This window comes from Melozone crissalis, unplaced genomic scaffold (assembly GCF_028551555.1).
Source record: "Melozone crissalis strain CALT ecotype California unplaced genomic scaffold, PUWL_Pcris_2 ptg000005l_1, whole genome shotgun sequence".
NCBI lineage: Eukaryota > Metazoa > Chordata > Aves > Passeriformes > Passerellidae > Melozone > Melozone crissalis.
The window spans coordinates 221,857-510,214 of NW_026535783.1; the positions used below are offsets into that span (position 1 = coordinate 221,857).

The 288,358-nt window shown below is 42.1% G+C and overlaps 3 protein-coding genes across 3 annotated transcripts in view; 2 read left to right on the forward strand and 1 right to left on the reverse strand.

Annotated features, from left to right (window-relative positions):
* Positions 1-14,223: 14,223 nt before the first annotated feature.
* TMEM167A (transmembrane protein 167A) lies at positions 14,224-33,481 on the reverse strand. Its single transcript, XM_054283757.1, has 4 exons — positions 33,431-33,481; positions 23,366-23,475; positions 18,644-18,678; positions 14,224-15,390 (listed from the first exon to the last, which is right to left on the reverse strand). The coding sequence occupies exons 1-4, from the start codon at positions 33,431-33,433 to the stop codon at positions 15,320-15,322; spliced, it is 219 nt and encodes a 72-aa protein (XP_054139732.1). The 5' UTR covers positions 33,434-33,481; the 3' UTR covers positions 14,224-15,319.
* Positions 33,482-43,048: 9,567 nt separating this feature from the next.
* On the forward strand, positions 43,049-175,792 carry XRCC4 (X-ray repair cross complementing 4). The gene is made up of 8 exons (XM_054283768.1): positions 43,049-43,139; positions 48,713-48,862; positions 51,560-51,747; positions 88,907-89,073; positions 93,672-93,832; positions 94,211-94,300; positions 120,656-120,803; positions 175,696-175,792. Exons 2-8 carry the CDS (start codon positions 48,724-48,726, stop codon positions 175,790-175,792), a joined length of 990 nt encoding a protein of 329 aa, XP_054139743.1. The 5' UTR covers positions 43,049-43,139; positions 48,713-48,723.
* Positions 175,793-215,098: 39,306 nt separating this feature from the next.
* Positions 215,099-288,358, forward strand: part of VCAN (versican) — an 89,705-nt gene continuing 16,445 nt past the window's right edge. The window contains exons 1-10 of the mRNA XM_054287689.1: positions 215,099-215,168; positions 219,912-220,283; positions 231,202-231,376; positions 231,960-232,087; positions 241,192-241,485; positions 251,900-254,803; positions 271,514-276,997; positions 279,120-279,233; positions 280,679-280,792; positions 288,258-288,358. The exon at positions 288,258-288,358 is cut by the window's right edge and continues 58 nt beyond it. Of these exons, the coding sequence (XP_054143664.1) occupies positions 215,099-215,168; positions 219,912-220,283; positions 231,202-231,376; positions 231,960-232,087; positions 241,192-241,485; positions 251,900-254,803; positions 271,514-276,997; positions 279,120-279,233; positions 280,679-280,792; positions 288,258-288,358 (9,756 nt within the window). The remainder of the gene's footprint in view (positions 215,169-219,911; positions 220,284-231,201; positions 231,377-231,959; positions 232,088-241,191; positions 241,486-251,899; positions 254,804-271,513; positions 276,998-279,119; positions 279,234-280,678; positions 280,793-288,257) is intronic.

Consider the following 288,358-nt stretch of genomic DNA (forward strand, 5'->3'; position numbering starts at 1 on the left):
GGGAAATGCATTGGTGCTGAGGAGCTCAGGAGCTGCACTGAGACCTGAAATGAGGTGTCTCCCCTTTCAGTGACCATCTGGCCCTGTGAGAAATTAAGAATTCTCCCCGAATTGAGTTAGCTGGGATTTGTGGGAGACACCAGGGTATGGCTGATACCTGTGGAGGTAGTGCCTGTCAAGCCATGAAGGTTTAATGGAAGCAGTGAAATGCTCTGTGGCCAAGCTGAGCCTATTTATATGAATAAATATGAATAAAACAATACAGTATATACAATATGAAAACCTCAACCCTTTTAAGAGAAGGGTCAGATGAAAGCTGACTCATTTTTGCTCAGTTTTAATTGCTTTGTTCCAATCATGCTATTATCCCATTTATCCTTGTGTTGCCCGGTCCAAAATTCACCAACAGAGGATTAACAGTAAAATAAAATTCCCATTCTCACTGTCAGTAAAACCTGTGCCACAAAGAGTTTGCATGCTGACTGAATCAGAACAAAATTCCTCATGTGTGAACTCAGTGATCACAATTAACTCACAGCAGGCCCATCTTCCACCAAGGACAGTGAGCTGATTGGAAGGAATGTCATAAAAAATTCCAAGCAATGCATCCCTTCTGAAAAGGATCACATGCTTTGGGTGAAACCCTGTTTTTTTCCATGAAAATGCCTCTCCTTCTCCCACTCCAGGATTTTATACTTTAGGAATAAAGGTGAGTTAATTTTTGAATGTTCAGATCAATTTCTGCTCAGGATCAGGTGAAATGGCGAAGAAAAGGGGTGTTGTGGAGGATGACTGTGGATGGGAAAGAAATTTAATTTGTTTATCTTGACTCATGGTGACCACCTACCAATAAGGGCTTCACCCACCGGGAGTGGCATGGAGCAGAATTTGGATTTTGGATTGTGGCACTGGAAAGAATCTCCACAATCCATGAGTGCAACTCCAAAATCAAGGGGGTTTTACAGCAAGCAATTATTCTTCAGAAAAGCTGGGATCAAAGCTGCACATCATACCTCTTCATTTTTCTACTGCATTTTAGTGACAATAAATTGTACAGTACAATTTGATGAGGAGGCAGGGATTTTCCAAGCACACAATGTCTGTGTGAGTGACACTACTTCCCATAAAATTTCTGTGGGAGTCTTCCAATTCCATCACGATCCTTTATTTTTAACTTTCAGAAACCTGATTTGAAGACACTTTGTAGTGCACTGCTCTATTCCAGTACAATACAAAATGGAGATAAAGAAGTTAGAATGTCATTTTAGTTTTGTCTCCAGAGTTCTTGTCAAGCATTATTATGCTAAGGAAGAAGAAGAAGACAAAGAAAGAATTAAAAAACCCCCAAAAACTCAAGAAATAGCTTTTATATGTAATAATACAAAACTTTGATAAAAGATGAAATGCAGTTTCTGTTCAGGGAATAATTTTTAGAAATTACTACTTGGTTATTACATATTGCACAAAATATTAAGAAGCTCGCAGGTGGAATATTTCTCGCATGTTTTGGCCTACATGGAGGAACTTTCTTGAGCAAAGTTGGTTAAAATGAGCAAAATAATAATAATTTTTTGGGTTAGGACAAGTTTAAACTGCCAGAGGGCAGGGCTGGATGGGATCTTGGGAATTGGGAATTGTTCCCTGGCAGTGGGAGGTGTCCCTGCCATGGCAGGGGGTAGCACTGGAGGGGATTTATGGTCCCTTCCAGCCCAAACCAGCCTGGGATTCTGAGATTCTTTCATGGCCATAAGCTGCTTGAAGACCCAGAGTGGAATTCTGGGATTTGTTTTGGGGAAAGAAATTTCCTAAATGCAGGAGGCTTCACGCCTGCTGTAAAGTGTGGCTGATCTTGAAGAGAAGGTGGTAGTTTTAAGCTTATATTTCTTTAGGCTGCATTGAGATAAAATAGATGAAGATGCATTAAATTTTTTTTCACTGTCTTTTCTGAGAGGTACCTTTACATGAAACTTTGAAGACACAGCAGCTTTTGTAACCCTGAATTAAATGCACATAGTGTTTAGATGAAAAACAGGCATGCTGCAAGCTTCCCATTTAATTTGTGCAGAGCCTTCACTCCACCAGCTGGGTTTCTTTTCCTGAACATTATAATACTCACTAATGGGAGGGCTGGAGCCAAGAACAGGAAAAATAACTGGCCCAAACAAGCAAGTTATTTAGGCTGAGAAAGGGGAGATATAAATACCTTTTACTGCTGGGTGAGAATCAAGTGAGAGCTGCCTGGGATTGTCCAAGTGTACCACGAATTGACGGCCAAAATTTTATTTCTTTTACCACGTGCATGCCAAAGTTCACCTGTAGGGTTTGGAACCTTTCAGGGGCTCAGGAGCTGGGGAAGGACTGGTGATGTGGATGTAATTCCCGTGGCAAAGGAAGCTCTGGGAGGGCTCAGCCTCCTCTCTCTCTGAACTTCTTGGAGGGCAGCTCAGGTCACGCCTCCCAGCACACCTTTTACTGCCCGTGCACTTGGCCCGCCTGAACCCTTCTGCAGGCACACCAGTGGTTTTAACGGGGGTGAAACTGAGGCAACTCGGTGTGTTTTATCTCCTGCCTGGCTCTGGTGGCACCAGGGGAACTGACCCTGTCACTCTCTATCGCTGGCGCCTGCGGATGCTCGTGCGTCTCCGTCCCTGGCCCATGGCCCTGCTGTGCCCTTCCCCTCGTGCCCACGGGGGTCTTATCAGCAGCCTCTTATGAGGGGTCCTGTGAAAGAGCTTCTGACAGTCCAAACAAAAAAAAAAAAATTCCCAGCTAAAACTCCTTTAGGACTTTTTCTGTGCACGAGAAAATTAGTTTCGCCTTTAAAGACGGCGATTTTTCGCTTGCTGTTATGTTTGGAATATTGGCATATTTTAAGGGCTGTTTCAATTTGCTTGCAGCAATAAGGTAAATCCTGGCACAACTTTACTTAATTTCAGACATTTTTTTTAAAATCTAAGGCTGAGTCATGTTTTTTAAGTGAGGAAAGCCATGCAATTGCCTGTGCTAGTGTGACATCGTGGGTGTCGGAGTTAAGAGAACAAAACTTCATGAAATATCTTTTTTTCCCTTTAAGAGTTTGATTTAAGGGAATTTATTAGGTCTTGCCTAGAAAAAGGTTAGATCTGGACTTGAATTAGACTCTGACTTAGACTTGGCATGGTCTTTTCTCAAACCCTCTCATGAGAGCAGTCCAGTTGACACAGTGGCCACAACAATAATGCAAGTTGCTGAGACACCCTTCTCTGATCAGATGCTAAAAAAATCATGTATCTATTGCTTGGAAAATGCTCAGTGAGGAGTTTGGAGCTAATTGTTTCCACTAACACCTTGTCATTAATTAATAAATGCTCCATGCATGACTGAGAAAGCTGTGTCACGGCTGAGAAAGCCAAGAATTATCTCATGAGCCAAAGCCTTAACTCATGCCATAAACATTTGACTGTAGACCATAGTAATTTAGGGCAGAAAATTTAAATATTCTAGACATGAAATTCTCCAAAGTATTTTTTCCATCTCATACCAGCTAACAATATATTAAAAATCAGTTTATTCACTGACTCAGAGGATCACTGTGCACATGCTGAGAGGTTTCACTGAAAGCAGGCTGGAGAAATTGTGATTAAACTCCCTGTCCCTGCTCCCAAATTGTCTTTTAGATAGACGGCTTACCTGTTTTCTTCACCAGGAAATATGCTTCATAACAGACAGCACAAGAACATCACAAAGCAGGTTCAGGCTGCAGATACCTTTGTTTACATCTGATTCATTGCTTTGTACATTTCTGCCCCTCTATTTTTTGAGGCAAACGCTTTAACAAGGCAGATAGAGGCAGCAAGAAAGTAGAGATAGGTTGTAGTTTTAATGAGGACCTGGAAAAGAACAAATAAAAGAAGGAAAGCCATCTTTTGTGGTTTTAAGGGGGCTGATGAACTTGACAAGACTAACAAAGAGTAGGTACACATGGTTTTCTTGATAGTTAGGAACAGCTAAATAGTGAAGTTGAGTGTGTGAAAAAAGGTTCATCTGCACTGTAAATAAATGGACTTTCAGTGCTGGTATATGAGACTGACACCTTTACCATCTGACATTACCATTGGCATGAACTTACATTCTTTTGGGAAAGCTTTAAAAAAATTTTTTTTGGACACATAAACCTCTGGTAACGTGTCCTAGTGGTGGCTTCACACAATTTTTCACTTTAACTCATACAAAAACATCTCCTCAGACTTTTCCCCAACCAGCAGTTCTGTGGTGGGTTCACTGTAAAGCTCCATATCCTGAAGCTTGCTATAGTGATTTACACTCCAGAATGCTTTTCCTATTGTTTGGAATGGGATTTACTGTAGGAAAATAATTGAGAAAACAACCCACTGCTATAAAAATGGCCATGAAAATGCTGGCAATAGAACAGTCTTAAATTCTGCAGTTTGGGATTATCTGAAGGTCTGTTACACAAGGGGGTTTTTTCCAGTCTTGCTGTGTGGATGTCCATAAATCTTTACAACAGGCATCTTATCATGGGACTTCTGTCTTTAAAAAAATGAAATTTCAGGAAAGGAAATTTCAGGAAAGGAAAGGAAATTTCAGGAAAGGAAAGGAAAGGAAATTTCAGGAAAGGAAATTTCAGGAAAGGAAAGGAGAGGAAAGGAAAGGAAATTTCAGGAAAGGAAATTTCAGGAAATTTCAGGAAAGGAAAGGAAAGGAAAGGAAAGGAAAGGAAAGGAAAGGAAAGGAAAGGAAAGGAAAGGGGAAGGGAGGGGAAAGAGGAAAGGGGAAAGAGGAAAAGAAAAAAAGCACAAAGTATTCTGGAATTTTCTTTTTTCTTCAAGTGCAGTGTGATCCCAATCCTACCTTATTTCCCTGCACCAGAAATGCCTCTGCTCGACAAAACAGAATTGAAATGGGAATCAAAACTGTGGTTTCACACCACGATTATTGGTATGTTTAGATTTAATACGTCAGCAACTCAGGGCTGAACTTTGGCTCTCCTGTGGCAAAATCCCACCACGGTAAAACTGGAAAAAACCAAAACTGCAAGGTTTTATGATGCAGGTATGGCTCAGATGCTCAATTTCAGTGCTGCTGCCTTGCTCAGGCTGGTTCTGAATGGCAGCTTTCGTTCCTGGAGCTCAGCTCCCTGGATATCTGGAATTTCCTGCCAGCCCCGTGCTGCAGGGAGGAAAGGGGCTGTTAGGCACTCTTAGGTGGGGATTCTTTTATGTCAGCAGCATAAATCAGAGCAGCTTTGTTTGCGCTCCTGTATGGATTTGCTGTCCCAAGAAAAGCTGGAGTTTTACCTGTCACTTTCATTCCTGTTGTTTCCCTTCCCCAGGCACAGGTCTGCATTTTGCACCTGGGGCAAAAAGTCTGATTTTGATTTTCCTGCAGTCGCCCAGACTTTGGGCAATGGCATTTATGAAAAATTACTCTCAAATGTGTGAAAGGTGTCTGAGAGTTCCCCATAAATTTTCTGGAAGTTCTTTTAGGCTTCATCGTGCACCAAGACAAAGCACAGGTGTGACTTCCTGCTGTTCCTCCCCTTCTGCTGAGGACTTGGACCTTGTTCCTCACCACATTCCCCATCAAGACACTCTGCCTTGGGTAATCAAGCTCAAACTAAGTTTTAATTTCAGTGGGATTATTTTTCCTGACTGCTAACTCACCGAAACAGAAGTGGCTTTTCCACTAAAATTCTGTTTTCTCCTTGAAACATTGACTCTGGGAGACTTCCCTGTGATTATCCACTTTCCACTCAAAATTGCCAGGTCTCTGGCTTTGTCTGTCTCTTCAGCTGCTCAGATTTTTTTTCAGATTATTCCAATATACTAACAATTGTATTATAAAAAAGTATTTTTGAACTTTTATTATTACTATAATAAATAATTTTTTTTTTCCCAAACTGTTGTTCTACCTCAGAAGGAAATACACTTTAGAACACAACTTTTTCCACAGGAAAAGGAAGAAATGTAGTTCTTGTCACCTTAACCATAAAAAGTGTTTCATCAGCACCTGCCCTGGTTTGGGACACCTTGTGTGGCTTGTGTTACCCAAATTCCATGTCTTGCCCCAGGTTTATTAAGTGGCAGTGGGATTAATTGCTCCCCTTCCATGGAAACCTCTTCTGCTGAAGACTTTCTCTATATCTTTTGCAGTTTATATTGATCTATATTTTCTAGCTGGTCTAACTAGCATTTTCTAAAAATTTTTTACCCTTTCCACTATCCCAGGTTGTTCCAACCTGGCCTTGGGCACTTCCAGGGATGGGAATGTTTCTCTGTAGAATCCAGCATTAGCAATTCTACTGGAAACATTTCAGGTTTAAAATATTTCCTAGAAACAAAATTCATGGAGGGTTTATGCCAGTTTTGCAGGGTGAGAAACCCTAAAGGAGGGCAGAGTCCTGCATTAGCTGAGATCTGTGGGAGTTTGGTGAAAATTCTGGGTTTTGTGGTTCATAATCTGCTGAAACACTTAATCCAAAGTTTGGGTGTAATTGTACCTAGTGAAGAACGAGTGGTTTAAGAACTGTGTACTTTGGAAATCTGTATGAACTCTTATCTCTGAAATTATTTGTCCTAATGCCCAGACATCCAGAAAAATGCCTATTATAAGTAAACATGATATCAATCATAGAACCCCAGAATGGTTTGGGTTGGAAAGGACCCTGAAGATCACCCAGAGCCACCCCTGCCATGGGCAGGGACCCCTTCCACTACCCCAGGGTGCTCCAAGCCCCATCCTACCTGGCCTGGAAAATGTCAAGGAATGTTTTCACTTAAAAATGTGAGGATTGAGGCATCTCTAAAACGACAATTCGTGCTTTGCCCTGAGGGACAGCTGGGGACTTGCCTTCTGAGCTCTCCATGGGAAAAGCACCATTTGCACATCCTTCATTATTCCAGGGGCAGGTGATGAAAGCTTCTGGCAGCAAAAGGACAAGGTGGCTTTTGTATGGAGAGCAAATCTAAGATTTTTGTCCTGGTTGTGCGCAATGTGGCAGCCAGTTTGCTCTTTGAAAAGAGCCTGGGGCTGGAGAGCCAGGGCGAGCCACATTCCCTCTCTCTAAGCGGTGCAAAAGCACACAGAGCAGCAGAAATGAGATATTTTTCCTGGGGAAAAGTGTCCTGGCTGTGCCTCTTAACTTTTGCTGTCTTAACTGAAGAAAATGGATGTTTCTTGTCCTGTGCATGGGCAAGGAAGATGTGCAGAGGTGGCACTTGGGGACAGATTTAGTGCTGCCCTTGTTGGTGCTGTGCTCATCTTTGAGCTTGATGAGCCTGGGGGTCTTTTCCAGCCCGGATGACTCCATGGTTCGTCTGTGGATCACAGAAGCCCCAGTGAGGGAGGAGCTGCTCGCTCCAGCCAGAGGAGTGTGGCCCTGTCACACTCTGATTAGGGACAAACAGCCTGGTGCTTCTTCTCCTGCGCGACTGAATTTTGACAATCAGCCATAACATTTGTGCAGGTTGGCAGCAGCTTTTCCTGGTTTGATACATTCCCTACCACTTCCATAATCATAATCAACCTGGGTTTGGTTTTGTTTTGTTTTTTTTTTTTTTAGTGGAGAACTCCTCTTTCATCTCCATTTTCATGCTTGCCTAGAAAAACATACTCTTTTTAAACCAGATGTGGTAGAAAAGAGAAATATCCTCCTGTTTCTAGTTTCTTCACTTTTCTTACCATTACGAAACGGATCTACTTGACTTCTGCAGAACTGACTAGTGATAGATTTAATTAATCCTAGCGTTTAAATCACCCAAGCTTTAGAAATGTAAACAGCCTGAGGGAGGGAAGACACTCATTTACTGCTTTGTGTCACTTGCAATGATTCCATTTGATTTCCCTGGTGGCCCCAGAGCTTCCCTGGACTCTTTCTCCCAGGCTGCTTGTGGAAAGGAGCCACCAAGCAGGAGCCAGAAGAACAAGAAAAAAATGGTCAAGAAAAACTAACCCTTGAGAAAACAGACCTTTTCTCCAGTTTCTTTTCCCAGAGAACCAAAGAGGTTGAGTGTCTATCCACTTTATGCATTTCAACTGCTGACTGGGTTTGGTTTTTTTTCTGAGAAAGGGAGGAAAAATCACTGGGCAAATCACCTGGCAGGTGTGACAATTCCAGGTGAGGTGCTATTTCTGTTACACTTAGCAGAAATAGTGTCATGTGAGCTGTCCTGCAGGAGCAAATGGGTGACAATCCAGCGTCTGAGGAAAAGGGAATTGTAAGTGAAAAAGAAATTGTGAGGGAAGAGAGCCTTCCAAGCTTAAGCACAATGGGCAATTGCTATCACAAAATAGAGCACTGTTGGGACAAAATAGCATGAATGATGTTGGGGCAGTTTTGGATCAGTTGAAAACAGCCAAGTATGAGTTAAAACCATTTTTGCCCTGTTTGGGTCTTAATATTATTAACATTTTTTAGATTAGTTCTCAGTGTCAGTAAGTCTAATTTATGTAGTCCCCCACAATGGATATAAAGAACCACGGAGGAAACCCCAGAATGTTTTAATTCTGTTTGTGTGTTTTCCATTGGCAGGATCCTTCTCCCCTTCAGCAAACACATCCTCTCCCTCCAGTGTGGGATATTTCTCCCTCTCCCTGCTTGCCAGAAAATGTTGCTAAACTGCTTCCATTAGTGATGCTGTAAATCACAAGGACAGCTGAGATTAGTCTGCACTTTTGGAACAGGGATAATATCCAGTTGGACACACATCTATTGTCATTCCCTATGAGTATCATCTGGTAGCATCATACACATTAGTGAATTGTAAATTTTGTAGACATTCTGAGGCATTATTCTTTGCATTTACATAGAAATCTTTATTTTCCCTCCAAAACAAGAACATTTTATGTTGAAATGGGGGCTAATCATGTCTTGTCTGAGATAGAAAGTTTTGATAAGAGTCTTATTTCTAAGAATAAAGCTTTCAAGAGAATAAAACAGCAGTCCGTTGGAACAGGGGTTTTTGGAAGTAAAGATTATTTAGTCATCCCAAGTGACTTTGTTCCAGGTGGGCATGCAATAGAGAAATAATAGTTTGGAAGGTGGAGAGGGCCAAAATCTGTATCAGCAGCACAGCAGACTTGCACAGGCCTGAGAATTTCAGTTATAATTTGTGTTAAATTGATGAAACATCTTAGAGATGCTGGAGTTATAGTTATTTATATGACTGAGATCTGGATTGCAGTTTAGATCACTTGGCTGATTTAAAGTCTGAGTAGGTCCCACTCTTTCTGCGTCTACATACAATTTAGTGAACATCCTTCACTGTAATTAATAGTTCGTCAATAGTCTTGGTTCTCTCAGAACACAAACTGGATGAGGTTTTCCTTATCTGCCCTGAGCTTTTCTCACGTGCTGAATGCTGCTCCCCATAAAGCTGCTGGGTGTTCTGGCATGGTGGAAAGAGACAAGGTCTGTGTTCTCATCTGGGACATGTCCACAGCTCCATTAGTGAGCAGCTGAGCTGCCCAAGTACCAACAGCATGGTATGCTCTGACCAGGAGTGTTTTCATGCTGAATAATTCCGTCTTCAAAATGCTCTGTATTTCTGTATATCCATCAGTGAGTGCATAAACTCTTGGCACTGAGAACTAATCTAAAAATAGGGATGTGACAGACTTAGCAGAACTTATCATTATATCTTGCCTAAATGTATTTTTTCCTGGTATTTGCTCTTCATGTTTGAAAGAGATGGTTTGACTATGAATGAACAAAAAAAAAAAAAAAATGCATCCCTGGCAGTGCCCAAGGCCAGGCTGGACACTGGGACAGTGGGAGGTGTCCCTGCCATGGGGGCACTGGATGGGCTTTGGGGTCCCTTCCAGCCCAAACCAGTCTGTGATTATATGAAAGTGAAGGTGATCAAACCAACCAGCCAAGATATGACCTGAAAGCAGCTGGATTTCAAAGGATTTGCTCTTCCTGGTGAGAAGAAGAGGAGGAAACAGTTTTTATTACTTCCAGAAGCCAGGGTGAACTCAGAGATGAAAATCTTTTCCATGCCTCCGGTCTGTGCAGGAGGGGTATCATTAAGTGATCAGACTGATGCCAGAATGTGTCCCTGGGCAGGCAGAAGCGTGTTTTCTGCAGGGCAGAGGTTGGGGGCAGAACTCACTGAGTCTTTGAGAGTGCTCACAAACCCCTCTGGAGCAGGGAGCCCCAGCTCCAGGCAGGTCTCCAAGTGATGATGATAATTTCAAGTGCCATCTTTGGCATCAGGGTTTTATGTCCTTAGTAAATGACAAACAATTCAAATGTCAAGAATGCCTTATCACTGGGAAGTTTGGGGTTTTTTTTTTTCCCCTTGTCTGCTGGAGTTTTACCAATTCAATGATCCAAGTTGTCTGAATCAATCGTGAGAATTTGGAGGTAATTTGTTCCAAAGAGACAAGGATCAGTGCGTTCCCTTGGCTCCTTATTAGCTGGAAAGGGTGGGGGAAAGAAAATGAGCATGTAGCTTAGTAGGAAATCAAAAATGGTCTGTGAGTGTGTGTCTGGACTGTCTTATTCATGACTGTGATACACTTGTAAAATATGCTGGTGGTGCTGCACAGTTGAGAACACAGCTTGCCAATGCTGTCAAATTACTATTTATTTCCTCTTAATTCCACTGGGTGTGACATTTATACATCCAAATGTCCAAATACATCTATCATTTGGTCGGAGGTTTTGTTAGCCCTGCTACAGCTCTGAAAGGTTATTTAAGTTTTTGCATGTGGGAATGACCAGCTGTGGAGGTTTTGGAATTGAAAAGGGTATTTCTATTTTTTGACCTGACTTGACTTCTTCTCTTTAAAACAAGTCTTTTGTGTTTTAAAACAAGCCCCCACCTTTTCTTTTTCTCCTGGAATAAACAAAGCCATATATAATTTTACCCTTTTAAAACCTGCTGGTCTTCCTTTGGGGGAAAATACAGTATTTTAACCACTGAGTTTGTCAAAGGTAAGTGTGGTGTGAATGATGTGATAGGCTCCTCTATGTAAATGGGTGATGCAGAGGGCATCAGTGCAGTGTGTTTAGATTTTGTGTTTGTGTTATTTTGAAAAAGAGATGATGTGGGTTAATTGGGCCTGCACAAACTGGAGGGCTGTTCCTCAGCTGAAGCAGTCTGCACAAACACGGCCATTCACTGACATGTGGTGGCAGCTGAAATGGGATGGCCACTGCCTGCTGCCCACTCAGAGAGCTGGGTTTGGAAGGAAAACCTCTTTTCCCGTGGCACAGCTTCCAAAGAGCCCATTTCAAACAACATAAATGATGAGGAGATGCTCTCATAGGAAGTTCTGAATGTGACAGATCAGCAAGGAATTTCCCCAGTCCTTAATTAAGTAATTATCTCCCCTCCTGATGTCCCAGGAGCAGCAGCTGTTTCCCTGGAAATGTTTATAGCCAGGTCCTTGAGGAAATGCTGGCATTCCCTCCCACACCAGAGGGGATTACACCAGTTAGTAACACTCTTCTCAAGGTGTTTTTCATTCAGATTAAGGAAACCTTGGACAGCCTTCCTGCAGCTACTGGTGAAGCGGGAGGAGACAAGGCAGCTGCAGTGCCAAAGGTGGTTTTATGTCAGAGTCTCTGAAGCTTGGTTGGTGTTCCATCAGGAGAACCTGGGCTCCTTCTGTCACACAGCCAAAGGGAAGGGAAGGTACCCTGTGAGGAGGCAGGTCATGCTCGAGTCCCTGTGCTACATGAGACAGGGAACAGCTCCTGGAATTTAGGCAAAACCTCTGGACGTGGGTGATATCCTGACGGACTAAAAACCCACAGGTTTTTCAGTGCCTTTGGCCACACGAGCCCTTCAGGTTTGAAATGGAGTAAAAAAATTTACCAGAGTACAGGTTAGCTGTGGGACACTGGTCATGTTGCACCTGGGGAGGATTTTCCCCAATTTTTAGATCCTGCAGAATGAGTATTCCTCCACACCTTTTCCCTTGTGGCCTAGAGGTGTCATGAAAAGAGGTGCTATTTATAAAATAGCCAGGTAAACAATTGAGGCCTCATGCTCAAAACGCGTTTTTCAGTGTGGATCTCCCATGCCTGGCATGCTGATTTCACTGCAGTACAGAGCTGAGGGAAAACTGCTTCTCCAGGCAGCCAAGTGCCATCAAACACATGTGAAGCCTTGTGACAGATACTGGGAGAACTCCCCAAACGGGTCTGGAATGAGTAAAAAACAAGAGAAAAAGGGAGGGAAAAGAAACCTGGCTGGAAAACTTTTCTTTGCTGGGAATGTTTGGACTAAATAATGTAAAGTTGCTGCCTGAGTATGAGAAGCAGGTTTACATCACACTTTCCTGGCTTCTGGTGGGTTTCACCATGTTCAGCATTTTAAATCATGAGGAAGATGCTGGTTTTGTTTCCTTTTCTCTAGAAGATGATTATCAAAGGGAAAAGGGAGGAAGGAATCAATCATGATGAGGCTTCCTAGGCTTCAGAGAGTGGGCTCTGCCCCAGATGCCAGTGGGACAGAACTGGAGACAAACTGGAATAGTAACAGCCTCAGAGCGCTAACAGAGCATTTATTCCCTCCATCACAGAGCAGCCTCACCTCTTGGTGACACTGAATTTCCACTGCTCGCTGCTGTGGTCACGGAGGTGGAAAGGGCATTCACAGAACAGGGGCATTGTTCCAAGAGCAGGAAATCTTCCTGTCATCCTTGGACTCCACTTCGCCTTTCCTCCTCCACCAGCCACGTCTGCCCAGCTGCTTATCAGTCCCTCCAGAGCATCAGACCTTCACCGTGATCCCATCTCTTACTCATGCTTTACTCACTTCCCAACATGGCAATTACTGCTGTTCCATTCAGCCTCCCTAAATCCCTGCTTTGAATATGAGGCCATTTAAAGTGCAGATGTGGATGGAAATTAATACAGTATTAATCCATACCAAGTACATGCAAACGTATAAAATACTCTGTGTGTTCCAGGAGCAGCACGTTGTGTTTCAGATGTTTGGGCATCAACAACATCCATGATGCTGTTCAGGAAAAAGGACGAAGTCCCAGTGTGGAAATACTTTTCCACAGTAGCAGGCACAACTACAGCTTCAGTCACATTTAATCACTGTTCCTTTTGCACAAAGAAAGGTGTACAGACCTGCTCTGGGTGCAAACTCTTTAGCAGGACAAAAACAAAGCCAAGGAAGCAAAATGGTTTCAAGATTCTAACCTGGGAAACCAATATTTACTCTATAACTTAGTAAAAGACATGAGGTATCAATCCCTTCAAAGCTAAAAACCAAAGACCCTAGTCCTGAGGCAAACACCTGCCTGAAGCAGCAATTTCAGAACTGCCGTTTATCAGTTTAAAGATCTTGTTTCCAGACAGTTTCGTTGAGCAGCCATGCAGTTAGCACCTAATGAACAGCCTGAAAATGTCATTTATGGGGAAAATTTAAAAAAAAATTCCAACTAAGAAGTATCCATCACCCACATTTAGGCCAAGAGGATGAGATGCCATATAACAAATAAAGTCTGAACAACAAATAACAGCCAGGAAGAGGCCTGTCTGAGCTTCTTGGATGATAAAACCTTAACAGAGAAGGTTTTTGCAACACAGTTCCTCCATATTATTAATTTCAGGCACTCAGAACAAAAAATTTCATTGGGTTCTTTCACTGGTATTCCTACCTGCAGCTAAACCCCAGGGATTATTAAGAATTCACCTGGTAATTAGAACATCTTGGATGACTAGGAAATGTGTGAGTATCATAAAAATGCCATTATTTATTAAAAGCAGTAATAATTGGAATATAAGTGCTCAACATAAAAAGTTTCCAGATGATTCTCTGCATATTTTGAACAGTCAAAACCCAAGACTTTTTAGGAATCTCCCCTCCCCCTCTTGAGGAACAGCTCCTTTGAAATCCAAACCTGTGTTGCTTTGATGCCCTGTTTGGAGCAGCATCCACATTTCAAGTTACAGAGCAGCAGATTGTGCATTCCCCACATCCCCTGCCCAGTCCAGGCTTCTGTGTGTGCACAGCATGGTTACAGTCCTACAGCTCTGCACTGCCAGGGGGATTTACTGGCCCAAATTGGAGAAATCTATCTTTCCTGAGCCCACAATACAAAAGTTTGGATGGCTGCTTCTGATGGTGATTTAGATTCGCAGGTACACGTGAGACAACTCAAAGGTCGTAACTCAAAATCACTTTTTTGCCTAGTTGCAGGATAATTTGGATTGGTGAAAATAAGGTTTTCAAACAAGAATGACAACAGGTAACATACCTTTAAGTGTGTTTTACTTTTCAGCTTTGTTCCTTCTGATCACAAGCCTTTCCAGAACAACAAATACTGCAAACACACAACTCTCCCACATTCAACCAGTATGAAGTCACACAGGTGTCTGATACAACACACACCTGTCAAGCATTATTGAAGAAGTCACTAGATCACTGAAAGTGTGCAAAATTAAGAAATATGTGCTAATGGGAGGTATCATTAAAAGTAATCTAATCTTTACTACTGGTGAGCATAATTCAGTTGCTTCAACCTTTGTACTATGACATGCAACTTCCTTATCTGCAGCTAACTGTTCATTCTGATAACTGAGAAGTCTTTCCATGCATGCAACAGTAGCAGCAGAGCGTTTTCAATCCTTTTCTCAACATTTTGGAATCTCTAAAAATGAGTGCATGTGGTTTTTTACAGAGAACAATCCAGGTGTCTCAGATCCCCATCTCTGCCTTATCAGCAGCTAATCACACATCACTACAATTATGGTCCCTGCCTTTATTTCACATCTTAACAACAGAAATATTAAGAGTTTATTTGAGAAATTACAAGTTTAGAAACAAATAGCTGAGTGTAACTTAGGTCAGAGGTCATATTTTTAGGATGAGAGTGGAGACATCACTTACAAATCAAGAGGAATTATTTAGGCAGCAAGAACTAAAAATACTTTGATAAACATCCCCTAGAGTCAAAACACTCTTTATTCTTCAAAGGGTGGTCTTATTGCTGTGGCTGATTTACCATTTCAGTGTTTCATTCAACAGGTCTACTGGACAAGAAATTTTGAAGAATTAGAAACAGCAAGCCTTTTCAACTGCATGGTGTTTAAAAAGAAACAAACAAAAAGAGCTCCCCTGAAGCTCAGACACACACCAGACACCCTTCCACGAATTACTGCAGGAGTGTCAGTGCCGGCCTGGCTGAACAAGCACATCTCATCTGGCTTGTGATCACTGATGCTGGTCCATCTGCAGGGGTGCCCACCAGGACAGAGGTTATCCATCGTGTGAGAGGAGACTTGCTGAGGCTTCCCATCCTTTCTTGACACAGGATCTGCTGTTGGCTACCTGGGGACACTCTCCAGCTGCTACTGCACGAACAGGATGCTGAAGGCCATCACCACACAGCACACGGCCACGTAGGGGCTCTTCCTCTCACCTGCCAGAGGGGAGAGAACCCAGAGCAAACAGAAATTCAGGCGTGGTTAAACAGACACACCTGCTCCCAGTCCAGTGTAATTCTGCCACAGCACATGCAAACTGGTATTCAACATTTTCCAGCTGGAGGAAGGCAGGCAGAAGTACAGCTGTGTATTCACAAAGAAATGCAAGGGCAGTGGGGAAACTCGGATGCAGGACGCGTTGTTTTGGTACATAAAAACAGAGTTTTTGAGGCTCTTTGCTTTAAGAGAGGGACTTGTAAACAAGGCAGGGAGTGACAGGACTATGGGGAATGGGCTCAGGCTGAAGGAAGGCAGTGCTGGATGGGACACTGGCAATGAGGAATTGTTCCCTGGCAGGGCGGGCAGGCCCTGGCACAGGGTGCCCGGAGCAGCTGGGGCTGCCCCTGCATCCCTGGCACTGCCCGAGGCCAGGCTGGACACTGGGACAGTGGGAGGGGTCCCTGCCATGCCTGGGGTGGCACTGGGTGATTCTGGGTCTCTGTGCCAGGCCCATGTAAAGGCTTCCATCTCACTACAACCCACCTTTTCTGAGGTGCAGTTTTATGTTGCTGCTACCTCCTAGTGCCAAAGTCAGGGGGCAGGCAGTGGGAGGCTGCCCAGGACACCCCATTTTTGCTGGTTCTGCTGTTGTGCGTCAGCTGAGGTGCAGCTGGGGCTGCCTGTCCTGGTACCTGCCACCTGCAGCATGAACCTTCTGTGCAGGGTGTCAGGCAGCAGCCAGAGCTGTGAGCTCACAGCTGCCCAGACAGAGCCAGACGCCTTTTTTTACTTTTTTAAGAAGACATAACATTGTTAGCATGTGTTGAGGGTCTGGCCCACAGATTTCCATGATAAAAATTGCCACAGAAGCTGCACAGACACCTCTGTTTTCTGACTCTTTCAATTGGTGTCAGAGTTTCCCAGGGCAAACTGTGAAAGAAATTTAATTTTACTCCACTAATATACTTTTATCTGTGGATGGAAATATACATTAATATACTTTTATCTGGTGGCAAAAGCAATCATGAGAGATCTATTCCCACCCATCTGGTCCAGGACAGAACTTTACAGAGTTTATTTTTTTTGTTGTTCAAGAAAAAAAAATCTTCTCAGGTAGGGAACTGTAACACAACCAGGGGAACATCAGAAATGTTAATCACACTGGTAGCTACTTACACGAGCACTTTTTACATTAATTAGCAAGATGTTCTTACACTTAAACTTTATTCTTAAACTTTAAACTTTAAAACTTAAACTTTATTCAGTGGTTCCACTGAATTCTGCTTGGAAAATTCAGCCTACAGAACTGCCAGGGAGTGTTAACACTGAAATGTGTCTTTCAAGTGAGAAGATCCCTGTTTCTACACACCCAGGAGTATAAAGACAGAGCTGCGGCTGTTTGGTTTAAGCAAAGTTCAATTTCCCTTTGCTGTGTGAGGTCTTTTGTCTTTACAAACCACCTTATCAGAGACACAGTTTTCAGAGAAACATTAAAGAAAAAACCACCAAGGCTCCCAAGTCTAGCATGGTGCAATTTTTGTGAAAAAAAAGCCTTTTCTTTTACCAACAGGACCTGTAAACACACAGGGAACAAACTTTCCACAGTAAAAGAAAAATAAAATACTTGCAGTGACACCTCCCATACACAGGATTGACTGTCCAGTGACATTACAAGATTCTGTCATGATCTGGCATATATTTAATTAAACTTCAAATAACTGAACGAATTAATGTCTGCAGTTTCACATCTGTTTAAAATAAATTTTGAGGAAGTCCAACTCCTACGGTTCAGGGTATTACAATTTTCATATGAGTTATGCTTTTCTGCTCTTAATTTTCTTAAAAGAGAAATCACCATGTGGCAGGATTAAACATTATTTTGCACAACTTTGTAAATATGTAACCACTTGCCGGTGATTAAGATCTTATGTACATGTGAAAAGGTTGTTTAAACATACCAGGGATGTGAAATGTAAAGGAAGCCAGCAGACATTTTCATTTTTAAAACCTACACTTTCTACTTGCCTTTGTGACTAACACACATAAAAGGAATCATCTCCAAAGCCCTTTCTTAGTCTAAAAGAAAGTCAAAGTGGTCTAGATGCAAGTTACAAAAGAAACACAGCTAATTGAAAAAAATATCCTTCCACTTAACTACAAAGAAGATGGCAAAGTAAGGTGAGGTGCTCTCTTCAGCTTTGAACAAAACTTAATGCAGCTGAATTTTTTACATTTGTTTTCAGTGGTATAGCTCAAAATTCATTTCTGACAGCTGCCACCTTCCCAGTATCTTTCAATTACAGCACTAAAATTGGTTCTGCAATGTCTATTATCTAAATAGGACAATATCTGCAATCATTTTAACAACCACTCTTCACCAAAACCCTGTTTTTTGTGTCAATGCTTTTCTGACATCCTGTAAAATGTTCTGCCTGGGAATGCAGAAAGGGAATCATAAAGGCTTTCTTTAGGTTCAGTGACAAGTAAGAAGCTCTAGAATTACAAGTTCAAAGTTTCTGCTCTGAATTAACAATGCAATTTGAACACTGATGACGGGTTAGTAGTTTGGTTTTTTTTTTCCTAAATTGTGGATATACCTTAATGTTAAGACTAAACTTCTGTTGCATATTCCAATTTCCTTCTCAAAATAAATTCAGGATAAGGATTAAAATAAATATAAAACCAATGTTATGGGAAAATGTCAAGAATCAGATAGAGCTGATCAGCCTGTGTGCAGATGTCACTTGACACGAACAGCTTTGTGTAATTCAAAAGTGCACAGAAGCTGAGCAAAGAAGGGAAAGGAAGAAAACCACATTTATGCTTAAAGAGAACCTTAATACAGTAATAAAACAACATGGAGTTCATAATGCAAGGTAAATATCTGGGTTTTTTTTAAACAGTCCATTGCAATTTCAAACAGACTGCAGTGATTTATAAGAAATCACTGATTTCTTTGCATGTTATAAATGCACCCTTGGTTGTTTCACCTGGCAAAAAGTACAAAAGACTTTTGAAAATTTAACATTAGATATATGAACTGACATGAGAAGATGCAGGATTTCCATTATGCTAATCTAAGAAGGCAATATCCTGCCCTTTATTTCATGGAGGTAAAAACTTGCATTTTTGAAGACAATAGATGTGTATGGTTTTCATTGCTATATGGCAACATAATCCTAATAAACTGTGGTAGAAATAGGATTGATCTTAAGGATTTTGAAGGAAAAAAAGCCAAAAAACAATTACCAATCCTGGCGCATTTCCAGAATATCCCCAACAGTCTGTAAAGATAAAAATAAATTCATTAGGGTCTTGGTTTAATACATCCAAGTCAACTGATTCTCTTTATGTTAAAATAATCTGAATTGACAGTAATTTGTCAACGTGGTACCCTCCTGAACACCAGAAAACAGCAGATACCTGCACATAAGGGTACAGAGTTCTGAACTACAGAAGTGGCAAAGTTGTAAGTCTAGCAGAGGTCTTTTTGCATGAAAAAATCCATTTAACTTGTTCTGTGTTCCAGATCTAAAGACTTCACCAGAACCTCATATTTATCTACAATAAAGTATCCCAGATAGCAAGTTTTGTGAAGAAAAAAGTCTTCCCAATTCTTCTGGTTCTTTCTTACTCCTTTACCAATGTTTACCTTGCTCATATCTCTGTGGTGCTGCTTGCCTAGGACTTCACCTCTCACAAGTGAAACAACAGTGGAGAAAAGCACAATTCAACCCAGAGAACACCCAAAGGGATGTCACAAACTTGTAATTTCTCTGTGTAACTAAAATAATCTCCTACTGACAGCTCCAGAGGAGCAGGGACTGCTTCAGGGTCTGAGGAAGACAAGGGGAACAACACTGAGGTGTCCTGTGTGAGTAGACGCATTTCAGCCCTTCAGAGCTTGTCTGCAGGAAGGTTTCCTTCACACATGGCACACAACACTGGGAGCACGTGGAGAGCTGCCATCCCCCAGGTAGTAAATACAACCCCACAAATAATGTTCGGAACTCACACCCACAAAGGTTTGATTGTCTTTGCCCTTTGTTGGGCTCTGAGAGTTGCTTCCTTCTAACACATCTAAATGCAGACAGGTAGGCTTGGGCCACTTGCTCCTCCATGCTTGAGCAGTCAACATATCTTTCATTTCTCTTCTACTTCCATTTTATGTGCTCTTTTATGGTCTTGCTTTACTTCAGCATCTCTCTGTCCATTTAGCAGCCTCCTCTATTTCTGAGACAAAGATTCAGGGCTGGGCAGGTGAAGACCAAGGGTGGCAGCAAGTGACCGAGGTGTTCAAACTCAAAGTAAAGTGCTTTTTTACTTATGTACCCCTTGCTGACCAGTTCATCACGAACAGCATTCCATTTCCGTTTTTAGAAAGCAGGCATTTCCATCTGTGCTTCAGATTTTAGTTTTATCTCAAGCAAAATATATATACACACATACACATTTAGGTTTGACTATATTTCTGTACTGCCACAGCTCTTTTTTCCCTACTTTTATGCAGCTCCACAAGCAGAAGTAATGATCCCTGCATATAGAGCACCACACTTTTCCAGGCTAAGAGGTCATACAATAAAGTAACCTGAAGACATTTATGCACTTTTTGAAGATGTGTGCAGGTAGAAAGGCATTCATGTGTAATTCTTAAGTGCTCCACTGACAGCACCTCAGGTTCCCAGAACTGTTGTTCACTCTCTGTAAAATTACAATTTACAGATTGCATGCTGCAAAACCAACAGGAAAACTTCCACAGCCCTGCTTCTCATTTTGCCATCTCTCAAAAGCTTCCCCAGGAGCTCAAAGAAATAAAACACTAACATTCTGTCCATATGCTTTTGAAGAATCTTGCATGGGAAAAAGAATATTAACCCTTTCAGGCAGCCTAGAAGTCTGTTGAATTTGCCTCACCATCTCAGCAAGGGTATTTTTTCATCTTCTCAGGGATTTGAAGCCACTACTGCACATTTCCCTACAAAGCCCCCTTGGTGAAAACAGAAATTTTTGTGATGTGCCAGGTACAAAACAGAGGATCGGTTTCACCAGCTGTCCTTAACAATTGCAATTAACAATTTATGAGGACTGGCCAGCCTTCCCATGATGACGCCAGAACATCTTCAGAGGCTTTTGTGCTACTGGAACAGCTCATTACCTCTGTTTGTTCTTCTGCTGAGCAGAAGCAGACTGAATTCTGCACCTTCTGATGATGCACCCTCTGGAAGAACTGGGGAGCTCTCACTGCAGGAAAAGCCTGTGCAGAGCTCCTTCCTGCTCCTCTGGTTTTTCCATTAGTGCCCATCCCAGGTCCACAAGAAGGACCTCTTCAAATCAAAACCTGCTTATTACAGAAGTGATGCTGCCTTGAGTAACTCTGCTCCAAAACAATTCCTCCTGCAGCAGCTCCTTGGTGTAACTGCACCCTTTGTTCTCCACCCTTTGTGTTCTGCTCCATCCTTGCTTGGAAGCAGGTGAAGCTGTGGGTCTGGCTGGGATCCCTGCTCTTTCTGGCACCCAGAGCCCAAAAGTGCAGGACCTGCTGCAGATTCCTGGCTCTCAGTGCTAAATGCTAAAAGCACTCGTTGTGAAAAGTGGATGTGGTTACCTGGAGGACAAAAAAACCCAAATAAATGGAACCTCTTAAGCAAAGGAGGAGTTGGTGGAGCCTTAGACAACGACTGCTAAGGCTGTGTGTGCTGCAAAATGCCATGTGTTCACCAGGAGAAGCCCAGTGCCACTGCAGGACGGGGTGTGAGACATCCCCAGTGCAACGCTGATGGAAAATCAAAGGGGATCTCTGCTGCACATGGGCTAACACATCCTTCTGGTTAGCAGGGAGGAGAGAATCACATTGTGGTGCACATTCTCCTCTAGTCAGCATGAAACAGTAAATCTCCACTTGCTTTCCCAGCCTTTAACAGTGCTGCTCAGGACTAAGCACATGGAAGCATTCAGGGAAAATGAAGGTTTAAGGTTCTGTTTGGCTTGGTGGGAAAAGACACACTTTGGCAGAAATGAGGGGGAGGAAATACAGGGTTATGAGGATGGGTGACATCACTGTGCAACAGCATCTCTCAAACAACAGAAATACGTTTCTTCACTTATTATTAACAGATTTAAATCCCCGGCAAAGTTACCATTCACTCAGAAATACAGTGAATAACTATCAACATTCCTCCTCTCCGTCACTTTGGTATTTTATTGCTACTTTTTTATGCCTTTCATTTGGAGCAGGAATAATGAGGTAACAGCATCTCTGTGGCAAAATGAAACATCACTAGAATTTGTTTTATCCCACATGTCCAGACATTTGCACTGGAGCATGGAGTACATTAGAAGAGAGGGAAAGGGGTTTAGCACCATATGAGCTCCATGTAAACATCTACCATACAGGAAACAACTTTCATTGCTTCCAGGCCAAGGTTTTATCCTTCAGTACAAAGTAGTCTACAAATATATATATATATAACAAAATGGCATGTCCTACATCTACATAAATACAAACCTACACATCAAACGCCCAACTCCTCCACAGTGTCAGCACCCCTTGGAAACGTTTTATGAAGAGAGTTCTATTGTACTCCAGACAGATTTGCCTCAAGAATAAACAGAGTAGCTCCAGATTAAAGGAAACACTCCTTGCCAAGAACAGCACTAAAATTTTAATCAGTAAAATAAACATTCTTACTTCTTACTGTGTATACCTCATTGACTATTGTGTTATCTTCCACCAGCAGACACCCAAACTCCCCTGGTCCCCCCACTCCCTGTCCTTCATGAAGTCATCCTTTCTTCCATCTTTACTTCCATCCAAAGAAACATCTCATGTCAGTGACAATTTTGTGGCCTCATATAAAAGGACACAAGTGTTTTCATGTTAGTACTCCAAATTAGGAAAAAAAAGCTGGTGTAATTTGGGTATCTTACACTGCTAAAATTAAAAAAACATGAATAAAACAGCAACCCCAGAGGTTAATCACAACGAAGGTTTTCAGAAAACAAACACTCAGGTGTTTGGTGTTCTTGGTCACAACACTATTTAAAACTGGACACTTCTGAATTTAAATGCCAAAGTGATGGAAGACACTGAGGGAAGAAGAACATTTTATTTAACAGGAAATGACCTAATGGCAAAAGTGGAGAAGTCAAACACTCATTATCCAAAAGCCTGTCTGTTTTTCCACCTAGAATTACCTCCTGCTTCTACAAATATCATCTTCTTTGCACTAACCTGAGGTGACAGCATTACTGAAGTTCTGGGGACAGCCCCAGACATTTCTGTGTCACAAGTGCCCAATGGTTACTCAAAACCCACCACACTTAAATCACAGTTCTGCTGATCACAGCTAGTATCCATATGACTAAAACCCAAAAAGTTACGTTTGTAGAAGTTTTCAAAAACACTTCTAGACATTCCCTCACCTTAGAGAATACAAAACCACGATTTGAACAGACCACACAAGAGGACTGCGTTGCTTATTTTAAAAACTATTTTTAGTTTTCTTTTAGTTACAGATTATTGCTAAAGCTGTGTTTCAAACTTCTATCTGCAAGACACCTATCTTGAAAACAAGCAAAAAGCCAGTTTCTGCTGGCTCCTTACGCACCCTAGGAATCAAAAATAAATCATTGCAACAATAGCCACATGTAGGAGAATGTTTTATTTCTGTCTCTCATTTCTATATCTCTAATAAGCATCTAACAACAGAGCTACAAATCTAGAAGATTAATAACACAGTATTAGCAAGGTTAGCAAGCCAATAAATTCTTTCAATAAAATTTCAACTAAGTGCTTGCCAATACCTTATTGCACTCTGTTTTGAGGCACAAAATTAAGATTTTTATCTTTAAAGAGAGAAAATTTTCAAAGCAGGATCTGCATTATCACAGACCTCATCAGGAGATGCTGAAAAGCTGCAGTTGAATGCACACAGCTTGTGGATGTTAGAAATGAATGATCAGGCCACATACCCAGATTTATTTTTGTCCAGTAAGCTGGGAGCCAAGGATCTGATGTAGGCACAGGTACATATGAGCAGCAGGATCACAGTCAGCAGACTCTGGAAGTTGAAGATGGCAGACTGTGGAAGAGAATCAGGGAAAAAAAAAAAAAAACAATTACATCTCTGCAGTGCACGAACTCCTCTCGAAGAGGGAATTCTGGAAAAAACAGGTGGCCCCTTAGACAACACCAAAAATGAAACTTACAAAAAGCCAGAAAACCTTTCCATCAATGGAATAGGGTGGTGGTAGTGAAAGTAGAGGTGAGGACTGAGTGGCAAGGAAACCAGTGGTAGCCAAGACAAAAAAATAACACAAAATGTGCAGTAGGTTTCTTAATATACCACTTTTTAAAAGCTACAGGCCAAATTCAACAGATTTGTAGAAAGTTAAGCCTACCTGAACTATGATAACTGATTACTTTTGTTTTCAAACAATGTTCTGATTGTAAATTGAAAACATCTTTACTGTAAATACACTTTCAGAACTGCTAGTTATTTGGTAAATTCTGAAGAAATTTATGAAATTGCCTTAAGAAAGTTCTGTTGTTGACAGCAAACAGTGATCAGCCTAGTGGCAGTGAGAAAAGACAATTCTTGAGAAACTGCTGCAGTATCTGGAAATTTACTGAAGCGTGAAATAACACTAATAAGCAGAAACTGCAACCCATAAACTTTTTATTTTAACCTTTTATTCTTTTTTTTTTACAGTTTCTGGGTTTCTCTTAAGTGTCTCAACTGACATTCTGGTCAGTGCAACAGCACCAGGTAGTGTAAGAGGCAACTGCTTATTTCAAAAAGCTTTATTTTACCTTCACTCTGCTACGCTCATTTGCAAATCTGATTTAGTGTGAGCTCAAAAAAAAAAAGAAAAACCCCAAAAAATGTCAAGACAAATGCAAGAAATTCACTCTTTGTTGTTCTAGAATTCTGATGAACTTCTGTCTCCTGTGTTCGTACTGCTCAACCCAGCTGGCCGAGCAGTGGTATTTAATTAAAGGTAAATATTTAGCACTTAGGAAAGGATAATAAATTGGCATTTCCTTCTCCAAGCACATTTTAGGGCACATCAGAGCCTTCATTTCCATGCAGCCTGAGGCACATCTCTGTTGGTGTGCACGTGCTTTCTTCCTATGTCACAAAATTAGAATGTTTTGAATCTCTGATGATCAAATCTATCTAGCTAATGAGAATTATAAAAGAAAACCACACTATTCTAGTTCAGTATGGCACTAGCAGGAAATTAGGAGAGAAAAATGACAAGTTCTAGTAGAAGGAAAGCCACTGGAACACACACAAGTGCTCCAATACTGAGATCAAAAACCCGGTGACCAAAACCCACCAAAATCAACAGCAAAACAGAATAAAATAGTTTATCTTATTTAGAAGTCTCCATGGATCATATGGACTCCAGAACATGGACAGAGCTGCCAATCTGAACACATGCTTTAGGTAGGGTTAGCTACCTAAAGTAGTTTAACTTAATGGGGTGCAACAGCCCACTCTGTTGAGAAGAATCATTAGAGGTGCTCTTACTCTGTACCCTGTATAGGAGGGATTTCAGCATCCCTGAAACCCACCCTTTCTGTGATGAGGGAACAGCGATCCCACATCCAAAGCCAGCCTCCCTGTCCCAACCACGAGGCTGTGCTTGGTTTTTCTCTCGCACCACAGCCTTTTGTCAATCAGATTTAATTTAGCATTTCAGCCCAACCAGCCACCCCTTCTTGTGCCCCATCATGTCACAAATAACGGACAGACTCTTCACCAAGGACAACACGCTGCCATGCCCAGCCTCTGGATGCTTTGTGCTCAGCAGAAGTTTCTGCCAGCTCCAGCAACCAGGCAAGTCTCAATTCCCCCTGGCTCCTGTGGGTCTAGGAACGCGGCGGGGCCGGATCCAGGAGCGGCTGCTCTCAGCACGGCCAGATACTGCCTATCAACTGATTAACTCCATCAGTCCTGCGGGACAGACAGACAGCTGCTCTGACAGCTCACAGCCCCGCGTTCCCATGGATTCCTGCAGCTGCTTCCCGAGGCGGCACCGCGCGCTCCGCCACCGCAAAATGGCACAAGGGCACACTTGCTTCCTCCAGAGCAGGGGCTGTAAACGTATACTCATGAAATGTGCTATCAGCCAGCCAACTGGGGCAGTATATAATTGTATATAATTGTTCTTTGTTGGGGTCTTCACGTGTTTCCCCAGATATTTGTGGCTGTAATTGCATCTGCCCTTCCACGGAAACGCGCTCTGAATGACACGTTTATCTGCATGCCCGCTTTCAAAGGGCAGATGTGAGCGTTCCAAAATTTGCCTACAATTTCTGGAAATGAGAATTTATCCCTGAATTAGACGGCTTCGCTCTCCACATCTGAAGTAATTCTCATGGCCCAGCTGAATTCACAGAGAGCAGCAACCTACATCTGGCTGCTCCAACTGATGTAATTAAAAGCTGCTGCAAGAATTATACATCGCTCAGCATCCTTTTAAAAAACTGCATTCACATAGCAAGCTACTTGGACAATGTAGATGTGATGCTGTTCATTCGTTTAGACTGGGTTGCTCTGATGAAAATGTATTAATTTCAATTTTTGACTTGTGTTGACTGGCCTAGATCCTGTGAGCCTCACTCCCACTACAGAGAGATCTCAGCACATGGAGCAACTGGTGCTGTCTCTTAGGCTGTGTCCCCATGAGGGGGAAATGACAACTAACTTCATGGCACCTATGCTGCAATGCCAAAAAGAACCAGCACTGGCATTTTATTCTGGTTTTAGACAGTGCAAGCTTTAATTCCACAGGCTGAAATTTTCTACATCTGCTTTTCTGACACAGTGGGAACACCTCAGTTGCTCCATTCTGTCTCATTCCCCCAGTGTCCCCTCCTGTGTGGAGCATCACCACATCACCTGCAGCACCAATGAGGCATTGTATTCATCTGAACTTGAAAAAGACAAGTTTTTACCAATGTCTTTGGAAATTTAAGACTGTGGACTTCAGCTTTGAGAGCTACATGCCCAAAGGCTGTTTTAAATCCTTTCCAAAACCAAGCCTTTAAAAAAAGCCTCAATATTCTTTCCTGATCATAACGTATCTCAGTAAAAACTCTATATAATAAACCATAAAGAATTAGTACTCCTGAAATTTTTATTGTGTTGGGATTAACAGCAGTGGCTTGTACTAAAATAAATACTGATGGGAATACACAGTAGTTGGAAACCCAGTGGTACAGCTAGAGTTGTCTGAATGTACTCTCATCTGAGTATAAACTGAGGTTTAATGTACTTTAGTGAGTGTTGATTGAAAGTTAAAAGTTACCTGTGTGGCTGTGACAGGGAATCATGACAACTGCATAGCTCCTGCAAACCTCATCATAGACAATGCTGTCCCTCAGCATTAAATTTACTACACTTGGGCAGAAGAAGAGGAAAAAAAGCAGCAGCTCAGAGTTGTGGTTACCAACAGTTCTTGCACTTCAGAGGAGTATTTTACTCAATATGCAGAAATAACCATAAGAAATGCACTAATTCCAAGCACTTCGCTGCACTGACAGCACCCATAGACAAGACACTGTAATTTATCCATTTCTGCAGTTTTCACTCACTCCCTTACCCCAATATCCTCTGCTTCAGACACATTGTTGGTCTCTGTCCTTGCACTCACAAACCACCTGGGTAGCACAGCAATACATCACACCCTAGGTTTTGATGAAACTGTCAGTGTCATGAAGGACCTGCTGATTTTCCCCTTATCTCTCAGACTTTTGTTTAAAATAAACCACCCAGTATCGTGGTTCCAGGGAAAATGAAACGTGCAGGAGGAGAACACAAACCCTATGCTGCCATCCTACAAAGCCTAACACAAAAGCTCTCTGAGTTTATCTCAGCAGACTTAGCACTGAAACCAAAGCTTAACCTTCCCTAGACTTAAAAAGTATTTACAAAATGATTATTTTATCTCTGATTGCAGTGTGACCATGATGATTTCATCCATCTGTGCTATAAAAGCAGAGGCCATTGTAGTGCCAGCAAGCTGCAAAACTTTGCCCTGTGGTTACTATTATAACAACCAATTTATGTAGGCAAACACAGATAAATAACTGGAATATTTTAAAGAAAGTACAATCTCTGTGTAATATGCTTCAGAATATTCAGTCTTTCTAGAATGTTTTTATTTTTTTTTCTCCCCAGTATAATAAAATTGATGAATAATTATGTTTTCTGTAATCAAATATGGATACCCAATCATTCAGCTGCCTTCCTCATACTGGAATACGAGCAAGAGCATACATCCTGAAGTTAAATTTTAGTTAAGCAAGAGGTGATAAAAATTTGATCACAGAAAAGTTAAATCAAGCTATGAAATTTTAATGAAGAGGTCCTTACAAAACTGAAAAAGAAAATGCTTATTATCTAGGGTTTCCAATAGAGTCCGCAATTCTTATTTCGTCAGTAAAATCAAATTTTTCAGAATATAATATTGAGAAAAATAATAGGATATAAATCACCTAGTACTACTCCCAACCTGAAGGCCAAAGCAACTGCTAAAAAGTAATTAAAACATGCATCAAACTGTATTATTTTCCAATCTATTAAAAAAATAATTACTTTTCCCACTGCTGTCAAATGCAATCTGATCCAAACAAATGGAAAACAAGCATTTGTAAAAGAGGCATGCTAATTAGCATCATAAAAAAATTACAAAAAGTGCAAATTAGTAAAGTTTGAAGCAATTATTGCCAAAAGTACACAACAAAACTAAGCAAGGGCTGTTAGTAAGTATCCCAATACCAGCCAGATGCAGTTGTTCCAGCACAAATATGGCTTTTTACTTTGCGACTTACAGCATGTTCTCCTCAGTATTTCGTTTCCAAAGAATTTAAGTACTCTATTTAATGTTCATTCAGATTTCTGTCTGTTGTATTTTTGCACTCATGGAATGTAAGCTAAGGCTTGATTAGAGAAATTGGGAATTTTTTTCCCAGTCATTTTCGGGAGAAGCACATTGTCAAGTTTAAATGGCAAGTACAACTAACATGTATGCTTTGCAGTCAACTGAAGACTAATAATACATCTATTTAAACCAATCTCCTTGAGCAATTAAACACTTAATTAAACATATGGACACAGCTGCCCTCCCCTATAAAAAGCTCATTTGACTTTAGCACATTTAGGATTTTTACTGTAATTCAAATCCACAGACCAGCAGTGAGAAGACACCTCCAGGCAATGATGCTGAAATTTCACACTTGCTTGAATTCCTCCCTCTTTGCCCCAGTATCCAGTTTGAATACTGAACTTTTGCTGCGAGCAGCTAGCTGATGCAGCATTTCACCAAAATATCTTACTATAAAAAACAAAGTGACTACTGAAGTCTTTTACTGGGGTCACTGTAGCGCAAAGGTGGGTATGTCCACATATTTACTAAACAATCAAAGAATAATGGTGGATATGTCAGTAAAATCTTGAAATACCTTTACTGCCAGGCCTTCTCTGTACATTACACAGTTTAAAATTTTACAGAGATATTTTTCCTCTTCTGTCTTTCCCCATTAGATAAACACAGTATTTGAAATAGCCCCCTTTTTTTAAAGTAACTCTCCCGTCTGAAGTTGCACATCACACTGTTTAGTTCACCATAAATTTAGTACTGAGACTGTAAAAAACAGTAAAACCTCTGTGTGTGAATGGAAGAGGTAAGAGTCATACTAGAGCACACTTTGAATCAGGTGACATCCTTACTATAATAAAAGCAGCATGGAAAAATCAGGAGTTTGGAACAGAAGTGCTACAGGAATGTGAACATGGCCATACGAAGAAGTCTAACTTTTCAAAAAGGAAGATATACTCTACTTTACCTAAAAACTACAAAACAGGTCTGTAAATATTTTATGTATACTATTTAACAATTTTTTTTTTCATTCATAGTCAAACCATCTCTTTCAAACATGAAGAACAAATACCAGGAAAAAATATACTTAGTTAGAAAACAATGACAAGTTCTGCTAAGTCTGTCACGTCCCTTGGCCGGACCACAGCACCTGTGCAAGTCTCTTGCTTGGCAGAGGTTCAGGTGCATGGTTTGAGTATTTAGCATCTGGAAGACAGGTAATATTTTTCACAGCTGTTCCCACCTTGTTTCCACAGTCACCAGGTTGAAAATCAAAAACTTTGGTGGAGTTTGAACGCCTGGCTCTGTGCATTAGCAGAAAAACATATTCAGAGCTGCAGCTGTTACAGTGAATGTGTGTGGTGTCTAACCAAAAAATTAAATTGTGGCATTCACTTTCTTATGGCACTCAGCTAAGAAATGGTTTCTCATAACCAGAGTCATTCTGGGTAAATCTCTTAAAGCAGACTCACTGCATCCTACTGTTCCAAAAAGAGACCATCTTACCTTGTCAGAATAATTTCCTCAGTTCAATAATCACAGAAATAAAACACTTACAATGTATTTTCACTTCATCCTCCAAGATGACAGAAGTATCAATACTAAACACTTCAGGTGAAATAAATTCACAATACAAAGATACTTTAATACTGTAATACAACCTAGAAGATGTTTTTAAACCTATGGACCTTTAGGTCATGATAAATACAAAGCTGCTAGCAAATCTGAATGAGGATGGATTCATTCTTATAATTTTGAATAAGACAAACATAAAAATTTGTACTTGAAGACTCCTGAAAGCTCCTTTTTCAGAGCAGTGTCTTGGGTTCTGGTGTGTTTATATCCGACAGCTTGGCTGAAATAATATTTACTAATGAATGTTTTTACAATTGGCTCTATGAGCAACTCCCCTTCCTTCTATAAACACCACACTAAGAGAGCAACAAAGATTATGACAGAAATGTTTGTCCTTGTGGAAAGTTCCCAAACCAATTTTTGTGCAGTAATGTGGGGCCAGGATCAGCCCCAGCCAGAGGGTGACAGGGAAGAAGCCGTTTTTGTCAAGTTTTCTGCGCTTTTAAAAAATAATCTCCATCACCAAATTCTGAGTGTAAATTCACATTTCCGCTATGAAGGAAAGTGAAGACCACCCTTCAGGAGGGGAGAACCTCCTCACTCATTTTAATATTACCTTTGGCTTCTTCCCTCCTTCCTACCATGCACGTGGCAAACTTTTCAAGCCCACCAGGAAAACTTCTGTCGAGCTTTCCAAAAATCCCAAAAGCTGTCAGGACAAACTGACTTGTGGAAGCCAGCAAGCAACACACCCTCTCCTCCTAAATAAATGAGGAGATGTGCATCCCCTCCATTCCCAGCAAGTCTGGAATCCACTGAGAAGCTTCTGCTGGATTCCATAGATGATTAAAGTTAAAATAGTGAAGGTTTTGCTCCAAGTCAAAATGGTGAGGTTTTTCCCTATCCACTGGAAGTGAAGAGGAAAAAAAAATTCCCACAATTTCTGCTTTCACATAAAAAAAGCACAGGTAAAAGTCAGCTTACATATATATAAATATATAAATATATATAATTTTCTTTTTTTTCTGTTTGGCAGCAGCTGGCCATTCACCCAGCACAAGTTCTCATCAGCTTAGCCAGGAAGGACATGGTAAAGGATCCTGGAAAACAATTGGATGAAAAGTTTCCAAGGCATAAAGTCCTTTGGAGATCATATTCTATAGAATATAGAATATTCAGAGTGCTGCTAACTTTCCAGAACTGCAGCTCTTACTCTTTGGACAAGGAGAATAAAGTGGAGATGTAGCTCTAATCTTTCCATTTCATGACACACAGACAGCAGCTGTTGCCTCTCTCACAGACAAATGTGAGCTCAAAAATTATCCTTTTTTCCCCTAAAGTGCCTTGACACCAGAGGTGGCATCATGGAGGACCCAAAGTCCTGGAGGGCTGCTGCTCTCTTGAAGAAACTCAAACATCACAGTAAGGCTGAAAGAAACTTATTTTCAACATGAAATCATAAGCAAACCATCCTTACAAGAATTTCTTGCTTCACACAAAATAAGGAACAGGGACAAGTGGAGAAGATAATCCTAACAGAATCTCCTACACTTGCCACAATCTTCTTAAATTTAAACATTAGTTTTGTTTTTAAGTTACTGTTATGTATTTCTTACATATCTATAAAAAAATATATAAAATATAAATGACATAGTGATATAATATTAAATAATTAGTTTTATTTAATCATTACACTGAGCAATCCCAATGTCCCACCAAGTTCTCTTGCCTTTTTCTATCACCTCAAACCCTTTTATGTACAATAAAAAAGAGTGAGGTGCTGCTGTAATTCTCAATATTCACCTTTCCATGGCACTGATTAGAGAAATCTTGCTTTCTGCACATGTGTTTTAGATCTCCAGAGATAATTTATGCCTCTCATAATGAAAAAACCTCCTTTGTTTTGTGCTTGGAGCCCCAGACTGAAGCAGGTTCCTCTGAAAGATCTGGCAAGGAATGCTCAGGTGAGCAACTCCCAGCAATTTCCTGCTGGTGACAAGATCTGGAGCCTGGGAACCCTTTTTTGAATTGAGCCATAAGGAACTTCAAGTGATATTGATCTTTTCTGTAAATGCACAGCAAATACAGCAATATGCCATAAAACTGCTCAGCAACCCTGCTGTGATGGATGATTTCTCCATGCTCATGGGAAAGGGGAAACCAGGTGATCTTCAAAGGCCCTTTCAACCTAAACCACATTCTGATTATTAGAAAAATGCCAAAAATTCCCATCTTAAAAGAAGCTCTGTGCTGAACTTATGAACAAACATGTACTTTGTACAGGAAAAATTTATGTTAATTCAGTAATTCTTTTGGTTTTCCTTTTAAGTTCATGTATCTGCCCTGCTCATATAAATGTCATTGATATATAAATATTTAAGGTACAAACCTTGACTAAGAAAAAGCATTTCACTGCTCAGCTTTAATTATGACAGAAATGCAAAACCTTATTTTGTGTTACCTGCACAGACTGGAAAAATGGGAAGGAAACAAGAAAAGAAAAAAAAATAAAACCCCCAATTTCCTTCTTGATAAAGAATGTATATATTTATACACAGGTATTTTATATACATATATATATATATATATATATATATATATATATATAAAAAAATATATATATATATCTAACCACAGCTAACCACACTCTTTATGTGTGTGGTATATAGAAAAAAGTATATGTAGGAAAAAGTATGCTGTTAATATATGATACATAATTATTAAAAAATTCAATTAAATATTTGCATACACCCATAAATATATGAGTATCTTTATATCCACAGATGTTGGTAATACACATAATATATTCACATATAGGCACAGATATTCTGTTCCAGATGTACTTACCTGCCTTTTACGCATTTACAAAACTACAAATAAATTTTAAAATACGTATTTATATGGTAAGTTCTATTTTATATACTTCTATATTCTCAAAAATTAGAACATGTTGTGAATGTATGAACTTCTAAAAAGACAGGAAAACGGTAATATATATGTAGACATACATAACAATTTTTCTATACACATACATATCTATAATTTATATATACACATGCATATATGTAATTTCTTTATATGCACACATATATATATGCGTCTGTATAATATGTAGTTTTTGATATAATATAGTTTTCACGAGTAAATGGACCCGGGCCTCTGATGACACCCCTGAAAAGCAGCCAATGACGCGGCTCAGCGCACTGCTCTGAGCATGACGTCACCTAACACCACCGTGACGTCACGCAGCACAGAAATGACGTCAGGAAGCCGTGAGAGAACCACACAGCACCTGACCGACCTCGCACCAGCTGCTGATGCCCCGCACAGCCACAAAACGAGGTTTTTTTCCTGTCACCAAACCCCCGATGCAAACGCGCCCCGCACTACTCCCACCAAAGCCCTGAGGCGGCTCCGCTCCCGCGGCCCGCGGCTTATGGCGTGAGCGACCTCTGTGCGCACCGCCCGGGCCGACAGGCGCCGCTGGGGACCGTGCCGGGCGGCGGAAGGGCAGGGGAGCGGGGAGGGCCCGGTCCCGGCGCGGCAAGGCCGTGCAGGCCCCGCGCTTACCATCGTGCCGCGCTCCGCCACATCACCTTCCGGCCGCCGCCACGGGCGGAAGCGCGCACCGCGCGCCCTCAGAGCGCGGGGGCGCGGGCACTGCCGCCATTGGCTGGCGGCGCCGCAGCGCGTCGCGATTGGTTGGCGCTGCCGGCGCGGGGCGGGACGGAGGGGCGGACGCGGCGCCGATTGGCCGGCGCGGAGCAGGCGGAAGTGGCGGCGCGGGAGGTAGGTCGGGCGGCCCGCCCCGCGCGCGCCGGCACGTGCGGGACTGAGGGGAGCGCGGGGGGGAGGGGCCGTATCCCGGTGTGGGGATAACGGGATCACCGGGATCGGCCCTGCTCTGACCCCGCCCCGGCACTGAGGGGAGCGGCGGGGGGCTCGTGTCCCGGTGTGAGGGCAGCCGGGATTACCGGGGTTCACCCTTTCAGTGACGGCTCAGTGGGACTGAGGGGAACGAGAGAAGTCCCTACCGTGTCCCGGTGTGGGGATAACTAGGATAACCGGGATAGCCAGGATCAGCCGTTCAGTGACCCCCTCAGCGGCTCTGAGGGGAGCGAGGGGAACCCCCCCGGTCGTGTCCCAATGCGGGGACAGCCGGGATCACCGGGATAACCGGGATCAGCCCTTCAGTGACCCCCACTGGGACTGAGGGGAGCCCCGACCGTGTCCGGGTGTGGGGACAGCCGGGATAGCCGGGATCACCGGGATCAATCCTTGGCTGGTCCCGCACCAGCAGTGAGGGGACCTGGGGGACTCGTTCCTGGCCCGGTTTGAGGACAATCGGGACAACCAGGATCACCGGGATCACTCCTTCATTGACCCTGCACCGGGCCATCGGGGCAGCGTGTCTTATTGAGACCAAAAAAACAAAAAAAGCAAAAAAACAAGAAAAAAGAAAAAAAACCAAAAAGCGAGAAAAGTCCCCACAAACAAACAAAAACATACAGAAACCCCCACTACAATTAGTTCCTTTGGTGTGTTTTTTAGGTGTTTTCTTTCCGGTTCATTGTTATTCGGCTCCCAGCGCTGTTGCCTCACCCACCGGCTACCGAAGCTTTAATAACACAAAAAACGCGTTAATAACATAATGAATGCCTTAATGAGGCTATTTCTTAATGAGGGTCCTCTTATTTCTGTAGCTGTATAGGGAGAACCCAGGCTGTTTTCCCCTGGTCTATGGTATTGTGGATTTTGTGCTACATTGTTTCTCTTGGAGCTTGTTATCATCTTTTCTGTAGCTGCACCTGCCCCAGAATTTCCAACCTTTTTTTTTTCTTCCAGGAGCTTTTTTTTTGTTTATTTATTTTCTTTTGTTTGTGTGTTTTTTACGGAGTAATCTTTGATGCTGTGAGAGCTCAATAAAATGAAGAAGTCGTCACTGTAGAACTTCACAGTGATGACTTTGTGTTTAGGTACCTGTTAGTGTAATAACAAACACCTGAACCTGTTCCTCCTTATATAAAGCATCACCCCTTCACGGGGTGGTGGCTTGGTTTTTGGGGTCTGTGTCATTCTCTGTGTTTCAGCACCAAATTCGTGCCCTCTGCTGAGTGTGGGACAGTTTCTGCTTTTTTTTTCTTTGGTGAGGGTAAACAGATTTATTTTTTTTTCTCTAAAATGACATTTTGAGGTAACATTTGACATGCCTTGTGCAGCTGCTGTGGGAGGCTGAGGATTGATGTACGTGTATGAAATGCATTACGTGGAATGGAGTCCGTGATTTACTGAAGGAGTTTGGGCTGAATGGGACCTACACTGCCTGCTTAAAATGCTGTTTATGTCCTCTGCAGAGCAGCTTCCTTAGCAGTAGTAGATTTGGTGACTGTACATTGACAGATCTCTGTGAAATCGTGGTTTCAGATTCATAATCACCAGAATTTATCAGCATTTACTGGGATGTTACCAGCACGATCAGGTTTAGGGTTTGAGGTGGGTTCTCTTGTGTGACTGTTTTCCCTCCTGTGCACTCCAGGCACTGTGTTGATTCTGGATTTGCTCTGATTCTTCTCTAGATTGTTTAGTGCTGTAAAGGTTCTTTCAATTGCAGATTTGTCCATCTGTCTAACAGGTAGTGTGCTCATTTTCTCACATTCATACATCTTATTCCTGTCACTGAATTAAATTCTTTGGATTGGTTTCTTTCCATCACATGTCCAGGTTTTGGATTAAAAAAAAAATAAACCATTACGTTCATAAAGACAATTCTAAAAATAGCCTTTATTACCTAGGATAGCTTCACTTTGAAGTGTTTGAATGATGTTACATTGAAGTATGTTTGTAAAGAGAAGTAAATAGTTAGGATAATCACTGACTGGTTCAGCCTCTGATGGTCAACATGATTGAAGACTTTAAAGGCAGGAATACTTTTGAACTTTTCCTTTTTGGAATGCCAGAGATAGAAAGCAAAAACTGGGTTCTTTTGCCTGCTTGGACTCATTTCTGGATGCTCAATACGAATTAGAAACTCAAATTGAAAATATTCTCTAAGGTCCAGGCAGACTCTAGCTGTCAGTCCTTGTTCACACCATAGCCAAGCCTGGTTTCAGGTGGTCATCTAGCTTCCTCTAGTGTAGTTTTGTTTGCAAACGTGCCATTTTATGATAGATTTATTACAATTTTTCTACTTTGACAGTTTCTGGCACGCTCCCACCTGAAACCCATTGGAGATTTTTGCAAAAAATGCTCTTTGTTTACCCTAAACGTTTAATTTCACAGTGAGGTTTCCAGCAGTCTCAGCTATTCAAAAGGGAATTTTTACTGATCATGTGCTGTATTAAAATGATTTCAGGTGAACAATTTGCTGTGGTGGGAAAAATGCCATTTATAGATTTTGTGGGACCCTTGGTGGCATAACTGAAAATATTGGTGCACCTGGCCTGGAAGTGTTTTCTGGGATACTGTGTGATAGGCATGGGATATTGACTGGAATATCAGCTTTCAGATGGTGGTGCTCCAGTTTCCCTTGTACTTTTTTCCTCCTCCTAATTAATATCTTGTCATGGAGCTGGGCCAGGTTGGTTGGTGTTGTCTGCAGGAATGGGCTGGGTGAAAATCCAAAACTAAATCACAAGTTTAAACAGCTACATTGATCTACATAGCAATATTCAGATATTTAAATAAAAGCACAGGATGAAGACTGGATTTTTTGTTGTTGTTGTTAGGTCTCTTAAGAGCAGTTTTATGGTCATGGCTGTGTTTCCTGGTGTTGAGAAATATTTTAGTGGTGAAAGGTTTTCATACTGCTCTGTAGAGTAGAGTGCACCAAGGAATTTGTGTCTACAGTGAAAGGTAAAAAAGGTTTAACCTCTAGGCTGTTCCCACATGCAGGAAGAATTACCACAAAACAATGACAATTGCATGTGGAAGCCTGGTTTTTATCTTCTGTGTGTCTCACCTTTTATCAGGAGGAGGATTGGAGGGAATGGTTTTAAAAATATCACAGGCGGGTGACTGGCAGGTACATCCATATAAATAAGTTTTTCTGCTTAACACATCCATGTGTGTGTATGAGGTGGAGAAAGCATTTGAAAATAAGCTATAAATGCAGTCATTTGGGGTTTTTTTTGAGAAATGCTGGTTTGAGTGACTGGCAAAAAGCTGATACTGCTTTTCTTTTCTTTGGCTTCTATGTGGTGCCCACATCTGTTATTCCCAGGATCTTCAAACACGGGCATGAATACTTACAAACGTATTTGCATTTTTGCTGCTGCTACAGATTTGCTGGGCTCTCGGTCTGGAGTGAAGAGGCGGTGAACACGAGGGGTTTGCATTTTGCAGGCAAGCCTGCCGTGGGTAGGTGGTGTTCTCTGTGCTGACAGGGGCAATTAGAGCGTGGTGTTTTGTTTGCTAACACCATTTTGAAAGAAAAAAAAACCAAAAAACAAACCCAACAACAAGCAAAAGACAATCCCTCATCTACATGTAGGTTTGGCTTCATTTCTGTGCCTCTGCCTGTCACCTAGCAGAAGTGCATGTGATATTCACTGTGGTAGGATGGGTCGCAATAGCCGTGAAAGGCTTGGGGTTTGCAGCTGTTCTGAGCAGGAATGAACCTCATTCTTCATGTCAGGGGTGCTCTGGCCTGGTATTTCAACCATACATTTAACACAAAGTTATGCACAGGGTGATGCGTGGTGGGGAGTGTTCCTACTGCACCGGGAATTCCTGCACCTTAAAATTTCTGCTTTTTGTGGCAGATTTCATGTGTATATAACTGATGGGCTGATGCAAAGGGTACACCATCACCTAGGAAGATAATCCACATTAAAAAAGCACTCAAGGTGAGGTGGCCTTGATGCAGAAATAGTGATGCTGTGCCTGACATGGGTGGCCTCAGTGCCTCTCTGACAGAGACAATCCCTGCTGCTGGTGTACAGCCACACTGGGTGTCTTGCAGTGCTCTGTTTTGACCAAAACCCACCCATTTCTGTACAGATGAGATAATGTAGGTGGTTTCCTATGCTGCACATTGGCTTCATTGAAGCAGTATAGCAAATATTTGTGCTATGTGCTGTGGGTGTGCCGTGGGCCTTGCAGGGTCACTTGCTGTTTTGTCTCAATGCCTGTTTCTGATGTGCTCGTTATCTTGCAGTGCTGCCACTTGAGGATGAGAAATTTTAATCCCTAACTCTTGTCACCTAGGGCTTAGCAGGAGGTGGAGAATGTTTTTCAGGGGTTGTGTTGGAGCTCGGGAGCCCCAGATGCAAAAGCAGCACACGTCCTTGAGTGAGTGGAACCACCCATAGCTGAGGGTCAGATTTTCAAGGACTCAAAACCATTATCTGATTCTTCAAGGTTAGTGGGATGCAGCTGTGATTTCTTCACTGTTACATTTGGCAGAAATGTAACACAGTGCTTGCTGATGTGGGGAATGCATAAAATCCTGCATAAATTCTGAACAAACATCACTAAATTACCAAGATTCCAGTTTAGACAGCTGTTGTAAAATAGCATTAAATGGTTCTTAAAATCACTTCTTTTTCCACCAAAATGAATGTTTTCTCTAGTTGTATCCCTGACTTGAGCTGTGTCCCTTTCCCGGGCCAGGAAACAACAGCCTTCATCTCCTGCTCTTTGTAATCAATGTCTTGTGGATCTCTTCCCCATGTCCTTTCCCTCTGTGTATGAGATGGAAAAAAGGGAAAGGTGGCAGAAACCTCCTGTGAATTTGAATATTATTCATTGAACATAGTATCAGATAGTGCAAATGGTAAGGACTGCTGTGCAAGATATGTCAAGGTACAAAAGACTCACTGAATTATGTGTGGTGTCATGTTGACACAAGCTAAGGTGAAATTTAGGAGATAATTACTAAACAAATTGCTGCTGTTTGCTAATCTAACACAGTCAAATCTGATCAACACAAAAGAACGTGTCTTATAGTAAAAGTTCCAATTGGAAAAAAAAAAATTCATGCTCAAGTGTGTGCCTTGAGCAAAGGCCTCTGGTGCTACTGCTTTCTAAGGTGTACTGGTGCTTGCACAAAACATTTTTTTATTAAATTGTCCAAATTTACAGAGCTTGGAAAAGCCTTGGAATATTTCTGCATCTGCTCTGCAGACTGTTAGGTGGCTTTTCTGGGCAGGGATGTCCTCCAGCAGAGCAGACAGCTAGAGTACAGATTGTAAATAAACACAAAAAAAAGGAGACTGATCAGATGTGACTTTTAGGAGTGCAGAGACTGAGAACTTTTGTGCCCTTGATCTAGACATCAGCCAAATTGCTTGCTATCTTGGGACAGAAAAATTAATGGAACTAGAGGAAGAGTGAGGCTATATATCCTATCACAGGCTCCGCTTGTTTCTTTTTTGTGTGTGTGTTTTTTTGATTTTTTTTTTTTAATAAATGATTCAAATAATTATGAAAGGGATTGTTTGTTAACAGGTCTACAAAGGGGTTTTAGAGGCCACCCTTTTCAGTACAGAGGCTGGACAGGATAGAGGGAGCCTGGGGCTTTCCAAACGCTGTCAGCTGTGTCAGGCTTGGGGTGAAACCTCACAAAATCCCGGGGAGAGATTTGTGCTGGCTGAGCCAAGCAGGGGAGCATCAGACCCTGGTGTGGAGGCTTGTATTAAATTACTCCAGCTGAGAAAATTAACCTTAATTTTCAGAGTCCAGCACACAGCAGGCACGGATCGGGAGATGGGACAGAAATGGTAATTTCTCTGAAAGCTGACGTGGAGGATAATTGTTTTAGGAAGCAAGAGGCAGGGAACTAACATCTTGTGTGTCTTGGAAATACAGTACTTGAGTAATGTTTTGTGATCTCCTGAAGGCAGTATTAGAGGGAAGGGTTTTTTTTCCCTGTGCCTTGGTCAGACAAGTCTATAGATTAAAAATGTGCCTTATATGTTATAAATTTTTTACTCTTGTCTGTTGCAGGGATTTGTTTTATTCGCCCTGACTGTCCTCAAACTAGATGGGTTTTTTTCCTTTTCTTTAAGTAAAGAGGTAGAGGAGGAATTTTTTAGTATGTTGTCTTAATTTGAGGTTATTGTTTTGAGGGTGCAAAATAAAAATACTCAAAATCCAATAAAATAGTACTGCAAAATCAAAACACTTTTGATGGTGCAAAATAAATAAGGGCATTTGTAGCGCTGAAAGAGAGGAAGATGCAGTGGCAGGTTCTTTATCTAAAACTGCACTGGAACAGGTTGTTGGACCTGTGGAGAGGAGACCCCTGTGTTCAAAGGCTGTTTTTGTAATAATCATGTAACTGCATTATTTCAGGGCCATTGTGTTTGCTCACTGTTGTGTTTCAGGTACTGATGTGCAGCTGCAGTTGGGAGCCAGAAACACAAAGGTGAAGTGCCCCCCTACATAAACTGAGACCTGTTTATAAATATTTATCCCTTCTCTGCTGTTTCTGTGCCCCACTCCCTGTGTTTTATGTCGTCATTAACTTACCTGGGAAAGCAACAATTTACCCTGAGACCTCTGTGGTGTTTCACATCTCTGCTTTGTTGCAATCTGAGTGTTAAGATCTCCAGCTTGTGTCTGACTGGTTCAGTGCCAAAGCAGTTCTGTGCTGTATTTTCCTAATGAGTTCTTAATTGCCCTCTCAGCTCAAGTCCCAGTGGCATTTTTGCACTGGTCTGCCCCTGCTGTGCCCTCATCTCAGCCTGCAGGTTTCCTTTCACGCCTGTGCAAGCATTCTTTGGGAGTTGTAAGGGAACACTAATAGTGAAAAGCTGCTTTCCTAGTGCAGACCCCCTGCCTGGCATCAAGTGTCTTGGGTAAGGGGTAAATTTTCCAGTAGGGTTTTGTTCTGGTTTTTATTTTTTTCCAGTCCATAGTAAGAACCAAAACTAAACAAAAAACCCAAAAAACCCCAAAAAACAAAACAAAAAAAAACCCCCAGAAAACCCCACATGAAAAGAGTCAAGTAAATTGTTTGGAAAAACAGTGAGCTGATGAGTCTTGAGAGGCTTTTTTTTTTTTTTTTAATGTACAAAACTTGTGATGCTGAACATAAAAGTGACTCCTTTGAAGGTCTTTGTGCCCTTTTCCCTTTCCAAATGCTGTTTGTAGCACAAACCAGTAGATTTGTAAGTGCTGGCTGAGGGTGTAGAGTGAGTGGCTTCAGAATTTTGGGTGGAACTGTGTCCTCATTGATTTTATCTATTTTTTTTTCTTTTTTTTTTTTTTAAGCAAATCTACTTGTTTGCTCAGAGCTTGGTGAGGTTGTGGGATTTGTCCCCTCCTTGTTAAAATCTTGTCACATGCCATGATAGGAACTGGTGCTTCTGCCCTGCTTTGATTTGTCAGATGTGGATTATCACAAAGCCTGAGCTAAACCCAAGATGAACCTGTGCCCATGTGTGGAAACAGCTGAAATTGGTGCTCAATATTGGTCTCTTTGCCTTATCTTCAAACTCAGCCTAATCCATCAGCAGAGTAATTAATGTTCAATGCCAAGTAATAAACATAGCTGGATAAAGAGCTGCAAAATTGAAATCTGGCTGCGTTGAAAGTGAATGTCTCAGTTCCTTGTGAATTGTTCTTGTTTTATGAATTATTTTTATGTGAGGGTCAGGTGAAGCAAAATTAATTACAATTCTTAAATTAATAAATTCAAGCCATATGAGCTCTTTGTTTTCAGGGAGTTTAGTGTTGCATTTTCTAATAGATAAATAGCAGATGGAAAGAAAAAACATAATAAAACTTGGGTTAAGTGAAGACTGGGTAATGCAGGAATTTTCTTCAAAGAAAATGCCTGAGGAAACTGTTTAGTAAGATAAAGCAATTTGGAGCCTAGGCCTATTTTTTATTATTAATTTGACAGGAACGGGAAATTAAAATAATCCATCTCTTTGAAAAGTCTTGGGTGTAGAGGTGGGAGGACAGAAAGATATGTAAGCCTTCATATTTATACCTGCCCTTGTCCCACTGAAGTGGCAACATTTGGTGAAACTTGTTTTTCCAGGTTACTGGGCTCAATTTTTCAAAACTCCTCAGAAAATCCTACACACAGAATTACATCCATCCGTATCTACCTGACACTGATTTCTTTGTTTCTCTTATCTTTGTGTCAGACTGGGCACTCTTGCCTGTGGATCTCTTGTGGATTTGACAGTACTAAATTTATTTCACTTTAAAAAGAAGAAAAGAGGGGAAAAGGAGCAAAACAAACAAACAAACAAACAAACTTAGTGGAATCCGTTGCTCAGTGATGTCAAGTCAGACATTTAGAGAAACACATCAGACTGAGTGGAATTGCATAGGTCTGTGTGGGGACTGAAAAATAGAAAACAAAGGAAATCTGTGCGACAGATTTGTATTGAATATCTTGATAATATTTAATCCTAAAGAAGGCAGTGTTTTGGAAAACAGATGATACCTCAGCCAGACTACGTTGTTATCCAAATATACATCAAAAACACATATGTATTGGGGTATTTTTGGATGGATGAAGGGTAATTAAAACATGCTGGTTTTTTTTTTTTGTTTTTTGTTTGTCCTCCCCCCAAAAATGTCCTCAACTTTACTGTCCTCCAAGGGATGATACTAAGGTACTGAAAACTGCAGAGATGCTTTTAAAAATATGACTAAGAGACTTGGAATTCCCAAATCTTTGTTCTCACTGACTGTATACATTGGGCTCAAAGGTTGTGGCTGGCACAACTTCCTTTTTCTGTTTTATATCTGCAAAACATACAGCAATTTTAGTGCTGTCTTTTCAGAGGAATTACGTGGAAAATTATATATATTTGGAATGTGTGTCTTTTTTTTTTTTTTTTTTTCATTTTTTTGAGGAGGAAGTGAATTATTTTTCTTAATAAGTACCCCTGTGGTTTTCAAGTGAAGGCACTGTGCCACCACTGGCTTTGGTAGGACCTTGTAAAGCCAGGGTGTCCCGGTGCCAAGTTGGAATTATAAAGTATTTGTTGGGACTTGCATCTTCCAGGAGCAGCAGAGAAAGGGAGTCTGGGTCTCTGAGACACGCCTTGCTGACTTTTCATCCCAGATCTATCCTCTGCGGACTGGGCTGGTTGTTGCCTTTGATCTTTGCTGCCTTCCACATGCACTTTTTGGGAAAACCTCACTACTAAAATTCACTTTTTCACCAGGAAACATGACAGTTGCATGACTCATTTTTATTTTTATTTTATTCTTTTGCATGTTTGTAACATTCAGTTAGTGTAAGCTGTCTTATCCGTGCATCTTGGAAAGTGAGGATTTGCTGTCAGTTTTGGGAAGAATTGTTACAAAAAGGGTGAGAAAAAAAGGGTCTGCCCCTTTTATAAATCTGTCTGCTTACTTGCTAGTATATACTAGTATAATTGCCCACTTTGGTGTTTATTTTAATACACTGAAGGCTTTTTTTTTTTAACCTTATTACAGCTTAATGTAGATGGCTGTAAGTGAGCTTGGCAAGGCTGGATGCCTGCAGTGGGTAGTGGGTTAGGCCTGAGACTTCAATGGGATGAAAGACACCAGGGTGGGCTTTGCCTCCAGGCTACAATTAAGATCAAGGCTTGTTAGTAAGATTCCTACTATAAAGGTTGTTGACTGTCTGCTTCCTTCTGTTTCTCCTCATTTTTCAGCTGGTGACTGTAGTAAATAAGCCTGACAAGGGTTGTTCCTTATCGTGGATTCCAGATCTCCTGTGGCAAATCTTCCATATACTGTTGTCCCCATGGAGCCTGACAAGCTCAGAACTAATTTGTTTTTGGTTTTTTGGTTTGGGGTTTCTGTTTTTTCGGGGGGACACACACAATTGCACAAAAAGCATGTGCGTGTTTCCAATCGTGCTGTGGCTGCCATGAAGCAGTGGGAAGGCAGCAGTGCAAATGGGAGCCATGTGAGCCTCGTCTCTGCGCTTGGGCCCATGATCTCCTCATCAAATGTTGCCACGGAGCACTGAATTTCTTAAATGGCCCACTGACCCCTCTGCGCAAAGTTAGAAAATCATTCAGTCTCTTCCTCATATCCAAGTGCTAGTTTTTGTTTCATTTCTTTTATCTCCAAGACAAAATTGCATTATTGGCGAAATTGTAACCCACGTGCTTTTAATACAGAGTAAAGTTAAACAAAAGAGCAAGTAAATATTACTCAGGGTGCATGTAATACAAAAATGTCTTAGCCCCCTAAATTGCATTAGGGAACAAAGCTCTTTCTAATTTTTTTTTCTTCTTTGGCTTCCAGATTTATCTGTAAGTTCCACATGAAGGTTATTATTGAACCGTGCTTCATTGTCAAACAAGTATTGTGGCCAGAAGAGTGGGAGGATTATTGTGAGATGGGACAGGAAAGATGCTGTGTTATTTGTCTTCATGTTTGTTGGCCCAGTCATGTTCCTCCAAAAAGAAATGAGAAAAGAGGAACTCCCTATTGGATCAGTAGTAGTTCTAAGATTAATGGAGTGAGAGTTGAGGTTTTTGTCAGGTATTTTAATGTTCTTACTCCTGAAGTATAGGAGTTAATGGAATTTTAAATTAACACGAGAGAATATCAATTTGTATGAAATATATCATTGGAAATATGCATAAATATAGGCATTATCTTATTTCCTTGTGTTAGAAAATGTGGTAATAGCTAGTTTTAATCTTTAAAAGCAATCTTGAGCTTTTCTTGGCTGGTTTAAATCTCCAATTATCTACTTATGAGAACATGTAGCATCTCCTGAATAGTACCTCTTCCTTGATTATGAATTTACTATTAACTTTCTTCTGATTATTAGGTTATGATCTGTAGTTTGGGCAGTGTCAGAAGGAAGCAAACTGCAGACTATAATAGCAGTGTGTGGTCTTCTGTTCTGAACTCCCTGTGGATAGCTCCCATTTTTCCTCAGCAAGAAAGCACTTAGGTTAATTGCTTCATTTCAAAGACATAGTGGCTCTTTCTGGTCTGTAAGTAGCCTTCCAAGCATAGCTGCTGAGGTTTGGAGCACCTGCAGTCCGACCAATTTGGGGAAAAAAAAATAAAAGCCATTAGTCTGCAGGGGGAAAAAAAAGAAAAAAATGAAGTGGTGAAGTTCAGAATATTATCAATGATGCTGTGTTGGAGCAGCCTGAAAGATTTGGCTTTTGGTGTATGCCTGGTGCTATCCAAAACAACATACAAAATTCTTTGTGGGCCCATTTTAAGAGTGTCTTGTTCATTCAGAAGGGCCTGTGTGCGCCGTTTGTTCCGAGGGCAGAGGCACCAGCCAGCAGCCGATTCCTCCTCAGAGGGAAACACTGCCTAATGGCGCTCCCGGGAGCCAAAGAGCACGGGGACAAAGTGCTAAAGATAAACAGCTCAATCCCCGACTGTTCGGAGGCCTCAATAAAGCCTCAGATTTACACATTAGGGGTGGGACCCTGCTGTCCCCACCTGCAGGCTGGCCCCGGGGCCCTGGCGTGGAGAGGGACGGAACACTGCCTTTCTGTGGCCCCAACCCCTAAACTTTTCTGCGGCCTTGCTTTGTCACAGCCTGGGCAGGGAGAAGGAGCCGACTGCTCTCATTTTGTGGAGGTGGTGAATGGGGAGAGCCCACAGGGGCTGGGTGCTGAATGGCACTTGAGGGTGCTCCTCTGCTCTGGTGGACTCTGAGGGGCTTTTTAGGCTGCCATAATGAGAGGCTGCTTCCAGTAGTTTGGGTAGCAATAAAAATGCAGTCTACTTTTGTGCAATGATTGTATTTTACTTTGTTTTAACAAGCTTCACCAACAGCTGGACTGCTGAATAGTGACACTTCAAAAATTCAGGGGGCTGTTTTAACGTTTCTGAGCAGAAACACAGTTCCTACCTTTATACCCCAAAGATGTGAAAGAGAAAATAAGGTTTCACCTCTTTTATAGTTTTGTCTTTCTTTTATAATGAAATTTTTATCTGGCAGAAGTATTGTGAATGGTACATAAGCTTGACACACTGGAAGCTGATGGGGTGATGAATTTAATGAGTAGGTGGGTGCACTGAGACAGGTTAGTTTGAGGAGATTGTTTTATTTCATGTCTTGAAATACAGAGCAATGCATCTTTTTTTGGAAATACAGTGCTGTACATCTTTATTAAGATTTGCCTTTAGAATGAATGAAGTGCATGCAGTCACCTTATAGTGAATGAATAAGGAATACGCCCTCGTTTATTGTCTGTATTTTCAATTTCTTTAGTGGTAACTGGTAGTTGTTAAATAAGTAGGGAACTCCTTTGCTCTGTTTTGCTGTGTTTATGCTTGAACTGTGTGTGGTTTATCCATTTACTGAACACTGCAGTCAAGTATCTGTTCTCAGGACATAAAAGGGATAAGGGGAAAAGGGATTTGGATTTTTAGTTAGTTGTTGTTGCAGTTGTTTTGCTTTCAAAAAAGCAGTAAGGTACAACATTACTGTTTGCAGTGATGTCTTCTTGTGCTGTGTAGGTCAGACTAATTTTCATGGAGGTGGTTTTCCCCTCCTCTTGAAGAGAAGCATATAATAGGCATTGTACACAGCCAGGAGTCCTTGAGCTTTTGCTGATGGGTTGGAGGAGTTGAGTGCTTTGGAGATGGAGTCTGGCTGAGCTCTTCCAGAGACACATCCTAAACGTGGACTAATAAGTAATACACTCCTTTTAAAAGGACAGTGAGCACGGTGGAGGAGATGAAAGCTGCGAGAAAAAGCGTCTTCATTTTATGCTTCCTTTGAAAATGCTGTTTTTCAGAGCTGCACAATAAAATGTGTAAAAGCAGGAAAACTGTGTTTTCCATTTGTTTTGAAGTTCAGGGTATTATTCTTGGTTGTGTCTCCTCGTTCTGTTGAGGTTGTGTTTTACCACAGGGGTACCAATAGTGCTGTCTAAACAGAACTTTCGTTTTTAGCTGTGCTACATCACTGTAATGAAATACTGATGTGAGCATGGGAAACTAGCATCACTATATCAAATGAATTTAGTCTCAAGCCTCAGAGACCTTGTTAGTGCATCTTTAAATAAATAAACAGGCTTCTTTCCTCTGCTACTCTTGACCTCGCTTTTTTCTGACTCACACTTCATTCGCTTCATCGTTACATAAATAAAAACTGTAATTCTCTTGATTTGTTTTTTGTTATAAAAAGTCTGGGTTGATAAGAAAGCCTCTAGTGCAGGTATTTTTCACTGAATGCTGCTCCACTTTGTGATAAAAATCACATAAAACAAGCAAAACCTTCCTGGTGAACTACACATATATGCATCAGTACCCTATGTGCTGTCCGTTCGGGTTGTCGGGTACTGCTTTACAGTCTTTAATTGAAATATTTTTAAAAACGTTGTCTTTCAGAGGAGCAATTCTTTGAAAATATTTCACGAGAGACTGTGTTTTATCATAATTAACAAGCAGCAAAAGGGAATCTGGCAGGCAGAGGAGAGTGCATGCCTGTGTGCTTGAGCATGCATTGCTTGTGTTTCCTGCTCTGTGCTCATTACTGACCCATGGCCAGGCAGTTAGTGCCCCACAAATATTTAAAATGCCTTAATTTCTGGAGTCACTAATTGCAAAGGTGTTGTTCTAGCTGTCCACACCCAAATATTTAATTTTTTTGTTCTTGCTTACAGGTGCACAGACACACTGTAGATTTTCAGAAATGGCCAGCTGGTTGGTGATAGAACTAGAAAACTTTTCTTTCTTTTTTTTTTTTTTTAACTGAGATGAATTTTTCAATGTGTGTTTTGGTAACGTTTTCATTTCTGTTGCATTTTCAGGGAATAGAAAGGTGGAGTATGACATCTGTAATAGTAAACGCCATGGTGGTTTAGAGATGTAAATACTAAAGCTTTATGCTTGAAAACCAACGCCTAAATTCATATATTTTGCTGCTTTTGAATGCTATCCACTTGTCTGGGCAAGGGAGAGGCATTTTGAAATGGTACTGAGTGCAGAGTTGAGCAAGGCTTAGGAATAGTTCAGTCAACTGCAGTTAAAGCTGCTTCTCCTAACCTTAACATGCCAATTTTTGGGGAAGCCAAGGTAGTTAAATCTGTACCTAGATTTATTTCTCCATGTCCAGGAGTAAATAAAAAGCTTCCTTCTGCTCCTGCTTGGAGAGCAGAGTCCCCTCAGGGCCTGAACTGATCCTGGTCATGATTATTTACTGCTGCACTTCAGATGGAAACCTCCACAGAGCATTTAATCCCTGCCCAAGCACCATTGTACTCAGTGCATGTAGTTTAAATTTAAATGCCTCATCTGGGTTTTTCTTCCTTCTATATGCTATTTTTAGTCTGTGAGTGACCATGTAGCCTTTTCTAGGTCACTTCACTTAGGTTATGTATAAATACATGGGATTCTTGAGAAGATCTTAAGTCAAGCACAACTTGCCAAGTTGCTTTCCCATAGAGCAAAAATATTCCCTGTAACATCATGAATTTTGTTCTCTGCAGAATCCAGTGCTTAAGATACTTACGTTGGGTTGCTGGCATTTGCTGCACCCTCTGCTTTGCTGTGAAGCTTAGTAGCAGCTTTCCTGTGGCAGTCTTCCAGATGAATATTGATTATTTTGAATTATGTTAAATATTCTGTACTTTGGGTGATAGCAGGCATTGAGTTAAAAACATGGGGAAGAGCTTGTGTGTAGTAATTTCCTGTCCCCCAGCTTCCTGACAGCTTCTTAATTTGAGACCATTCAAATATTTTTAATTGTTGGCACTGAAACCTTACGTATTATAGTCCAGTTTCCTGTTTGCAAGTATCACCAGTTCTCTGACAAAGTGAATTTGGGGAGGAAAGTAGAATAGAATTACAAGCATGCTTGTATTTGTATATTCCCCACACACACAACCCCCAAGCTAGGTATGCAAAGCTGTTAATCACCCCAGTGGTTATAACAAGATTATCTTGCTTTTTAAACAGGTGTTGGGAAGATGGAGAAGACTTTGAACAGAATTCATCCAGTTTCTGATCCAGAAGCAACCTATTTTCTACAGGTGTCATGGGAAAAGGATTTAGGCACTGGCTTTGGTTTACTTCTCAGTGACTGTCAGTGTGCCTGGACTGGGACAGGTAATGGAAATGAAAATGCATTAATTTAAATTATTGCTGCTCTTAATTGCTCCTTTTAAAACACTTTCTAAGCTGTGTCCTACAGCTTGTGTGGAAATTCCAGGGGCGTTTTGTCCCCAGTGATGGAGGAGGTGGGGTTCATGATCTTCTGGGATGTGGCCAGAGAACTTTGAAATCTGGAGAGATTGTGTGTCAAAGCTAAAACTAATCCATTCAGCACATGGATATGCAATGTTTTGTTCTTTCTCAAGAATGTATAATTTCTTGGAGTGATGCTGAAGTAACGCTTTTGTGTGTTCTCCAGATTCTCGAACAAATGTGTACACAAGTTCCATTTGCAAATTGGAGTCGATAAAGCCTTTAATTGCAGATGTTTTTAAAATATTTTCATGGAATTCAAATAGACAAAGGTAGCTGAATTTTGTGGTGAAGTGAATTTTTGGGAAGGAAAAGGGACAATAAATTATCAGTAGGAAAAACTCAGCCTGTGGGATTTTTACCCCCCTCTGAAACCTCCATAAGAGGATGGGTCTTTGCATATGTGCACGATTCTCTCATTCACGCCCAGTTAGATTTGTGTGTTCCTTGAGAAGTGTCAAATACTTGATCAAAATCCCTTCTCTCAGTACCAAAAATATTTCAGAGGGAGAAGAGAATTATATATTTTAAGCAAATTGTAGGCAAAGCTATTTTCTGGACTCCTTGTCTGAATGATAAGAAGTATCTATGTAGCTCCTTTCCTCCTTCCTTCTCCTTACCCAGTGGGTGTTGTTCTTCCTCAGTTCCTGCACAAGCCAAGCTTTCATACAGGTCTGAGATTAGATAAATGTAAATTAAAATCAGCACATAAATTAAATCTGCTCTTCCATATTCCTGTTAGCATTTCAAATGCTCCATTAATCAGGGCTTCCTGCACGAAGCACATACATGTATTACAATACTGATTCCTGGAAATGAAAGATTTTTCTTTCTTGCCTTGACAGGACTAAAGTCAAGTTATTTTGAAAACCAAAAAAAAAGGTTGTTAACACCAACAAATATTGTTTTTTTCTGTTTGAAGGATCTTCTCATTCTTAGGTGACTTCAAAAATCCCCAGTTTAGAATTCACAAAAAGATGATTCTTATTTCTGCAAGTGAAGGCTTTGCCACTGTAGCTGGTAGAGTATAGAAAAAATAGGTGGACACAGTTCTCATTTTGTTGAGTTCCTGCATCTGGTAGAATGGAGGATAATGATTTCTCAAAACAGAGGGGCAGTGAAAGCAGGATGACCTCACTCCATTAACAAGGAAAGAAAGAAGCCCACAGTAGTTCTGCTGTGAGCATTGGGTGCTCATCCAAAGGAAAGTTTTTTTCTCTTCTGGAAGAATCTGATCCCTTTCTAATAAATTATTACTGAATTTCTATTTCTATTCTTACTGAATTTCTGAATTCTTACTGAATTTCTTCTATTCAGTCCCTTGAATAATATCATTGCGGTTGAGGTTGTTGTGCATGAGGCTTTCCTACTGTACTGATCTGTGCTTTCGTTCAACAAAACATTTTGGTCACTTTCTGAAGTTATCACATCATTTCCGAGACTGCTTCCATTTTAAATGCAAAACCTGGAGGGAGGGAAAGCACTGGTCAGAATATTCCTGCTGTGGGAAATCCCTTTTGGGTTTCTCATGCTGTGGATTATTTTCCTTGGCAAGACCTACCAGGGAGAGAGTGAGAGCTGCTGATGGAGTTGTCTTTTATGGGTTTTGTATGTTTAATGTGATGATGAAATGTGTTAGGAGTCATGTTTAGGGAGAGAGGGAAAACAGTGAATGTTGGAGGGGAGGAGAAGCACACAAATACACAATGTAATCTAGTGTGTTACCTTGGTATTGGGTTAAAGAAATACATCTGTGAGGATTTATGCATATCATATTTCCCTAATGATTGATCAGTTCTACTGGTTTTAAATCATAAAGGAACATGCAGCATATACAGGGAAAAAACCCCAAAACCCAACAAACCCACAGTGCTCTGTTGCAGTATTTTAGTATCTTTTTATTACTTTCTTACTGTTATTAGAAGTTTATCTTCTCAGTTTTGAAATTACTGTTCCAGACAAGTGCTTCCTTTATAAATACTTTAGACTTTCCTTTTTCTACTCCTTTTTGTCTTTTTGCTGCAAGGGATTCCACATTTCACTGTGTACTGTTTTGGGTGATTTTAGGCAACTAGATTTGTGGATCAGTAGCAATAAGGAAATAATCAATTTTCAGATGAGGAAAAAAGGAGACAGAACTTCTGAAAACCCCAGTATTCCTGCTACATTTCAACTAGTGGAAACGACACACCAATGCGTGTTCAAGGGAAAAATAATCTTCTAATATTCCATGGAATCACAGAATTATAGAATGCCTTGGGTTGGAATGGAACTTTAAGGTCATCTAGTCAGTGTGTGTCTGTATATACATATATATATGTAAATATTTTTTAAAATTATATATATCAATATATATATATATATATATACACACTTTAGGATATATATGTCTTGCACTATGTGTATATATATATGTATAGTAAATATATAAATACAGTTTTTTTATATATATATATATATATATGTAAATGTATATTAATCAGTGCTTTGTATATAATGCATAATGCACATGTTCCCACACATATGGATATTTGTTCCTCACATGTTTTTTTCTGGTAGTGTCTGAATCAGATATTTCTAGGGAGGCTGCTGACATAGAAATGGACAAAGAAAAATATGTGGAAGAGCTGAGGAAAGCACTGATAGCTGGAGAAGAGTCAGCTGGCAAATACAACTTTGTGATTTCGAGGGATGAGCAGAATAAGGCCTGTCACTTCTCCTATGAAAGGAACCTGAAAGACGGCTCTGTAAGTAGATAAATGTTTAAATTTAACTGTTAAACCATGAGAATGAAATACATTTTTGTATTTTATTATGGTCTTTAAAATCAGATTGTGTGATACTCACTCCACATTGAATGAGTGTTGTGAGCTCTTGCATGGGCCAAACTAGAAAGAAAGTGAGTGGTTTAGGGTGGATGCTGCCCTTTTCAAATTGTATCCTCCTGTGCACTCTTGTTTTCCTTGTTTCTTTATCCTCTCTGTGTACTACTCACCTAAATTAGAAAAAAAAATAAAATTCAGGCAAGATTATTTTCAAATGCTAAAACATAGTTTTAAAATTAACTTTTCAACTACTTCAGATATTTTGGAAGTTAAGGCTGAAATTGTTGCATTAAATTGCAAATGGGAAAGTGGTTCCATGCTGCTTGCTTGGCTGCAAAGGAAAGGACCCTCTTAAAACAGGAAAGAAACCAGTATTATCTGTATCTGTAGGCACTTCTGGATGTTTCAGGTTGTGCTTTGCTGTGTTAAAACTTTTCTGAAGAAGAAGATAACTTTAAGGTGAATATCCCAGTACTTATTTTTTTAAAATTCTTTTACATGCCCTTTTTCTTGTGCAGTATAGGAAATGTCATGTGAGTTTCGCACTTGAGGAGCCAAAAGTTAGGGCATGTAAGTCTACCAGTCTGCATTGTAGGTATTTCTGTGAATTTACCCAAGGCCATACTGACCCTACACCTTGTGAGCTGTTTGATTGTCCACAAAGATGTTGAAAGTTGAGGACCAAACTGTACTCAGAAATTGAGAGCTGTAAGATTAAGAATACCTTTTTTTTTGTTTTGTTTTGTTTTGTTTTTTGTTTCTGCTCTGTGTCACACATGTTCTAAATGCAAGCCGGATTAAATACATTCTGTATTTTTATTAAGTAAAAACATCCTTGTGTTTGTGGGGTCACCTCATAAATGTTTGCATCAATTAAGGCTTATGAGAAATTTAACTTGTATGAAAACAACTTTATGTCAATTTGGGAAAATAATAATCTGGGCAAAGAAATTGAAAATATAAAGAACCTTGATTCCTATATATGCTTTAAACTTTGGGTGTTGAAAGAATGTTTTTAGATAAGATAGGATTTCTTAGATGAAAATGCACTTTTTTTTTCTCCTGTGCGAAACTAATGCCTACAAATAAAATTGCCAAAGCAGTTGTAGAGAATTAAATAATAGAATTAAATATTAGAAATAGCTTTCAGGTGTGTAATAGAATATGTTCCAAACATTTTGCAAACTCTCTGTGGAAGTATTTGTGATCTCTCTCTTTCAGCACCACATTAGGAAATTAATCTTCCTGGGCTCTGTACATCCAGAGGGCTGATATTCAGCTAAATGTAAATTTAGTGCAGAGGAAGCCTAGAGAAACTCCTCTGCGGCTTAAACACAACTTAAACTCAGTGCTTATCTATTATCAGTTTAATAATTAACAGTTTTTAGTTTAAAAAAAATGGAAAAACTTCTGAAATGCATTGTTACACTTAGCAGTATAAAATGCTTATTAATCCATGTAAGTAAAAGTTACTGCAAAATCTTTTCATGAAATTGGTATATGGGTGCCTGAGAGTTAATTTTGTAGTCTTAGAAAATCAATAACATGCCTTGCCTTATTTTTTAGAAACATATGCATGCTTATATACACAAATTTGATTATTTTAATTATTTTTAGTGGGACCTGCCTAGAACATGATGCTGGTCACCAGCAGTCACCTGTGCCCAGTGATTTCCAGAGCTGAGCTCTGTCATAGTTCTCCATCCCACGTGGGACTAATGACTGGCAAATCTCTGATCTAGATCCTGATTTGTTGTTTTCATGGTTGTACCAAACCGTGGTATTTGAAATAAGTTTTACCTTCTTTGTAGCATCTTGCTAAAGCTCTGCTTCCATGAAGTCTAATGATGTGCCAAAACTGTGTTGGGTGGTCTGTAGGAGTGCAGATGAAAATAGTGGGGTGATGTTAAGCAAAGGAAAACATAGGCATATTACTGGGAAATGCTTTCTGATATGGAAATTTGTTTTACTGCCCAGGTGTTTTCTGGCGGAATTGGTGGCAGCCCCATTGTGCCCCTTGCTTTGAAAGGGACTGGAATGAAAAATGCACTGTAATTATCTGTATTGCCAGTGTAGTACATTTGATGCCTTAACAAGGTGTTTGATTCACCCGTTGTTCAGGTAATGAGCAAAGAGGTTCCTTCCATGAACTGTAAAAGGATCTTACACCTACTCCTGCACTGCTTTGATGGAATGAAACCAAACCTGTATCTTCATATAATTTAAAATGTGTTTATAATAGTCAGTATATCATAATGATGTGTATGTAAGCTTTATGTAAGGGATGTAAGGTTTATGTAAGGGATGAGTGCTGGTGGTTTGGGTTTTGAATGGATGGAAAACTTCCCCAAGCCATGAAGAATTCCTGTCTGATTTAGAGGGAGCACTGTGTAACACGTTTGTTTTGTAGTGCCCTGTCTGCCTGTAATTCTTAGAAGTAGGAGAATAAGAAAAATAATTTATCTTAAGGAATGTTCATAAGGGTTTTACTACTTATTTATCTTGAAGTGTTGGTCGGGAGAGATAGTGATGCCTGAGCTTTAGAAACACTGAGGCTGTGCCTCAGGATGTGCAGATGAGCCTGAGAAGCTGTGCCTTTAAAAATCCCCATGCCTTTGGTGAAAATCCCGATGGGTTCAGTGAAAATCCCGATGTGTTTTTGTGAGAATCCCGGCGCACTGGGTGAGAATCCCGGCGTGTTTGCGATTTACCTCCCTCAGGACAGGTGGGAGCCGTGCCTGGCGTGTCGGGAAGGGCCCTGGAATAACAATGTCTGTGGAGCACAGTGGGAATTGTGTGCGGATCCAGCTGCAGCCCCGGCCGGGCCACACACACACACGGAGACCCCGGCGAGGGGCCGGCGAGGCTGGTCCAGCTCAGCTGCTGCCACCTAAACAAACACCAGCCGCAGAGGCAGTGATTTAGTGCTTGATCTAAGTAGGTGACCACTGGGAAGTAAATCTTTCCAAGTGCTTCAGCGAGTCACTCCACATATAATAAATAATGGAAATCCAGCAAGCTCTTTCTTTTTTTTTTCTTTTTCTTCAGGACTGGCAATTAAATAGACTAAATAGCCTTTGATAAACAATTATTTGAGTGCTAGCAGTCTCTTTTTTTACAGTAATGTGACAGGCTGTGGGTTTTTTTTTTCCCTTGCCTTTTGCTTAAGTTTGTAAACAGGGAGGGTAAGAGCTTAACAAATTCCACCTTAGATGCAGCACTGTTGCTAATTAGGATGGTGGAAGAGATGCTGTTATTTGTCTCCCCCATTTCCTGTGGCTGCATTTCCCTGGTCAGGCCTGTGAGTTCATTATAAGTTTAGTAAAAGTTGAAAAAAAAAAGCTGGAGAAGCTTGTGCTAACCAAAACTTTTCACGGCATGCTAACTGAGAGAAATGCAGTTGGTAGAGCTCTTTGTGCTGTCCAAGCTATCTTGGTTCAAGGTCTGAGTAGCTACTTTGCTCCAAACCACTGAGGATGTGTTGTTTGGTTAGCAAAGGTCACTGAGAGTTCAGGTTGTTTCCCAGGCAATTCCACCAGCTGAGGAGAGAGGAAGATGAAATGATTAATCCCTGGGTCAGTGTGAAAGTAATGACTCTCATATCCCTTCTATCACTTAATGTCTATGTACTTCAGGACCCGAGAGTGGGCACTTGAATGGATTTCTTGGAAGCCCATTTTAGAAATAGCTGGCTTCTGATGTGCCTTATGTAATAGAAACATTAAGAGTTATCTTGTAAGTAATCTCAGAATTCTGAGTGCCACATGATTTTTCCCCATCTCAGCTCGGGTGTTCCTTCAGGTATTTCAAGTACACTGGAAATGCAATGCATCATTTCTGTAGCCTTAATGTAAGAAAAACAATTTCTGAAAGTGATTCCCTACCATATTAGTAGGTGTGCAATTCACCTACAAGGTGTATCTGTACAAGGTGTGACAGAAGTCCTGGTGAGCTATTTTCCTTGCTTAGCTATCAGATTATGTATTTGATTCCTGCTTCTTATAAGTAGTAGTTTGGAGAAATTAATTTAAAATACTGGCAATTTATGCCTTTAAAACTGGTATTGTTGAAAAAGGAGGAATCAAACACTGTGATGTATAAATTCTCTTCAGTTTTTTCTCAACCTGTTAGGATCTGTGTATTTCACTAGATCTATCCAATTGGAGAAAAATCGTAGTTTAAGTGCATTAAGGTGTACTGTAAATTACACTATAAAGGACATCTTTGTATTTCTTGAGTACAATGAGAATCTAAACATATTTCAAGTATACTTAACGTGTTCATAAAATAACAGATTTGGATTTGTGCAAGAAAAATTGTCAGTTATTCTTTCTCCCTCTTGGTATTATTGTGTCATCTCCCCTCCCTTCCTCTCCTCTCAATTTTTTCATATTTTCCCTTCTTGGAATACCTGCTGAGCATTTCAAATCCCTGTGTGGACATCAAGGCTTGCTTTCATTTGCAAATGCTTTCCTTTTAGGAGGAAGAAATCTTTAAATCACGGAATATTGGCAAGCTTTAGTTTCCCAAACACAAATTACAGAGGACAGTAGGTGCTCTGGAAAAGAGATTACTGTGTGTGGGCTCTAAACCTTCACTGCAAGACCCCAGTCCTGTATTTTCTGTGAGGATGAGCAGCAGCCAGGGCCTGGAAACCAATGGGATTCTCACCAGTGGTTTCTCTTCAGAAACTCTCTCACCTCTCACAGCTCCAGAGGAAGCATTCATCTTTCTACCTGCAAAGGCACAGGAGAGCTCTCAATCTCATGTTAACTCTTAGGTTCACTAAAATAACACCTTTTCCACTATATAATATTGAATGGATACGTTTAAACTCAGAGTAACTTCAACACCTCTATTACTTCTGCTGCAGTTGCAGAAAATGTCTTGAAATGTAAAAAAAGGGCAAATTCAGGATGTCCTGCATTTTTTAAAAAGTGACAAATGTGGAAGTATTGTGAGGTGATGGGATGAAGAAATAAGGGAGCTGCAGAATTTGCAGTGAGGAAAGTGTTACACTTCCTGTTGATTTCTTTCCTTTTGCTGCAGTGATTTGAAATACACATATCTTTGGTTTTCCACTGTGAAGTCAGTCTGTATTAGTAGACACAGATAAAAATGAAATGTTCTTTTAGCAGTGAAGACAAGATCCTAATTTCTGTGTCCAGTGAGGAGAGCAAGATCAGCTCTTTTTCTGGTGGAACTACCAGCACTACCATAAGTTTATTATGGTAAACTTACCATACGAACTTTGGTAAGTTTAAAAAACCTAAAAACCCTGTGAGGTGTTGTGCCTGCCCATAGGATCTGACAAAATGCTAGTTACTGCCTGTTACAAATCAGTATATGGAATGAGTGTTCTTTATCATGAGGACAAAGTCTAAGCATCTTTGTGTTTTAAACTTTAAACGCCAGATTGCACATGGATTTGGAGCTGGTGAGCAGAAGATTCAGTTAGAATTGTTCTGAAATATTTTAGTCTCACTGGAAAATGTGGTTCTCTTGCAAAAAATATGTTTCCTAGAAAGGCAGGTGCATCACACAATTTTGAGGGTATGTTTCTGGGTAGTATCATTCCAGGAAAAAGCTCTTCCATAGAAGATTATTTGTTTCATTCTCTTTTCTTGTTCCTCTCAGGTACCTCTGCAAATAATGCCTGACATTTCATTAAAAATTAGATGTCAACCGCTTTGTTGAGTACAAAGTGTAACTGTTTTTTTCTTATTTTTGGAACCCAAATCCTAGTCCTTCTGCATGTGTTTTTCTCAGATAAGTCCCAAGCTTTGGGGTTTTTTAAGAGTTTGAGGTACTGCTTTTTGTTCCATTCATAAAAGCACATTGTCTTTTCAGTGCGTGAATAATACCTGTAGGTTATTAGCTGAACACAGATTTTTAACAGAACATTGTCAATACTCTTAGGGGCTGCAGAGGTGCCAAACACTGGGATTTGGAAGCAGTCAAGTTTTTTTTTATACCAGTTCTTTGCTCATTTAATTGATGGCTGTACATCTTGCAAAACAATGGGAGATTTATTTCCATTAATTTACACTGAACTTGTTGCCTTGCAGTTGTGTTTTGTACGTGTTCAATTCCAGCTGGAATGAGGATTTGTTGTTCTATATAGATAATCCATCCCAGGAACATCAGGGATGAATTTTGCTATTTAGTTGGAATAAACCTGACTGTGCTCTTTCAGTGTATCCTGAATCCATATTCTTCTCCTCTCAGTTGAATCAGTCTCAGGAAAGAAAATAAAAAAACCAACAAGTAAAGGATTTATCTAATGTAGCTTTTAGACACCAACTTGAGCTGCTGATTAGCAAGTTCTGATTTAGGTAAGTGGTCTAAGCCTGAGGTGATGTGGGGAAGATACACAGTTATGAAAAGATGTGAACTTGTGTAGCCTTCACAAGCACTGTTTTATTTCCAGTTTTGGTGAGGTTTTCTTTGGTGAGGTTTTCTTTGCTAATAATTGAAAACAGAAGAATTCACTGTCATATTTTACTTCCGTGGGCTCACAAAGGACTTAAAATTGTCGTCTTGTGACCTGCTGGGATTTTCTAAATCAGCCATTCACCACTGCAGTTTTGGTTGTGCCAGTGTTACTGACTTGGTGAGTGGAATACATTGAGCAATGCAGGTTTCATCTAATGAAGAGCTAGTGAGATATTGCCTTGGGTCAAAACTGAGGAATTAAAATAAGGACTGCATTAATACATACAGTATTTATTTTGGTTTTATATGCACTGATTTGTATGCAAGAAAACTGTTATGTTTCTGAGACCACCTGAAGGTTTTGCTAGCTGTGATGAGGGGCAAACCCCCATGTTTTTCCTTGATGTAAATAACTAAATATGAGTGGTCTCTTCAAGAGATCAGAGAAATAATCAGCCTGCTCTTATGTGGGTGTGCTAGCTTGAAAAGCCAGTAAACTACTTTAACTAAGATGTTTTGTTCCAAAAAATCCTTGCAGGCCATGGGTAAATCACTAAAGATGTTTGGGAAAGGGATTTTAATAGGGCCCTTATGTGGACATGTGGTAGCAGAAGTGCTCTGCCAACCAGTGGAAGGGGGGCTGTTTTCTCTGTTGGTTACCTGACATAATTACAGTTTAGCAGTTCTTTTTTCAGGGATGTAATCTGAGGATAAAACCAACATGACTGCAAAAAGGACATTCTTTCTGTGGAAAAGAACATGCAGATACCAGTCCTTTAATTTTTCCTTTTGGAATGTGGTCCTCCAGAACTTTTTAAAATCAATTTTTCTAAAACAACTATTTTCTTTGTTGAATGCCAAGATGTAAACTTACAGAGGATAAGACTCACCTTATACACTATCACTAAGGGTCTTCATTAGTAGGGAAATAATCAGGACAGATAAAATGTGGCGAGAATAAGATAATGAAATAGTATTTTTTTGGATCAGGGTCTAGTAAAAACTGAGCACACCCCCACTGAAAAACCCAAACGCGAGATGAAAGACAGATAACCAGATACTTAATTTTGGGTTTCATTTCTGTGAGACAGGCTAATACCTAAGACTGAGGAGTGTGACATCTATTCACACACCTTTATTGCCTACTGTTTTCAGGCCTGGCAGTGGGGAGCTGCTGCCTTTGCCCCTCGTGGCTGAGCTGTGTGTTTCATCTCAAGTTTGTCAGGCCAGGCTTGCAGAATGCAAGCTGGGGCTCTGCCAGGGCTGCATGTGCTCATCAGACATTGTTTAGTCACTGCAGCATGTTTATGCCATCTGCAAATGCATGTGCTCCCCTTCCTGAACAATGCTCTTTAATCAAGACCACTATTGTGGAGAGGCTAGCAGGAGCAGTATACATAATCAGCAGGATGCCAAAATTAGAGTTACACGTGCATTCTGCCTAACCCCTCCACGTCAGCTCTGGGTAACAAGCTTCCAGAGGGTGCCACTTCTCTGGAATTAGTACCTTTATCCATAATCTCTCGTACTTTTGTGTATATTATTCAGAGTCCAAGTTGTTTAAAGAGCTTTGCGGTAATAATAACAAATCAAGAGTCGTTGTGGAGAATTGTTAAGCCTGTAGGAATTGCCTGCTATCTTTTATTTGTTAGGAGACTCCATTTTCCAGGTCTGTCTAAACAGAAACATCCACTAAACCATTTCACATCTGTTTTGCTCCTTTCTTCATATTACAAAAGCATGAGCTTTTTGTTCCACGTATTTTTCTGAACAATTTCTTCATTGTGTTAAAGCTTCTGTAACTTCTTGCTGGTTCTTTTTGCTGGGTACTAAAAGAGCTCTTAGAGAAGGCAAATGTGTTTAAGATGGTGTTAATTCCCCCTGGTCAGAGCCAGGTGAAGTGTGCCAGGCAATGTTCTGAGAATGTGTGTGTTCAGAGATGATGGTCATGATATTTGAATGATTTACATATAAATCATGTGTGTATAATGATATATATTCATAAATAACACTCAGTTTTATCTTTTTCACTTCTTGCAAAATAATAGAATAATTAGGGCTGGTATGGACCTTAAAGACAACTTCTGTTAAATTCTTGTAAATTTTTAATGGCAATTATTAAAGGTGTTTTGCTTTTACAATAACTTGTCTTCTCTTGACAGCTTAATGTTTTGTTGTGGGTTTGCTTGTGGTTTCTTTTTCCTATGAAAGTCAGTAGTGTGGCAGGAGGAAATATCTCTTCTGACAGTGCTGAAGTGCTTGACAAAGCTGAGCTAGTTGATCCCAGTATCCCTAGAGCTGGTGAGACAACCACCCTGGACTTTTCCTCCTTCTCAAACCAATTTTTTTCTTATAAAAGATTTTTAGATTTTAAATTTAATCTTTAAATTTTTCTTAATTGCAATTTTAAGGGTTTAAATTAGATTTGGACAAAATATATCTATCTAAACTCAGAGCTTCTCTGCTCCTTCAGGAGTGTTAGAGTTTCCTTATGGAAAAAGAGAAGCTTAAAATGGAGTCAGTGACGTGTCTGTCTGTCTTTCGTAGGTTAAAATTTCATGACACCATCCTTTTGTAGTGGAAGCTCTCTCTGTGATTGTGCAGCTAATGCAGAGGTCAACAAAATTCTGTACCTGCTTTTTCTTTCATTTACCACATCTGACATACTCGGTTTTGATTCATCAAAACTGGGTGCAGTGAAACATTTCTCAATTATCCACCAGTCTTGGATTTTAGTCAATTAATTTTCAGTTCTCTGCTGCTTTTACCTGAAGAAACTCTTGTATTTCATGGTGTGTGAGTGACTCTGCAGGTTTTGCTCAGTGGCAGTTACAAAACTGGGTATTTTATGTACTTGAACATGGAAAATGATGTCATTCAACAAATGGCAGCTACTTTAATTAAAAAAGAAATTTAAGTCCCTACATGTCAGGTCACATGGTTTAGGAAAATAACATCAATTCCATGACACAGGAGTGTTTTCCTTTCAGCTGCAACTTTAAACCTGATCCAGACCGTGACATTGGAAAGAAATATATTTCCATATGGTAAAAGAAATGTGGTAACTTTTGTTGAAAAATTCATGCAGGTTTCTCCATAATGCTGTTAATGCTTCAGTAGTCTGGTGGGTGACAAAAACCCTTTGTGCCTTATTGTTTTAATGCTTTGGAAGAGAAAATGGCAATCAGGGGAGAGTGGTCTTTATCATAGGCACTCTTTTTAAAATTAGATATGAAATATTACAACTTATTGGTATATGATGGCAACCTCAGGTTCTCCAGGCTATACTGAGCTCTCTGTAGCCTTAGATTAGGGGTGTGTGTGTTGATTTGAAAAGGAAATTTGTATTTTGCTCTAAGGCTAAAACAGCAGCTAAGGAAAAAATATTCTGAAATTGGTTTTTGAAAGTTGGGATATGCTGTGGGAAATGCAGGGGAAAATGTGGGAAAGCATTTTTTTTTGTGTTTCTTAGAAATCAGCAAAGTAAATTTATAGTGCAGAGGTAACATATAAGTGGTGTCAGTCTGTGATATTTGCTTGAATCCATCATGAGTGTTGTGAAATTACTGTTTTCTGAGTACTGTGTCACAAGATGGAGACTGTATTTGTTCTAAAACTTTTGGGTAGTACTCAAAAACAGCTTATTGCTGACAAATGGCATAGATTGGCTGCTGCTAACACCCAAGCTACAGAATTTTGGTAGTTTAGGAAATAACCCTGTCTCTTACATTAACACAACTTGGATTGCACAATGACCTTATTAGCTGAAATGTTCTGGTGTTTCTACAGAAACCCCACTGGAAACTCACAGCAAGTTTCGAAAAAGTACATTTAACCTGTTAATTGACTTATGTGGCCTTTGTTGAAGGAACATGCCTTTTGAGAAGTGATCATGCATTTTTGCTTTAGAAAAAGAAGGTGCCAATAACACCTGAAGTTGTAGGTAAGACACAGTTGACATAGGGCTTTTTTTTGTTTTGTTTTTTTCAGTAATTAAGGATTTCCCAAATGATGTCTGAATGGACTCTTGGTTTTTGCCCTGAAGTTGGGCATTTAACTGGGAGCTCGTCCTGTTACAGGTCCCAGCTGCTCTCCTCGGTGAAGAAGAGTGAGTATTCATAGCCATGGGCTAAGGAGGGTTGTTTGAGAGATAGGATCTGGTTTCCTTCAGTGTTTGTTTTCCAAGGATTATCTTCTGGTTGCAGTAGATGCCCAGCTGTTAAGCAGGTCCTAAATTTTCCATTCATTATCAACTTGACACCTATGGAAGATAGGCAAGATCTTGAGTTTCCATCAGGTCTTTCCCATGGGCATGGAAGCTAATTTTAAAACATTCTGTAGATAAAGCCTTCAAATTACTGTTTCAGAGCATTTTAGGGCATAGAATTCTTTTATTTTACTGTGTGCACCATTGTAATTGGTGGGGATGGTAGCAGTTATAATGGCAATGGCATGGACACTAGACAGTTTTATAGTAGTGCTGTTGTAGATATTTCAGTTTGGACACTTCTGTCCAAATAAAATATCATATTTTTTCTGGAAGTTCCACGGGGATTAACACTATGAAAATGCTGGTTTTTTTCCTGAAATCAGTTTTTCATAGTCCTCTCTCTGTGGTGACTTTAAAAGCTGATCTGTCTGCCTGTTGGCCTTCTCGGAGATTTGGTGTACGTATTCTCTGAAGAATTTCAGCCTGTCTTTTCTGTTGTTTTACCTTTTCCAAGTGTTACACGAGGAAGTCCTCACTGCTGAGAGAGAGTGATGTGCAGCACTTAAGTCAGCAGTACAACGGATAGCCAAGAAAAAGAACCTGGAACTTTTAATTTATTTGTCAAACACAGTTACGAGTGAGTTTGGGTTTCAGAAATACTATTTATTGTTCAGTCCATTAGCTGGATCCTGTTGGAGCAAACAATCAAACACAGCTGAAGCAGCAGCTTTTCAGTTTGAAGCTTCTAAATTTTGATCATTTCAGCTATGTGGCGTCCTCGTAAGTTGAAAATTATTTCTCAGTGCAACTCAGAAATTTCATTTGTTGAAAGGGGAAGTGTGAGATGTCAAGGGAGGGCTCAGTTCTCATATTTGTGCTAAGCCTTAAAAACTGGCTACTAGGTCAGCCAATTTATGTCTCAATAGCTTTGGACTTGTACAGCAGTCATTCCTTACTGTGCCTTCACAGTGACTCAGCCCAGGCAGATTTCCATCCCCCTTTTCCACCCCACTCCCCTGGATGAGTCATATGCAATTTAGTAGTATTCGAGAAGCTGTTTCTGGGCTCTCTCTGCAGACAGTTCTTGATTATCAAATGACAAAAGGACTTAATTCACAGATAGCTTGTAACTTTGAGACTTCATTCTGAACAGAAGTGAAAGCCCGTTCCTTTCCTTAAAAAAAAAAAAGTTGCTGTGATAAAATCAGTGTCTGGATTTGTAAAGGAAAACATTATTACATTTTTGCACTGAATTCTGTTAGCACAAAAAATCAGCTAAAAAAATTTCAAAATTGATTCTGTCTCTCATGGTCTGTTTCTAACTTTCATCTTTTTTGCAGTGTTTTCAATTTAATTTTCTGTCACTTTGCTTTTTTGATTCCCTTCCCTGAAGCTTATTGCTGAGTACAGCTATAAAATTATCAAGATGAAGATTAAAACTGCTGAAACGCCGAGTTTGGTGCGTGTTACACCTTGGAACTGCACGAGTACATTACAAGCAAAGAATTTCCATGGCTCCCCTTCAGCACCACGGTCTCAGCTGCTCATATGGCATCCATCTGTGGTCTTTTGGCAGCAGCCTGGGCTGCTGCATGGGAGTTTTTGGAGTTCAGAGCTAACCTCATATCTGTCTTCCCATCACTCTGGAAGTTATGAAAATCCTTCATGGCTGCCCTGAAGTGAGGTATTAAAATATTACGGAAACATGAGATGGAATTAATAATGCTGCGAGTTAATAATGGGAATGTAGGCTTGGGGTTTGGTTGGTCTTTTGCTTTTTTTTTTTTAAATAACAAAGCCAATATCTTTGATTTAGTTTCTTTAGCTGTGTGTTCTCTATGTGCAGATTATGGTGGATTTCCTCTACACAGATGTAAAGGGTGATTGATTCTTTGTTTGATTAATTTGCTTTATGCTGCCTTGCCTTAGAAAAGGTAATAAAGACCATACAGATGGTTGAATCAAGTACATAGATCTATATCAACAAGATTTAAAACATTTAAAGGATCAAAAGTCTCACTGTTTCTTTCTTAAGAAAGCACATTTAAATGAGACTTTTCCTGCTTAAGTGGGAGTGTCAAAGTACAAAAGACTAGATATAAAAAAGTGAGTTTACAAAAGATAATCAGAATAATATAATGAAAAAAACCTGCAACTGATAAAATTAAGAGAATAAATGCTTTCTTTTTGAAAAACATTCTGCAAATTGTGCTAGGCTTATATTCTTGTTAGGCTTATTGGGTTTCTGAATAATGCTGAAAAAAGTTGCCATCGCTTCAGAGCAGACCAAGATGTTCCATTAGTATTTCTCCTCTGAATCTGAGAAGCAAAAATATTTGTGTGTCACAAAGACAATCCATTAGTTACTAGGGAAGATATTACATAGATGAAAACATTTAAAATTACCATTCTCCTCAAATAAATGGTGTCCAAGAGAGCAAAAAGAATTGGCTGAACTGATTTCTGGCTTGCTCAAGTCTGGTTTTAATGCTAAATCCATGGGAAGTTATGGAAGACTTGAAAATGTGCTACTGTTCTGTCAGCATGCAGTGGGTATCCTATCCCACTTGTTGGTGTTGAAATCTGAAGCTGCCTGTGCTGCAGTCAGTCTGGAATTAAAGCAATAGGCAAGTCTGCTAAAATACTAAAGGGATTACAGAATGAAAATGTAATTCTGGCTGGTAAATTTCCTTTACAAAAAAAAATCCCTCTGCAGGACAGGATCAAGGCTTGCATCCCTATAGTTACTCATGCCCAAAGAAGAGAATGTCAGGATCACTTAGACTGACCTAAAAGGGAAAAAAAAATAAAAGATTGCATCTGTGCATGAAGAATATCACAGTAGATTTTTTTGAGGTAGTGTTGTAGAGGTTTCCATATTCTACATGAAAGCTGGATTTAATTATTTCTATTGAAATGTCTGAGGATTTGAGACTCAGTGAAATAAGTAATGGCTGTGGTTCTTACATCTGTACTTGTTGTTCAAGCCTAGAATATATGTGGTACATGTTTCATGTCTACTGTAGATAGAAAGTCTCCATGAAATCTGAGGATTTAATCCCTGCACGTTGTGTCCTTGAGGTATCCACTACTGTGTTTTCATGAGTTCAGAGAATAAAATGTCAGTGAATTCCCACAGTAATTTTTTATATCTTGTATTACTCTTTGTGTTGATTCTTGCGTTGCTCTGAAATGAGAATCTGCCATGCAAGTTCTGCATTTCATTCCCCTGTTTTGGTGAGTGAGGTAAGGCAGAATAAAATCCAGGAATGGAAGTTGTATCAGAAACCAAAGATTTTCAGAAGTGCCAGGGCAGTGGTGTGGCTCTTGATTCATGTATCTGTGTTTGGGTTTATCATCTGCAGAGTGAAGAAATGAGGTGTCACTTTGAGATGGAGAGAACAAAAAAAGTGGCTGAGTGCATTTTCCAAGTGGTGGAAATGGTTATCATGAGGAAACCAGGCAGCTTCTTGATTTTTATAATAAAAGTGAGTTGAAAGATGTGATCTCTTCAAACCAAAACATGAGAACAACCTTAGAACCTTAGAATTTAGCAGGAAGAGTTGCTGGAAATTGGAGAAATATTTTAAAATGTCTTCAGAGGAACCCTCTTGAAAGGGTTTGAGGGGAGTTTGGGCTTGCAGCTTTTGCCAGCAATTTTCCATATTGGAGAGACTTGAGCAAAGATCAAAACGTAGACACTGGAAGTGAAATGGGTATGTTTAATGTCTTGAATTTAGTTCTTTTTGAGACTGGGAAACCCAAGTTACTGTTTTCTCCCTGTAAACTTTTGGTGGTGGCAGTTCTGTGAACGAATAAGAATAGTTGTGAGGTTGTAAAATCACGTGAAACATTTTTTTTTGATGAAGTGGTTTGTGCCTGTGTGGAGGCTGGAGATGGAAGTGAGAAAAGAAGGACACAAAGCAGGAGACCTCTGGGTGAGATTAATACATTTGGTGAGATAAACTGACACAGGGTCATCAGCCTCTCTCAGGGGGAGATGGGGAGAAGGAGTGGGTTAAGCTGGGCAGTTTATTAAGGCAGAACAGCTGTAACTTGACATTTTGGTGCTCTAAAACTGGGATTGGCCTGAGTTCATTTTGGATCCTTTCGGGTTTTGTGCATTCGGAGTCCTGCGTCTCCTTTGGCCCAGGACCATCAGTGCACATACAGTATAAAGCTGAGAAAATAGTGCCTTGAACAAATGTGCTCTCCATGTCATGTTCAAAACAAACAGGCAGTGTATTGCTGTGGAAACCAGACAATAAACAAGTGAAAAAAGAGACAATCTCCCTTAAATTCACAGTGTGCGAGCAGTTAGTTCATTTAACAGGATTATCTTCTGCAGCGTGTGATCACCACGTTGTAGCAACACTGAGTATCTGTATAAGTTGTCTGATGTTTCTCAGCCTGCTTTTTATCCCTACAAGTTTATATTTTAATAAAGCTTAAGAAATACTGTGTGAATATTTAGGATGATTGCATAATTAAAGAAAAACTCAGCACGAGGTTGGCTCTGATGGTCTTAGAAACCGAACAGAGAATGGTGTCTTGTTTCATTTTTGTTCATTTTTTTTTCCCCCTCCAGACATCATTCTAGGTTCACAAACAAGCAAACAAAGGGAGTTCAGCTCAGTCTTTAGTCCCTGCCTATGTACCTTAGCAGTGGATTTTGGAGCTGCTGTGGAGCCTGAGCTGGCAGGCGGGGAGGCAGCGCCGGTCCAGGACAGGGTGGTTCCTGCTGGTTACTCACCCACTGGACAATATGCTGGAAAAGCTTGCAGCACTGCTCTTTTCACCAAGTCCCTGAGTTATGAAGGGCTTCTGTTCAGCCCTGCTTGCAGCCCATCACTTTTATTGTGTCTCATTTGTTTCTGGAAGCGTCTTTCAGAACTCACATTGGTGGGTTGCAGTTACTGTAGTGGTCTAATGCAGACTGCTTTGGAAATACTCTGTGGCAATCTTTAAAATAATTTCCTGGGTATTTTTAAGTCTTCTAGCAAATCTTTAGACATCTAAGACTGATCCGTTTCCTCTTCTGAGTCTGAAAAGCAAAAATATTTGTATCATGAAGACAGTCCATTAGTTACTAAGGAAGATATTACATAGATGAGCGCACTTAAGTTTGTAACATGTTGAATTTTATCATGGAATCCAGACTATTAGATCAATATAATTTCATCATAATTTTGTTGGCACCTTGTTTTATAAAGTAAAAATTGTGTTCGCTTCTCAAAAAGAGAAGTGAATGGGTGTATTCACTTCACTTCTCTTTTGTTCCTTCAAAAAAGGCCACATAAGTTGATTAAAACGTTACATATAACTTTTTAAAATTGGTTACAAATTGGTAATATCCTTGCAATGTTCATTAACCTTCCTGGGTCTGTTCCTGCTGATCTGGGTAATGAAGAGAGAAACTTTGAGTGCTCCTTGGGTCGTATTTGCACCAGCTTTATTTATTTGTGAATAAAAGCACAGCGAGGCCTGTGACAGCCCTGTGCTGTAGATGTGGTGTTTCCTCAGCACTCCCAGGCACAGGGTGGGATTGTGGGGGCTGTCCTATGAGGGCCAGAACCTGGACTTGGAAGGGACCCATCAGGATCATCAATCTCAGGATATTCCACGATCCTAATAAAGTCCCAGATGTGGTAGCCCTCCTGGGCCCCTTGCTGTAGGCATGCAGTTCATTTAGGAGTATTGGGTCACTGAATTAATTAGGAAGTAGTCTCAGCTCCATATCCAGACTGTTTTCTCCCTCCTGAGTTGTATGACAAGTGCACAATCTTATGACCCGTGGGAAGGCAACTGTTTTAAATATTAAAAATCGTTATGTAGTTGGTCCACACTGGAATTGCTTTAAGGCCTTGCCCCCCAGCTGTTTCAGTTTCAGGTTGGCAGTCTGAGTGAATAAAACTTCCAGTCTTCCCTTGAAAGGAGTTTCTTTTGACTCTGGTACTAAGGCTCATATAAACTTACATTTTATTTCTTTCTTGGCTCGACTGGAGAACCACAGAGACAGGACTGTGCTCTGAGCCTCGGTGGGGCTGAAATGGGGTGTAACTCCTGAAACCTGACTGCTGTAAATAACAGCTCCAATGTAAAGACATTGCTAGTTGTGAGTGAACAATGGAAGCATTGTATATTTACATCAGTTTTGAAACAGCAACCAGAAAAACCCCACACGCAGGAGGGCCATTTTGGTAAGCACAAACATCAAAGTGATGGCTGTATATGGCTTGTTAACAGAAGTGCACATCCCCTGAGCTCACTTCATCAGGAAAGTTGATCGTTTTTTTACAGGTACCTGGAATTTTAGGCTAACAATTGTTTTCCAGCTCAGCCCTGCAAGGAGAGCAGTCTCAGTATCTGTGGGCAAATGGAAAGGTGATGTAAAAATAACAGATGCCTTCTGAATAATGACAAGCCTGGACTTGCTGAGGCTTCTTCCACAACCCTGCTGGGCAGGAGGTGATTTCTCAGAAGAGTGATTCTGCCTGTCAGGGAGGAGCTGACCCACTGGGAGGGGCAGAGAAAGCTGAGGGGAAGGTCTCAGCTGCATCACCAAAGTTCCACTTTTACAAACCCAGTGATTCACTGGCGCTGCCTGCTGACTCAGAGCTGGAGCGGGTGGTGACAGCAGCCAGCCCCATAAAAGGCCATTAATTAGCTAATTGCTACTAAAAAGAAAGCTGTTAATAGCTCTCACTTTTCATTCAGCCCTACTAAGTGCAGAGAATAATGCAGGCTGAGCAGGAATATTGAGGAAAAATTAATTAATTTTTTGGTGTTTCCGATGTTATTTACAAATTGGATTAAAGCTGCTCAGTGCCACCATATTGTGATGGAAAGGCAATTAATGGACTTAGGAGGAGCTTTCTGTTGTTGGTAACTGGATTATTATACATGAAAAACAGGTTTCAGGCTGTTCTAAGGGGTGAGGGGATGAATTTAGCTTTACTGAGCTGGCATGTGATTGTTGGCAGTGAAACTTGTTCTGCTAAATGCTACTGAGACGGAAAAAACTATGAAAAATAATGCTAATTGTAGGGTTTCACTTCCTATAGTTTATAGACTACGTCCTGTATTTGTTCATCAAATATAACTTTAATTACATTTCACATTTTTTGCATGGAGATTCTGTATATATCAGTAGCATCTAGACCCCTTTAAACAGGGGTTTAGGTCATGTCTTAAAGAAAAAGAAGTGCTGGTATGGGAAACATCCGAACTAAGCAGTAATATACAAGATTTGAAGGCTAAGTGGATGCATTTTACTGATTTTTTTAAAATTATTCTTTATTTGATATCTACCACAGTTGTCTAGCTGAGTCAGAATTTTAGCTTTCACTCAAGTTTTGGCAGTCCCCATTGTGAACATTAGAGGAAAAGCTTAAAAATGCATGGTTTAAAAGCTTAAAAATATCAAAAAACCCTATGGAACCGAAGATAAGAGTTAATGTATTTTAACCCTATATTATGATTTTGGGACAATGAAAAATCTTAAGATTTTTTTTTTTGGATGAGTCATTAGAGTTAGAGTTTAACTTGACAAAAGCAAACAAATATTTGTTCTCCTAGTGCCATTACTGACCCCTTCCTTTACATTTCTTTCTGAATGACAACAGTTTGAAATGTTTAAATTAGAAAGGACAAACCTTAATGACAAATCCTTAAGAGACTGAGGATTTCTGAGTCCAGCGTGTGGAGAATGTGAGTAAAAAGCTGGATAAGTGCTTATTAGCCAAAGGCTAGGAGAAGTGGATGCTGTGCTTTGTTAATATCCCTTTTCAGCAGTAGCTGAGATTGTCTAATCCAATTTTGTGTTATTGGAGGAAAATCTGAAGGCATGTGAATCGTGGGCCATCTGCACTCAGGAGACTTAGCTTTTAAGTTAAATAATCGTGATTTCTATGTCTCTGGAAAGGAAATGGTGTAAACAACTGATTTGTCACTCAACTGTATACTGCAAAAAAAGTGTCTAGCTTCAGGTTGAAATAGATTTGTTCTTGTGTATTGCCACTTTTGCAGGTGTTAGAAAAGAGCAAACAGAAGTTGAGAACTACACTTGTTTTTTTATTAAATTCTGTTTCTCTGTTCACTTTTCTTTAAAAAAAATGAAGTGGGTTCAATTTGAACAATGCTTCAGACAAGTAATCTGAGTTAAAAGAACTACTCTCAACATTGGACATTCATCTGTACTGATACAAAAAAATTGATGAAAAATGGATGGAAGGGAAACAGTCTGTGGCAAAAGGGGTTGAGTTTTGAAGGAAAGGAGAAAAACAGTGGAATGGTGGAAAGAAAAACAGAAGGCAAACTCCTCATTTTTGTGTCTCAGTTCACAGTGAAGTGATTTGCAGCAAAAAGGCACAATGAAGCTCACACTTGGAGAAGAGTATTTGAGTTTTCTGAAGGTATGTGAGGCCTAAGAAATAGCTGAAGGATGAGAGTCTTATCCATTACAAGATATTTAAACCCACTGAAATTGTGCTGAAATTTGTCATTTGCTGTTTTCTGTTTTCTTTTTGCTGAAGACAGAGTTGGCAACTCAGAATACAAGAGGAAAATGTTTTGGTATAGGTGTGATGATGCTGAAAATGAAGTATTTCAACAGGCAGACAAAATGCATTTATAATGCTCTGACATTAATTTCTGCTCAGTCTGACATTAATTTCTGTTCTGCCATCTTACCAGTTAACACCTTAATAGCTGAAACAGTGTAAGAAAGCACAATAATACCTGTCAGTGTGTGACCACACCATTGTCTGGTCACAAATTCAGGAAAACAAAGACAAAACTGTGAAAAACTAAAATTTCCTCATACTAGATGTGAACCTGTAGGCAGTGGTTCTGCTTTTCAAAGCATTGGCCAATACAGACATTGGGCTATTCAAAGAAAAGAAAAGGTGAAATGAAGAATAGGTTTTAAATTTGCATTTTATTCCCATATTCAGAGGATACACTGTAATCCAATCTCCAGTGTTCATCTTTATCAAAATTCTCCTCATACTACTAATTTCCCCAACCTTTCAATTAACATAGGCAGATGCATAGTTTTTCATCTGTTTCTTCATAGTCCTTTTGGTTGGACAATATGCAAGTGAAAAGGGAAAACACATTTTTTGTTTGTTTAAAAGAAATTGTCATGTTACAGTCGAACAAGAATAGAAACCCTGAGCTGGAGTGGAAAACCACCTTGACATAATTAGAGATCAGTACTATTTAGTCTTTTGAGTGTTATGTAATTGCTTTTTTTTTTTTTTTTAAATTCACAAGTTTATTTTTTATTTTCCATTAACAGGAAATATGAAAAAACAGCTCTGTTAATGGGAAAGAAAAATAAAGGTAAAATGCTGGGTTTGCACAGGTAGTTATACTGTATTTAAAAGGTGCTGTAAGCTTACATGAAAGATTAAAAAGAGAGCTCACAGAACTTGAGTATTTGCTGATACTTTAAGTTGTCTATGAATTGGAGTAGTGCTTGAATTGGAGTAGTGCTTGAATAGTATTCCTTTATTTTCTGTCCATGGTAACCATGACAAATTAACCCAAAACATTCACTGTCACTAGAGAACATAAATCTTTCTTTTCTAACATTTTTGCTGTATGCAATTAAAATAAACAGCTTTATTTCCTGTAAGCCCTTGTGAAATAGCCATTATGAATCAAACATTGAGAGTTTCACTCTCAAGCATGAAAGTCTCTGAACAATGTATATTTTGGTACATATTGAACATTTTCTGTAAGCTCCCATAAATAAATCCAGGAAATGTCGGTCCCTTGAGTACTACCTTCATTAAATCTGGAGCAGCTGTTGTTGAACTTCCACCCAAACATATAATGGAGTCCTTGACATCAAAAACTCTTCCATGGCTGGCATATTATTGTAAGTCTTTGTAAACACGCATTTGTTCTGAAAGAGGGCCGATTCTATCGAAACTACCAACTGGTTCATGCTGTGGAAAATGGAACTCTAAACCCGTAAAGCCATTATGCTCTGGAAGATGATTAATGGTCAACAAACTTGCATTAATTGTTTATTTGGGTTTTTTTGTTTGTTTGCTGGGCTGGTTTTTAAATGTTTGTTTGTAGGGATTTTTTTGTTTCTTTTTTTGTTTTTGTCTTTTGTTGTTGTTTGTTTAGTTTGGGGTTTTTTTTTTTGTGTGCGGGGTTTTTTGGGGTTTGGGGGTTTTTTTGGGTTTTTTTTTCTGGTTGTATGGTTTCCTTGGTGATTTTTTGTTTTTTTTGGTTTTTTTTTGTTTGTTTGTTTATTTGGTGGGGTTTTTTTTCTTGTTTTGTTTTGTTTTGAGTTAAATTTTGTTGGTTTTGAGGTGGAAGGGTTTGTTGCCTCAGCATTCTCCAAGATGAGAGAGTGGCAGAGAACCTTGGTGTGATAATGGAATAATTATCACACAGTGTTAGAAGAGCTTTAAGATACTCAGTTTAGAATTGCAGAGGTAGAAAGTCTTCCCCTGAACTCAGAAGTGTTTTATTTTTCACTAGGCAGAAGCTCTCATGCTAGGAGGGATTGTTTCATCTGCTCCAACACTGCAACTTCCCAACTTTTCTGCCTGGAAGCGGCTGCTTTCTGGACAAGTCCGCCATCGCGGTTGATTTGTGTTACTGTTTGTTTTACTTACAGCTTATTTAAATACAATGTTATATTTAAATGTTGCTCCCTATTTATCAAGGAGAAAAGTGAGAGGAGTCACCCTGTTTGGATTTTGCTTTTCAGTTGCTATTTTTTAACTTGAGGACCAGTGGAAAGGAAAAGGAAGCTTGTGTACAAGACTTATGTTACTGGTTTAGAGAAGAGAGGCAATAATCATGGCATGACAGACAACTTATATTTACAAATAAATCCATCCTTAGCTACAATTAATGAACTGAAGTAGAGGAGCACTAAGTACCCTGACCTCTTGCACAATGGGCTCCTCCCAGTGGGTTTTGAAATACAGTATTTGTTTTCATAGTAGTTAGGATTCCTCCTCATTTTGATGTGAATTATCTTGCAGCTCTGCAGAGAGCTGTCTTTCCTCTTGGGAGGGGTATGACAAAAGTGTTTTGTTCTCCATTGGTGACATCTGCCTCACTATGTGTGGGGGGAAGAGAATGATGTCCCTAAAAACAGTTTTGCAGTTGCACAGTTTTAGCTGCAGTCCTATTATTTGTGTAGAAGGCTACCTTAAATTACTAATCTGTGCAATTTATATAAAAGAAGACATCAGTTAATTGTTGTAGAATACTGCCCTAAATTATCAATCTATGAAATTTGGTAAGATATTACTTAATTCATGAGACTTTGTTAAGATGATAACAGAAGCCTGATTTCCTGGACATGTTTTTTTATATTCTGTAATCTCTAGAGCCACAGTTAGTTTATTCAGTTGCTGGTGCATCTTCTTTTCTGGAAGGAGCTCTCTGAATCTCATTCAGACATAACACAGGTGGTCATGACTGTGATATTTTGTGGTAAACTACCTTTTACTTCAGGTTTAAGAAAGAGAAATCATGATTGCTGCAAGATGTAGCTGCTTAATTCTGCACACAATAGGTGATTCTATGCACACCAGTGTTGGTTCTTGAGATATCTGATAAGATACCTATCTCATAAGATTCTGCTCAAATTTATTTAGAGACAGGTGAAGTAGATTGATTTGCTGCTCTTTGTTTTGTTTTCCCTCACAGTCTTCCAAATATAAGTACTCAGATGTGTGAGATACAACCTTTCTGCTAAGAGTGTAAAAACTTGGAGAGGCAACGTCCATTTTCTAGTAACTTTTTAACACACTTCTCCATTCCACGCGTTTTGGAAGTAGCTGATCTGTAGTTCTTGGTGCAGGAATTGTGCATTTTGGGTTAGTCCACTCACTATCTCTGAGCAACCCCAACTTGCTGGAAGTTGGGTTGGGCAGATGGTGGAAGAATCACACTTATTTTTAAAGTTGAACTTCTGGATTTCGAAGACCCAAGTATTTCCAATGTATTTTTAAAGGCTTAACAGTGGAGGTTCCTGCATCTGCTGTGGAAGGCTGTGTTTCTGGTAGATTTCAACACATAAAGGTGATGAAATTATTATCAGATCTCTTTTGCTTCTTGGAAATTTCATCCCCACATTCAGTTAGTATGGCCTCATTTTTGTTTTAATTTCCAGCATATTTGAATTGCTATGCTCCAGCAGATAAAAGCAAAATGTAGAGACAATAAACATGCTGCTTTTGCAAGTTTCAGTGTGCTCTGACATAATTAATGTGAACAGAAATTTGCACGGTACTTACCTGTTTGCTTTTGTTCCTTGGTACTATTTTCAAGCAACATTTGCTGTGATTACCATCACCACTTTCCAATGGCTCAAAGTAAAGTGAAAGAAATTATTTAGTAATGTTGAGCATCCTTACTTAACTTTTATTCATTTTAATGATTGCTTAAATGTTAACAAGCCAGAAAAAATCCGGTGAGCTCTGACGTTGGTCTGAGTGGTGTTGGCTACTGGCTGCAGGACTCTGGTCTTGCAAAACATGGAATAATATTCTTAATTCTGCAAGTCAGGCGCAGCATAGGGATATCTCCTGTTGTTTTTTTTCTTAATCAGTTCCTATAGTTTAGGGTTTTGACAGCAAAGAGCCCATTGCAGCGTGCTGTGCTGCTGCTCTGGTTCATCTCTGGCTCCTGTTTGTGTGGTTAGGTGCAGGCGCTAACACAGCTCTGCCTGCCAGCCTGGGCTGGCTCACACTGCCAGTGCCATGGCAGCTCAGCTGGGATTATACATCCCAGGACGAATAATCACATCTCGTGTGTTTAAACCAGCTGTCCTGGAGCGTGGGGTGGTTTCTTTTCAAAGTCTCCTCATGTGTTTCCTTAGGCTTTGCGTGCACAAGGTGGGATTTGCACACAGGAGCATTTTCCTTGTACGTCCCTAAGGAAACCCTTGTGTCACTCTGGTGGGAAGCAACTCTAGTGATCACTTTTGTAGCTTCAGAAATGCTGGTGGGTCTCTCCTGTTTGCTCAGGCAGGGATGGTTTTAGATGTTATTTGGGGCCAGGTTTTTGCAGGTCTGTGGCTGAGCATGCAGTGCAGGAGGCTGCTGAGAACCCCAGTGAAGTTATATTTAGCAAAGTGCAGATAACAGAGGACAGCTCAGACCATGCAAGTACTTGTTTTATCCTCATCAAAAAAGGAACCTACATGAACATGTCAGGCCTGTTTAGCTCTGGACATGCCATGGTCTCACCAAGCACTGTCTGTTTGACAGTGAAATATTGATATAAAGTCAGAAAAATGGTAAAATTGTACTTCTCACCACTCTGTCTGTGCACAGGGCTCTCTGTAGGGGGGTCTTGCAGTCAGGTGTTGCATCAGAGCTTCCCCAAATCACCAGAACCAGAATTTGCCCTTCAGAATGGGTTCCTGATAGACACATCCCTTTAGATCTTATTTTGCCCATCATTTTAGAATAGTGGGTTTTTTTTTGGTTTTTTTTTTTTTTTTTTTTTTTTTATGCTGATAACTGGTGGTTGACGTTTGGCACTGAGACATTTTGTGCTTTAAAGGAAAAGTTACCTCTCTATCTTTACGTTATATTTGCTGTTGTGTATCTTCTTTCCCAGCTTGTTGCTGACAGGAATATGTGTTTATTGATTTTTGCCTTTTTTATCAGCTCACTTTATGCATTGTTCTCTGGTTGTTGGTTTTTTCATGGGCTTGTTTGTTTGTTTGTTGGGTTGTTTGTTTGCTTTTTGAGTTTTTTTTTGGTTGGTTGGTGGGATTTTTTCTTCTTATCAGTTGTGTTAAACAGCACTAGCTCAACCAGATGTTCTTTGAGGTGATCACACTGCTAGTATTTTATTATTCTGTAGTAAATAAGATAGTAATATTAGTATCTTAATATTATATTATTATCCTAATAAGATAATATGAATGTTTAAAAATTGAATGAGCACAAAGCACAAACCAAAGCCAAAAAAACCCACAAAATCCCAGCATTTTCTGGTTCATAAGAAACCTTTAGTTCTACTGCTATAGATTTCAGAAAATCCACAGATTCTCCCTTTTGGGCTGGTTTGCTGGCAAGTAAAAATTAAGAACATAAAACACAACAGACCTGAACAATGATGTTCTCCCTCCACTGAAATGACTGCAAAGATGGAATTAAATTCTGAGGTTCTTTGCCGTTTCTGTGATAAGTGTTCTGCTCTTGGCCTCCGACAAACTCCTGGGGCCATCCAGAGGAAGCCTGTCCCTGCCTCTGTGCAGGGAGACTGCAAAATTAAGGACACTTCACTCATTTCACTTGATTCCTTGGAAATTTTTGCCGCTGTTTTCTTCTCCAAATAGAATGCCCTGATGTGGCTTTTTGGTGCCTCGTCTGAGCACCTCGTGTTCCAACACATGATCCCATCAAGTCTCCAGTTGTGCTTCTATAGGATCCTAATGGTGAGAGGAAAAAATGCTTTCCTTCATCCAGGGTTGTCTTGGCTTAAGAAAACATTAATTCTCTAAATACTTGGTCACGGAAACTTTTGAAAATGGTATTGTGCAGAAAAGAAAGTAAATGTTTTGTTTGTGTTGCTAGCAACCAGTTTAGTCTAACTTTTTTATCTATGAACTATATTTTTTTGCAGATGAGAATTTATAAGATTTCAGGGAAAAATATTTTCTAATTGAATCCATTCCAGCTTTTCAGCTGAGTAGAAACTTCCGTTGTAAGAAGACGTATTAGAATTGTGTTCATTTAAAGCATTAAGTAAGAGATTTAAGAGATTTAAGATAGGAAAGTTTTTTTGTCTTCAGATAGATTCAGGTGATTTGAATTTTCAGAAAATCTATTTTATTAGAACTATTATTAGAACTTAATATGGGTTTCTTGAATGCAAAGATTTTGATGCCTTTTATCATTATAATAATCCATATAGAAAAATTTATGGCTGGAGCTGAATTTGTAGTGCCCATGAATGAGTCTGGCATAGAGCTTAATAATCACATTATTCAAGATGAAGTGGCATTTGATCACTCAGGAATGACCTATGATCAGTTAGTGCTCTGAAATGGCCTTTACCTATGGAATAAAAATGTCATATTTTAATTATTCTTACATGATAGAATGTGTAGCTCTGACTGGGGTCCGATAATGGCCCCGTGGACAATCAGTTTAGAGCTCAAGATGTTCTCCTGCTCCTGCTGAACCTGGGAATGGCTCAAGTTGGAGCTGCCCCCCTGTGTCATTAATTCCATGTTGGGACCACTGCGGTCACAAACACTTCACTGTTCTTCAAGGGGTTATTCTTGTGACACAAGAAGGGGCAGAATGCATCCCTCAACCCACCTCCCACCAAATAAGAATCTCTGTTAGCTGTAAAAATATCCGTCCTGCTGTTACCAGAGTGTGTAGGCTAGCACAAATGTTTCTTGTCAAATTTCTGCCTCTCTGACAGTGAAACAAAGTGAAGTACTCCTTGATTTTTAAAAATACTCCTTTCATTCTTATTTATCTTAAAGCTTACTTAAAGAGTTCCCTAAGGGGTGGGGGTGATCTTTTTCTGCTGGTGAAATTGAACAATAAGAATTGGGATGTAACTGTAGGGAGAGTGAAATCAGTAAAGTTTTTTTCACGTGCATTGCATTCCTGAACCTGAAGTTGCACTGATTTCTTTCTATGCAAATAACAAAATAATGAAAATAAGATTTGGGTTTTCTATGAAAATAAGATTTTGGCCTTTTTTTTTTTTCTTTGTAGGTTTCTTTAGGTTCTTGAATGGAAAGAAATGTTCTATTCATGTCTTGACAATTTATAGAAGTGTTTATGTCCTTCTATGAACTCAGCGCTGCTTGGAATTTTGGCTTTGCTGGAATTTTTTCATACTCAGTACATATACCTCATGATGCATTGAGTTATTTCCACGTTTGTGGGTGGGGCACAGCACACACAGATGTTCAGATTGCTCAGGTTAGGTGAACAGTCTTCAATATGTTCTTTTTTTTTTTTTTTAATGGGATAGAATAACTTCATTCAATGAAGTTTTCATTAAGTAGTTAGGTGTTTGGATATTGAAGGTTTCAGCAAGTGGCTGTCAACATTCTGAAGGGATTTTTTTTTTTTTTTACAAACAAAGGGTAAAATACCATCCTGAAAATCGTCAATGGTTGTTCTAAATGAGTGCAGTGTTATTACTCACACTGGAAAATTATTTGCAGCGCTTAGCTGAGAACACGTTTATATTTTGCCTCGGTCTAGGCATTATCTCATGCTTATTCACGTGGTTATACATTTACTTTCCAAAGAGGGGGGGAGGAAGAAAAAAAAGTCATGTGCAATCCTGGAGCTGTTCACTGCCAGCATATTCAGGGGGAATCAGACCCAGATTACTGCAGAACGCTGGCACGTCAGCTCCAAGGGTGTATTCACCCAGCACTTTATAGTTTCCATTACTTCCCAAAGCCTAAAGGTCAAGTGTTTGAAGGGAAGCAGCTCCCAAGACAAGTTGTCTTCATATCTGACAGTTATTACTCCAGACATTTCAGTTGTGCTTTATTATATTTTTTTAAAGGAAAGCTGCAGTCTGGGCTTCACATGTAGGAATAGGATCAGTTGACAGGTAGAATTAAAATACTCCTATTATGCAGCGCGTAATGTGGTGGTGTTTTTTTTTTAATCTTGGAAGTATTAATCATTTATATTTTGTTACCTTGGAACCTTTACTGACAGTAATATCACCAGCACTCCTGCAAGTCTTGCTTTTATTTTGTAGATTTTTGGCTGAAAGCACATTTATATGGGTCTACCTTTCATAATGTTTGTAGAAACTTCTCTGGAGGTTTTTAAAGGCTTGCATGGTGCTTTTTTCAGTGTTTCAGGTTCATGCCACATATGCTTTGTCACTGTTCAGAAAAAGAGCTTCACATTGCTCCTTTAAGCATTTTGGTTAAGTAAGATTTTTTAAAAAGCACTTAAATAAGTGGGTTTTTTCCTGGATTAATTTTTGATTTGGAAACCTGAATATAAGTGAAGAAAACAAACAAAACAAACAAACAAGCCATCAGATCAAATTTAAAATCCTTGTCAGGTATCCTTTCATACTTTCAGGGAGGCTGAAGCCTCCAACTGAAGGAAGGTGCTGTGTGATAAGTTTGTGTGGCAGTTGTTTTATGGTAATGGGCCTGTGTTCTGTTCTTTGCCTTCAGGAAATAAATCCTGATATAAGCTATCTCATAGGGCTTTCCCTCTGAAATCTAAATTAACACAATTGGGAACTGCTCATGCATTTAAGCCCTGAGACCTGAATCCAGATGTTATGTCTAGAGTCTATTATATTATTGCCACACTATAAATAACATGAAAAACAAGGAAGAAAACAAGTTTAGATCTCTAAGTAAAGCTGATTTCCTAATTCATTTAGGGCAGGTTTTAAAAATAATAAAACGTGCAAGTGTTTTACCCTGCTTCCTAAGGAAACAAAGCTTACGTGGTCATGCGGTGTGCCTCTGCTGACTGCCAGCCTCTTGCCTCCTCCCTTTCCCCCCAATAACTTCTGAAACTCCTGGACAATTTCAAACAGATTTGACAGGAGTAAAGGTCTCAGAGATATCAGGTTCCTACTAGTTTCATGGAAATAGGTGCCTGGATGGAGAAAAAGAGACCCTATTCATGTGCCTGCTTTGGAAAAAGCTGTGGAATGAGATCAGCTGTATTATTAGACACTAGCAAATCCTCGTGGGGGAGGAGAGAAGTTATGAATGCATTAAATAAGGGAAAAGCTTTGACTGGATTTCTCACCTTTTTAGACATTAGGGGATCCAGCACAAGAGTCATAGCCATAGGAAACCAGCCTTCAGTAGTTCCATTGCTCACAGACATTGCTCCTGCTCTGCGAGGTGGGAACACATCTGATCCTGCCTGGAGCCATGGAATTAATGAGGGAAAAGGTGAAAAAAATAAAATAAAGGTCCTTTAAGGGTGTGCTGCTTCACTCCTCTTTGTTAGCTCCCTTCAGAGGCAGAGGGGTAGCAGGGAGGTGAATGATGTACAATATTGCCTGAAGTGCAGAAGGGAATGATAAAAAGTGGGGAAGCATACAAGAGGAATAAAAGCATTTGGGGTGCATGCATAAAGTGCAAACCTGATGTTTTTTGCATGGTGAAATAGTAATATCAGACCAAATCTAACAAAGTGCTTGAATTGTTGGTTCTTCACAGTATCATGTTATCAGTGTTTGTGGAATTATAAAGTAGACTTGCCCGTTCCATATTTATTGTTCTAAAAAGTAACTTCTGTACCTGATTTTTATAGATTTTTGCCTCTGGCTTTTTTACTCCTATTGCTTTGATTTTTTTTTTCCTTGGTGAAGGGAAACAATTTATGTGATTACCATTGGGAAAAAAAAAGGAAAAAAGCGGAAGAAATACCTGATGTTACAAGTGCTGAGCATTACCACTGCAGTTCATTTTAGTATTCAGTGTATTTCTATTAAGGGATTCAGTTGCACTGTGGTCAAAAAATGGGTGAGTGGGGTGGGGGTAAATTAGGGACAACTTTCTGTGGCTTAGCACCTTCAGAGCTGAGCATTTCTGTGGTGCAAATGCTCTGCAGCTTTATTCAGTTCATGCCTTTTTTGGAAATGCATCTCACTTTTTACAAAGATACAATTTGGGTCTTGCAGATATATATACATATATATTTATCTGTGTGTGTGTGTGTGTGTGTGTGTATAGGTTTAAGGTCAGTTAAGAGGAAGTGCTCTCGAGCAGTATTTTTTAGAGTAAGACTGAAAGAAATGGTTCCAGAGCACTTTGAGGCAGTGGAATCCCAGCCTGGGTAGATCCTGACCAGACCATGCCACAGCTGTCAAAATTCAGTAGCTAAAGACCCTTTCAGCCTGGGTGGGATTAAGCTTCACAGAAGTAGCTGATGGTACAGATATGTGAAATATGGTGTTTCTGAGGAGTGTAGAGATTAAACAAGGAAGTTTTCCAAAGGCTTTAAGGAAAGACATACAGATACAATGTTTTTTATGGAAGACATCCAGTAGTTACTTGCTCAGTATGTGTTTTTGGTACTCTAACCTATGTACATGGCTTTCTTTTTTTCTTGGAGGGGGGTATTTAAGAATTATCTGATGTTCTCACTATTTTAATTTGCCCTTTTTAATTCCAAGGCTATCTGGAGAACCAGATATCCTAAAATGTAGATAATTCCTATATCCTGATGATTCTTACACAGGGTACATGTGGCAGAGTTAAAGGAAAGAAATGAAACATGCAAATTGATTTATGTGACATTTGAACACTATCAGTATTAAAGTCTGTGCCTGTTTTCTGTGGATTTTCACTGTCTACTTCAACACAGTTTATATTTGAAATCAAATGTACAGTTCTGGTCATTCACAGTCAAGAAATGCAACCTGAACTTGAGGGGAAGGTTGTGTGGTATGAGGGATAGAGAAAGTAACATGTTTGTAGCCAAAGCTTCATGGAACTTTAGTCCAACAGAAAAAAATACTGGCTGAGAAATTTATTTATCTATAAATTATGGAGTCTGAACATGACAGAGGGAAAAGAACACTCTAAGCCAGGGAGTATGTCCTGGAACAAATGGATACAAATTGGGCATGTGTGTACGTTTAGGAGACAAATTAGGAAAAAATAACCAAGCTACACTGAAGAGATGAAGAAAACCTTGTGAAAAGTTATATTCCTGTATGAGGGGGTTTATGTGACACTGTTTGTTGTGATTGCACAGAGCTGCAGGTCCCACGAAAATGATGTTCACGCCTCCAGTGCTCCTTCCCAGTCAGTAACTCCATCAGGAGCTTTCAGGATCAGAGCCTGCTGCCCCGGCTGAGCGCGGGCTGGATGAGGGGTGGAAGGAGGAACAGAGCTTTCCTTGTCCTTGTGGGGATGGCTATCAGTGTGTTTGAGCACCTGAGGATGTTCCCAATTTCTCTGTGGTCTCCCTCCTTGCACCCCAATCCGTACAGGGCCCGCAGCACCATGGATGTGTGAGGAACAGTGCAGCACTCTCCAGAAAGTACTCGGGAGCTGCTCCCGTGCAAAACCGTGAATCCAGAAAGAATTTAATTTCCAGTGGACATGGAGCTAATAGGATGGCAATTCTGAAGGTTTCTGCAGCGTGTGGTAAAAACCTGAGAGAAATCTCAATCACGTCAGCTGTTTTGCTCTAAGAGTAGATGCAATGCCTTCGTCAGGGGGGGAGGTTTGTTGCAGGCAGAGTTTTTGAGTTAAACTTGTTTTTTTGGAGTTGGTGATCATATTTTTACACTGTCTGATGTAACCTGACAGATTTCCTGGCTTCCATGGTGCTGTGTAATTTTTTCTAGCTTCCTAGAGTCTGCTGTTACAAAAGCAACTTCTGCTTTCACGTTGTCATCACTGTATTGTGCAAGTCTAGTGTACTCGTTTTATTACCACACCCAGGGATGTCATAGTTACTGCTGAATGATTTCCCTTGAGATAATAGTGGCACAGCTTTAAAAAATCAAGACCACTCACTGATTGACTTAAGAAATAAAAATGGTATAATGCTTTCCAGATTCAAGCTTGTAACAATACTTTCTTTGTGTAAGTGTCAGCATCATTCATTTGTAGGTCATATTCTTTAACCCTGTACATGAATTTTCATTAACATTTTTCTCTTTTAAATTCTTAGGTATTTTCATAGTGAAAGCTTATTTTTATCCAAGTGTTGATTCTACCTTATTTCAGAGTCTGTGGAGTAGGAGAGGTAGCTGATATTTAACAGGGAATCACAGCCTGTCTGTCTTGCAAGAGCTCCAGTTCTCAACAGAGAAAAAGAAAGTTGCTGTATCTCACAGGCAAGGCACAACTTTCTTTTGTAACAATTCCTCTGGAATTCAATTAATTCCAGTTTAATTATCAGACTCTGTAGTAAAGAATTTGCTTTCAGCACCAGCAGTAGATAAAGGTATTGTAGGGGGTTTCAGGGTAGCTCACCTGTACAGCTTTTAACAGCTTCTCTAGCAGCATTTTCCTAGGTGGCCACAGAGCTGGTGAGCAGGACTGGGGCACCTCTGCTGTGAAAACAGGCTGAGAAAATTGAGTTTGTTCACCCTGTGAAGGAGCAGGTTGTGTGGAGACCTGAGAGCACCTTCCAGGACGTGAAGGGGCTGCGGGGAAAGGACTCTGTGTCAGGAGCTGGAGGGACAGGACGAGGGGCAATGGGTAGAAATTTAAACAGGGGAAATCTAGCTGAGATATTAGGCAGAAATTGTTCCCTGGGATGCCCTGGCACAGGTTCCCAGAGAAGCTGGATCCAAAGCCAGGTTGGACATTGGGTCTTGAAGCGGCCTGGGACAGTGGACGATACCTCTGCCATGGCAGGGGTGGCATTTAGGGTCCCCTCCAACCCCTCACATTCTCTGATTCCGTGACTCTGTGCTCGGAACAGGGCAGTGACAAAATGAATTGTTGTTGTGTGGATCTGCAGGGCTTTCCTGCTGCAGCACAGGGCCCACAGCTGCTTCCACAGGCTCCAAGCAGCCGGACAGGGACTGCACAGCTGCGCCACAAACTCCTCTTTGATATTTCCCCGGGGAAAGGACATTGCTTGGGCAATACCTTGCAGGAGGCAGCGTCTGTGTGTGAGGATGTGCTAGCTCAGTCTGAAATGCTGTTTTAGGGGCAGAGCACAGGGATCTCTGGAAGAGGAATGGGAGAAGTTCTCTCTGTCTCACTCGGGGCTTGAGAAGTGGAAGCTGAGTGAGCTGAGTTAGGGCCTGTAACAGCCTGTGCAAGGTTGGCTTGTGTGATTAAACCTCTGTCATTCAGCTCGCACGCTGGGAATATTTTCATTTCAAAATCAGACCGAAGCGTCCGTGAAGTGTGCTCTCTCCAAAAATTACTTGTTAAATAGTTTTTGAAACAGAGAAGGAAAAACTGAAATACTGTGGGTTAAGATTTAATAGGAGAGAGATATCTCACAAATATAACATATATATCTATCCATACATCTATATCTATATATCTATATATCTGCTATAACCTGCCAGGACAACAAGGATAAAATCTATCTAATTTCGTGGTAGTAAAGAATTCCTTAAATATACTGTGGGTAAAAAAATATTGTTCGAAAAGGTTGTTAGAATATTTTACTAATACAGAGAGAAATCGCAACCAGCAAAGCAGATGTAATGAGAGTTTCCAGCATGATTTCTTTTTTCGTATAGACACAGTGAAAAGTTGTTATTTGAAGTAAACTCACTGTTAGTGTTTAGTTTCAGATTCTGACTTAGAAGAGAGGCATTGCTGTGTCTCCTTTCAGTGCATAACTTCTGATAATTATTGCCTTAGATATGATAACTCTCATATTTAGTGAAGTAATGCAAAGATTAAATAGCAGATTATGTGTTACTTAGTGCAAAATTAAAATTCAGTGTCTCCGTACAATAATGAAACTTTCAGTTTTGGAATCTTGTATGCAAAATGTGTTGTATCATTTTTTAATACCTGTTATTTCCTTATGTGAAGCACATCTTCCCATAAGCACTAGCACCTAGAAGAAAAACTGAGAAACTTTTCAGTTATTTCTGAAATATTTTGTCTTATCATTATGATCATTTCTTTCTCCATCCCTAGAAGGGAAATAGTGGGCAGGGTGAGTGATCAGGGGAAAATGAGATTTTTTTCATAAGCTTCTAATTCTTTTTTTTATTTCTTAAGCTCAAAATACAAGGTCTGGTGGATACATGATGACTGATTTTTGATTAAGAGAACACAGTTTTCTAAATGCTTGTGTCTTCATCTTCTTACACCTTTAAAAAAAAAAGATTGAAAAAATAAAATCCCAACAGTAGAACAGATATTGAAGGGCAGCAGTGTATCAGTCACAGTCAGTCTGTTGTCCCCTGGGACCTCTTCCAGGTCTGCTCCCTCTCTGTATAAATGAAGTGTTCAGTGCTTCAGTGTTTTACATAATGTTTTCTTGAATGATCTGAAAGGGGAAGTAGAAAGCACATTAGTTACATCTGCAGATGATGCAGAGCCAGAGAGCTACAGCAGCTGTAAGGATGGTGAGAAATTTAAATTCATCGGGGGAGCGGCAAAGTGCAGGAATGTACAAAGCTAATAAAAAAAAAAAAAAAAAAAAAAAGTTTAAAATTCACCGTTACAAATTTACCAAATCACCTCGGAAACGCGATCCAAACCAAAGACACGTTGCTTGTCAAATTAGCTTAGTGAGGTGTTAATGATGCTTTCTTTCACTCCTGCAGTAAGCAAGAGCTGTTTATCTCGATGTGCCACCCGGTTTGTTGTGGAGTCCTGATCTTTAACCACCTCCACCGCCTCTCCCTGGAGCTGTTCGCAGCGCCCCTGCCGTGGCTTTGGCGGTGAAGGACAAATAACTGCGCTGTTTCTTGCTAGAGCCGCAAGGAAAGTCTTAGCAGTGTGTGGGGAAAACGAACATCTCCTTTTTAATGATGCACTTTTCCCCCCACAACACTTAATTTTTATAGGATTATGTCTGCGATTCACACGCCCGTCCCAAATTCAGAATCCTTGGATGTAAAATTGTGTTGCTTTGTCATTTTCTCCTCTTCCAGTCCACTTTGCAGTTCAGGATGCCAGCAGGACTCTAGAGCAGAACTGCCTTGAGATTTCTTTTTTTCCTGACGTTGTTTTAGCCCTGCTTTGGGAATTCCGGGGGCCTTTTTGGCTTATCAGCCTCTCAGCACCTGGTGGGGCAAACACCACTCAGCTGCAATTTGCCGAGATAGCAGCGTTGCTATTGTTAGTGCTGACGTCCCTGCCTGTTGAAGAGCTGGTGTGAAACAATTCCCTGCTGGAAGAACTTCAGGGCTCAGGGAAGGGGATTTTGGTGCACTTTGTGTGAGGGAGGCAGAGCACGACCACACAGTCCGGGATCGCAAGCCCATCTCATTCCACTCCTTTCCACGAGCAGGGACACCTTCCACTATTCCAGGCTGTCACATTAGTTTTGTTTTAATCAGGGCTGTATCCAAACATTCTGTGTTTTCCTGTGGAGGTAGCTGGATAATGTGCTCCCCACAGCTACCCTAAATTAAGATTAGATGGCTACTGGAGGAGGAGAGATAGAGAAGAACGCTTGTTTTGCAGAAAACCTTACTATTTTTTTTCCTTTTTTAGGAAAAGGTTTTGTCAGCACCTGCATGATAAATGTAGGCCTCCTGGTGATGGGCTTGCTCTGCTCACCTTTGTGGTCCTCATGGAAATGGCCCACAGGTTTCAGTGTCCAAGACAGGAGGACAGTAAATTTTATAGTGAGAGAGGAGGTTATAGTCAGTTGCTTCACATGAAGCCTGACCAAAAGGCTAAATTTAAGATTTAAAACTCAGTTCAAGTCAGTTTAAAAGTCAGTTAAAGTCAAATTAAAGTCAGTGTTGGACTTCAACCCCTACAAAGATGGACACATATTCTGTGTCCCTGTAGCAGTGTTGGGCTTTTTTTTTAATCCTTGCAATTGCATTTGGAGTGTCTGCTGTGATTTTGGTTGTGCAGGTTTTCAGAATAATTCAACTGCTACTCTAACTTATTTCAGGATTATGCATTTTTTATTCTTTCTGTGCAGTGAAAACTGTAATTTGTTTATCCTGATCAAATAGATTTGCCTATACCTGATCTCAGCTGAATGTATTAAGGCAGAAGACAAGGATGATGTGCTCTCCTTGCTATTTCCTTCACGGTAAAAGGTTGTGATGCTATTTATCTGTGCTACCGTGCCTCCCTATCTCTGTGAATTCTTTATCCAAATAGCATGGTGGTGGCTTGCAAGTGATGAAAAACAGTTTCCTTTACACAAACGTGCATCTTTGTTACTGCTGTCAGACAGCAAGTGTGATATTCAGGGGGTGCACGCCAATCTGTGGGCTACTGATAGCGTAATCTAATTTCCAAAAATAAATTAAAAGCATCTTTTCATCTGTAGCCATCAGATGCATGCCTCCTAAAGACAACAACCCTTTAGAGACAGCACATGTGAATTTGGTGGCTAATTGGAAATTAAACCTTCGAGTTTTCCACGTTTTCTGATAGGCTGACCTTGCTGAAGGAGGTCGGGGTGGTATCGTGTGTTGGGGCAGAGACTTTCACAGATGAAAGGTCCACGTGGAAGGGCTGTTGCTTGTTTCAAACAATGTCTTTGATAGCTTTGTGAGCAGCTCTTACCGAGCCTTTTTCAGCCAAAACTTATGCATGGCCTTAGTGAAACTTGCACTTTGAAAAGGTATCAAGCAATAGGCATTTTTTAATAGGTGTCCTTTATGTAATTTTCCATGCTCTCCCAAGTAAAATAGGGGGAAAACCAAATCAAACTGCATTTCTGTTTTTAATAGGTGAGGTGCCACAACACAGAGTGAACACTTCCCTAGTGTGTACCACTTATATTTCTGCCTTTTTTAAGATGTTATAGCTATGTATTCAAGTTGGAAAGAAGGGTAATACTTCCCTCCATAGGGAAATGCCATAAAATATATGTCAGTCTTTTTGAAGGTGAGAGACAACCCCTTCTCCTTCTTCCACTCCCTCAAACTGTTGTGTTGGATATTAATGTGTCTTCACCCAGGCTTGCATGGTTACAGCTCAGCTGGCACTGGTTTCTATGCATGGCTGAGCTATTCCTCCTTTAATATGACTAAAACAACAGTTTTCTATTGTTTATCCCAGGCAAAACAAATGTGTTCAGACCTCCTGTATATCCTGTACAGCATCCCCACTGCTGTCACAGTGGTTCATTACAGATCCTTTCACCTCACTGGCTCGATGAGGCTGCCTGTTTCATTGGGGGAGTCCTTTTAAGACTAAGAGCTTGCTGTCTGAACCCTGGAGGTGACAACTTACTGGCTAGATTTTTCATATTAGCTGCATAAATTACAGACTAACAGAATCCCAGGATGTTTGGGGCTGGGGGAGATGTCTGGGGATGATCTGGTGCATCCCACAGGATGGATGTCTCCACACAGGGACACTCCAGGCCCTCCCTGGGCAGCTGTTCCAGGGCTCTGCTGTCCCTCCATGCACACAAGTTCTCCCTCCTGCTGCCCTGCCCCTCGCTGCCCTTTCTTTGATGGCCGCTGCTGCTGCTGCTGGCACCGGCAGCGCCGAGCAGAGCCCGGCCCGTGCTCTGGCAGCCCCTGCAGATGTTGGGGGGCATTGATGGCATCCCTGGCAGCGTTCCCTTCTGCAGCCTGCCCAGCCCAGAGATGCTGCAGAGTCCTTCTCGACATTGTGGCCCTCTGGAAATAATTACCATGTAGATTATTCCACATATTCCTCCATTCTCTGCGTGACAAAATTATCATCTCCCTTTAAACTGGAGGACTGTAAGGTATTTCTTATGCTTATTAAAGATGTATTCAAGTTTACTGGGGGGAAGCCTCAGTGAAGTTTCTTGTTCAGCTGAAATAATTCATTCTTTCTTTGTGTCTCAGTTCAGACTTGGATCTCTGAAGCTGCAGGAAGTCCCAAACCCAGCAGAGGTGATCAAGGAACTCATTGGTTACTGCCTGGACAGCCTGGGGAAGCTGCAGGCCAAAACTGAGCATCTGCAGAGGGAAAATGAAAGGCTTTTCAGCAACTGGAGCGAGGTGGAGAAGAGGTGAGTTCCCAGGTGGATTCACAGGTGACACCTGAGAAGCTCAGCAGCAGTGGTCAGAAATTTTTATTCATTTGAGACATGTTTTGAGCTCAGGTAACCACAGCCCATGTGGTTGTAGATCCCATTCCTTTGATAAAGATGCAACTGATACTAAAAATTTGCAATTAAAGGTGGTTTTAGCTTCTGAGTTAGAAAAAATCCCCAAACACCTCAAAATCTGTGGAATTAGCTTCACTTTCCTTAGGAAGCCTTTTCACTACTATTACTTCCTATGAATCTTAGGACTGGCAGTGTAAATTATTTACATTTTTGAGTGGGGAATAAATTACTGTTTCTTTCATCTCTTTTCTTTGTTGAGGAAGCCGGAATTGAAAGATGAGTGCAGTATTATAGGAAAAAGTACCATTATTTTTCAAGAGATTTTTGTAATTGCTGCAGCATTTACAATCTGAGTTGTCTATCATTCTGTAGCGAAATAATCTGTGCTTGTTTCAGTAAGCATATAACTCTTTCAGGGAGATTTGTCTTGCTTTTCTGTAGCTTTACCTGAAAAAACACACAATCTGGGAAGATTGATGAAAGAATGCAGCTAATTTAATTTACCTTGAAAAAGAGAGCCAACTTTTTGGGAGGAGCTAGTTTTGTTTCCCTCTCATTAAAATGAGTAACAGTTTCTCCTGACAGTCTCCCTGACAAGCAAAGGGCCTCCCTAAGTAGTGTTTTACTGCTTAACAGTGTAATTGAACAATAGTGTATTGTATAACCCGTGTTCTGTGCTGCATTACACGCTGATGTGTAAGAGGCATTAGTGCTTGTATCAATTTCCATGGTGGGGTGGCACTTTTACAGAGTAACCCCAAAGAAAAGGAGGAATAAGGGAAAAAAAAAAAAGTCAGAGTTGTGTGATTTTGTTCTCAGTGCAAGATGGTGGATTTCTTTAGCATGTTTATAGTTTTGAGTAGATGAAAAATGATTTTTCGGAATATACACTGAAGGTTTTATGGTCACCAGTCTTTGGTCATGTCTGTTTTATGCAGAATAAAAATAATTCAGAAATCATTTTCATTCAAGAAGTATTGGGCTTTTTCATTTGGTTCTTTGGGGGTGGTTTTTTGTTTTGTTTAGGAGATTTTTGGTTTTATTTTTTGGGTTCATTTTTTGGTTTTTTTTTTTTTTTTGTTTTATTGTTTTTTGGTTTTTGGGTTTTTTTGGGGTTTTTTTGGTTTTTTTTTTTTTGTTTTATTTTGATTTTTTAATTTTTGGTGTGGTTTTTTTTTTTTATTCTTTTTCCCACAACCCCGTTCTACCCTGCTGCCTCCCTTTGCTGTTTGAGCTCCAAACGCTGCGAGTTGCCCCGAGCTGAACAAAGCTGTGCCTGTCTTTGTTCAGGAGGCAGGAATTCAGGATTTACATCCTGCACCACTCAGGGTGCTGAGTGCTGGAACATCAAATACAGAGCACGTGGTGTGCAGAGCTGCAGCCAGGGCACACCAGCCCCACAGCCCCTGCAGCCCCCTCTGCTCACAGCCTCTCTCCTCAGGGCTTGGTTAGAATTAAAACATAGCAGGCAGGCTTCTGAGAGCTGCTCCTGTGCCCCTCGGTCGTGGGGCACTGGGTGGAATTATTCAATAATCCCATTTCCATCTCCCTGTTTAATTCTGTTGACCATCACGGAGGTTTTGGTGAGCAAGTGGCTGCCTGGATTTGAGTGTGTGTGTGTCTGTGTGTGTACACCTCAGCGATGGATGAGTTAAAATATCAGAGCACAGCAGCTGTTTTCTTTATTTCTTATAGAAAATCCAAGGCCAATAGCTATTCTCTTTATTTCTTACAGAAAATTCAAGGCAAATTATTTCCAGGCCAAGTTGGACATTGGGGCTTGGAGCACCCTGGGACAGTGGAAGGTGTCCCTGCCCATGGCAGGGTGGGACTGGCTGGAGTTTAAGGCCCTCCAACCCAAACCAGTCTGTGATTCCATGATAATGGAGGTGGCAAATATTAAGTAATAATAACCTGTAGCAAAATAATTCCTTGAACAATAAAAATCCAATTTCTGGTTTGGGCGCGGGGTACGCATTTTGGTTTTGGACGTCCAAAATTTGAGAGACAAGCCAAATTCAAAATAGCTGCCAGTTTATGTTGTGGTCATCTGCAGTGACAGTATATTTAAACCACAAGCAGATTATAAAAATGCAAGCTAGGTACTTTGGGCTTGAAACTGAGTCTTCAGCATTAGCTCATCAACATTCCATACCATTTCCAATGCTGGGGGAAGGGTGAATCTGACATGCAAGGGAGAGGTGCTGTGGGATCCAGGAATTATTTCAGAGCACTGGGAACAGGGAGGGATACCAGAGATGCTGAATTATTTCCTTCATAGTGTTGGATTGTGAAGGGTGCTACTAATAATTAAAGGAAAGCCATTAAGTTTCATAGCTCAGGTTCACCTCTGTAGAGCACGTGTGATTCCTCTGTGTTGGGTCAGCACCTGAAATCTTGTTTTTTATAATTAATTTCTCAGTTTATTGTTTGTCATAGTCCCTAGCAGGGGCTGTTTGACCATTGCCTTTTACCAGTCTCTGCTAATCTATCAGATATGTCATATAAAAGTGTATTTTAAAGGCATATAAGCTGCAAGTACAGCATTAATGTGAAGCTTTTGTGATATTCTGTGTTCTGCCAAATTAATGCCATTTTGTGTGTGGAGAATGTATTTGGATGTGGACAGCTTTGAATAATGGGAGAGAAAAATTAAAAAAAGGTGTTCATGTAAATGAAAACAATCATATAAGATTAACTGATGGCATACTACTAATTGGTTCTGCCCAGAGGGAAAAGTTAATATTCTAATTCTAATATTCAAAATGCTAATTTTTTTCCTCCGGAGACTGAAGAAATTGGCTAGTCTTGCAGTTGGTTTCTCCACTGCACTACTCACAGCCCAGGCAGCATCAGCTTCACTTCACTGAAGTTTCCTTTTAAGTGGGTTTTCATCAGGGGATGTCTTTGCAGCACCCAAGGACCTCACTGAAGTTATCATAAATGGCATTTTTTTGGCCAAGTCGGCCACATTTCTCAATATTTGGACCAGCCTCAACTCCTCCGCCACAAACCAGTGCCTTGTCAAAGCAAAGGCAGAGAGCAACCACTTTCCCTGGTTTATGTGTGGGAGAGGGGATTATTCTAAGGGATTTGATACAGACAAGATTAGCATATTTTAGACAAAATCCTTTTTCCCCCCATTTTTATGTATACAGAAATAATTAGTATCAAGCATGCCCAGGCTCTTCTGGGCCTTGCATTAGGGTTTATGGTTCTTTGTGAATTGTCTATTTATTCCCCACTAAACAGTTAACTTCCCTTTTGTAGGTGGGAAGTCTCCTGGTAGTTGATTAGTACCTATGATCTTTCATTTAGGAATTATTGAACTGATCTGTATGGTAATGATGTTCTGCTATTTGCATTTAAATTAGATGAATTATTTATCAACTATCAAGCATATCCCTAAAGCATTGAACAGTAGGCTTAATACTTCATGAGATTTCACACATTTCACCACAACATAAAAATTGTGAGATTTTTTTTTTTTTGCTATTGTCTTGCTTCCTACATCATATATGGTTTTGATCTGTGAACAAAATAATTAGTATTTATGTAGGAAGTCTGTTGAAATCTCTTGCCTTATAAATTAATATTTTTAAAGTCTGTTATATGTCTGGGTTTAATAGCATAACAAGCATTCTAAACTTTTTTCCAGCCTTGCACAGGCTGGTGAAAAATATGATTTTGACTTCTGACTACTATACTTACTATGATCAGTAAAATTATCAAGATACTTATTTGCTTCTTGTGTACACAGCTAATAAAATGTTTGTGGTTCAACCCAAGGACTGAAAGGTTACGAAATATAATAATTAAATACAGAATTACATTTGCCACAAATCACTTGATTTGTTGTGCTTAGGTTTGCTTGTATTCCAGTTTTGCTTATGAGCATTCAAACACCCATATTCTTAATTTAATACTCCCATTGTGCTTCCTTTTATTGACATTCATCTACCCACATAGATCAATACTAAATTTTTTTAAAAACCTGAAGTATATTTTCTTCTGAAGACACTAAGAGCTAGGCATTTTTTATATTTTGAAATTTTCTTTTCCTCTTCAAATATATTTCACACCAATGTGTGGTACAGATTTGAAGCCTGTCTAGGTGAATCATATCTGTTTATAATCTCATTATGTGTTTCCTCCTAAGGTGTATGCCCACTGTTGTGATTCAGCCTTGAAAATAAAGAACATTTACCTGTTTAAATTTTAGTTGTCTTGGGTGGAGGTGTGCAAGAACATACCAAAAATAAAAAAAAAGTTCACGAAAAGAAAGGTTCACATCTGGGAACTTCTCCCTTTTGGAAGCAGAGCTCATTGCACTTCTCTGTGGAAAAACAACAAAAAAAAAGCTTATTCAGGCCTGTTTCAGACACAAGGGGCTGGACCAGCCCTGCGTGGTTTGGAGTGGGGATTCCTGGCTGGCCTCAGGACAGAATTGTCTTCTAGGAAACAGAGGAACTGGTGTAACGGTTAGTTTTGTGCTGCAGGCTGGAAAAATGCGTGAAAGCCAAAGAGGAGCTGGAGGCAGACCTTTACAGCAGGTTTGTTTTGGTGCTGAATGAAAAGAAGGCAAAGATAAGGAAGCTGTTGAGTGAAGCTAAGGAATCCGCAGCGGATGCCAAGTGTGCCAGGTATTTAATTTCCCTGGGTTTCTTGGTGTGGTGCACATGTGAGTTTAGCTTAGCTCAGTTTCCATCTCCCTGGCCCTGACAGTGAGTGACAGTTCTTCCTGGCTGAGTGCTGGCTTATCCAAACCAATCCTGGGAGTCAGGGGAGAGGAGGATTCTTTCTGGCATCCCTGCAAGCAGCAGCAGATTGCTGTGGGTGCTGTAGCCAAGAAGTGAGTGTTTGATGGAGCTGTCCTGCTTTCTGCTGGGCTGCAATTGATTTTCCAATAGGATCGTGTCCCTGCCCTTTCCATAGGTGGTGATTTCATACATATTCTCCCTGAATTATTTAATTCCTTTGAGAAACAAAAATACCTTAATTTCTTTCCCTTTCTTTTGATGTTTTTACAATAGTATAGCTGCTACTCAGGTGGTTGTAAAGAAAGAAAACTATGATGCCAGCACTGATGAGGAAAGTGAAAATCCAGCACGGGCCTCGCTGCCATCAGGTAAGACAGAAAGCATTGTCTTTGTGTTATATCACAGACAGGCTTTGTGTGAATAAACCTTAAGGAAGGCAAAATGCTACCTGACAGATTGCTCTGTGACAAGCCAGCCAGCAAGCCTCAAAAATACCTCTGCTGGAGCAGAGTACAATACTGGCATTTTCAAATTAGAGAGGGGAGGTTTAAAAGCATGTTGCACGAGTGAAGGCACTGTCATTTCTTGCAAAGTGACAAATTACACACTTTGCAGAACTAATGACAGTCTAACAGTATCCGAACCATCAACAACTCCATTTTAAATTCTAGGAATCATGATGTGTGTGCCGTGATTGATAAAGTGTAAAAGGTAGCTCCTGACAGTTTCAATAGTGTTTCAAAAGGGGAAAGAGGGGAGGTTTAACAGCTATAAAAAGAGCTGTGTGCAGAAATGGAATGAAAGTGTATTTATAGCAGAATCCACTTATTTGTCAGGGAATTTTTGGCCTTGTGAAGATGCTCATGAAACTTAATCTGATGAATTCTTCCAGGACTAGAGCCTTGTAAAGTGTGTGGGATGCAGTGATGGCACATTATACAGTACAAAATATTTAACTGTGAATCAGAATTTTGGCATGTTTAAACATGTGATAAACTAGTGGGAATACCCAGGGCAAATGCTATCAAAGTTTCAAAACTGCATTGATAGTTGTAATATCGTTTGCTTATATATATGTATAGATATATACACATATGTGTATAAAAATAGATACATAAACTGCCTTTAAGGTCTTCAAAGGTTGCTATGGGTTCTCTCACTGGAGCTTTTTATTTCCACGACAGGTAAAGGTAATCCAGACATCAATGTTTTCCTGTAAAACAGCAATTTGGTGTGCTTCCCATTGGGAGCCGGAAGTGTTTGGGACCCTGGTGCCGGTGGCCAACAGCTTGGTCACTCCTGTGGGTCTGTTTGCAGAGGAATTTCTGGCTTTATATAAAGTGGGCAGAGCTTCAGACAAGTGGAGGAAATTGTGATCACAGAAAGAAATAATTTAATGCTGCACTGGGGTCTCCAGAAGTCTTTGCTACAAGGTGCTAATTGTTCAGTTCAGGTAACAGGATGAGAAATTTTTTTTGTGAAAAGGCAAGGAAAAGTGGAAGGTGTGGAGTCTTCTTCTAAATTCAGTAGGGCCTAACTAGCTCAGAGGGAGTTTTGAGACAGAGATATGTATTTAATAATGAAAACAACAACTACTGCCCTGCTCAGGCAACCACGAGGGACTGGACTGGAAAATACACCAGCTGTGTTTTTATTTTAGGTGCAAACAAAAAATGTACTTTCTTTTGTCTTTGAGGGATGCAGTCCTCAGGGTTTTGGTCCTGACTGGAAAAATTCAGATGCAAAATTTGCAGATAACATGAAAAGAACATAAAGGTAATGCTCTGGGAACACAGTTGAGGTTTTCAAGGCAATGGCACTGCTGAATATCCCTGAGGTCAGCTGCTGCTCCTCCTGTGTGCACAGCTTTCTCTCCCAGTGAACAATGGGAAAGCACAGCTGGGTGATGAATATCTGAAGTCTGTCCTAGAATTTTCACACTCAAAAAGAAGCAGATCATGTGTTTATGCAGAAAATAGTAATTCAGGGATGAATGGAATGAGTGGATAGTGAAGCTCAAAGCTCCATGAAGCATCAAGGACTGTAAGACATAAAAGATAAGACAGACCATATTTGGGATTTTTTTTCTGTTTATCTCAGTTTTCCTATATTCTAGTTCATCACTGTATTTCTTTTCCTTTTGGACTTGAAATGTCATTGCAGGAGTCAATGAGAATTAGAAGATTATTCAGGTAGTTTCAGTAGATATTGGTGAAACCCACAATCAAGAGAGAAGGTCATAATTAAAAAACTTCTTGGAAGGAAAGTGAAAGCAGGTGTGTGTATGCACACATAGGTGCACAGTAAAAGTGCATTTGTATATGTGCATGTCTAAATAATTCCCTATTAACTGAAAAAGCAGCAGTGCTCAGCAGGTGATTGGGTTTCTTTTGGGAGGGGTTCCATCACAAGATAATTCTGTTCTAGCAACTCATAGGAATGTTACACAGAAGCTATGAAATTCAGACAAAAGAATTTTCAAAATCATGATCGTTTGCAAAATCAGCAAAAAAAAAGATCAGGATTTGTTGAACTGCAGAGTTTAAAACTCTGACAGTTTTTCTTAACCACCAACAATTGCTCTTCTCCTTGAATTTTTGGGGCATTCAAATGCCAGGGTATTTCAGTGGATATGGAGGAAAAACCTGCTGATGTTTATTAAAAGAAAATTGAATACCTTATTTAGTTATGAGTCTGGTGTTAATCTGATGGAAAAATTGTAACAAGATGCACTGAAGAAAAATATTAAGAAAATTAGTAAGAATGATTAATTGCAATCTTTGTAAAGGGGCAGAATCTGCAGCTTAAAAGTTTACCTAAAATTTCTTCTTTTTTTTGGCATTTCCAGTGCGATTTGTATGTTTGATTTATGGTTTGCTTTCTCACAACAATTTCTGCCTCCTAGCTTAAAGCAAAGATGAACTGAAACATGGTAGTTTTTGTCTTGCTTATACACTAATGTAGTTAATGCTTGCTAGTGTAAAGGGAGAAATTAAAATGGAATTAGCAAGTATTTTAAAGCACTCAGAAATAAAGCTGATGATAATTACACTCCTTAGACATAGTACAATGTTTATAAATAATAATACATTTATAAATAACACTGTGTGTGATTCTTCACAAGAGCTTTGCCTGCCCTGCCATGAGCACGCGAGGAATTTATTTGAAACCTTGATTAGGGCTGTGAATGTGAGGATGAGACAGGCACAGAGCTCCAGCTCTCACTGCAGTTCCTTAAATTCTGGAGCAGCAGCTGCAGATGCTGTGCCAGGTCCTTGAAATGCCCGTGAGCTCCTGCTTGAGAGAGGAAGGAGGAGATGAGGGAGATGCTGCTGCTGCTCCTCGTGGATGGAGTGTCAGGAATGTTTCTGGGGAGCAGGACAGGGTTGGTTTGGCTTTGGCTGGCTGAGGTTTTGCTCCAGGGCTGGTGAGATTCCCAGAGTTGCCAAATCCAGGTGTTTTCTGTAGCGGTGCTTCAGCAAAGTTCCCCCATCTGGAGCAGAGCTGGAAATCCCTCAGAAGGTGTGGAGTGGGGTAAGGCTGTGATTCCCTTGGTGCGCTGGTGCCAGCTGGACACAGTTGTTCTTTAAGGGGAAAAAGCAAACCGCAACCCCCAGAAATCACCAGCCTGAGTTCCTCCTGGCCCACAGGAGCGAGTGGGTGACTCAGCACGATGCTACAAGATGTTCCTGTCATTGTAGGATACAGAAACGCTTATTCTGGTTAGGGACAGCCCAGTTGTTACAGATTCCTCTTTCTTCCCCTCTGCACTGAATTGTACTGCTTTTGTTTACTGAGCCCGTCCTCCTCGGGATCCTGAAATCACAATAGCAGTCTGATAAATCATAATTTGATATCACGGTTGGAAGTAATGGCTTTGCCCTGCAAATCAGCTCCTGTTATTAACTGAAAAATGTTTTAGTGGTTCACCCATCAGGAGGCTTTTAAAACATGAGCAAGGATGGGATAAATGTTCCCCCTCTCTGCTGCCTTCCCAGGAGTTTGAAAGGGAGATGGAGGGTAATAGTTTACTCCTCACAGTGCCTGGAAAGTCACCAGAAAGGAGAATATTATCCCTCCTCCCAGGTATATGACAAAACTGCAGGGAAAGATGTAATTATTGCAATCTATTGTAGATAAGAAGGATAACATAGCAGGTGGGATGTAGGAAGAAATTGTTTAATGATTTATTGTTGCTATTTTAATTTATAAATGCCATTATGTGTGTCTGCCTCTGGACAGAACAAGGCTGCTGTGCACCAATTTACAGTCAGCTTGCATCTCGTTTTATTTTCCTTAGTGATATTTCACATTATAATTGGTAGGAGTTACCTCTCCTTAGGGTAAGGAGGGATGTCATGATGTGCCCTGTTGGATCAAATAAAATTTTATGATCTGTGTTTCTTGCCGAGTTGTGTGGAAATATCCCACATTTCCCCAGACATTCAGTGCCCACACTTTTCTGCGTGTTTGATGATGAGGACAGGTTCAGAACTGCAGAGCCCACAGTAAATCACAGCGAGCACCTTGCCATCTCCCACTGCCTCACCATGCAAATGTTCTCACCCCCTCCATTCAAGCTCCTGCCTTGGGGATTGTGTGTTATGCCCTCAGGACTTAGTGGCACTTTAAATTTAATTAGCTCTCCTGTGTAGTCCAAGCCACTGATGGCTCGGTGCTGCTGGTGAATAAGCTTTGATCAAAGTTAATAATAATAAAAAAAAGCCTGTTGTAACAGCACCCGGCTGTGCTGTGCAGTTAAAATTCCATCTGTGAAGGCTTCTCTTTAAAAGTCTGTTTTTTAGGAGTTTTAGTACTTAGCCATCTTAATTTACCTCGGGTTTAAATTATTTCTCTTTTTGTCAGGCTGTAATTGAAAATGGTTCATCCTGAGGAATAATCTCATTTCCCTTTCCCTTAAAGCTGTAGATACCTTTTCTTTTCTTCTCCCTGAAACTTGATACTGGTTTTTCCCCTACAACCTGATGGTTTTGTGCCTCTGAAATAGTTGTGGTGGCCAAACTGGTTTCCCTCTGTGTTACAGCAGGTGTCATGGTCAAAATGCATTTACAGTAAAAGTATCATAATGTTCCATGCCCCTTTAAAAATCCTCATGTGAGTATTGCACTAAGAGATATTTACAACACATTACCTTGACATATTTCTATGAAAATTATCAAAATTGCTTCTATCTCTGCATATTCTCTATACACCTTCTTTCTGTTCCTGCTTCAGCATTTACAGTGATGCAGCTGAATGTGGTTTCACCAAAATGAGTCATTATTCGATGAAATTCTGTAATTGACATAGTCAGATTTATACTTTGTTAAGGCTGTTGAAAGTTTGGTGATTGATCAAAAAAAATTAGAGCAGCTAATGATCACACTGCACAGTTAGGTGCAACAGCACTGGTTAATGTAAAATTTAAAAATGTTGTTGTATTATCCACATACTAATAAATGTCACACATGAAAGACCTTTTATTTACTTGGTGAGTTGTAAAATGTTTTTAAGTGCTATTTAATTTCTGCATAAATTGTCAAATTAACTGCCTTTAGTATATTTAAGTTAAATTATAATAGCCTTATTTTAGAATAATTTTCAGATCCAGCTGTTGATCACAATCTTGATGCACACCCATGAATCCAGTGTTATTTTGTTTTCTGTCCTCAACTGAAAAAGCAGGTTAATTTCAACAGTTCAGCAATGTGCACTTTGAACAGAGGTGGAATTATTTCATTTTTGGGGGGGAGGGAGTTAATACGGTCACGCAAAGGAGAATAAGTGACATAAAGTTCTTGAGTAAATAAGTCACAATTAAATCCATCAATGAAGCAGTGCCTTATCTCCTTCCATGAATAATGGAATAATTTCCCAAGCCTATTTTGACGCCTATTGGTAGAGAATTTACCTCCCCAGTTGTGGAACTGCAACTTGAGTGGAGCTGGAGCTGTGCCCTGCTCTGCCTCATCCTCCTCCAATGCCCAGCTGAAGAGCCACTGCTTCTCAGGTGAGCAGGAAACTCCTGTCAGGGGCAATCCCCATTCCAGCTTCTGTCTCTGCTTTACTCCACAGTCCCTGCATTTGTTTAGCACCCAGGGTTATGCTCCTTTTGGGATCTGGTGCAATTAAAGGACCTGGCAGGGATAATTTTTATTACACCACATTATTCTTCAATACTTGTATTATGGACCACAGCAGTGACTGAATTCAGTGCACAGTGAAATGCAAGCCTGCCCAGGAAACCTCTGTCACACAATTTCATTTTGAACTTTGTCCTCCCGCTGTCCCAGGCTGCTCCAAGCCTTGTCCAGCCTGGCCTTGGGCATTCCCAGGGATCCAGGGGCAGCCCCGGCTTCCCTGGGAATTCCACCCCATCCCCTGCCCCCCTTTGAAGGGAACAATTCCTTCCCAGTTTCCCATCTGACCCTGCCCCCAGCCAGCTGTAATTCAGAAGAAACAGCATCAAAAATATTTTGGCATATTTAATGATATATTGAAAACCAGATAATTGACATGCACAAAACACAGAGCATTTGCGTTCAGTTTTTGAGAACACTGTCACTTCAGAAGAGTTGACATTTGGTTTAGCACTGTTGGGGGATCCTTTCAACAAGGAGAAGTATTGATTCTTGAGGACGGAAGGTTCCTGAAAGGGTGGTGATCCTGAACACTGGGATGAAAACCCTTATTTTCAGCTGGGGCTGTCTGTCCGTGGCGGCCAGCAAGCCCTGGCACACCAGGGAGCAGCGCATTCCAGCAGAGTCTGCTGTCACCTGTGGCTGTTCCAAGGTCTGTAGCAGCTCCTCTGATGCAGAGCTGGGTGTTTTGCAGGCTGCCCTCTCAAGCTGCCCATTTCTGTGTGTTTTGGGTGGGGAGTCAGGCAGTTCCCCAGTGCTGGGTGCACACACCAGCTTGTTTTTTATTTGGACTGTGGGGGCACTTGCTCTGGCCACCTGTGCAACGCTCACTAACATAATTACCTTAATGACTTCCCAGCTGCATTACGGTGTCTCATCCCAGCAAACAGCCTGTGTTGATCAAAAGCTGGGTTGCTCAAGATTGCTCTAAGCCCTGTGGTTGTTCCCTTGATTTATTGCTTTTCCAGGTTAAAGCACACATCCCTGTTTTTAAGTGGAAGTTTTCTCAGCCAGGCTGCACCTTGTGAGTCTGGTGGGTCTTGGCTGGATTTGAGAGTTGGTTTCCCTGTTTGTCTCTTTATTGTCTTTAAGCCCAGTGGAAACTTGGTGGGAAACGGATTTTACACCTAAGGAAATGTCAAAATCATGACACTATCTAAAACAAGAATAGAAAAAAATGTTTTATTTTAGTGCTTTAAAACACCTTTGAGTAAGAAGAAGGAAATCTCATTGCTTCATCTAAAAATCATGAATGTGATACGCCTGTAAACTTTTTTTTTAACTTATTGCCTCCTCCTCTTCTCTACTGTCCTGCTTTTACTGGATATTTTTGTTATTTGTGTCCATCTCAGGTAAAAGGTAGTGTCCTAAAGTCACCTTCCTACCTTAAGCTTTTATTTTTAAGGTGGCATATAGATCAATCTAAAAGACACTGAGAATGTGGTGATAAAATTGCACTAGAAAAATTTGCTTTATTCAGTGGAAACCCTAAACGATGGTACTAAACTGATACACAGATTTCACATAAATCACTTGGCATGTTGCCATAGTTCCTGGAAAGCAGGGTTTTGGGGTTTTCCTTTTTTTTTTTAGTTTTTTTTTTTTTTTTGGTTTTTTTTGTTTTTTGGGTTTTTTTTTGTCAATCATTGTATTGAAAGGCTGAGAAGTTCCTTTTCATCTTTAGGATGAAAGGCTCTTCTCGAGGACCCTTTTCCTCAATATCCATGATGCTGCATACATCACATGCACAGATTTAATGCAGAATATTAGAAATCTGTGAAACTTGGAAGGGGGGAAATGGCTTCAAAGGGGAAAAATGGCTTCAAAATAATCCAGGCACAATAGGCAAATGCCATCAGTAGTTATTGTTCCAGTTTTTGTTGTATTCTGCTCGGTTTTGAAGCCTCTGCTCTGTTTTGAAGCCTCACCTGAACTCGCTGGTTTATGTACAGCAGGCCAGGTGACCTCATAAAGGAGCTCTCAGTTACATACCCTGTGTCCAGGCAGGTCAAACACCAAATTTCACACTCTAAAAGAGAACTTTCCCATGTGGCAACAGATAAAGGGGAGATATTTTCACATCTTATTAGCTTGTTTTATTATTATTTTTTACTTACTATATAAATTAAAAGTAATAAAAGAAATAATGGCAAAGCAAAAGTATTGTAAACTCTGAGTTTTGTTTTTTTTAATTAGGTGCAGAGAGAACTCCAGTATACATGAAACACAGTGTGCATTTCCTCATACAAATACCTCATTTATTTACAGTTTTTTTTCTTTTTAATATCTGATTAGTTTTATTCTCTTAAGACACACAAAACATGACACTTGATAACCTTACAGAGAGAGAAAAATCCATGAGGTTCACAGCTTTATATTTATATTTGGAAAAACAGGTGCAAAACCATACTGTGTGCATCCTGAGTATGACGCCCCTATCTTAGAAACAAAGTAGCTAATTTTTGTTTTAAAAAGGTAGATTTAAAGAAAAAGAAGCTCGCAGGTGGATTCATTTTCCTGCAGTTTTCATCTCCATTTCATAAGGCTTTACCTAGCTTTGCTCCTGTTCCTGTGAGTTAATAGGTGTGATTGTGATCACCTGGGACCAATCACACTGAAATCATTGGGCACCCTTTGAAATTCTTCCCAAATTTAAACCAAATAATTCACTTTTCCAGAAAAGGTATCCCTGTAGTCAAGCTACAAACCTCTTCTTCCCTTGTAGCTTATAAAAATATTAATAATAACTCATTTATACCTCATTACCAATTCTGTCATGTGCAAAGAGGCACAATATCACTCTTGTTGCAAACAGAAATTCGGATGCTCTGTGAACAGTTCAGAACATACTGTTCTGGAAATCTGGATATTTAAATGTAAATTTAAAAGAGTGACCATCTTTAATTATCTTTTTTTTTTTTTCTCATAGAATATGGGGTAAAATTTAAACCTTTTTGTGTAGATATCAATTATGTCCAAATTCATCATAAATAAAATGAAACAAAAAAGGTACATTACCATACATATATATATCAGTATTTTTAAATATAATGAGAATATAATAAGAACTAAAACTTGGCATTGATTCCATGATAGTTTTTCTTAGTCTCTCCTAAGTAGTAACTCCCTCAATCATTTGAAAGCCACAATCAAAATAAATTAATGTTCAGTGTTGATGTGCATGGCAGAAAACCAGTTTACTATGCCTATGTCAAATGACTTCCGGGACATTCCTTTGTTCAGTTTGAGAGCAGAGTTTTTGGAGTTTTTGCATTTAGTAAGGATATAAAACTTCCTCAACAAAAAAGTGAATAGACAACTCTTTGGTGACTGCGCCGATAGTTAAAAATCTCAGCTTTCAAGAGTGCCAAAGTAATTTTCATTATTTAATGGGTTAATCCATCAGTAGCTTGGAAGGAAATTTGATGTAACCAGTTCAGGCAAGACCAAAACTCTTAATTTTTGTCTCTGTAATGAACCTGGTTGTTTCAGGTGGAGAAATAAACTCAGCTTGTAGGAGAACACCTTGGAGCAGGGTTTAGTCTCAGCTGAGACTGGGTCTCACAGGTGTGCTCACCTGGCTGCAATGCTGTCCCAGCTCACACAGCCCCCAGATTTCCCTTTGCTGATCCTGCGACTGTCTCCAATTCCATACAGGAAAAGCAGGGTTTATTTGGGATTAGCCACACTGTGAGCTGTTGTCTCAGTCAGGAGAAAAACATCTCTTTAATCTATAGCCAGGTGTTGGATTCTCACAAGGATATTCATTACCTGGGTTCCTGGGAGAGGAGGGTCAGGTCAGGAGTATCTGATTGCCAGCAATTTCCTTGAGACCTTGCCTGGTTAACCTGTCTGTAATCCCCAGGGGTTCTTTCAGGGGCTGATGCTGGCATTCTGGCACTCTCCATGGGTTATTTGAATTTTGTCCCACTATCTTCACGTGGCATTAACGCACTTCATCTGCTCTAAGCTTCAAACTAATTTAAAAAAAAAGAGAGAAATTTCAAATATAAAAAAAGCTGTTTCATACTCCCTACTTGATTGTTTACTTCATTACACCTCAACAAATATTAACTACACTAGTTAGGCATGAAATTTGGTCTACTTTGGGAACAGTATCATTAACTAAATGGCTCATTAGTACAGCTTGTTGCTCCTTCAGGAAGCATCAAAACACTTTGGGTGCAATCTTTGAATTCTAGCAAGACTCAGAGAATTTTGATGGAGGTGAAATTTTCTTTTGTTGTTTTTGGTGGATTTGTTTTTTCTTTTGTTTTGTTCTAGAGGTGAGGAGAAGAAAGCCAAAAGCAATGCCTTCGCTCCATGGAGCTGCCCTGCGGCGCAGGAGAGAGGGAAGGAATATGCGACAGGATTTGGGACACATCTCCGTGAAGGCAGGCAGTGGCTTCTTGCATCATTGAGCAGTGTGTGAGTGAGGGGAGTGAGGATGAAGCAGGTCCAAAATGTGTGTTTGTGTTGGAAACAGCACGCACGCAGGGTGTCACCTGACAGAGCTCCTAACACGTGCACGGGGTGTAGTAAGCAGCCTTGGGGAAATCTCCTGGGAATGCTGATTTTTCCAAAGCAGTTGCATGTTGTGAACCCCTGAATATCACTTGTTAGGTAGGACACTTTGTGCTTGGTTACCAGTGACTCCTGTTTTCCATGTGTGGAAGACTCACAGTGTTTTTTGTTGGGATTTGCAGGAACACCCCCTTGGTGTGGGAAGGAAAAGAAAAAAAGAAAAAAAAAAGAGAAAAAATTGATGTGCAAAATGACAAGGATATTTGGTATATAAGTAATTTTCTTGGCCAGTCTCTGAAAGTCCCACATAATCCACGAGATTCACGCAGGGTTGGGTGTAGATCACACACACTGGTTTGTGTTGGAAGGGACCTTGAGGAGCACCCAGTTCCTTGGCAGGGACACCCTCCACTGCCCCAGGCTGCTCAAAGCCCCAGTGTCCAGCCTGCCAGGGATCCAGGGGCAGCCCCAGCTTCTGTGGGCACCCTGTGCCAGGCTCTCCTCACCCTTCCAGCACCCAAGCTTTTCACCTGACTGCTTTTATTGGCATGAATTTCCTCATGGCACGTAACAAGCAGTTCATTTTTTGTTCAGTCCTCGTGCTGAACAGAGCCTTTCCTTAGATCAGAATCAGCTCCTCTCCATTTGCTGTGAGACACTGCTCGCCATCAGCTTCCATCTGTGTCCAGAGGTGAATCCTCGTCCTTACTCCAGCACTGCTCCTAAGAGCACTGGGCTCATTACCTGTCTTCCACAAAGCCTGTGCCTTGCTCAGCCCTGGCTCTACCCAGCACTGCCTGAAGACAGAGCTCCCCCATTCCCTCACTTGACAACAACAAATCTGAGTCACAATTCCCACCCATGTCTCCAGGTGTGGGCTGCCTGTTTGTGTGGCTGCTGCCTGCAAAGCGAGCCTTTGTGCAGCAGGTTCAAAACATGTTGATGCTCCAGTGGAGGCTGCTTGTAAATTGCACCTGGTTTGATTTCAGTTCTGTAGAGCAAACAGGTCAATTCCAATATCATCACCTACCTTGGCTGGTAAAGGAAAAGAAAATCTGGGGATTGATGTGAAATGCAGATGGACTTTTAGGTTAAATGGATTTTCAATCATTTCACTATACTGTCATTCATTTTTGATGTGAGCTGCTCTATTTTTACTTCACCTTGCTGTTTTTTCTGTCCCTCCCATGTCTAAAACTATTTCATTAACCAGTGAAATTTAGGAACATGTTCTGCCAAGCTTCTGTAAATTCTGAGGACATTAACAAATCACTAACCAAGCACAAAATGCCATCAAGATGCAGAAAAAATTTAAATACACCTCCTCTCTGCATGCCCAGGAGGGATAAGCTCCTATTGTGCACTTAGCTTAACTTTTCATCAAAGTGGAGAACAGAGAACTATTTTCTTTCTGGAAATTGTAGTTTAAACTTCCCAGAAATGATTGAGTCTCATAGCTTTTAGGGAAATGTAAAAAGTGCTTCTGCCCACCAAGGACTTCATAAAGATTTTTGGCACTTGTGACATGAATGCATCTGTCTTTTCCTTGTGATCGGAAACGGAGGCAGGCTGTGACTGATGGAAATGTGATTTCCAATTCCCCACTTCCCTCTGCCTAAATTCAGGTTTTTTTGGGGTTTTTTTGAGAGACAGAAAAATGAAAGATGTTGCACAGGTAGCCACCAGACTGAGCAGCTGCCCTCAATTATTGCAGGCTGATGACACTGACCACGTCACACCAAGGGTAAAATCAGATTTCTGCCATGACTCCTAACATCTTGGGTGCCTTCCCCATGAAGCAGGGCAGGAATCAGAAGGTTCCCAACAGAGGATTTTTGAGGGCTATGAGTGCCTTCAAGCCATCCTTACGATGTTTGAATAATAGGATTGATGGCAGTAATTTCCATGAAGCATCATCAGCAAGCTCAAAGCTGTGATTAGCCTTTGGTTTGTGAGTGAATTATGTCACTTTCTAGGCTACTGAGCTGCTTCCTGATGCTTTATTCTTTACTCGGTTGCAACACTTGGTTCAGGAGCTGCCAAATGAAAAAATCTACTCTCTTTTTAGGCATATGAGCACCAAAAAGCTGTGTAAATAGCTGAAAACCTCCTGGTTAGCTGCATAGCACAGCTGAATTTTGATAATCTGAGGAAAAAATAGGCAGAAAATCACTGGAATCGGGGCATCATTCTCACTGCACCGTGAGAGAAGGAGGGTCTTGTCCACCTCACAGAAACATGGAATTGCAGACTCATTGATTCCCTAAGATTGGGTGAAACATTGAGTCAGATGGTGAAGCCAGCACTGCCACATCCCTAAACACCACATCCTCACATATATTGAACACTTTAAAGGATGATTCCACCACTACCCGAGTCAGCATTTGAAAACTCTTTGTGTGAATAAATTATTCCTAATACCCAAACTAATCCTCGCCTGGTGCAACCTGAGGCCATTTCCTCTTGTCCTGTCTCTTGTCAGGGGACAGAAGGGATCAACCCCCATGGTGTCAACCTCTGAGTTCTGGAGAGCCAAGGAGAGGAGATGGTTTATTTTGGATAAACTAAGGATGGAAGACATGCAGCCATCCCATTGCAGGCACCTTTATGTGCACTGGAGGTATTTTATATGCAGGGGAAGGCCAACTGTGCCACTGAAGTGTCACAGACACTGGAGGGCTGCACAGAGCATCCAGATAAGCCAGCACTTTCAGGAGATACTTATATTTTATGGCTAAAAGACATTAAGTAGTTTCCTAAAGCCCCAGCCCCATTAAGGATGTGTCTGTAGCCTACTGAGGAGAATTTTTACTGCATGAATGATGGAAAATTGCCTTAAAATAAATCACTGGTGAGTTCCCCCTGTTGAGCTGGAGGGAAAGGAATGGGCACAGGAGATGAGCCTTAGTGGGGTAAGGGGATATAATCACAGGTCCTGTCTTCTGGTGGGGGAAAAGCTGTTAAATTCATGGTACAGATTAGGGATTTTGCAGCTCTAAGATGGGAACAATGTCTGTTTCACTCTGTGCTGCTCCATCCTTCTGCAGCAATGAGTAGTAGCAGTAAAGGACATAACAAGATGCATTTAATTTTTTTTCTTTACTTTTTGAAAAATGGGACATCAGACAGGAAGAAGTGGCATTGCATTTTGGTGAGATTAAGGTATTTCCCACTTCATTCTCCTCGCTGTGGCTTGCTGGAATTACTGCAGGAGAGATATGACATTTATTAATGGCAGCCAGTGGCTCAGTCAGTGGTGACCCTTATCCATATTGCAGTGAATTAACCGTGCTGTGTATCCATGTCCTTTGTCTGGGGTGGGAAACTGGATGGGAAAACAGCCCCCAAATCCTTCCTTGCAGCAGCCTGGTGTCTCAGAGCTGAGCTTCTCCCAGTGGCCCAGGCTGCTGTTCCCATTCAGGACAACACTGACATTTTTAATTCACGTCTGCTTCTCAGAACAAATCATCCCTTTGTTCCTTATGGGCCTGAGGAACTTTAAAATCCCTGTCTGGAAGACAGGAGGTGGCTTTATTTTCCTTAGATATCCTTGGATAACTAGATCAACACAGTTCTTGTTATCAGCTGGAATAGTTGTTATTAGTGAAAACAGTGTTAGAGGAAATAACAGGTATTTTTGTAGCCTGGGTTCCTGAGGGTAAATAGTGAAGGCACAGAGCATTTTCCTTTTTTAAACCACCAAAACAAGAGGCTCTGATGTGTGAGCATGCAGGCTAGCATTAGTGTGTCAGCAGTTTAAAAATGGATGTTTTAGTCATGGTAGTGCTTTTTTCCTGCTACTTCAGGGGAAAGAGAGCAGCAATGGACCTTAAGCTCTTTCATATAATTTAACAAAAAAGAACAAAGCTGCTGTGTGTAGGTTTTGTGGGAGAGGGAATGGTCAAGAAGGATTCTAGGTGTTTCTCAGGTAATGGTATTACTCAACTGCCTTTTCAGGAAATACAATTTGAAGTGACTGCGTTCATGCCCAGCATGCAATTAGCCTTTTTCTTTGTTTTGTGCATTTCACCAGCAAGCTCCATCTCAGAATAATACCCTGAATTCTCAATTGGTGTAATTCATGATGGTTCCATTAACTTCCAGAGAGGCTGCTCTGGCTTATTCTGGCCCAAAGTGCTCAGTTCTGAGCGTGCAATAAAAGTGTTACTCATCTGAGCAGCCGCTATTCACATCAGCGCTCTGTGCCCAGTCCTGGAGGTTTTAATGTGTTTTTTGTTGGTCAACAAAGAGGGTGTTGTGTGCACGGGCAAAGATGAGATGTATCTTTCTCTGCTTTTGAGCTCTGCTCTGACGTTTTTCCCTCTTCTGCACAGTGCTCTCCTCCACGAGGAGTCAGACCAGACTGGCCTTCCTGGGAGGCAGGCTGCCAAAATAACACCCAGTGCCAGCAACCGTGGGACTGAGGGCAGCACTGTGGGACTCCAACTGGAGCACACTAGGAAAATATTTTTTTAAAAGCCTGATTTGGAACTCTGTGTGATTTATTTTTTTTTTTTTTTCCTCCCTCCTCCTTTTTTTTTATTTATTTTTCTTTATTTTAGGTATACCAATATAATAATGATTAATCCATTCCGATAAAAGAAAATCACAGGTTCTCAAAGGTCTTTTTGGGCAAGTATTATGATGGTTAGAAACAAAGTTAGTTAAAGACAAAAATTCTAGCTTTAAACAATATCTGCATTGTTTTTTTCTAAGGATCAGGCTGTCAAACACAGCACTACTCAGGACAGCTGGAGTACTTCTAAGATGGAACCTTTCATTTGGGAAAATGTGATATGGAGATTCTCTGTTGTGTATTTCTTTTTCTTTTTCTGGAAAGAGTGGAAGAAAATCAAATTATGTAATATCTTCTGCTTATAGAACCTTGATGTGCCTTTATATCATCCCACACATCACCTGCCTAACCTAGTGACTTTATTCTGCTTTTACTGTTAGTGAGCTTAATCCTTCATGTCTTTCTAGCCTGCCACATGTTTTTTCCTCTTGGTTCTCTAGAAAAATTCACAAAGTAACTCATACTTTCCAACATCTTCAGCAAATTTCTCTGGAAATAACCCACTGACATTCTTCCTTTGACGACATTGTGTTTTTACAGTATTTCATCACTAGGGTTTAGCATGTGGTTTATAACACAGTGATCATCCCTCAATATTTTTTCTGAAGCAAGGTGCCAGAGGAAAAACTCTTTTCAGTCTAAACCAGTCTGTTTTGTTGTGGTGGGAAAAGGAGCGTGTGTTTACACACCCTTTGTATTTAAATCCCATTTTCTCTAAGCTTTATTTAGTTAGAGGGGGACTGTATTACTTTTTGTAATCAAACCTTACCATTACAGTAACTGTTGTTTTGGAGAAATGTCAGGAAGTGTTTAAAATTTCCACAGGGCCTTAATAATTTAAATGAATTTTTGATGGTAAAGGGGCATGAGAATTGCCCAGTGTAATGGAATTACAAAAATACATTAAATATAGAAAAGCATTTTCTTCTTGCGTATAGATATTTTGAGCTCGCATGAAATATTAAGCAACCATAAATTATCCCTATATATAGATATATTTTTTTTTAGAATCACAGCACTTTGATGGAGGGGTAGAGGACTTGCATCAAGCTTTGCCAGTCCAGGCTGTGTTTCACCCTTCAGTAATCCCTCAAGCAGCTGATACTCTGCAAATGCCAGCAAAACTTAGTAGGGAGACTCTTTATCAGAAGAAAATACCATGTTTCCTGAGCTTGGGTGTTTGGGGCTTGCGTTTCCAAGTGGGTTTGGGGGTTTGGGTGATCAAGCCCCTGTCACTCCCATGTCAATAAACAATTCTCCTGGTGCCTCCTGGCCCTGGAGGCTCGCAGGGACATTGGCTGGGGGAGGATCTGTGGAACATGAGCACAGCCCAGGGCGTGATCCTGTTTTTTCTCCTGCAGCTTTTGCCATGTGGAAAGACTATCCCAGAGTTAGTGGTTCCCAGGGGAGCAGGGCCAGTCCTGTGAGGAGTCTGGCCATCACACACGCTGACCTCACCCTGCATCCTGGCTCTGCAGCCCTGCTGTCTGGCTGACTTGTTTGCCATGGTCCTCTGCCATCCATCTCCGCCACAGCCCTCCAAAAAATCCCTGAGGGTGTCCCAGCTTGTCCATTCCCTGTGCACCACAGGTGTTTTTGAGGCCCTGAAGCTGAGATCCTTCCTGACTGTGCCCTGTTAATGCTGGGCTTTGCTCATGGTCACAGCCCAGCCCGACCAGGAGAGCCCTGCAGATGTCCAAGGGAGGAAAAACAGCCCAGGTCAGGGTACAAACACAGCTCTGGGCTCCTGCCACAGTCCATTCACAATCAATAATTAATGGTGGCTGTGTGAGTGTTTAAGAGCATCTAAACAGAGGTTGTTACAGTTTAAACCAACTTCTCCATTCTGATTGAGACCTAGTGATTGATAATTTTCTGTTCGTCGAGTATCAACGCCCGGGCTTCACGTTCATTGTTCAGTAAGTGTTGTAATAAATATTAATGTGTTGCTGCTCTCAAAGTACTTACTGAGATCTTTAAAATTCTTTAAATATGCCCTCAGAGCCTCTTAGGGCAACCAGAATTACCTGTAGCATTTTCCAAAGCAGAATTATCCCGTGATGTTGATTGAGATTGTGCCAGTGCATCTGCCATAAAAACATTAATGTCATGTCTGACTGAGGCACCTTCCATGTTCATCATTTCTAAATCCATTTACAAAGACCTTAATGGCAGCTGTATATAAAGACATGCCATAATGACATCTTAAATGCTGTCTTTAAATTCACAGCATGAAAAGCCTTTTAGGAATACGGTATGACAAAAAAAAAAAAAAAAAAAAAAAGCAGAGAGCTGACAGCAATTTGTAGATAATACTCATGGTATGTCTTTTATTTAGTGGAGGTTTTTTAAGAGAAATAAATGGGTCCAGAAAGGTAATAGTGTAAATAGAACTTTGTTCCTAGTGAACGACATGTCAGAGTTCAGTTCAGCTTCCACATTTCACAGGAAATACAGGAAAATGCATGGCAGAGTTTGGAACTGTATCAGCTGGTTATACAAAATTAAAAAATACACAGTAGAAGTAAAAGATCTAGAGCTTGTTACATTCGGGGGAAAAAAATGTCTATACGTACAAAAAGCACAATATAAGTATACCAAAAATCACTTCTACAGCAAAGGTTATTTCGAAAGGGCATGAGCTCCTCATGGAACAGTCTTTGAGAAGGAAGGGGTCTGAAATAATTCTGTCACTTTCTGGGCAATGATCTGCTTTTGCCAGTCACCACAGTCTCCTCAGTTTGTCTCAAAGTTTGCTAAAGGCAGGGAAAGAAAAGGAGAATGGATATAAAAGAAGGCAGTACAAAATCTCACGGGCTTCACCCCAATTATTTGATGATCATCACTGAAGAGTGGAGGATGCTGGGGCAAAGTTGGCCCCCCTGAGGTTGTCATGTTGAACCTCCCTTTTTTTCACTTCATTTTTCAAGACATTGAATACTTCAGGCAATGGTTTAATCTTTAAAATACTTAAAAATTTTGAAAAGGCCAAATCACATTTATGTCTAAATTTGCTTCCTTAATTAGGTCACAATGTCAACGTCACCTTTGGTCCTGTCTGAAGCTCTGATTGGGGCATGAATTGGGGTTTTCACTCTCAGCATTGGATGAAGGGTGATGGGCAGGCACACTTTATAATCTTTTGCATGCTGAAGAATCACGCTGGCCATCAGAGTGGCTCGTGGGCCATTAGATCCCAGATTTTCTTGTGCCTGAGCCTTGCTCAACAGCACTGACCTTCTCCTCATGCCTGCCCACCCCAGGAATCACCACTTCCCTTTTACTCATCCCAACTTTTGTCCTCTGACAATGACATTTTGAGTGATTGGGCTCTGTGCTGTCATTAATTCTGTATGTTCACATGTAAGGACGGTTTTGAAGTGGCTGGTTTGTGTTCCAGGGTTAAAGCTGTGTGTTGTTTTGCAGGGGGCACAGGTCTTGTGTCACTGACTTATTTTACAGTGGGTTATTTTAAAGCATTAAATCTGTCTTTTTCTCTAAAAGATGTAGTGCCACATATTTATGTTGCTATTTTATCTCTAAAATAGCACCACGTATTTATGTTGCTGTATAAATAAGTAGCAAAATCCCTCCTGTTCTGAATGTAGTGTTTGTTTAAATATTTTTGTGCTTCCTTACAAATATAGAGTGAAATACAGGCAACCAAAGTTCCTGTTTAAATAGGTTTCTACTTTAGATTTCTTTTATTATTTTAGATTTTTCCACCTGAAATGTTTTCTGTACCTAAAATAGAAATACCTATAATGCAAAAAACTGCAATGTGCAATACAAGTGAAAAAAATCTTAGGCTTATAAGTACAACATGATCAAATGATTGGTAGAGGTTGCAAATTTATCCAACAAAAAATGCCACATTATAAAAACATAAACTTTCCAGAGTTGTGGCCTCCCTTGAGTTGTATTGATTTCCTCAAAGGTTGTTTAATGGGGAAAGAAATCATTCTTGTGGCAGAGGAGTCTGAGCTCCAAGGCCCTGGCAGGGATGTCCTGAGTGCAGCTCACACTTGGGTTTTAAGGCTGCCTTTGGTACACAGGGGGAAATCTCTCAGTCCATTCCCTAGGAATCCCATGGGGTTCCCAGGGCATTTACTGTTTGTCAGGATGGTGATTCTCCAAACAAGCTCTCATCAGGGAGACCAGGTAGTGCAAAGGCTGCTGAAGCACCAGGGCGACCCAGTGCCTTATCCAAAGGAATAAGAAAATAAATTTAACAAGTTGTGGAATCACAGAATCATTTATTCAGGTTGCAAAATCCCTGCCAGCCCATGGATTCCCAGCTGTGCCCCGTCCCCACCTTGTCCCCAGCCCAGAGCTCCGAGTGCCACCTCCAGGTGCCACCTGCAGGGCTGGGCACTCCAAGCCCCCCTGGACAGTGCCAAGGCAGCTCCTGAGCCCCCTTTCCATGGGGAAATTCCTGCTGCGCCCACCCTGAGCTGCCCTGGCCCAGCCTGAGGCCGTTCCCTCTGCTCCTGTCCCCGTTCCCCCCGGCTGTGCCCTCCTGGCAGGAGCTGTGCAGAGCCACAAGGGCCCCCCGAGCCTCCTCTGCTCCAGGCTGAGCCCCTTCCCGGCTCCCTCAGCCTCTCCTGGGGCTCCATTCCCTTCCCAGCTCCGTTCCCTGCCCCGGCCACGCCGCAGCCCCTCCATTGCCCGTGCGAGGGCCCGGAGGTGCCGCAGCCCTCGAGGTGCGGCCTCAGCAGGGCCGGCCCAGGGACGGGCCCTGCCCCGCTCCTGCTGCCGCCGCACGGCCGGCACAGCCCCGGGGCCATCGGCCTCTGGGCACTCTGCTGGCTCAGAAAGTCAAAATAAAGCTAAATAAAGTCAAAAGGCTTTCTTGTCTACAGATCTTGCAGCGGCTGTTGTGTATTTCTCCATCCAGGAGAATCACAGCAGCTCTCACTACATGTATGAGGGGTTTGAGACTTACTGTTGGTATTAATTCAGAAGCATTACGCTGTTTATTTTTTAAATAGTGGTCATGAGCAAATATGTTACTTTCACGTTCCTTATAGCCACACAGGTAACTGTTACCTGCAGAGGTGGTGGAGTCCCCAAAAGGGTCCCCAAAAGGGTCCCAGGCCACAGTGGAAGGTGTCCCTGTCCATGGCAGGGGTGGGACTGGATGAGCTTTAAGATCCCTTCCAACCCAAACCATTCCACAATTCTGTGGTTTCATGACTACATAAAGGTTAACAAAATAATCACTTTACTGGCTTGAAATCAGTAAATAATGTTGATTATTCACGGTCTTCTTTAGGACTGACTTTCAGACTTTGGACTCCACATCCACACAGCCTGAGGTTAGGGATAATACTGATTTCTGACATGTGGGTCAGAAATCTTTAGAGGTGATCATTGGAAGCCCTACAACTGCTGGTGCCAGGGCCTGGATCAGCTGGATGGGCCAGAGCCACATCAGCTCAGACACCAGAAAATCCAAGTCGAGCAAAAAATGATGGAATTCCAGGCACGAGGTTTATGCTTTACGAGCCTGGTGAGGAATTACTCTGGGCTCCACTACCTCACGTTGAATTGAGACATCACAGCTCAGAAATCTTTCCCGAAGCGGCCTCATGATTTCAGCCCTTGTGTCTGCCTGCTTTGTTTTGCTTACTCGACCTGCGTGGTGCTTCATGCCTCCTGGGAGTTATGTCCAGAAGCCTCCTACCTCCACCCTGGGTGGTACAGATGATCCAAACGGGACATCCCGGGAGCCCAGAGGATGACTCCAGCAAACAGGCACACCCGGGACACTGAGCTCATCCAAACCTCTTCAAACCACGACCTTTCTGGTGCTGATGCCTGAGCTTGGATGTGCTTGTGTGCTGGATGACTGCATCCAGCCGTGGTGCACAGAAAATTAGCCTTAATTCAGAGGTTTGAGGAGATTCGAGGGCCAGAGAGGGAGGAAAGGTCCGGGCAGTAAATCAGGAATTGCAGTGGATTGTTGAAAAGCTGTTGCTGAGCAGCCTAAAGCTTTGTCCCCAAACAGCCCCTGGCCAAGCCTAAAAGCACCACAGCATCTGAGCCACCAGCTTTGGTGCTGCCTCTGTCAAGCACCCGTGGAAAATAAAGCAGGGAAGACATTGTTAGATTTTTATTAGGGGATTTAGACTGGTAAGGAGAGTTTTAGGTGTCAGTATTGAAGTTGCAAAATGTTGCCTGCCTGATACACACAAGGAATGATCTGAGCATATCCCAAAGCTTTCTCTTTGTGCTCTGAGTGAGGTGCTAACTTCCAGGGGCTACAGGCGCTATAAATTTGTAGTATTTTCTAACAAAATCATAACCTTTAGCAATGCTTGTAAGCAGGGACTTTTTTTAGAATTATAATAGTACTGCATTACTTTTTGGCAAAACACATTGTTATGGATTATTGAAAATTACTATCTCTCCTCCTCAATGTGGTTCATTGAAATTTCCCTTCTTAAGGTATTTTGTAAAAGAGGAATTTCTATTACAAGTCATAGTTTTGATGATTAAAATTAATGAGCTCCCTCAGAGTCTCTTGGATATGTGTAAAATGCATTATGTTTTTATCTTCATGTATTTTGATAGACAGAAAGAGACTTTTTCATGCTTCATGAGCAAACTTATTATTTGTGTGTCAAATTTACCCAAATTTTTTTCCCCAATGTCGTTTCAAGACAATGTGAGATGGCAACAGATGAGCCCCTGAGTTATCCCAAATAAATAAGCATTGAGGAGGAAACCTTATGGCAAACAGATTTTACCATAACTTGATTGGTTTCCCTGCAGGTGTGAAATGAGGGTGTTTTGTGGGGGATTTTTGTTTGGTTTGTTGTTTATTTGTTTTTGTTTTTTTTTTTTTTAATAAAACAGTTGTATTTAAAAAGATTTTAGAAAAGGATGATGTCAGGAAAAGAATAGACTTTGCAAACAGAAAACTCAGTGGTAATACAGCCTAGAAGGGTGAAATGTAAACTTCCTTACTGAGCTGAATACAATTTATAAATTTTGTATAGCTGGAACTAAACTTCTTGCTGGAGTTGTTTTAAAATGTGTCTTCATAAACACTTCCCATGGAGATATTCTTTGTAAAAATAAATGTTAATAACCAGCTGACAGAGAATTTATGGAACCCTGGTCTCAGCTGCCTCTTGGCCCCAGGGGATTATGGTACAGTAAACCCACATTTATACAAAGAATTAAATATATAGTAGGGCAGGACAAAAGGAGCAGGGAATGTCTTTCACTATTTTCCTAAAATTAATATAGTGCCATATTCCTGTTGCTTTCACTGCAGCAGATGCATGGACTGTAAATAGCAGCGTTTAATATCTCTGAGTGATCTAAACAAGTCAATTTCCCATGAGAAATGCCAGGATCTGTGCACACGGGGTAACTTCAGAGTAGGTAGGAATGGTGTTTCCTCAGCTGCCCGTCAGGAACGACTTCATCCTGCTCTGCAGATATTGCCTCTGCATCCCTGGGATGTGTGAATTTCCATACCCGTTCATTTAGAAGGCTCTGCTGAGACTGTCAGAGGGAAGCTAATTATCGTCAGCCACGGCGATCCCTGGGGAATTATGCTGGGATTGAGGAAGCAGGGAATGGCTGGAGTTACAGTCAGGGATTAAAGTGATTGAGTTTTGCTTCCTCTCTGCTTTTGCTTTTCTCTGGTGGCTTGGGGGACAGCTCTCCAGGTGCCTCTCAGCCCATTTGGTCTAATATTGGTGCTGATTTCAGGTGAAATCAGCAGCTTCATTAAGGAGCAGAACGTGGGAGTCCAGTTGATTAATTCCAGGGAGCAGCACATGCTGCCTGGAGTTAGGCAGAATTCAGCCAGGGAGTTCTGCTCTGCTAACAGGAGGGCTCTAGGAGGAATTTAGGGGAGTCACAATAGTGTTAATGTCTGAAAATATGGACAAATTCTCCTAAGTGTGATGAAAAAGCTGAATTTTCATTCAGAAGGTAAAAAAAATTGTCTGAATTCTGTGCTGCTGTTGATGAAATCTCCAGGATAGGAGATAATTTTAAATGAAGGTTTTTCTTTAGGATAAATGCCTGTCCTTTAAAAATATTTCCTGCTCTGTACCAATCTGGAGAAGCCCTTTTTCTTTTCTTTTTTTTTCTTTTTTTATTTTTAATAACTGCGAGTTCTTTATTGTGATCAAACTAAGTAATTTCATTTAGTGATGCAGGCTGAAAATGTGAATGTCCTTTGAATCCGTGTAATCATTTATTGTATCTTGACTATATAACAGCAAAGTGAGGAGAAGTAATGCCTGTGATTGAGTTTCCTGTAGGTAAAATCAGATTAATTGCAGCTTTTTTTTCTTGCTTGTGGTCCATCACTCATAATTTGGACATCAGGGCTGTGTATTCTGTCTGAGTGAAGTTAGGCCATTGTAGGCAAACAAATTCCTCAATTTTGAAAAACTTCTGCCTGCTTTTTGCTTGCTTTTGTCCCTGTTTATATTTTTTTATGGTAAAATGAAGCTTTTAGTGCTGATTTTAGCCCTTTATTGCTGTACTGAGAGGATCTGGATCCCGTTTTCTCGGTGACACTCTCATGAATAATTAGGCAAGGCAAAGCTGTAGGATTTTTCATTAGAGGTGATGGTGTACTCAAATGAAGATGCACAGGGTTATTGCTTTTTTCACAATGAAAGGTGGATATGGCAGATTGGAAGGTATTTTTTTTAAACAATTGACTTCTGTATATAAAAATAAAGTAATGCGAAAGTGTATTGTAGAATCTAACAGGACTGCCTGCCTGTAACTAGGCTGCAGAAGTTCATTTCTGTACTTTCAGAGATCCTTATGCTGTATTTCCAAATGTCTTATGAGTCCTGACATTTTTCTCTATTAAAGGCATTTTCTGTTTCCTGGTCCCCAGCATTGTGGGGCTGCATTGATTTAATTTCATCCTGGCTCTTCCAAACCAATGACAGCTATTTTTACTCTTCAGTTATTCTCTAGAATGCCCTATTGAAAAACTCCTTCAACCCACCAAATACTATCACTTTTCAAAATTAAAAAAAAAGAACCCCCAAAACAACATAAAATCCTCCAACCAGCAGGAGTTTTTATTTAAAGCCTTTTATCTTCTGGGCACAAATATTCTTCTAGTACTTGAACTGTAGTTCCCTTCTTGCTCTCTTTATCAATCTCATTTCTTGCAGTTACTCACCTGCAGGAAATGTATTATCTATTGGGAATATTTTCTTTTTTTAATCAATGTTTGGTGTAGGAGGTTTAATTACTATTTTTCATCTAGCAGTACTCTTGTCTGTGTCTAAATTGCTACCATTCCTCTCAAAGGTATAACAGTCATTCATATTGAATTACATAATATAAAAGTAAGAAATTTAATTTCACGAGGAGTCACGAACTTTCCTTCCTTAAAACGTTGCTTAAATTTGGACAGAAAATATTTTCAGGATGAAAAGCTAGGCTTGTGCCTAAGACTGTCTCTCATTTTTCCAAAAGATTTTTACATTGAGCAATGAATAACATTTTGCTGAAGCTTTCTTTGGCTTTTAGTCAAGAGCTATAAATGAATTCATTAATGGGAATTATTTTTGGGTAGCAGTAGTGGGTGTGTGTTTAAAGTCCAGTGGTGATGCATGGTGCTGTGAGAGTCAAGTGCATTCCATCTTTTCTTCGGCGATTCTGAGAGTTTTAGCGTGGAGGAAAGAAACAAACACAACAAAAATCCTAAAGCTGTGGTGATCAACCCTCACCCACGGGCCAATCTGCTGCTCTTTGTGAGGTTGAATTCTGGCCTACTTGAATTCAATCTTTAAGCCTTTCTTTTGGTATAATTAAAATAAATTAATATTTTAGAAACAGAAGAAAATAAAATCTTTTTAAAATTAATTTTAGACACAAAAGAATTCTGTGTCTAAATAGCAAAAAAACTGCTGAGCATGGTGGCTGTGCTCCCCAGTGCACATTGCACAGGTGAAAACCCAGAGACATTTCATTACTACACTAGGAAAATTTAGATTTTGCATATGAGGTTCACCTCTCTATCTACTTTTTGGCCAAAATAGAGGGTATGGGAGGAAAACAGCAGAAAGGAAGGATAGGAGTTATGATAGTAAATTTATTCCAGTTTGTTGGGTTCTTGACAGCAAATGTTCTGTGTGTATTCATGATAAATAGACCAACTTTGAATAGTGATGTTGAAATATATAAAATAATGTTTATGGAAATGTTGGACACACTGCCCCAGACAGGTAAAGAGTAACTATCATAAATATATTTTCAGCATTTAGCGCTGGAAAAGCATGCATATCTGGTTAAAGTTTAGTGTGGAGATGTAGAATGTCATTTCACCCTTCTCAGCATTTATTGTAGGAATGTATCCTGTCTGTGCTGGACTTTGGAACTTGTTAATTACCTTGAGCCTTGGAAATATGTCAGCTAATACCTGTTGTCACCCTGCAAGTATCTGCAAGTCTGTGATGTGGTGTAGTGCATGCTGGTGAATATTTAATATTAATAAATGTTAGGTTTGTGCTTCACTGAGGGCAGAGGCTCTAGGGAGCCTCTGATTAATTTATCAGTGTTCTTGGCCAGAAACACATGTTTCTTTGAGAAATGGTGAAAATGCCACTTGTGGGCTGTGTGTTACCTCCCCACTTCATTTTCAGTACACGTGGGTAAGAATTCTGAAAGGAATGGGGAAAAAGGATTCGTTGTTTACTTTCTGTGAAAAATGTTTGTGTTGAATCTCAAATTATGGCATCTTTCATCCACGTGAGGATTAAACCACACTAAAATGCACAGAAATGTAATAAACAGGAAAGTTACCCTAACAGCTTCAGCCTCAGTCACCACATTGTTATTGAATATATTCCAGCTGAAATTTGTGCTGTTCTGGATATCCTTGTCTTGAAAATTATAGGTAATTTATGATTTCATTTTGAAAGCAGGCATACCAAATCAAAATACACTGCAGGATGTTGATAGCTGGAATTAAAATGTCTGCATAACTTCTGAATGCATTAATAGGGGACTTTTTGTTTTGTTTTATCCTTCCTTTAGCTTAAGGAAGGATCTGTTTGTCTTGACATTTGAGTTTTGAGTATGTAGTTGTCAAAGTGGAGAGAGGTTTGTTGTTTAAGGGTAGATAAAGCATATTTTATGAATTTACATGGCAATTTAAATAGGTAGATGAACCTGGACAGAGCCTACTTCACTCAGCTTCAGCACAAGAGGCAGTGAAATTCCAGGCAGATTGTCCAGTTTAAGGTTGGTGGTGTTTCTCTCCACTGGTTACAAAGAGATGCAGAGGGAAGATTATATTTCAAGTCTAAATTAAGTCTTTTTGAACATGCCTTTATTTCACAAACTTCTCCCAATTCTGAGGCCATTTTGTGACTACAGACATTTTCACAAGAAAGGCGCAGAAAATAAATATTTTGAGGGTTGTCTTGAAACACTTCAAATGTCAGATTCCCTTTGACCTTGGCTGTTTTTCCTCTTGGCAGCTCCGGAACGAAGGGATTCCTCCCTGCTGGGCAACCCAAAAATTTTTTGCCTAGCTCCCCGGAGAAAACGAAGGCAAAGGATGACAAAACCTGCAGGGACAGGAGCTAAGGTGGCTGCTTACGAGGCAGATCAGCCAGCCCAGGAAAAGTAAGTGGGTTTCAAATATATTGGAACATTTTTACGCTCACAGACCTCATCGGGGTCGTGGGACTCCAAACCCATTTTGGCATGGACAGCCTCTGGTTGAGGAGGCTCCAAGCTCACCACCCTGAGATTCTGCCTTTGGGATTCCAGTGCAAAGAAATTACCTCTCAATTCCATCTTTAATAGGTTGTTTTTTTTCAGGACGTGGAGTCTCCAGGCAGCAAAAAGTTTGCTCTTACAACACAAAGGGCGTCAGGATTTGTAACACTTAAAAGTATTTTTCTTATGTCCATTTCAACTTCTGGAAATCTTTCCAGGTGTTCTGGGAGGTTCTTATAGCTATGCATAGAGTTGCTTCTGAGCTCTGATGGGATTGGTAGCATTTTCTTCAAAAACCTGGCTACTTTTCCTAAATACATGGTAAATTACATTTGAAAATACATATTTTCCATTTTTATCTGTAATATTCCATGGATTGTAAACTCCTTGAACAGCCATGGACAGAAGTAGATTACAAAGACGTTTCTCATGATTAGCAAAGATTTCTGTTTAAATCAGCAGGAAAATTATCTTATTTTGACGTAAAAGTTGTGGTTTGACGCCAGCTAGGAATGTTTGAATTTACAATCCTGTTTTATTAGGTTAAAAATTGAATTTTTTTTAGGATGGTTTAGAAATATGTCAGGCCTTGCTTTTTTTGTTCTTTTCCATCCCAGTCCATTGCAATGGAAAACCCCCTTTCCCCATTGTATTTGGTCAGTTTGATTTTGACAGCCTGCCTGTGCTTGCCTGAAATTCCGCTTCATTTTATTTCATATTGATTGTTGAAGGAAAACCTATGGAGACCAAGTATTGCAAATATACAGAGGCTTTGGACCGAGTAATTATCTTTTTATGAATATCTGAGTCCTGTGTGTAGGAGGACTAAGAATATAGTGATATTTTTGTTTTAATTCTTTGAAATAAGGGCAAGTTTTAGTAGAAACAGAGCAGCATTATGATTTTCATATATGTGAAGAATTTCTACCCTGCTTACAGATTGAGTCAGGGCTGAATCTAAAGAGTGGCTCTTCTTTTTGGCAACAACATAATTAGTTGCATTTTGATACTGGGCATATGGAGCATCCATTCTATCAGTCTCTATCTTCATTTTTCTTTCCTGCACTTCATGTGGCAGTGGCAATTCTTGGATTAGATAGGAGGATAGGAAATATCCCTGTTTACCTGAAACCTTACAAAATCTGAGCTGAAATAATTTCCACTTTGCTGGTTATTTTTCTCAACGTCACTGAAGTTTTTGAGCTTCACTTGAAGTCTTTTGCCAGCTGCTAATCAAGTTTTCAGTCAATTTGCTTGGCTAATAATTTTCAGTTCTCTTCAGCCTGTCAAAAGTGGGGAGGTGGAGAATTAGCACAGCGATCCAGTTCACAAATATAGGTGTTCTTTTTGTGGAGTAATTTGTAATTACTCCAGTAATTTGTGCTGATGCAATGCCAAATCCTTGGTGCTGCAAAGGGCTTTATCTTAAGCTGACAGCACATTGGGGTCCTGCCCAAAATGTTTCCCAGTACTGTGTCACTGAGCAAAAACAAAACAAAACAAAAAATTAAAACTTATTTATCCAAGAAGAGGGGGTGTCAGTGGGGGAGGTTAACTTGGAAATTCCTTCAGCTCTGGAAGTGCTCCATCGCAAACAGGGAGATGGGGAGCATGTTCTGGGATCAAGTGCAAATGCACCAACGAGTCCTCCCTCCTTCCTGGGCTCTCCTGCTCAGACCTGCAGCCAGGGCTGGCTCCTTAATGCAAATAAAAATGTAAATGCTTCGAGGCCGAGTCACACAAACCCCTTCTCCCTCAGTTCTTGCTGTATCGGACAGAGCTTGTTTAGGGTTGTTTCCCATGTGGAATTTCTGGTGACATCAGCAGCGCTCTCCAGGCCAGGGAAGGGCTGCCACAAACCCAACACCTCCAGCCTGATGCTGCCCTAAAGCTGCTGCATCCTGAGTTCCTCGGTGCAAGATCCTAAAAAAAAAGACTTAAAAATGTCTCTGCAGCAAAGGAAAGCACCCAAGGTTTTATTCTCCCTTTGTCCTTCAGAATGTTTTTTGATAATGAAGAGTTTTTCAGTGTTTTCGCGTAAGAAAAGTTGTGTCTTAACTTTCATCTATTTTTCATAAAACTTTACAGTGTGCTAAGAAAGTAGCATTTATCCTAAACTTGAGAACATTAACTCATCAAAACCTAAAGGATTCTATTTCTGCAAATATTTCAGATTTATGGATGCCGGGGCTAGTTGTGTGGCAATTCTCTGCTCCTTGGAATGAAAATATATTCTTGGATATGACCAAAAATACTCAGAAGAATGCAAATAAATGTCTGTTTGACACAGAAATTAGAGCAGAAGGAGTGCTGCCTTTCTCAGGCTTTGTGTGTGGGTGCAGTGGCAGGAAAAGGAGTTGAATTGTATTTATCCATATAGACATCTAGTATTACTGTGGCAATTTATTCAAGGGCTAAATCAACATTTTTAATGAAACTTGGCAATGTGCTTTGGATAATATTAAGCTTAGTGAAAGTAGCCGTGAGAGCAGCAAGGAACTGAACTAGGATTTGTGGAACAAGGTCTCTAAATGATCTGTTTAATTATTTGCTGAAATAAAGATGTACTTTAGGATAAAGTAGAAATTTAGAATAATTAGTGGGTTAGCCAACTGCCAAGAATGAGGTTTATCCAGCTCTCTAGGAGGTTGTTCTTAAATCAGAGATATCCAGTGGAAGGAAATGCTTCTTTGGGCAGACAGATGTTACTTTCAATGAATAACAGCTGACCTATAGCTCTTAATTTACACCTTTTAAAAATAGGTAAGGACAACAAGTAAATCTTACTTTTCAAAACACAATTGAGCCAGGAAGTAAAATAAAATTATTCTGATTCCAGTACACCATGATGGTCTTGGTGCAGCTTTAACTGTAACTTAATATCTGGCAATTTCCTGAGGTGCAAGGCAGAGATAATATATATAAGTCAAGTTAAGATGCAAATTCTGCTTTTCACAATTTGCATTTTGTAATTGGAGGAGAAAAAAAAAATTATTAATAAGAGCATTCCCAGTCCACAGTTAGAAGTTATGGTTATTGAGGCATTACCCAAATCTCTTTGGGGGCTGCACATGAGTGGCACTAATAGCTGTGTGGAATATGCATTCAATATAGAGGCTTAGCTCTATGGCCTGTCAGCCTGAATCCTGTAAATAACTGGATGTTTCCTTAATATTTTCACTTTAAAAGTGCTGGAACCTACTTGAGAGCAGATAGTACCTACAGAAGAAGGCAATTTTTTTAATATAATTTTAAAAATGGAGTGTAGTCATTGAACAAAACCTGCAGTCAGAGACTACTATGTAACAGAGATGGGGTCTCTATAGCTAAAATAAAAATAAATCAGGAAAAAGCTTCCATTTCTAGTGCAAGTTACATCTTTCCACTTTGATTTATCAAAATTGAGGGGGTAGTTTTTTAATGAGTTAAGGCTAACAAAACCTTTTCATTTCTGTCTTGCATTTTTTTCTAATAAAGGGTCTTTTATTGTCCTCATTCACACATGTGTTTCCTAGGAGAAAGGCTTTGCTGGATAAGGCTCAAAATATCCATAAGTTATTCTGTATATTTCAAAATATAATCCATTCCTGCTGCTTGAGGGTATTCATAATTTCTGTGCTATTTAATGCATGCCTGCTGTTGAGTGGATGTAAAATTACAGTAGTGGTTTGGGGAAAGGCATCTTAAATACAGGAAAAACATTCTTATGGATGCAAATACGCTGGATTCTCCTGAGAAAAAGAGCAGAAAAATAATTTTAAGAAAAGTTCTTACAGAGGAAGTGTTCCATAATTCTGAGAAGCAAGTGTTAAGAGATACTCTTAATCCAGCTGAGAAGTAACATGTATTTTTTTTAATGAGGAATTCCCTGTTTACAACAAGCACTTTGACTCTGACTTATTAGTTGTTCTGTGTGCCAAAAAGCTTCAGTTTCATAAGTCTAGCTCAGTCCATTTGATGTCACTGTTACTGCCTTTATTATTTTTTTTTTTTTTAATTGAAATTTGACTTTTGCTGGCTTAGTACCTCTTGCTTGAGTGATAGAATGGCGTGACTGTCAGAATCAGGCCTACATTTAAATTGGAGGAAAGAGATATGTTACCTCACTATGCTTGACTTTGCTGAAATTTCAAGGTGCGGGTCAATTTGATGGGACCTTTGCTACCAGTAATTAAATTATTTCTTTTTTTTTTGACACATAAACAGTGCTTCTTCAGAGTGCTCTCAGAAACACCCAGAGAAATGTAATCAGGTTTCTGAGAGTGTGTTTGAGGGTCCCAGGAGCTGCCAGGGGGAGGCTTGTGCCACCTGCCTTGCCATGCCTTGCCCCACCAGAGGCCAAGCAGGGAATGTAATTTTTACTTTAAACACGATTTAAAGTTACGGTGCTCACACTCCCTGTTTGTTCCTGGCTTCAGGGCCTGATTAAACTTAGTCATGTGTGTAATTGTGGGTAGAATGAGCTGCTGCATGGTTTTTACTTGTTAATGATAAATGTGGATTTTTTTTTTATTTTTTTTTGCCCATTCTTCATGCTCTCCTCCCTTCAAAAGATTTTTTTCGAGTCTTTGCGGGTGTATGTAATTTATTTGGAAAGAAATCCTCCAGCATTGTATCCCAATACTGTAATAAGCTGGACTTGTCTTTTCTTTTGATAAACTTCCACCACCTTAAAAGCACTTGGAGCCTGTGGTGAGCCCAGGGCTCCCTAGGGACCCTCTCTCTGCATTTGTTTAATTCATTGCTTGCGGTTCACATTTTTGGAGCTCTAATGCAAAGTTTATTTAAAGTGTGGTCTGCCACCACCAGTGACTCAGGTAGGAGAAACCACAGATCTGTCCTGGAATCTGGCATTCTCAGAGGGTGACAAACCAGACTTTGGGTTTTCTGTCTCACACGACAACTCTTTCTTCTCGTAAAAGTTCAACCAGGCATAAATTGTCATTTTTCTGCTGAAAATGACACCAGAACCTTCCAGAGGGAGTATGAAGTTCTCACCACAGTTATCTTTTTTAGGGAAAGATGTACTTTAAGAGCTCACGATGAGCTGTCACTTTTGTACTCTCCTAAGTGCATTTATTTAATACAATAGGAGAGAACTTTCCTGGACTGGCAAACACTGTGATCACTGTGATCTCCCAGTCAGTCAGTGCAGTGAATGTGTGCAGCAGTGAGAAGCTCAGTCCTGCCATCATAAATCTATGGAAGGCAATGTTTGGAAAGGTTTTGATGATTACTCGTTCAGGCTGAAATGTAAACAAGTTAAGAAATCTCTTAGAAGTGGATGGTTGGGTTGTATGAGCCTTTAATGTATTACACCAAAAAAATTTAAATACTGAGATAAGACATCTTTGTGATTCATACATGCTTAACATTTTCTTTCTTTTTCTTTCTTTCTTTCTTTCTTTCTTTCTTTCTTTCTTTCTTTCTTTCTTTCTTTCTTTCTTTCTCTTTCTCTTTCTTTCTTTTCTTCCTTCCTTCCTTCCTTCCTTCCTTCCTTCCTTCCTTCCTTCCGCCACATCCGCCACTTCCGCCACTTCCTTCCTTCCCTCCTTCCCTCCCTCCTTCCCTCCTTCCCTCCTTCCTTCCTTCCTTCCTTCCTTCCTTCCTTCCTTCCTTCCTTCCTTCCTTCCTTCCTTCCTTCCTTCCTTCCTTCCTTCCTTCCTTCCTTCTCTCCTTCCTTCCCTCCTTCCTTCCTTTCCTCCTTCCTCTCCTCCCTCTCCTTCCTCTCCTTCCTTCCTTTCTCTCCTTCCTTTCTCTCCTTCTCTCTTTCTCTCTCCCTCTCTTTTTATCTCTCTCCTTTTCTTTCTTTTCCCTTCCCTAACTTCCCTGAATTTCCCTTCCCTTCCTCCTTTTTCCATCTATTTTTGCTCCTCTCTCCCCTCCTTTGCCGTGACACTGGCAGCAGCAGTGTGCCATCACTCACACCAGACAGTTTTTTCCCACCTGAGCCAACATCAGAAATGTCCGAGCCCCTTTCTGTGCCCAGGGGGAGCTTTGATAAGTGACCCTCATCACCTGAACACTCACCTGCCGCTGTTGCAGGCTGGGCTGGGAGGGAGAGCTGTGCTGTGTGACCTGTGCAACAATGGGGGGCTTCCAGAGCAAAGGAAAAAAAAAATTATATATATATATATAAAGCCTTTGATGATAAAATTGCAAAAACTGTATAAGACATGGATCACTGGGGGGAAAATGTGGTAGGAAAAGATCTAGAGTAATTATTTCAGCTCAAATGAATAAGGCAGAAATAAATGCAAGAAAGCACAGCTGGTTTTCTCCTGGTGTTGGTACCTGTGCAATGTCTTTTTAGATAGTAGATCAGAGGATAATTAGGCTTCTGCATCCACGTGGGAAGGGGTGATTTATTTCCATGGGAAGTGGAAGGAATTGGGACCCACCGTTTCTCCCAGCTCCCCAGGGAAGGGTGGGATAATGTGAAGGCTGAAGGGCCAGGGCAGGAAAAAAATGAGCATTGTCTGCTGACCTCAGAGGCTGCCATTTCTCCCGGGAAAAGTCTCTCAGCTCTCCAGTTTGGAGCACATCTCACAGGTTTTGTCACTGGTAATAGCCCAATAATTGACTGCTGATGGAGGAGTTATTACTCAGTGAGACTGACAGGACTCTACCCTCTGCTGTCTCAGGGCATGTTCCTTAGGTCAGGGTTTTATTGCTGTGACAAATCTGGTGAGATATGTGTCTCCAATGATTCATCTATAATGCATTTCACTGAAACGCTTCCAGAACATTTATTTCATATTTCAGGCTGTGAGATTACAAGAGAAGAGCTTAAAAAATAGAAATACCTTCTTCCTCCATTACCTTTCTGGTAAACTTTTCTTTTATGCTTTTCCCTTGCCTTTTCAAGAAAGGTTTTAACTGGAGTTGTGTTTTACCTGAGCTTTTTAAAAAAGCCCCTCTTAGGTAGGCTGTGGGTTGGAATAGTTTAATTTATCAAACTATGCATTAGTTTTGTTAAATACTGGGAACCTCAATGGGGTGTTTTAATGTGGGAGGCCAAAGAATTTCTCCTCAGAGGTAAATTACACTGAGAAGGAGGGAAGATTGTGTGTGGTTGAGGCAACCAGCAGTGCTGGAACACTTGTTGGCTTTTGAAGTAGACCATGCTCCAACATTTTCAGCCTTTGAGGGTAAAGTGTGGGAAGCTGAGAAAAGGAGACTGTGTTAAAAGCAACAAAGAAGGCAATATTTGAAATTCCACGTGCATCCTTGTGATCAGGGTGCAGGAGCAAACGTGCACTTTCTGTGTGAGCACTTCTGCAAGGGGCTCTTGATGGTGCCATTAAACCTCAATTTCCCAAAGCAGCTTTTCAGGCAGAATTATTTGCACATTATTTGTGATAGGAAGGAGCAGGTAGTGCAGGGGCCTGAGATTTTGGTCAGGTGTTGGCAGAAGATTGAGATTAGGCTGATGGAAAGCCCAAGCAGCCTGCTTGGCACCTCAGCCCTGGTGTCAAAAATAGCTTGGCAGAGAAAACGAGGAAAGCTTGGCTCTGTTAATGACATAAAGCTGCCTCAAATACCTGTTTCTGCTGTTCTTTGGACTGAACATGAAGTCTTCTTTACTGCACTGAATTGGGGTATTCTCTGTAGCAGAACTGTCTGGGAAGGTCAGTAATCCCTTAAATCATAATGGACCCCAGGAAACCTGCTGGAGAAAATCCTTGTGCACAGAAATACACCAAAACTCATGGTCTGGGAATGGATTTCCCCAACTCTTGCAAATGCTGCTTGCTCTGCTGAGGTGAAGTCTCAGTTCAGTGCACTTTTCAAAATTTGCTGCACGAAGCTATTAATCTTTCTATTTTTATTTCTCTTTGTCCTTTTTCCTTTACCTAATTTTTTACTTTTTTTTTTTTTCCTCCCAGAAATGTCCCACCTCAGCAAAGCAGGGCTAAAAAGCTGCCATTTAGATTGAGCAAGACTTTCTTGAATTTCTTAATGCTAAAAAAAGTGCTTAATCCTCTGCTAAAAATCCATAGAACTAAATGCATGGGAATTATTTTTCCAGTGGTGAATGTACTGCTCTAGCAGTGATGGCTGTGTCTGTTTTTCTTCACCTGCCTAATTTCACTGATTATTGTTGATTGTGCAGACCTAGGTCCAGCCAATGAGAAATATTTTATCATATTTGGGTGTCCTTCTAGACCTCTTGTGTGTGTGATGCATAAGGATGCTCCTGACACTGAAAAGGATACAGATTTTCTGTTCCAGAATACTTGAAATCTGATGGCAAAAACAGAGGAAAAAGGAGAAAAAGGACTTGTACTGAATTTGTTTTAATCCTGCTCCTGCCTCAGGATGGCTTGGAGAAGGAGCAGGAGAAGGTCTGGAGCACAGAAATGGGTGAGATGTGGCGCTGGACACGTCTGTGAGCAGAGACAGGAGAGGGAAAGTGGTGAGAGGCACTGATGGTGCATTTGTTCTCCCATTTACCATGTACCTATGTCTCCCCAAAATCAGTAAATCAAGCCCTTGACGTCCATGGCAATGAATTTCTGATGATATTTAGAGCATCCCCAGATCTGGTCAGAGGGGATAAATATTCATAAATTTATGCACTGTGACTAATACATACGGCCTGAGCAAATGCACTTTCATGGTTGGGTGAGGGGACTCATCTGTTTCTGTCAGGCTGTGTCAGAATTCCTGTGGCATTAATCAGGACCCCTTCCTGATGAGTTCTGCCATCTGTGGCAGGGCACAGAGCACATACTCATGCATCAGTCCAAAAACTTTGAGAATTAGAGACAGAGTTGCACAAATCAGGTCTCTCTTAAAATTATTTGACTACCTTTCACTCTCCTTGAGCACAAATAAAAATGCCCTTATTAGAAGCTGCAGGAGGTGCAGAATTAGATTAATATGAGCCTTGTTAACACAGAATTTGCTGACACACTCCCTTGATTGCTTAATAACACTTAAAAGAATTCCTTACTTTATTCATCTGTCAAACCATTCATAACAATTGTCATGGAGCTGTTGCATCACTCAAGCTTGAACATACAACCAGCAATTTGGAAGCTAATTGCATGCTTGTGTTTTCCTCAGATGGTTTTCTGCATATCAGCTGTTATAAGTGGACTGGGTGTAAAACTGAGGGAAAATGGTCAATATTCAAAAATTATCAGCAGCAGAGTCAGTGTTGTACTGAATGCTAAATAGCAGAAGTGAAATAAAATTAAAGGCTCTTTTCAAAATTGTTTTGATGATTCAAAGTACTGAGGTGAATTAAAATCTAACATTGGTGTAGCCACTGGCATCAGTGTTTCATCCTGTACATTCAGAATGAGCAGAATAATAATGACTAAAACTGAGGAAATGGGACAAATGTGCAAGAAAACTCCACTGTTGGTGAGGGTGAGTTTCATTCCAGGTCTCATGCCAGAAAGAGATGAGATTTCTCATGTGCTTCTTTAAAAGGTGTTAATTATTCAACAGCATAGAAATAAATATTTTATGTTCCACTTATATAGATCCCCCAAGGAGTATTTGACATCAAAGTAAGAGACCTGTCTGTTAAGTTAAAAAATGGTACCTCTGGCCTTGTGTTTATCTTGAAAAGATAAAGAAGGTATTTAACTTGAGAAAATAATTTATGAGAGGGTTGAAACCTTTGTTGGGAAAGGTGCTAATTGTAGAAAAAGGTTGAAAGAAATTTGTTTTATGTTGTAGAAGCTCACAGAGATGTGATTTTCTAAAGCCATCACAGAACACAGAGAATGTTCACTGAATTCAGCAGGAGTATGAAAAATGAGGGGTTTTTTGTTGGGTTTTTTTTTTACATATTGAGAAGTTCTCCACATAGTAATTAAAATCACCAGGTTCTGAACTATGATTTGGCCACAGGAATAAACTTTCATCAACACCTCGTTCATATTGGGATGTTCCCCACTCCCCAGATTCCTGAGCAACTCTATAAAACATTTTCACAGGGGTTATTTTTTGTTCACAGAGGAAAATGGTTCATTACTCATCACTTCAGTGTTTTGCCACAACTGGATAAACCTTGAAGTTGCACAAGTGTAAAAACTGGAGTAAAGTGGTGATAAATCATTTGGTTTCTGCTGGGGATGTGAACCATCCAAAGAGTTTCTGCTTTATTCCCTCTGCAGCTGATCCTTGGGTAACTGCTGAACTACCTGAACAAAATTCTGCTTTTATTGAGCTATCCTGAAAAAATATATACTTTTATAAAGAAAACCTTAAAGCCTTTAGGCTGAAACTCACCCCTGAATAGGAAAACATTTCTCCAAGGAGTGAACCTCCTGGATTTGCTGTATGTCACAAATACAAAATTGTTTTTCTGTTCAAGTGCTGTGTCAGTGTCAAGCTGTTCTGCAGCACCAGTTAGGAAAGAATATCTTGGTATTAAAGCTCCTCTCTAGTTGTATATCTGTGTAGCTACAGCACTGACTAAAAATGTTAAATGAAAACAAAACCAAACAGAAAAACAGATTATACCCAGTTGTGTTGATAAAACTGCTCAGAACCTGAGCAAGTGTTTCAATTGAAGTAAAAACAGATTTGAAGACACAAACCAGATGTCCAAGTAAAAATAAGACATTGTCAGGTTGTGTTGAGTTGCCTGTTGGCTCTTTAAGTGCTTCAAAATATTTTGTGAGCTCCAAAGTTGTAAAAAGAAGCAAAGCCATCAAATTGTTATCCATGATAGTGAGAGCCATCCTGGAGCAAAATGTGTAAGCAAAATGTCCAGGCAAAATGTCCAAACCAGTGTCCCCCAGGCAGTGATGGTGGTGAGGGAGAGAAGCAAGGGCAAGAACAGGAGGGCAGGAGAGAAAAGCATTTTTGTTAGAGATACATGAGGTTTGTGCAGCTTCCCTCAGGTGGTGAGTGTCCTTCCCAAATCTGGGAACGCCTGGGGTCGTTTGGGACAACGAGCTCTGCCCATGGGAGAGCTGAACATAGGGAATGACACAGCAGGAGCTTTGGGAAAATCATGTCAAGGCACCCCTGGAATGAGCAGGGCTGGGGTTGTAAGAGCTGGAGGCTTTGAGGTGGGGTGAAATTCAGCTTCGGAGGGATGTGCTGCTGCCCAAGTGAGTCTTTATCCACTCTTTGGTGTGACCTCTCAGCCTCCTGTTTGCCGTGCCGCTTTCTGCCCTCCAGCACAGCACTTGAGAGGCGCAGAACTGAGGCCCCTGCGTGCCTGGTGTGCATTTACACCTTTTCTGCTCTAACTGACACCAAATCAGCCATCACATCTGAGGGCAGGGCGAGGAAGGCTCGTCAGGCTGTTTGCTCAGCGTGACAGGGCGCAGGATGCTGCCAGAGACCACAGTCCTGCCTCCACAGCTTTCTCTCATGCAGTGGTTTGCGAGGTTGAGGTGTTCCTGATGCTGTTATAACCTTTCATTGAGCTGGATTTACAGGAAAAAAGCCAGTTTTTCGTGTTACCCTGAGGCAGTGTTAGCCAGACACTCCCCTTCTTCATGGTTGTGTTCACACCACTCCCAGCTCTGCACCAACTGCTGTTTCTTGACGTGTTCTCATTTTGCCAAGGTAAAAATACAGATTCGTTATTTCTGACTTTTCTGTTTCTCAGGTCCCTTTGCAAAACCAGCCCACATTTGGGTAGGTCACATTGAATATGGTGACACCTGTAGTTTTCAGACACCACTGGAGTTTCATGATGCATCAACCAAAATACGTATTTCTATTCCAAAGAGAAATATGCAAGTGAAAGAAAAAAAAATCCAAAGAAAAATATGCAAATGAAAGAAAAAAAAAATGAGGGAAATTTGTACTACTGAAGTTCATTACTTAGATGACAGATAGTAAACAGGCTTGGATGTTGTTGGACAGGTGAGTATGCATGTCCTATCCAAGCCTTCCCAATTGCTTGAATCACCCTGAATCTAAGCTGGCTATTCATATTTTTATTTCTCATCTTCCCTTTTTCTTTTAACCAGGTATTCCTGTCTTCAGTAGTATTTAGTGTTTATTTTTAAGCATTTGCTTGATATTTATTTAAAGGTCATTACCTTGGCATCAGAAAGTTGGGTCTCAGTTAGGGCTTCCAAATCATTAACCTCAAAACTTGTGTCACACCTGAAATTGCTGTTCCCTAGCAGGGCACCAACATTCCAAATGTGATTGAGTTCTCTGCTTTTACATATATTTCTTGGCTAGGTCATGTTGACAAGTGCTTTTCATCTTGAAAACCTTCCAGTTGTTAAGGCTTAGCTAATTTGAGCTGGAATTCAGAACATGAATCCAGGTAGAGCCCGGTGCTGCCTGCAGAGAGGTGCACCTGTGTGGAGGTTCACCTGCCATCGCCTGACATCTCCAAATATTATTCCTCCATTGTGTGTTCTCACAAAAGTGGCTTTTCTCATGTAACAACGTCTCCATTGTCCCCTGGAGCAGAAACGTGACTGCCTCAGTGTAGGTGAAGAAAAGAGGAAGAAAAGAGAAATCAGATTGTGTCTTCTGAGCAATTTCACCCGAGCATTTAGCTGATGGAAGCAGAAACGTAGGGCCCACAGCTGTAGGGTTTTTTTTTCCCTTGAGGCAGTTCACAACCATGGCAGCAGCATCCTGGAATGGGTTTTGGGATCCTCGTGTGGTGTCTAATTCAGGTAATTCCCTCAGCCCAGGTTTGGGTCTGGCAGAGGTGCAGCACCTCAGGGTGCTGCAGGACACAACAATTGCAGGCATTAATTTGTAGGTTATTGGTTCCAGTGCTGCTTGTGTCACAACAGCCCTGAACTACAAAATTCCAAATGGATAGTGGGGATTATTTGTAAACTATGGCAAGATCTACAGTCTGGAAAGCCTGGTGCTCTGCCTGCTTAAAAACTCTGTAGAGTAGAAGTTAATTAAGGGCAAGAGAGTGACAGGACATAATCAGGGTCCTCAGTCTTTAATAATTTCTTACAGGCATTAATTAACATGTCATTCCTCATTTGTGTTTTTGTGGATCTGTTAATGGAGAAGGATTGGCAATTCTTAGATGGGAAGGTAGATTGTGGGGTTTTGTTTTGTTTTGTTTTGTTTTGTTTTGTTTTGCTGGGGTTTGTTTTCCAAAGACAGTTTTGCACTATGCAAAATTAATTTTCAGTGAGCCAAGGAAGTAATCAGTGCTTCAGGACAGGATATTACAGGGATATAATTGAAAAATTAAACTTTTATTATAAATGTTCAAGCAAGACACCTCCATAGACTTCTGTCTTTTTCTTCTCAGCAACAGGAAAATTTTAATGTATACTGGTTTTTCTCTTTCCTTATTTTACCTTGTTTTCAATGTGGTGCTATATATTTTTTCTCATTTTCCATCTTTCAGCAAAATGAATTTTCCTGCCACTAACCAAGCTGTCAGATAAATTATAATAAAATTTATTTATTAACCCAAGAAAGAAACCAAAGGAGTAATCCATATTAAAGTAGACAGTAGCAATTCCATATTCCATCTGTATATGAAGCTTATGTGAGAATTCCTTGATAATACCAACTCTGAAGTTACTGGTTTTTATTTTAACACTCCTTGATTTAACAAGCATTTTGCTGTGGATATTATTGCACAGAAATTAAATGAAACAGGACTTCTCCACTGGGCACATACTGAAGAAAAAATGTAATATGTTGACAATAAATACCTTTTTAATTAGATAAATAAGACAAGCTCGTGGATGAATGATGACTGATAGTTGATAAAGCTTTCTGGTGTTTAATTATAGATGAACCGACACCATGAGGATAGAGCAGATGTATGAGAAGGGCTTAGGCAGCAGCTTCAGTTTTATTAAAAAGCACTTCAGAAGAAAACTTAATTATACACAGGCAGTGGATGGATATAGGCAGGGGACAGAAAAATGCGTGGTCTGTCGAGAGATGGCATTAAGCAAAGTGGCAGCAGGGAAAGGGTTTGGAGAATGATGGTTTTCTGCTCCTTTCCTGGAGCTCAGCATGGAGCTCTCCATCCCTCTCTTCCCACCAGTCCCTGGCACACCTTCCAAAACAAGGCTGTCAATGTTCCACCTCACTGGGAGGCTTCCAAAGTCACAATTTGTGACAAAATCTGACAGCTGTCCCCCTTGTACAACGTCGTGCTTTCTGGTGCTGTGAAGAGAGCAGGAATATCAGCCCCTTCCCCCTTTTCCCAACAGAATTCCTTCTCCCTGCCTGTTTCAGGCAGCATAAATTATATTTATGAATGAACAAATAAATAAATATTCTGTATCAGCTGTAGGCTGTGCTCTGGATTTCTTTGGAGGGCAGGACGATGAGCTTTGTCTGGTTGAAAGAAGCCAAGGAGTGAGGATGAGCTGAGCTGTGGCTTGATCTTCTCCCTGCTTGCCAGATCAACTCGAGCTTGGATGATTTTGGGGCTGAGGAGGTTGGGGCCGTTCAGCCTGGAGAGGACAAATTTGTGTGGAGACCTCACTTGTCCCTTCCAGGACCTGGAGGGCCTGCGGGGGAGATGGAGAGGGGACTCTTCATCCGCAGGTGGAGTGACAGGACCAGGGAGAATGGGCCCAAACTGCCAGAGGGCAGGGCTGGGTGGGAGATGAGGAACTGGCAATGAGGAATTGTTCCCTGGCAGGGTGGGCAGGCCCTGGCACAGGGTGCCCGGAGCAGCTGGGGCTGCCCCTGCATCCCTGGCACTGCCCGAGGCCAGGCTGGACACTGGGACAGTGGGAGGGGTCCCTGCCTGTGGAACACGTATCCCAACAGGAACTGCATGGATTTGAGGGTCCTCTCCTACCCAGACCATTCTGGGAGTCTGTGATTCGATGAACTGTGGGGAAATAATCCACTCCATCTTTTGTGTCTTTACCTCTGGCCAGTCAAACCCTCCATCCATCCTGCTAGAGTAGTTCTTAATTCTGAATTAAACTTTATTTTTAAACTGTGAGGCTGTCACTGGAATATTTATGCATTTTCCTTTTTTGGCTCATGATCTATTAATTAACAGCCTGCACTTTGAAATAGACACTTTTTTCTTTCAAAATTTTCTATTTTAATCCTTATCTCTTCTTCCTCATACCTCCAGCCTGCTGCGTACGCCCACTGCTTCCCCCTGAAGCTAATGTGAGAATTTAAATTTCAAATTACTGACAGAAGTGGATTGCTGTTCAAACAAGGCATCTCAATGTTCTCAAACACCTTGATGAATTATGCATTCAGAGGGCGTTTGATCAATGAAATCTTTAGTGTGTTTTTATTTATAGTCCCTTTCCTATCAGTGGAGTTGCCTTCTACTTAATCTCTGGAAGCCCAGCCTGACAATTGCTGTGGTTGTTGCAGGTATTTTATAAACTTACCTCTGAAATACAAAGAACAGATTAATAAATATTGCATGATAACAGTGGTCTCTGGACTTATTAATCAACATGGAAGGTTAACTGCTTGCATTCAGGAAAACACAGATATTTTCCCTGGCAGGCACTGAAGATATCTTAGATTTTATTGTACCATCTATTCAAGTGCTCTGTGCAGCTAAATGTGATATTAAATGATGGAAAGCTGTTTTAAAGGTGTCTTTATAGCTTTAAGCAGAAAGATAGATTTCTTATGTCCATTTGATATATTAGTAATGGAAAAAAAACCAACCCAACACATTTAGCTCATTATCTGAATAAAATATATATTTAACAGAGTTCTAAGCATAAAAGAATGAGTCTGTAGAAAGGGGATCACTTCGATTGGGGAATAAGTTCTTTATAAAGGACATATGATCAATACAGTGTGATTATATGGACGAGTGTAGATATCTACTGAGTCTGAAATAAATATTTTCAGATGTATGGGCCCAGCCTCCACACTTAGTCTCATCAATTGCAGAAATCATTTGGAAGTGGGATTCTTTTTTAGCCTTTGAATGGTTTGTTTATGCACTCATCAGTCAGGAGCTACTACAGAGGGCTCACCTGCCAGAGTCCTTCCTCAGGGCCTCCAATTTCCTGCTTTTTTAATCACCCTGTGCCATTGTGTGTGTGGCTTCCTGAGGATTTCAGAAAGAAAGCAGGTGAGACTCAAAACTCTAATTGTGGCAGACTGAATTCCCTGGTATTTCAGAAGGCAGCTCTGATGTTGGGCAGCACCTTAGGTACATGGAGCTGCTGTATTTTCACTTTTGTGGGTTGAAAGATAAATTTCCTATTGTACATTCCTCAGGGATTGCTTTTGGCAGGTGGCTGTGCCGTGTAAGAAAACATCTGACCAAAACTGTAAATTTGCAGTTCTTGGACAATCTGCAGGGTTTTTGTAAAGATCTCCTTTGGTTAGGAATTACAGAATATCCTGAGCTGGGAGAGACCCATCAGAATCATCCAGCCCAACCCCTGCCGCTGCACAGACCTCCCAAAAATCCCACCTTGTGCCTGAGAGCATTGTCCAAACCCTCCTGGAGCTCTGGCAGCCTTTGCCCTGTTCAAATTCTAAGCAGAATTGCATCTGTGTTTCTTTTGCATAGCATGAAATCGTTTGTTTGGGAACTAAAAGAAGGCATTTTGTTCTCCAACGTGAAAGAATAATGATGGAAAATGGAATTAGTGATCTCCCTTCCTGTTGTCACAGCAATGATCAGGGCTTGCATCAGAAGATAACTTTGTAAAAAGGCAGTCTGCAAAAGCTTAAAGCCGACCCAAAAGGCAGTGGCAGCAACATAAATTCATCCCAACCTGGAATTTGGCCTATGGCATCCCTTCAGGAGGGTGGGAAGATGGGAAGCCCCTGTAGGACTGTGAGGACCCAGGGATGGTGCAGGGATGGTTCTGTCTGTGAACAATTGTCTCCATTTCTCTGAAGGCTGATCTGGGCAGGAACGTGTCTCCTTTCCAAGGGAAAGGTTTTCCTGGCACAAATACTGAGGCACAGGCTGTGTTTCTGGTGTGGATGGGAGCAGCTGTGGTGACATCCAGGGCAGGAGGATGGGATGGTGCACGGCAAGGACATCAGCACCCGTGTGATGCTCTGCTGGGCCCACCAGCTGGAACTAAACTGGGCTTCAGCCTTTGCATTGCTGCCTTGGGTCAGTGGAAGCAGAACGACGCAGCAAGAGATGCACAAAACATGCTGGTGACAGGCAGACAATGCTTGTGGTGCAGCTGTGAGGAAGCACTGGGTTCTCAAATATGGATTATCCTTGAATTTGTGCTCGCTGGTAGTCCACTGTAATTCCCATTAAACAAGCATTGTGAGCAGACTATTGTTTTTAGAGGAGTTAAATGAGGGTCTTAATGAATTAAAAATGTACCACATTTATCTGTGGAGGAGAAGCTTTCATCTTCACTCCCTCAGGTCCCAGTGCCCTCTTGGGGGGGGGAATGGTCACCTGCTGAATTGACCCGAATAAAGAGCTGAAAATTGCTTTATAGGAGGAGGAGCAAATTTTCACTAATCTGTTTGAGGCTTGGCAGAGGTGATTTCTCAATCTGAGCTGTGGCTGCTGGAGCTCAGGGGGATGGCAGGCAGAGATGGGCGGGTGGAATTATTCAGCACAAAGCCTGCTTGCCAGGAGCTGCTGCCTTCCTAGCAGGGAGGTCCTGGAGGGCAAAAGTGCTGCTCAGGCTTTTATCTCCCCTTGGCTATCAGTGGAAGGAAGATGTGTAATCACCCATGACTGGCAAATTTAAAAAAAAAAAACAACAAAAAACTCCCTTCCTTCACCTTCCGAACAAACTGTCGGAATAGGAAGTTTGAATTTCAGCAGAGTGAATATAATGAGGTCAGGGCAGCTGCAGAGCACTAATCATTCTTCAGAAAAAGGCCACTCTGTGCTCTCAGTGTGAAACATTTCCCGTCCTCAGACATGCATTTTATCCCCTTTTTGTCTGGCTTTTGCAAGTGGACGGCTTAGTCACCCTGGTATTAACAGTTCTTGCATTCTAGGCCTTGCTATAAGCTTGATTACATAGGCAAATTTTTGCAAAATAAGCTGTTTGTTTAATCAGTGAATTTAAAGGGCAATGGTATTGCACAAGTTCCTGAATTACACTCTGACTCCACAATTATCCCTTTTTATCCTCCCCAGCTCCAGAGGAGGCAAACCCAGACCCTATGGATGCTCCCTTAGCACAGGGGTCTCCATCTGAGGAATTGTTCTCCTCTTGCTCTTCCTGTGTGTTTGAAAAATGGAAAAGTCCTTACTGTCTCAAGGCCTTAGAAAAATGTTATTTTATCCAGTGCATGTCCTGCTCTATTAGCTTTACAATACTGTTAATTTCTGGGGGGTAGTTCAGCCAGATCAGCTTTGAGAAAAATTGCCTCTGGAGCAGAGAAACTTGATAATTTTTCTTGTTGGGAGCCATAGTAATCTGATTTCAACTTTGCTTTATTTCATGGGCTGGGTAACATTAGTAAATTCATCTGGGTTTTGAGTAAACTGTTAGCATGTTTGGCATTCAGCTATCTGATTCTGTGCTTTTTAATAGTTCTGCAGCTTAGCCCACAGGGTTGCAGCAGCAGCTGAAAGCGAGCAGCAATGTAACAGGGCAGGATTTGCGGTGCTGCTCAGCCCGTGCGCAGCACAGCTGGAAAATAAAGCGAAAAGTATTGAAATTATTATGGAAACCATGAAGAGCTCTTGTGAGAACTGCAGGCTGCTGGAGCACAAGCAGCTGTGCCACATGTGAGGGTGGCAGAGAGAGGTTTTTGGGGGAATGTAGCCCTTGGAGGAGCTAATACTGACAGTTTATCAAAGGCATAAAGCGAGACAAACTGGGAAAAGTAAACAGAGCGACAGAGCCGCCTTTGTTGGGACAGGTTTGGGATACAATGGCTCGTGTTGTTGTTGCTTCCTGAGTGATCCTGCCCCATCCCTGCCAGCCAAGAGCTTTTAGTGTGCCTGATTACCCCTCCGTCATCTCGCTGCCCCTCTCCTCAGGTGGGGCACGAAATAACAGAGTCCCACCCGGAGCCGAGGCTGCTGCGCTGAAAGCTTTCCCACAAATCGCCCATTTTCTGTGTCTGTCTCACAGATGTGCCACAATTCTGGTCAGGACCAGTAAAGCAGGAGGTTCACCGGCCCCTTAAGACTCGGGTTTTGATGGTGTTTCAGTCCTGTGGATGCAAGGAGATGTTTTCTGGGATAGTTGAGTGTGCCTTGGCTCGCGAGGCCCCGGGGGGACGATTTGCTGTGCTCACTCAGCCTAGAAGGGAAGAAATAAACCTGCAACATCTGCAGAGTCGTAAACATCTTGAATTTTTTTAAAAAAAAAATTGTGTTGCTAAGTATCAGGAGTGAAGGTTTCCTTCGCTCCTGTAGGCCTCGTCTCACACAGAAATGACTGCAAAGCCTCACATGCCCCCAGAAATGTGCCTGTGGTCGTTTCCAGCCTCTGCACACACATTCTGTAATGGTATCCATTATTACAAATATTCTGTTCTCAATATAGAAAAGTCCTTAAAAAGGCATAAAAGAGCAAATTTAGATAAGGGGGAAAAGCCAGCATACATTACGTATCATTTACAGATCATCTGGAACATCTTTGCTCACTCCGGCAGGAGCTAAGAAATTTTCTTCCAAATAATTTTGCTGTTGTAAGAATTCTTTCAGGCCATAAAAACCTTGAAAAGCTGCTTGTTCCTATTCTGCCTGCAGGCAAATTACAAAACTTGTTGCTCTGAAGAGAAAGAGGACCTGACACTTTTATACTTTCATGGCTTTGGTAATGGATTGTGTGTGGGGGATGCAGGGAGGATAAAAGGAAGAGGTGCATTTCCGTATTTTCTTGTAGAGTTGAAGAGTTGAAGGCAAAAATCTAACATTCTGAGGGTCTGCACGGCAGAAAGAAAATTTAAATTTTCTTTATGTTATTAATTTATTTTCTTACAAGCTGCAAGAATTGTGGCAAATCCAAAATTCATAAAAAATCCTGTGCCAAAATGGTTTGCTAGGAGAGCAGGGAGTGCAAGGACTCAGAACCTGTAACCTTTGTTTTCTCTGTGGAAAGGTGCTTTGCTTTAGGTATTTTTTTTTTTTTTTTTAATCTATTGTCTTGAATGTTACCAGCTACTTATAATTAGAAACTCATATTTGCGCAAGCAGTAAATTGAGTACAACCAGAAAGCGCAGCTCTGGAGGGAGGACCCAGCGAGCAGCAGCACGCGCAGGATGGAGGTGGGTGATGCTCCAGAGCCCTGTTCTGTTTCCTGGCAGGGCAGGTGGAGGCTGGGAGCTGCCTGCTGCTGCTTTCCCTCCCCAAAGTGCAGCAGCGAGCTGTAAAACCCATCCACTGAAAGCCCTGGAGCTCTGCTGGGCAATCACCAAAACAAAAGGTGCAGTTTTCTTTCAGCACAGCCAGCACAACGTTCCTTTGATTAGACAGCTGAACGTCCGAGTAAATAAAGGAAGAAGATCATCACTTGCTCTTACTTTGGGAGCAATTAATAGTCCTTTGATAACAGACTATTTCCTTTTTTCCGGCTTTTGCATTGCCCTTCCTTTCCTTCTGCTGGTTAAGCACTCTCAATAGAGTTTCCACTAAAATTGTGGGCAGTTGAAGTCCTGATGGTTTTTATCTTTTCCAGGTGATTAATTTTGTTTAGTTTGGTTGGGTTTTTTTTTTCCTTTTGGTTTTGGTTTTTTCTTTTTTCTTTTTTTTTTTTTTTTTTTTTTTTTTTGTGGGACACAAAGGTTACCTTTCTAAAGCAAAAAATATGAAAGGTTTTCTCACAATATTTTTGTTTTCCTCCCAGACTAACACAATTAGGCTGAAATGTCTTGTATATCCCGGATGGAATATTCAATAATTTCATTTTGTTCCATTAAGCATTAATTTTTAATTTTTTTTACTATTAGAAAGCTCCTGTGTATCTCAGTTGATTAAGTAAAAAGGAGGGAGGGGGTGAAGGAAGAGAAAATTCCAAGTGGATACGTTTCTGGAATCAAGAATCATTCTGGAAACAACATGTTTTTTTTTTCCAATTGAATGATGGTTATTTTTTTTCCTTCAAATTGTGCTTCATATCATGCATTAGAGAATTTCATAATTGCAAGCACCATAAAATTAGATAAATTATTGTTCTCCTTATTACCGGTGATGACACTACTTTAGCAACAAAATTGATAGTTAGCAATCATGCATAATTAAATTTGTAAGTTTCACTCTGCAGCTGTGCATTTGTTTCCAGTCTTCCTGTCCCATTTAGATACCCATTCCAGGACTTTTTTTTTTTTTCCTTTGGAAATATGGGAAATTTTGTTTTCAATGTTTCAAATACCTCTAGAACTGACAAGGTTCTAATCCATTTGCCTGCAGCTTAAATTGAGTTGTGTGACTTAGACCTGGCATAAGGGCTATTTTCCTCTCATGGTAATGGTGTAGAGTTATAAGCTTTAAATTTATTTTATTGGTTCATTGTTTTCCTAACCTTTTTTATTTTTTTGTTAAGGCAGATAGCTCTGAATCTGTAATTCCATGCAGGATATATTTATAAAGTCTTTCTGTTATGTATTATTATTAGGAAGGAACCATGGAGCAGCCATACACTAACTCTCAGGTTTGTGTCTATGTTGGAACAACGTCAGAAGTGGCAGCTTGTTATTGGTGAGAGGGAAATGCAAGTAAACAAGGCTCTTCAGAGGCAAATTAAACTGTGCTCCTGCCAAAATCCTGAAATTATGCACAGCAGAGCAGCCCTTGGGCTGCAAATGGCCATTTTGTAACCATTTTTGCTCCATTTTGCTGTCTTTTTCCTGTGAATTTATGTGAATTTTTGGCCATTCTCTCAGTGAGCTGTGCTCCAGGAGTGGAATGTGGTTCCCCCACCACCCTCCTGCAGTTCTTACCTTGCCTGAAGACGTGAAGTGACAGAAGCAATCTGGTTTTCCAAATCGGTAAATATCCATACTGCAGGGGTCTGGGATCTGTCCCAGGAGCCAGCTGATGATGCTGAATTTAGCACGAAGTGTGGGGTTTTGGGCTGATAGGTGATCCAGGTGTGGCTCAAGGCCTGTGCTCAGGTTTGGAGGTGTCCCCTGCCCGCTGTTTTTGGGTGCAGGGGCCAAGCAGCCTTTTGAAAAGGTTCATGTCACGCAAGAACGTCCACATTGTTCCTCCTCCTTTGCTCATTTATATACATATTTATTTTTTTTAAATTCCTGTTTCTTAGGCTTTCTGCCTTTATGGCAAAGGGTTTTTAATGCTCCACGGGTTTATTGCCGTGGGATGACTAATGCTGGAGCAGGGCAGGGACCAGATCACCCACTTGGAGGGTGAAGCAGAAGGAGCCTCTCCTCAGTTCCCCCTGCGCCGGCGTGACGGGGCTTTGAGTCACCCTGACTCATCCCGACCTACAGCACAGGACAGGCAGAATCCCTCGTTTGTTTCTTGTTTCATTTTCTCATTCGTTCTATTCCTTCATTGCTGATCAGGCCTGGAGTTACTGGCCCCATAAAAGTAATAATTACAAACAGATTTGTTCCTTCCAAACCCTGCTGCTGCCGCCCTCACCTTGTGGCAGGGGTTTAAAGCAAAAAATCAGCACTGAATCCTTCTGTTTTGGGGGAGTGACTGCCACCCTGTCTCCTTCTTTCACTAGGACAGAACACAAGCTCTTGCTGATAGCCTTTATCAACTTTATTAGAAGCCTTTTCAAGCAGCTTGCCTTTTCCCCCCCCTTTTTTTCTTCATTTCCCCCCCCCCCCCTTTCTTCCTTCTTTTTCCCCCCCTTTTCTTTTTCTTTTTTTTCTTCTTTTTTTTTTTTTTTTTTTTATTTTGCATGTTTTTGTGTGTTGGTTTTGCTGTTTCCTGGATTAAACCCCAGCCAGCAGCTTTTAACCAAAAGCCCTGCTTCCCAAACACCATAATTCACCAGCTCATTGCAGTGACACACCGATTTTTGTCGTGTGTTTTTTAATATTTCTTCTGTGAAACAAGGCTCAATTCTTGTCTCTGTTCCTGACAGGTAACATCTGATACCTTCAGGGAATGAAATGGTTCCCTTAATCAAGTGGAAGGAACATTTTTTTTACCACTGCCACAAAAACTGGGTCTTTAAAAGGATTGAATGCTTCAGGGAAATGCTGGAGCTGAAGGCATATATTTGAATGCCTGATGATATTGAGTTACTGCTGGATGTTATAAATAGCATTTGTTTCAGCGTCCCAAGGTGTTACCCAGCAGCAGTTTTGGTGAGGAAAATTACTGTTTTCTTTTAAACACTTGAACGTTTATGAAGCAACTCACAAAGATCAGTGTGGGTGAATTAATTAATTGCAAAGTTTTAAAACTCGAAATGCTGGCAAGGAGTGGATTGTGTGTGTTAATAAGGTCCTGGGGGTGCTGCTTAATTAATATTTCTGAATTTAGGCAAACTGAGGGTTTGTCGCTACTGTGGTGTTTTGATGCTTTCCAGGAAAGACACAACCTGTAAAGATAAGGACTATTCTTGTGTTCCAAAATTCTGCGAAATAAATACAGCACCCAGAGAAAAACCTATCTTAGCAACTGAGAGGGCATGTTTCACTTGAGATATTCTTCTTCCTTATGGTGGTATCAATAAAATCACCACAAGATCTCCGCAATAATATTATATTATCTTTATATGAGTACTTTTCTCTCAATTCTCTGGGTTATTCCCCAGTTTCACATTCCAAAGTTAAGAAGAACATGCTTTCCTAGTCCATAAAAAGGGCAAGGTACACCCAAAATTTTGGTTTTATTTGGTTTTTTGTGTATTTAGCAGGAAATCAGTAGGACTTAGTCCAATCTAAGATGATTTAAAAAAACCTAATAACACTTGTACTGCTCTGGTGGATCTGTTAGAGGGTGGGCTTTCTGCACATTCACTGCATAATTTAAAATTAATAAGGCCGTGTGTAATATTTAAATTACAGCATGCAATTTGTGTACAATCAGCATGGCAGACCTCTAAATGCAGCTTGGTTTTGTGGAAGTTTGCTTCTTGCTTGCCACTCTTTATCTCACTTTTCAGCAGGCAAGAAATTTCCCTCTTCTGTTCTTCCTGGGAAGGGACTCCACAGCTCCAGCCCTCCCACTGATCAAATGTGATATCAACATCAGGGAATGTTATTCCCATCAATATTAGGAGCCTTATCAGCAGCTTGTAGTTCTGCTTTTGTCATCACTGATATCTATTTTTTTCTCCCAGTTTTTATTACTGGAAAAGTCTGCAAAAGTAGGTCACTCCTTAGTTTCACAATAAAAACTTTTTCATGAGTGTATAAGAATTTAAAGTAGCTTTGCACTTTTCTAACAATGCCTTAACATGTAAAGTGCTGAGGATTAGTGTAACAGTGGTGGTTCGTGCCAGCATTTTGTATTTTTATGCTGAAAGATGAGAAGTATGGAGTGCCTAGAAAGGTGAAGTGAAGGTGTTGACAAAACTCATGTCAGTCTGCACAGGTAATTTGATTTTCAGAGCTGCCATGTTGGTAGCACAGGACATTTTTACTTAAATACATTAAAAGAAAGGTCTGTTTTATTTCTATGCCCTCACTGGGTCTGATACTTCAGCTGATGTTAATGAGTGGAGCTGACAAGTATATTAATTAGTATCAAATGAATGCCCTAATGTGAATCTTCAAATGAATTTAAAAAAAATAAATATTGGACTAATGAGGCAAGCAGGTAACACAACTTCCAGGCCATTTTATTTTATTTTTTAATACATGGCAAATGGAGACCCCCCCCACCATGGCAGGGCCTTCAACTGAATAACTAGAATAAAACTCCATTCCAGCCCCAACCATTCCCTAATTCTGTGATAAGTTATTCACAATATCGCACACCTGGCAGCCAGTCAAAACAGATACAGGCATTAATTCCCTCCCTTTTTCTGCTGTACTGTTTTATTTCTTTGATCATCACCCTGCAGAACATTATTAAAATTGCATTTCTTCAATTTGTGTGTTCAATATCTGTGATAAAACTTGGCTTCTTAGTGGTGACTTTCCATCAGTGATGCAGCTCAGGTGCGCACGGAATTTTGGGGCAGTGCACCACATTTTGTATATTATCCCCATCTTTGGGGATAATTTAAAGGGAAAATGAAACTTAAATTTCAAGTGAGCAGTATGGTCAGTGACTGTGACTGACAACAGAAATTTCTCTGGTTTCTCATAAGAGTGGAAATACAATTAATCAGGTCACATTATGTATTATAAGGAATTATTGTGTTGCAATCTTCATTGTCTCAGGTTAATGCCATTTACTGTCTGCAGATGTTTTTGAGCATCATTTCCATCCCTCTGAGACGAAAATGTCTATTTCAGTGTGAACAAAGCCCACATCCAATATAAAAATGCTGTTTAAGGAGAAATTGCCAGTGGTGTTGGTTTTGATAGTTTGGTTTTTTTTTTATCTTTAATTTCAATTACCATTGTGCTTTTAATTTACATTTTTTGTAGCATGGAAATATTCAACCATGCTTTCTAGGGTCATGAAGCTTGTATTTAGTAGCAGCACCTCTGGGATTGGGATGAGTGACAGCCCATAAAATTCAGAGTCACTGGAGACCTCTGTGTATGATTGACATGAAAAGCATTGAATTGGTTGATTTTTAAGAGTGTTTTCAGAGGCCCAAGGCATGAGGCTATGCATTTTTAAACTGGGTTCTCTGATACACTGTGTGGAAATACTCTTATTTTCATTTTGCTTTACATCGCAATCATCTGCATCCCTTAAAATAACTAATGGAAGGGATAAAAGGGGAGTAGACTGCACATATTTCCAGGGGGAGGGGAAGGGGGGAAAAAAGAAGGGAAAGAAAGAAACTCCCTTGTGGAAGGTGCTTCTTTTTTGTTGTTTTTATTATTCTGGAGTGGGTAATTGTTTCATTACCAGAATTCTGCAACTCCTGTGCTTTGCTGGGCTGTTTTTCCTGGGAGTGCAGGAGGGTGTGACACTGAGGGGCCTCTGTCCCCCCATCAGAGGCACAGCCTTGGGGAGAAAGAGGTGCTGATGCCGTGGGATTTTCACTTTTATAATTTGGTAATTTTATGATTTTCTGATCCTGCAGTTCTTTAGTGTGTAACTCCAAACTCCACATTCAGTGTCAGCTGCTGCTGTCCCATTCTGGGCAGGCACAACAATTCCCCTCCAGGCCTGGCAACTGAGGGCACCTCACTGCCCCAGGGCCCAGAAATGGGAACAAAAGTGAGTTGGGTGGGCAAACTTGGGGTAAATGACTTCATTACCTGAGGCTGGAATTGTTAGATTAGCCCCCAATGTGCAAATGGACCAAGCTTATAAAAGTCTAAAAAACTTGTCACTGATTGCTCATTTTGGGTGTAGCCTCTGGATGGGCGTTGCCTGCCCAAAATGTACCTGAAGGCCCTTCAGTAAATATAATCAAACACTTTTTATTCCCTTAATTTTGTCTGGCCTTTGTTTTTAGGTGGCCCAAAAAGGTCTGTGTGGATGGAGAGCCTTGGCTGTCTCTGAGCACCCACCGTGCCCAAACCTTCCCCCTCCACCACTTCCTGCAGGACTTTGGGGTGATTCTTCCCTTTTTTCCCCCCAAAATGTGTTCCCACCCTGCTGTTGGTTTTCTGACTGTCACAGTGGGCAGTGAGTATCGTGGAAGATGTGCTGCTAAAATAATTTCCAGGTTGAAGAGTCATGGCCAGCTGCTTAAAAACATCAGCCCTCGTAAACAAACCCCTGCTTTATGGAGTTTGTCATCCACTGAAATGTCAACAGCAGCAATTCTCATTAGAGACCATAATGACAGAGACCTGGAAATGTGCTTTTGAGGTTTTTTTTTACTGTCATGGTTCTGTTTTGGTCAGTCTGGATTTGTTGCAGATGCTAAACGTTTGAAAATAAATAAATGCCATGTATTGTCTCACCTGGCCATGTGAAATCTGAGCTGCAGGACACTGCAAAGCTGGCTGTTCATGAAGCCTCTGCCTTAAAATTCTGTGAGAATATCCCCCTTTATCCATGGGTGTCTTCAGAAATGCAGTGTTCGTTCTAAATACTAACATGACAGCAGCTGAATAAGTAACACATCCGTATTACAGAGCGTGTCAGCAGTGGAATTAGTGGGAAAACAGCAACATTTATTTATGTTTGACTCTTCAGAGCTGATATTTGTGAAGGGGGCTGGTGCATTTTGACCCAGCACTGAATTTTCCTCTCTTGGTTGACAAAACCCACTGCCACTGCTGGTCAGGACAGCACAACCCCAACAAAACTGGGACTTGAATTGAGGCGCAGACCACAGCACAGGCAAGAGGAGGATGAAGGAAGTCACACTGCCCTTTATTAACTGTCTTTGTTCATTTCAAGTCACTGCACATCTCGAAAAGTTGAGTGGTAGTGTAAGGGAAGAATTTCATCATGTGCAGGAAAGGCTGTTTTGGATTTTGATGGTTTTTTTTTTTTTGCTTCATGTATTACAGAAATTTATGCCTTTTGGAATTTGAAATGGTTTATGATCTATCCTGCCAAGTTACTTTACAGAAAGATACCATCCTAATTACAGTGTAGATATCTCAATTATTTATGTTTTGCACTTAAAAAATCCACCATCTGTTACCTCGATATTAATGATACTTTCCTAATAGGTGTAAGCAAATTATAAAATCTGTTCCTACAGGTGTTGTGCTTATAAGAAAACAAAATGCAAGAAAATGCATTGTTCCTTTATGCAGGAAACTCAGAGTTTTGTGTAGTTGCTGTTCAGTAAAAGTGCTATAATAAATTTGTGAGGGGAAAAAGCAGAATTGAGGTGAGAATATCAACTTCTGTGGCTACCACATACTCATCTTCCACTTTGGTGAAGTCTTGCTTTCCTGGCCACAGAAATGTTGCAGCTAAATCTAGTTTGTTTGATATGAAAATGAAACAAGTGGAAGAGCCAGAGGTGGGAGAAATATTAAAGCTGCATTTACATGTCCATGGCAAAGTATTTATAACAAAAGATAAATTCACCCCCAAACAGACACCCCATCAATCTTCCTGTATTCCATGCAGTTTCCCATTTTCACATCCCAATATCCCTGCAGTCCTGTGGGGAAAATTCAGCTTACTGTGGCACCCCAGTAAACTCCAGCTCCATAAAAACACCTCCAGTTCAAGGCATTCCTCTTTCAAATGTGTTCCATGTCATTTCAGCTGTTGCCAAAGGGGAAAAAAAAAAGTGAATTAGACCTGCCTGAAGGTGTGCTGAGAATGGTTATGTGGCAAAAATTTTGGGGTTTTTTTTTGGTTTGATTGGTTTAGCTTGTTATTCTTCTTGTTTGTTTTTATTGTTTTCATCACTTAGCTAACAAAAAGAAGTTGTTGAAGAGGAGTTTGCAGGTTGCATCGTGCACCAAAATCCATTTTGCTGTGAAATTCTGAAATCACTGTCAAGCCCAAAGACAAGCAAACAATTTTGCACAGGTTTTACTGCATTAATACAATCCAGCTGATACACAAACATGAAAATATATTTGCTCTTCAAACCATGGCATAAAAAATAGCAATTTTCAAGACTCTCACCAATTGCGAAACATGATGATGCTCCTGCATGTATTATTTCAATTTGTCTGTAGAGGGAAAATGAGAAAATTTAAGCAATTTTGAAATAATATTAAATCAGAGTGGTGTAAGTCTTTTGTTTGCAGTGCAGGGAACTACATATAAATGTCTCAGCTTTTTGCAGTTTATGCTGAATATTCCTGCTGCTCCCTTGTTGCTTTCAGGTTTAGCATGGATAAACCTTGCTGTGTGCAGTCTTGACAGGCCTAAATAAAATAATGTTCAATATCAGGTAAATATCAGGTAAAATAATGTTCAATATCACGTGATTCCGCCAGTATAAAAGTTTTTTTTTTTTTGCCCCAGCACTGTGCACCCCATTCATTTTAGGGCATGGGGGAAGGACACCAGTGACCTTAAATAAATAATAAATCAATTACTTCAATCAGGATGAAATTAAGATGTTAGTGCTTCCTATTTGCATGGAAATTACTCAGCCATGAAGGCCACAACATTAATGAGATACGAGACTGTGACTAATGGTGCCACTGGAATTTATTGTGCTTCCCTTTGTCCGAACTCTCTGATTTTATCCTCATTCTTGTTCTGCAGTGCCTGGAGCAGGGTCAGAGACAACCTGCTCGCACCTGCTCATGGTTCAGATCCCAGCCCACAAATGAGCTATCACTTCTCATTTCTTTAATTTGTCATTCTCATTGATCATTTATTATTTATTTTATCAACTATCATTTTTCACTTATCAAAACCTTTGCTATTACTGAACTGCCTCATGAGTGCAGGAAATAAAGGGATTTCTTCCTCATTGCTTTTCTGCAGTAACTTCTTGTTTTCACATCATCTGAGGAAGATACACAATCACATCTGGTATCAACCATGTAGGGTTCAAAAGGGACAAAAACCATCAAGCAAAAAGGTATTGAAATGTCTTACTTGGACTATTTTTTTCCAATTTATCATTATATTTTATTATCTTTGCTCCTGTATAATCTGATTTTGGAGGGACAAATATGAGTTTTAAAATAGTCAGTGGATGAGGCTGCTCCACAGTCTCGCCATCAGTATCTTTTATTTGATTTCAAAAAATGCATTTAAAAAAAATTTTACATTTAAAATTGTTTTTAAAAACACGTTTACATTTTACACTTTTAACAAATTCTTTAGCACTGGCTGTGAGATCCTCAGAGATTGGTTCTTGAGTGTTTGGCTGGGCAGGATCCCCCGGGTTGGTACAAATAAAGTCCCAGTTCCAACCTCCCTTGCTGAAGTGTTTCTGAGAAATCCTTTGTGACACAGGAGGCAGAAATCAGAGGCACAGCCCAGGAGAAATGAGATTTTTTTAATAACTTGTGGGGAGTTCCTTTGCAAAGATGGCAGAATGAGATGGTTGGATTGCCCCTGGAGCTGCCTTAGGAGAGATCAATATGTGAGCACCGTTCCCACGACGACTGCAAGGGCAAGTCTTGTAATTAATAATAAAGAAATATTGATTTTTGTGATGGTGGTGGTGGTGGTTTCAAACCACAGCTCTCAGGCTGCCCTGTAGGAATAAAGCACTGCAGTGTTTGGTGAGAAAGTCCAGTGTTGATTCAGTTTGATAAAATATTTTTCTTTATCTTTGGGAAGCCTTGCTGCATGGATGGCATGAATGCAAGTTTGGTATTTGCAACACGTCGAGGGTCCCAGCAGACACAGTTCTTTTTTTGTTACAGAAACTATATTATTCTCCCTCTGTCTCCTTTGGTGTTGGACAATGTATGTGAGCAGAGAACTGCGCACAGAGGCAGAGGAGTGCAATTCTGTGTTTTTCTGAGCTGCTGAATAGGTATCATTGTATGAGTGTGTCTTGAGGGGGGAAAAAACAACACTGCAAAAACTTCGTGGAGCTTTTTTTTTAGGGTTTTTTTTTGGGTTTTTTTCCGGTGTGCAGGCTCCTTCTCACAGCTGCAGAGAGAAATAAATGTCTTGTGGCCTTTCCATCCCTTCCTCTGGCTCTGTGCTTTTCCTATCGACTGGCCCATAAATATTTGGCTACATAAAACTCTTCAGATTTCCAGTTTGAGCTTCAGATTTCTCCTTTCGCAAGGACAGATGAAATCCCCTGTGACGGGTGCTGAGGTTGGATGGGATGGCCGCAATAACAAATATCTCACTTCTTGCTGAATTCATCCTGAGAGACACCTCCCTCATGAGCTGGGAAGAAATCCACGCGTATTCCATGGTCACGTTGGTTCCTTTGCCATTTGAAATGTTCATTTGGGATATTTCACAACGAAATTGAAATAGGTTTCTCTTGTTGTAGGTAGACGGAGGAGGTAGTGATACAAGGAATTACAATTTCCCATTAACAAACAAACAAACCCCAAAAAAACAAACAAAACAAAACAAAAAAATCCAAAAAAAACCTCAAAAACCCCCAGAAAGATCTCCTGTAATGCATGTGAAGAGATGCTGGCATGTGTGGTCTGGAATTGTGATTACCTGGATTAATGAGTTTGGGGTTTGAAAACAGAACAAACTTAGCCAAAACCACACCAAACTGCACTGGTGTTTTTAAACTATATAATCTGAGTTGTGGAGACTGATGAAAAAAATCTCCTTGTGTGACAGCAAAGATTAGCATGAAAATCACAGATCTGTTTTTATCATCACATTGCAGGATAATATTGGTTTCATCTTAGGGATATTTAGCCCTGTACTTTGGTTCTTGCAGGGAATATTGTTACAGTTTGGGTTTTTTTCTTTTTTTTTCAAGAAAAACCATAACTTGGTTATGGGTGGATGTTTAAGTGTTATGCAAAATGGCTTTAAACTTTTCCTGCAATTAAAGCCTAATCCAAAACACTGAGGCACATTATTAATTTTATGCTTAACTGGAGCATTTTTTTCAACAGGCCTATTCATCTACTTAAAACTAAGCACATGCTTAAGTGCATTGTTGAACTGGGGCCAGAGTTGTTATGCTGAAGCAAAAGAGAGAAAAAAAGGATAAAAAATAAAGCAACAAACCACACACACACACAAAAATTACGCCTAACAGATAATATTCACTTAAACCATCTCACAGACAATTTTTGTTTTTTTTTTTTTTTTGCCTATGAAGTTCAGCCACGTGGGATAAAATTGCTGATTTTAGGGCTTTTTTGTTGTTGTTGTGGACAGGTGGTGACACCAGCAGCAGCAAGAGCACCATGGTGGTAAAATTATTAATGGAATTCCTCTCTGGTTTGGGTTGGGAAGGACCTTAAAGCTCATCCCATTCCACCTGCCACCTTTCCACTGCCCCGGGTCGCTTTTAGTCAAGAGCTGTAAATGAATTCATTAATGGGAATTATTTTTGGGTGGCAGTAGTGGGTGTGTGTTTAAAGTCCAGTGGTGATGCATGGTGCTGTGAGAGTCAAGTGCATTCCATCTTTTCTTCGGCGATTCTGAGAGTTTTAGCGTGGAGGAAAGAAACAAACACAACAAAAATGTGATGGTCGACCCTCACCCACGGGCCAATCTGCTGCTCTTTGTGAGACTGAATTCTGGCCTACTTGAGTTCAGTCTTTCAGCCTTTCTTTTGGTATAATTAAAATAAATTATTTATTTAGAAACAGAAGGAAATTTAAGTGCTTTTTAAAATTAATTTTAGACACAGAAGAGTTCTGTGTCTAAAAAAACTGCTGAGCACGAGGGCTGTGCTCCCCAGTGGACGTGTCCAGCCTGGCCCTGGTGGTGACAGACGCAGAATAAAACGTTGATCACCGATATTTGTGGGAGCTGAGTGCAGCCCTGAGCAGAGTCTGGCTCGGGAGGAGCAGGATTCCTGCAGGAAACACTGAAAATCAAACCTTTTATTGTAATAGAAGCGCAGTCTGGGAAAGGAGGGCCACCCCAAGCAAACAGATGTTCCTTTTTTGGTTTTTACTTTTCCTTCTGTGTTCTCTCCCCTCTTTGTCCCTGGGTTGAGCAGGACACCCACAGTGGTCCCCAGCACTGCTTCGGGGTCCCCCAGCTTTAAAGGGAAGGAGGTGTTGAAGCGGTTTGGAACATCAGGGAGCCTGGGCAAGAGGAGGAAGAGGCTGTTGTGTTGTAAACAGTGCGGTTGCTATGGAAACTGGTGATTCACAGAAAAATGGAGGGAGGGCAGGGAAGAAAATAGAATTATTATTATTTTTTTTTTCCTTTCCTTAATATTTAAATCACATCTGTGATTACTGACCATGCTTCCTGTATTTCTTTGAGAAACGTGGTGGACAAATATAATTGTTTTGGGAGTGCCAGGAGTCCCTGTGTGTTGTTGCATGCCTTGTCTGCGAGGCAGGGATGCTTGTGCTCAACAATTATCTACTGAAAACAGTTGACCTCATGCTCGTGTATCCTGAGCTATTCTGCAGATTGCCACGGCTCTCATACAGAGCAATGTATGCTGTCTAATGATTTGTTAACTTTTCACTTCTTGGCCCAGGTTTGGCTGTAAAACCACAGTCCTGCTAATTACAAAGAATCCATGTCTGTGTTTTCTTTACTTGGCTGTGTAGGGGAGAAAAAAAAAATTAAATGTTAGGGAGAGGAGTTAGGGTTTTTCAAATTTTTTTTTTTCGTATTCATATAAAATGTTAAGTGACCTGTGGCAATTTCCAAAGTATTTCAGTGTGTTCTCTGATGTTTAAATTAAACTTTACATCATTTGTTATAGTGACACCTGCTGCCCTTGTAATGGTTAAGTGTATGTGAGTACACAGAACCCACTTTTCAAAAAAATTTATAACTCCACTGTAAAGATTTTATTCTGTGCTGAAACTTGGCACACAGGCTTTTTGACTAGGAACAAATTATTCTTTTAAAAAAATGTGTTGGGGAGAAGTTGGTTATTCACAAGAGCTTACTGTGCAGTAAAAGCAAGCTGATTTTGCTGACACATTTATCTGTTTGTGCCTCTGTAACTTGGAATATGAGGTTGAAATAGTGCATTTGTCCAGTTTTTCTGTCTTTAAATCTCAATTCAGGCTACTGCTTAGGTCCCTGGTGGAAACAGACCTGATTTTTTTTTCCCCTTAGTTTTCTTCTTAATATTTCTTTCTGTCGCAGACAATTTGATTAAAGATTGCTCAGCAAGGGGCCCAGATGGTTTTCAGCCAGAGAAGAGGCATTCCTGGATGAAATCCTGGAAAATTCCTATAAGGCTGTCCCAGTTTCTAGGTCTTTCAAACCTGCTGCTTGTGGAAACAGCAACAGGTGATGTTCTTTCATGTTAAGGCCGGATTTTTAATTTTTTTTTTTTTTTAATAAATATTTCCCCCAGTGCTGAAACACCTGGGAAGGTAATCACTGATGATAGGAACGTTTGTTTTATGTGGCCTTTTCACCTTTCTAAAATGGCTGCTTGCTGGAGTCACCTCCAACGCGTCTCTGACAAAAATCCCTTGCACACCAGCCTCGTTGTCTTTCTGGTTGTGTTTTACTGGGAATAGCAATGGGAATAACAACCGCTTTTTTTGTTTGGGTAATCATGTGAGTACAGGAAACATTTCTTTCCAAAGCAGCACTCTATTAGTTTATCTACACAGTGCCAGGAAACAAAACCTGAAGCAAACGCATGGAGGGTAATAGTCTACGACAAGCATTGTATCAGTGTGTAGAAAATGGAGCAAATTGAATTTGTGCAATCGAGGCAATAGAGTGGAACTACAACAGAGCACACTGCACTCCTGAAGTTGGCCGCCTGCACCCAGTAAAATGTGCACTTTACATTTTGTGGGTTCACCTAAGTTTCCCTTGTTTCTGTGAAGGAAATCAGGAATTCTGTCTTGAATTGTTGCCTTTGCGTCCTGCTGCCGAGGAGCTTGGCGTTAAAAACCAGAGATAAAACAGCAATAGTGACAGAGGTGATGCAAACCCTCCCGGTGCTCCAGCTGCCCCTCAGAGGGGAGAAATGCCCAAGGGAATCCCAAGGGAATCCGTGCTGAGATCACCTGCAGGCTGGGTGTGAGGGTGCCCTGGGCCCTGCGGCTGCATCCCCGCGATGATCCCTGGGCAAGGATTGTCCCAGGGCTTCTCTCAGAGCTGCTCCTCGTCCCTGAGCATGGCTGGCATCAGTCTGCAGCCCTGTCCCCGTGGTGACTCAGTAACCAGCAGCAGCACCAGCACTGGTGACTGTTTATCCAGAGTCTAGACATTTTATACGAGGTTAAGGGCTCTGTTCTCTGTTTTATAAGGGAGGCAAACACAACTTTTTTTTTCTTCTTTTTTTTTTTTTTTTTTTTCTTCCTGGTCTTGTGGTAGCATGACGGGTGCTTTGGCTGTGTGCTGTGCTGCCCAGACCATCTCCAAAGTCAACAACCTGCTGGCTTTTTGGTTTGGGAAACCTGCAGAGTGTGCCCTCCTCCACCTGTGGAAGGGGAGAGTGGGAACTCACCTTGCACCAGGAGCTCATCATCACCTCTCGGAGCTCGGCAAATGCCATGCAGAAGCATCGGGTGCTTGGATGGAATGGCTTTTTTAAGGTCTTTAGGGGATCAATCTTCTGCTTTGGTGTGATGTTTGTAGAGGGACTCTAGTTCAGACAAAGAGGGAATATGGGGAAATGCCCTGTACTGAACAGGCTTGTTGGAAAACAGGACAGGTGGGAGTGAAGATCTCCCATCCCCACTGCTCTGGGGCAATGCTTGCAGAGAATTTGTCACAGAATTTCCTGAGTCCAGGTTGGTACATTTGAAAAAAACAAACTGGGTTAAGTGGTAGGTGAATCCTGGTAGATGCTGATTGTGCTGATCACAACGAAAAACAAACAAGTAAACGCAGAGATTTAGCTTCCATATCTCTGCATAGCTCCTCAGAGTTCTGAGGAGTTCTGCAGTGAGTGATTTATTGGACCAGATCCAAGAATGCCGCCTTTTGGAAGAATAAACCTTGGCAACCCATTTAATGCCTGCTTTAACCAATTATCCGGGTTGGTTTCCTTCCTTTGTGTGCCCCGTGCTCATCGTCCCCTCGGGCTGGTGCTCTGGGACAGAAACCCAAGGTTTCAAAGTGTGCACAAACGTGTCCCACTCCTGTGTGGGACGGAGCGTTGGGAGTGGCACCCGGCAGAGTCAAATGTAGGAAATAAGGGCTTTTGTGTTAGTTTTGTTTTCCTGAGTGATTAATAGCCAAGCTGCCTGAGCTCACCAAACTTCGTTTCATTCAGTATTGAACAATCCCCCTGCACCAGGGCTTGCTGGGCAGCCAATAACTCAGCGAGACGGTTTTTATACAGCAAAAAATGGGTGTAAAATACACAGGCAAAGCTGCAAAATGTTCTGAGTTTCTGTTTACATTCAATTCATAAACAGCAGAGGGGCTCGGGCCGTGTTTTGTGTGTGCAGCACCCACATTGCAGGGCCCAGCTCTTGTGTGTACACAGCCCACACATAAATATTTCCCATTATTGCATCCAGTCAGCAGGGCTTTGTCGGAAATCAAGTGCCCATGACCGAGGGCCGTGCACAGAGTGTGTTGATGTGAAGTTTATGTGACAACAGGAATGGGCCACATTTCCCCATCACAGATAAGGACACTTAATATTTATACAGCTCTTTCCACTTTGAAAGCGTTTTGGAAACATTAATTAGCACCGGGGAATTATTATAGGTTATTATCGAGGGAAAAATAATCCGAGCCACGGATTCCTGAGGGTGAGGGGAACCTTGGAAAGCAGCAACGCCAAAAGGGACTTAGAAAAAGTAGTAACTGACAGCAAATTGGGCATGAATTTGGAATGCTGATTTGACAGCAGTGAGGACCAATCCAATTTCAGCCCAATCAGCAGAGGTCTCCTGTCACTGGGGATGCTGAGGCCTCGTTGGCAGGGAGGCACTGACAGCTTCAGGGACGGAGGGAACAACTCACTGCATGCACAGGAAAGGAATTTGGAGCCCGGATTTATGAGGGATGGGTTTAGGTTAAACACATACAGGCTGGCTGCAGGACAACAAAGGGAAACATTTGATAAGGCTTGAAGAGTATCAGCGCGGAGCACAGGATGTAATATGAGAAACGGGATTAGGGAAGATGACTTGAAATGAGAAAGAGCTTTTGGGCAGTATATTAAGGAATTGTCAGTTATATTTATTGGCTTGCAAAATAGTGTTTCCAGAGGAAAAAATGAAGCAGCATCTCTGGCTGAATTTAACAGTGTGCTGCAGAAATGCTAATAATGAGGAGGAGTTCTGGGGAAAATAGATCAGTTTGAGAAACTCCACAGAGCTTGTTTCTCTTCACAGTCCTTTATAAGGTAAATAAAGACCCCTCATCTAATTCTGTGCTCTGGAAAACCAGTGTGAAATGGAGAAATTAATTATTTTGTGCATGCAGGAATGCCAGTGCAACCCTAGATCTGTGTACAGATAGACGTGCACTGAATTCTGGCAAATTGCTCTTTGTTGTCAGGGCATCCTGACTCCTTGTTGAGCACCTTGTTTTCTCAGGAGTTATTTCTATGGATGAAAGGCATGTTTTCCACTGGCATCACCTCATTTTCCCCGTGCCTCTTGCAATCAGGCTTTTATGTCCTGAGATGAGCTGAGCGTGCTGCAAGGTGGGATTTCATTAAGGATGCCAAGGCAACCAGTATCAAAGGGATGCTTATTTTGCTGAGGGATGTCCCCAGCCACACTGAGGAGCAGTTTCAGCTGGAGTGACCTGCTGTGATGGGAGAGCTCATCCTTGGGCTGTGGAGAGGAGCCCTGCAGCGTTCCCAGTGCAGAGCTCCTGTGCAGGGAGGGTTTGTGCCGCAGGAATTCTCCACTTGCAGCCACAGCATCTCTGCAGGACAGCACATTTTGCAAAGCAGGCTGCTTGTTTCTTTGAATCTGAGCGTTCTGTTTAATCGATTATTCAGATTTTTAGCCATATCTGAGGCAGCGACCTGCTGTGGGGTTCAGATTTCCAGCTCCTGGGCGTTTTATAAGAGGATTTGGGCTGTGCAGCATCTCTGGGCTGGGCAGGCTGCACAAGGGAACGCTGCCAGGGATGCCATCAGTGCACCCCAACATCTGCAGGGGCTGCCAGAGCACGGGCCGGGCTCTGCTCGGTGCTGCCGGTGCCAGCAGCAGCAGCAGCGGCCATCAAAGAAAGGGCAGCAGGAGGGAGAACTGGTGTGCATGGAGGGACAGCAGAGCCCTGGAACAGCTGCCCAGGGAGGGCCTGGAGTGTCCCTGTGTGGAGACATCCATCCTGTGGGATGCACCAGATCATCCCCAGACACCCCTTCCAACCCCAAACATTCCATGGTTTGCAGCTCTTTATGGTGTTGCACCCACTGCTTTTACCTCTTTGAACCTCTACGGGTTCCTGCTACCAGGAGTGTTTCTTTCAGCAGGATTGTGATAGTCAAGTCAGGACTAGCAGAATGAGATTCCATCCAAAGTAATTTCTTTTTTATTTTTTCTTCGCTGCACAAGATCCTGCTTTGCAGAATTACTGGGAAAAAGTCTTGACTTGAAGCGAGTGCTGTAATAAAAGGCTCAGAAGTTGGAGACCTGTTAGTGTGAGGGACCCCACTGACAACACACAAGTGTAATAAAGTAAATAAATGAGAAGAAAAAGAGGAAAAAATTTCGTCTTTCCATGACAGAAAAGAACAGGGGGGAAAAAACCCAAAACAACAAAACAAAGAAACATAGAAGCCAAAGGGAAAAAGTCCAGCTGGGTTGCTATTCTGTTTTGGTTTCCTCAGAACAGGTATTTTTCCATCCCTCCCCCCAGGAACAGGAGCATTGCTTGGAGAGATGCTGAGGGCCCAGCCTTGTCACAATCACCAGGGGAAGCTGCTCTGCAGCCATGGCTTGGTCTTGCCTGAGCTCCCTCTGAGACTCAGCTTGGCTGGAAGCGCCCAGAGATTCTTTCCTTTCTCAAGTGCCTTCTATGAAAGAGAAACAAAAAAAAAAAAAAAAAGCCGTGTCTGATGGCAGCAGCAAAATTCCATAAATTCATCCATTCCAGCATCACTCCTGCCAAGCCTTTCCTGCTTCCAGGGCCTTCAACAATGCACCCACGGGATGCGGGGTGGAAAGCAGCAGCGAGAACCGAGCGCTGCTCGCAGGGTCCTCGTGCAGCCCCTTGGCTGATTTACTGCCCTCACCCTTCCCTCCTGCAGCCAAACTGAGCCGTCATCTCCCCAGCCAGGGGGGTTCTCCCCGTGTGAGATGCTGTTCCTCCCCTAACGCCTCGTGGCTGAATGCACAAGGGATGTAATGGTGGGTTTGACGTGGAAGTGAATTCCTCGCAGTGGTTTGACAACCCCTCGCAGACCCTGCAGCGGCTTTCGTTCGTTTAATTGTAAAATCCCATTACAAATACTTTTCATTGTCTAGGAAAATATATGTTCTGTGGTTGATTGCCAGAGTTTAAGGCTTTGGGGACAGGAATTAAATTTTCAGAACTTTTCCTAATTTTTTTTTTTTTTCCTAATGCCCTAAAGAAAATGCGTTGTCTTATTACTTGGCTAATTTCCCTGAAATGTGGAATTGTGGAATGAGGTCTTGTTTAAACAGCTTCAGACTGTGCATTGTGTTAATGCAGAAGATTTTAGGAGGAATAAACTCTGTTCCAGTAAAAACACAGCAATAAAATTTGCAACCCACGACTCCCCTTTGATCACTTGCATTCTTTGGGATTTGATTCCCAGCATTGCAGATTGGGTCAGTAGTTGACAGTTCATTGTGCTGCCATATAATTCATGGAGTTTTGGTTGGATTTTTTCTTTTTTTTTTTTTTGGGTTTTTTTTGGGTTTTTTTTGGTGTTGTTTTTTTGTTTTTTTGTTTTTTTTTTTTGGCAAAACCACAGCAGAGGCAGGACTGCCTCCTGGCCAGGGTGAAAGGACTGATTAGGCAACAGGAACTTGGATCCCTGAGCTGCTTCTTCACGCTGGGCTCTCACTCTCTTGGCAGGGCCTGGGCTTTGTAATCCTGGCTCAGCTGTCTGAGCAGGGCTGGGATGTGGAAAGCAGCATCAAAGGGGACGACACTGGGGCGAGGCAGGAATTGGGCAAAAAAAACCCAAATCAGGCTTTTATTTCTTATTTTGAAGTGAGAAATGAAACCATGACGATGCCTTAATGGAAAATTAACCAATCCAAGCAAGCTACGAGGGCAATCTGTCTTTATTTCAGTGATAATTCCCTCAATTAAAAACAGGCATTGATTACCATGCCATCAATGCAATGAGACTCTGTGGGCTGCTCTGAGGAAATAGTTATTAGAATAGTTGTTAGAATATGGGTTGGTTTTTGGGTTTGTTTGGTGTTTTTATCTTCTTTGGGTTTTTGGAGATTTTTCATTTTGTTTTGAGGGTTTTTTTTGCTTTGTTTTTAGGGGTTTTTTTGTTTTTCTTTTTTGTTGCTGTTTTTGGGTTTTTCTTTCTTTTTGTTGTTTTTTTGTTTTGTTTTTTGTTTGGGTTTTTATTTGTTTGTTTATTTGTTTGTTTTTGGGGCGGTTGGGTTTTTTGGGGGGGAGAGATGTTGGTTTTTTGGTTTGGTTTTTTTTTTTTTTTGGTGGGGGAAATCTGCCACAGTCTCATTAAAGTATTATTCCACAGAGCTGTAGACAAAGAAATAGCTCATGGTTCAGATCAAATCTGGTAAATCCCAACGTGGAATTACTCATCATTAGCTGTGTTAGCGAGTGCTCGTTTTCCAAAATCAATTCTGTCATTTTGGATTATTTTCTGTGCACTGTGTGTCACAAGTGTTTATCTGGACAGAAGGCAAGATACACTCCTCTCTGTTCTAAAATTAACTGTTTGAGTTGGAAAATAGCATGTAAGCATGAATTGCTATGATAAATGTATGTGAAGTTATTTTTCCATGTCTTTTGTGGAGGGAACTGTAGACTTGTTGGAAATTTCCATTAAACTTGAAGCCATGGCTGTCCAGATCAGAGGAATTAATATTCATTAAATACCACTTTGACACCCAAGCATAGAGAGAAAGGCATGTTGGATCATTTGGTTTTAAAGGATTCTTTTAGTGGGTTTCTGTCAGAAGTTCAGAAATTCAGGCCTAAACGATCAATGAACAGAAACAATTAAGGAAAGGATTGTCTGGGAAAATGCTCTTTTTCACCTTGCTGTTACTGGTTTAATATTTACCCCTGGACCATTTTTAGTGTATTCACCCAGAAACAGGAGTTCAGCTGAGGGGCAGAAACTGGAAAAGCTGGAAATTCACACTGTCCTGTCCCAGGACTCTTCTGTTCCCCTCGCTGGCAAAACCTCTTCAAAAACAAATTTAAATTGATGCTGAATACTTAACCTTCATACTTAATGCTTAATTTAAATTGGTGCTTGCTATTTTGCCTGGCAAGCATACAAACTAAATGCCTGTCTTTCTACCAAGTGTTAGACAGACCCCAAAACCCAGCTGTGTATCTGGTGTGTCTTAAAAAGGGAAATATAAATACGTTTTCCTGTGCTGGGGAGGACACCTTTAAAAACTCATGTGCAAAGGGGAATGTAATCTGAATTTCAGGTGGGGTATGTTGCAATATATTATTATATGAATAGAATAGAATTAATATAATATAATGTAATATAATATAATGTAATATAATATAATATAATATAATATATATAGAGGTATATATGAATTTCAGGTGGAGTGTGTTGCAATATATTAATATATATAATAATATATATTATATCATATATATATAATAATATATGTTAATGTATATGAATTTCAGGTGGAGTGTGTTGCAATATATTAATTTATATAATAATATATATATAATAATATATATTACATATAATATACATAATAATGTATATTAATATATATGAATTTCAGGTGGAGTGTGTTGCAATATATTAATATATGAATATTCACAAATATATGAATATTCATTAATATTGGATGCAAGGCTTATGCTGGACGTACCATTCCATTCTGCAAGCCTTTCATTTTTCCTCTCCCTTCCCAAAAGCGTGTGATGGAAGCTGGAGGGAGCCCCAGTGGCTCCCTGGCCTTGTGTGTGGTTTTCCCTGTGGAACAGTCACATCTAAGGCAGAGCAGAGCAGCGCTGGTGGCAGGAACATTGCACAACAAATTTCAGGAAGGGCAGCGGGGGTTGCTAAAGCGTTTTATCTGCTGGGAGTAGGAAAAATGCTGTGTGGGGATGAGTGCAATTAGGTCATTGCTTTGTGTGCCCAAAGCCCCAGTTTCTCAATGTTTCTTAGAATTCACGAGGATGTATGTTTAAATGCCTTTGATTTGGCGGAGGAGCACAGCCAGGCAATCCCCCTGCGGCCTGTACATAATTGTGTGTATATATTTATGTACAGAGCTTCACAGACAGAGATTATTCCAAGAACACCTCCTCAACAGCCTCCAGTTCCAGATAAAATCAGATTTCCAGGCTCTGGAGCACCTTTGGTGCTGCACAACTCCCTGAATATCTGTCATTTAAGGGACAAGCTCAGGGGGTCTATGGGCCACGGTTATTTCCTTGGGTTTCTGGTGGAGGTGGGATAATCTGGCCTTGCAAAACAGCCGTGAGCACGTCATGCTTTATTTCTTTGTGCTTTTTGCAGTAACAGCAGCCTCGCCAGCACTCTCCGCGTGGTTTCTCTTGGTGGTGGTGGCACCCCTGGCACAGCAGGTGAGGGGTGAGGAGCCCACCTGTGATGTCCTTGCCCTCCTCAGGTGAGGACTGGGGCAGCTTTGGTATCCAGCCAGGATCATCCCACAGCATTCTTACTTCCACGCTGAATTCTTTCCTTTTCCTTTCCTTTTTCCCCACTCTTCGTTCCCCGTTGCACAAAGGAGCGCTTGTGAGCACGCCAGCTCAGCAGCCCCTGGAGCTCACTTCTCCATTCAGGGCGCTCACCTTTGGCAAGGGCAAGCAATGCATCGCCCACTGGGGGTTCTGCAGGAGTGGGGCGTGCTTAACTCCTCAAAAAACCCATTCCTGCCCCAAAAGCTGCCTGTGCTGCCCCTGGCAGGGCTCCAGCGTGGGAGCTGCTGTGCTGCTGCTCCTGCCAGTGCCAGAAATTGGGGTTTGCCACCAAGGCAGTGAGGGTGGCACAATAAATGAGAGGTGCACCACTCGTTCAGTGGGAGATTGGGTGTTTTTGGCACTGTTTTGGGACGGGCAGCTCAGTCACACCCTGACCAAGGCCAGGGAACTTTGTGAGGTGTGCTGTGACCCCTTCACCCTGCCAGCAACAGCCTCTCCAGAAATGGGATTTTTGTCCACATTTGGATTGCTTTGCAAGGTCCCCAGGAGTCTCAAATCTTCCTCTCCTACACCCAGCTTTGTAAAACTTAAATTTTTGATCGTTCTGCAGGTATTAATTTAATTAATTCATTTAATCACCATTGGGGCATTTTCAGCAGCACAGTGGCCCCTCAGCTTGGAGCTGTGTGGAGAACAGTCAGCCCTGGTGAGGCAGGACAGTGTCTGTGAGGGAATTTGAGTCATCTGGCCTTCTGCTTTGAGGAGAAGTGTCTTCAGGTTCATTATTCCCTTCATTGATTTAATTCCAGCTGCTCGCCTCGTATCGATCTGCACTGGCCATCAGAGACAGTTTCACTGGAGTTTTTGTCTTTTCAGGCAAATGCTGGAAGGAAAAAAACCCACTCCTTTGAATTAAGCATCATCTGCTGGGAATGTTTTCTAGGAATGTCTGTTTTTATCACCCTCCTGTTGCCTAATTTGTGATTTCTGACACGTAATGGATGCACAGAAGTGCTAAAGATGAATGACTCTATGTGATAGAGCAGCAACTTCCCTTGCCCTGCCCCTGAGGCTTCATTCCTTTTTTTTGGGGGGTTTTTTTTTTTTTGATCCAAACTTCAAAAGGATTGTCCTGGATGTTTATGCTATCCCATTTTTCATCCCCGCTGCGCTGTTTTCATCCCCTCTCATTTTTGAAAGCAGCAATAGAGAAATCTTACAGGGGGCGTTTCCCTTTCTTGATTTTCTGCTGCTTAAAGCCTTGGGGAGAAAGAGCTGTGTGGTTTTCATAAGCCCCCAGTCCACTTCCAAACCTCCTGAACCTGCTGATTTTTGTAATGCTGGGATCAGGTCTGGGATGCTCAGAGGAAGAGAAGCGCCTCACTGCATCAGTTCTGCCTGGGAGCACGAGCACTGCTTGCTGCTCTGGTTTTGTACAGCTTTAGCAAGCAAATAACAGGGTTTTTCACCTTTTTATCTTTTCTCCTGCCTGTTGAGCTGTTGCTGTTGTGAAGAGTCAGTTAAAGGCACCTGATCATTACAATGTTGAGAGGGAAGGGCAGGAGGAGTTGAGGTTTGAGCAGCCTCCTTTCTGTAAATGCAGAAATCAGAAGCATCACCACTGAAACTTCCCTCACCCCACCAAGGGCCTCGAGGTCCCTGTCGTATTTTTTCACCAGTAATATCAAACTTACTCCTCACATTTATAATTTTATTGGTGGTTTATGGAGCGTTGCAGTGTTCTGCAGTTAAAATCTCTTTCCTTGCATTCCCACCAGAAAACAGCTCATTCTCCTCCTTCTAGGACAGGGAAAGTGTGGGCTCCAAAGAATTATGTTAGGCTTGAAACTTGAATTTTGTCAGCACCAAACCGTGTCTGAAATGGCTCCTGTTGGGTCCCACCAGGTTTAGAATGAGCTTCTGTTACGCTTGCCTGAATATTTCATTGCAATTAGTAATACTAAGGATGGAAATGTAGAAAGGATTGGAAACCTGGCTGGTAAATTGTTTTAAAGATGATGTTGGTTATTTACCAAGTTAAGCTGAGCTCATACCGAAAACCTGTGCTTCAGACTAAGTTCAGAATTTTTCCCCCCTAATGATACCAGAAATGTCTTTGGTCTGCCAGATTTATTGGGAAACTTTTGAAACAACCATTTTTATTTATAATAATGCTTTAAAATTAATTCTAAAAAGGCTCTTAGAAAAACTTTAAATTTTAATGGGTTTTTTTGCATCATTCTGTACTATTTTAACTGCCTACTCTGAACATGAGACTTTATCCCAGATTTTTAATTTATTTTATTTGGATCTGCTCTTTTAGATGGGAATTCCTGTGTCTTGCTCTTTCACCTTCCTCTCCTCCCTGTCCTGTGCAAAGGTGGCCATTTCAGACAGAATCAGGATTCAGGATGCTCAATCTCTCACAATCTCAATTAACAGCAGGCAGTGTCTTCCCTGTGCTTGTGGGCCATGGACTGACTATTGATTCTGATTTATTTTCCTCTGGAAAGAAAACAATTGAGACATCAGGCGAGAAGGTGCACTTGAAAAATGTGCATTATTCTCCCCCTTTTACCCAGTGCCACAGGGTGGATAAAAAACACGTGGGCTCCCACTGAGGAGGACCTGCTCCCAGTGCCTCAAGATCCAGCTTCAGCTCCATCTGCAGTGCTATTTCTGGGTTGTTTTACCCAGTCAGAAGCACCTATTTAATATGAGAACCATGATTATTCTCCTCTGATTGACACCTGCCTTCTCCTAATAAAGTCCCAGTTGCATGGTGTTCCCTTTTCTCCTAATGCTTTTAATGTCAGATGAAAAATTCCTTTACAGCACTGTGCTGAAACTCAACAGAAAGGCAAACTATTTAAATTTTTCAGTGGCGGTGCAGCACTGGGACCTTTTTCAAGGCTCTCTGTGGATTAAAACTGTGTAATGTTTGTGGTTTGGATGCTGCTTTGAAACAGAGCAGCACAAGAACATTTTCTGGATGTGCTTTAGGTTCGTGCTAATATGTCAGAGCTGAAGGTAAAAATCTGGCTTGGGCTGGAGTTGGGGCAGCTGTGTATAGAAAATTACTGCACAGCAATATCTGATTAATTTTGTCGCATTTTCGTTGCATTCTGTGCTTTCTGCTGCGGTTTTTCTGTTCCTGCACATTTTGTGTGGGGTGTCTTCAGGGCTCTGGGAGGTTCCCCTGGCCTTGAGAGGACACAGGGCCACGACAGAGAAATTCACTCCAGTTGCTGAACACACCAAAAGCAGCCTGGGCAGAGCTGAGCTGACCCAAGGACGGCTGTTCCCACATTGTGGACAGCTGGTGGGTCATCCCTTAATTTCCTTTTGGTTTTTTTTCTTTTGAGCCTGACACAGCCTCTTTCCTCCTCACTGGAAGGTGCTGATTCCACCCCAAAGTGACCCAAAATTGCTGAGTGATTTTTTCAGTGTGTGAGATGGAACCTGCAGGTGTCCGTGCAGGTGCTGAGCAGGCTGGCAGGGCACGGTGGCTTTGGGACACCAGTGTCACACCTTCCTTTGTGGGTTAATGCTCCTGAGGAGCCTCGCAGCTCACCCTCAAATGCCTGAATTTTATCCCAAACCTGTTCTTGATGTCCTCATTCAGTGTCTCTGAAAACCTGGGGCCTGAGAAGGAGCATCGGGTAGAGGGGACATGAGGTGCATGGGCTCCCTGAAGCTGTGCCTTGATCTTTGGAGAGATGGAAATGAGAAATTTCTGTTTAAAATGTTGCTTTCTTGGTTTGTGTCTCACAGCTCCTTGGTTCCTTTCCCAAAAGGTGGCTCATGGATGCAGAGCCTGGTGTCCCTCCTGGGCTCCTCCCTCTCCACCTTTGGGGCCGATTGCCATCCCAGCTGGGCTCTCACTGCTTTCTGTGATTTTGGCCATTTACAGGAATAAAAAGCAGAGTGGCTCATGAAGAAGAAAACCCCTCATTTTATGGCAATTTTGACCAAGGAAACACACAAAGGAAAAACCCATCCTCTTGTTTTGCTGGGGTTTTGTTGTTTATTTGGAGATGGTGCAACCTTTCTTAAAAATCTCAATCTCCAGACTCTTTAGCAGCATTTACCCAGCAAGTAATGAGCTTGTGTGTTTGGTCTAAATACAATCTGTCCCCTTCTTCTTATTGGTTTTTTTTAAAATCATTTTTAGTTTTTCCTTTCCTGTGTGTTTGAACAGGTTTCAGCTCTCACAGGTGTCACTGCAGGCGATTGTTTGATCTCCATTATCAAACCTTTGATCTCATTTCAGAAAAGTATGAATGGATTCAGCTCTGTGGCTGGGGAGGGGTCAGCAGGAACACAGGGAGAGGCTGGATGGGAGTTAAGAGGCAGCAGAGAGGAAAGCACACTTCTGAGATCTAAAAACAATTTTATATTCAATAGAGACCTGTTAGAGGGGGGAAAAAACCCGGCTGCACTTCATCTGCTCTGCCTTAGGTTGTAAATTGAATTCTGCTCCCAGATTTATTAAGAGCTCACCGCTGCTCTGTGTTTCTGAGTGCATTTTGTCATTAGAAAACACCTACAGGAGTGGCACATCCAAGTGCTCCACTGATCCAAAGTGTTTTTCTGCAATAAGCTGATTAAAGTGAACGATCCCAAACCTGCTGAGCAGATCTGTGCAAAATAGGTGATCTGGGCAGAAATGGGCTCCTCATGGTGCCCAGGTGTGTGTGTGCACAAATTGTTCAGCAGCGAGGAGGAATGTGCTTAATTCAGTTGTGGGAGGTTTTAAAAGAGTCTGTGGATTCTCCTTGTAGTGGTTTTGGTTTGGGAATTTAAGATTTTTTTAATTTTAAAATTTCCTGAAACAAGACCAACCCCACAACACTCCCTCTTTTACCCAATAATCAATAAAAGAACGAACAAACACCCCACGAAAACAAACAAACAAACAAACAAACAACAACAAAAACCCAAAAAACAAAAAAAAACCAAGGGTTTTTTTTTGTCATTTAACATCTATCTTTCACAAAAACATATCCAATTTCTTAATAATTCCACAGACTATTAATAATACAAAAACTTTTGATATTACTTCCCCAAATTCCACCTGTGTCAAACCACAACACTCCTAAATCAGAGCACCCCAGTCTGGCGCTGAGAGGGGGAATTTTCATCGCACAGATGCTGAACTGGTGCGTTTTTGTTCATTCAGAACACTTTGAATGTTGTTCATTTGTGGAGGGGATGGTTCCACCCTTCACCAGGCAGTGCAGAGGGTGAGCCTGTGCTTCAGGGAGGCTCTGCAAGCTCAGACTCCACACCAACTCCTGCTTTTCCCCAGTTAAACACTCTTTTGTTCTTTGTTTCAGTTGTGGCTGCCGTGTGCAGCCACCAGATTTTGGGGTGGAAAACCCCATCCCTGCACACTCCACCCCTTCAGGGATGCAGGCAGAGGAACGCCAGGACACAAGAAATCAAACCAGGGTTTTTTAATTTGCCCTCTGAGATCTCTGTGGTCGCCCTGAGAGGTAGGAAAAGATGATGGACACCCTGCATTTCCAGGATCTGGCAGCCTGGAGCAGGGTTATGGCACAGCTTAGCCAGATTTGGTGTTGTGTAAATGTATATGTGATATAAGTAGTGCTTGATGATTTTGAGAAATGTCTCCCAGCATTTGCCAGTGGATTTGCAATACGCTGGATTTATGAAAGGCCTTGACAAAATTCCCAAACAAACCAAGTTCTTTCCCTTTGCTCTGTGCTTTTGTAGCTGTGACGGAGAGGTTTGTGTTTTTTCCCCAGCGAGTGCAGTGGTGCTGGGGTGTTCCTCAAAGTGCATGTGGTGTAGTTTATTTAAGCAGGAAGGAGTTTAAGTGGAAATGAGCCACAGAAATGTGTGCCACTTGTCTAAAACAAACATGGTCTAGGCCTTTTCCTTGTAAGTGACATCTATTATTACATTTTTAAGTAGATCTTTGTTAGTGAGCATCTGTAAGCGTGTTTGATCATATGGAAAGATCCAAGGCTGTATTTATATTGCTCAACCAGAATGTTCTCTTGACATAAGGACCTGCACCAGTGCCAGCTGAAGTTCATTGGGAATTTGCAACTCAAAGGATAGAAGTTTCCCTAAAGAAGTTTCTGCTTTGTAGGACTAAATGAATGCAGTGGATGAATATGAATGTTGAGAACTGATCTAGACCAATTACTCGAAATTAGATCAGATATTGAAAGTTAAGTCATTAAGAGATAAATATGATCATCTTCTCAATATATAGATATATATTTGTTTGCTCTTGCTGTAGTCAGTGTGGATATATAGGATATTTGAGGGATTCCAAGTTTGCTTTCCTCCCTCTGGAGGTTTCCAAGGATGTGTGAACTAAAATAAACCCCACGCAACTTGTGCAAGCATCAAACAAAATCATCCCACATTTGATGGTTTCCAGTCCCAGAGGAGGAAGAGCATCCTTCAGAGGCGCTGAAGACAAAATTTAAAATCATCCTGGGTTTGCAAGTTTGGCTTTAAGTTGTGTTTCACAGAGGGAACTGCAGGCTTGCCCTGCAGTGCAGAGGTGGTGATGGGTGCAGGTGCAGGTTGGCCTCAAGCCAGAGGTGGAAGCTGATGAAGGAACATTTGATTCCCTGGTTGAACATTAATTTTGTGGTTGCTGCATTGAAAATATTCTTCATTAGCTGTGAAATTGACCAAGATACTATTTTATTAATATTAATAATATAATATTTTCTATTTTATAATAATTATTATAATAAAATAGTATAATATTTTATTATAATAATTATTAATTGTTTTTATTTTTATTTCTAGTTTTGTTTTTATTTCTATTTTTATGTTTATTTCTATTTTTATTGGTGTTGTTGTCATTGTCTGTCTGGTGACCTCAGTGGATACTGGAGTTGCTCGCCACACTGAGCTTAGGGGAATGCCAGGCATGGAATTGTTCCACTCAGCTGTTTCCTGAGTATTTTTCTCTACTTTCTATGAATTTGTCTTGGGGCTGGGCATGGATTGGGCTTTGATGATCTCTGACACCACTGCTCTCTGCAGATGCACACAAAAAAATCTCTGTTTCTTCACTACATTAGGGAAAAATCCCTCAACTCCAATTTCAAGTCATGAAGTTGAATGTACCCAGCAAGTTCTTCAGGACTTGGAGGGATTTACATTTTGCAGGATTATTTTGAAGTATATGGGCCTGCTTTCATATAATTTCTAGGAATACATGCCAGCAAAAACTGTATCTGGAAGCTGAATACTTTTACTACTGCCAAAATGTAAAACATTTTATTTTCTTTTTCCATTCTACATTGAATTAAAAAAGAAAAATGCCTCTACAGTTTACCTTATAGTGACTCTAGCATATCTCTGAGGGGGAATACCATCATAATTTTAATCACATGTAGCTCCCATTTAGCCTACACACATTTTTAATATTCTGTTTTAAAGAGGTCTGTCTACATGGAGTGTTCTCAGTGCATCACTTCATGTGAGAGGTTTCCCCCCTTCCTCCATGACAGCATTTATTTTTCTTTTTATGGTTAACTTGCCTTTTTTCCCAGTAACCACAGGCAGACAGGATTTCTCTGAGCACCACGGGGCATTGGTGCTTCCAGGCCAAGATTTCAGCTGCACCCCTGAGCTTTAGTGGGGGCCTCAAAAATTCGAGATATCTGTGTTAGCGCTGTAATAATTCTCTGCCTATGAGCTGTTGCTGACACCTATTTTTATGACACTGAAAAAAGTGTGTATCAGGTTTTATCCTCTGTTATTATCTACTCATGATATTAAGATTTTATTAAGATTCATGTCCAAATGAAGCAGAGAACCCAACCAAGCTGGGGAAGGATGAACACACTGAGAAACTCAGATGGTGAGAGCTGAGATTCCCCTCTCTTGGTAAAATGCCAGCTCAGGGTTGGAAGCAATTATTTTAATTACTAAAAAAAATTAAGGAAATAATGCAGTGGTTCAGAGGCACAATCCTGGATTAGTCAAGTTTCTTAGGAAACCTTTCCATCCACGTTGCTGTGATGGTTTTTCTCTTTCCAAATCCCATGAGAGTTGCTCAAGGACAAAAGCTTGGGTGGAATCATAACCACAGCATGCCGGGCTGGCTCTGGAGGCAAAGCCAAGTGCAGGGACCCTTCTCATTCCAGAAAATGAAGTGGTTTTTGGTGAGCTCTGAGCTCCTGTAAGGAGAGCCTTGCGTGTCTCCTGCTCCTCAGGAGCCCTGCTCAGCTCTGGAAGGAAATATCAAGTCATGTAAACCACTTTCTTCCAGTTTTGGGGCCAGCATCTCAGCTGGTGTAAGTCAGCAGAGCTGCAGTGACATTATTAGTGCTGCAGTGATTCACACCAGCTGTGGGTCTGCTTCTTCTGCCTTTAATTTATGAACTAAATGTCAGGAAATATGAAATGATCTCTTATAGTCAGCAGTTCTCCAGATGTGTTAATGGAGTTTAAGTTTACCAAAAGGCAAGACTTCAAAAAGAGATCCAGCAGAGGGATAAACTTTGGGGGAGAGTGCCTTGCTTACAGGCTTCCTGGCAAGAGGGGGCTGTGCAACTCGCTGCAATTTACAGAAATTAACTCAGTTACGTGTCAGGATAGGGCAATGCAGCCTCCCTGAGAAACCCAAAATAATTTCACAGCACAGAGCAGGCTGCTGGCATTGTGCAAGTGGGAATCACCGAGCCCTAAAAGCAGAGTGGAGCTGCTGATGAGCTTGGTGTGAAGAGCCCAGTGCCTCCCCTCTGCGCGCATCGCATTTATTCAGGGCTGGGTTCATTCAGAGGCAGCTTCTTGGAGATTCCATGAGGACCGTGTTGTTACAAGGACACAGAAGCTTAACAGTTCTCACAGTGCAATGTGAAAACTCAACAGTGGCTTGGCTTAAGGATGTGCTCTCGTGGGTGGTGTTGAAAACTGTTATTTTAGCCAATGAGGAGGGAATGGTTGTTGACGTTGCTTAAGCCCTGTCAGGCTTCCTTGTCCAAATCAGAAAACTCTGGAACTGCTGAAACCTCACAGACAACAAATGTGGGGTCTCAGAGGACTTTTAATTCTTTTATGCCTGAATAATATATGAGCAAATGCTCCAAAAAAAAAAAAAAAAAAAATAAAACAGCTATACCTGAAATATCCTGTGATGGCACAAAGGCCTCCACAGCCCAATTTATTTGCTAATGAGACCTTTCAGAATTAATTTAAGTGATCAGTGGGTGGCTCCACACTGTGTGCTTCACTGGGGATGGACTCACAGAGGTAAAAGGACAACACACCTTCAGTGATTGAACCTGAAATCCCTCTGCTGGAGCTTGGTGCCTGTATTTTATTTTTAAATAAGTTGATTTCTATCCACCAGAGCAGTGGGGGATGCTCTGAGGTCACTGGTGAAGGGCCCAGATCTGTTCCACAGCTAATCCCAGTGACTTTTTGGTGAGGCAAATATCTGCTTAGGTGTCACTGCATGCCAAAAGGAATATAAAAGATGCTTGGCACAATTTATTCAGGTCTGAAGAAGAGTGTTTTGGAAGAGTTCTCAGAGAAAGCTCGTTAGACTTTCAGAGAAAGTAATTACCATACTCTGAATATAGCAATATATTGAATTTAGAGGGGTTGGCAGAGCTGGAGGGGTGAGGAAACCCTTCTGGATCAGCATCCAACACTCAGCATTCACAGGGCTTCTGCTGATGGCCTTGGAGCACCACAGGGATGGAATGGAGCTCATTTCCCACCACCAGGAAACACAGAATGTTCAGAGCCCTGAGCCTCCAGGGGCCTGAGCAGCTCCAAGTGGGAGCTCCGCAGTGCCTGCTGTCTTAGGGAGCTCATTCCCCTTTGGAATTGACATTTTTTATAGAGATTTCAGCTCCCCAGAGATTCCTGGGTGGGAGTTATGGAAAAATTTGGTTCTGAAAATCGAAGAATTCATTGATTTGACCAACAGTGCTGACTGTACCACACGGAGCAGCTGAAGGCAGATGCTCGAATCAGTCTGAAAACGCAGAATTCATTGTGTGCCTCATTTCCCTGAGTCCTCACAGGGCAGCACTGGAGGGTAGAACTCTCCACCACTTCTCTCCAGCTCTTCCCATCCTGGGCAACACATGAAATTTTCGCTTTTTTTGTCAGCATTGCAGCAGTGTAATAAACCTGGGCATGAACCCTGTGAATCTGCAGCCACGTCCTGAGCCAAGCTTCGGAGATCACATCCTCTGTTCAAGGCAGGGACTGATGCTGGTCCCTGGAATTCCTCGTCACTGGGAACTCACAGCCCTGGGATTGATAAATCCCCTCTAAACGCACAGGATAACAAGTTTCTCTGCAGGATTCAGTTGTTTTTTGGGATTTTTTGGGGGTTTTTTTGTTTTTTTTTTTTTTTTGTGGATTCAGCCTATATAAGTGTAATTCCTATAGGCACCGAAAGCTGTTGGAAATGCCACTTTTTTTTGGGATACATCACCTTCCCAAGGCACAAGGGCAGAGCTGTCTGTACTGGAATCATGTCCTGGAGAGAGAGCAGAAATAAGGAATATGATTAGCAGGATTCCTGCATCTGGGCTGCTCTGCCCAGCTCTCCATGTGGGAATTGGGGGTGAAATGGTCATTCTCAGGGTGTTCCAACAACTTCTAATGGTTCATTTATAAAATCTTTTAAAATATAATTTTAAATAAATATAAAACTATAAATATAAATATATTATATTTATACGTATACTTATTTTTATATAGTTATCTATAAAATATATATTATTTATATATTTGTATAAAATATTAAAACAAACTATATTAATAAATAATTATATTTTATAAATATAAATATATAATAAATATTTATATTTTTAAATAAAAATTTATAAACTCTTTTCAATATAAATTTGTATGTAAATATAAAGCTATAAATACATTTTTTATATATTTACATATACAAGATAAAAATATAAATTATATAGTTATATAAAATATGAAAAAATATATTAATAAATATAAATTTAATTATATACTTTATATAAATATAAATTTATCAACTTGTAATAGAAATTATAATATAAATATAAAACTATAATTCTATTTATTTATAGGTATATAAATAGGTATAGGTAAAAATAGGTATATGAAAAAATATATATGTATTTGTATAAGATATAAATATAAATATGCCTTTAATTATAAACATATAAATATATGTTTTACATAAGTATAAATGTCTAAACTGTTTTTATATAGAATTTTATATAAATATTGTCATGGTTTGACACTGCCCAATGGGGGCACAATGCCAGTGCCCCCACAAAAATACCCTCTCCCTGGTGTCTGCTGTGAGATGTGACCAGGAATAAGCAAAGCAGGCTCCTGCTTAGAAATAAAGAAAACTTCATTAACTAAACTACAAGAAAATAACTAAACTACATGGAAAGAAAAAAAAAAAAAACAAAACACAGAAGGAAAATGAAAACCTGACAAAAGCATTTTCCTCCTCCTCCCCACCAAATTCTCAATGCAATACATTCCCCCAAAATCACCAACCCTTGGTCTGGCACCACCCTTTAGAATGCTGAATCTTCAGTTCATGAAGAGGAGAGGAGTCCTTCTTGCACCATAGGCTTCCCCTGGAAACACGCTGAAACCTCGTGTGCTTCCATGTCACTCAGCACTCCCCGGAAAGTGCTTTGCCATCGTGACACCTTCCTTCCACGCCCAGTGCTCTCACCACTGTGCATGGACCAGAGCTGCTTCCAGGGTTGTCTTTCAAGGGTGCCTTGTCTCACTCCAAAAAGGCACAGTCTCTCCTTCGGGACACCTGTCCCCCCCACATTTTTGCACACCCTGGGGCCGAGGGGTACCCACACTGAACCCTCCTGGTTCTCAGGCACTGACTCCCCCTAAATGCAGTCTCTGTGTCACAGGAAAAGAAAATGGTCCCGTCCACAGCCACACAAGAAAAGTCCAGCCAAAAGGCCACTCCATCATCTCCCCCTCCACTCAAGAGTCTTCTGCACTTCCCTTGTGGCCCATTCCCTCTTATCTCTTATCTCTCTTCTCATTCAGCTCCAGGAGGATCAGCATTGAGGGTTTCTATCATGCAAGACAAGGGTTAAAATTTCACTCTCTGCCTGTCTGGGCACCTTCTCGCCGCTCTCCCCCCTTCTCCTGCTGGGCTGCTGCTATCAAATTCAGACGCCGACTCTCCCTCTCTCTCCTGGGTGGGGGGATGGCTGCCCGATGTCTCTTGGTGCTCCTCCACCCTTCCATCCTCAAGGGCCTCCTCACCTCCCATCTCTGTCCAGGCCCAGGCCTACCGCAGGGCTGGCCCTGCCCTGCCCAGCTGCAGCAGCTCTGCCAGGGGAGCAGCTCTGCTTTTAACCCCTGTGTGTTCTCAGAGGCGTATCCAAATCCCAGTGGCTAAACCAGATGCCAATATTAAAATCTGTGCACCCATTGGTTTGACCACAACCTCCCAGAAAACCTGTTTCCTGTCAATGTCAAACCACCACAAATGTATAAATTATAAATTTATAAATTTACGCGATTTACAAACTGAATGTCCTCTGCCTGCTTTGCCACTGCCGCCCCAGCGAGTGATTAGGTCTGGAATAACCCCGAAATGAATTGGAATTACTGATATTTGTTTCCAACCTTGTGTGACATCGCTCTGTTTGTTCCAGGCCCGGCCCGGCCTCCTCGGGGCAGCGCTGCCCAGACTGGGATCTGGAAACCCTGGAGAACTCGTGTGGGCCAGAGGAGCTCTTCAAGGACATGTAGCCACTGTGGGCCGGGCACAGCGACACTGCTGCTCCCTCCAGGGATGAGTTATCAACTAAAAGGGTTTTTGTTACAGAACAAAGTCTCAACCTTTGCGCTGAGGCTCTGAACCCTCCTGCACCACGCTTTTTGCAGACCTTGGCCTGCTGCACCTCATTTGTGGCAGTCCAAAATTGAGTTCAGTCCCTGTGCAGAGCTTTTCTCACCCGCATGGGGGAATTGAGGGCACTGTGGATGTGTTTTTGCATCCTCACGGCCTCTGGTTGTGCTCAGGATCAACCATTTCCCAAGCACCAGGCCTGGGGTGATGGTAGACATGCGCTGAGCTCAGCCTTTCCCCAGGCTTGGATGGATAACTCAGCTTCATTTGCCAGGCTTGGATGGATAAATCAGCTTTATTTGAGGTGCAAGTGTGACTTTAGATTGGTTCTGAGTCAAAGCAAAATGTCCTTTTACTTGTGGCACTCCAGCTTTTGGTAGTAAAGTGCTACTAAGGTTGATATTGACTCTATTTTAACTTTCTGTAGAAACCCACAGCGTTTAAAATTGTGATTTTTGATACTTCAGCTTTTTCCTTATGGCAATTTCTTTAAAAAAAACCAAGAAAATTAAAATGCATTTGAAAACATAAATCAAATTTGTCTTTGTTTGTTAGACATTATGAATAAAGGTAGTAGTTACCAAAGTGTTTTAATGCCTGATCTTGTCTTGCCCCCAACTGATGCATTAATTTAGATTTAAATCTTCACCAAAAAGACAAAGTTAACATGCATTTACCTTTCAGTGGCCAAAATTAAGAGCTCGAGGCGGACCTCAGGATTCTGCTTTACATTTTCAGGACCTGAATCCATCCTTGCTTGAAACTGAAGGATCCAATTCTTTCTGCAGAAGGAATCCCACTGAAGTCAGTCCTTGATATCATCTGTGGGTTGCAAAGTTCTTTGGTAAAATACTTGATATTTTTGAAGTGGCTCTGATTTTGCCAGAATTCAATCCTATATCCAATTAAAAGCATCCCTGTCAGTACTTACAGGCTTCACACAAGAACATAGGGATCTGGGAATATTATATTTAACCATTCCTCTCTGAAAATAAAACACAGTTACAGCGTTTTAAATTCACAAAGGGCTTTGGGACAGTACTATAAATCACGCAGCAAAAATAAGAATGGCCAAAATATTTTGCTTGCTAAAAAGGCTTTGTGCCTGGGAAGTGGCAGGGCCACAAAAGGGCCATTCATGCACCCATTCATAGGCACAGCCTGATTTAAAATCTTCCAGTGCTGATCCGACAATGCTTTCAGCAGAAGCTTGTATATGGTTTCAGTTTTAGAGTGAAAATGTTCCATGACTCAACCCAGAGCGCCAGAGCTTGGCGTGATGGTGCCTGCAGCAGAGAATGGAGCTGGACATCCCACAGAACTGCCCCCTTCCAGGAAACTGTTGGGTTTCTAATAGTAAAATGTTGTTGTTGCAAATAGGAAATGTTACACGCTGTTGGCGCGTGTAATAAAGTCCATGAGGGCATTTATTCTTTTCTCTTCTCTTCTCTTCTTTTTTTTTTTTTTTTTGGGTTTTTTTGTTTTTTTTTTTGGTTGGGGGGTTTTTTGGGGTTTTTTTGGTTTTTTAGTTTGGTTGGTTTTGAGGTGTTTTTTGTGGTTTTGAGTGTTTTTTGTGTTTGTTTGTTTCTTGTAGGTTTTTGTTTTGGTGGTTTTTTTTGGTTTTGTCTTGGTTTGGGTTTCTTTGGGGGTTTTGGGTTTTTTGGTTTTGGGGTGTTTTTGTATGTGTGGTTTGGGGTTTTTTTGGTTTTGGGGGTTTTTTGGTTGGGGTTTTTTGTGGCTTTTTGTTTTTCATTTTTTGGCTTATTTTGTTGGTTTGTTTTTGTTTTTTGGGTTTTTTTGTGTAGGCTTTTCTTGGATGCATTTTTTGTTGCTTTTTAAATTTCTTTGTCTTTTTGGTTTTCTTTTAATTTTTGGGGTTTTTTGGGTTTTTTGTTTGTTTAGTTTTTGTTTAGTTTTGTTGGGAATTTTTTTGTTTGCTTGTGGTTTTTTGGGGGCTTTTTTGGTTTTTTGTTTTGGTTTGGGTTTTTTTGCTTTTGTTTGGTTTGGGGTTTTTTTGTTTGTTGTTTGTTTTGTTTGTTTGTTTGTTTTATTTTGTTTTGCACACTCAGACACCTCCTCTCCCCGCCTGGCAGTGTTCCCAGCCTGGGGAAATCCTTTCTGAAGATTTATTCGAGAAACTACTGGGTTTTTGGGTTGTTTTTATAAGTTTCCATTTTTCTCTTGACTTTGACTGGGAAAAATCCACCAATCTCCAAATCACTTCAGATCTGTGTGGGTCTTTCATTGTGTGAGAACAGAGGTAATTTTTTCCTGCAAAACCTGGAGGAAATCAGTGAAAATCCCTCAGGAATTTGTCTGTGAGAGAAGTGGGGATCTCTGCTTTGTGCTTCAATTCATTCCTCCCTGTGCACGGAGATGTGGCCCAACCCACCCAGACAGGTGAAACCTATTTCAAATATTTCAAATCAACTCCTGCTCTTTGGGAAGGGACCCCTGTGGAAATGCCTCAGAAAATGACTTTATAAAGCTTACTAAATTAACACTTGGTGTTGCTTGGTTGTCTCTGAGAAAAGCCAAGGTTTTTGCCATCCCTGCACGAGCGGTTCTGGATTTAATCCTGACTCCACTCACCCTCCTCTTTGGCACACTTACCAAACTTCTGCTTGTTTTGGTTTGTGGACAGGTTCTATAACCCGGTGTATATAAGACAGATTTTTCCAGGTGTGCCAGTGAGATTTCAGATCACTCAATTTCTTCTCCCCTACCCAAAATTACGGGAGACAAAATAGAGAAAAATGCCCAGAAATGGGTTTTTAAAGGCAGGAACTTAACCAAAGTTAGGAATGACAGATCAAATTCCAAAGATTCTTCTTTATTTATCCTTGATATTGATCTACAAATCAATACAAATTAATTTCCAAAGTAATTTTTTTTCCCCACCAGCTCAAACTGTATTTTTGGGGGAAGACAAAACATGGAGTTGTTTTGCAGAAGGAAAAAACACTTCTTCTTTAAAGGTTTGGACTCATCTAGAGTTTTATACCTGTAATGTAACTGCTAGAACAGAATGTGTATTTTCATGGAAAACAAATTGTTATTTGAGGTCTGAGTTCATCCAGCAAATTTTGAAAAGCACACCTCAAAAAAAATTTATTTTCAAGAGCAGAAAAAGAGAGTTCTGGACCAAAAAACCCACCCAAAATACCCCATCAATTCTTGAGGAAGTGCTGCATAAAGCGTTGCCTTTGGCATGATAATGCTAATTTGATTTTGAGATAATGTTTTGACTGTCTGTATCACTATTTTAACTCCCTTCTCACCATTTCTCCTCGGAGCAGACACTCGTGTGGGTGACTGTGTGTGCATCAGAATCTCCCCCTCTTTGTGCCTGTGATGTATAAATGATATTTATGTGTGGATAAATGTGATTCTCTGCAAATGTTTAGTGTGGTATCAGTATTTAGCGCTGGCTCTGACAGCTCCTGCAGTTTGATCCATCAGCCTGGAGGTGCTTGAGGAAAGGAAAAGTCTTCACATGTGGGGATCCAGGTGCTGATAAATGCTTAAGGCAAAGCTTTTTTTGTTTTCTTCCTGTTTTTATGTGAAAAATAAAAGATGAGAGCAGTGAAGTCAAAATGGAAGGAAAACAAGGTAATGAAAGCATGTCCAGGGTGCTTAGAGACGGGAGGTGACACACCTGACCTTCTCCTGAGCAATCCTGAGTGAGAGAAATGCCCAGGATTTGGTGACCCCGCTGAGAGAGGATCAGCCTCAGATCCTCTATAAATAAACTATATGTTTATTTTTATTTTTATTTTTATTTTATCTTATTATTTTATTTTTATTTTGTATTTTCATTTTTAATTTTAGTGTTATTGTTGTTATTGTTATTGTTATTGTTGTTATCTTTACTTTGATTTTTATTTTATTATTTTACTTTTATGTTTATGTTTATGTTTATGTTTAATTTTTAAAAAAACAACATTAAGATTCTTTCTGGAGATCCTTAGGGATCAGTCCTGGGGTCAATCTCATTGACCATTTTCACCAGTGGCATTGAAATAAAAAGAATTGCAGTGAAACCTCTGGAAGATGTGGATCTTGGAAGCCTGGCACTGGGTGGTATTGAATTTCATGCTATCCCACTGAGCAGATGTGACAACAGCAACCAGAAATCACCTTTTTCTTTTTTTTTTTCTTTCCTTTATTTCTATTTTTTCCCGCCCTGAATTCTACTATCATCCAAGCTGATGTTTGTGCAAGCCCTGGATTAAAAGGATGACCATTCCACTGTAAGGCTTCTTCTTGGGAAGGAAACAAAGCTCAGTTTTGGGTTTTTTTGTTTTTTTTTTCTTTTTATGGCTCTGTTTTCCTGGTGCAGAAATATTTAACCAAGGAAAATCCTCCCAGAGTCACTGGACAGGTGATTTTGGAAAGAGACTGTGAGAATAATCTCTGTAAATATTTTCTTGTGAGCCTCAGCTTTTTGGGAATCCGACCAGCGGCTCCTTACCCTTCCTGGGTAGGAAACAAACATGAAACCACTTGAATACTTTCAGTATTAAATGTAAAATGATTAAAAATGCTGTTCTCGTTATCTTCCTCTCACACACAGAGCTGCTGTTCATGGGAGAGAGTCTGAAGGGAATATTTGATGGTAAAATTCATGTCCAAGGTAGACATCCACCCTGTGAGGGGCATGAAGCCATGAAGTGTTTACACATCTGTTTTAATGCAGCTATTACTGTAGAATTAATTTAATAATCATCAGTTCAGCATGTAGCACCCATGTTGCTCTGAGTAAATGATGTGATACCATATTGTCCTTCTTTTCCTGCTTAATTAGCCATGACTTCAAAGCCCTGCATCTCATTCCTAGTGCATGGTTCTGATTCCTGTTGGTTCAGAGACCAGGCTTGAGCTCTGTGTTTAATCAGTTTAATCACCTACCTCAATATCCTCCTGCAGCCCTTTCTTTCTGAGATGTTGCCAGGTCCTCTTGGGCTCCCAAGGTAGTGGGAAGATGATGTTAAAACTCAATTTTAACCAAAAGCCAGAGCTCTAGGCAGAAAAGGCTGGAGAAAAGTCTGTCCCCCAGACTCACATCCGCATAAAGACAGAGAAAGGCAATAAAATATATTTACAGGACTATTCACAAGCCTGCTCAGCTCAAGTTTATAAAGACACTGGGAGAGCTTTTTATGCAGCAAAGAAATGAGGACATGGGGAAGCACAGCAGTTCTTACATTAAATAGTGCTTGAGAACTTATCAAAATGTGCAATATTGTGCTCAAGGTTTTTCATTCTTGCTGCATTGGGAAGGCAGGTATTGACAATACCCTGACAGCATTTCCTCACAGTGACCATATAGTTAATTTCCCTTTCTGGGGAGGGGAGAAAATCATCTTTACCCTTCCTGGTACCTGGTAAAGGTAGGCAGGCCCTGGTCAGGCAGAAACCATCACCTGATATCCCGTGAGGATGAATGAATTAATTATTTACATTAATTATCCATCAGTTATTCACATGAGAGCAGAGAAAGCTCAGCAGCACCAGCCTGGCTCGGGCCAGGCCATTCCCAGCTCCTCTGCCCAGGAAATTGCAGTGGGATGATTCTGAACCCAGGAGAAAAATTCTGGGTAAAATTCTGGTGATAAAAGCCAAAATCCACCTTGGTGTGGATCCTTTCTGCCCCTGAGCTGAAGGCATCCCTGCACTCTGGTTTTTTTCAGCCTGTCTTAGCTCAGCTTTGATTCAGCTGGTGATGTTCCAGCCTTGCCTGGCTAACCACACTCATTCCAATTTATTTTATTTCACAGGCTCTGGGGGGAGAGCAGCCCAGGGTCTGGTCCTGAGCAGCTCCTCGTGCTGGAGGAGACAAAACCCCGAGTGCTGTTCGCTGTGTCTGCCTTGTTTCAGCCCCATGACTCCATCCTTCCCTGCTCAGAGCCAAAACCCAGAGAGATGGGAAATGAAATCAGCTCTCTACGAGCTGCACTAATAAATATCCATAAAAAACAAGAGCGTCCTCCCCAGAACAAAGGAGCAATTGAGACGTTTTAACCCAAAACTCCTCAATAAATTAATCAGAGCTGGTTCGGGGCGAGAAATATTTTTTTTTTTTTGCTGCAGAGGCACGGAGGAAGTGAAATAATTTCTGCCTAGCACTTGGCCTCTTGCAGCTTGTCCTGCAAGCCTTGGAAAGACGGGGCAGAGCTTCTCGTGACAGCTCCCAGGAACGCTGTGTCTCCCACTTTGCCCTCAGCTGAGATCCAGGGCCAAAGGGATGATGATTTATTTACTGCAACGGCTCCATAGCGAGCTGCTGTGAGCCCAGAATGAGCTGCTGTTTTGCAATGCTGGGTTTTGGGGTTTTTTTCCTCCTTCTTAAAGCTTGATTTTGCTTTCAGTTGTGCAGGAACAAGCTGGCAGCTTTCTCCAAGTGGGGCTGCTGCAAGGGCCCTTCCTGTTGCTGCCACCAGCCTCAATGGATGGCTCAGCTGCCCTCAGGGCAGGTTTTTCATCTTTCAGGAGGTGTGTTTGCTGAGTTACGCCTAACCAGAGGTGTGCGTGGACCTGTGTTCCTCCTGAGCAGCACGGGGCCTCGCCATGGAACCTTCAGGCTTGCTCAGGACTGCTGAGGAGGGAAACTTCTCCAGTCCAACATCCCAAATTAGAGAGCCCAAAGCAAAGTTTGGTGCACAAAAACCACTGGGCAGGGTCTGAAAACAACGAGATGTTTGAAACTGGCCCTGTCTGATTTTATCACTCCAGTTCAAGAGCCTAAAATGAGAAATTTAACTTAAGCAGCGCAAGAAGATGCACAACCCCCTGTCCAAAAAAAAAGAAAAAAACCCACCATCACCACCAACAAAAAAACCCCCAAAAAATCCCTAAAAAAACCAAAAAACTCTCTCAAAAAAAAAAAACCAACAAAAAAACCACCACCACCAACAACAACAAAAAACCCAACAACCCCCAAAAAAACAAAAGAAAACCACCCCAAAAATATAAAGATGCAGTCTCTGGTTTCACAAAAAAATTTACGTAGGTTCCACACCACAACAGGTTCTTCATATCTTTTCCCTTTCTCCTCTGTACAAAAGTGATCTGGAGGGAAATTTAAAAAGAAAACAGGCTGGGCACATTCTGGCCAGCTTTTTACTGTTTTTCAGTGATTTCTGTTTCCCAGCTCAGGGGAAAATTCTCAAATGGATGCTCACACCTCACAGGCCTGGCCCAGCCCCTTTGTTCCCCTTTGTGCCTGTGACTGTGGCACCCTCACCCTGCCCCTCACCAGCCCTGAGCTGCCAAATAAGCTCCTCCACACCCAGCCCTGAAATTACAATTTGAATAGCAAACTGACACGAAACGAAATCCCTCTGAGGCCCTCGAAAAATGTCTCTATAAATTCTACTGACAGGGGTGTTTTTTTTCTTTATTTGCCTGGCTAGATTTTTGCTGTAGCCCTCTTGTTAATAAATTGCTTTCCATTGTGGAGAGAGTTTTGCTGGGGAGGGGGATGAGTGAGTCAAGTCCTCACCACACTGCAGCCAGCCCCAAACCCTGTGCAAGGGAAGCAAGGTTTTGAGCTGTGCGCTCTCCTAAGTAAAAAATGGCACTTTTAAAGTGCATAAAACTGGTCACAGTGGCAGGTTAGGGTGGCTGGGCGATGACCAGGTAGCAGTGAAGTGGTTCACCTGTACAAAGACACTGGGAGAGCTTTTGTGCAGCAAAGAAATGAGCAGACAGAGAAGCACAGGAGTTTTTGTGATAAATAATCATTACAAATATATCAAAACGTGCAATACTGCTCTCAAGGTTCTGCTTTCTTGCTGTATTAGGAAGGAGGGGCTCTGGGGACAGGAGGGCTCTGATGTTCAGGGTGATGTGTGAAAAGGGAAAAGGGATCTCCCTTGGGTGTGCTCTGGAGGATTGGGGTAATCCTTGCAAAGCGGGAGGTTGATGTTTTTATTTATGGGTTGATGTGTTTATTTAGCTGTGGCACCACAGCTGGTCCCAGCCCTTGAAATGGACACAGCTCAGGAGATCCCCCCTCCTGTTTCTGATGGCTGAAAACTTGGAGCTGTCTGAATTCAAGGGTGCCAGCCCTGCAGTAAACACCTCTTTTTAGCTGAGACCTTGGAAAAGGCTTCAGGAATTGAGTGATGATAGCACAGAAACAGTGTGTGTGTGGTTTGGGTAGTGTTGTGTGATCTCTTAGGGTGAAAAAACATAGATTTGGGGTTTTAGTATGTGGGAGTCAAGATGGAGAATTTTGGATGTGGATTAGGTGTCTTTTTTTTGTGCCTTCTTCTTCCTCCTTCACAGATCTGGGTGGTTTTCTCTAATTGGGTGAAAGATGTCCACATTGCAGGTTTAGGGTGATCATAACTGGGTTAGAAACATAAATACTTGAGATGTCAACTGTTTATTGGGTAACTGGGACTTAAACAGCCTTGAACAGACCCCATTTTACCTCATTTTCTCAACTTGTTAGGGAGAGCTCACATCTTGGGGGTTTGTAATAGATCAGTATAATAAACTTCAGAGTGAGACTGCAAAAACAACATTTCCTGATATTATTCACCCTGACCTTGGAGCAGGGAAGAGCCTGGCATTTCAACACCCCCTCCTGACCTCACTGCTGAGGGATGCTCTGCCTTGCCCAGGTGTGAGCTCACCTCTCAATGCATTTAATTTAGTACGAGTTGTGTCCCAGCCAGAGCCAGAAAGCTGATATTTAAATATTCTGATATTTAAATGTGACATTTTCAGGAGACCATATCATCCTTTTTAAAATAATATTTGTGCGTATTTTCCCACCATAGCAGCAGAAAAGCCTTTGCTGTACAAGTGAACACCTGGGCAGCTGCTGCATGGGCAGGTTTCAGCCCAAAAAGGGTGATTATAGGCACAGGTGCAGGTTCTGAGAGCATCCTTAGGCTTCTTGTTGCTGGTCAGCAGAAGAAAAATTTGGTTTTTATTCCAAGAGCTGCAACCTTACAGCTGGACAAGGTCTAACTTGTGCTACAGCCCTCTTGTCTGACAGTGTGTCTTGTAAAACATCTTGGTCTCCACTTACCTGTTTACACATTTGCACCGCATTGTCTGGCGCAAAAAACGCTTCTTGTGTTTCAGCCTGAGAGACACATTTCACTGCTTGTGTTTGGTTTGTGTGGACAAGTGCTTTTGTGTGGCATTTACATCCTCTGGAAAAATCCCTTCACCCAGGATTTTCTCCTGGGAAGCTGAGAAGGCTCGGAGAAAAGGAAAACAATTCTTCTCTCATTTGCTTCTACTGTGTTGTGCTCGTGTGGAATGTGTTTGGAGATTGTTTACCCACAGGTGATTGTTCCATTGGATTCTGCTGTGAGTTGTTTTCACTCTTTGGCCAATCGGGGCCTAGCTGTGTCAGGGGTCTGGAAAGAGTCACGAGTTTGCATTATTATCTTTTTAGCTTTCTGTAAGTATCCTTTCTGTATTCTTTAGTATAGTATATTATTCTTTAATATAATATAGTATCATAAAATAATAAATCAGCCTTCTGAGAACGTGGAGTCAGATTCATCATTCCTGCCTTCATTGGGGCACCCTGCAAATACAATACTTTGGGATTGTAGTGCAGTGTCCTTGAGATTTTGTTATTATAGCTGTTGATTTAATCATAGGTGAGTAATAACAAGGCTGGTCCCAGGGAATCAGCCCCAGTAGCTGCCTGCTCCCTCTCAGAATCAGAGAATCACAGAGGCTGGAAAATCCCTGCCAGCCCATGGATTCCCAGCTGTGCCCAGTCCCCACCTTGTCCCCAGCCCAGAGCTCCGAGTGCCACCTCCAGGTGCCACCTGCAGGGCTGGGCACTCCAAGCCTCCCCGGGCAGTGCCAAGGCAGCTCCTGAGCCCCCTTTCCATGGGGAAATTCCTGCTGCGCCCACCCTGAGCTGCCCTGGCCCAGCCTGAGGCCGTTCCCTCTGCTCCTGTCCCCGTTCCCCCCGGCTGTGCCCTCCTGGCAGGAGCTGTGCAGAGCCACAAGGGCCCCCCGAGCCTCCTCTGCTCCAGGCTGAGCCCCTTCCCGGCTCCCTCAGCCTCTCCTGGGGCTCCATTCCCTTCCCAGCTCCATTCCCTTCCCTGTGTGAGGGGCTGCCTGCCCATCCCTGGCACTCCCCGTGCCCTCCCCGTTGTCCCATCAGTGGGGAAGGTGTTTGCATTGCAGCTGCTTTCTGACTCCACTGACATTCCAGAGCCAGCAGCTCAGGGAGGGGGAGGATTGGTCACGGTGCCTTGCTCTCCCCTTCGTATCTCACACGAGTTCATTAAAATTATGAATGTGTTGTGAAATGAAAATAAATATAATTCCAGCTTATCTGGTGTGAAACTAGCTTAGTCATGCCGAGATAGGGTCTGTCTGCATCTGTTAATTACACCCTGACAGGCCTCAGCTTGAGACTCCTGAGACATCACAAGGTTTCTTGAGATCCCCTGATAGAAACCTTTTTCCCCAGAGTGCAGGAGCAAAGGGGCAGGATGATTTTTGTTTGTTCTTTAGCACAAGCAGAATTGTTGTTGGGTCTGTCAGCTGCTGGGTGAGTTACACCTGACCACTGGTTTCTGTGCCAGACAAGTCACAGAACCTCATGCAACCCACAGTCCTAACACTGAGGGGAGTTTTCCGTGCAAAAACTCTGTGAAATAATATTATAATTTACTGCTTTTATGCTGTTTTGATTTTAAAAATGCTGTAGAGAGTCCAACAAGTGTTAAACCTTCTGTAAAGACACATATGGGAGAGGATCTGCAAAGCACAAGCCAATGCTGGATACCTAAAGCCCAGAGAGAGAACAGATGTTTTACCACCTGCCCACTCTTTCCTACCAGAAAATAATTCAGATTTGGATGCTCTACATTGGATGAGCTTTTATTTCTTATTTTTCCTTTTTTTTTTTTTTTTTTTGTATTTTTTTGTTTTAACTGACTTACCATCTCCTTATACTTAAAGTGTAAGCAGAGGGGGTGAAAAAAAAGACATTAGTATTATACCCTAGGTTTGCACAGTGCTTACAGGAAAATGTGAAAATAAAGTTTGGGTCTCCTGGGGTTAAGAATGTATGGTTAGTGCAGGGTTGTTATGAAAAGAACATAGTTACAGTGAGAGAGCATATGGCCAAATAAAAGAAGGAATCCAGCCTTTCGGAGATGCTGTTCTCATGGAGTGGGAAAGGCATGGAAATGCTGCAAGCTGCTTCTTTTCCTCACAGAATATTAGGGTTCTGCTTCAGTTGTGGTTTTTGGTGGGGTGCAGTATTTCAGTGAGAGTTTTTAGGGAGGCCTGAGGGATGTGGAAGCAGTGAAACACAAAATCCCTGATCAGGATTTTGCTAAAGGGGTGAGGAGCAATTTAGGCTGGGGTGAAATCACACACAAGTGTGCCTGCTCTGGGGGGCAGGAGGTGATGGAGATGGTTCCTGGGGGATTCCTCTCTGTGTGCTGGTGGAACAGAGCTCAGGACAGTGTCAGGAAAGCCAGACACAGACAGACTGAATGAAGGGACCTGTTAAGCTTACCGGGGCGCAATCTGTGTGTGTCGATCCGGGCGAACGAGCAAAATTAAATTTAAATTTCCACAGAGCCACAGAACGATCCAGGTGGGAAGGGACCTTAAAGGCCACCTGCTCCAGCCCCTTGGGGTGGTCAGGGACACCTTCCTGCCCAGCCCTGCCTCCCAGGGCACAGAGCTGCAGAATTCTCCCACTCCCAAACCACCAGAACAGAAGAGAGTTTACTTTACTGACAGAGATGAGCAGAGGGAGGCAGCTGTTGGGAGAATTCCATTGACCTTGTAGCTTTCCCTAAAAGGATAAATAGGACATTTAGATTCTGCGAAAATCCTCTAATATTAATTAATTAATTCTGGGGGGTTGGGAAGGGGTCCCTGGATTTCCAGGGTGAGCCACCACACTCTCCAATATTATTTTGTGGACAACTTCATTTTCCCAAACGAGCCCAGAGCAGATGCCCTGCCTGCTGCTGACTGTTCAAGGACTTCCTAAAGACAAATTCTAACTCTGGCATCAGAAAACAAGCCCAGACCACGCAGAGTAGGAAGCTCCCATTTCAATGCCTTCAATAATTTAAAGTCTTAGTGGCACAGCAGTAGTCTGGAAATACTGAGAAATGCATGTAAGAAAACCAAACACGGAACTAATCCTGATTTTATTGATTTTTTGGGGAGGGATTGGGGTTTTCTTAGCTTGATTTAGATCAGTTTTGATATATGCTTAAGACAATTGTGTGGGAGGGTGTGTAAGTGGTTGCCCTTTTAGTCAATTCTGGTTTTCACTTGTAGAGACCAGAAATTAATTTAGTGATGCCTGCAGTTAATATGTGGAAATTCAAATCACTGATAAAACAGAGCTGATATGTGCCTTTAAAGCTAATAAAAATAGTGGTTTTTTGAAATTTTGATCCTCCCAAAACACCTTCTCAGCAACAAGTACCTGAATTCAAATGAACTTCTTTTTTGGGTTATGAGGCTGATAAATGGCAGATATCTTGGGCATTGGAGAAGATGCTGCCCTAAAACCACACAGGGAAATTGTTTTTATTTCTCCTTCCAGCTGCTGGGTTCATTATTAATGGGAAATAACTCTTTTCTGAGCTGTGTTTACTACAGCTGCCCACAGGGCATGATTTAGTTGGTTAGAACTGGCTACAAACTTTTTCTATGAAACACAGAATTGTAGTGACATCGTAGCATTGTTGAAACTCAAATTCAATTTTTTCCAAGTCATTTGTCTTACCAAACACAATTTAAAAAACCCACAGAAAGTCCAGGAAAAGGTGGAAGCAGGAAAAAAAATGGAAATCCAAGCATTACTTCAGATTATTTTGGGGATTTCCATTTAGGCAGGATTTTTGTTCCACATTTCCTTTAAGTTAAGAATCTGATTCCAAACCAAAGTCATCTTTTAGGAATGAGAACATATTGCTTAATCCCAAAGTAATTTTTGAGCTGACTACAAACGCCAGAATTCGGATCAGCCTTAAATGAAGATTTTTATTGTCATTGCTTTTGTTGTTATTTTGTTTGGTTTGGTTTGGTTTGGTTTTTAATTCGTCCTTTATTTCATTTGTTTCAAAGCCACCAGGTGAAACCCAAGGATCTGCTCTCTCTTCATCTCAGTGGGAAGTGCCACTGGAGGGGCTGGGATGTACGCAAATGGAGCAGTGAGGAGAGGCTGATTTTCCCCCATCCTCCCCAGCCACCCTGACTCTCCTGCCCTTGGGGACCTATGAATGCATTCAGGAAAGGTGAAGCACCAAAACTGCTGCAGAAGTGAGGTCATCCTTGAGGAAGAGTTGCCTTAAAAGCTGCATCTTTCACCTCCAGCTTTAATAAGTTTTTTCACAGTAATATTTTATTTTATTTTTTTTATACATGAAAAGTGTTTGGGTTTGGGTTTTTTGGGGTTTTTGTTTTGTTTTGTTTTGGTTTTTTGTTTTTGTTTGTTTGTTTTTGTTTTGTTTTTGTTTTTGTTTGAAGTATACCTTGCATTGACTAACATCCACTGATGGATATGCCATGCTTGTTGCATCAGGTAAAATAGGACCTGCTTGGACGCTTCTTGGTGGCAAAACATCAGATTTTTGGGACTTGACTTCTGTCTGGTTTGGCTCAGCAAGGACCCCTTTGGGACACCCCTTTTCATACCTTTCTTTAACTGAGAAGAGCTACAGAACTTTGGCTGGCACTATGCATACCTTTTCCACAGGAGAAAAAATGTGTCATCATGAAAATTAAAAAAAAAAAAGAATTCCAATGCTACCATACAATCCAGAGGCATTTTTGTTACTTGTTAGTAAGCTGGGTTTGCTTGGAGTTCCTTGAGGGTTTTTTGGGGCTTTTTTTCATAATAATTCAGTCCCAAAGTGGCTGATGAATACTACAGTTGCTTTCAAAACATGGAACAAATGGATTCTACAAACATCGGCCAACAGCTACACTCTGGTATTTGTTTTAAATGCAAGAGACAAGTGTGAGCTGAGAAATTAAAGCCCATAAATCTACCCTGTTCACATTGCCAGTTTATTTAAGTGATACACTGTTATGTTAGTTGAAGTGATCATAGGAGAGTGCTAATAGCAAGTGATTAGTTGCCCAGGCATATTTATTTAAGAAATATAATGGATTAAAAGTCTTCTGGTCAGAGTAGATACTCCATCATCTTTAAAGTAAAATAATTCCTGCAATTTATGGCTCCTTTTGTCATAATTCAGCCTTTAAACCCATGAATCATGACTGAATTGCTGTTGACTGGGCTGTAGGCAGAGAAACTTCTAATGACGATAAAAAGAAAAGGGAAATTTATGATTCCTGATCCTATTTTCCTCTGCAGGTTTGAAAAGAGAACACTGAAATGTTCATTTCTAATGTCCCCCTGCCCGGCTCTGACATTTTCAAATTTAAAAGTACTCTTCACCAGCTGAAAGTGCTACAGCACTTTATGTAGTAAAACCATTTACTTTGCATTTTCAAGTAACTCAGTGGAAAATGATACACATTAAAGAGGCAGCAGTACCATTTCTGCAAGCAGTGTGCATTAAACTCTTTTTTTGTTGCTTTGACATTCTACTTGAGGGTCATGAATGTAATTCTTGACCATAAAGTGGTGTGTGTGAGGCTAATTATAATAGCAGAGATAAAAGGGAAGAGAACAGAAATTGCAGGTGTTGTATGCTGATGTTTCAGCACCCAAAGCCTGCAGAAATGGGGTCACTAAGGGATGGCTTTGGTCATCAGGAATTCAAGTATTTCCCTCATGTTTCTCATGGCAGCCTTTTTCACTTCTTTGCCAGGACATGCCGTAGGAATGGCACCTCCACAAGGTTTATTATTTAATGTAGTTCTCACCAGACATGGAGCTCCATCAAGCTCCAAATGCTTCTGTTTGAGAATTGTGGAATCATGGAATGGTTTGGGCTGGACAGGATCTTAGAGCCCATCCAGTGTCACCCTGCCATGGCAGGGACCCCTCCCACTGTCCCAGTGTCCAGCCTGGCCTCGGGCAGTGCCAGGGATGCAGGGGCAGCCCCAGCTGCTCCGGGCACCCTGTGCCAGGGCCTGCCCGCCCTGCCAGGGAACAATTCCTCATTGCCAAGATCCCGGCCAGCCCTGCCCTCTGGCACCGGGAGCCGTTCCCCGGCCGCCGTCCCCGCGGCCCTCGGCAATCGTCCGTGTCCGTCTTTGCCGCGGCCCCTCCGGGCCCCGCGAGGCCGCCCCGAGCTCAGGCCAGAGCTTCTGGTGCCCAGGTGAGCGACGGCGGCCGCGGCAGCCTTTGGTGCCGGCAGAGCCGCTCCATCCCTGTGCCCGTGCCGGAGCCTCCTCTGGCCCGGCTGCAGCAGCTGCAGCTCCTTGCTGGGCCGGGCCGGGGCTGGGGCAGCTCTGCAGGTGGGCTCTGCCTGAGGGGCAGAGGGGCAGAATGGCCCCTGCCCTGCTGCCCCCGCTGGGCTGGGCCCGGCACGGGGCTCGGGGCTCTGGGCCCGGCACGGGGCTCTGGGCTCGGGGCTCTGGGCCCGGCACGGGGCTCTGGGCTCTGGGCCCGGCACGGGGCTCGGGGCTCTGGGCCCGGCACGGGGCTCTGGGCTCGGGGCTCTGGGCCCGGCACGGGGCTCTGGGCTCTGGGCCCGGCATGGGGCTTTGGGGTCCCAGCCCAGGCCTTGGGGTCCCAGCCCAGGCCAGGCCTTGGGGTCCTAGCTGTGCCCCACAGCACCCCCAGGGCTCCTCTGCAGGGATCCCATGAAGGCAGAGAAGAGCAGGAGGAGGAGCCCTCCTTGCTCTCTACCCGTACTGGTTTGGTGGAAGCCAGGATGTTTGGGGCCTTCTGGGCTGTGAGCACTCACTGTTGCCTCAAATCCAGCTTTTCACTCACAGGAACCCCCAAGTCCTTCTCTGTCCTCACTGAATTCTTCCCCCAGGCTGTGCTCATGTGTGGGATTGCCCCAGCCCAGGGCCGGCACCAGCCCTGGCCTGCTTAAAACCTCCTGAGATCCCCATGGTCACTTCTGGAGCGTGTCCAGGTTCCTCTGGATGCCACCCTGTCCCTCAGGGGTGTCACTGCACCCTCAGCTCGGTGTCACCTGCAAACTGCTGGGGGTGTGCTCCATTCATCTCCTTTGGTGCTGAGGACCAAGGCAGAGCCCTGAGGACTCCCCTGGACACAGAAGCCACCCTGGCTGTCTCAAATCAAATCTCAAATCACCTCCTTCTCTTGCACGTACCCTAACATGCTTCCATGGGGATATTTCCAAGTCCTCTCCAGGCACAGAGGTGAGGCTCACTGCTCTGCAGCTCCCCAGGTCTTCCTTTCCCCCCTTTTCAAAAGCAGGAGTGATTTTCCCATTTTCCAGCCACAAGGGGCTTTGTCTGAGTGCTGTGACTTTTCAGATGTGACGGTGATGCCTTGGGAAGGCTGAGCTAGAGCAGAAACTGGACAGAGTTACAGAGAAAAACTTGAATTTATTCAAAGCATCTCCTCCATGGATGTACCTTGGGCAGCACAAGAGGCCAGCCAGGGCTGCACCCAAAATGAACCAAAATGGCCCCAAAATGCACGACCGGGCACGGGGTCTCTCCCTTGGATCAGTTCTGCTCCATTTGCACCTTGCAGTTCATTGTCCCATTCCAGCTTTAGCCCAGGCAGTCCCACCCTGCTTGTTTTTCTCTCTCCAGCCCACGGTGTTTGTGCTCCTGGGCTGAGATTTGGTCATTTGTTCCCCAGCTGGAGCAGGAATTGTTTTGTCTCCCTGCTCTGTGCACAGAGCTCACCATCCCCTCATATGAAGCTCACACACTAAAGCAGCACAGAACCTGAAAAATATAAAAGCTAAAACCTGAGGCAACCATGGAAGGTGGCTTGGCAACACCAGCCATCTCCCTCAGGGTGCTGGAGTGTGTTTCACCAGGCCACAGAGATGTGGTCACTGTTCAGTTTCATCAAGCGATGCCCAAATTCTCTCTGCTAGCAGTGGCAGGGGCTTTGCTCTCTCCTTGGCCTTTCTTTCTGACCTGTGCACCGACAGAATCTCACCTTGTTATTCTTCACATTCCTTGCCAAATCCCGTTCCACCTGTGCCTGGGCTCTCCTGACTCCATCCCTACACACCTGAGCTGTGCCCCTGTTTTCTTCCCCATCTCCCTGCTCCCACTGGCTCTGCATTTCATTCTCACTCCTCAGTCTGAGGGGTTTAGAAAAATTAAATTACAGCTGTTGTGGTCTTGATTTCTTTGTGTTGGAGTGGTGAGCCGTGTTTCGTGCCGTGTTTCGTGCCACATCCACCTCAGTGTTTCCACAAGATACTGAATATTTACCACTTATGTTTTGTCCCTGGAGATGTGTCACCCTTCCAGTGCCGGTGTGGGTGTAGGTTAGGGGTGCTTTCCAGTTTCCCTCTGGAAGGGCTTTTAGGAATGAATGATAAGATTGATTGGACGATGCCTCAAGCCAGGAAATGGCTGCAATATTAAAATATCTGCTCTTTTTTCATTTGTCTGGCTGCTGATGGAGTGTCTGTTGCTCTGAAAAAAGGGCTGGATGTACAAGTTTTAATCTGAATAGGTCATTGTGTGAGTCTCCCTCTGTAAGAGCTTTCATTTGCTATCTGGGACCCAATAATGGAAGTGCTCTGTGTGTGGGAGCACTTCTGGAAGTCAGGAGCATGAAAAACACTCTTGTCTGCCTTGCTGCACAGCGGTGTAAATGTTAATATACGGGCAATATGTGAGGAGAAGGTCTCTAATATCAAATCCTCCTGGATCCACGTGATCTGTGGTGGAACTAAAGCTCCTTTATGCTGAGCACCAGCAGGAGATGTGGCCATAGCTCCTCAATTTTGATCCCACCCATGTCAGCCCTTTGCTGGAGCCTGTGGAAACTTGTGGGATCTCTCCGGAGGACAATGCACAGCCCCATCTCCCAACGTGAAGATTGCAGTCCAAAACTGATCATGCTACTGAAGTAGTATTCAGCAAAATGCCCACAGAACTGCATTCCTGTTAGCTTCCCTCCATAAATCCTCCACTGAAAAAACACCTCACCTGTACACACAAAAGTCTGTTTGTAGGGTTACCTATGCCTCCCCTAACCACAAAAACTTGTTGGGGTTATCAAGGAATTATTAAATAGGGGCTGTGTATTCTTGTGTGTTTAAAATAGTACCTATTTTTCCTGTCACAGGGACAAAAAAAAAAAAAAAGGAAAAAAATCAGATTTTGTAGAGGCAGCAAAGGCACCTCCTGCTCGTTCTGACAGGCCATTGTACACAAGCTATTAACACACTGATTTGTGGCCCGATAGGATGAATGCCCAGGTGGTCTCTGGCCTCCCAAAGGAGCTCCAGCTCCCTCCCTTCAGGCAAAAAGAACCACTCACTTAGATTAATGCTGCCTTATCTCGGCCTCCTTCAAAGCCAGCCCGAGTCAGAGCCGGGCTCAGCTTTCAGTGGCAAACCCGGAGCTGTGAGCTGAGCCCCCGGACTGGATGTGAATGCAGTTTTTTCTGGTTAATGCAGTTTTTTGGGGTGTTTTTTTTGCCGAGGGTAATGTCACGGTGTGTGGTGAAGGCCTGCGTGGGCACGGGTGCATGAACTCACACAAACCCCCTGTCCTGGCTGAGCCCTGTTAAATTAATTGTGACATTAAACGAGGAGCTTATTGCCGGCTTCTGGGGAGGCTTAAACGTCTGGCCTTGGAAACAGGCGTTGCAGAAAGATAGCATTTTTCTATTTTAAATGCTTTCAGGTTTCCTTTTATAGAAGCCCAGGCAGAGTCAACATATTCCTTTTGTCTGACCTTTCTGCAGAGCATAAAGCTCTTCAAAGTCAGTGGAAGATTCCTGAGAAAATTCAAAACGCTTCGGATTAAGACCTAGATATATGTTCCAAAAAGAAACAAGAGATAAAAATACCTCCAATGTTTTCTTCTTTTAAATAATTAGGCTGTTCTAATATTAAAGTCTAATACTAAGGTCTAATAATAAAATCTAATAATAACCAATACGACAGCAATGAAAACAGTGAAAATGTGGTAAAAGTGTAAGTTCTAACTGTGTGGTTAGATATGCACATCCCACAAGCAAAGAATTGCAAAATTAAATCTTAGGAATCCCTTTGGCTTCTTGGGAAATGAAAAAAAAATGCAGTCAAGACTTTGATGGCTCCTTGGCAGTAGTAGAGGGAGCACCCTCCTATGAACCAATGAATACTGAAAAATATAAGAAATAATCTTTTTTTTTTCTTGATTTAAAACTTTGCTGTCACTTTTCTGCACGAACCACTAACTCTTCTGCAAAAATTATGTCAAAGTGTCCAAGAAAGGTATTTCTATCCCTGTTATGAAGGTTGTCTTATCAGTCCTAAAAGTCAATGAGTATCTTTGTATCTTTTCAGCACCCAAGAATTCATTGGGTAATGAATACATTCCAGCAGCAGGACAGGAGCTCCCATGGATGACACTTATATATCCCACAGGCATTTTAATTGTGACCCAAACTACAGTGAACAGCTTGTTATTACTTTATATCTTAGGGGGAATTTTTAAGCTATCTCCTAAATTTATCTTTATTATCTGTGCAACAGTTTAAAGACTTCCTCACCCTCCCTACCTAAGAAAAGAGCTTTATTGTGCTCAGCTTTCTTTGCTGAGGCGGAATTAACCCCGTGCTGGCGTCAAAACAAACATTTTTAGCACGAGCCAAGGAAAGTGCAAATCTCTCCTTCCTCTGTTTGTCCTGCCTAACCCTCCCCTCACATTTGCTGAATTCAGTGAGGGGGAGCAAGGGCTGTGGAGCAGACACCAGCAGGGGTTTTAGCAGCCGTGAGTCAGTGCCCCTCGTGCTGATGGAGGCAATGATGATCCCAGAGGCAGGGTCAGTGCTGCCGAGTGCCCCTCGGACACGATCAGCCCCTGGGGAATTTGGGGAGCAGATGCTGGCAAGACCTGAGGTGCTGCTCTCCATCAGCACCTGGAGATACCGCAGGGGTTGGTGTGTGTGGGACCTCAAACTCTGCCCAAAAGCCAGGGTTTTCTCAGCTTTTGGGTCAAAATAGGAGGAGTGTTTGCCCAAGAGAGGGAGAGGCCCTGGCAGGAAGCAGGGGTGTTGCGTATTCGAGAAAGACCCAGGGCATGAACAGAAGGGGCTGGGCAAACTCTGCAAGGAGAAGCAAAGCCCCATGGAAGGATTTCCACAGCTGCTGCTGACAAGGGCAGCAGGTTTTCCAGGGACTGACAGGGCTCCAGGACCTTCACTGGCCCCAAAGCACCTCTCCAGAGGGTGTGCTGATGCAGTTCTGCATCCCTACAACCCTCTCGGGCATCCAGCATCCCACTGCCTGCCCAGGCAACAATCACAATCACAACCATAACCACGAACAAATCCAAGCCTTCAGACCCAGAGCCCTTCCCAGGGACCTCACCTGTGTTACAGCCCTTGGTTTCAGCCCCATATTCACCAACTCACTTTTTCTCCCCAGCTTTCAAATATTGTAGGGGATAAAAACGCCCTCACCTTTTATCCACCCAGCATTTGGCACCAGGCTTTTATTCCTTTTTTATTTCTCGCACACCTGGGTTGCATATAAGGCCATTATTGCAGAGTGTGGCTGCCGTGACATAATTAGAGTTTGCTAATAAGGCACAGGACCTGCAGTACAAAGTGGCTGCAGTGAAAGTCCTCAGCGAGATGCTGAAAGCAGCAGAACGGGCTGGAATATGTTAGGAAGTTTTAACAGGCATTAATCCTGGGGGATACTCGGGGGCAGGAACAATCCAGGCTTCTGTGAATCGGAGTGAAATGATTGCAAGGGAGCAGAGGTTACACTGCGTGGAGGGTTTAGCTAGAAACCACTCAGACTTTCAGAGAGCATGGAAAACAAAATTGCAGCAAAATGAGCAAGACCTGAGAGGAAATTTTCAAGCCTCTCTTTGTGTTGCTTTAAGCCTGTGAGAATTTATTAAATGGTTCCACAAGTGGGAAATTATCTTGTTACGTTTTTTTTTTTTTTTTAATTAAAAAACACACAAACATCTCTGTGAAACTGAGCATCTCAGGGCACTCAACAGAAAATCATGCAGACCCTGCTCTGAAAACAAAGGTCTCAATCCTCATGAGACAGCACGAGAATACCTAACAGAGCTAAACACGGAGGAAAAGGGCTGGGCACAAAAAAGCATGCAAGACTTGGCAAATTCAAGTGTTGCAAAGTCTAAAGCTACAATTTCACAAAAAAAAAAAAAAAAGAAAAGAAAAAAATTTGAGCTAGCAAAGATGGATGGGATAAAAAGTGAAAGGGGCAATGGGAGCATGCAGGTAGGAGTGGATATCTGGTTGCATCACAGACGATAAAGTATAAACACAGTTGTGCACACTTTAAAAAAAAAAAAAAAGGGAAAAAGAAGTAAAAATCCCCTCTCATGCCCTTTTCCCATTTGCATCCCACATGCTTCCGCTGAGCCACTCGGGGCTGTGTAAAAGAGCCCACTGTTCAGCAGCAACTGGGGAGCCAGGGGCGGCTCCTGGGCCTGGAAAAAGCCACATTTCACTTATCTTTCCTCCCCTCCTCGCGCCCAGATGCTTTGCAAAACAAACAAACTACATATCTACATATCATAGCCAAAACTGCGTATCAGACTACATCCACTGAAAGCCTCACTGTCTGGGGCTGTGGGGTTCAGCAAACCTTGGCTGGGCTGTCCTTTGAGCCTGCTGCTTGATTTATGTTTTCAGATGGAAACTAAATGAAGCTCTTAGTTATGCCTGGTTTTCTGCCAAAAAATCAGTTTGACCTAAACTGGGCTTTACAGAAACCTAAAGTGCAAGGTGAAGTGTCACACAATCCACAGTAAAAACTGGGTCTATTTATTTTGATTTTTTTTTAATAAAGAAAGCGTACATTTTCTTAGACTGAACTGTGAAGTTTTCACTCATTTTTAGAATTTCTCTGTGGTTGCTGTGAGAGGAGTAGCTGGAAGACCCAAATTGGCTTTCCTGTCCTGTCTTTTTTTCGTGTCACGTTGGTGGAGTCTGAGACCAAGGCAACAAAGAGGGAATGAAATGGGACCAAAAATCGTCTGTTTTCAGCAACAAGCGCTGTCTCTAGAGGGAAGGACCCAACTTTACACACGTGTAGGAGACTAAGGAATTCTAACAAGATGCAAAGAAATCACTGTGAGGCTCAGAGCATCTTTAGAAAAAAAAAATAGCAGTGGGGAGAAGATAAACTGAGACAGAGAATATTCACTAGTCAGTCGCGCCTTTAAAAAAAAAATATTGTGCATCAGGTCCCGTGCCCTGCGGCCGATGAAACAGAGCGGGCGATGCTCATTAGCGGCGGCAGACGTGCGTTAATTACTGTAATTTGTAGGATGGGAAGTGCCACCTAGTGGCAAGGAGCGCGCCGCCGCGGGAGCGCATCCCGCACCCCGCATCCCACACTCTGCATCCCGCATCCCACATCCCATTCCGTGTCCTGCATCCTGAATGCTGCAGCCTGCATGCCGCATCCCACATCCCACATCCTGCATTGCACATCTCACATCCCACAGCCTGCATCCCTCATCCCTCATCTCACATCCCACTTCCCACACCCTGCATCCCACACCCTGCATCTCCTACCCCGCATCCCGCACCCTGCATCCCACATTCTGCGTCCTGCATTCCACGTCCCGCATCCTTCATCCCACACCCACATCCTGCATCCTACACCCCACACCCCTCATCCCACATTCTGCATCCCATATCCCGCATCCCGCGCTGCCAGGGGTGCCCCAAATGTGCCAAGGCCTCCCGACTAACGCAGGCTGTTAATGGTTTATCAAGTGCCAGTGGGAATCCCGGCTCCGGGCAAACACAAGAGGCCTCCTGGTCTAATTTAGCCGGGACAATGGGTCCCAGAGACCCAAGATGGATATCCCCGGTGCAGATGCATTCCTTTTGATTCTGTTTGGTTTACCAAATAGGAATTCCTCTAGGAAACCTCAACAAAGAAGTGGATTAATGAGAACCCTAGCAGAGAGTGTTTGCTGTATAAGCAATTCCGAGCCTAAGTAAAGCAAGGGGCAAAGTCTGATCAGCGTTCAGTACCAAACTCAAATAAATTCTGACAGAAGTGGGTGAAAAATGCGCCAGCTGCAGGTCAGCAAGAAATGCTAACAACCCTCAAACACTCGCCTGCCTACTTTCATTAAAAAGCAAACAGGGAGAAAAATAAACACTTATTTTCCCCCTGCCTTTTGTTGCTCTGTGGAGTTTGTTTTGACACTCGTCCTCCCTCAGCTGTAGTGTCTCCTGGTTTCCCTTGTTCTCATGGCATCTTGCTGTTCCTCAACCCCCTTTTCCTCTCCCTCTGCCAGGTCCATTCCCTGTCTCTGCTGTTCCAAAGGCTCCTCAAATTCCCTGTTTTGTTTTCATGCACAGAGGAAGGAAGACCCTTCCATCCGAACCTGCTTCCCTGGAGAGTGGCAGGGAGATCCTCTCTCTTCCTGGCCTGTCCTGGGTCTAAAACTTGCTGTGTGGAAAGATGGAGGTGGTTGTGCTTCAGAGAGCTTTGTTGTAGCAGCTTGGCCATGACCATCTTGAAATGGCAAAGCTGTTTGTTCACTGGGCACAAGAAAAAAAAAAAAAGAGATATACTGCAGAGCTGGTGGTGCTGAAGCTGTGGAACAGGGGAAACTGGGCACTATTACTACTGGTTCCAGTAGAAACGTTTCATTCCCACAGCTTCCCCCATCCCTGGTGCATTTGAACCAGGGGAGGAAAAAGATAGGAAGGTGATCAAAAAGCTCCTTCCTGGAGTGGGGGAAAGGAGGTACCCAAGGCCAACAACAAGAAAATGAAATACATCACCTCCCCATCTGAGCAGACCCCTTCTCACCCTTCAAAATCGAACACCAGGCAGGCGGTGTTATCCATGTTTGTGGTTTCTTGGCTCATAGGACCATTGGGAAGGACCATGACAAAACTTCCACGTGGCAGAAGCTTTTGCAGAGGCTCAGGGAGACCTCATGCCCCCAGCCCCTCATGTGCTCCTCACCAGCCCCACGTGCAGACTCACCACCCCAGAGAGACATCAGAGGCTGCTCTCTGAGCACTCGTGGGCATGGAAATGTCCAAAGCTCCCGGACCATAGTGCTGAAGGGTTGTGCTCAGCCCAGGGATGGGAAAACCCCTCCACTGCACTCACAGCAAGAGTAGGTCCACTTGCATTAGTATGGGGAAAAAATCTCACAAAAGTTTGTGGTATTTCTGTCTGCTTTTATGCTAAAAATGGCATCTTTTAGCTCCTACAGCCAATGCTATGAATGCTAACATTGTTCCCGTTTTCCCTCATCCTGGGAGACCCAACTTGCTGCAACAGAGAAAACCTTTCACTGAATGTCTGGATACCAGAAACACTTCTTTTTATCCTTCCTTTAGCAGATAGAGGATAAAAATGGCATGTGTCTCACCAAAACTTGGTGAGAAACCCTTGATGGCAGCCAAGTCCGAGTTATAGCAGAGGCCTGGGAATGGTGTGGGGAGAAGATGGAGCTTGAAGCTCTTGGAGTACATCACAAATCAGTTCTCATTCACTGACAGTCCTGGGCTTCCCAAAGCACTGGGCACCTCTTCCTCACAAACAGTATGATTATTTGGCAAATCGCTTTTTTTTTTTTTTTTTTCTGTCTCTGATTATTTTTATTTGGTGTTTAGGTCTTCAGGGCAAAGTCACTTCCCCTTTCCAAACCTTTGTCTGCTCCCACCACGATTCATGTTCTGTGTAAAACTCAAACGAGTTTCAAGAATGTTACATTTCCTTAGCTGAGGCCTTCTAAAAGCTAAAAAAAAAAATCATTAAAAATCAGAGAATATTCAACAAAGTAAGGTAGCTTTCAACAGAGAGGGACTGATTTTTTCTCTCTGCTTTCATACCCATTCTTTCCCCACTTAACAAAAATAGTTACCATTTCCTTTGTATGAACTAATAAGTTTTTTGTGGGGGGCAAATGTTTACAGCTACCCCAAGAGTATTATAAATTGTGTCAAGACATATTTGCAGATATCCCCAGCCCTTTTATTTTTATTTTTTATTTTGTTTGCTTGTTTTAAATGGCATTATGACAGGCATTATCTTGGACATATCTGAGAGCCAATCAAAAGTTGTGAGATTCCAGGGCAGGATCAGATCTTTCAAACCAAATTTACTCTCTTTTACTCAAGGTGGGCTATGACTCTTCCTGTAGACATGGATGTTTTCATCCTTCCTTGCCTGCTACCAAGATTTCCACCTTTCTATTTCAATCAACAAAAAGGAGTCCCCAAATAAAAGCAGAAATTTTCCAGAATGGTGGGGGAAAGGGGCAAGGAAAAAGCCTAAACTCCCTCTTTCCTCCAATTTTTAGGATTTTCCTGATCTATTTAATTTCTTTGCTTCCCCTTCACACACAGCCAAGGCAAAGAAACTGTTGACTGACACTTGTGGAGTTAGCAGCATCTTTCCAGTGACTTCAGTAGGTTTTGGATTAATCACATTGTGAATGTTTGTTATTGCTTTAGCCAAGGATGAGAAGGCCCAGGAAGAGGAGATTAGTTAAGAAAATCTCTCTTAATCCATTTCAAGAGTTTGCCCTATCAGTGTGGAACCAGACCCAGCGAGTTTATTCTTTGCACAATAGTGGTACCTCCGTATCATAAAGAAGAAAAAAGCGAAAAAAACAACAACAACAAAAAAAAGAGTATGAAAGACTCATTTCTTTTGGTAACAGCAAGAGAACAAACCCACATTTGATTATTCAGGATTACTTCTGCACTCAAGTTTATGATGCAGCCACGGAGTTATCAAAACAAAAATAATGCATGCCCAGGATGGAGTTTATCAGAGGAAGCCCAGGACAGCACGGATTAGCACAACACTTGACTATGGCTCAGGCCACCCTGTACTGATAAGTTTCTCAGTTTCTTTCCCTCTTTCTTGCCGTGGCTGCATTTGGTCCTCACAGGGATCAGCCCTGAGAAGGACCTTGGTGGTGACCTGCCCACACTGACCACTCCCCTCCAAAAATCACAAAGCAGCCATTCTCTGAGGAGCCAGACCCAGCTGTGGGAAGCAGGCTGACCTGGAGACACAGCCTGACACTTACACCAGCCAGAACCAAAAACCACCAGCTTCCTGACACAGCTTTGGGGGGGATTAGCCTTGGAAACATAAAACATCCCAGTCTGGCCCCTTGTCCTTGGAGTCAAGGCAGAAACACTGAGTCAGAACAGAAGGCAGCATCAGAACACAGGAAGAAAACATCACTGCCTTTGCCATCATCATCCAGTGCTGCTGAAAGCCTGGACCTTCTCCTGATAAATCCCGTCCTGGAAACCCACTATCTCAGCGCAGATAGTGCCATGTCTGCATCATTACATTTAATGCAGAAATAATACCTAACCATCAATTGTGGCTTGTTCTGCTACCAAATGAAACACTCTATTCATGGTTTTTCATAGCTGAGTGCTCTCCCCTCTGCTGAAGAAATATGGAGTAAAAATAGGTGGAGAAGGGTTTTGCCACAAAAGAAACATTGACATAAGCCATCAAGTGTTTTGTTTGAGAAAGCGGTCGTGTACACTATGGTTACCACTGCTGCTAAGCCTGACTCCTTTGGAGAGTTTTAATTTGCCTCTGAAAACATATTTCACTTGAAGCGTAGGAAAGAGAAGTACTGGGGGGAAAAAAAAGCTTTTCTTAAATGCGGAATCTGAGAACTTGCAAAAAGTCTATTGTTTCGGGAGATTTTGTGGTTTCTGAAAACACATTGGGGTTTAGATAACTGAATCACTGCAGGATAAGGAAACAGCCTACATATCTGTACCTTTGAGAGGCAAACTGGGGCAAAATGGACTCATTTTCAGCACAGCTGCCAAGGCACAGCCCTTTGCAAGTAGATGGGAGTGGGAAGCTGGACCCTCAGAGCCACTGACCAGGTGGAATAACTTTGAAAGGATCTTTGATTTCACTCAAACTGACCTTAGTGCTGCTGACATCTAAATTACATGAATTATTTCCCTTACTTTTAAGTAAAGTTGTTTTTCACACACAGCAGCTCAGGAGGAAAAAGAAAAACAACACAGAAGAGACAAAGAAAAGGTGATTGTGAAGCCACAAAAGATAGCTTAAGAGAACCTATGCCAGACAAATTAGATTTTCCTTGAGAGACTGTTTCAGATCCACAATATTCTTTCAAGTGATGGGAAGCGCTTTTTTTCCACAGATGTTCAGTTTGATATTTGCACATTGACTGTAGCCATGGTCTAATTAATTTCAGATATTTGAAAACAATGGTTTCTCATAAAGAACCATTTAGGGCCTGTGTTTTACATTTAAAATGATAATCATTGTTGAGTCAGTAACATAAAACCTGTGCTTAAGAAGTGTGTAATGAAAATAGTATTTTCCCTCATCTCTGGACTACGATGTAGCTGGGAGGATTATTTTTTTTACTCGAGTGATATTGCTTTAGGATGGAGACAAAGCCTAAACATTTTCCCTTTTGTTGGGTTTTCTCACACAAATCCGAACATCTGAAAACAATGATTTGTCATGGGAGACTTTGGCAGCCTGAGCAAAGGTTTACTGTTTCTACTTTGCCTAAAATATTTACAAAGAAAAGTATCTGACATTCACAGTAAATCAGACAACGTTTCGGGCCCCTGACATAACCCATGGAGACAGCTTGCGTGGTCTCCAAGAGCAGGAAAGGAGATCCCCTTTCTGGACAGATTTTTGGTTCAGCGCAGAAAGCTTGGCTCCCGGAGAAGGTGGGGAGGGTTAAATATTAAATACGATGAGATGAAAACACCGAGGGGCTGCCGCGGTCTGTTTTCCCAGCTTGATCCGCTCCTCACTTTCCCCAGCCATCCCGCAGAGCCCCGAGGGTCTCCGGGGTAGCCCACCCTCCTTCCTCCGGGCTCTTCTCTCCCCGCCGGGCTGGGGATGCCCGGGCGGAGTTCCTCATCCCTCCCTTCGCAGCCCCGCAGGGTCCCTGCGCCCACCCCCGCCCGTGCCTTTGTCTGGCCGGCCCCGAAGCCTCCCCCGAGCCCAGGAACCTCCGTCCCACCCGCGGGAAGGGCCGGGGCAGCGCGGAGCCCCCCGTCCGCCGTCTCTGCCTGCGGAGGGTGAGCAAGGGCAGGCTCCGCTCCTCCGGGGCCCCGAGGCTCCGCGGGGGCTCCGGGAGCTCCGCGCCGGGCGGAGAGGAGGAAGAGGAGGAGGAGGAGCAGCTGGGGAGGAGGGGGAAGGGGGTGGGGGGGTTCTGCATCCTCCGCTTTCTTCCCAGCTCCGAGACGGAGCGGCTTTGGCCGGCCGGTTCCCATCAGAGCTCCGGCAGCCGGGCGGTGGGAAAGGAAAGGGGAGGGGGGAAGGGGTCTTTTCTCTTTAAAGAAATAATCTATTTTCTTTCCCATCGTGGAAAAGAAAAAAAGAGGTGCCAGCAGCGAGCCGACCCGAGGCTGGTTAGCCCCGGGCTATCACCACTGGTTGCTTGTAGGGCAGGGAGCTGCGCTGCCCCCCGGCCCTGCTCCCTGCTCAGAACTCCGGTCAGACCCAGGAGCTCCCCGTCCCCTGGAGGGGTGGCTGTGCTTCAGCTGGACACCAGCGCAGCACAGCGGGAGCAGAAACCTGCAGCTTCCCCTCGTGGAGCTGTGCTGCTGCAGCCACAGCTGCCGGAGGATGCTCCGCAGCAGAGCAGGGGCAGCAGAGTCACCCTCTGCTCTTGGCACCCTTTGCCAGGAGCAGTTGTTCATTCTCCCTGCACGGAAGGGTCACGGCGTGAGGAAGAAGCAAGCTCAGGGCTGCAGAAGTGGCCTCTGCTCAGTCAAATGTCACCCACTGAAGCCAAGGCAGGGAGCAGAGTAGGAACAGGTGAAGCTGGGAAGTTGGGGCCACTGAAGGCTGGAGAAGCAGCTTGACTGTGGTGCCTGGTCATTTAGAAGCTCCTTGTTTGTCCTGAAGGGTGGTCTGGACAAAGGGAGATACAGAGTGCCATGGGGGATGTCCTGGGATGGCAGCAGGATGCTCTCCCACCTCTTCACCTAGAAAAAGGAGTGGGCCAGAGAGATTCCTGCCTTACACATATGGTCTTCAGAGGGCTTGTCTGCAGCCTGGGAAGGCTGAGATTGTGTGGGGAGAGGGAACAGTGCCCTCACCGAGTGTCTCACCCAACCCCCTTAGCTCTAGGGGGGCAGAAGAGGCTTGTTTGAACCCGTGTGGGAGAGATTCAACGTCAGTGTCCTCCTTTATCACAACACCGTGCAGAGGAAGCGTGCACTGCCTCAGCAGTGACACTGGCGAGACGGGCAAGGCTACCAAAAACAGGAACTGTGTGAATTTGCATCAAACACCCTCAAAAAAAAACATGACCACAATTGTTTGTAGTGCCTGTTTGAAAACATAGCGTTGTCATGTTGTCAACTCTTCTGACGCATGATTTCAAGGATTCAGAAGGTTTCAAGGACTGAGAAACCTCGTCCCAGCGTGGGGCAGGCCTGGTGTGTTGAGGTGTGGAGTGCCCATGCAGGGCTGACCCAGGCACGAGGAACTGGGGGGAACTGGTGCTGCTGGGAGGCGGCACTGGTGGGAGAGAAGCCTCTCTTCGACATCCCAAGTAAGCAATTGTGTATTTACCCCGTGTAAGGAGGGAAAACAAGCAAGCTCTGCAAGCTGAGATAAGGTTTTCAGCCAGCGCTCACCCAGGCCACAGCTCACACAAAGCTGATCTGGCTTAAGCCCCCAGGTCTCCATTTCTGCCTGCTTGGCTGTCATCTCTCCCACCTCCCGCCCCTCCAACTTGGCACCGAGGTCTGTCTTTGGAAACAAGGGCTTTGGGCTTGTCTGAAATCCTCTGTCAGTGTAACTCTGGGGACGCAGCAGCAGCTGGAACAGTAACAGCGAGAGGAGATGAAGGAAAACTCCCTCTGCCTCTTCCTAGCGTTCCTACCTGGGGCTGCCAAAAACGTGCCCAGAGCAGTGCAATCAGACACACCTATTTCTCCAGGCTTTTCTTTTCTGGCTCCAGCTTTACACCTTCCTGGAGGAGGGGGACTTCTGGCATCTGCTTCTCAGAGAAGGAGCACGCCAGAGGAGCTGCTCTTGCCAGCATTTTGTGCTTGGTGAGGGCGCCTTAAATGTCTCCCACATTCTGAGATAGGTACGTTTTTGGGATGGGGGCTGCCTGGAGAGCACGCCAGAGCCTTTATGAACTGGTGAACATCCCTTGTAAAAGGGTGGTTTAGAGTTCCACTTATGACTTCATCTCTGAGAGGTTTGGACAGCAAACGCGGAGTCTAATCTTAAAAAAAAAAAAAAAAAAAAAAAAAGGAAAAAAAAACAGAAAAAGAAAGTGGCTGGAGATGCATGGGTGGAGAAGCTTGGCTCGGGCGGCTGCCGATGCGAGGCTGCCTGTGAATTGGCATCGGCAGGGGAAGTTTGGAACCAGCACCGATTTATTCTTTCATTGCAACCTCCGCTGAGACTGGGGAGGCAAAAGGGGAAAAAGGCATTTCGGTCCCAGTCACTTTCCCCGTTTCACCCGGCTTCGGGAGCCAGGGTGGAGGAGGTCTCTCCATTCTCTTCCCGGTTAATTGTCTAATTGGGGAACAATGCGCCTCTCGCACCCGCCTGCCCCTCTCCGGAGGGCTCCGGGCGAGCTCGGACGGACCCGTCCCGCTGCACCGGGCTGCGGCTCCCCGCTCCGGGTCTGGGGGCCGGAGGGAGCCCCGAGGGGGCGGCCGGGCCGAGCCGAGCCGAGCCGAGCCGGGCCGGGGGCGGGGGGTCCCGCTCGCTGGAGGCAGGCGCTGGGGGCTCTCCTGCGCCCAGCAGCTGCGGGAGCTTTGGAAATTGCAAGGAGGCTCTCGCAGAGCTTGTGAACCCTCCTCTCCCCGAGCCAGCGCCCCTCCTCTGCAGCGCTGACGGTACAACGATATAATAATGATGGGTGGCTGAGGCTCGCATTTGAACTTGCAGGCTCGCTCCCTGTGCCCACCGCTCGGTGCCGGCTCCGCCGCTCGGAGTCAGGTGCTCGCCGGCGGGAAGCGAGCGAAGGAGGGACACCGAGCTCCGGCACAAGGGAGAGCCCGGAACCACCGGCTCCTTCCAGCACTAACGAGGGGATTTACTCTTTCATGCGGCCACTGGGACCTCTGGACTAGCCCAGACACCACGTTGTGATTTTTTGCTATCTCTGCAATACGCTACCTTTTAAGGTAACTATAACTCTTTTATTGCGGGTTGGTTTGTAGTGATTTTTTTTTATTCCCCCTCCTTCTTTTTCTTCTATAATATGACTGCCAGCAAACACCTAGTCTAAGATTTAAAACAATTGTTTTGCTGCTTGCACCAACAAAGAGTTTGAACTGCAAATCTTATGCGGGGAGGGAATAGTGATGATTGGTGAATTTAAACAACCTGGGGTAAGTTCAACCACACGCGGGGGAAGAGGAGAAGGAGGGATGCTCGGGAACCCACAAAAAGGAAAAAAAAAAAAAAGAAAGAAAAAAAATACAAAAAAAAGGAGAAGAAAAAAACCGGTCCAAAGAGGAGAACAAAGAAAACTAGGGAATAGAAGACTTTGGGGTGGGATGCCTGACAAGAGTGCTCGATGCTGGTGGCTTTGGATGGCTGGGAAGGTAGAGCCGCACCTTGGCGTGCGACGGGGCTCCGGAGGGAGACGGGAGCAAGCTGTTCCTTACGGGTGTTAAGTACACAAAGCGCCCGTGTGGCAGGAGCGACGAGCACGGACCTTTCCCCCCGGCCACCAGTTTTGTAGCGCTGGGAAAAGCGTGCGCTCTGTGTCCTGCGCTCCTGTGTGTTCCCCACATCCCCCCCCCCCCCCCCTTTTTTTTTTTCCTTTTCTTTTTTTTTCCCCTCCAATCCCTTCCCCTGCTGTTCCTGGAAAGCTGCTCGCAGGGCAGAGCGGCTCTGAGGTGCTCAGCATCTCTCCGGAGAAGCCGGCGAGCAGCGTGCCCCGAACCACATTTTCTCTGCGGGAAGGGGGGCAGTGGGTGAAGAGGAGGAGGAGGAGAATCGCAAGGTCAGTGGAGCAAAACGCCCCCTCTTACACCCACGTCCACTTTCTGGGGCACGGGCTTTGCCTTCCCCCCTCCGCTGCCAGGGATTTCGCCTTTGTGTTACAAAGGAAAAGAAGTGAGAGCGCGGTGGCGGAGGGCAAGCGGGGAGTTCCGACGGCGGGAAGGAGCGGCTCTGTGTGTGTCTGTGTGTCCGTCTGTGTGTCTGTGTGGGACCCGGGCAGCCCGGCCCCGTCCCCACACAAAGGGGCGGCGGGCAGCGGGCGGGGGCCGCCCCTCATTGTCCCTCATTGTCCCCCTGGTCACGTCCTCCCGGCCACCCCCTCTCCCTTCCTCCTTCCCTCCCTCCCTGCACCGGTTCTCGGGATTAAGCCCCCATGGCTTTTCTTTTTTCTCTTTTTTTTTGGTCTTTTCCTCTTCTTATCACCCGCTTTCCTCGGTTTTTCTCCCTTTCCCCCATTCTTTTCCTTTCCTTTCCTTTCCTTTCCTTTCCTTTCCTTTCCTTCTTTCTTTACCCCCTTTTCCTCTTTTTTCTGTTCCCTCTCCCCTCCTCTTTCTTCCTTTTCCCTACCCGTTTTTGCCTCCCTTTCCCCCTTCTTGCCCTGTCCCTCCCTTTCCGTTTTTTCCCTTTCCCTCCCTTTTTCCCTTTCCTTCCCCTTTCCCCCTTTTTCTCCTCCTCCCTCCACCTTCCCCTCTTCCCCTCCCCTTTTCTTTCCCTTTTTTTTTTTTTTTTTTTTTTTTTTTTTTTTTTTTTTTGTTAATTGAGGCGTGAGCGTCGAAATGCGCTGCAAAAAAAACCCCAAAAAACCCAACCCAAATCAAAAACCCATCCCGGGATGGGAGAGCGTAACCGTTGGGTGGGTTCAGTGATCGCCTTGATTTCCGTGCCTTTTTTCTTTAATCCTTTTCTCCTTTTCTTTCGCTCTGAGCGAAAAGGGGAAGTTTCCTCCCCCACACGGAGCGAGCGAGGCCCGGCGGGGCGAGCCCAGGACGGGGCGGGCGCGGCCCCGCGCTGCCGGGGCGGGGGGAGGTTGTGGCAGGGCTGGGCTTTGGGGAGCTCTCCGTGCCGCGTGTCCGGGAGGGGTCACGGGCTGATTGCCGGTTTTGGGGCGGCGGTCTCGGTTCCGTGTTGGGCCCGCGGGTTCGGGCCCGGTTTGGGGTCGCGGGCCCGGGGATGGCCCGGGGGCCTGGCCGCTGTCGAGGAACGGGGCGGGCGCGGCGGCCCCGCGGCGCCCCCGGGCGGCGAGCGGCGGCACAGCAGCTCCCGCGGGTTTCCCGCCAGAGGGTTCCGGGCACAGTGAGGGAAAAAAGGCCAAACCCCCACAAATCACTGCCGTAATAAAATAATTAAAAATACGCCACACCCCCTCGATAAAAGCCGCTGTCTCCGCTGTTCATCGCACTCCCCATCGAGTGTTATGCACAAGCAGTGGGTACAGAGGAGGCTCCGGCACGGGCACAGGGATGGAGCGGCTCTGCCGGCACCAAAGGCTGCCGCAGCCGCCATCGCTCACCTGGGCACCAGAAGCTTTGGCCTGAGCTCGGGGCGGCCTCGCGGGGCCCGGAGGGGCCGCGGCAAAGACGGACACGGACGATTGCCGAGGGCCGCGGGGACGGCGGCCGGGGAACGGCTCCCGGTGCCAGAGGGCAGGGCTGGCCGGGATCTTGGCAATGAGGAATTGTTCCCTGGCAGGGTGGGCAGGCCCTGGCACAGGGTGCCCAGAGCAGCCGGGGCTGCCCCTGCATAACTGGGGCAGTGCCCGAGGCCAGGCTGGACACTGGGACAGTGGGAGGTGTCCCTGACACGGCAGAGCTGGCACTGGGTGACATTTAAAGCCCTTTCCAGCCCAAACCATTCTACGACTCTGTGGTGCTGGAGCAGGCAGTGCCTGATGGACAGCGCTGGACAGCAGGGTGTGACTGGCACATTTCCGACTCTGTGCAGGCCCTCAGTGCTGGGCTCGAGGCCTGAGGTGGCACCGGGGCTGTGGGGACGGCAGAGCGAGCTGAGAGCACCCAGAGCCACCCTTGTGCCCAGCAGCGGCACTGGGAGAGCCCCAAGAGGGCTGAGGAACCCCTGTTGGAGCCCACAGTGGGGTCCTGGTGCCTAACCCCACAATGGCAGTGCAGGGTGCCATGAGTGACACCTTCACATTGTTTCCACCTCTTGCTCCCTTCAGCAGTGTAGTTGCTGAAGAGAAGTGGCCCTCAGCTCTCCTGGAACCAAGCCTGACTTAGGTCAGTGTGTCTGAGCGATGCTCTCAAGCATGGGGTGGGATTGTCAGAGTGTCCTGTGCAGGGCTAGGAGCTGGACTTGCTGATCCCTGTGTGTCCAGCTTGGGATATTCCATGTTTCTGGAAGGCAGGAGCGACAAAGTGGAGCAGGGGTGATGCAGAAGGAGCAGGGTGTGCTCGCTGCTCCTCCTCGTGCTGCCTCTGGCGGTGTTCCACTGTGTCTCTGCGTGGCTGTCCCAGAGCCTGGAGCTGCTCCTGGCACACAAGCACGGCGCTGTGAGGGATGTCCTGCTGCTGCAGCCAGAACACGCTGTGCTCTGGTCACTGCTCCTGTCTGTGCTCCAGCCTGCAGGCAGCACCAAAAGGACTCAGCCTGGAGCAGTTTCCCCCCACAGCTGCTCGGGGTGATGAGGAAGATGATTTGGGGTGATGCAGGCACCCCAAAGACATTCTCCAAGGCTTTGGGAGGGCATTTCCAAGGGATAACAGCCCAAGCAGGGGCCACTGGTGAATCGGATGCAGGCTGATGTGCCATGTGTTGGCACAGTGGGTTGATTAATCACGTGGCAGAAAGGTGGTGGGGCTGGCATAGTTAATTAGGCAGCGCTGATGGTGAGGTGGATACAGGGCAGCAATTAACAGTACCGGGATCAGAGGACTGCAGAAGTAAAGGAAAGTGCAGAATGTGTGCCTTTGAGGGAGGATGGTACCTGTGAAGCTTTCAGAGCTTGGAAGGTAGCAGGGGATGTGCTGTGACTGGGATTGGTCATTTCTACCTTTTTGGGGTTCCACTGGAAACTCTAATTTACTGTTTTATCCATTGGCATGAGCAGCCTTCATTCTCTTCTCTAGTGCCGGCTTCTGTTGGGTCCCACCCTCTTTTTCTTTTTCTTTTTTTTTTCTTTTAATCTTTTATGTCATTCTGACTTTCACTATGAGGGTCAGATGGGCAGAGGCTGCTTTTTACATGTTTAAGGAACATATCCAGATTTCACAATGCAGCTGTGGAGCATGTGCAGAACCAATCTCAGTGTGACCTGAGAAGTTGCAGGTTTCAGAGACATTGTTACCTCTATGAAAATGGCTAATATGGCAAATTCCTCATTGTCTCAGCTTCAGAGAAACCAGGAGTATTTTTGGATTGTAAGCTTTAGTCTCTTCCACACCAGGACAATTTGCTTTCTGAACCTGGAGTTTTAAACAGAAAGAGAGACATGATGTTCTCTCATCTGGTTAAATTAAAATAGCATTGGTGTGAGATCAAGCTTACACACTGCAAACTAAACACAAGCTGGAATTTGGTCAGAACTTACTGCTCCTATGAGTTTTTGCTGTAGTAAGAGAAGGTAGCAGCGCCTGCAAAAATAGGAGAGCTCTCTCTTTCCCCACAGAGAGAACCCCTACTGCTAATTTTTTAAGATGTGAAGTTTGCCCAGCAGTTTTGCATCCATTGGTTTGAAGATGCTGCACTCAGGGCTGCGTCCCATTTAGAAATGTAACACAAATTCCTGCTGTAGATCCATCTGCCTGTAGCAGCTCCTAATAAAATGGATCAGCCCAGTTGGAAAGCAGCCAGCAGGCAACCCAAGTTTGGTCACGTCAAGTGAGGCACTTTTTTAGCAGAAGGTGGAAATTAAACACTTACTCAAGTCTTGCAGCTTGAGTTGGCAAGATTTGCTCACTGTGTTATGGATTTCTTTTACTATGGGTGTAGTGACACCAAGGGAGGAAAAAAAAAATCTTGTGGAAAAAGGTATAGTTAGATGGATTTTAGCTAATTGCAGTGGACTTAGGGGCAGCACAGCAGCCAGACAGCAGAATTCTGTGAGCTGCAGGGTGCAGGAATGGGAAACACAAACCTGTTTTAGAGCAGGGATTTAGGTCTGGGGGCTACAAGAGAGCTCAGTCCTCTGCAGCCTCTGCCAGCAGAAGGGCAGGAGGCTGGAGCAATCACATCCAAGAGCCTGGAAATGTGGGTGGGAATCGGGCTGAGGTGTAAAGCAGCAACCTCTGCCTCACCCGTGGGTCCTGAGGAGGATTTTTGGCGCCAGCTCTGCAGAGCTCTGTCTCCTCCTGAGCCAGGATGCCCCGTGGGGCTGAGTAAGGTGCTGCTGTTATGGTCTCCATGTTTGGAGAGGGCGGCAGGGGTGATTCCGTGTTTAATTCTGGCAGCTGGAGTGGAGCAGCACTGGGCAACCCAGGAGTGTTTATGGGCACCCACCAAGGCCTGGGGCATGAAAACCAACCCTCAGGTGTGGAGGGTTGTGTGGGAGTCACACTCCTGACCCTTGGGGCTGAAAATTGGACCATCCTCCCATGGGTTTTCATTGCTTGAGTGAACATTTCAGGATAAAGAAGATTTATGAAAAGTCAGGAGGTGGTTTTCCAAGAGTCAGGTAGGGATTTTTGGCAGGAGTCTCATGTTAAGCTTTGTGCTCAAACAGTACAGTTTTTTGGAGCTATCCAAGCCCTTGGTGCAGCAGGTGTAATTCCTGCCCTTCTCAGTAAAAGGCTAGGAGCCATCACATCCAGGAATATCCGCTTCTGTTCCCATGGATACGTTAGAAATTGCCCTTCCACATTTGCCTTTCTGTTTTCATCTGTCCCTGTGGGTGTGTGTGTTGTGTTTGGTGAACTGGAAGCGTAGCAGCAGGGTTTGTGTTCTTACCAAACATGGAAGCAGTTGTGTTATGACAGCAATTGCAATGAACTTCCAAGGGCAACAGGCTTCCAGTGACACGTGCCAGGCGCCCAGGTACGCCAGGGAAGTGGGCCAGGTGCAAAATGCAAGCAGCCCTGCTTAGGTGCAACATTGCCCCCATTGTTGGGATAAAGAAAATACTTGTTTTTCTTTTTCTTGCCAGGTTTCTTTGATTCCCTTGGTTCTGGTCCCAAAAGGCAAGGTTGCCTTCAGGGGAAGGAGGGAGATAAAACTCATGGGTAAACATGGAGAGCTGAACTTGTAAACATTCTGTTCTGGACCTTGGCTTCGCTGTGGATGCAGCCGGTGTGTGACGCATGGGAGCACATGTGGGCAGAACATCTCAGAGGGTCTGGAGCCACTCAGCTCCCACAGGTGCCAGAACTTTGTGTGGCAGGTCCTTCACGCAGCACCTTGGAAGGGGGAGAATTCTTCCAGTCAGTTTTCTTTTCATGCTCTCATCAGAGCTCTTGTGTTACCAAAGGAGCTTCACTGCAGTGGTTTTGGTGCTTGAGGCTTCCAGCCTTTTTGGGATACAAGGGTTGGTTGCTTGAAGGTCCTTCTGCACTTCTGTAGGCTCAAACTGACATCACTTTTTCTTTTAATTGTTGTGTAATAATGAGGATCATTTAAGTGTTTATCTAAGTAAGCATGTGACAATTTCAGAGCTGATCCATTGCATTCAGAGGACTTGGATGTCTGAAGCTCTGATCTTGTGCAACCTCCTCACTCATAACAGCCTTCTACAGGGACAGTATAGAATTTTAAAGTTAGCTAATAAATAGTCACTTTTATTTTCTTCACATGCAGCTTGGCTTGTGTAAATGTAGGAAGAGATAAAAGTCTGGCTGAGTGGTTTTGGGGGGTAGGTGTTAAGGTCTTCACAAGAAGTTTTGTGGCCTGTAGGGCTTAAACTGAATGAAGTCCCGATTCTAGTTTGGGACCCAGTTGTGAAAAGTGCAAATTCCATGAAGTTCACGTTGCAAAATAAGTGATATCACACTCTGCACTCAGCTGTCCTGAATGGCTGCAGAAGACGTGGGGCGTCCTTGGCAGCGTGCAGCCTGCTCTGTGGAAAGCAGCTGCATTTCTCCCTCCACGCCCAGGGAATAGGTTGTAGCACATGTTTCCCTGTGCAGTCAGCTGGCTCTGGCCATCCACGTACAGAGAATGAAAGGCTCTGGGGTATTCAGTCCTGTTGGGTGGGAATTTTTAGCTTGCCTCACTGGAAAGGCTGGGTTGGAGATGTTTTGCGTCTTTGCCGTGCTGCTCAGACGTTGCAGGACGTGTGCCAGTTCACACAGACTCCTGTGGAGCTTGGGCTGCAGCTGTGAGCTGTGGAGAGAACTGTCCTGAGGATGAACACGTCACCAGGAGTTTTCTGAAGCTTCCTCTCCGTGTGTCTTTGCTGTCGTGTTCAGAGCACCCTGTGGAGTTTTTAAAAGTAGAAGTTTCAAATTGTACACGTGTGCAGTTCAGGTTCCATAGTTATAACACTGGTACATATCTATTAAATCTCTCCCTCACTTAAGGCAGTTCAACTGCAAGCTCTCTTGAACAGGAAAAACACTGTCAGCTTGGTTACTTGTCCTAGTGAAGGGCTCAGGTGGCAGATTTTGCAGCAATATCAGGAAAATCAAGGTAGTGATAAAAATTTGTTGGCGTTTTGACGAACTGCTTCTGAAAGTAATTTATTATGTTGGGATGTTCATGGCACGTACATGTAACTGTTTGGATGAGGGACTATTTATAAACCCTTTGTAGTCACTGGTGTTTGTGTGTCTCGCAACGCTTTTGTAACTTTGGGGATATTTACAGGTTCAACATGTGTAACTATGAATGGAAATGAAAACTGTGAAATAATGTTGTGAACATGCGATTTATTGTTGTGTACATGTGCTACATGTGAAGAGCTTTCCAGCTGTTGGAAGGTGGAGCCTGTAAAGGAAAGTGAGAGGCAAAGCCAAAGGGAACTGACATGTCAGAGCATCACTCAGGACTCAACAACCTGAACACCCATTACGAATCTCTATTCCATGGAGGCACGTGGTCATTATAACAAATCTCCACCATAAATTACTAAATGAAATGCCCTGAAAGCAGGAAGGACTGCTTCTGATACCAGTGACAAATACTGATGTGCTGAGTTACAACATTTGCTAAGGACACAGTGCAATACTAACCACTTACTCCTTTGTTCTTTATTTCTAGGTCAAGATGTTGTTAAGTATAAAAAGTATCTTATGGATGTACTCTACGTTAGTTATAACATATATGCAACCTAAAGGTAAGTCTTCTGTACATAGAACATTTCATTAAAATTAAATTAGTGGTCTAATTGGCAGGGCAATTCACAGGACTGAGGAAACAGCCCAAACTCAGGAAATTGTCTTTCTTTGCCCCTGCCATGCTGCACCATGTTACTGATTTTATTTCTGTGTCCTCCTCCAGGCATTAATGGTTTATTTCTGTTGTGCTTGGGCTGCCATGGGCTAAGCTGGGGCAGGTCCCTTGGCTGCTGGGGTCTTTAGCAAGGAGGTGTTAGAGCAGCTGCAGGTTTGGGTGGAAAGGAAGGAGCCCTTACTGCCTCTCTTGGTAATTACATGCCAAGACTGAAGTATGTATCCATGTGTGGTTGCCCTGGTTATTTGAAAGTTTGGGTCAGGCCTTCAGTATGGAAAATATCTCAACAGCTGCTACGGATTCAACAAAACTGGGAAAGCAGCTTTCCCAAGTCTCAAAGCAAGATTTTTTCTTCATTTTCTTTCCCCCTTCTTTCCAGGTACTCCTCAAATTGATTTCAACCTTTAGGAAAATCAAATTTACCACTTTTTTTTTTTCCCACCTAGCTGGAACACTGTTGCTAGCAACATGTTTGCGTAGTCCTGAATGATAGACAAAAGGATTGGTTCATTAGTGGAAACAATTAAAGAAAAGGATAATAGATTTGAATTGACTGTATGGAAGAAAGGTCTGGATCAGATCACGGACCTGACTCACTGCCTTTCACAAATGCAGAATTCAGGGATACTGGGATTGAGAGGGCAGCACTCTTAAATGGGGAGGAGTGTATGGATCCTTGGAGCTGTAGAATGTGGGATGGCATCTTTACATGTCCTCTCACTTACTCCACTTTTTATTACATCATAAATGTAATTCATCTCCAGAGTGGAATTTTTGGTACTTGAGAGATTTTTATGAATGTCCCATTCTTTGGAATGTAGATCAGGTTGTGACCCATCCTTATTTGTCCAAATTTTTTTTAAGAAATTCACAAAGACTCTGATGTTCCTAGAACACACTGTGAATTTTGTGAGGTTTGCTCTTTAAGTCAAGGCCCATTCTTTTGGCTTACAGAGTCTTAACCATTTTCAAACTATGACCATGGTGAAGAGGAAAAGGATGAAAAGAATTTCCTTTTTCACTAATTCCTCTAATTCATGATCCCAGAGAATCTGTGCAACTCATGCCCTTATCTTTTGTAGAAAAGTCAATTGGTGCAGTAATATTTTGAGAATGAAGACTACACAGAATCTTTATAAGTATGGCTTTTGTTTAAAAATACTCTAAAATAAAACGTATCTCAGCATTCTGAAAGATTGACACCCTACATTTCAGCCTTTTCTTATTGAATCCTTAGTTTGGATTCAAAATTGAAGCCTTTAAATCTTTTGTGAAACACCAATTCCCAATTTATCACTATTGTGGTTTACAAGCTGGACCTTGTGTTCATAACCAGCACTAGGGTTTTTCCTACCTGTTTTGGGTGGCCATTTGTGGTGTTGAGTTCTGCAGCTGAGATTTACATTTGCCTGGCTCCTTGTGAGTGTCTTGTAGACCATAAAATTAATTCTTCATCGTTCTGTGTGTCCTTCTCTCATTCTGCTTGCTCAGACCACAAGCCACCTAGTGAAGGACTCAGGTTACTGTTGGGTCTCAGTCCATTACCGTTTAATGTTTCCTACAAGTTTCACTCATTTAAATTCATAATTATCTTCACTAAAAGACTGGTGGTTAATGAAATAGCTTCTCCTAGGTTCAGTGCTAGTAGCTGGATTGACAAAACACACGGTTTTAGTGATCCTTTCTATTTCTGCTGCTAGACAGGGCAATATAACCATATGTCCCAGCTGGTTGTTGATGAACTGAAAAATGAGATGCAACATTTTTCTTTTTTTTTTTCCCCCCTCATAAATTTAGCTAAAAATAAATAGAATATTTTATTCTTTAAGCATGTGGGATTTGTCTGCATAGTCTGTAGCAACATTCTGTTCAGTTAAACTCAATTATGTGGCAAATCCACTCCTCTAAGCAGTGTCACACCATGCAGGGAAGGTTTTACTCTTTTCTTCAGACTCCTTGTCCACTGCAGACCTATTGTCCTGGTCGTTGTGGTTAATGTGATACAGAAGGGCATAATTCTGTCCTTTAAAAAATTTATCAAGACTCCTACTTTAAGAATTTTATAACATTAACCACAGAACAAGTGTACACGTTTTGAAAAAAGAGACTTTGTTCTCAAGCAAGAATTCCTTTCTTTCCTCTTCAAAAGGAAGACATCCCATTGATAGGGGCTGACACGGAATATAAGCTTAGCAAAAATGCTGAAGGGAGTAAAAAAAGGGTTATATGGATTAATATGAAGTACTGATAGATTCTACATTGGTCAGTAAATTCTGCTAGACTAACTAATTTGGAGTGCATCAAGAAATCAAGCTTTTTTGGAACTGTGCATGAACATCACTTCATCTTCTATTTCAGATATTATGTCAGCCAGATATTTTCTTTTTCTGTAGGGAGAAGCTTCCACCTCCTTTCTCCTTCTCCTCTTCCTCTTTTTCACTTTTTCCTCTTCCTCCTTCTCCTTCTTTTTGTCTTCTCCTCCTTCTTCCCTCACCTCGCCACAAAAAATAGTTTTTTTATAAAGTGTTGTATAATGCTTTCTAAAGCTGGGCAGAACTGCAGCTGCCCAGAATCTTCTGTTCTGGGAAGTATCACAGTTTAGGAGGCTGGGTCTAGTTTTCATATCAGGATTGAAATTGTTGATTGCCAGGTCTTCCAGCTGGCTGATGTGAAGACACGAATTTTAAAGGGAGGAAATTTCCTCAGGGTTCAGTGCTGATATTCCAGATCACTCATAGTCATAAACAGTGTTATTACAAAGTTTATTAAAGTTCTGTCAGTCAGTATAATTATAATTTAGTCATTCTTCAATTAAGAAGAAAGTTCTGTAAGGTGTATAGATGACAAGAGATCATAATAAATTCTGAATATTTTGAGGCTGATTTTAATCTCCCACCTGTGCAATTTGGCAGTAATTCCATCACAACTGATAGAACTGAGAATTCATTCTATTTCTTTATCTCTAACCACTGTAGCTCTGTGAAGTTTCCACAAAATGAAGGTGATATAAAAGATCTCTGGTTTCATCTGCTTTGATACCATCACCTTGACTCTATCTGAATTGTGTAACTAAGGAATTCCAGTTTGGTAGGCATGGATGAAAAGGACCCAAGAACTCAATTGAGAATTCTGAGTCTTCCCTGTCAGCCCGTTTTTTTTCTGGCTAGTACTTTATTACTAAAATGCTTGGGCATCAAGCTGATGACTCTTGTATTGAACCTGTTTGGATAAAACCGTTAAGACTTTGTCCTGTGGAAAGTCATCTTCACTGAAAACTGGTGGTCTCTGTTAAAAATAATTAGTTTAATGAGCAACTTTTCTTTTTTATTCCATTTTCCTTTTTCCCCCATTTCTTTTTTCTGTTTTCTTTCTTCTTTTTTTTTTCCTTTTTTTTTCTTTCGCTCCCTCTTCTTTTTTCTCTTCCCTTTTTGCTCCTCTTTAATTCTCTTCCTCTGCCCACCCTTCCATCCCACCCTGCAATCTTCTACTCTTTATGGAGAGATTATACTTTTTATCATAGGTAAACAGATAATTTTCATGTGCTGGTGTCTCCTGTTTCATGTATCACTCTGTTGATGGCTATTTTTAAGTTATCATATTTCTAAACTTCATAAATCCCAGCTCCCTTCAAAATAATGATGACCATGCTCTACCTTTCAAAAATGCTAGAAGGACTGTGAAAGAGGTAAAACAGTTCCTGTTGAACATCACCTTTTAATCTTCATTAAGCCATTATGTGTGATGAAATAACATCACATAAAAAAAGGGGCAAATCCATCAGAAACCCTCTCTTCAGTCACAGGGTACAGCTTGGATGAACAGTAGTCAACTTCCCCCTCAGGACATTGTCAGATGGAAGCATTTCACTGTGAAATGTTTGCAGCTGGAGATGACATAAAAATGATAGAAGTCCTGATCATGTCAAGTCTGAGCCAAGCAGGGACTTTCTGCGTGCTTTACTTCTTCCTTTGCTTTTACATCCTGAAATATTTCATTTCTGCGATGTGTAAAAGGCCCGGAGGCTGCAAGGAAACAACTTTGAAAGAGTGACTATTTGGGAGACTCTGGCTGGAAAGGCTTTTGTTTCAGCACGTGTGCAGTAAAAAAGAATTAACCCTTGAGAGAACAGTGGGGACAAGGGTGCAAAGCCATGGGCTGTGTTTCCTTCTGAGGAGAGAGGCAAGGTGTGACCTCCAGCAGCTCCCCTGCATTCAGGGTTTTGGCCAGTGAGGTAACTCATGATTTTTCACTCAGAGTGTTTTTCACTCAGTTTCTTCCTCCTGTGGATTGAAGAAACAGCTCTTACAGTTCATCTGTCACATAAAATTTCTGACCAGTTCCCAAAGGTTAATTATTTGGTGACCATACAAATAGAGAAAATAAGTCAGGATGAAATTTTTCCAAAGGGAAACATGCTCTATCATCAGCCTAAGATGTACCAAGATTGACGCAAACTCCTTTTCAGTTTGTACTCCCCAGTCTTGTTACAAATCAGCTAAGGTTCATGGATTTCAAGCTTTGCATTAGTGAATCATTAATTAACAATTAAATATATCTGTTTCTGATTTTGCTGTTACACTGACGTGATTTCTCCTTTCTCTCTCCTCGCTCCCTTCCCTTTTTCTAGTTAAAGCAGAAAAAAAAACCCTGGTCAAGGGATCTCTCTCTGGAACTTCAGTCCTGCCGTGCTTCTTTTCAACCACACCCACCATCTCCTCCAGCTACGCCGCCGAGTACCTCCGCATCAAATGGTCCAAGGTGGAACTGGACAAAAGCGGCAAGGACGCCAAGGAAACCACGGTCCTGGTGGCCCAAAATGGCAACATCAAGATAGGCCAGAGCTACAAGGACAGGGTGTCTGTGCCCAGCCACTCCGAGGAGAGCGGGGACGCCTCGCTGACCTTCTCCAAGCTGCGCGCCAGCGACGCCGGCGTCTATCGCTGCGACGTCATGTACGGAGTGGAGGACACACAGGGCATCGTCTCTCTGGCTGTTGAGGGTAAGGATTTTGTCAGTTTCATTTCTAGACAGCAATAATTCCAGTTAAAGCCAGGAAACTTGGTGATTAACACAATATTAGAGAGGATTTACAGCAGTGTCTTTAGCGATTCGCCCTTTGTCGCCGTCATATTTTCTGAAAAATCCCTTAACCAGGATTTCTTCTCCTGGAAAGCTGAGAAGCCTCAGAGAAAAATGAAAACAATATTATCTGATTGCTTCTCCCTGGCTGCTTTGGAATGTGGTTGGAGATTGTTTATCCAACATGTGAAGTGTTTCATTGGTTCCATGTGAATTGTTTTGACTTAATCACCCAATCACCGTCCAGCTGTGTCAGGACTCCGGAAGCAGTCACGAGTTGTCATGATCATTCTTTGTAACCTTCTGTCTGTGTCCTTTCTCTGTTCTTTAGTATAGTTTTAGTATAGCGGAATGGAATGGAATGGAATGGAATGGAATAGAATAGAATAGAATAGAATAGAATAGAATAGAATAGAATAGAATAGAATAGAATAGAATAGAATAGCCTTCTAAGAACATGGAGTCAGATTCTCAATTCCTTCTTCGTCCTGGAAACCCTGAAAATGCCACAGCCCTTGGATTAGGGTGAAAAGAAGCAACTTATGATGGAAAGGATGAAAGTTTAGGATGTAAAGAAGCCACTGAAGCTGTGCTTGGCCTGTCTTGATGTCCCCAAAAGTGGGAGCCACTCTTTCTGGGAAATGAATATCAAGCATGAAGGAAGTGCTCCTTTTTGCCCAGTAATAAATTTTGGATGGGCAGAAGGAAAACTCATCTGTGAGAAAAAAACTCATCTGCAAGAAAAGAAGTAGGGAGGTGTTTGCTAAATGTGGGGCAGGCAGTGATAACAGTTTGCTTGCCATCTCTATTAGGAAATAGTCTCCAAAATTTTGAGAGGGAGAAGCCTATGTGTTGAGAGACAGAAGAGATAGGAGTTTCAGGATGGTTGATGTTGGAAAAGACATCTAAGATTATCAAGTCCAAGCTTTAACCCAGCACTGCCAACTAACCCAGGTCCCCAAATGCCACATTCAAGCATTTTTGGAACTCTCCCAGGGATGATGACACCCCCACTTCTCTGCAAGTGTATTTCAATGTCTGACCACCCTTTCAGTGCAGTTCATCATTTCCTGATGCCCACCCTGAGCTGCCCTGGCCCAGCCTGAGGCCGTTCCCTCTGTTCCTGTCCCTGTCCCCTCCTGGCAGGAGCTGTGCAGAGCCACAAGGGCCCCCCGAGCCTCCTCTGCTCCAGGCTGAGCCCCTTCCCGGCTCCCTCAGCCTCTCCTGGGGCTCCAGACCCTTCTCTGGCCACACTCCAGCCCCTCAGTTTGTTGTTGTGGGTGGCCCAGAGCTCTCCTGGGATCTGATGTGCTCCCACAGAACAGTCCCTGCCCTGTGGCTGGCACAGCCCAGGGGCCATGAGCCTCGTGGCCACCTGGGCACCCCAGGGCTGGTGTCCCAGCCCCTCTGTCGTGTGCTCCATGGGTTTCAGCAAAACCAAAGAGTGAGTGGCCAGTGCTGCGTGTGATGTGTGGGTGTTTCTGCCCTCGGAACCCGCTGGTGGAGCACGGCACAGAGACTGCCCCAGAGCCCCTCAGGCTGGCACTGAGCCTGGCCTAACGGGCTGTGCTGAAAGGCAGGGCATTAACCCGGGCCCTGTGCCATGCACAGGCACGTTCTGGACCCAGGTTTCTGCCTGTGCTTAGAGCAGCACTGAGCTGTGTGGATGGATCTTGCTTTGGGCCCTGCCTTGCATGCCCATTTGGAGCTCGGTGTTCTTTGGAAGTTCAGTATTTACTCAGGTGAATGAATCCCAAAGCAAACATTAATATCTGCTGCTGGAAATCAGGGCTTTGGCTAAGGGTTTTTTGGTGAGCTTAACACTGTATTGTTCTTCCAATCTGCCTAACCTAATGTGAACAGTCTGTTGGCGTTTATTCAATGAAAGGATTTGAAGGTGTGGCCTTAATTTGAAAATACAGTAAATCAGTGTAGCCATTAATGTCTGCATAACTTCATAAACTGTTAGCTCCTAATGACAAAAGCAAAAGAAATCCTGGTTTGAACATTACTTTTCATAACGAGTGTACCTGGCATTCCTTACCCCTTTTCAAGTGTTCCCTTGACTACATATCTATATCCAGGAGCTGCAGATGTTTATGACAATAAAATATCAGATGATTTATGGTGATACTGCAGCTTTTGTAGTTGCTGCTTCTACAAAAACACTGCAAAGTGTTGAACTGATTAGATTTATGATTTTACCTCAATGAAAACTTCACAGGCTCCATTTTCTTTCTGCAAACTGTTCTTTTCCATGAGTGCTTTAATGTCAGAATTTCAGGAGAGGAAAAAAGCTAAGTCTTGATCCAAGTGGAAAATTGGTTTGCTAGACCGTCATTTGTGCTATCCATTCTCAGTTTTCTCCATTATGTAAACAAATGGCATTTATTAGACTCAGAAGAACTTCGTGGGAATGTTGCTGCTCAGATATTCTGCTCTATTCTTTATGATTTCCTATGATTTCAGCTTTTATTATTAAGCAAAAAAAAAAAATTTTAGTCCCGAACACAAATTATTTCTGCTATTTCTCTTTGGACCTGCACCCCAGAGTGGCACCTTTTGAGGAGATTGTTCTCCCCCTTTGTTGATCCTGTCCTGACTGGGGTGCAGGGAGGTATTTCCTTGTTAACTGAGCTAATTCCAGAGCTGAGGAATAGCCTGGTTCAGCACTGTGCTTTGGTCAGCTCTCCTGGGTGGAGCTGGGGCTGCTGAAGCTCTGGTAAAATTATCACCAGTTTTTTTATTCTGCTCATTTTATGCTCAAATTAAGTAGGCCAAAACTTTTTGGAAGAGTTCTACTGGAGCAGGTGTAATTTCACTTTTGCCATTATGATGAATTTATGGTTTGGGGTTTTTTTTCCTGATTCTTTGGGTATTTTTAAACCAACGTAAGAGTTTTTTCTTGGTATTTTCGGGGTCTCTTTTTGTTTTATAGACACTCTCTAATTTTAAGCTTTCAAACAGAAAGCATAATGCAGCATCAATGAAGCCAGGAAGATCAGATTAGACAGATGGCCAGCTTGTTTTTCAAATTAACCTTTATAGTGTAATAGATGGCTGGGAAAGATAACTTGGATAAAATTACTGTAATTGCCATTTCTCTCCTTTAGGTGTGCTGGGAATACAAAACTGCTATTGAACACACTGTGCATCAAATTAATGTATTTTACCAGTGATGGAATGTATTGTGAACAAAAAGTGGGACTTCTGAGGAAGGATAACTTTCTCAGTAACATACAGATTTTCCCAGGTTAAGCTGAATAGTGAATATTAGTCATTGGAAGTAGAACTTCTAATGCCTAATTATTTCTTTTGGCTGGGTCTCAAGCCCAAGACTGTACAAAAGCTGTAACTGTGAACCTATTTTTAATTGTTTCTTCTGTTTAGCTATCACAACAGACAAATTTGATAACTTATGTGCAAATATCCAGTTAATTTGCTTTTTTAGATGCCAAATGAACTTCTGAAGTCAGACTCATATGTTATTAGCAACAAACTGTTCAGACAAAAGATCTGCCTATCCAAGAGTCCTATTCCAAAGAAAGCAGCTGATATCAAAGGGCAAACTTAAACACTTACCCTGTTGCTGTCAGAGACCTCTCAGACATGGAATTACCCACACAGAGACTTGGGGTATTCTATCCTGAACAGATTTGGCTTTGGTTTTTCCCATTTGTTTTTTGAATGTCTGTAGATTTTCATTATCCATGGGTGAGCTCCTGGTTAAGCCACCATTTAACCACAGCTGCTTATTTTAGTTATCCTTCACAAGGAAGACACATTTCATCACACTTTGTCTCTGCAGTGCATATTTCTGCTACATTATTTTTTGACAGGTGAGGGTTTTCTAAACAATGACAGGATCTTGGAAATTTATGTAATTTTGTGGCTTTCCTTTGCCTTGATTATAGGAATTAACGATGCCAGCTACTGGGGTATCAATAGCTGCTTATATTTGGAAATAGATGATCTTTAAGGTCCCTTCCATCCCAAACCATTTCATGATTCTGTCTCAGAGACATCATTAAGACACTGTGAGTTCACATGTCATCTTTTGTCTGCTGAGCACTGCTTGGCTGCGTGTGCATCAAATAGAGATCAAATATTTTGATCTGAGTATCTGTTTAGATGTCTCATCTTAGAGCAGAAGACCTGAATTGGCCCATTCAATTCTAAGGGTGTGAGCAGTTGTGTTCTGCTGTGCACAGCCCTGGGGCTCTGGGAAAGTCACAGCAAGGTGCAGGAGAAGGATGACACCTTGGGTTGCTCGATCCACTTTTCCTTTGGCGTTGCAAATCTCCCCGTTACGTGCTGAGCCTTGTGCCCAAGCCCAGCAGAGAACACCCATCCTCAGGGGCCAGGTGGTCTCCACACTGCACCCCTGAGATCAGGGTTACTCTGGTGTTTTGCACTTGGTGAGGCTGTAAGAGGGAGGAGGGAAACACTTAATTTTAGCCCAGGCAGGAAGTTTGGGGCAGCCAGGTGCCTGCCTTACTCATTATTAAGGCCTGCAGGGCTGTGCTTGGGGCAGGCAGCTCTGCAGGATCAGTGGAGGGGCACTTTCCTCACACTGGATACCCCCTTTCCTGTCATTAATCATGGAGAATGCTTTCCTGACACCCTGGTTGCTGCTATAATTATACTGACCTCCCAGACAGGGATATTTTGTGTTCAAAGTGGATCTGACAGCATGGCAGTGTTAGATGCTTCAGCTTCTCACAAGGAGAGGAATGAAGAATCTTAGAATATTCTGAGTTGGAAGGGACCCACTAGCATCTCCCAAGTCCAGTCCTGGATATGTAGAACAAGTCATTCATACTCATTTTCACCTCCACATGTTTTCTTCTCTGCCTTCTGTGCATGTTCCTCCAAAATTTTCCCTTTGTCTCAGGAGCAACGCTTTGTAAGATTCTGTAATTTCATCTCTCTGTGGCGTGTTGTGCTTTTCTTCTAACCTTTCTTGCTGTATCTAAGCCCAGAATTCAAACTGCCTCACACTGGGAGTCCTTGGCCTCTCAGCTTTTGGATATTCCTGGGTGAGGAAAGCTCTCTGCATTAAATATCCCTGGTCACCAGTTAGGGAGATTTATAGAAGACTCCTTTAGACTCAGCTTGTAGCCTTTAGGCAAACCTACCTTGGGTGAGTTGAATTCCAGGAAGGATTTTATGAAAAGTATTGCTGTACCTTTCTGTGTCACATTTATTCCTTCTCTCTACTTGTAATGAAGTCCACTTTTATAAAATACATTGGAGCTACCTTGTAAAAATCTGACCTAGGAATGAAGTGACACAGTAGTTTTCATTCTGGAACATTTCTGAATATTTGGTGAAACACTTGTTTTGTGCTAGGATATTGGGCAATTAAGAAGAACATGTATCACCCAACGTATTCAATATTAAGAAGTCAGAACAAACCACTCATTTGAGCTGATTTTTTGTTCTCCTCCTTGGAGATAATTGGATTTAAAGGGATCAAAGTAGAAAACAGGATCCTTCTAGTTTACTTACTCTTTTGTTATAGCTCCTCAGTGAATATTTTTCTGCCAAAAGTGAGAGCACTTTATTCTTTTCTAACTGATATTTTGGGAATTCACTCTTTTCATGGGCCTCATTTTCTCAGTTTCTGTTTGATTCTGCTGCAAATCTGAAAGACTTCTTTTTCTTTCTTTGGGTGTATTTTCTTTTTAATGCCTGTAAAGACAATCCCAGGCTTAAGATACTGATCTTTTTAATGGAAAGAAACAAGACTTAGGGAGGCAGCAGTAGATGGTAATTCACATTTTCATTTTTATGCAAACTTTCCTGCAAGCATTACAATGATAATAAATGAAAGTTGCTTCCGAAGTGGGAACGCTGCCACTCAGAGATTGTGTGCTGACAACCTAATTGATCTATTCTCTCTGCAGCAGAAATCCCCTTCTTTATCTCTTAAGCAGGCATTTGAAGAGGTGCTTTTACCTAATCTTTTGGACTCACCTGTCTTGAAACCTTACCACCTCTTGATGTTGAACTTCCGTGTAAATTATCACGGGCTGCTGCATTTTTCACCTCATTCTTTACTCTCCTGCCTAATGGATCCCGAGGAATCTTCCTGGCAAGGGAAGAGCACAGTTGGTACGGACCATCAAAGGATGGCAGAGGGAAATTTATCTTCTGGGTGGTAAAGACCCAGGGTCTACATGCAATGCATGCCAGGAAGAGGGAAGGAAATGTCCTGGCCAAGCTGCTGCGTTTCCCTTGGCGAGTTTGGGAGTTTGGTGGACAGGCTGGGGTGGTTCTGGATGCTGGAGCTGTGGTGGGAGAGAAATAAAGGACAAAAACCACAGGTGAAGCTCAGCATTGATCCCTCCTCTCATTACCTGGAGCTGTTCAGAGGAGTCCCTGTGCCCCTCACCTGTGTGCTGTGAGGATGGGCACACACATCCTGCCCAGGGGAGCACCTGTGAGCTGGTGCCTGTCCCTGGAGAGCCCCAGCAGGGCAGGGGAAGGCACTTTCCCTCCCACCCTGAGCTCCCTGAGGCCTTTGGCAAGGCGAGCCCCTTCTTCTCGGGTTGCCAAAGCTCAAGACAGGCATCGGAGGATGGGTGCAGAGCCTAGAGACGGAGACAAACGGATTATTCATGCACAGAACTGAAAATGCTGCCCTATTCCTTCCTTTCATACAGTGCTCAGCCCTGTAACCCATACTTTTGGGGTGTATTTGTCATGTAAATTGCCCTCTGCATCAAGCCCAGCGAGGATCTGAACTGTGATCTGAGCTGTGTGGTAGCTCTGGCTCTGGGCCTGGGGCTATTTCAGGGGTCTGCACCACAGTGCCCAAGGTCTGGAGACAAAAATTAACAGGATAACAAGCGCTGCCATCACAATCTTTTCCCTTTAGGAATTTGCTGTGCGAGGCAGCCGCTGAGGCTCAGAAGCTGCCACATCCAACACTGCGTGAGGCAGCAGCGTGAGCTCGCTAGTGAAAGTGAACTATAATTTATTAGCCATACCAGGAGCTAATAAACCAGCTTCCCCTGCAGTTCCACAGGGTTTTGATGCATGATACACAATAAAGCAGCAGCCCAAAGGGGTGTAACCACGGAACCAGGCTCTTTACCCATGGAAACCCTTGCTCCTTAAAAATGAAATGCCTCACATTTTTATTTTCTGCTCTAAGACATGAGATCAACGACGAAAAGACGTTCACCCTTGCTCTGACAGAAGTGAATTTTGGATGCTGCAAATTGCTTTCCTATGAGTGCTCCTTCTTGCTGCTACTCCTTCCTGTAATTACACCGACTTTGCTTGCCAGATGTTCAGTGACAACATTATACCGCTGTAGTCTGTTTTCCAGTTGCTTTATTTGTTCCAAGGACAACTCCTTTCTTGCCTTTTCTTTCGGGGAGGAAATAGACAATGGGGGGGGTGGGGGCTGGAGAGGAAAAAAAATCCTTTACAAATGTTTTAAAGTGCAAAGACCGGGACAATGGGTTTTTCCCCCCTCTCTCTGTCTAACTGAAACAATGAAAGTCCTGCACTTTAATCTTCTTAGCCCCAGGGGTCTTCTAATTATTGCAGCTGTTGCACAGGCTTATGCATAGCGAGTCCTCCTTCCCATTCATCTCGGAGGCTCTTTCATGTCCATTAGCTCCTCGCTGGAAACGGAGGAGCCTCCAGCTCTGAGAATAGGTGAAGTTTACCTTGTGGATCAGGGCGAGGAGAACAAAGCATTCCCCGAGTTCCTTTCCAGGATTTACAAAAGACCAAAGGCTCTTCTTTGCCTCGGCGAAATCCACTTTAAATTGGCTGGGGTTTTTAACTCTTTAGTCCTGCCTCCTTCAGGTGTCACGCCGAGGGTAGGAAGGGCAGTGGTGCTTCCAACGCGGGGGAAAAAAAAAAAAAAATGGAAGGAATGAGAGGTGAAATAGCTGGTTGTGGAAAATACACTCGTATGTTTAAGCAGCAGGAAGCTTAAAAAAAAAAAATACAGCTTTACAGAAATATGTTGCCATCCACTCTAAGGTAACAAACCTTTTGGTGGCTGCGCTGAGAAGCAGAAACTCTTGTGCCCAGTTTGAAGTCATAGACTATCCCTTTAACAATTTTTGAAAAAAAAAATTTATGGAAAAGAGACAATTAATCCAAATTCACACAAAATGCATTTTAATTAGGATTAAAACAACAAACTGAATTAACAAATTGCTTCATGTAATTGGATATTTCTGACTCAGAATCAAACATGCTCTATTACATAAACACCAATGTTATAAAAAAAGAAAGTTTTAAAATGCTTCTATATGTTCAAAAAATTCAAAAAAAAACCAAATAGAGTAGCCAGATGCACAGCTTGTGACTATTATTATGGGTTCACAGTGAAACAGGATAAATATTTTATCTGCTTCTGTTAGGAGCTCTGTAAAAGTTGTCCATTTTTAGATTCTAGATCCATAACAGCCAGCGGGGTGCCTGAAATCCTATTTTTATTTACGACTGTGCTACTAATATAGCAATCCTCATTTATACCAGCAGGTGTTCTGCTCACAGTTTCAACCACTGCTGCTAAATTCTAAATATATTAAATATTTTTATGCATACCACATGCTAAAGAATATTAATAATCAGGTAATATTTTGGCGATTTTAAGTTTTAAATGCTGATGTTGTGCGTTCTGGGGTGTGGGGCTGTGGGGAGCAGGGTGTCCCCCATCCCCAGTGAAGCATTCCTTTGGCTCCCAGCACAGAATGAAGATGCCCTTTGGAAGCTGTCCCTGTTCTCTGCTTGCTCTTGAAACCTGCCCAGAAATTGTTTGGAACGGTGTTGTGGGGCCCGAGCCAAATAATGCGGTGAAATAACCTAACAATTTAACACCCTTAATGGCTGAATTTCAGGCACCTGGAAAGTTTAATGTAATGATACAAACGCAGCCATAATTTTCCGGGGTGTATTCTTCACTTGTCACTGTTGCCAAACAACACTTGGATCCATCTGAGGCTGAAATTGCGCTGTTGCTTGGAAGGAGCTGTTCGTGATGGGTTCTGTCCGTTGTGAAAGGCATTTTATAGGGATGCTGGTGGTCTGCAAGCTTCCAGTTAGTGGCTGCAGCTGTTAAATGGTGAAATATGGGGATTCCCAGCCTTTCCTCTCTTATTTCCCGTTTCTCTGCAAGTGGCTTTGATAAAAAGTGATGTCTGATGGCTCAGTAGTTTTCAGATAATATCTTCTGCATTAATTTCTTAGTGAATCATGACAAGAAGAAAGATGTGAACTCTCTGCTTCTTGGCCATATGCAGATTTTTGATGGCTGGCAAGATTTTGCTGATTTTGTCTGCCTGAGAAAAAGATTTCTAAATAAGTTGGAAATTCTTGCATCAACAATTTGCTAAGTGACCTGTATTTCTATTTGCTTGTGAACTAGATTTTCTTTGTCTTTCAACAATGCTCTAACAGCAAAGACTTGTTGTAAAATTAGTTATTGCTATAATATTACTATTTTCCCAAACTATATTACATGACGCTGTTTCCTCATCATGAAGTACTCCAGTAAAACCATCAGAGAAAAGGAACATTCAATGGTTTAGGGGCTTGTTTTGTTTTGTTTTGTTTCCATTCTTTGGTTGTTTTATGGTGTTGAGGCACTTTTGAGGATTTTAGAGTGCAATTAGGTATTGCAAGGGACAGGCCTTTGATGCTGAAGTGTAAAAGACAGTGGTAATAGGGGGAAATGATTTTGTAAGGTGGGATGGCTGCTTTCTGCCACTTCAGTGCCCTTTATGGTTTGTTCTAGCAGTTGTCAGATTCAGTGGGAATTGTCTGTGTGTAGAAAACAGAATGTGGCTTCTAGACAGATCCTGCTTTAAACAAAACCATCTTCACACCAGGCCTCCCTCTCCAAAGGTCTGACGTGCTCCAGAAGCTGCTGAAATTGTCAAGGTCCTTTTCAGAACCAGAAAAACGCCCCCAAAAATCATGCTTTGTTTTGTTTGTACCATCTGTGGTGTGTGCAGCAAAATGTGGCTATGGAAAAATGACCAAAATCCATGTAGTGATAAATGATGTATTTGTAGTGATCTTTGATGAGTAGAAACAGACACCAGGCCCATCACTGATTAGCAAATGTGCTTTAAAAAAGCAAATTTTGGGGGGTATTTTGTCATTACTGGTAGCAGCCACTAGAGGGGGAACAGAATTTATACCGTGCTATCTCACATTTTTGTACTATTTTTCATTTTGCCCACCTGTTTTCAGCATTGTGACAACACCTTGGTGAGGTAACAGAGTGGTGATGGCTGCAGAAACAACCATCACAACATCACAAGTGGTGATGGTTGCATAAAATGTGCCACTGATAGAGTTTTTGGGTTACAGAGTGGTGATGGCTGCAGAAACAACCCCAAATGTGCCACTGATAAAGTTTTTGGGTTGCAGAATGGTGATGGCTGCAGAAACAACCCAAAATGTGCCACTAACAGGGTTTTTTTGGGTTTCAGAGTGGTGATGGCTGCAGAAACATCCCAAAATGTGCCATTGATAGGGAGTTTTGGTTACAGAGTGATGGCTGTGGAAACAACCCAAAATGTGCCACTGATTGCGTTTTTTGGGTTAAAGAGCAGCGATGGCTGCAGAAACAACCCCAAATGTGCCACTGTCGGGGGTTTTTGGGTTGCAGAATGGTGATGGTTGTTGAAACAACCCAAAATTTGCCACTAACGGGGGTTTTGGGTTGCAGAGCAGTGATGGCTGCAGATACAAGCCAAAATGTGCTACTAACAGGTTTTTTTTTTGCGTTACAGAGTGGTGATGGTTGTGGAAACAACCCAAAATGAGCCTCTGATGTGCTTTTGTTTGCCTTCCAGGTGTTGTGTTTCACTACAGGGCTGCCACGAGCAGGTACACCCTGAATTTCACCCAGGCCCACCAGACCTGCCGGGACAATGGTGCTGTCATGGCCAGCCCAGAGCAGCTGAAAGCAGCCTATGAGGATGGCTTTGAGCAGTGTGATGCTGGATGGGTGTCTGACCAGACTGTCAGGTGAGGCTTTCAAAATGCCCCTCCACGTTTTTACCCAAAATTTGTGTGCCTGGCCTCTGCAGACCTAAACTGTTGTTTCGCCGCAATCGGAACAACAATGTTCGGTTGCCTGGAACAGAGGCTGGATAAGATCAAGGAAATAAAGTGGGTATTTATTAAAGGCCTTCAAAAGGTGCATCTTGGACAGTCAGAAGCCTCCCAGAGGTGACAACCAAGATGGACAATGGTCACAAGTTTATCACACAATTATAAGTTTGGTCCATTTGCATATGAGGGGTTAATCCTCCAATTCCAGCTTCAGGTAATGAAGTAAGTTACTCCCAATTTTCTCACCCCCCCCCCCCCCACCCCACTTTATACTTTTGTTTATACTTTTTATACTGTTTATACTTTCAGGGCCTGAGGCTGTAGGGTGTCCTTGAGTTTCAGGCCCAGAGGGATTGCGTTGTCTGACCAAAATGTGAAGACACTAATTCACACTCTATATGGAGCTCAGAGCTACACCCTAGAGCAGTACAGGATTTGAAAAGTATAAAAGCTGAAATCCTAAGGGGTCATAACGATAAATTTTCTGCATTTCCAGGTATCCAATTAGACATCCAAGAGTTGGCTGCTTTGGAGATAAGATGGGAAAGAAGGGAGTCAGGACCTACGGGCGCCGCTTCCCTAACGAGACTTATGATGTTTATTGCTACGTGGAGCACATGGAAGGTGAGATGGGTCTGCAAAGCCTGGAAGTGCTCTGCAAGGCTTAAAAAGTGACTGGGGAGCCTAATGTGGGAGAGCAGAGAGGGAGAAAATTCCATTTAAAATAGGTTTTGGCTGCTCTGGATCTGAAGGGAGCTGCCAAATGGAGGGAACCTACAGTTTGTGGTCCTGCAGGTCCTAATTAAAGGCCAGTGTGGAGTCTACAGAGAGGCAGTCAGGGTTCAAGCTGCCTATAGTTAGTGCAGTAGATCTCACAAAAGTTGCTGTTGAAGTGTCTTATTTTTTGAATGTTATGTAAAAATATTTTCAAAGAAATGCATTTAATGTGTGAGAAACTATGTATGCTATATATAAGTATATACAAAGATAGATGTAGTACATGTGCTAACTGTATTGCAGTTCATAAAGTATGTGATTAAGTCCTTTTATATGTCCATGGCATAAAATTAGACAGATATTGAATTGCCATCTATGTTTAATAGTATCTTTCTAATAATGGGTCATCCTAGGCTCAGAAATAAAAAAGCATGAAAAAATTTTGTAGTTTCTGAGCATAGTTTAGTAAAATTATTACAGAGGTACTTCAAAACCAGGTGTAAATTATATTTTGCACTTACTACAGTGGCCTGAGTGTGTCACAATGCTGTCTGTTTGGCAGGTTTTTATTCCATGCCAGTTCCACAGCTCCTATCTAAAAACCCTGATAATTCCTAACTAAACATCCTCAGGGATGGTCCTTGGCTGTTACACTTTTAATTTAGTGCTCTTAAAGTCAGCAGAACAATAAATTAGCCTTGGCTCTGAGCAAGCCTGCCTTTGTAGGTGGACATATATTTTTAAAAAGCAATTGCAAAGTGCAAGTGATCAATGTTTGTTTGTAATCTGTTTTAGATAATGTATAGATTAGGTCATGCAAATTTTTCTCCTGCTGGTGACTTGGAGAGATTTTAGTTACTGAAATCAGTAAGTGTTTTTAGTAGCTGAAGATCTGTCCTAGACCACTTGGATATTTATGCAATACAAGCAACACAGGTATTGCAAACCCTCCAGAAAACATATATACTTGAGAATTTGTAACTTGAACTTGAAAATTCAGTGGCAGAATTTGGTTAGTGCTTTTCATTGTCTTAGTTTTAGTTATGCCCCGTTTACATCTGCCAGTGAGCAGCACCTGTGAACATCTACAATTCATGACATTTGATCCTCCATCAGTCCTTGATGGGATTGGATTCTGAATCTCCTCTAAATCAATGCTTTTAAATTCAGTTTGTGTCTTTCCTAGCTTACAAAAAAGAAGGTTTAGCCAAAAAGCTAACCTGTATAATTCCTGGGTGAAGAACAATCTCTTGCTCTTTTCCCTCTTCAAGAACAGAGAAGTGTAACTAATGCAGAGCAGATTGTCCTGGGTGCATGTGAGCCATCAGTTTCTCAGGGTCAAAATTTATCATTAAACTTTCAAAAATAAAGCTTGAGTCAAAACTGAAGCATTTTTCACTGAGGCTGATGGTCTGTGCTTGGAACAACCCGGAACCAGACCAGTGTGTGGCTCTAGGAGGCTGCAGTGACTGTGCAGTCCTCATGGATGATAATTCACAGGTCCTCAATTTCTCATGGACATTAATTGGTTCTTCTTTGTTATTAAATTGCATTTGCCAAGATTTATGACCTGGTTTCCCTCTCTGGATGCATCTACACTTCTGTCTCACTGTTGTGCAGCTGGACTGTGGTGGCGTGATCTGCTTTTATATGAAAACATCCAGATGCTAACAAATACATAAGCTAGAACACAATATTGTAGAGATTTGGCTCATTATATTGCATTCATTATATTGAACAAGTTTAACGCCAAATTGTTATAATAGTTAGCCAAAGACACTCCCCAGCTTTTCCCTTTTGTTGCTTTTGAGTTTTGGGTTTTTTTGCTTGGTTTGGGTTCCTTTTGTTTCTTTTGTTTGTTTTATTTCAATTTGGGTGTTTTTGGTTGGTTGGTTGTCTTGTTTGTTGGTTTTTGTGTGCATGTGAGAGAGATTTTATTATTTTCTCATTCTCTCAGAAGTTTTAAAATGATCAGGAGTGTGACAACAACTTCTATGAGCTCCAGGAGGAGTTTATGGGTACAGGGCATAGAAACACTGTAGGTAGGTTCTGCTGACATGCAGAGGAATTAAAGTATTATGTTTGCATGAGGAGAAACAGGCACATGCTGGGGAAAAGACACATTGTGGTGTAGTGCAGGATAAACCATTCCTCAGTGCCTTCACAGAAACTTCAGCCTCTGAGCCAGACTCCCTTTTCTAGGTGGGGCTGAGGAGCCAAGGTGGCTTTGTCTGTCTAACAGGAGCAGTTTCTGACACGACAGAGGTTAATTTGGAGTGGGGAGGAGCTTGTTAGGAGATAGACAGCATCCGTGAGTTTATACTTCATAACAACTCACCCACAGAAAATGGAAATTTAGAATGTCAGTGGAGTTATTGGAAAGTTGAATTAAACTAGACTGCTGTGTGGGTAGGAAACTCACAGGTCAAGAGCTAAAATTGTGCCAGATTTCTGATGGCCCTGTTCTCCAAAGGCTGATCCTGCAAGGTGTGACCCTAACTTAATTCATAGCAAAACGAATCCATGGCACTTAGGGTGTGCTTAAATACAACTTTTTCCATGTGAGTTTTAAAGCTTATGTCTGTGTACCCTGCCATGATTCCATGCCAAGTCTATTAGACTTGCTTGCACTAAAGAGGTCCTTATTTGGAGGGTCTGTGTCAGTGGAATGACTATTCATGGCACAAGCCTGACTAATGATATCAAAATTTGGGCTATAACGAGGGTCTCACCATGGAAGTCATTGAACACTTATTGGTCTGTTGGCTGCTGTTGGTCTGTTACCCCAGAAGGCCATAAATGGTGGTGGGAATTCTTGCAATACATTTTAAAATAAATGTGCTTTGAATTTGCAGTACTAATTTGGGTATTTGCAGTGAGGATTTGTAGGAGCAACTCCATCTCGATTTTATTCCTTTTTGGCTGTGTGGAATCAGGAAGTTAGCCAGAGACATGGATTTCTCCTTAAATCACAAACTATTAGGTTAAATTGAAAACAGTTATCTAGGCTAACTCTTGCCATTTCCTTGTTCTGAGGAAAGCCAGAGAGATTAAAGACTGCACAATTCTAATTTAAATAGTATGAGTTTTGCTGCGACAATCAGAAGAATAACTGTGGGAAGGAATGAAAATTTCTGAGCTCCTGAAGATAAAAATGAGAACCTGGAGTCAAAGCACCATTAAAAAGGTACCAGGCATGGTGTTTTATTACAAGCTGTTTTACATTCCTCGTATTTCATCACTCATTTCAGTGTACCAAGCACTAGCAGAAACCTTTAGGGTACTTTTAACTGCAGGGAGTGATTTATGAGTGAAGATTTTAAAGTGGTTGAGCTGCAAAGGTTTGAGCGAGGATTCTTTACCAGCTGAAGGGGTGTCTCCTGTGGTGTGATCCCTTGGATGGAGATGAGTGTTGGGTGGGGAAGAGTTTTGAGTTCTTCGGACAAGCAGAGCGTGGTTATTTGGTGTCAGAGATGGAGACAGAGCCACCACCAAGGCCCACTGGTGGGGTGAGCTTGTGCAGAGCCAGAGCACAAGCCACCCCATCAGGATTGTCTGCTGGCCAGAGCAATCAGAGCCCATGTGCGCCTGACAAGCCTCCCTCACGTGCAGAGCTATTGTTGGGGTGTCTGTGGGCAAGGTTGTGCAGCCCTCCTTCCATGCACCACCTCGCCCCCACAGGGAGAGCAGGGAACAAGGATAAAAACCAAAACCAGATGTCCTTTGAATACTTTCCACCTACTCTCATGCGGTTTTGCTGTTGTCATGGAAATTTCTGGGAGAGTGATAGTCATCATTAAAGGAATCATAGTCTAAAATGTGGCCTCAGGTGAGAAGTTTCTTCTTTGTTTTGGGCAGCTAAAGATTTTCTTTGGGGTCTATTCTGATTCTGGAGCAACTAGATTAATTTTCAAAACTGGGACACAGTGAAAACTTAGGTTTTTTCTCTAGTCCAGGGCCTGTGGTAGAATTATCATCTTTTCCATTCTACTGGACACTTATCCACCTTAACCCCTCATGCAGGGTTAAGTTCTCAAGAGGATTCCTGTTCAGCCAATGGGTCTGCACAGAATAGACTCAAGACATTCAGGAAAGTTTAGTTAAATCATTGCTGCTTGTGCATCAAAAGGACTCAACTGACTTGTTCTGATGTGCAAGAGAAAAAGACTTCATCTTGTCCAGCCTCCTGCTTTAAAGTTGAACCAAGCTGCTTAGATGTTTGTGGTTTTCCAGCCCTGCAGAGTGGTTTTGATAATTAGTGACTTTGTTAAGGACACCTCTTTATTCCCCTGGTGTATCAGAGAACCAGCCCTGAGCAGCAGAGAAAAAGAGGAGGGGGATGAGGAAGTTCTTGGTCCTCAAAGCACAAGGGTAAATGCTTTAGTCCTCAAAGTGGTCATGGTATTCCTGCTTCTTTACCATGTCCTAGGAATGAGGTTTTGAACAGATTCCACGTTTTTGAGGAAAAGAAAGTTGTGATGGCAGTGCCTCATGACTGCCTGGGTTTTGACCTGCTGGATGTGTCCAGGTGAGGAGCAGTAACCACAGGTTATAGGGGCAGGTGAGAAAATGCCCTTAGAATGCTCTATAAAACACCAGGAAAGATGGCATTTTGTCACTCTTTTAGCCAGCTTTTGTCTCTGACCCTTGTCTCTACCCAGCTGTAGTCGCAGAATCCAGGAGCTCTAACACTCCCAAAGGACATCTCTGCTTGGTGAACTTGGTGGGTTCTAACTCTCAGAAACAAATGAATAAATGAATAGGTCTGGAGTTCACCACAGGCACATTATGCTAAAAAAAAAAAAAAAAGAAAAAAAAAGTATCTCTCAAATTCTTAGTGGGAGGTAGTGTTTCTTCTCAAACAAAACTATCACAAAGGAACTAAAATGAAAAAGCACTGGAAAGTTTTTGTCTTGGTTTGTTTTTGTTTTTTGGGGATTTTTTGAGGGTTTTTTTGAGTTTTGGGTTTTTTTCATTTTGTTGGTTTGGTTTTTTGGTTTTTTAAATTGTGAGAGTCGAGCATTTCCTCCTGTGGGAATGACTGACTTTTCATATAATCAATATCCCTCTGCATTTTCTAATGCCTGGCTTTGGTCAGCTGTGAAGGCTGTAGAATCTGAGCACCTGACCACAAGGTAAAGCTCATGGGCACCAAATTCCAAATGGGACAGTAATAATCACAGAATCATTAAGGCTGGGTAAGAAGAATTTTGAGATCATTAAGTCCAACCATCAACCCAGCACCACTACCCCAGTCAACAAAGGTGGCTTTGGTTCTAGCCTGCCCTTCTTCCCACCTTTCTTTTAAGTTGTGTGATTCATGACATTCACATCCACCAGTGTGCCCAGCTCACCCAGACATCTCCTGAGGAGAGAAAGTGATTCAAAGCAATGAAACTTGCTGTAAAATCAGCTGATAAGATTTTTAGAACTGATTCTTGTAGAACTTAAATGTTTTCCTCGGGGATTGCAGGTGAATGAGCTTTTGTCTTCAAGAGAAAAATCTGACTTCTTCATCTGCCCCAATGTTTTGTAAAGGGATGGAAAAAGCCTGACTTTCATCAGGTATCTCTTTTGACCAAGCAAAACAAACACATGTGAGAGGAAAATCCTGGGGATTCTTGGAGTGCAGTGACCGCTGAGGCTGCTCCATCAGCCTGAGGCTTGGTTTGGAGCAGGAGCCAGCAATAACACACATTACATTATTGTCTGCAGCCTAAACACTGTCACGTTCTCCACCCCACCCCCTGGTACTGCTGAACCAGTTTTTCTTCATCTGCTGGCCTAAGCCCTGGGCTTTGCCTGCAGAGTATTGCTGAGTTACTCAGGGTGTGCTCCAGCTATAAAAACAACGCACGTGGCTGTTTAACACACACAGAATTGAATTTTCCCTGCCTGGTGTTGGTGGCTATGTCATTTGTTTATCGAGCAGATGAGTTTTCCCTTTTAATTTCCTTATTTTCAGGGTTTTGGCTGGGAAATTGAGGGGCTTCCAGTCATCTTAATAAAAACACTGTAAGAGTGTGGTGGGATCTGTCCTGCTGTTAAGTATGGAAGCTGTTGTGCTTTCAAAAACAGGAGTAGAGACTGCATGGATTAAATACATTTCTTTAACTTCAGAATTACTTTTCTTGCTTTTTAGAAGAAGATTCTTTGCAAGGCTTGAGTCCTTGTCTCTTTGATACTTTGGAGGAGTCGGGATGTTTCAGCCACATGCTAGAAGTGAAGGAGATCAAGAAACCCCAGGGAAACTCACATATTTTAATTTTTTTTTGTAAGGTGGTTTGATAAGCTTGCAGAAGCAGAACAAACTTTCAAGTGTTTCTGGATTCACATATCAAGCAAGGCCTTTATTAAGCTCTTTCTTTGTTTTCCACATTTCATCCCAACAATTAAGCACGTTAAGTGTACATTTAATCACAGAGAATCTATTTCAAACTGGAGAGACAAATTGAGGAATCATAGCTCCTTGAGTAATTTACTGCTGTTTGCAATATGACTTTTGCCCATTACTTGATTTTTTCAGAAATAAGAATTGTGGAATCATAGAAAAATGCTCTCTAACTAGAGCAATTACAAGATTACATGCTTTAAAATCTTTGCCCTTTATCTTATCACTAGCATTCCTGAAATAAATGCACATTTACTTGGTATATGATGGAATTTTTCCTATTGCCCTGCTGCCTTTTTACCTTCTTTGTGAGGTTATTGTCAGAAATTCTTGAATATACCAATTAGGTGTCAAATACATTGGATTTCTCTATTGGATTGTTTTGGTTAAGATGTGTTTTTCTTTAAATATGTGTGGGGTTTGTTTTTTTTTTTTAAATTGTGTTGGTTTGATTTTTTGGTAAAACAATCCCTGACAAAGATGGTGTTTGTTTTGACAGCAGCTGATTTTAACAGATGAACAAAATAAGCCCATGTGGGGTCAGTAGAATATATTCAGTGCAGAGAAAGGTATGACACTCAAAAGTGTGCAGGATTATCACTGTTGCAGACACAGGCACACTCCAAGGCAAATTTGAGGCAGACTTCTGCCTAGAAAGTGCAGCTTGGGTAAGTCAGTTCTCTGCAGAGTGACCTCTCTTAAAGAGGAACCATTTGGAAATCTTACACCAAGATTTAACCCCTCACTAAGTCTATCTGCCTTAGCTGAGTGCAGATGACAGCCCAGATGAATAAATAGCACTAACTTTAATGATGGGGTGTACAAGCTCCATTTGGAGCCAATGACGCAAATCACCTGATGGAGAAATTGCTTTTCTAGTAATCTTGCACTGTTTACCCATTTCCCTGTATATTTTATAGTTTATCTCATAGAAGATGTTGTGGGGTTGTCTGCAATTATTTTTTTGTTAACAGAAGTCATGGAAATTCATTGTTCTTCTTCACTCTTCTCACTTGTCTAACTGGACTGATATCTGCTGAATAATGACAATTAATTTGCATTTTAGCTATTAATTTTCATATACATCACCGCTGCTGTCAGAGGATCAGTGATCAATCCTCAGAGCAGAGAGGGCTGCTCTGGAGAGGCCTTTCTTTGCTCCCCTGTTTCATGGTGCTGCTCTTGGGACAGGACTGTGGCATAACTGCGCCCATCACTGCGCTGGACATGGCAGCAGAGCTGGCAGGCAGATGCAGAAGGATGTAAAACACGAAATGCTCATTTTCTGTGTGGTCTGAAGAGCTGAATGAGCCATTCTGAGGACAAATGACTCTTTGCTTCCCTTATCTGTCCCTCTACCTCCAAGCTGGGAGCTGCACACAATGTGCATAAAGCAAGTTACACTATGGGATTGGCGCTACAGCTGTAATAACAAATCAGAGCCTCTACCTAGGAGGAAAAAGAAAGCTGGCACCTTGCCTCCTTTCACACTTGCATTCCTTTCAGGCCCCTAACAAGTGTAATATTGATGTGAATGAAGCTGCTCGGGGTGATGTAGTTTCTGTCTGCATTTTTCTGTGTTCCCTTCAGACCTGTGCAAGGATAGGACAGACTGGCTGGCGTGGAAAAGCACTGTTTTCCACAACAGTGGCTGTTGTGTCCTGGCCTGCTGGGGCTCAGGGAGGGCATCGCTGTCTTGCAACAAATACTTTGATTTTTGTGCACAAGCATCTCATTTTAGGTCTGTCTGGTTTCATCTGAAGTCTAAGCAAAAACTGGAAAAGGGTCATTTTACTGCTTCATTCCCAGGACATGAACATGAGAGGCTTGACTTTTCTTTAGAGTGTTTCTGTGAATGAGGCAACCAAGACAACTGCACAATGGTGGTTTACCTTGGAAGCAAAATATTAGATGTGCTATTTGCTTTTTTTTTGTGTCCAACTGGATGGCTATTGCTTACAAACTGTTATTCTTTGGAAGCTGAAGCATGCTATCAACATTGTAGACTAATTCAGCTTCTCCACACAAAGGGGGCTTTGTGCATGCAACACGTCTTGTGCATTTCCTCACCTTTGTTTCCAAATGGGACAAGAGGAAAACTGATGGAAATCCAACATTAGAAACTGCTCTAGGGCAGACAGTGAAGAATATTTCCTGTTTTTTGAGTGTTTGAGGCGAGATTCTAGCAATGCCTAAAAGGGCCAGATAGGAAGCTTGCAGAAGTAGAAAATTTGCTTTATGGAAAAAGTACATTCTGATGGACTGGATTTAATTTACTCAGTTGAGCTGCAAATTCTACTCTAGCAGGGGTCACAGTGGATCCTCAGGGCTGCTGTTACCTCTGCTAGAGACCAAGAAAGGGACTCGGTGTCCAGCCACAGTGTGCTTCATGGCATAAAGTTTGCTTATAAATGCTCATGCTTTGTGGCAGTTTAACTTTCAAATCCAGGCCTGGAACATTTGGTTTACAGCCATCTGATTATTTTGCTCTTTAAGGGAAAAAAAAAATACTCGCATTTTGGGAAAAGATCCCCAACCTTGCAGGACTCTGCAGCTGATCGATGGCGGAACGTGCTACTCAGCCTTCATTACCTTTTTTCTTTAATGCTTCCTCCCGCAGATGAAGTGGTCCACGTCTCAGCCCCCCAGAAGTTCACCTTCGAGGAAGCCAGGGAGCTGTGTGAGGAGCGAGGAGGTGTCCTGGCTTCCGTGGGGAACCTCTACGTGGCCTGGAGGAACGGCTTTGACCAGTGTGACTACGGCTGGCTGGCGGACGGCAGCGTCCGCTACCCGGCCTCGGTGGCGCGGCCCCAGTGCGGCGGCGGTTTGCTTGGGGTGAGAACCCTGTATCGCTATGAGAACCAGACAGGCTTCCCTTACCCCGATAGCAAGTTTGATGCCTACTGCTATGAACGTAAGCATTTATTATTTTTTGTTTTCTGGGTGGTGGTTTGCAGCATGCTCGCCGCGAGGAAGCGGCTCCTCGGTCGCGCGTTTTGCGTCGGTTCTTGTGGCGCGCGCGGGTTTTTAGGAACTAAAATGTTGTTGCCAAAGTAAAATTGTCAATGTCTTAAAGTAACATTGGCAGGTGAAGACGGGCAGAGTTTTAAGGTAAGATTTCAGCCTGAGCAGTGTTTTGACCGTGAGTCTGTGCGTGCTTCATATTTTGGTGCCCGAGCACACCTTGGTATCTTTGCATCTTGTCAATGGACACCAGACAGACATTCAAAGATCACCTGGCCATGTCACCTCCTCCAGATGAATCTGCCTTGGGAGGCTGGACTAGATGATCTCCAGAGGTCCTTTCCAACCACATCTATTCTGTGGCTCCGTGATAAATGTCCTAAAGGTGAACAATGGATATTCTCTCTCCAAGGATGGCAGCAAGAGAAGCTGTTCACAGGCTGCAAACAAGGCTGGCAACTTTCAGGTCTCTCAATGCCAGTAATTTGGGGCCTGTCTCTGGATCCCAGGCACACTGTCCCATCACTTTCTTTCTCTTTCTTACTCAGTGTTTCATGGGCCAGTGGGTGCTCTAAAGTGCCTTTCTTACTGCTGCTTGTTTCCCTCCAGGTATTTTCACAGGCACATTCACATGGTAGACTTCACCAATATAAACCAGATGTCCTCCACATCTGTCAGCTTTCTTTTGGGGTCAGATATTGTCCTGTAAGCTCATCTATCTTCAGTGCCAGCCACCTGGCTCTGTTACGGTGCAACCTCTCCTTGAATGGGTTCCTGTTGTCCCAAAAGGTTCACCAGCTCCCCAGCTAAATATCCTGCTTCCCTGAGACTTGCAGCCTCAGCACAGGGGGGTTTGGACAGCTCAACTATTTCCCTGCAGGCCTCTCTGTCCAAGGAAGTTCCTTGCTGCAAATAGCATGACTGACATTAACACTGTGTTGAGTTAAAAGTTCAGAACTTGGTCATTAACTATGAATATTTAGGTTTTTTGGACTCAGTCCAGTGACTGTAACTCAGAACTACTTGAAATGTGCAGTTTGTACTGTCCCCATTTTCGTGGATAATGAACTTACTGCAGCTGCAGATCTCTCCAGCTCAGGCACTGAAGACCCATTTATGAGCAAATCTTACTCTTTGAGAACAAATCCCGACATCTGCTGCAACACTATGGTCTGGCTGTTCTCAGACACTGTTGGTTTGTTGTTTTAATTTTCCTTTATAGTTTGTGGGTATGATGTTCCAAAACTTTGCATGTGGAAATAGTCCTAATGGAACTGGTTACAGGAAAAAGGACTTAAGTTCAGGAGTCTGTGCTCTAATCTGCAGAGCAGCATTTTGTCATATCACTCCTTCTGTTCCTACTCCAAATTGTTTATGACCTGTTTAAAGTGTTGTGGATAAAAAAGGCTTTAATGAGGGTGTATTTCATAAGTCCCTCTAAAAGGCTGGGGTAAGAACTGAACATTTTGCCTGTAATCTAGTCTTTAGTTAGGACAAATTCCAACCTGCTGTTTGTTTTTGTGAATTTCGCCGCTTTCAAGCAAGATGCGCCTTTACAATGTTCTTTCCAGAAGTTTTAGTTAGCAAAGTTGGTGGTAACATACCATTTGTTCCAAAAGGTACTGGGTTGTTGCCTTTTATATAAAGGCTTTTCCTGAGAAGTCTTGCCTTTGGTATATAGAGAATAAATATTTCATCACTTTGCAATGCAGGAATAGACAGTTCAGGGCTATCAAACTTTTTACAAGAGAAAATAAGACTAAACAGAACCAAAACAATTTGGTAGAGGCTGAAGAGCTCTCTCAATTGCAAACAATGGAATATCAGAATTAATTGAACACTGCTGGCTAGAGGACTCAGGTTTTGCCAGACACATCTGCCTTTGGGTAGAGAAATGCAGGGGTGTCACGCTGTACCCTCCTTCAGGGTGCCACAAATTTCAGAAGTTACTGAAAGCTCTCTCCCCCTCTCAGAAGGTGCTTGGGATCTCACAGGAAACAGCTGTGTCTCCTCAGTGCTTTTGCTAAAAGATTTATGCAAGTGGTGAGTAATGAGCCTCCCTGCCCAGCATCTTGGTCCTCCACATCTCCAGCAGCTGCCTGGTGCAGTGGCTTTAGAGTGAGTCACTCTCTCCCACTGGGGCCTTGGAGCCAGTCTCTTCTTTGGGGCAGAAAAAGGGAGAGGATAAAAAAAAAAAACAAAACAGGCTCTGCATGAGAGCAGAAGGCTTGAATTTAAGCCCTTTGTTTCAAATCGTCCTTTGTCTGGAAGTTTCTTCCGAAATTTCCCATTATCTCAGTTGCAAAGTTTCACCACAGAATCTGTTGTCCTTGAGTTCTGCCTGCTTTGGGCATGGCATTAAGCTCTCACACAGAGATTCGCACAGCGCCTGACAACAAAACTGTCCCGCCCAGCACCTGGGCTCTCGGTGAAACCCCTGCCCACAGCTCTCACTGTGTGTCTCACGCCTCTCCCTCCTCACCTGGACACGCAGCCACACCACAGCACCTCCGTGCTTATTCACGCTGTTCTTGTCTTCACAAAGACAAGTCGTGCATTTGAGAAAGGACATGTCTCCTTCATCCTGCTCAGGCTCCTCACTCCTGTTTTGTGATTAGGAGTCTCTCTGCTGGAAAGTCTCAAAATGTTAATTTTAATTTGCGGTCTCAAGAAACCTCAATCTGTATTTTGAGCATTTTGTTTGCCTTTAAAGAGGAATCGTATTTATTGAAATACATGAAAAACACAGGCAGTAAATTCAATTTTAAAATTATATTCACTAGTTTCAGTAGAGCAGCCAACCTGGACAACTTTTAAAGTACAGTTAAGTTCAGGATTTTAACTTCAGCAGTGTTATGGGTACAAAATTACATTGTATGAAATGCCTTGACTTTATGAAAATAAGAGTGTCCCAGACTAATAATACATGATTTAAAATCTAAAAGCCTTGTTAAAAACCCCTGAAACTTTCTCCCCTTTGATCACAAGTGCTTTTCACTCTTCAAAAACCACATGGGTCTAAGTTTCTGAAACATTATCTGTGCATTTCATTTCATACCTCCAAGGCTTTTGCCAGACGTTTTCTTTCTTTTTTTTTCTTTTCTTTTTCTTTTTTTCTCTCTGAGAGATACCTAATCATGTATCTGATGGGGCCTGAAAAAGTTTCAGGTTAGACACATGATTAAGTACTTGCAGCTCCTTGGAGGCCATCATCAGAGGGAAAATTTTTCAAGTGTTAACATATAGGACTTATATTAACAGGTTTAAATTAAAAAAAAAAAAAAAGAACAGCTGTTGCTGAGCACTTATGCTAATTTCTAAGAGATGAAAATATTTCATCATTAAGAAAATCATTTATATAATTTCAATAGTTTAAAATGTATCTTTTTAATACATACATATTTAATAATTAATGCTTTCAGAGAGTATAGGGGATTTACTTAATCCTGTACTTCAGCCTCCCAGTCTCTCCAGGGCTAATTCAAGAAATCTTGTCACAGACTTCAGCTGACTTGGGATGGACCTTTTTATCCCAAAGCACCCATTGAACAAACTGCACTCCAGAAATGCACTAATCAAAATGCATTCAGGTTTTTAACTCACATGCCTGCGACAAAGCTGAACTTGATGAGCTCTGTACACAGATGTGGTTGGATTTTTTAAAACACAAATCCCCTTTTTGCTGAGAAACACTGATTTATTAAAGCTGAATTCTTTCATAGACCTGTATTGGTTTTGGCGAATCTTTCAGCAAAACATTTTTCACTTTGACTCAAAACACGTGTTGACCGTTTCGCTCTGGATTTGCCCATTCTCTTTCCCATTTTCCTCTCTCATTTTGACTTTGTTTCATGCACCTTTATTGCTTCTCTTTTGTTACACCACTTGGGTTTGGCATCGCGGCTCTGTTTTAGCAGGAGATTGGAAAATTCCAGTTCTGGGCTGGCGTTGCCATGCGTGTTCCTCAGGAATGGAGAGTCCACGCTGCTTTGATTGTTCCAACCCAGCCCCGTCAAGAGCGAGTCCAAGTCGGGGCTGAGGCTCTCTTGCTTTGATGCTTCATCCATCTGAAGCTCAAAATCTGTTCTGTAGGAGAAACATAGGAAATTATCACCTCCACAGGGCTTTGAGGTGTCCTGCAGCACCACCATGGCAGGCTCAGGAAGCATCCACAGTGCTCCTCTTGTCCTGCAGTGGGATGAAGGATTGAGGCTGCTGGGCACAGCTCAGGAGCTGGCAGGAGGAACGCTGTCTTCCCCTTCTGCTGCATGTGACTTAGCTTGGAAAACCTTGAATAGCCGGGCAGCTCTGTCCTTCTCCACAGCAACCGTCGGTAGCTGCGTGTCCCAGCTATTTCCTGGATGAGGGAATTAGTTCCAGCCTGATGTCAGGGGCTGTGTCACGGGAGATCTGTGGATTTCTGATCAGTTTGGGAACCGACGGGGAATGATGAAGACATCGGGCGTGGCGAAGCACGAGGAGCAGAACTGCCAAGCTGAAGGGGAAAAAAAAAGAAACTCAAAAAGGAATTTATATCTGAGGAAGCACAGTGCTGGGCATAACAAACCCAGTGTGCTCCAGCATTTCAGAGTCCAGTATCAGAATGGGGAAATGTCTTTGGGCAGGTGAGGATCCCAAGGTCAGTGCGCTGAGCACAGCCTGTGCTCAGGCTGCCTCTCTGTAATGGGGAAAGAGTGCAAAGAGATTGCCCCCAAACAACCATTCTCCAGCCTTTTATTATCTTCCTAGGAAAGTAGATTCATGTTCTTCTCTCAGATATGGTGTTTGTCAAGTCCCCCACAGCTGCAGAGATCCCTGGTAATTTCTTGGCCCAGGTGTGGCTGTAGTAAATCCCTGCCTCTCCCTGCATGGTGAGCAGCACACCGACAGCCCCCTGCAGCTTCCTCACCCCACTCTTCCTCAGGGCTTTGAGAGCTCAGTTAGACCATGCTGAAAGCTGCAAGAGGACCTCAAATCACTCCAAACCAGCCCGTGCTGTTCATCTCAGCAGTGTCTCACCTTGAGAAGGAGGAAAAGGATTTGGTTCCTGGGTGCAGCTTAACCTTTTAAATGTTGCGTAAGGTAGGAGCAGAGACTTATCAACCTGACTGAGGTATGAAGAGCAGCTGTTTGGAGCACCATGAAGTGCTGGGGAGGAGATGCTTCTTCGGCCTGAGCCAGTGAACTTGCATTTGCCTGAGTGATTCAAAACTGGGTGCTCTAAGAACAACCTCTGAGTGCAAACATTGTGGCCAGAGAGAGAGAGAGAGGAAAGAGAAGAAGACACAGCTGGAGGCAGTTTCCTTTCATTGCCTCAGGTCACTGGGTAGGTCAGGTAACAAGGAGAGGATGAGGAATAACAATGTGAAGAAGTGGAAGGTCCAGCCCTATAAGTGTTCAAGTGCAGAAAAAATGAATTGATTTTGCTCCTTGTCACCTTTGTTCCATTGCTGTGGGGTCTGGGCATCACCCATGGCACACAGGGGTGATTGCCCCCGTCCACACCAGGTGGGGGAGAGCAGAGCACCAAGAATTCTGCTCTCAGTTCTTACCCCAGTGACAATCTTGGCCCTTTTTCTTCTTCAATTGTTTTTTCGTGGTCACAAAGCAAAGGTTATTGCTTTTATTTGGTGCTGGGTTACAGATTTAATTAGGAAGAGCTGACTAAAGAGGCTTGCTGGTTTTTTTTTTTGTTGTTGTTGTCCTCTTTGGCAGTTTCATAATAAATAATGTGGAAAGAGAAATGCTTTTTGCTATTGTTCTTTTGTGGATAGATTGGCAGGTTATAATTCGTTCACAGAACTACACTTGCATATGGGGAAACCAGGAGATAACATATCTTTTCCCCTTCAACCATCTGACTTGAGAAGTTATGAAATAGCAAGTGGTTTTACTTAAGAATGTTTGTGTTCACAGAGCTAAAAGAGCTGCTGCCTCTGCTGTTTTGTTAGCTGGAAGAAAAGACCTTGGGCAGTGGTGTGAAGAGGATGCAAAAGTTTTCATTATAAGTCTTTCTTGCAAATAACACAGCCTGATAGTTTTCAAATTTCTGGGTATTTTTTAAGAATCCTGTTGGTTTTCTCTGATATGGCACATGCTTTGTAAGCAGGAACAGATCCTGCACTTAAGTTTTCATATTTTTCTCATTATGTTTGGCTTTTGATTTTGACGTCAGAACAGAGTGTAGGTGAGTGGGAGTATGCACCTGGAGTTACAGAGAAATTCTTACAGCTGCACTGTCAGATTTTGAATTCTGCTACCAAAAGTCTCATTATTTATGAACAAAATCCCACATGCCCTGTGCACCACTGCTTCTGGAAAAGTGTGAATGAGCAGGTGCTGGATCAGTGCCATGATCAGAGGCTTCTTGCCTCAGACCACCAATTTTTGTCCTTTCTTTCTTTCTTTTTTTTCTTTTCTTTATTTTTTTTTTTTTTTTGATCTGTTCTTAATCTTAGACTTGTTCAGCTTGGAAGGCTCTGCCAGTAATTTAAACTCCAGCTGGCAAAACCTTTGGACTCAGGGGAACATTCAAGGCTGTCCTCTCTGCCAGGGTTGGTAGCAGGGAAAGGAAGAAACACCAAGAAGAAACATAACAAATTAACATTAAAAAATGTGCAAAAACGAAGCAAGGCAGTTCTCTGCATTGGCATTGTGCTTAAATTGGGCTCAAAGATTTCAAACATTCATTTTGAGTGTCTCAACATTATTTATGTTTTGTAATAATTTATTTTGGCTGTAATTCACAGAAAGAATTCACTATTTCCAGCTTTTGTTCCAACTTAAAGAAATTTTTTTTGTTTTGGCTGTTAGCAATGACTCAAAACAATTGGGTCTATGTCTCTTGGGTCTATGTCCTTCCAGGTTCTTAGGTACTTACCTAAATGTAAACAGATATACAATATTTCTGACTGCAGAAAAATTGTTCAAGTAGTTCAAGTTAGGTACATGGGTAGATCTGGTAATGTTGAAAAACCATGGGTACAAATTATAATATATATAATTTTTAAAATAAGCATTTTTCCTCCATAAAGTCCACTAATACTAATACCAAATTAAACAGTATAGAATTTACTAAAATTCTGATCTGGTAATTGCAAAGTTAAACCATGTCTGAAGTTGTGCAGTTTGAGTTCCTGGAAAAAATAGTAAGTTTCAATATTGCTCCATAATTTTGAATCCTTGTTTAAGTCATGGTGGAAAAGAAGAAGAAGAAAATGCTGTACAGTAAAAGCATAAAATAAATAAATAGGGAGTGAAAACGTATACCATCTCTGCAAAGTCATACAGCCCTTCCAAAATCACAAAATCAGCAATGCATGTTGTTCAATGTAGAAGGAATAGATTAAAACAAACAAACAAACAAAAAAGGATAGTCTTTGATATGAGCAGCTGTTGGTGAGATAATTTGCTTTCTTGCTGCTAATATGTTCATGCACTTTATTAGGAAAATCTGCCTCATGTCTTGAACCAGAAGGAGGACAAAGGAGATAGCATATTGCACGCATGATGCAAGGAGTACAGTAATGCAAAACATCTGGGTGGAGTGGAGGACGGCTCAAACTGGAGTTGTCTACTAAAAAAGCAACCTTCCCTTTGTTTATTCTTTTTTTCTTTTCACACAGAAAAAAAAAATAACATGGATATATTTCTCATTGAAGAAGCACTGTCAGGGTATTTTTTTTTAGCCACTCAAATAAGTTTGCACTCCTGAATGATGTGAGTGAAAAAACTTGCATGTAATTGTTTGGACAAAGTGACTTTAGGGTCACTCTAGTTGATTTTATCCAGAGCTGAATTGCACACAATTTCCATGGGAGAAAATCTGGCTGTTTATTGATAAACTCTTAAAAAATATGGGCTCTACTTATAACACTCTATAAAGGTAATATTTATTGATTCAGTTATTAATATAAGCAAACCAAATATGCTTGGTGTTTTTTCAGGTTGGCATAATAAATGTGTACCTATTCTGTCAAGTCATTAGCAGATAATAAGTCACGAATAATAAATATCTGCATCCCAGGCATAAATATCTGAACTCTTGGGACTTCCAAGCATTTCTTGGAAATCTGGAAGCTGCGTAAGTGGTTGTGAGTAAGTGTACACAATTTCCCAGCAGCGATGAAATAAACTTACCTTTTTTTTCCATTTAAAAAATTTAAAAGATTTAATTTAAAAGATTTTTAAAAAAATTATCTACGCTGCCCTCATTTTTTGTCTAGTTCTGTTAGAGGGTATTAGCATTTTAATATTTGTGAAGAGGGTGATCCTGATGGTCACTCCAAGTGTGGCAGCTGAAGCCTGAGTGAGTGTTTGTGTTGGCTGCAAAACCAATTCCATCCACATTAAGGAAACTGATCCTGTGATTAGAAGGGAGAGATTGAGACTTGGCTGCCTCCTTTCCATTTTGCCATTTAAAAAAAAAAAAAAAAGTAAAAATTGCTGTTGAGGAAAATGATGAATACTTTGGTAGAGATTTAACGGCTACCACTCAGCAGCACACGCCACTCTTGTGTGCATCCTTCATTTCCCAAGCTGTGAAGCAAAAATTGTGAAGTTTAAACCAGACCCATGCAAGCAGAGAGGGGAGGAAAAAAAATTTTAACTTAAATAAGTAAAAAACATTTATATATATAGAATATGTAGCTAAATCTTCTTTGTAAAACGACAAAAAATTTAAATTTGTGGTAGGGAAAGGAATTTGCTCCTTTTTTTTTCTGCTGGCAAAGAACACCACCACTTCTAAACATGGCGACGTCATATTTTCTTGCCCTCACAATTTCCTTTTCACTTTCACTTCTCATTCAGGAAAGCTGAAATATCAACCCTTTAACCTCCTTTTCCTACTCTGTAATTCTACACATTCTTTTAGAAATTTTGAGCAGTCACCCTCTGACCAGTCCTGGTCTTTTGCAAAGGTGGCATTTTCAAAGCTGAGTGTGTGAACCTGAACAAGTATTTGTGTCACCCTGAGCGGCACATGAAGAATTCATATCTCCAGCTATCAAAGGGGCACCTAATTAGCCATGGGCATTTGAAAAAACCTCGTTTTTTGCATGCATTAAAATAATGTAACTGTTTTGATTTCTGTCTGCAAGGGCAAGAGACTTATTTGATCTATTACATGCTAAGCAAGATTTTGTTTTGCAAGAAGTTCTAGGTGTAGTCAGTGAGTTCTCATAAGCAAAGACTGTTTAATGTGTTCTTCATATGCTTAGTGTGATTTAAAAGCTGTGTTTTTCTCTTTATTTGCATCTTATAAGGCTTTTGACTCTCAGTCACTTCGCAGTAAACAGCATTGGTTTAAGACATTCACATCTTCCACCCATCTGCTCCTATTGCCCTTCTGAAGATTACTGACCTGGGAAAACTGGCTGAAGGGAAGATGGTTCCAACCTGGGCTTTTCCTGAGGAAAATCTCCTTTCTGAGCACTCACTTTTTCCAGGAATTTAAAATCTGCTGACACACCTTGCAGTGTTAGCACACATTTCCTCCTCGGGAGGCATGGAAATGTGGGCTAAAAGGAGTAGAAAAGCAGCAAGGCCACCAGGCTGTTTAAAACATCACAGTTTGGTTCACTGGAATCACCTTTCTTTGTGCCTTCTATTCATCTAGGATAGCAACTCCCTCACCTTTTCCATCATCCAGAGGGTTCAGCACTTTGCCTTTGCATGTTCAGCACTCCCATGGAGGCATTTCTGTCTGTGGAGGAGTTTCAGATGTGCATCTTTGAAGTGTTTTCAAAAGATCAACATCATTTTAGTAGCATTAAGTTTGTGATCTTACGGTTCAACGTTCTCACCTTTCCCCACAGTAAATTTCTCCCAGCAAAATTTAAAGGCAGGAGAATTTTCTAGTGGCATGCTTGATCCTGCTGCCTGAGCACACTCTCATGGCAGTGAGGATTCCTTTCTGCAACTTGTAATTATGTGATGAAAATAAGCTAAAGTGTTGTTTTATACATCTGAGCTGGATGCTGCATCAAGCTTTGAAGAAAACCCACAGCTCTCCTCATCTGTGACGTCTTGAAATAAAATTTTATGTCCCCAGATCAGTACCTGGCAGGCTGATGGTCACTCATGTAACACAAGGACTTCTAGGGGTAATTATATAAACCACAAATATGAAGAATATTGCTAATTTTTTTCACTTCATCTGACTTTTAAGTTAGGAATTCTGCAGCTTTACAGTGTTTTATTGCATGTCATTCAATGCTCCAAAAAACTACCTAAATCCTTTGAAACACTTATTTTTCAGCATGGCATTTATTTTTTGTTGGGGACATTCAAACTAACGAACTAGAGTATCTTGTGTACTGACTGTACCTTTTTTTTTGTTTTTGTCTTTTTTTTTTTTAAAGCTAAAAAAGTCACAACAGAGCCCACAACCATTGAGCCTGTGACATCCCTGAGAACTGACGGCGTGAGATCGTCACCTGCTGGAGCTCCTCTCGAGCCTCCCATCTCTGAGACCCTGCTCACTGAAGTGCCTGCCACCCAAACGGTTTCTTTGGAGGAAACAACCCCAGAGTCTGAGGAGGACGCAGAAATCACTACTGAGGTGGCTGAGGAGAAAAGGGAGATGGAGGTGCTCATGGAGAACATTCCTCTCACCACCCTCCTACCTGAGACTGTCACCGACGGCGAAATGTTCACCGGCGACACGCTGGGCAGGACTGAGTACGATGTCTCACCCAGGCCAACAGACACCACGGCCCCAGACGTGGAGCTGGATCACACTTACTCTGAAGCAGAGGAACAAGGTAGGTCTGAAAGCATTGAGGACGCTTTCTTGACCTCTGTAATTTTTCAGGATAGCACAGCTGTAGCTAAGAGTTCCACTGGTTTTTGGGAAGATGCTGAGACGGGAGATGCGCAGAGGCACGATGCTGATAATCAGACTGAGCAAATAGAAGTGGGCCCTCTGAGGACAGCCACAGATAGCTTCTTGCAGACTGCTCGGAGAGAGGCTGCCAGGACAGGGACTGCAGATTCACTGACAAAAGAGCAAGTGTCTCACAGTGCCCACCTCAAAAATGCACCCACGACAAAATCACTGGAGGCAAAATCTGACGAGAAACTCACGACTGTTGTGATCCCTAAAGCTCTGCTCACTGCTGAGTCTGCGGAGAGGGAGGGCAGTGAGAGCATGTCTGGCACAGATTCTGGGGTGGCTGCTGGTCATTACCCAAGAGCAGAAGTGCCTGCTGCATCAGAGACACTCCTAGATGAGCAAGCAGTAACCACTGGACAGTTCTCTGCAGCGAAAGAGTCAACGCCCTGGGTTAAATTTAGCTCTGCAACAGCATTTGACAGCGAGGCCTCAGCTCAAGGGAGCAGAGAGGACCTGAGGGATGTGCAGCCCACCGTGGCATCTGGAACACCTGTATCCTTTTCTGTGTCAGCTGCTGATCAAACAGAATCTGAGGCCATCTCAGGAAGCACTGATGCCCTGCCAGTTTTTGGAGAAGGCACCATGTCTGTTATCCCATCATCTCAGCAGACAGAAGCATCAGCTGTCTTGGAGGAGCAGGAGGAAACAGAACAGCCAGAAATGAGGACAATAGGTGAGGAGTTTCCTCATTCCACAGCTGCCATTCCTCCATGTACTGCAGGAGAATCTGAGGGGTGTTCTGCAAGGGAGAAGATCACACAGGCCCCTCCAGGTTCTGGCACGTGGCTGCCAACAGATAAAGAGGAGGGGTATATGACAGAAGAGTCATCTCACACTGGAAGAGTGATTGAGTTTGCTACAGAGGATGGCTTCTCTGGAATGGAGCCCACATCATCTCCAGGGCACATTGTGGAATCCACAGTGCATCCAGGAGCTCCAATTTCAGCAGCTACCGAGACAAGCAGGGAGCCAGCAGAGACCATAGGGGATGAAGAAGAGGTATCATCTGATTTTGGTCAGAGCAGAGACACTGCAAGTGTATCCCACACCAGCAACTCCTTGGATTTGGAAATGACCACAGCATCCAAAATACCAGTGGAAGAAAGTAGTGCAACCACAGGGTTTTTTAGCTCCCCAAGTGTAACTGTATTGCCAAGTGCTGTGCCCACAGCTGTGGGGGTAACTGAGCGTGAAGCAGATGAGACATCAGGGACAGAGGGAACTATTAAATTTACAGGTGTGACCAAGGTAGATACTGCCGCTCCACAGAAGGAGTATGATGCTTCCCTAGTTCCAGTTACAGTAGAGAGTGAGGTCACTAGAGATATGCCAATTACTGATCAGACTCCTTTTGATGATGTCTTTCATACAGAAGCAACAGAAACAACTGCAAAACACAGCAAGGTGTTCCCAGAGCTCTCCACATGGGACCAAGGTTTGGAGCCAAGAACTGCCACACTGTCTGTGACATCTGCCCACACACACGAACCAGAGATGTCCCCAGGATCTGAATGGGCTCAAACAGCAGTTCAGGAGACACTGGACGAGACAGGCTCAGCTTATGAGGAGATGTACCCAACCACAGAGGCACCTGTGCCTGCAGTGACATCCACAGACCACGGAGGAGTTCTGACACCTGAGGAAACCAGCGCCTGGTTGCACCTCACGGCGACTCCAACAGCTGGAACTGCTCCTGACCAGGATGAGGAGGTCACTGAGGTGATGCTCATAACTGCTGGAACCGAAGCAGAGCCACAGGAGAGCCCAGGTACCCCCACCAGGGAGGAAGATGATGCAGTGAGCTGGGATTCCGTGCCCCCCTCCCACACGACGCCAGCAGGACGTCCCACTGTGGAAAGCATTACTGACCTGACTCTGGGAGCTTCTCCAAGCCAGGCTACAGAAGGCTCAGGAATGACGACAGAACCTGAGGAAACCAGGCCAGCTGTATTTGCAGCTACTGCAACAGATAAGGCAACAACTCCCAGCAGCGTGGCAACACCTTCCCTCGGTGCTGCAGACAAAGCTCAGCCTACATCCGCCACCAAGCCCTTTGTCACTCCAAAGTCTCCACGCCTCATTCCCGAGGAAGAGGAGGAGGTGACGAGCCATGACATCATCATAATTGATGAATCTGTGTCTCCCAGCAAAGCCACTGCTGAGGATGATCTGCCAGGGAAGATGCTGGAGCCGGAGATCGATAAGGAATATTTCACCGCATCCACTGCCACGGCGGTGGCACGACCCACTGCTCCACCCCAAGTGAAGGAGGCCACAGAGGCCTTGCAGCCTCAGGAGGTGTCTCCTTCCACTCCACACCCTGATAATGACATAAGATTGTATGTTATTCAAATCACAGGCAATGACACAGGTAAGATTTTGCCCTTTAGACCCGCAGTCCATCAGAGTGGACAGTTTGTCATGTCAAACAGGTGTGCTTTAGGATGTGCTGGAGATGTTTCTTGGATCACTGAAGGATGCAAAGTACCACTTTTGTCTAGACAGCAACTTGCTGAATATTGGTAGGTCTATTTTTCTGTCCGTTAAAAGCCCCTCAGAAATGTATTTTATATTTGCTGTGTGGTAAGAATTATTCCTACATAAGAATGAATATGAAACTGTTTTATTTCTTTTTAAAAGTCATGATGGCTACAGTCCAGTTTTTTAATGTTGTCAAGTCACCAATTTAACTCCAGCTCTCTGTGAAACAAGCATTTTAATTTCACAGCTTCCATTCCATGCATTACTAGTCCTAAACGAAGCACTAGATTATTTTAACATTCCATTGGTCTGTAGCAATTAACAATGCCATGTACAGTGTAGTCAGCTAAAAAATGGTTCAAGCACTCTACTGCCTCCTGTGATTTGGAGGAATGGGTTTTTTAAAATTTTTTTTTTAATAGCATATCATAGAATTTTTTAAAAATCCATCTTAGGGAATATGTGGTGCACATTGATGCAATATTTAATTCTGCCACATTTTTTAGCTGATGGTTCTGTACATGTGTATGTAGCTTCAATTCCATGGGTATCCAGAACAGAAACTTTCTAAAGTAGCAATGAACTGTTGGGGTTAATGATGAATATGTCTCCATAATGCAAATGTGGAAGGGTGTGCAGTTTTACATCAAAGAATCCTGCCAACTGACTATTATTTAAGATGCCACGGTAAAACATCTTATTTTAAAACAAAAAGCAAAGGAACTGACAAGCAGTACAAAGCACAGAATTTCTGTTAGGTTCAATGTTTTATGGTGCTTAATTGTCTTATGGTTGTATAATAATTATTTTATTTTTTTTGAAGGAACACAGTAAAGAAATGGATTTTTTTTGTTGGTCTTATATACCTTAACTACATGCATGTCTTTTGAATGGTTGTGTCAGAAACTGTTTTCTCTTTGGTTCTTGGCCAAAACCTCCGTGCCTCTGAAGAACTCATCCAGCAGAATTCATAATTTATGGCAGTCTTTTGGATGGTTTTTTCAGGTTTGTTCTTGGTAGGGTTCCATTCAAAAATCAAAAACCAGTAGTGGTTTTTCCCTTGAGATGTGCCATATCCTGTTTGGACATGTAATACCTTGGCTTGGTATCTTTTTACACATTGTGCTTGTTATCCTACTTTATGTTTACAGGGTGCAAATCTGCACAAGTTATAGCAATTGTAGCTTAGCCTTCTATTTCAGAAAATGATCATTCTGAAACTTTTGTTTCTGTGGTATATAATCATTATTTTGTCTTTAGATGTTACCAGTGCCTTGAGAGTCTCTGTTCAATGATACAATCCAGTAAGTCAGAGCAGAAGGGTAATTTCTGAAGACAAGACTTAACCCACATATTAAGTCCTTTTGTACCTATGGAAATTCATTTAATCTGACTTAATGATGAGTAGCTGGACTAGGTAATAGTGACCTTTCTTTTCCTATTAGGGGTTTGAGTTATGCTGCAGTTTATTTCCTACAGGGGAGTGGGTTGTGCTGCGTGTTCCAGGTGATGGGAAGAAGTGGGATGGTTTGGAAGGGTGTGGATGTAGGATTTCTCTGCATCTACATTGAGAAGAGCCTCATTTTACACCTTTTTTTTTTTTTTTTTCAGAATAGTGTGGGTACTGTGTTTCATTAAATTAGATTTGGTTCAACGTGGATTATCTGAAGGACAGAGTGTGCAGATGCTCTTCATAGCTGCTCTTTCTTACTCTGCCTTGGGTGATCGGGTCTTTAGGACAAACTTTCTTCAGGGTTTGTCTTCGTCATCTTTGCAAACTTTCAAAGCTGTGCATGCATTTCCCAGGTACAGATGTGCATGTGTCAGGGTGTGTGTAAGCAGATATAAAGTTATAAATCCTTCAAAATCTGCCTTTAAGAATTATTTCGTCTGTGAGGAGAGGAAAAAAGTTCATAGTCTTGAATTGTTATTAAATTTGTCATATGGCACTATCTGTGCTCTCTTTAGACACAGACAGACCCATCATGTGTCTAGTGCAATTTTAGAGAGGAATTTTCTTCATTTTTCTGTTTTCAGGCCCTGGCAGTGGGAATTCCCCCACTTGGCTATCCACAGACTAAAGGCACCCTCTACCTACTGACCCCAAACTCAGTTAGAATGCCAAAGATTTATTCTCTCTGAGGGTTTGGATTGATTTATTTTATTGCTACAGAAATGAAGGACAACATCTGAAAAATCCTGTCAGACCCAGTTTCCCCTCATTGTTCTTAGCCCATAAACTTTTCTTTGTGCTGAAGGAAATCCGTATAGGGAGTAATGAAGAGGAATGAATTTGGCAAATTTTACCAACATATGCCTTTCAGTGGGATGTAGTTTAACTTCTTATTCTATCACTCTTTATTTGAGAATTGATCCACTGTCATACAGAACTACATAAACTTTACTTCTGGCTTTTTATTCTTAGCTCTTTGGAAATTTTAAATACAGTTTACATCATTACATCTCCGATAAAACAAAGGGTTTTTCCTCCTTTGGCATGTTTTCAAGGTAATACAGTGTAGCATTTTTAGATAAAGTTAATCTGTGAGGTTTATAAATGAAGGCCTTCACTGATTTTCAAGAGTCCAAAAGTGCCTCCTAAGAAAGGACAGCTTGCTTACCAAAGCCCTTGAAGTAATAACTGTTTCAAATAGGAATTATAATGAGAGGTTATATATAGATGGCATTGTCTATAAACGAATATATTTTCCTTTTTGTGTTTGCAGAAGTGCTGGAACTATTTATGAGATTATTCTTTCCCCCTCATTCTTCACCTCCTTGTTATACAGCTTTTGCCAGAAGCAACAGTTTAACAGTGAGGCAGGGCTCAGCAGAAATTCAGCACCATGTTTTGTTTCCTATCACTCAATTATAATAAAAACCTTGCCGTTATACAGCTGAATATTGCTCCCTGCAGCTCCATTTGCCATCCACAGCGTGGGCACAATAATATTTAAGTGCTCCATGGAGGTGCCATTAGGCTTTGTCAGGCAGGAGCAGTGTTTCACGTTCCACGTGGAAGAGAAAGGCTGTGCTAAACGTGTGAATTCTTGAGATTTTGAGATATTTTTTTAGCAGTTTCCATCAAGCAGGACAGAGAGCCTGCGGTGGTGGGAGCAGCCCTGGCTCAGGTGAGCTCACCTGTGGCCAAGCACAGGTGGGAGGAGAGGCAGGAAGGACTCCTTGTGCCTTCCTCCTCCTCCTCCTCCTCAAACCCTCACCAGGCTGGCACCAACTTCTCTGAAGTCTTTGGGCTGGAATGTGCTGTTGATACACGGAATGTGTTATGGATGTATGGAATGTCAGGGGGATCTTATTCTTCATTATCACTGCAGGCTGAAGCTGCACTCGAAAGGTGTGGATTTAAATTCAGTTAAATAAAGGGGCAAGGATATTTTTCTGTCTCACACACACATCCCCCTTAATATAAAGCAGTACAGTAACTGGAAGGTGATATTAAATATTATAATTTCTAAGACTTTACATTTATTAATTAGACTGGAAGAAGGTTCTTCTAGAGGACTTTTTCTTATTCTAGAGATAAATAACTTTACTCTTAGCTTTTAAAATGCATGCTTGCAGTCAATGAAAACTCTCATAAAGGAAGTTTACTTTTAGATTAAAGAAAAAAACAACAAAACAAGGCATGGAAACAGAAATAATTTGAAGGCCTGGTGGAAGGTCAAACTCAGTTTGAATTCTGGAGGACGTGTTCTAGGGCTGATAAGAAAGAACATAGAGCTGAACAGATAAAGCTGTTCATTTGTGTAGGAATACAGCAGTTTTCATTGAGAAAATGTACAAACAATCCACACATGGATTGTGGGCAAACATGGGGCGGGTGCACAAATTAATCTGGGTAGTAAGACTTGTTTTTTCTGACAGCCTATGGGCAGATCTCAGGGAGGTATTTCAATTAATGAGGAAAACATCCTTGCACACGAGGAAACATCCCTTTTTATGCTACAGACAGGGCCACACACGTGTTTCAGAATGGAAGGGGCCTGGGACCCCCATCCACTGGAGTGGAACCAGGACCTTTTCCCTTGGAATCACGAGAGTGAGGAAGCCAAACACCCCTGCAGTGTGAGCTTCCCATGGCATCAGCTGGGACACAGGATTTTGTCCTTCTCTATGAGGATGCAGGATTTGCCACCTCGTGCCCTGTTGTATCCTCACAGCTCTGATGCTTCCTAGTGCTGCTGCTGGTGCTGGAAGGTCATGGATTAGCAGCTGGGAAAAATTAAAAAAAAACCCCAACCAACCAAACCTGAAGGAACTTTTCAGCTCATAAAGCTTTTATGAGCTGAAAAATGCTTGTGGGGGTGTTGTTTAACAGTGGTTGGGGGGATGCTGGAAACATAACTCCTGTCTGAATCAGGAGTAATTTGCACACCTGCGTTTTTTGGAGACATTTGAAAGTCTTTATTCAGTGAATGTGTTTCAAAGTGTTTGTTGGACCCTGGGACTCACACCAGCTCTGTCTGGTTTCTTGTCCCCTCCAGCTTTGAAGAGAGTGAAATTGCAGGAGCCTGTGCTTTGTGGATGTGGATTTTTATGGAAAGAGGTTACAAACCTTTGTGTTTCAACATGTAATTCTCTGACATGCATATTTCTGTCTTAGCAGTGTGAGAGGGCAAGCAAAATTTGAATGAAATGCAGGATGGTAATGAGTCATAGTCATAAACATGAACAAAGGAGGCCGAATAGAGTCTTTTCAGGTCCATCTTAGGCCTTGCCTTAAAATTAATTTAATCTTCTTGTCTTCACAGCTCCTTCTGGAGGGCTGTCAAAGATCCTTATGGCTCTGTTTAAGCCTGATTCTAATATCTTGCCTGAATTGCTCCTTGGCCAGTTTATACCCGTGTTTACGCTTGCCAGCATTGTCTTTAGCCTGAATAGGTCCTTTTTCTTCCTGACACTTATCCCTTGATACTTTTATTATTTCTCTGCTCAGTCTCAGAGAATGACCACGTCCCCTTGCTCAGCCCCTGTTTTGGTGGTTCCTGATGGGAGAGTGGGAATGTGCTGGGAGGGAAGATGCTGGCCCTGCCCCAGGCCCTGGGGCTGCTGGGGTGGCCAGTGCCTCTTCCAGGCATCGCAAGGGACACCCTGGAAGTTTGCAGCATCCAGGTTTGCGTCTCTCTTCATCTGTGCCCACACTGGTCTCCTTTAAGGTGTTTTATTTGTGCTCGCTGGCGAGCAATCTCTCTGGTTATTTTATATATTATATATATTAATTATTTTATATTATATATTAATTATTTTGTACATTATCGATCAATATATTTATATATTAATATATATTAATATTTCTAATATATAATACAATATGTTTTAATATATTAATATTTCTATATTAATATATTAAGGTATTTATATTATATATTATCTTATATAATTTTATTGTTTTATATATTATATATTAATATATCAAACAACCACAGAGATTATTTGCCAGCAAGCACAAATAATTAATTAATATATAATTAATAGATATATTTATATATTATATAATACATATTATATATTATATAATGCATATAATATATAATATATAATGTATTATGTATTATGTATTATATTATATATATAATATATATAATATATTATATATATATATATATTATATTTTATATATCATTTTTGTGGTATACACACATGAGCTAGGTGGAATTTTTGGTGTGCCTTTCTTTTGCTAATTATTGTGTTAGTCTCCCCCCCTTCAGCAGAAGTCTGTCTTCGTCTTTTGTGTGCTGAAACCACCATTTCTTTTTTCCCCAAATGAAGGGCATATGCTACTGAAAGCCATGGTTTCCTTACAGGACCTATTTCAAATCAAGGTTTACTGTAAGAAAAGCTTCTGTCTTGCAGCTAGGCTGACCTGAGTTAATTTCTGGTGGGATTTGAAGCAGCAGCAGAAGTGGCCTCACATGGGCAGGACCAATTTCCCACCTTATTAAATGCAAAATCTCCTTTTTTTTTTTTTTCCTTAATGGAGGGCTGGGCTTGTCTCCTTATCAACTGTCATGTTCTAAACTTCATTTCCCAGGGAAGCAGGTCTGACTAGAGTAATTTTCACATCCTGGATGACCAAACTCCCTCTATTCTTCATAAAACCTGCTGTAGAGTTGGCCACGTTCTTCCTGTGCCTGGAGTAACTGAAGTGTTAAAGGCTGAGCAACGTGGCCAGATCCTGATTTCATCTTTCCCAGTGTAATTACACCACAGCAATTCCAATGAGGTGATTGAGAGCAGAACTGTGCTGGTGGGGATGTGGGGATAGTAGGTATCACAATGTCTTCATAACACTTTGCAGATTCTGGGTCATTGTACAATTAGGTGATTATTTTTCTTCAGAACACGTTTGAGTTCAATCCAAACTGGTAGATCTGTTGTTTAACTAAACCAGTTGGGAGTTTTCTATATTAGAATAGTCTTTTTTTTTTTTTTTTTAAGCTGGTGATATGGAGGGCTTTTAAAATAGGTTGTACACCATCCCGTATAATTTGTATTTAAAACGGAACAGTAGCGATGCCTTGTATGAAAGCAAAAATAATAACCAAGTAATTGTAACAAATTCAAGCTTTTTTGTGCACTTCTCCTTTTCTCAAAACAAAGGAAAAACAAAAACAAACCAACCCCACCAGCCCCATATCCAACAGAGCTGAAACTTGATACTTAGAAATTTTCACAGGAAGCTAAAACTGAATTAACAAGTGATCTTTAGGCCACTGTTTCTGGCTCTTCCTGTAGAAAGACTTATTATAGAACAATAATTTCTTTTTCCACATTCCTTGCTGGACTTCCATAGATACAAGGAACAGTGCCCTCACATTAAATGCTATTCAGAGGATGCCTACACATTCCCAGCTGGTTTTGCATTGTATCCAAGGAGACGTCTCAGATCTAGACATAGGGATTACACATTTCCAGCTTTCTTATAGCTCTTTGTTTATTCATGAGAGAAATTAAGGAATTTTATTCATAGGTACAATGTAGTTTTCTGCTGTGAAGAACAGGAATTCCTTTTAGAGGTTTTGTTTACATGTGGAGAAAGCCTTAGAAAGTCCTACTGCAGAAAAGATGAGCTGTCTTTTACATGGTGATGTAATATGACTTAATTTTTTTTTTTTTTAATGAGGAAAATGTTTTTTTATACCAAACTTTTCTGAATGTGTCCAGATTGTAACTTTCTTATTATGGAATTTACAGTGGTGGGGGGTTTTTTTTTCACATTTTCAGTTTAATTAGTGGACTATTCCTTGCTAATCCAGACAGCCTTTTAAAATCTTCCTTGTTTTTTGAAGTGATTAAGTGATAAATTTGATCAGTAATATACAAAATGCCCACTGTTGTCTTTCAGAATATTTTCCTGCTGTAAGTGAGGATGTGTGCAGACTGGCTGGTTAATAATTTGTGCTGTCTTTGGGAACATGTTGCTGAAGTTATTAATCTTTCTTTATAGAGTAATTTTTTTTCCCAAGCTGCTCATTAGGACTTTTCTGACAAGAAAAGTGTTACTTTTGTCTTGTATTACTGCTTTTCTTAACTGAAGAGGATTCAGTATGAAAACTTTCAGCTTCCTGAGGAGGAGAAAAGCAGTTGGAATTTCATTCCTGCAGTAGTCCCTGCCTGCCTGGGTATTACCTCTGCTATACTTCATTAGCTTTTTGATACCCATCATTAGCTCAAAGAGTGCACAAAAAATATTAGTTTTTAACTTTAAACCATACTCTTGGATTTTACATGCAGCACCTCATCAAGCAGGAATCCCATAGTTTCAGTGGGAGGTTTTTTGGCATTAGAAAAGGAATTTCCACATATTTGATGTAATTTTTTTGTTGCTTTTTGCCAGAATAGCAGCAAAGAATGTGCCTATAAGTACACAGAGTAGCACTGAGATTTTTGATTGTATTTCATTGTGGGATTTTTTCCTAAACCATTGCTTTTTTTTTTTTTTTCCTTGAAAGTGGTGAGTAAAATGATTCTGGGCTTACTTATATATTCACCACTCTGGCTTGAAGTGAGTTTCCAGTCACATGTCTAGTTAAATAGTGAACATTAGAAGCAAAATTCATGAGTCCTTGGGAAATGCTGTGGGCACTTGTTCCAACTGACAGGACCAAGGATTAACTCAAAATGTTCTTCAGACGAGTATTTGTTCACACTTTAATTGAATTGTTTGACTTCCTGGCCTATATACAATTTTTTTTTTCTTTTTTCTTTTTTTTTTTTTTTTTTTCTTTAGTTTATTCTGACCACATACAGAGCCTGCCAGGTGTGAACTAATTCTGCAGCAGTATCACCATGTTGGCACATGATGGGGTTTGTGGCAGTACCTTACAGTCAAAAATATGTCTCCCTCTTCTGATTTTCAGTGGTGCAGTCATATTACCACAGCAAGGCATCTATTTTTAGCTGTAGTTGTTTTAAAACCTTTGTTCTCAAGTGCTGTCCAACACAAGTGCTGCCTTTTCCAAAAAACCCCCAAGTGTTTCTAAAAACAAATTAATATTTTTCCAGAACAAATGTTCCAGTTTTGCCAGGGAAGAAAAAAACCCTCAAAAAACCAAAACAAAGCAGAAAAGAAAACCGAGATGAAAAAAGTTACTGCAAGAAAAAATTATGTGATTCTATGGTTAAACAAACACTCATGTTCTGTAGGCACTGTTTGAAATTGTGTCTGGTGGAGACACATTTGTGTCACTCCAGCTGCAGCAGAGGGGAGCTTACAGATTTATGCTGATTTAACTGAGAACCTCTGGTTTATCCCTAGACTGCTTCAGGTGTTTTATAACCAAAACAACTTTATTAACACATCGAGATAAATGTATAACATTTTCACCTTTTTTTTTTTTTTTCAGAAGCAAGGGATGATACTGAGAATAATCAATTAAATTTTATCCAGAATCCACTCTGTATCTCTTGAGTAATAGTTGCAAAGTACAGGATTAAGATCTAGATGCAAAAATCCTTTTGCCACATATATAAATATCTATGTATGTATTCACTCTAAATATGAATTCTAACACTCACTTGCATTTAAGAAGTTTTGAAGATACAGCAGTACCTTGAGCTATCACTGCCACTTCTATAGCAACTCAATTACTTTTGCACGTGCCAAGACTGATTTGCCCCAAACAAAATTTTAGTCACATTTCAATGAAGAAATATGAAACTTAAAAAATATATTTGCCTTGGGGAAAAGATTGGTGTTGTGACATGACTAATTTCTCAAAATAATTCCCCAAAAGAGCAGGGACTGCAGCTAAAGAATGTGATTTTGGTTCCTTGCTGCAGGACCAGTGGGCTTGTGCAGGCATTATATTAAAAGTGTGCTTATGAGGTACATGAAAAAATGCTTGAGAAATAGTAGGAGATAAAATGCCAGAAAATCATAATGATAAGTGGAATAAATTTCACCAGATAGCTGTAAAAAGAGCATTTTGGAGTAGAGCAGGTGGGGTAATTGTCATCATAGCTTCAGTTCTTGGAAAAAAAGACATTCTGTGTATTTTCCTTTTCCTTTTTCTTTTCCTTTTCCTTTTCCTTTTCCTTTTCCTTTTCCTTTTCCTTTTCCTTTTCCTTTTCCTTTTCCTTTTCTTCTTGCTGTTTTACTCTTTTCCTCCCTTTCTCCCCTCACACACATACACTCACACTCACCTATACAAACACCACTGTCTGTTTTAGAGCTTGAACTGTAAAATATTCTCTGGCTTTATTTCTGCCACATAAAATTCCTCTCGTGAGACAAATCAAGAAAGAAAAATTTAGTACATGCCTTGTACATAAACCAACCTTTATTACTCCTAAAATAATATGATGTCAATCTATTTTTTCCCCAAACTGCTGCATTAAGGAGTGTACTGTAAGTTGGTTTTTTTTCCCTAATGCCAAGTGATTCCTTTTTCCAGTATTAGTGGAAAAGGGAAGAGAAGAAAGAATATTTCTTTCAGCCCTGAGCAGCCACAGGTGCAGTCAAAGGGTAGGCATATGCCTTGAGATTCTAAGTGTAGTATTCTGACTTCTGCCCAAATTTATGTTGTGGTAAGTCAATTTTTGATTCTTGCTGGAGGGGACACTCTCTCCCCGTATTGGTAGGGCCAGAACTGGTTCTTTCTTGCGCCAGCTGTGTCGTGGCAGAAACATTTGAAACAATTAGCAGGATGTAAATGTAACGAAGGGATGGTGGTGGAGTGGCACAGGAAAGGCCAAAATTCATTGGTACCTCAGTGTTTCCACCTCAGTCATGGAATGTCACGCATGAAATAATGGATGAAGTCATTCTGGTGAGCAGATGCTCTTTCCCAACCAGCTTTTCCTGCAGAGTTGGACTCCCTCTGCACACACTGGGACACACCAGCTCAGTCAGATGCAGTCTGACTCCTTGCTTTGTTCTGGGCTCCATCTGGAGAAAAATGATTTATCGCACGGCAGCTGTTTGGGTTTGGGTTGTTTAGCCCTGCAGAGCTGCAGAATTGTCTTCTCTGTAGGCAGTGAGGGAAATGTTGCCCTTGGAAGGATGCTCGTGCCCGGGAGGAGGCTCCACGGGCTGGAGCTGTGTTTTGTTGGTGACACATTGGAGCAGAAAGGAAGTGGGAATGTGACTGCCCTCAGAATGCTGCATGACAAACATCCAGGCATTGCCCAGGGAGCTGTACCCTGCCCGTGCTGGGGCTCACGGCAAAGCTGCCATTTTTAACAACTTGACATTTCCCCCAGTCTGCTTCTTTTTAGCAAATTTATTGTCGGGCGCGGGGGAGAAGAACAAAGGAAACACCAGGAATTGCCAGAGGGCCCCGTAATATGCTTTTATAATAAAACAGTTCCTTTCTTTCTGACATGGTTTCTGCATCATCCTGCCTGCTGCTCTGGAGTTTGGCAGGGCAAACCCAGAGCCCTGTGCAGAGCAGATGTCCTCCTAAGTGACACCCACTCCCCACAGGTGCCTCTGGCCGTGGCCTCCAGCTCCAGCCTGGGGTCCTGTCTGTAAAAAGAAATGCCAGAAAGTGATACTCATGGATTTTGCATGAAAAGCCCCAAATACGGTAAAGCAGAAGGACTGGATAAGTGAATTTCAGTAGGCAAGACTGACCACCCACCTTGAATTGCTTTCAACTCCTACCCAGCCAGCTGTGCAAAAGTCACTCCTTACAAACACTTTCTGCCAGCAGTTTACCTGAATCACTGAGACTTTTATGCAAGGTAAATTTATACATACGTGTGTAATGTAATAATCTCTTTTGACTCTCAGAGCGATAGCAAAATGTAAATTTTGATAAAATTTAGAAGGTTAAAAAAACCCCAAAACAATCCAAACCTGAAATTATTGAAACCTGCCTTGTGTCCTTGAGGATTTTTAAAGGGAGCCAAAGTTAACAAAATTTTCGAAATATATATGTCCAGCTGGGAAACATTTTAAAGTGAACTAAATAAAACCTTTTGTTTACTTAGAGAGAACAGTAATCAAGACCTGGATTTTACCAGACCTCATCATGTATACTAGTCATGTTAACGTGAGTTAGAAGGATTAAAAGCATAAAAAATTTAATTATTTCTGTATTTTTAGAATTTAAAAAAAATTTTTTGGCTTAGGTGTGTATAATAGTAGCCATGTTTCTTTAATGCCTTAGACCAGCTCCGTGGCAGTATTCCTACTTTTTCCTGAAGAGAAGGGGTATGCCTGGAGCACTGCTGCACTTTGACCATGCTTAGGTGGGATAATGATACTACAAGATGGCACAAGGTAGAGGAATCACATTGGGGTTTTTGTTCACCAGGAAATATCTGTATTTCAAAATACTTTATTTATTTATTTTAAAAAATTAAATGAAAAGAACAATATACATTGAAAAAAAACCAAACAAAACCAAACCTCTTCTGTGAAGCAAAACAGCGCACAAGATATTATCAGATTGATTTACTTTTGTAAAATCAAATGGTTTTGTTCCAATTTGAATGCAATATCTTAAGGGGAAAGAACATCCTACCTAATAGAAAGGTTTAGATTTTTTTTTTTTTGTACTGGGCACAGCTTTTCAAATCCCCTTTTTATTTCCTCACCATGCTTTTAAAACAGAATATATTCAATGAAACCGACGCATTCCTGCGGAATTGGTTGAGGTTTTGGATGGTTTTTTCCTTGCTGCAGGAATTTCAGCAAGCCATGGTCATAAAGCTGCTCAAATCCACTCAGGCTGTGGATCAGGTTCCTGGCAGAGCTGAGGTTCAGGGGAGTCCGGGCACGACACAAAGGTGGTTTGAGTCTTTCCCCATCCTAGAGCCTCTGATAGGTCTCATGGCCTTATCAGACCTCTAGTCCTTCTACAAGAGACTGAGCTGTACTGCTGCTCACGGAAAACCGAGCAGGGGCTCAGAAGGAATAAGTTCACGAATTGCAGAAGTGTGAAATTCCATTATCTGCAGGACGCCAGATTAGATGTTAAGAGCCCCATTTTGAAAGGAACTTCACAAAAACCATAAGTCTTCTGAATGAAATATTTCGTGTTTCGAAAGTTTGGAAAACATCATAATATGTTTTCTATTTAATTCCCCATTAATTCTTACTCAGATTCTTATCTGATGGATTTTGGGAGAGAAAATGCTTTTTTACTGCCTGCCCGCTCAAAGATGGTCTTGGAAAAGCTCTCTGAAGAATATTAAAAGTCTTCTCAAGAAAAGAAATATTGCTGCACGTTACGCATTTCTGGATGTGTGCAGGCATTATCTGGTGCAGCGCTAACAGGGAGGCAGCTTTTCTGTGTTATCCACTGGAAAACTGGCGTGGGTTTGGAACCAGCCATGGTGGATTGGGAGGGCTGTGAGGAGAATTAGTGACTCCTTGGTCCGTGGCTCTGTGGTTATGTGCAGCAGCAGGCTGAAACCACCCTGTGGCCAGAGGGATTTCCATTTCTCACATAGAGGAGCTGTTACTGAGATGGATGCCTGCTCCTTGCAGGTCATTTAGAACATCCAGAGGTATTAAATGGATTAAGAAACACTCCAGGCTGGACACACCTATGCTTTCCATCTCCATTCCAGTGCACTCCTCATCACTTCCCTCCAAGAGAGGCTCTGCTGATAAATCTCTCCCAGGACTTGTTTGGGTTGGCACTCTGAGCTGACAGCCCTTGGCTTTTTCTCCTTTTGAGCTACTTGTTTTCACTTTCCTTCACTTGGAGCCAGAATAACAAAGCACCTCTTTGAAGAAGGGCTCCTTTTGGCTTGTTTGCCATGAGCTATTGATAAGCATATTTGATAGACAAAATCCTTCCCTTTAAAGTCCTGGTTTTGTCTCTTTTTTAGTAGTCTTTGGTCTGTGTGTGCTTACCTGCAGCAGGTGTGAAATAAACAGGCGCCTACCCTCAGGGTCTAACAAACCAGTTCAACAGATAAATATTTCTTCTATTTTAGTATTTCTTCTATAATAATGTTTTATGGTAGGTTTTCATCCCAGTGTTTTATACCCAGTTGACAAGGATGTATGAGCCACATCATTATGTAGATTATTTGTCATTTCAGGAGTTATAGAGCATTTTTCATTGCTCTTAACCCTGAGCAACCTGAATCCTAACACTGAATAATCAAAGTTGTAGGAAGGAAAAGAATTTCTAATTAAAAACAAACAATAAAAAAAAACCAATTACATTCTTTGCTATCTCCTGAAAATCTTGTTATTTTTTCTTTGGAAAAAACCAAAATATTAAAAAAAAATACTTCCAAAGATACTTGTTATTTAATGAAAGAGCCTCCTGAGAACTTATTTTCAGAGTACCATACCTTTTCCTAAGGTTCTTTTATGTGGATTGTTCTGGCATGTGAGGTCTTGAAAAAGCTAACAAAGTAAAAGCAGGGTCTGATAGAGATCTCTGCATGTGTAAGAATTTGTATTTGTCTTCTAGGTGAGTTTGGAGCAGATGTTGTTCACTAAATTTATTGCCTACCATAAATGACTTGGTGTGAGCTACTAAATTGAGGGACTCCCAGGTGTGCACTGCTGCAAAAATTCTGCACTGCTGGTCAGACCTTGTTAGCCATGGTGCCCTCCTACAAATTACAGCCCATCCAGGCTTTATAAATTATTTATTTTTTCAGATGTACAATTCCTGCGCAAAACTGCATGCTTTGTTTCACGGTCTTGATTACTCTGTGTGAAATCATAATTAATCTTTAAGGCATATCAGGTTGTTTATGTACATCCCTCCTCGGCAGTTCACACAGCACAAGGCTTATTTCCTGGCCGTGTCTGTGTGTGGGTGCAATTATTTTATAGTGAACCTACCCAAAAATCAGAGGCTCTCAGAGCTCCCCATCAGCTCTGCCTCGCCATTCCTCTCTCACTGACTGAATTCCCATGGGTTTTTGCATGCACAGATTTGAAAGGAAGGTGTGAAATTCTGTCTGAATTGAAACTTCTGCTTTTATGAAGTCATGGTTTCTCAGTGTGTCCAGGGTGGCCTTTTGCTGAAATTCATGGATTCTGAAAGGGGTGTTGTTAGACATGCTCCTCAAAGTCATGCTGCCAGTCTTGGAGAGATTACCAAATCCCTGCTTTTCACAAAATTTGAAAGGGAGATCTCTTAGAGCTCAAGTAAATGGCTGCAGAAAATTTATTCTTCTGCGGGACTGGGCAGCCTCTCTCAATATTTCTAATTTACTGGAGAAGAGCATTCATTCTCTGGAAGCATTGCATAAAACAACTCCCAACAAGCACACGTGAGGGAGGGAGAGGAAATCTCAGTTCTGTAGCCATCTAATAGAGCTGTCATAGCACATGGTAAACACCAGGCTTCTCTGAGCAATGCACAACAGCCAGGCAGGCACAAGGTTAAAAACAACCTTTTTTTTTGGTTGCACTGGGAGCCCTGAGCTTAGTGTTGCACAGACTTGACACTGTAGTTGAAACAAACAATGCTGAAGGTGATTTATTCTCTGTATTCTTCAGCTGGAGCTTTAGCAAAGCTGAGATCCAGTAATACTTCATGAGTTCAGCTGTAAACACAGCGTGAGGTATTAGAACATTAATTCTCAATGGAGCTGCAGTGATCTTTTCAAAACCAAATTGAAGTCAATTTGCACACACAAGCCAACCCAGGCCAGAGAATCACAAACCCCTCGTAGTGCTCCAGGTCAGTTTGACTTGATAGAATACATTATTTTCCAGAATGATCACCTGATGGCTCTGTCTCTGAGGACTCAGTAGTCACAGAGGTTAAATGATCTTCATAGGTGGGGGAATTACTCCAAATTGATGAAGTGCTTTACCTCAAGCTCTCATTGTTTTATGACTTGTGGATGGTTTTAGAGAGGGAGATTTGATTTAAGAGCCGAGCTGTGTCACGTACTGCAGATATTTTTTCGGGAAGCAGTGGTTGCTGACAGTGCTCTCAGGCAGGAGCCCTGTCAATTGCTTCAGATCCTCTCCTGGCAGATGTGGGCAAAGCTCCATTGGCCATTCCAGCTTGTACCAGCAAGAAAGTGATCCCCTCTGGCCAAAAGGGTTATAAACATAGCTCCAGAAGAAGGAAACGCTCATGGAATGGGATTTCAGCACAAGGTTTACAATTTCACGTCAGTTGGCCAAGCTTGAAATATTGGGGCTTGTTTCTGAGTCTGTTGTGTCCTTCTTTTTAATTTTCATTTTTTTTTAAATTTCCTTTTAATTAGGATAGTTTCCATTGTCTGGAACAGAAGGTTTGAAGCAATGTTTGTGCTGAAAGGGCAAGTTTTAAAAGTGTCTATGGAATCTGGGATCATAAATCTTGGAGGAATTCACGAGGCTTTCTGCAGCTAAAATCTTGCCTTCTTAAGCTTCTTTCTTCCCCTTTATATGCCACCTAGAAAAAAACTGAGAGGTTTGCAACCTATAGGAGTATGTAAATAATTCAAAGTTAGTGGTAAACAGAAGAAAATTACTTGACTTCAGTCATGTTACCCTCTGAGTGGGAGCTGACCTTTGAATCTGTGATATTTTTTCTCATTTGCTGCATAATGCTTTAAAATTCCAAGTAGCAGCAACTATGTAAAATAAGACTTTATTCACTGTCCTAGGGTCCAAGTCTAGTGAAGGGTGATTGATGTAGATGTTATGGTGTTCCTAGTAATCTCAATTACTCTATAGTATAAGGAAAAGGGAGATGCAGAGGGAGTTTTTTTGTGTCTTATTTTATTTTAGACTTTGCCTTGCTTAGCTTCGCCTAGGTTCAGTTATTGGTAGAGGTCAGTTACTGTTCTAAATCCCTGGAAGCAGTTGCAGCAAGTTGGTCTGAAAAGTGGTTTTCATCTTGTCCATTCCTCATCTTTGCTGAATATGTAGGAGCAGGTAACTCAGGCATGGGTTTGGGACCAAGGGCATTGGCAATCAGCAGACCTGAATAACCAATGTGTTCAATATACAGAGAGGCTCCAACTAGAAAATCACACCCCATGGCAGAGTTTAACTTGGTGTCAACAGGACAACACACTGAATTTGCAACAAATTGTTGAATTTCAGATTTTTTTTTTCTTTGGGTTTTTTTTTTTCTTCTCCAATGGATTGCTTTTACTTCGTGTGTCTGCTGTTACTTAGGGATCATGAAAAACTCTCTTTTTCTTGCAGATCACCCGGTGAATGAATTTTTGGATCTGTTCAATCGCCACATGCTTCCTCATGCAATAGATGAAACCCACATTGATGCAGAGTCAGCTCAGACTGAACCCTGTACTTCAGACTCTGTGCAGGATTCCTCTGAATATATAATATTGGATCCTTTCTTTCCACACTATCCAGAGTTTGAAGACGACGAAGACTGTGAAAACACTACTGATGTTACAACCCCTCCAGCTTTGCAGTTCATCAATGGCAAGCAGCAGGTCACCAGTGCACCCAAGAGCACAAAAGCTGAGGAAGCCAGGAGCGACCAAATCGAAAGCGTTGCCCATTCCAAAAACGTCACCTTTTCCCAAATCAACGAGACAAACACATTCATCATTAATGAGCCTGAAGCTTCTGGTACTATGCAACCAAGCAAGGCTGGAGAGGTGATGGGGGCGTTTGAGGTCACACAACCAACCTCAGGGGCTGCAATGTTAGAACCTGTCTATAGCGGGGAGTCTGAAGTTGTGACAACAGATAAATCAGTGGCCACCACTTCTTCACACGAGCAGTCTCTGCAAAACAGCAGAGAGACCATGGCCTGGCAGGGAACTGAGGAGAGCTCCACTAAGGATAGCAAAAACCTGCTTTTGGTTCCTAGTGAATTCTCTGGAGATGGCTCCACTGAGTCTGATCTGTCCACTTTGGTCTTAGATGTTGTGACAGGGTCAAGAAAGGAAGATGATGAAAAAAGTTCTGGTATAACATCTTCTCCTGATGCATTTACTGTGGAAAGTTCTGCTGTAACTGCTTCTCTGGAGGCAGTTTTTATTCCTGCTACAGTAGACAATGCTGACCTTATTTCAGAAAAGGCAACCCCTGCTCCAGGAGACCATTATAAAACAACTCTTAAACTTAATGCAAATTCCCCTGTTGAAAACATTCTGGAAACAAGTCATACAGCAAAGCCTGAGATGAGTGCTGCTTCTTTTATGGTGCTGGAAGGCTCTGGAGATGTGAAAGACAGCATCACTGTAACAGAGGAAATAGCAGTAACAGAAACACTTTCAATGCAAGACGCTTCTTTGGGCTCCGGCACAGCACTGCTGACAGAATTTTCTGTGACTGATTCAGGAATCACCTCTGCTTTGCCCAGAACTATCAGTACTCCTTATCCTGCCTTTGATCAAAGTCCTCAAGTGACTGTTGCCACCAAGTCCGTGTCTGAGCTAATTACGGAAAAAGTTCTTGCCAGCTCTCTTGTAACTGAAAAGAGTATTGATGATGAAAAAGAAATGCACACCACTGTTTATGTGGGTCACCAAAATTCAGCTACTGCTGCAGAGGAAAATTTGGATTTGAATGAACTCGGGAGCACCACAAGTGAAGTCAGAACTGTAAGTCACGAGCCCCTCAGAAAAACAGTACCAGGTACCGTAAGTTCTGAAATCAAACAGGTCACCACCGTTCCTCTCTTGAGGGAGAAGAAGCTTTTTGTAAATGAAGGATCAGCAGAGGAGCCTGCAGACATATTTTCAGGGGGTTCCACAAGCAGAGTGGTAAGTATTGGCTCCCCATTTATTGATCCAGGTTCTGGAGACACAGATTTTGTCGTTGAGTCCGCTACTTTGACTTCAGTCCCGATAAGGCCTGTCACTGAAACACAAACAGAAATGTATGAAGGAAAAATTTACAGCACAGATGATGCTTCACCAAAGGATGCAACAACAGAATACGAAAAACATGCAAGAACAGATGAACCTGCAGTAACAATTTTGAGTACTTGGTCAGAGAGCTTCACAGAGGGGTCTGGAGCAGAAAGTCAGACGTCCCTGGATATGTTCAGTACCAAAAACCCAGCAGAACTCAACACGGAAACAAAACCAACCTACACAGTTCCTTCTGACATAAAATCTGATTCCATGAAAGAGACAGCATCTCACATTGCACCAGGAATTGAAACTGGAGATTCAGAAACGGGTGAGGCCACATCATCTCCAGCATCTGTGGTCAGTAACAACCCTCATGAGGGCTTGGAGACACATGGTGCTGGCAGTAAAAAAGCAGTAGCTGAATCTACAGAAAGCAAAGATGCAAGAGTTGGTTCTTCAACTGTCTCCTTGGGCAAGATTTTCCTGATTGAGCACGGCTCTGGGGAAGAATTCAAAGATGACAGCAGCACCACAAAACTCATGTCTAATGGACCTACGGAAGAAGTACTTGGAGGTCATTTCTCAATTACTGACCAGGGATCTGGAGAACCTGACTCATCCACTGGATCATTTGCAGAAACAGCAGTTGCCCCTACTGGGAGACCAGAAATGTGGGAGAAGGATGACAGGCAAGCTGTCAGCACATCACCTCTGCATCCTGCCGTCACTACAGATCCTGATGAGCAGGTCACAAGTTCTGAACATGAGGTAACCTCCATGGGGACTGCAGGGGATGTGAGAACTGAGGAGAAAACTGCTGATGAGCTGGCAGCGAGAACTTTTACTACGAAGATTCCTTTGATGGAAGAGATACAATCTGGGGAAGAGACGGCAAGCGAGATTTCACCAAAAGCTACGGAATCTTCTGAGGAAACAACAACAGACTTGTTCTTTAAAAGTACACAGACGAGCCATGAACACCTGGGATTTCTAAATGTTCCAACTCCCAGTCCTTACCTGGAAGAAAAGGAATTAGAAACTGAACCTGTCAAAAAACCACTTTTGCCATTTAATGATGACAGAGTAACTGAGGCTGTAACAATTGAAAGGAAATACGTAAGCTCTCCAGCCACAGTTGTAGAGCAAGAGGAAGAGCTGGTGCAAAACATTTTCCCTACTAAAGATATTCCCAGAACATTCCTGACACCCAAGGAAGAAAAACTGCCAAATAATGAGCTCATTGGTGATCCACTGTTTTCAGGACAGGGGTCAGGAGACGACCTTGCTGTTCTTCCTTCTGTAGTGCCATTTGTTGTCCAAAAACCCAAGAGTACCTCAAGCCCTGAAACTTCTCACCCTGCAACTATGGGACCCGGGCTTTCCACTGACATGACCCAGGGCTTTGAACGAGGAAGCACTCCAGCAAATGTTGAAGTTAATGAAGAAGTCACAAGTGCTGTAGCTGAGCTGCTGCCAGAAACTGGAGACCCATTCCCCACCTCCACCTTCCCCAGCTCCTCAGCTTCAGCAGAAGACAGCTCCAAGAGCTTCATCCCTAAAGAGGTTGAAGACACCACACATTATTTTGTTGCGAATGAAGAACCACAGGAAAAGGAAACTGACCATGGGAGAGGAGAAAATGAAACAGATAAGACAACACCCACGTCTAAAGCTGATTCTCAGGAGGAAAATTCACATTTTCTGATTAAAGGTGGCACAACTCCTGTATCTGTTATACTCAATGGAACTTCCAGTCCTGAAACAGAGGAATCTCTTGTAACATCAGCAGCAAAACCTCTGGGCAGAGTGCTACCTGAGGGCTCTGGGGAAGGATCTGGCTGGGTTGGTGTTTCAGATTCATCTGCCCCTGACACGTTTTCCCATTTCTCAATACCCACCTCTTCCAAAGTGGAACTAAACGTATCATCTAGTGTTCCTGGACCTGTTTATTCCAAAGTTATGACCACAGAGACTCCGAGAGATGGATCACAGACTGCAATCACGGGACGAGTCTCCCTTTTCACAGAAGAAACAGAGGTTTTGGTAAATCCATCTGCTGCTCATCCAAAGACAGCTTCATCAGAGGAGCTAACGAGCGACACTGGGTTATATGAAAAAATTATTCCTATGCTTGATGATAAAAGAAGTGTAATATTGAACGTTTCTGTTTATGGTGATATTACCCTGATTGAAGAACGACTGCAAACCCCACCAGAAGAAACAACTATTATAGACATGGATCACTCTACATCAATGCCTGAGGATATAATAAGTGTGCAGACTATGCCAAATCCTGTCACACAGTCAACATATGGCTATGATGATAGCACGACAGCTGAAGGAGAGAAATATTATTCCACTCCCAGGTTTTCCATGGCCACAGAAAAGACACTTGGATCTGGTGACACACTTCCTCTGACTACTTCCAGTCCACCAAGTAGAGAGCTGGTGACCTCTGGGCACAAACCAACCTCAGGTGACGTGGATTTGGGTTCAGGGAATGACATGAGTTTTGCGACAGAAACTCTCACCACCACGGGACCCTCTGAACTGGGCATTTTCCTTCCCACAGTGCCATCTCTGGCAAGCCCCCAGGTGCCTCTGGAGTCCCAGCCTGTTGTGACCAGCCCCACAGAAGACACCTATGAGCCGAGTACTTCAGCAAACAGCCAAGCAACAGCAGAGCAAAGCGAAACAATCTCTGGCTTTTCTGGGATGGGCCAAGAAGAGCTGGCTGATAATCAGCCTGTGGCTCCTTCTCTTACACCAGTTGTAACTGGTGAGCCAGAAGAGGCTTTGGCAACTGGTGAGCTTGAGTTAAGCGTTGTCACCACACAGCCAGCATCCCAGATGACAACTGTGTCACCCACCAAGGGTGCAGGGAATCGTCCCATGGTGTACACAAACACAAAATCAGCATCAGCAGAGTATGAGGAGACAGATCCAGTGACTTTTTATTCTGTTTCTCAAGCTCCTCAATCCTCAGTAACTGTTCATTTAGTAAACAGAGTATCTGAGTACCCTGAGGTAATCATTACCAGCACATCACCATCATCATCATCATCAAGGGATTCACATCAGTCCAATCACTCCTCGGGAGGAATCTTCAAAGAGGTTAGTTCTGATATTACAGCAACATATAAACCACCCACGAGTGACCTTCTTGACACAACAGAGTCCTCTCTGCTGGAGCTTTCTCCTGAGCCTGTTTCAGACAGCACAAGCACGGAAAGCACTCCTCAGTTTGGCAGGATTCTAACAGGTGGGACAGAGGAGACAGAAACCCCTGCAACTGATTTACCTGCTGAGGAAGAAGCTGCTGTTTCTGGAGATTCTCCATCAATACATGTCTTGCCTACTGCTTTTCTGAGTTTCGGAGAAAGAGCGAGCACAGATATCCCAAAAGTCAGCACAACAAAAGTGGAAGCTTCCTCAGGGAGAGCCAATAATCCCCACCGAGAGGAAGCCAGGACTGCTGGGAGGCAGAACCCCTGGCTCGTGCCCACAACTGTTTCCGACTCACCCAACAGCATCGAAAGTGAAGGATTTAAACCTGGCCAGGAAGCAGCTACAGTGCTCACCTCGCCCTCCCAGCTTTTGGATGGAGGCACAGAAACACAGGCAGCCTTGTTTGGCCAGGGGGAGATCACAACCACCTCCTCTAACATTGCAGCCAACAGCATTGCCCCTGGGAACAGCCCCTACCAAAAGGAGCCATCAGCGCTGGGCTCCGAGGAGCCGAGCACTGTGGAAACCGTGACTTCATCATTTTCCCTCCCGGAAGTCACGAACGGATCAGATTTCGTGATTGGCACCAGTGTGGGTTCAGTTGAAGGCACGGCAGTGCAAATTCCAGGTAACTTCCCCAAAATGCGATCCCTTGTGGTGTTATGTGTGTTGTGGTCCTTGTGGAGGTGTTGCCTGGGCTCTGGTGAGGGGTGTGACAGTCAGAGCTCCTCGTGAAGTGACAACGGACCTTGTCACCCTCCAGCTGAGAAATCAGCCTGGCTGTGGCCCCCACAAAGTGGAAGAGGATGGGGGGGTGCCAAAAAAAAAAAAACAACCCCAAGCCCAATGACTTTCCATCGTGGAGCTCCGGATCAGAGTGGAGGTAACCAGCCAGTTCTAAAAGGCAGGAAGGTAACGTTGGTTGTGGCAGGGAAATCAGCTGGCGTGATTTCATTTGCCAGATTACAAAGGATGATTTTATCTGGTGACTTTTCTTGCTATAGTTCTTACACAATTGGTTTTCTGTGAAGGGTTGTTTTTAAGTTCTTGCAGTTGACCTAGAAAGCAACAGTGCACGTCTTAGGATCAGAATTTTCTATAAAATTGAACTTCTCTTGACCTACAAGATAGCTTTCCACGTAGCTTTCCAAATCAAGATCTTCTTTTCAGCCTACATATAGCTTTAAGTGGTCGATGCAGTGTCAGTCTCTTAAAAATTACAGAACTTTTTTTAGACATAATTTGCCACAATATTTTGTTTTCCATGATGGTATTGGGAACCATTTCATCAAATACATGGGTGATGCCAGTAGTATCACTTCAATTCATATTTTGTCTAGCAACATCTGATGAAAGAACTGGACTGGTCTGATTTTATAGGTTTACTATTATTTTTTCCTCAAATAATCCAGGTAGCTGGAAATTTGAAAATGTTTACTGTGGAAATGTCCAGTCTGTAGAAGGATAAACAGACAGCAAACACACAAAAAATGCCATTAAGGTGCTTAACAGAGCCCTACATTTGTGACTTTCAGTGAAGCAGTCAGAAAACAAGCACCCTATTGAATGGATGGGATCAGAACCTTTCCAGAACCTCCAAGGTGAAAACCTTACTCACTTAATCATAACCCTGAACTTTTGCACATAGAGTTTTCTTCTGGAGGCTTTCAGCTGGACCTTCTGCATTCCCATGCCTAGACAGGGAAATTGGTACTGTAAGAAGAATTTGCATCTCTAATTTGCAAAAAAAAATAGATATTATTACTTTTTTTTTTTTTTTTGGTCATAAATCCTAGTCAGATTGCTTTGGGAAAGGATGACCAAAAAAATCTTAATTTTTCTCATGCCTCTGATTTACAGAACTCTCTTATCTATTATGTAAGTTGTCAAATCCAGGGCTTTATTTTTGCCTGTCAGAAAGGCTGTCTTCAGGATTTCCCTCTCACTGTGAGAAACTAACTCTCAGATATGGTTTGGTGTGGACTTGTCTGTGTGAGTGAGTGCTCCTAGGCACGAAATCAAATGCAAATACCCAGGTATGTAAGCTCAGTGGAAATAAACATCACTGGAAGGCATAAAGCTCTTCAAGGAAATGATATTTAAACGCTAACTCCCGTCACAACCGAGGATTTCACAGCAGGTAAGTTTTTATCTTAATATTCAGTCCAGAGTCAAATGCATTCAGAGCCTTTGTTTGTGTTCTTTAAATGTATTTTTAAGAAAGGCAGGTGGGAAGCACACATGTGAGAAAAGAAATAGGACTTGGTGGGGGTTGATTGATTGAATATAAGCAGCCAGTCAGTATGTTCTGTGTACCCTGTCATTCTGCATAAACTAACCCTGTTCAAGAAAAAAGCATTTTCCATTCATTTTGCATATGTTTAACTGTTTTCAGCTATAATTAATTGTCATGTCATGCAAACTACATCCTCAGCAGAGTATCATGACTGCCAAATACAGTACAAATTGCTGTGAAAAAAAAAGTAATTCCAAGAGTAATTTACAATGTTCATAGTAAATGCATATTGTTGTTGAAGTTGAAAACAGTGATGCCTGAAGACCAGCTTTTCTGTTTTATAAATCTTATTTTGAGCAGTTGAGTACATTAATAGAGTTTCTGTAACTACAGTAAAGCCTGCACCACCAATGCAGCAATGAAGAAAGATATTTTTTTTTTCCTCCTGAAAATCAAAAATACACAATTTCCTTGAAACCAGGGAGTCAAATTCCCTTTCCTCCTTGTTTAACAGGCCAAGATCCGTGCAAGAGCAACCCCTGCCTCAACGGTGGTACCTGCTACCCTCGTGGTTCCTTCTACATCTGTACCTGTCTGCCAGGATTCAACGGGGAGCAGTGTGAATTAGGTAAACTGGTTCCATCTGCTGCTGATCAACTCGAGTTTAAAGCTCTTGAACATGAAATCTGGTGTGCTTTGGAGTTGAAGGTTACATGGATGTTTGAAAAATTTCACCCCGAGGTGTTACTTTGGGACTATTAAATTGAGAGATCCCCATTGTCCCTCCTCTTTTCCATCTCTCCATAAAGTGCATAGATCTGTGCACACACACAGGGGTCAAGGGAACTGTAAATTAACTGCAGGAGCTGGAATTCCCAGTGTGAAATTCAAAACCACACCAAATAAATAAAAAAAAAATAGACACTAGTATTTGGGACGGTTCCCTAAGAGCTTCCCATAGTTATTTGAAAGGCTGGTAAGATAAAATATTCCCAAATGTGAATGGGAAGCTGAGAACTGAACAGAAACTTGAAAATTTTTGCAGGAAATTTTAGATATTATCTCATTCATATGCATCTTTGGTACAAATTAGTATTTTGGTAACAATTTTAGCTGAGGAACCTCTTCCAGTTGCCTGTGACATCTTTGCATCTCCTGTGACTGTAGATTTCAAGAGATTCACCAATGTGGTTCATAATAACCCATTTTCCTTCGAGAAAGGAAGACAAAGTATGATAAAATGACTGGAACAAGTAAGACCAGCATAAAGTTTGACCAGAGCATATTTTAAAATAGAAATATATATATTTTAAGCCTTCTGCATGATGCAGCAATTATTCCTAGTTGATTGTTTGTAGGTATGTCCAGCTTCTCTCTGAGATTTTAGCAAGTGAACCACGACTATTTCTGGATGGAGATGTTTGAAAAATCTGTGTGGAAGCCCACACTGTGATTGTTTCAGAGGAACAGCACTCATTAGGAAACTTCATATGATCTTCTTCATGAGGAGACACACTAGCTTACAACCTGTGCGAAAGCAACCCATGCTGAAAATAATTGTATAAAATGAATTGTGCTCCAATTTAAAAGGTGAAGACAAGGTATTTTAGCAGCTACAGGAGGCAGGGACAGGCATGCTATTTGTTTACTGTGCAAGACCATGAGTGCTATGATGTTTTGTCCTTATCGCGATAAGGTTAGACAAGAAAGAAATGAGAAATGCAAACCAATGAGATTCCAGAGCCTGCCGCTCTGCAGACTGAAATTAGCAGTCTGTTTAATGCCACATGATAAGGTTTCCAATATTTGAGTTTTGTGAAGATATTCGAGGCCCCTGGTGGGCAATGGGAATTTCTGTTGTGCCAGGGTGACCCGCACAAGTCAGATTTTCCGCCCGGAGAAGGCTGCGTGTCATTCCTCCCTCTCATCCCCACAGCCACCACTGGGATCTTTTGCAATGCTGCATTCCTCTGCTCTCTGGACTGGTCCCAGTCACCGGCCTGACTGAGGCTGCTGAGCATCTCCCTGCTGGCAGCTGGGTGGGTGATGGAACCAGTTTTGTTTTCTGTGCAGATATCGACGAGTGCCAGTCCAACCCGTGCCGCAACGGAGCCACGTGCATCGACAGCCTCAACACCTTCACCTGCCTCTGCCTGCCCAGCTACGTTGGGGCTCTCTGTGAGCAAGGTAAGGGCTGCTCCCTCACCTGTGCTGCTGCACGCTCCATTTCCAGCCCAAAATCCTTCTGGAGTAACAGGGAAAAGCCTCCTAAAAATGAGAAGGTGGAAGAATCCCACAAAAATCTGCGGGAAGTCACCAGCGGTGAGGAGAGCTCCTGATTTTTGTTGGACTTCCCCTGACTCGTGGTTCAGGGTGTTTTCCCATCTCTCACTTTGCACAAGCCCTACCCACATGCTAACCTGAGTGGAAGCCATGCACAAAATATAAACTGATACGTGGGGCAATTTCTGTGTCAAAACAACAGCTCTCAGGCGTTGCTTTTCAGCAACAGTTTTCAGGTGGCTCCAACCCTTGTTGTTTATTCTGCCTTGCAAACTGCTGGGAAGACACATAATGAGGCTCTCTCATTACTGTAGTGATGCTCAATGAGTAGGAGCAGGGTTACTTTGTGGCTGAGTTTCTCTCTTAAAAAATTATATGTGGTGTGAAGGACATATCAGAACCCATCACCTCCAAAAAGCATCAGTGAGATGTAGGACTAGTTTAGTGAATAAGAGATTAAATATTCCTCCAGTGGGGACCACAGCTTTGACAACTTCATCCTACAATTTTCAAATTTATTTGTTCTGGGATTCTTTTAGGAAAAGTAGGTGCAGGATTATCATTACAAGGAGATTGTAAAAGGCTTTCTAAGCTGGACAACTGAAATATGATTGAATACCCAAGTTCCTGTAGTTGTTAGAAAATTGCCTGCAAGAAATCTCACAGAATTTACACGAAACATTTGCAGTGCAAGATGCTTACTCAATATGTGGGAGGAGGAATAGGGTAGCAACATTTGTTCTGTCAATAAAATTAATGGAGGCATTTCCATGGGAAAAAGAAACGTTGCTTGCTAAACTTATGAAAATATGCTTTTCTTTTTCCTTCAGCTGAATGATTTTGGCCACAGGTGCATGAACTAAACCTTTGGATTTGTTTTATTGATATTGTGTATTTTCATGTTTGTTTCTCAGCTTCAGTGAAGAGTGGTTTGCCAACTCTTCCAGCTCAACCTGTAGAGATCTTTGTTAAAGGTGAAAAATCTCAGAGCTGATCAGCTTCAGCATTCTTAGTGTTTAACCTTTTCATCAGTCTTGCTAACCTTGTAACTTGAGAAGGCTTTCTGAATATTGCCACCCAAATTAAAAATTGACAGTGTTTTTACACCAAAAGAAATAAATGTTCTCACTCCCTTCCTCCTCCCCTTCATTCCAGCAAATCCATGGCAGCGACTGGCTCTGAGTGCTATGGTAGCTTTAAGCTGCTTTTTATGACCAACCTGAGAGTGCATTTTAGGTGGTTAATGGGAACATTTCCTAGTTTGTCAATCAGAACCAGAGCTGTGCTCTCTCAGCTTTGGAATTTAAATTTCCTTCACTTAAAGTCCTGCAGTGGTTTGGGACTTGGGAAAAGGTTTTAGTGCCAAATTTCCACTCCACCAGACAAAATAAAACTGTGTTGGTGATTCAGACATGGTTGTCTGGCAAGCAGGCTTTATTTCAAGGCATCAGTCCTGACCTCACTAGATTGAAAGACCAGCCAGGACGACAGAATGTGCACCTCGGTGCCACAGGAAAGGTGGGGCTCAGCACACCTAGATTATATTTCATTACTTCTTCTTTTTTTTTTTTTTTAAATTTCAAATATACTATTCATTTTAGAAAGTTTAAAAAAAAAAAGAACCAAGTCAGGCTGAAAGGATTTCTTAGGCACAGTGCTGAGCATTCAAAATGCCGTGGGAGGGAATGGGAGCAGGGAGCATGCACTGCCCTTGGAAATGAAGCTCAGAGTAGGAGGTCACCACATCTGCACCCACTGCCCTGGTGCAGAAGGAAAAGCAGAGCTCAGAATTTCACCCAAATGCCCCTGGGGACTGAGGGATCTTGGACAGGGGTGTCCTGCTTGTGTCAGCATTTGGAGGGGATGTGACCAGGGGACAGCACGGCAGCGAGCCCTGGCAGGTGGTGAAGGTAAAGGAACCTTCTGGGTGATCTAATCCAGGCTGAGGCAAATCAGTCCTGAGGCTCAGGGAGCTGGAACTGGCTCCCTGACAGCCCTTCCTCTTGCCAGGTGGAAAGAGTTCAGCAATCTGAGCCTGGGAACATCTTCCTGAAGCGAGATGGAAGTGTCAGATGTTAGAAGTAGTGCAGCTGAAAGTTCCCTCAAAAGTTTGCCCTTAAACTAGATTGTTAGCTCAGTTGAGCTAATCATCACTTCTGGTGCAGGTGAGATTAAAAGGGACAATATCCTCTTTTGCCCACCACCTGTATCTTTTCAAAGGAAAGATGGATATTCTGCTTGCCACTTTCTGACATTTGAACATCACCCCTTAAAATTCATAAATATCCCCCAAACACTTTCCCAAAGAGTGACAGGAGATTGCAGTAAATCTTGGTGTGAGTTTTATTCAGGGAGAGCCATCAGTCTTTCCATTGCCATCTCTCTGTGAAAAGCCCCTATGACAACTCTCAGGAAATGGTAGAGGCTCGCAACTTGAACCTCAATTTTAAGGGTGAATTCTCTTTATGAGAACTGGACAAACACGCCTGTGGATTTTCCTCTTCCTTCCTTGGCTGGCTAGAGTTTCCTTTTCTTTTTCTCCCTTTTCTGCTGTAGCTGGTGTCTGCCTGCTCTCAAGGAATGTTTTAAGCCTAAGGTTTGGCTTGCTTGCAGCTGGACATGTGTGCAAAAATGGCACATGTGTGTTTGTAACCGAATGCGCCTCCTTGGGATAATTCAACCAGCTGCTCTCCTCCAGGTTCTGAAAACATAACAAATGTGGGTTTTAACCACCCTATCAGGAATCTCGTGTTCTTATAACCCAGGTTCATTGTTTCAATGTCTGTGATTACTCCAGTCTCATTTAATTCACTTTGTTCCCAGGGCTTGGCTGGTTGGGGTTGAGGTAGTTGAGAAGGGCTCAGGGGAAAGGTAATTTCAGAAAACAGATGGTCTCCTACTGATGTCTGTCAGCTGAAAAGAGATTATTTTGGATACTTGCTAAAGAAATGGGCTTCTCCTCAAGATGTGGGGGCTAAGTGGCCTCCAGCATTTCCTCATTAGCTGAAGGCAGAGAGTCACTGATAAAATTCACAGCTGAGTAAGACTCTCATTATGTTCTGGTACCTGTGTCAGTCTTTATTTCCTTTAAGCGTCTTCTGGAATTTCTTTAAAGACAATGGACCTATTGACAGCAGCATTGAATAAACAGTCCCTATTTATGTATCAAACCCACTGAGAACTCTTTTTTTAAGTGCAGTGTTAAGGGATGTGGTTACACATGATCAATTGTAGTTACAGAGAACAGAAGCTGTGAGACCACCTCCTTGCACACACCACTGAAAACCCCTGTAAATTGTCATAAACCCTGGATGAGTTTTAAAACACCACAAATACGGTGAGCAGTGTTTCAGTCCTTCCATCACATGCTGGAGCAAGGTTACACAGGTCTGTGGCTGGGTACACAATTAATGTGAAGTATTGCATTCAATAAACGCTTGCACCTACTCTGCTCACAGTGGTTGGGTCAGAAAATTTACCTGCAATTAGTGTCTACTAATTCAGAGACACTAGTTCAATGGTTCAGTAAAGGTACTGGAAAATTTATATCCATATGGAATCTTTTTACCTTTTTGTCACCCTTTTAGCTTTCATCATTGAGAAAGTGTTGCACACTGAGGACAAAACTGTGCAGAGATGAAATTGCCCCCACAGTTTTACTAGCCTGGTTTGCATTTTTTATCCTCTACCATCTTGAATTTTCCTTTCCCTATATGTTTTTTTCCTCTTCTTCTCAACTTCTCCTCTAAAAAAACCCTAACCAACCCCCAAAAATGCCAACAACAAAAACCACCAAACACAAAATCCGTTGAAAAACCCCAGAATCCCCCGCCACTCTCCAACCCCAAACAAAAAAATCGTCTTTTCCAGCATCTAAAAACATCATGTATTTTATAGCCATCAGTTCTGGTTTGTTTCGTTTTGGGATTTTTTTTAGATTTGGGATATACACAGGTGCAGAAAATTACTTAACTTTTTGCCAGTGTTTGGCACCTTTTTTCTTACAAACAGAAATTGTGTGATTTTTTGTAAGATAAATTGTGTTATAATTCATGCTCAGGCCATTATATCCAACTTAGTAAACACAGTCCTCTCAGTTTTGTATTTTCAAGCCCCTTTGCCCCCCCCCCCCCCCCCCATTTCTCTCAAATCCTTTACATCTTCCCTAACAGAGGCCAGGGAAGGTTTGATTAAAATAGCCTGGAAATCCTCTCTAGCCACGTTTTTCTCAGCTCCTTGTTACTATCTTACTTGTTTCCTGTGGGACAAAGGAGTCCCTGAACAAGATAAATAATAAAATCTTAAGTGCCTTCACAGAGGACATAGGTCTGTTAGTCAGCTTTGTGTGGTTAAACAAATGTTCCAGAAAGCCCAAGGCAGACTAAACTTTAAAAATTACCTAGATGCCAGAGATTAAAGCTGTGTCTGCAGCCTGCACCTCACACAGAATACAAAGAGGGAAAAGATAAAAAAGCTAACAATTTGGTTATGTAGATTACATTCTTTTTTTCATAGCTGGGATGACTCAAGGCACAAGCAGTTTTCTACAGTTCAGCTTCCTGGAAATAGAAGGGACATAATCACTGTAAGCTTGATTATGTCTTTGCATTTGGTACATTTATGTCAATGCTGATGGCTTTTGGGAAATTGTTTTGATATCAAACTCCTAAGACAATGACTACATTATTAGTGTCAGAGAAATTCTGATAAGCCTCAGGCGTGGCTTTGGCACACTTTGTTTGCCCTTTGAAATCCGTTTATGTACATGTAAAATCTAGCTTGTGTCATGGGGGATTTAAACCCTTTTTTTGGAAAAATAGACAATTTGGTGTGTCAGTATGGAAATGGCCTCTTCCTGCTGTGAATTAAGAACCTGTGCTGGGAAAACCTGCTTTTTTAGGTGGTGGTAGCAGCTCACAGATAAGTAATCCCTTAGTTAGGGTATTTGCAGCCATCAGCCCTTGGCATGTACTGTAATATTTGGTTGTTTCTGTACTCAGGCAAAAAGAGCCCCTTCGGCCCAAGCATGTTATTGACCACTGGACTGCATTGACTGACTGAGAATGAGAAATCCAGTTTCCAGCCCCGAACATCTCCATAGCTCTGGGGAGGCTGGAACAGTTGGCTTCAGACACCGTTTTGCTCAGGGGCCTGATAAAATTTAGTGGGAATTGGGTAGTTCCTGGTGGATGTGTGGGGTGGGGGAGGCCAGGCCTTGTGCTTCTGTTCCTCAGCATCCTGAGGCCCCTCAGGGCGAGCCATCCCGTGCTGAGATAGCTGTGGCTGAAACACACTGTAATCTCTTGCTGAAATGTCCTTTATGATGCCATTGCATCTGCCATGGCTCCAAACTCCCTGCCTTTCCCCTGTTATTCTCCCACTCCTCCCTAAAACTCCCTCTTATCACTGGCAGGTCCTTCCCATCCTCAAGCACAGCTCAGACGTCACACGATCAGACATCACACTTGTTTTGCCCATCTTACTAATGCTGATTTTTCCCTGTGATTCATCCCTGCAGAAGCAAACTTGGAACTGAAACTCTTGGGGTTTTTTTTTTTGCCATCTATTCTGTTTACAGCTGCCTAACCTTGACAGAATAATTAATGTCAAATCCATGTTGTTCCTGTTCCAAGGCTTGTGTTTATTTCTCCTATGCATAGTGGCTGGTGTGAATCCTCTCTGTGATGCATTCTTATCAGCACCATGCCTCATGCAAGCACAGACAACGTGCAGTTTCATTACTTTGTATTTCAGCTTTGCAAACCTCCTAAGAAATTGATGCCTAAAGTTGACTTCATCAAGGAAGATGGGTTTTGGGGGAGGATTTGGAGGCCTGAGCTCAGAAAGATAATATTGCAGCTTTGCTTCTGCAGACTAAACAATTGCAATAATTTCCCCTCATATAATTTTGAGTTATCAGTTTCTTCCAAACTTAAGTTAGTACAGTGACTTGAAGAATGATTTGTCCTTGCAAGTAAAAATTCCCATCCCCATGTACAGACTCAGAAAACTGGTGAAATGAAGGTTCACTGCAATCCAACATCCAGGGATTTCATCCGTCCAGGGTGACAGATGTAGATGTCCTCCTGAAATTGCCCAGATTCAGCTTAATTCAATCACTGGAAACCTACAAAGTTTCCAATTGTGATTATATGCATTAGATAAGTAATAGTCTTGCAGTTTGTGCTGGAAGTGGGTAAACAGAACTGCCTGAAAGTGAGGTCCCAAGGATGGGTGTACTGAGACTGGGCAAGCAGAACTACCTGAAAATGAGGTTCAAATGATGAGTCTTTGATTTTGCATGCCTTGACAGATGGGTTTTTCTTGAAACTTTGTCCCGCAGAAAATCTCTTGGTGTAGATGAGACGTGCCTGGTTTTGATGCACTGACCAAGCGTGCCTGGTTTTGGTTGACTGACCAAATGTGCCTGATTTTGGTCCATTGATCAAATAATTCTTGTCTTGGTCCATTGACCAAACATGCCTGGTTTTGGTTGATTGATCAAACATGCCTGGTTTTTGTGCATTGACCAAATAAATGTGCCTCATTTTGGTCCATTGATCAAACGTGTCTGATTTTTGTCCATTGATCAAGTGTGCCTGGTTTTGGTCCATTGATCAAATGTACCTGTTTTTGGTGCACTGATGTGCACCAAATGTGCCTGGTTTTGGTTGATTGACCAAATGTGCCTCCTTTTCTTTCATTGATCAAATGTGCCTCATTTTGGTCCATTGATCAAACATGCATTGTGTGTGTTGACCACACAACGGTGCATTGACCAAACATGCCTGGTTTTGGTGTGTTGACCAAATGTGCCTCATTTTGGTCCATTGATCAAATGTGCCTGGTTTTGGTGCACTGACCAAACATGTCAGGTTTTGGTGCCTTGACCAAACGTGCCTGATTTTGGTGTGCTGACCAAACATGCCTAGTTTTGGTTGATCGATCAAATGTGCCTCATTTTGGTGCTTTGATCAAATGTGCCTGATTTTGGTGTGTTGACCAAACGTGCCTGGTGTTGGTCCATTGACCAAATGCGCCTGGTTTTGGTGCATTAATCAAACATTCCTGGTTTTGGTGCACCGACCAAATGTTCTTGGTTTTGGTTGATTGATCAAACATGCCTGGTTTTTTGCATTGGCCAAATGTGCCTCATTTTTGTCCATCGATGAGATGTGCCTGGTTTTGGTTGATTGATCAAACGTGCCTGGTTTTGATGCACTCACCAAACGTGCCTGATTTTGGTTGATTGACCAAATGTGTCTCATTTTGGCGCATTCACCAAACGTGCCTGGTGTTGATGCACTGACCAAACGTGCCTGATTTTGGAGCACTGACTGGGACTTTGTGCTTTGTCTGTGTGCTGCAGACACGGAGACCTGTGACTACGGCTGGCACAAGTTCCAGGGGCAGTGCTACAAGTACTTTGCGCACCGGCGCACGTGGGACACGGCGGAGCGGGAGTGCCGC

What these genes read in the sequence shown, in the direction of transcription:
- TMEM167A (XM_054283757.1), bottom strand. An exon ending in CTGGACAAAAATAAATCTGG is followed by an intron (nt 18,679 to 23,365) that starts GTATGTGGCCTG and finishes TTATCTTTACAG; the next exon opens with ACTGTTGGGGATATTCTGGA. An exon ending in CTGGAAATGCGCCAGGATTG is followed by an intron (nt 15,391 to 18,643) that starts GTAATTGTTTTT and finishes CCCCTCTGGCAG; the next exon opens with GTGAGAGGAAGAGCCCCTAC.
- XRCC4 (XM_054283768.1), top strand. Translation starts at nt 48,724, where the DNA reads ATGGAGAAGACTTTGAACAGAATTCATCCAGTTTCTGATCCAGAAGCA. An exon ending in TGGAGCGAGGTGGAGAAGAG is followed by an intron (nt 89,074 to 93,671) that starts GTGAGTTCCCAG and finishes TTTGTGCTGCAG; the next exon opens with GCTGGAAAAATGCGTGAAAG. An exon ending in ACGGGCCTCGCTGCCATCAG is followed by an intron (nt 94,301 to 120,655) that starts GTAAGACAGAAA and finishes TCCTCTTGGCAG; the next exon opens with CTCCGGAACGAAGGGATTCC.